Here is a 277896-nt window from a genome sequence, read left to right on the forward strand (position 1 = left end):
CATTGATGTTTCTCTCTCTCTTCCTCTCCCTGCCTCTCTGAAATCAATAAAAATATTTTTTTTAAAAAAGTGATTCTCTCTCATCATGGATGTTTCTCTCTCTCTTCCTCTCCCTGCCTCTCTGAAATCAATAAAAATATTTTTTTAAAAAAGTGATTCTCTCTCATCATGGATGTTTCTCTCTCTCTTCCTCTCCCTGCCTCTCTGAAATCAATAAAAATATTTTTTTTAAAAAGTGATTCTCTCTCATCATGGATGTTTCTCTCTCTCTTCCTCTCCCTGCCTCTCTGAAATCAATAAAAATATTTTTTTAAAAAGTGATTCTCTCTCATCATGGATGTTTCTCTCTCTCTTCCTCTCCCTGCCTCTCTGAAATCAATAAAAATATTTTTTTAAAAAGTGATTCTCTCTCATCATGGATGTTTCTCTCTCTCTTCCTCTCCCTGCCTCTCTGAAATCAATAAAAATATTTTTTTAAAAAGTGATTCTCTCTCATCATGGATGTTTCTCTCTCTCTTCCTCTCCCTGTTTCTCTGAAATCAATAAAAATATTTTTTTTAAAAAGTGATTCTCTCTCATCATTGATGTTTCTCTCTCTCTTCCTCTCCCTGCCTCTCTGAAATCAATAACAATATTTTTTTAAAAAGTGATTCTCTCTCATCATGGATGTTTCTCTCTCTCTTCCTCTCCCTGCCTCTCTGAAATCAATAACAATATTTTTTTAAAAAGTGATTCTCTCTCATCATTGATGTTTCTCTCTCTCTTCCTCTCCCTGCCTCTCTGAAATCAATAAAAATATTTTTTTAAAAAAGTGAAGGCTGTTCCATGAGACCCTACATTTCCCGCCTCCGTGGTTTTGGGGTCCTGTGGCAGGACCCACATGCACCCTCATTCGTATGTAAATTTATGCACTTGAATCTGAAAATCCGCTGTCCAGGTCCAGCTCGGTCGGCACCTTGGACGTCAGGAGGCATTAAAAAGCCCCAGGTTGAACGCCTTGCCTGGGATGGCCCTGGAGAGACCAAGACAAGCATTTCTCCTGCTTCTTTTTTTTAATGTGTTTTAACTGATGTCAGAGAGGAAGGGAGAGGGAGAGAGAGGGAAACATCCGTGATGAGAGAGAATCACGGATCGGCCGCCTCCTGCACGCCCCCCACTGGGGATGGAGCCCACAACCCGGGCCTGTGCCCTGACCGGGAATTGAACCCTGACCTCCTGGTTCACAGGTCGACGCTCAACCCCTGAGCCCCGCCGGCCGGGCCTCCTGGTTTGTGGGGGGAGTGGATGGAGTGGCCGCCACAGAGGGAGCAGGACCACCAAGAAGGGACCCCTCCTGCGGCTCCTCCCCCACCACCTGACTTAGGAACCGAAGCCGTGGGGTCTCTGAGCGCTGACTCTGCAAGGGAGACGGCAGGGCCTGATCCCACCCGCCTTGTTCCAATGCCGGTGGCTCTTCCTGTCACCGGCGGAGGGTGATGTCACCACGGCCCCCCTTCTGCATCGGTGACTCACAAAACGACCAGCGCCAGGAGCTCTGCCTCCCGGTCCCTCCCTTCCATTAGCCCCGTAGCCCGGCTCACGGCTGTGCAGACCCCGGGCCCGTCCGTCAGAAGGAAATCGTTGGCTAAGACAGATTTACGGTCCACGCTGCGCTCCCGCAGAAGCGATTACGGGAATCCCCACCTAATGGATCCATTCGCACATTTCCAGTTTCCATTCCCGTGAGGGCTCAGGGCCGCGGCTTCCAGTTCAACCCGGGGTCGGCTGCCCTCCCCGCCCCGCCAACCAGGAAGAAACGCAGAAGGGGCGACCGGCCACCTAGAGAAAGCGGGTCTGCCTCCTCCTCGCGCTCCCCAACTTTACCCACACCCCCTCGGCCTGCAGCCCGCTCTCCTCCCACCCACCCTCCCTGACTGCCCTCACCCTCCCGCCCTTTCCTCCACAGCGGGGAGCGGGGAAGCCTCTTCCGCTCCTTTCGATGGTTTTGTCTCCAAACTGGAGGGGTCTCGAGTGCCCCTAAACGACCCTCTGCCCTCTCCCCTCCCCCCAAGACCTTCACCCCAAACGGCATGGACACCATCGTGTTGTCAGGTCCACGGGCTTAAAAAACAAAGGAGCTCAGGCCTGGCCGGTTGCTCAGTGGTTAGAGCATTCGCGCCCCCCCCCCCCCCCCGAGACCAAAAGGTCGCAGGTTCGCTTCCCAGACCAGGGCACGTACCTCGGTTGCAGGTTCGATCCCCAGCCCCGGTCGGGGTGCGTGTGGGAGGCAACCAATCGATGTGTCTCTCTCACATCGATGCTTCTCTCCCCCCCGCCCTCCTGACTCCCTCCCACTCTCCCTAAAAAAAAAATATCCTGGGGTGAGGAGTACATGTTTTAAAAAATAAAGTGGCCCAAGGCGGGCGGGACAGGTGTCCTGGCTGTGTGATGGCAGAGAGATGGCTGTCCTAAGGAGACGGAACGCGTCTTCTGCCTTCGTCACTTCGGCCTGTGTGGTTCGAGCTGTCCGTGTGGTCATCGTGAACGCGGTGCTTGCGGTGAGCAAGGCCCCCTTCACGTGTGACCACGCAAAGAGCTGACGTCCCAAGGTCACGTCAGGAGACCGGCCAGCACGTGCTGAGAAGGGCCGGGGGTGGAGGGGGGCCGTGGTCGCTGTCACCTCCTTAACCTGGATTACGCCTTCCTGGCCGCTGTCCGATGGACCAGTCTGACGTTTCTCCCGAGGATGTCGCTAAGTGTACGTTTTTGCCGAGGCATCTGCCTTTTATCGACGACTCCTCGTTTGCAATGTAAAGCGATTCCTGCTTTATACAACCCGTGAACATCTCCAGTTAAAGCAGGGGTCCTCAAACCACGGCCCGCGGGCCACAGGCGGCCCGCCGAGGACATGGATCTGGCCCGCCGGGGGCCGCTGCCTGTCCTGCTTAGCAGCCGACGCGTCCCGGGCCCGCAGTGCGCATAGGAATTTGTTCATAGTGTTTTTTTTAAACTGTAGTCCGGCCCTCCCACGGTCTGAGGGACAGCGAACTGGCCCCCTGTTTAAAATGTTGGAGGACCCCTGGTTAAAGAAATCCTACGGACCCACCTTTCACCCAACATGCAGCGGGGGACCCCGCTTTTTCAACTTGCTGCCGACGATGCCTCAGCCACGCGCCATGCGCCACGCAGTCCCATGACCTGGTGGGAATGAAACATCCCGGCCCAGGTCACGGTCCGCCTCTCAGATACGCTGGGGCCTTTGGGGGGGGGGGGCAGGAATCTATAATACTCTCCACAATAAAGACATTTTTTAAAAAGGAAAGAAAATGGAAAATAAAAAAAGGGCCTGTGCTGTGGACACACCACCGGGACCCGGGGGAGCCCGTGGGGGTGAGCGCGGGCTCTGGCCTGGGGTGCGACGTGTCAGCATCTAAGGGCGAAGCAGAGACGGGAAAAGGCATGCAGAGGTCACGGCGGATGTTCAGCTCGCTCCCCCCCGACGTTGCCTGGGAAACGCAGTCTTCGGAAAGGCGATCCCGTAAGAAACCCAGTTGCTGAAACGCCCACGAGGATGCTGTCCGGGAACAGCCTGACGCTGTCATCTGCAAACGTGACCCCTCGGCAGCCTCCACGAGGCCAGAGCCCACGCCCCCCCCGCCCCGCCCCCAAGGAGCTTCCCCACGCGGCACGTGAACACGCAGGTCAGCACCCAGCACCTGCCCGTGAGGATTCAGATTCAGCCCAGCGCCTGCCGGATAATTGGACGAGCTTCCATTTTAGTGTAAAATACGCTAAAGCAATAACCGGCTCTTTTATCGGCTCGGAATCAGATGTGATAAGCATTTTTCCCCCAATAAATGGATCCAGATAATGAGACCGTTTCCATCACAACCGCACTTCATCAGGCCAGCCGCAAATCACCGGGGCTTCGTACAGTACCCCGAGTCGGCGCAGGGGTTACGTCTTCTCTCGCTGAATGCTGAAGATAAATGCGTGTTGCTCTTCCCGGAAAAGACCGCGGGTTCGTTTCAACGTTAATGAACGATCAGAGTTCTTGAAAATCGTAAAACCTTTAAAAGCTCGGGATCGTCAGTATTCTTCTTCCGTGTCTCCAACGCTTAAAGAATTACCGAGGGCCGGTCGGGCTGGAACGGTTTTTCAACGCAGTGACAACATTCCGTCTTCAGAGGTCAGGTAGACCTGACGCCCCCCATCAAAATATGTTTTTTTAAAAGTCTATGTATATAAAAGGCTAATCAAGGGCACACACCTGTACAGGTTCCCTGGCTCTGGGGGGGTGTACCAGGGTGCCAGTGGATGTGTCTGTCATATCAATGTCTCTCTCTCTCTCTCTCTCCCCCACCCCCCACCTCCACTCTCTCTGGAAATCAAGGGAAAGAACATTCTCAGGTGAGGATTTAAAAGAAGAAGAATGCCTACGGCTCCTTGTGATGTGGCCTGGGCGCGTGCTGATCGCTCAGCTGCCCTAGCACACGATCCGGAAACGTGGGCCCCAGAGCCTGAGACAGCAGCTCCTGCCTTTCCCGCCTGACGCCCTTCAGCAGGGCATCTCCTCCGAATCCGGTTAATCCCGCCCTTCCTCTTTGTAGGGACTCTTTCCCCTGGATGGCTTTGTCTGCCGAGAAGGTGCTGAAAGGTCGTGAAGAGAAAACAGGGGTTGGGCTGAGTGAGAACGGGGGTTTCCGAGAGTGCATGCGGGGGGTGGCCGCAGTGCGAATCCCTCTGTCCCCCGAGACTTAACGAAGGTGGGAATTACCCCGCAAATCCACCAGGGTTCATCTAATAGCAAGCAGTGAGCCAATCAGCACACACACAGCTGCCCAGGCCCGGGGTCGGCAAACGGCGGCGCGCGAGCCACGTGCGGCTCTTGGGCCCCTGGAGTGTGGCTCTTCCACAAAATACCACGCGTCTGTTTTGAAGAAGTGGCGTTAGAAGAAGTTTACGTTTAAAAGATGTGGCTCTCCAAAGAAATGTCCATGGTTGTCCTGTGGCTATTTGGCTCTGTGGACGAATGAGTTTGCCGACCACCGGGGTCAGGGAGTGGGACGAGATAACCCGATCTTGAAAACTGTGTGGGACCCGCAAAGCCCCCGTGGGTGCTCACAGTGGCGGGAGCCCTGGGGAGGGCAGGTGCCTGGAGCTGCATGACTCACTCGGTCGTTAGGGGACGTCATGGCTGCTCCGACTCCTCATACGGGCCTTTTTTTTTTTTTTAATATATTTTATTGATTTTTTACAGAGAGGAAGGGAGAGGGATAGAGAGTTAGAAACATCGATGAGAGAGAAACATCGATCAGCTGCCTCCTGCACACCCCCCACTGGGGATGTGCCCGCAACCAAGGTACATGCCCTTGACCGGAATCGAACCTGGGACCCTTCAGCCTGCAGGCCGACGCTCTATCCACTGAGCCAAACCGGTTAGGGCTCATACGGGTCTTTGATTCCCGGAAAAACTGAGACGGGAAAATAAACAATTAAAAGTATTTTCCACCTAGCCGGCGTGGCTCAGGGGTTGAGCGCTGACCTATGAACCAGGAGGTCCCTGGTTCGATTCCCAGTCAGGGCACAGGCCCAGGTTGTGGGCTCCCTCCCCAGTGGAAGGCGTGCAGGAGGCAACCGATCCATGATGCTCTCTCATCATGGATGTTTCTATTTCTCTCTCTCTCCCACTTCCTTCCTCTCTGACATCAATAAAAATATGTTTTTTAAAAGTCTATAGATATAAAAGGCTAATCTGCAAAATGTCCCCTCCGGAGTTCGACCAGGAGACCGGGAGTTCGATCACTCGCTATGACGGGCGCCGACCACCAGGGGGCGGCACGGAACTAAGGAAGGCCCAGCCGGCAGCCGGAAGGCAGGCCCCAATGGGCCCTGATCGCTGGCCAAGCCTAGGGACCCTACCCGTGCACGAATTTCATGCACCAGGCCTCTAGTAAATAAATAAAAATAAAAACCACAGCCCTGACCGGTTTGGCTCAGTGGATAGAACGTCGGCCTGTGAACTGAAGGGTCCCAGGTTCGATTCCGGCCAAGGGCATGTACCTTGGTTGCGGGCACATCCCCAGTGGGAGGTGTGCAAGAGGCAGCTGATGGATGTTTCTCTCTCATCGATGTTTCTAGCTCTCTATCCCACTCCCTTCCTCTCTGTAAAAAAATCAATAAAATATATATTAAAAAAATAAATAAAAATAAAAATAAAAACCACATCTATTATTTTCAGGAAATGTCACCAAAAATGGCATCCGAGCATCCCTGCCGCTGACAACAGGTTGGGGTGGCGTCACCGTGATGGTCCCCAGCGGAGCTGCTCTGCTCAGTCTCCCCAAGTCCCACGCCCTGGGCCCCCCCCCCCACCTTCTTTAAGCTCTGACCTCGGGCCCGGGGGTCAGACGGCTTTCCTGTGGGCCGGGGCCCTCGGCGGCTGCTCGAGCTCCGTGCAGAAGGACGGCGGGGGAGACGCTAAAAGGAAACTGGGCGGCAGTTCCCCCGGCGATTCGATTTTTGTTCAAACAGTTCGTGACCAAAGTCCACATCTCATACAACACGGAGCCACCCTCACCGCCGTGAGATCCGACCGGCGACAGCATCACGTCAAAGCACCAACGCGACGCGCTCGTGGTGGGTGGGAGCGACGCTCACGGAACGGGCGGTACAAATACTGCCCTTCTGGCGAGGAAACCGCTGGGACCTACCAAACCTGCTGGGTCTCCTGGTCACCGGCTCGGGCCTAACGAGAAGCACGTGTGTGGCCGTGTACACACGGCTGCAGCGGTGAGGCAAGAAGTAAGAAGAACACGTGGGTTGCCGAAGCCAGTTTGGCTCAGTGGATAGAGCATCGGCCTGCGGACTGAGGGGTCCCGGGTTCGATTCCGGTCAAGGTCATGTACCTCGGTTGCGGGCACATCTCCAGTGGGAGGTGTGCAGGAGGCAGCTGATCGATGTTTCTCTCTCATCGATGTTTCTGACTCTCTATCCCTCTCCCTTCCTCTCTGTAACAAATCAATAAAATATATTTTTAAAAAAAAGAAGAAGTAGAGTCCATAATGCAAGTGTGATCTGTAGGAAGACTCTCATGAAAAGCCTCATTGATTGAAGGAACCCTGGAGAATCCTTGCTTTTCTGATGTTGGGCAGGACATCTAAATCTTTTTAATTGATTTCGAAGAGGAAGGGAGAGGGAGCGATAGAAACATCAATGCCGAGAGAGAGGATCATGGATCGGCTGCCTCCTGCACGCCCCCCACTGGGGATCGAGCCCGCAACCCAGGCCTGTGCCTCTGACCGGAAATCAAACCCTTAGGTCCACGGCTGGTGCGCTAACCCCTGTGCACCCCCACCGGAGCTGCATTACCCAATTCTCCAGCCAGAAGCGCCGGTAAGAAACATTTCCTAGAAACGCCAGGCCTCCCACAACCGTGTCGGTGGCTTCTCAGGAGAGGTGCAGCAAGAACCTCGCCCCGTGGAGGGAACTGGCAGGATATCGACAGGTTAAGAGCCCCACGTCCCTGGGAAGTGTTTTAGCTTTTCAGACAGCACCGTCCTCATCCCGTCCGGTTTCACACGGTAATTAAGGCCCCGGGACAGGGCCCTTCGCCACCGCTCACCGCTGCCAGGGTTCACTGTCAAGGTCATGCCTTTCCTCATTGCTTCATTATGTCTGATCAATTCAGTTCTCGCTGTTTGCAAAGCGGACGTGTCTCTCACGAACCAATTCAGCACCGTCGTGAATATTGGCGTGTAAAATGAAGGGCTGGCTGGCTTCTGCTATTCTGTTAGCATCTTTTAGAACATCGGGGACACATATATTTCAGAAATGGGGGGGGGGAGCGGGTTGTAAAGAAAGCAGCAAATATTTCAAGAGATGTTTTTTAAAAGAATTAATACTGCCGAAACCGGTTTGGCTCAGTGGATAGAGCGTCGGCCTGCGGACTCAAGGGTCCCGGGTTCGATTCCGGTCAAGGGCATGTACCTTGGTTGCGGGCACATCCCCAGTGGGAGGTGTGCAGGAGGCAGCTGATCGATGTTTCTCTCTCATCGATGTTTCTAGCTCTCTATCCCTCTCCCTTCCTCTCTGTAAAATATCAATAAAATATATTTAAAAAAAAAAAAAAAAAAAAAAAAAAAAAAAGAATTAATACTCACTGATAACATATTCGTTAATAGACCCGGCCGGCGTGGACCTAGGAACCAGGAGGTCACGGTTCAATTCCCATCAGGCACGTGCTGGATTGCGGCTCCATCCCCAGTGGGGGGCGTGCAGGAGGCAGCTGATGGATGTTTCTTTTTTTTTTTTTTTTAAATATATTTTATTGATTTTTTACAGAGAGGAAGGGAGAGGGATAGAGAGTTAGAAACAGTGATGAGAGAGGAAACATCGATCAGCTGCCTCCTGCACACCTCCCGCTGGGGATGTGCCTGCCACCCAGGTACATGCCCTTGACCGGAATCGAACCTGGGACCCTTCAGTCCACAGGCTGATGCTCTATCCACTGAGCCACACCGGTCAGGGCTGATGGGTGTTTCTCTCTCTCCCCCTCTCCCTTCCTCTCGCTCTAAAAACAAAAAGTTAAAAAAATAAATTAGTTCCTAGGAGCAAATGCCACCGGATGAAAAGTCTAAAAGGAGAAAGAAAAAAAAACGGGTGGATTCTGGGGTGAGTGGAGCCGGCGGTCTGAGCAGCGGCCCTGCCCTCGCAGAACGGCGGGTGCGGAGGCCGGAGGGAGGAGAGGCGGGGGCAGCTCACCTGCCGGCCCGCGGAGGCCGCGTCCTGTGAGCGAGCACGGGGCGGCCGGGAACGAGCAGCTGCCCTCCGGGGGGGAGGCGGGACAGGGGTCCCCGTAGGGGAGCGTGGCGCCGGGCGAGCTGACTGAGGCCCAGGGTCACGTCCACGCGCTCCCAGGCGTGGCCCCGCCATGATCACTGTGGGCGCCTTTGAGAAAGTTTCGTCTCTCCGCAGCCTGTTTCCCGTTCGAACGTGGACACTTACCGTGATTCTGCTCCGTGTAGCTCCTTCACTCCGGGGCCCAGAACGTTTTCCTTCAGCTTGTGAAACCCTGGGTAAAAATGCCTTCAGCCGAAACCAGTGTGGCTCAGTGGATAGAGCGTCGGCCTGCGGACTGAAGGGTCCCGGGTCCGATTCAGGTCAAGGGCATGTACCTTGGTTGCGGGCACATCCCCAGTGGGAAGTGTGCAGGAGGCAGCTGATCGATGTTTCTCTCTCATTGATGTTTCTAGCTCTCTGTCCCTCTCCCTTCCTCTCTGTAAAAAAAATTAATAAAATATATTTTAAAAAATGCCTTCAGATATTGCTCTTTCCCCTTCTTCTCTCTGCTTTTTCTCTGGAACCGGGATTGCCCAGACATGACAACTGTTCGCCGTGTCGGAGGGCAGACGGCGCGCGGCCAATGCGTTTTATACCCACGTTTCCTTCCCCCGGGATCGCCCACCCGGATGTTCTTCCTGGCGAACTTTTATGTCCGTTCATGTTTCTTTCTTCATGCCAGCCACCCCGTGTTCGGCCCTAGACTTTCCACTGGAGTCGTGGTCACAGGTGTGACCTCCGGGTCCCTTTCCGTGGCCCCCGCTTCTCAATGCCCGCAGCGCAGGCCGAGTCCCTCTCTGAAACGCCCTCCATCTGCTTCCACGGCTTGTGGGTCCCATCGCCTGTGTCTTTGCTTTCCGGTGCTCGGCCTGGTCCGTTCGTCACCCTGTCATTCGTTTCCTGCGGCTCCGATGCTGCCTTTGCAACATTGGGGGGGCGAGGGGGGGCTCCAAATGCTGTGTTTCCTAAAGGAAACGTGTTTCTCCCCCAGGCGAGCTCGCAGGGGGCCGGCCCGTTGCACCGGCGGACGTGGCGTCTGGGGTTTCCTGTGGCCCATCCCCCGGGAATTGGGGTTCCCCGGTTCTCACGGCTCCCCGGGGCACCGGCCTGGGCCTCGCCGCGCCACATCCCTGAGCTCCAGACGCCGCTCCGGAGCACGAGGCTCCGGCACGTCTTTGTTCACCCCGTCGGTGGGTCAGACTGGGCTCCGCGTGGCAAAGCTGGCATTTTCTTCCGAGACACCCAAGGGGGAAGGCAAACGGATGGAAGCCGGTTTTTTTTCCATGAGGTGAGCACTGTTTCGAGAGCGGCACATCCCCTCGTACGGAAAAGCCGCCGCTCCAGATACTAACCGGCCACGGCGTTGAGTTGGAAACGTAGGCGAACCGCAAGCTCGTTCTGAAAGCTGATTTTTTTTTTAAATATATTTTATTGATATTTTACAGAGAGGAAGGGAGAGGGATAGAGAGTCAGAAACATCGATGAGAGAGAAACTTCGAACAGCTGCCTCCTGCACACCTCCCACTGGGGATGTGCCCGCAACCAAGGTACATGCCCTTGACCGGAATCGAACCCGGGACCCTTCAGTCCGCAGGCCGACGCTCTATCCACTGAGCCAAACCGGTTTCGGCTGAAAGCTGATTTTTTATTTTATTTTATTTTTATTTTTTTGGTGGTGGTGTTAACCCTCAGCCACGATATTTCTCCCATTGATTTTTAGAGAGACTGGAAGGGAAGGAGGTGGGGAGAGAGAGGCCGGAGTGAAATACTGATGTGAGAGAGATACGCCAGTTGGCTGCCTCCCCCAGGCACCCTCGCCGCGGGGCCTGCGATCAAACCTGCGACCCAGGTACGTGCCCTTGACCGGAATCGAACCCGTGACCCTTCAGTCCGAGGGCCAACGCTCTCACCACGGTGCTACACTGGCCGGGGCGAACGCCGGTTTTAAAATAGTGTGACATCTTTGTGTCAGCCTTCCTCCTCAGAGGAACACATCTTAAATTCCTGTGAAAGTCACCTGTGGCCTTAACAGGTCATAAATATCCAGAGAAACTGCAGGGAGTGGTTCCACACAACGGACACATCCTGTGTCATGAAAACACGTTATAAAGAAGTCCCCGCGTCTTCTCTAGGTTCGACAGAGATTAGATCCAAATAAAAAACTGGAGCCGAAACCGGTGTGGCTCAGTGGTAGAGCGTCGGCCTGCGGACTGAAAGGTCCCGGGTTCGATTCCGGTCCAGGGCATGTACCTTGGTTGCGGGCACATCCCCAGTGGGGGGTGTGCAGGAGGCAGCTGATCGATGTTTCTCTCTCATCGATGTTTCTGACTCTCTATCCCTCTCCCTTCCTCTCTGTAAAAAATCAATAAAATATATTTTAAAAAAATAATAAATAAATAAATAAAATAAAATAAAATAAAATAAAATAAAATAAAATAAAAAACTGGGGTCATGGCCAACAAGCTCCATGCTACCCCACCTGGGCATTCTATCCTTAAGTCTTCACAAGGATCACCCTGGCCGGTGTGGCTCCGTGGATAGAGCGTCGGTCTGAGGACTAAAGGGTTTCAGGTTCGATTCCGGCCAAGGGCACAGGCCCGGGTTGCGGGCTCAATCCCCCCGCCCCCCACAGTGAGGGGCGTGCAGGAGGCAGCCGATCCATGATTCTCATCATTGATGTTTCTCTCTCTCTCCCTTCCTCTCTGAAATCAATAAAATATATATATATATATATAAATCTTCATAAGGATCCCTCTACTCACTCTGAATCACAATATTTGTGTGCCCACCGCTTTCCTTACAGGTATCCAGCCAGCCCCTGCACTAGAGTGGAAGGAATTCATATTTTACTTTTTCTCTGGTTAACCTGACGACGTGGCACCATACGTTAAATTCCCCAGTTAAACGCCCCTCACTGGGGGGGAATCGAGCCCGCAACCCGGGCCTGTGCCCTTGGCCGGAATCGAACCTGAGGCCCTTTAAGTCCTCAGGCCGACGCTCTATCCACGGAGCCACACCGGCCAGGGTGATCCTTGTGGAGACTTAAGGGTAGAATGCCCAGTGGGGTAGCATGGGGCTTGATGGCCATGACCCCAGTTTTTTATTTGGATCTAATCTCTGTCGAACCTAGAGAAGACGCGGGGACTTGTTGATAACGTGTTTTCACTGGGGATTTGACGTACGGGCTCCGACATCCACGTAGAGGAACAGCGCTGCGTTTTAATTACAGAGACCGAGCCTCTAACCGGCTTGTCGTGTACGGCCTTAAAGGGGACCCGGGAACAAGGCATTAATTGCTGTTTACTTTTAAAGCAGCCGTTCATGCCTTCCCCCTCCAGACAACACCAACGCGTTCATTACCGTCTAATCGGGGACCACGGAGCATGAGGGGAAAGACGCTGCCTGAGTCACCGCAAACCGCCGCCACCCGAGGCGACATCTGCATACGTGTTCTTCCGGTTCACCGCGACCCGCACGTCTCACGCCTGCTGGGCGTGATGGTTTGCCGGCCGGCGTTTCGTCGTGGACGTAATTGTGGCCGTAACAGCTCAGGAGGTGGACGCGTTCCCCGCCGACGGACCGCTCGCTGGGGCCCGGTCTTCCTTCTTCGGGGCATTTGTCACGTTACTCGCCGCTGATCGTGAACACGCCCGCTACCCTTGTCGTCACGGAACTGCTGCCGTGGGAAGGTTTAAGTATCAAATACGCCGTTGGGGACAACGGGCAGTGACCAGGGGCCCGAGGAGGGACAGGGGCCATACTGACTGCTCGCTTTATTCCGAAACGCAGAATGACTTATTTTTGGTAAACGTCCTTCTGGAGCGGCCACATTGAAGTCAATGGGTAAAGAAGCTTTTTAAGTTTTTCAACAGCCCGGCCGGCGTGGCTCCGTGGTTGACTATCAGCCTAAGAACCTGGAGGTCAGGGTTCCGTTCCCGTCAGGGCACCTGCCCGGGTTGCAGGCTCCATCCCCAGTGGGGGGCGTGCAGGAGGCAGCCGATCGATGCTTCTCTCTCATCACGGACGTTCCTCTCTCTCACCCGTCCTCCCTTCCTCTCTCTGAAACCAATAGAACAAAGTGAAAACCTATCTGTAGAGACGCCGCCCGTGGCTGGCGCTGCGTCTAAGTCACAGAAGACACTGGGTTTGCTCCGGATCCTCGGGCGTCGAGCGTCCCCGCTCCGCAGGGCACCGCTGCGGCGTCCGACGCTTCGATTCAGCCCCGTCCCAACTGCGAAGGACGGAGAGGCCGGCGCGGACACGACAGATTCCTAAGGACATGGAACAGCCCGAAGCCGCTGCCTGGACCTAGAGGCCGGCCTCTCCGACAGCGAGTCTGGTTCTCTCATCCCAGCCTCTCCGAGAACTCGTCGGTTCCGAGACAGCCGACCCGTTACAGAACACGTCGCTCTGCCCGACGGGGCCCGCAAACAGCCCCTCCTGCCGGCCGGAGCCGCTGGGCCTCGCCTCCGCCGTTAAACCCGGCTTGTCCGGACGCGGGCCGTCACCACGGCTCGTTCATCCCGGGCGGGAATGTCGCCCGAGCGTGTCAAAACGGTAAGGACCCGGAAGGCGCAGGGGTCACCCGCGGAGAAACAGACAGCAAAACCCTGAAGGGGAGGGACGGTAGCCTCTCCCCTGGGCACACGGCCGGCCCCGCGGGCTGGCTCCGCGCCGTCTCCTCCTTCCACGCCCCGTGTCCCTGAGTTGGAGTTCCTGGGGTAGCAAAGGTACCATCCCGGAGACCACGGCCAGAGCCCCAGCCCTCCCCCACACAGACCCTGACTTCTGTACGGATCATGTCCGTAAGTTAGTAAAGGCCACAGACCCACGTGAGCTTTGGGGAGGCAGCCTCTCCTAGGTATGTCAGATTCATGTATGTTTCGATGCTAAAAAAAAACACATACATTTTTCCCGTATGTGCTGAGGCGGGTCAGGGTCCAGCGCTCCCTGGTGATTATGGAAAACGGCCAAAAGACAGGAGATTCGCACCAGGAGATTCCCTGGTTCTGCGGGTGCCGAGGTCATGGCCGTGACCTGCAGGGAGAGAGCAAGTCTCGCCAGCGGGCACGCGGGCGCCGACGCCACGTGTGGCCGCCTCACGGCTCCACGCAGCTCTCCCTCGCACGCGGGCATTCGGGTCTGCGGTCTTAAGGAGCGCCGGGTCCTTGAAGGGGGATCGTGAGCGTAGACCACAAATGCTACCGCAAGAGCGGGTTAAGCTTAAAACGGGGAAATGGTTTCCACCTCCAGACCACACGGGACATTGTCTAAGGAAGCAACTGACCCCTTCGATAAAGGATGGGAAGGAGCCGAAGCCGGATTGGCTCAGTGGATGGAGCGTCGGCCTGCGGACTGAAGGGTCCCGGGTTCGATTCCGGTCAAGGGCATGGACCTGGGTTGCAGGCACATCCCCAGTGGGGGGTGTGCAGGAGGCAGCTGATCGATGTCTCTCTCTCATCGATGTTTCTGACTCTCTCTCCCTCTCCCTTCCTCTCTGTAAAAAATCAATAAAATATATTTTAAAAAAAAAAAGAATGGGAAGGAACCCGACCCACGTGGCTCAGGGGGTGAGCGTCGACCTAGGAACCAGGAGGTCAGGGTTCGATTCCTAGTCAGGGCACGTGCCCGGGTTTTGGACTCGATCCCCCCGTGCGGGGCGTGCGGGAGGCGGCCGATCCACGATTCTCTCTCATCGTTGGCATTTCTCTCTCTCCCTTTCCCTTCCTCTTTCTGAAATCAATAAAAATATATGTTAAAAAATAAATAAATAAATACCGCTCCCTCTAAAAGTCAATGGAAAAAAGAAAATCCTTGGGTGAGGCTGAACAATATGTACAATTTATAAACTTTAATTCTGCTTCTGAAAAAGTGTCAGAAACGCTCTCCCAGTTTAACAAGATCAAGTGGTAGAATAAGACGTTTCCTACTAATTCAACCCCCGCTTCTATGTATAAACAGTTGGATTAAGACGAAAAAAATCAATAAATGGGACCTTGGACTTGAGCGAAACTTTTGGCTGAGCTGTTCATGGGAAAACCCACAGAATCCATGTGGCTGAGGCACAACTTCTTGCTCCGACTTCCGCGGTCACGGCCACATGCGTGTTACCTTCCCAGTCCCCATGTTTCCCTTCTCAGTGAGGGAGGCACTCCCAGCTCCGAATGAGGAAGAAAGGGAAATACACAAAATTAACACCGAGCATAGAGCTGTCTCCGACCGTCACCGAAACAGCGCCGCGGGGCGGGAAGGGGCGAGGAGAAGCACTGCGGACGGCGCAGAGGCGGCCGAGGGGCGGGGTCCCAGCGGGGTCCCCAGGAGTCAGTGAGATTAGACCAGCCGTGGGCAAACGACGGCCCGCGGGCCGGATCCGGCTGTTCTATCCGGTTCTCTTGCTCTCCCCTCCGCTCCTTTACTTTGAATTTATATTAGTTCACACAAACACTCCATCCATGCTTTTGTTCCGGCCCTCCGGTCCAGTTGAAGAACCCATGGTGGCCCTCGAGTCAAAAAGTTTGCCCACCCCTGGATTAGACGCTCTCCCGCTCTCCCCCTCCCATCCACTCGCTCTAAAAACCATTGGGAGAATATTCGATAAAAGATAGTGGTGTCCACGTCCATAACCATTTTTTTAAAAAAAAGAAGGACCCTAGCCGGTGTGGCTCAGTGGATAGAGCGTCGGCCTGCAGACTGAAGGGTCCCGGGTTCGATTCCGGTCAAGGGCATGTACCTTGGTGGCGGGCACATCCCCAGTGGGGGGTGTGCAGGAGGCAGCTGATGGATGTTTCTCTCTCATCGATGTTTCTGACTCTCTGTCCCTCTCCCTTCCTCTCTGTAAAAAATCAATAAAACATATTTTTAAAAAAGAAAGAAGGAAACGCACCCACCCGTTGCTCTGCGTGCTCACGGGCAACTTCGCGATGTCGACCGGCGGCCGCAGTCCGTGACCCCGGCAGGTCAGTAACCAGTGACGACAGAGGGCGGAGACGCTGACGCCCGGAGCTCAGAGCAGGGCGGTGACGTGACCCCGCGCCTGGCGCTCCCCGGCCCGGCCCCGCCGCCTCACAGTCAGGCAGGAGCCGGGTCAGGTCCACGCCAGAGTCACGTGGCTCCCGACACCCGGTGCGAATGCGTCGGCCGGGCTTTTATTTATGTTATTGACTTCAGAGAGGAAGGGAGAGGAGAGAGGAAGACATCGATGATGAGAGAGAATCAGGGATCGGCTGCCTCCTGCCCGCCCCACACTGGGGATCGAGCCTGCAACCCAGGCCTGTGCCCTGACCGGGAATCGAACCCTGACCTCCTGGTTCATGGGTCAACCCCTGAGCCCCGCCGGCCGGGACATCACTGCCCTTTCATTGCCCCTGCCGGGCTCGTCCCCGCGCTCAGCCGGCCATCTCCCCCAGGCGCACACTGGCCGGTGAGGAGCGCACCCGGCGTGGGGGTGGGCGCGTCCCCCCCCGCGGGAGCCCAGGGGCACGCTGCCTCGCTGAGGGCGGCGGGAAGAGGGGGAGCCCCATGGGAAGAAATCTCCGCCAAGCCGCCTCCCCGGAGGGCACGCGGGGAGAGAGAGCGCACCCACCCCTTCCCGCAGCTCGGGCCCGGCCTGGCCTGTGCTCCCGGTTTCCTCCGGGCGAGGGGGTGGCCTCGGGCCGGGCCCCCTCTCAGCTGACGGGGGACACTTGGGGCTTAGCCATCAGGGGTGGCCACCGGGGCTGACCCTCTCCCTGGGAAATGGGGCATCGCGCTCACGGAGACGGGAGCTTTCGATCAGGGCAGCTTCCCGGGCGCCGAGCTCCTGCGTCCGAGCACGCGGGCTGCTTGTCCCGGGACTGAGCCTGCGGCCGGCGAGAGCGCTGAGGGCAACTGGGGGGTGGGGGGTGCCCCTGACGTGCGTGGGCAAGTGCGGGAGAGCCAGCCGGGCAAATGGGGCCTCGGGCAGGGGTCACCCTGAAGGTCGGCTCCTGGATTAACGGGAAAAGGATAGAAGCTGCTCAGCGCCCGGCCCGGCCCCGCCACGCCCCACGGGGGGGTCTGGGGCCGTGAAGACCCGTGTGCAGCTCGGGCGTCCCCTGCTGGGGTCGGTCAGGAGGATGGGAGTGGCGTGTGGGGGACACGGTGCTGAAATCTGACGAACCCCAGCTCGGCCATCAGCCTTCCCGGCGGGCGCGGGGAGAGCCGGCGAGGCCACCTTTCACCGCGACACGCGCCGTGATGGACAATTCAATGCCTGATGTCACGCAGCTTTGGTGGAAAATGAGCGTTTTGCAGCGGATGGCCCGTGAGTCTGTTTGTAGGGTTGTGGGGCGGCGCCGTGAAGGGGAGGGGGCGCTAAAGAGATGAAGGCCGTTCCGGCAGCCGAGCCGGGGCGGCCCCGATGCTGAGGACCTTTCCAGAACCCACGGTGACCCCTCTACGCGCGCTGCACGAGATGTCGAGGGACGCGCAGCCCGGAGCCTGCGAGGCCCCGGGTTCTCGGAGGCGCGGCTGGTGGGGGGCACCCATCCCCCAGCCGGCGGGGCCGCGCCCGGAACGACCGGGACCTCCTCCCAGTCCTGCTTCCCTGGGAGCCGGTTACCGGGACAAGTCGACGCCCCGTCCACGCACCGCTTCCTGGAAGCGTGTCCATGGCAAGAACGTCTCCTCGGGGTGAAGGCGCCGCTCCTCCGAGGGTCCCCCACCTCGGCCTGGGGCCCGTCCATCCCCGCAGCCCGGCTCCTCCCCGAGTCACAGCCGCTCCCGGAAGAGGAAGGCCCCCGAGACCATTCATCACCCCCCCTCCCTCCCTCCCACACAGGAGGTGCTCGCCGGAGCCTGCGTTTTCCCTCACTCCTTCACTCACTCTAACCCGTGGGAAAGCGCAAAGGTTCCCGAGAAGGTCCCTTTCGGGCGGCGGTTAGAGTGGAGAGGAGCCCTGGCCGGGGCTCGTGCGGGAGGCAATCGATCGATGAGTCTCTCACTTCTCTCTCTCTCTCTCTCTCCCCCCCCCTCCAGCCCCCCACTCGCTTTAAACATTAATGGGAAAGACATCCGTGGGTGAGGGTCAACAAACGATAATAAATAACGAATGAATGAGTGAGTGGGGAGGAGAGGTCTGCGGGGACCGGCAGAGGCTCTGTCTGAGGTGAACACGTGTGCTCATAGGTGAACACGTGTGCTCATAGGTGAACACGTGTGCTCATTGTTGCCTGTGCACCCGCTGACTGACTGCTGATCAGTGGGACGGAGCCCAGTGACGAGGTGTCAGGCATGTCATGCAGCCGGAGGGAAACCATTTCTGCAGGAAGCGTCACGTTAGAGGACACGGGAATTAGAGATGAATGTGTGTTCATAGATCCCCGAAGGTGTTACTCTAACTGCACATCCATTTCTATTTTTTTTAATTTTTTTAAAATATATTTTATTGATATTTTACAGAGAGGAAGGGTGAGGGATAGAGAGTTAGAAACATGGATGAGAGAGAAACATCGATCAGCTGCCTCCTGCACACCTCCTACTGGGGATGTGCCCGCAACCAAGGTACATGCCCTTGACCGGAATCGAACCCGGGACCCTTCAGTCCGCAGGCTGACGCTATATCCACCGAGCCATACCGGTTAGGGCTGTAATGTTCTTTTTTTAAAAATATATATTTTTTACTGATTTTAGAGAGGAAGGGAGAGGGAGAGACAGAGAAACATCAAGGATGAGAGAGAATCACGGATTGGCTGCCTCCTGCACACCTCCCCCTGGGGATCGAGCCTGCAACCTGGGCCTATACCCTGACCAGGAATCGAACCCTGACCTCCTGGTTCATAGGTCAACCCCTGATCCCTGCCGACCGGGACATAATTGCCCTTTAATTGCCCCTGACCGGGAATCGGACCGTGACCTCCTGGTTCAGAGGTCGACGCTCACCCCTGAGTCCCGCCGGCCGGGCCGACCACCTTTTCGTCAGCGAATCTGCTTTAGAGCGAGCGAACGGCTCCCTGCGCTGGCGGGTCAGACGCGGTGGCCGCCCATCGCCTGCGCCTCACAGCCGACGTGGTGGCCGTCCGCGTCCGCCTCCCGCGGCCCTTCCTGGGCTGTCCCGGCCTCACCTCCTCCTGCTCCCTGGGCTGCAGGGCGGCACCTGCTCCCGGTCCGGGACCCGGAGGAAGAGGCAGCAGCAGGCGGGGGTCTGTGCCCCGACCGGGACCGAACCGTCGCCCTCGGCACCTGCGTGTCTGAACCGGCTGCCGGCGGGAGCTGCTCCCCGCGCTCTGCTCAGCGGTGTCCTCCGGCTGAGGCGAGGGAGGTGCTGTCACCAAGTCCCTGAGTCGTGGGGATGGGCTGTCCTGGATGTGGCCTCCAGGTCCCGTGGGAGTTTGTGACGAAGGACGGGACCTGGCGGCACAGCCTCCGTCGCCGGACACGCACCGTCGGTGATGCTGTCGACATGGGAGTGACCCCGGAGCCCCGGGCCCTGCCCCACAGGCGGCTCTGGACGGATTTTCAGCCCCAGGAAGCGACACCCGGATGAGGGCCAGGCACCTCCCTGCACCGGCCTGGCCCTGCCCAGGCACTGGGTGAGTTCATCCACATCTGACCACACAGAGCAGCTGGGGGCCTCGCGGATGGCTCTGTCCGGCCCCCGAATGATGGCACAGCATCCCCGTGGCCCCGGCAGGAGAAAGGCCCCCGGGTACATGTGGCGTCCTCCCCGCCACACGGAGGAGCTGGGGCCGCTGGGCTGAGAATCGAGGGGAGGGGGCCGGGCGACGGCGGGACCTGCGGAGGGGGGTGGCGGGAGAGAGTCCTAACCGCTGGCCTCCCGCCACACTCAGCCCGGCCCCCTCGGCCTCTGAGGCTGTGCTCACTCACCAAGAGCAGTGCCGACTCCGCCACGCACATGCCCTCGCTCGCGCTAACGCCGGGTGGGCGATCGGACCCTGTCCTGTCTGCTCAGCTGTCCGGAGCCTGTCCCGTGGGGTCAGGCCAGCCGTGGGCAAACTACTGCCCAGGGGCCGGATCCGGCCCGTTCGGCTGTTCTATCCGGCCCACGGAGCCGAAAGAGCGGAGGGTTCTCTTGCTCTCCCCTCCGCTCCTTTACTTTGAATTTATATTAGTTCACACAAACACTCCATCCATGCTTTTGTTCCGGCCCTCCGGTCCAGTTTAAGAACCCATGGTGGCCCTCGAGTCAAAAAGTTTGCCCACCCCTCGGTCAGGGGCACACGGGCGCGTCCCAGCCGCTGTGCGCCCCCGCCCCCCCCCACCCCCCCCCACCCCCCGTCAGCGCCTCCTCTCGGCCGAGGGACCGTGCCGTCGGCGGCAGCGGGGCGTTTTGGCTCCGGCATCGGAGATGGATTGGGCCAGTGGAGTGAGCGCCCTGACCTCGGGGCTGAGCTGCCTCTTCGACACGGCGGGCCGCCCAGTCGCCAGGCCGCCAAGGACACACAGCGACGGTTCTGGAAGAATCGAAACACGGAGAGGAGGAGGCACGTGAAGGTGCCTCCCGGCCTGGAACAGCTGACCTGCTCGGTTACAGGCGGGCCGCCGCCCCCAGGGCCGAGCTGCAGACCCGGGAAGGGGGGACGCGAGAGGGACGCGGAGTTGGGGCTGTTCTCCATCCAGAGCAACCTGTTGTTGCTGCGGGAACGGCAAGCAAGCAGAAAGGAAGTTAAAACGGGCAGCCCCCAACCCCACCTCGGGCCCCGTATGTCTCTCCGGGAACGTTAATGCTCACACGTACACGCAGCCACGGAGATGGCCTCGTTGCACACGCGATGTTCATAGCCCGTGGCGCCTGCTGTCGCTTACAGCTTTGTAGCCCTCTCTGTCAATAAACACCCGTCTGTACGATTTTAAATGGCTGGTGTATTTCCGCGGGGAGGTATTTATTTCATCAATTCCACATTGATAGGTGCACTGCTTGGAAAACCCTCATTTCAAACATTATAAACAATGTCAAGTTCAAAGATTTTTGATTTGTTTTCTTTTTAATTTTTTTTTATTGATTTCAGAGAGAGAGGGAGAGGGGAAGAGAGAGAGAGAGAGAGAGAGAGAGAGAGAGAGAGAGAAATATCAATGATGAGAGAGAATCATGGATTGCATGCCCCCTACTAGGGATGGAGCCTGCAACCCGGGCCTGTGCCCTGACCGGGAATCGAACACCTGACCTCCTGGTTCCTAGGTCGACGCTCACCCACGGAGCCCGCCGGCCGGGCCAGTTCTCCGAGCGGCACTTCCTTCTTAGATGCCCAGCCGGGGGCTCTGCAGACACATTGCTCATGGTCCGTCCTCGGGAAACTCCCACCGGCTCACACCCGTCCCCGAGCCGGAGGCCTGTGTCCCCCTCGCCCTTCCATTAGCGATAAACCTCACTGGCTGCGCCGCTGCCCTGCGCAAAGCTGGGTGCTCTTTTTTTTTTTTTTAAATATATTTTATTGATATTTTACAGAGAGGAAGGGAGTGGGATAGAGAGTCAGAAACATCGATGAGAGAGGAACATCGATCAGCTGCCTCCTTCACACCTCCCACTGGGGATGTGCCCGCAACCAAGGTACATGTCCTTGACCGGAATCGAACCCGGGACCCTTGAGTCCACAGACCGACTCTCTATCCACTGAGCCAAACCGGTCAGGGCTGGGGTGCTCTTTATGTTCATGACTGTACGTGGAGCCCGGCCGGTGTGGCCCCGTGGGCTCGGCGTGGTCCTGTGCCCCACGTGCTGCTGGTCCGATTCGGGGTGAGGGCACAGCCCCGGGAAGGGGGGCGGGAGGCGGCCCACCGCTGTTCCGCTCTCACGTCCGTGTCTCCCTCGCTCCCTTCACCTCCCGTCCTCTCTGTCTAATAATCAGTAACAAACCTTTTCCAGTGGAAATGGGACGCTAACCCGTGGCTTCGGCTCCGTGTGTGTGTGCGTGTGTGTGTGTGTGTGCGTGTGTGTGTGTGTGCGCGTGTGTGTGTGTGCGTGTGCGTGTGTGTGCGTGTGCGTGTGTGTGCGTGTGTGTGTGTGTGTGTGTGTGTGGGTGTGGAGAGGCAGAGTCGAGGCTTCTCTCTCATTCCAGGAGCTGCTGGCATTGCGTGGCCTCAGCGTTTCTCCTGAGAGCAGGTCAGCTCCACACACACCCCGCCCCCCGCCCTTCCCCGCAGCGTGGGACCCGGGGCCTCGGGCTCTTGCTTTCCCGGGGACACGGGGCTGCGGCTGGACGGAGCCCACTTGTCCCCGTGCTTCTGCGGCCTGTGGTCTTGGTGTCGTGTCCACCAAGTTCAAAAGCTTCCTCACAGCCCAGGCGAGTCAACAACGTGAAAGGCACCTGCGGGCGAGCGGACCTGCAGCTACTCCCCCGACGAGGGCTCGTCTCCCAAGGGCGCAGGGAACGGCTGCGGCTCAGCACAGACACACGGGAACCGGCCGGCCAGTGGGGCGCGGGGGCCGCGCGTCGGCCTTGAACCAGGAGGTCAGGGTTCAATTCCCGGTCGGGCTGCGGGCTCCGTCCCCAGTGTGGGGCGTGCAGGAGGCGGCCGATCCAGGATTCTCTCTCTCTCTCTCTCTCTCTCTCTCTCTCTCTCCCCCCCCACTTCCTCTCTGAAATCAGTAAAAATATTTTTTTAAAAAAATAGCTTTTTTGGGGGAATAACAATCAGCATTATTTTTTATTAGAAAAAAGAGAGTTCGCCGTCAGGGTTCAACAGAAAGGCTGGTTTGTGCCTGCACTGCCGGCCCCCTCGGTGTGACCACACCCAGGGATGCAATGGTCCCCGGTGGGCACAGCACTGGGCGGCGGCAGGTGGTGTGGGCGCAGGTCCACACGCCCTGGGTGTGGCAGGGATGGCCCGTCCACGCTGCAGCTCCAGGCATGTCCACTCGGGACCCACGAGGGGCGGAGGCGGAAGGTGGGGGATTTGGGAAACTGACAAGGATGGGGGAGGGCTGAGGAGGAGGGGGAGGGCTGACAAGGAGGGGGGAGGGCCGAGGAGGAGGGGGAGGGCTGACAAGGAGGGGGAGGGCTGACAGGAAGGGGGGAGGACTGACAAGGAGTGGGGAGGGCAGAGGAGGAGGGGGAGAGCTGAGGAGGAGGGGGAGGGCTGACGAGGAGGAGGGGCAGGGCTGAGGAGGAGGGGGAGGGCTGACAAGGAGGGGAAGGGCTGAGGAGGAGGGGGAGGGCTGACAAGGAGCAGGGAGAGCCGAGGAGGAGGGGGAGGGCTGACGAGGAGGGGGGAGGGCTGAGGAGGAGGGGGAGGGCTGATAAGGAGGGGGAGGGCTGACAGGAAGGGGGGAGGACTGACAAGGAGTGGGGAGGGCAGAGGAGGAGGGGGAGAGCTGAGGAGGAGGGGGAGGGCTGACGAGGAGGAGGGGCAGGGCTGACAAGGAGGGGGAGGGCTGACAGGAAGGGGGGAGGACTGACAAGGAGTGGGGAGAGCCGAGGAGGAGGGGGAGGGCTGACAAGGAGGGGAAGGGCTGAGGAGGAGGGGGAGGGCTGACAAGGAGGGGAAGGGCTGAGGAGGAGGGGGAGGGCTTACAGGGAGCGGGGAGGACTGACAAGGAGTGGGGAGGGCCGAGGAGGAGGGGCAGGGCTGAGGAGGAGGGGGAGGGCTGAGGAGGAGGGGGAGGGCTGACAAGGAGGGGGAGGACTGACAGGAAGGGGGGAGGGCTGAGGAGGAGGGGCAGGGCTGAGGAGGAGGGGGAGGGCTGACAAGGAGGGGGAGGGCTTACAGGGAGCGGGGAGGACTGACAAGGAGTGGGGAGGGCTGAGGAGGAGGGGGAGGGCTGACCAGGAGGGGGAGGGCCGGGGAGGAGGCCGGCGAGTTCGTTCCCGGGAGCGGCTGCTCGCCCAGGTTAGCGGCCTCCAAGGCCCGGAGGCGCCGTGGGCTCTGCGTCCCCGGGAGCCGGCCGCGTCGCTGAAGGCGGAAGTAGGTCCCCCAGGAAGTTAACCAGCCGTTTTGGTAAACCTGCAGGAGAACATGCAATTACAGTTTTTCTTTCTTTGTTTCTGGTGTGTTTTTATGAATCTCAGAGAGGAAGGGAGCGGGAGAGAGAGAGGAACATCAATGATGAGAGAGAACACGGACCGGCTGCCTCCTGCGGGCGCCCCCCTGGGGATGGAGCCACAGCCCGGGCCTGGCCCTGAGCGGGGATCCGGCCGTGACCTCCTGGTTGACGGGTCGGCGCTCACCCTGAGCCCCGCCGGCCGGACAAAATCACAGTTTTTCAGTGGCGCCTCCATCTCTGTGTCTGCCGCCAGACGCTGGAACCCCCAAAGGTAGGCGTGCCCCCCGCAAGTCAGCTGCTGTCGGCAGAACCCCGGCCCAGCGGGGGCGGGGAGCCTCCAGAGTTTTCCCCGTTAAGAGCCGTGGCTTAAAAAATAAGCCAGTGACCCAGTGGCCACATTGAAGGAGCCGCTGTCGCCAGCCCTCTGCTCCCAGGATCCAGGTCGGGAAAGTCAGCATTCCAGCGCTCTGCGAGGCACGGGGCCCGCGGGCCAGGGCGGCGGGGAGCAGTAATTACAGGGGCTCCCGTTGTCTGTCCGGGCCTCGGGGGCAGTTACCTGACGAGAGCCCAGGAATTCAGAGCCGATTAGGATCTTGACGGATGTCAGAGCAGGCAGGGCGTGACGGGCGGCAGGAAAGGAATGTCTCTGCCCCTTTAAGGGCCTGTGCACTCCCATCGCTTCTCAGGCCGTTTCCTCTTCCCTGTCTCCTTCCTCCGGGACCAGCCCCGGGACCTGTCGGAGGACCCGGGAGGGCGTTTCTGTTCATGTCGGTGACCACGCTGGAGAGGACCACCGGCTGCTTCACTTCTATATTTTCTATATGTTTTTATTGATGTCAGAGAGGAAGGGGGAGGGAGACACATCAGTGATGGAGAATCATGGGTCAGCTGCCTCCTGCACGCCCCCTCCTGGGCATCAAGCCTGCATCTCGGGCCTGCGCCCTGGACCGGGAATCGAACTGTGACCTCCCGGTTCATGGATCAATGCTCAGCCACGGAGCCACACCGGCCAGGCTATTTTTCTTTTCTTTCCGTATCTTTTCTAACCAACGAATAAGGTAAGAAACTCTGCTATGTATCAAAATCGCTAATTTAACGGCTTTCCTATACTTGAGCTGAGAAAATAAAGTGGTTAGATATGCTGGCAAAATGAGAAAGAACCCTCCCTCTCCTCTCCAAGGATCCTTTCCTTTCGCTGGTCTATGACTTAAACCCACATGAGACAGAGCAGCAAGAGGAAGTAACGGCACTGAATTACATCTGTGCCCACGGGAGCCCACATACGTGAGCGCGCTGGGGCCCCCGCGTAAGAGGTTCGGGGGCAGGACGCTCAAGTTCATGTCGGTGACCATGGTAAGAGGAGGCGATGTACACCCGGGGAAGTCTCCCTCAGCCGCGGGAAAGCGTGAACTCTCCTCATTCGCAGGCGTGGCCGGACCTGGAGGATATTGTGCTCAGATAAACAGACAGAGAAAGACAGCGTCCGCCCTCACCGGTGTGGCTCAGTGGATAGAGCGTCGGCCTGCGGACTGAAGGGTCCTGGGTTCGATTCCGGTCAAGGGCATGGACCTTGGTGGCGGGCACATCCCCAGGTGGGGAGTGTGCAGGAGGCAGCTGATGGATGTTTCTCTCTCATCGATGTTTCTAGCTCTCTATCCCTCTTCCTTCCTCTCTGTAAAATATCAATAAGATATATTTAAAAAAAAGAAAAGAAAGACAGCTTCCACGTGAAATTTAAAATAAACAATATAAATGAGCAGAAGAAACAGACATAGAAACAGCGAGAACAGACGTTCTTTGCCGGAGGAGAGGGGAGGGGAGGGGAGGGGAGGGGAGGGGAGGGAGGTAAAGGGATTCTCGACCAGCGCAATTATTTTTTATTCAGAAATTATTTTTGAAAATAATTTTTTAAATGTAGCATAGGCTACAGTAAAAAAAAAAAAAAAAAAAAAAAAAGTTATTTTTAAAAAGGAAAACCGCCCAGCTGGCGTGGCTCAGGGGTTGAGCATCGACCTAGGAACCAGGAGGTCACGGTGTGATTCCCACTCAGGGCACAGGCCCGGGTTGCAGGCTCCATCGCCACTAGGGGGCGTGCAAGAGGCAGCCGATCCGTGATTCTCATCATTGATGTTTCTCTCTCTCTCTCTCCCTCTCCCTTCCTCTCTGAAATCAATAAAAAACATTTTTTAAAAAGATTTAATCTTTAAAAAAAAAAACAAGAGTAACTACTGCTAGCAATGATGTGCGTCCTAGGTTTGATTCGTTAGAAGAAGGTATTTCCCAGACATTTCCCCCAGGAATCAAGGCAGAGCTGCCTGGGAGCGGAGCCGCACCCTGAGGGGGCTGGTGGCTGTCTTCCGAGCGTGACCCTGGATGCTCGCCGCCCTACGCCCCCTGAGCTCACGCGACCGGTGGGAAGCACGAGGAAAATGCACGTGGGGGCACCGAGGCCCCAGGTGAGGTGTCGGAGGACGCCCCGGGGTGCTGAGGACGGAACCCCCGCACGCCCCGACTCCGTGCCCAGCTCATGCCCTCTGGTTTGGCTCCTACGGCCTCTCCCAGAGCCCTGGGCGGGCACTCCCCGCAGGGGCCAGACATCCCCTCGTTTTCTCTAACCCGGGGGGCAGCCCCTCTGCGTGGGCGGGGAACACGGTGCAGGCACAGGGCTGGACGTGAATAACGGGGCCTCTTGCCAAGCACCGATCACCCCCTTCACTTTATGGGTTCCAGATGTGCGCCAGCGCAATCAGCCGCCCGGAGCAGTAATTATTTGCACGTGCAAGTGATCGGAGCCTGTGACAGAGGAGAATGGGGGGGGGGGCCTTCAGCCAGGAAACCCCGCTGGGCCCGGCTGCTGGGTTTCGTGAGCCGGCCTCCCCCTCGGGGTTGGTGACCCCTCACGTCTAGGCTCCGTGGAGTCTCTAGGACTCGGAAATAACGTGTGGAGGACGCACGCTCAGGGTCCCTGCTCCAGGGCGAAGAGACAGGAAAGAACCCGTCAGCTCCGAGACGGCCCGAAGGAGGGACGCCCCAGTGGAACGACACGGAATCCCTTTTCCCGGAGAAGCAGGTTGCTAGGAAGCTCAGGCCTGAAATCCCTGCTCGGGAGGCGGCCGGGGAGGCTTTGTCCTGACCAGGTGGAGAGAAGGGAAAAAAACAAAACAAAACAAAAAAAAACGCTGCTGCTCAGCCGGTGGAGCCATAGTGCCATCGAGTGGTCAGGTCGCCCAGTGCACCCTCTGAGTTCAACCATCGACGTAGAAAACGGAATCGCAGGCACCGTGCTGAACAGACGTTCACTGAGAAACTGGCACCTGCTCGGAGCTGTTATGCTGGACATTATAGACGTTAACCCACCAGAACCAACCTCTTGCCGAAACCGGTTTGGCTCAGTGGATAGAGCGTCGGCCTGCGGACGGAGGGGTCCCGGGTTCGATTCCGGTCAAGGGCATGGACCTTGGTGGCGGGCACATCCCCAGTGGGAGGTGTGCAGGAGGCAGCTGATCAATGTTTCTCTCTCATCGATGTTTCTAACTCTCTATTCCTCTCCCTTCCTCTCTGTAAAAAATCAATAAAATATATTAAGAAAAAAAAAAAAAAGAACCAACCTCTTAGAACAGGGACAGCCCGGCTGGCGTGCGTGGCTCAGGGGTTGAGCATCGACCTGTGAACCAGGAGGAGGTCGTGGTTGGATCCCTGGTCGGGGCACAGGCCGAGGTTTAGGGCTCCATCCCATGTGGGGTGTGCAGGAGGCAGCCGATCGATGGTTCTCTCTCATCATTGATGTTTCTCTCTCTCTCTCTCTCTCTGTCTCCCTGTCTCTCTCTCTCGCTTCCTCTCTGAAATCAATAAAAATATATATTTTTTAAAAACACAGCAGGTCCCTCCTGGAGGGCAGGCACCTCCCCCTCTACCTGCCAGTTTGGAAGTAACCAGCTGAGCCGGGGTAGCTCAGCACGCCGGGCACGCGGGCCTGTTTCCAGTGACCTCACGTGTGGGCACTGGTAGTCCAGTCTGGGCGGAGGTCAGGCCCTCGTTCATCCGCTGGGACCGTCTGGGAAGCTAGGACGGGGGGGCGAGGGGGAATGTCCTCTAGTTCACACACAGGGAATTACCGCCAAAATCCACGTGACAAATCGGGCCACAGGCAGAGTCCCCCCTGCCCCTGTGATGTGTCCCTGGCGGTCTGCGGACATTGTCGTTAAACTGCGGACGGTGTCTCAAACGTGGCCTCCACCGGCACCTTGGCAAGTAGATCGCCTGAAGACCTGCCTGCTTGCCGTGGTGTGCTTTGTGCCCCAGGCTTCAAAACGAGATAAAAACCCAAGGCTTCGCCGAAACCGGTGTGGCTCAGTGGATAGAGCGTCAGCCTGCGGACTGAGGGGTCCGGGTTCGATTCCGGTCAAGGGCATGTACCTGGGTGGCGGGCACATCCCCAGTGGGGGGTGTGCAGGAGGCAGCTGATCGATGTTTCTCTCTCATCGATGTTTCTGACTCTCTATCCCTCTCCCTTCCTCTCTGTAAGATATCAATAAAATATATTAAAAAAAAAAAAACCCAAGACTTCAAACAGGCATGGTCCCCTCACCCAAGCCCTTATGCTTCTACGCCTTCATTGTTTATATGTTTTTCCAAAACTACCAATGACTGAGACCCTTTCCTAGTAACAGCCCTCCTGCTGCGGGGCCACGACTCGTTCGGGCCCTTTAACGAAGAAATACGCACCCCCCCCTCCCCCGGGGTGTGTCTACACGGGGGCTTTGAAAGATTCATGCTCCACGCGCTTCGGACACAGTACGAGCCGCAGGCACAGCCCCGCGGGGCGTGGTGAGCGCAGCCGTTGCTCCAACACGCAGGGCGGCAGGTGTGTCGGGGAAGGAAAGGTGCCCCCGAACCTGCAGCGCTGCAGTTCACGCCCACCGAACGGGAACGGTTACCCCAGGGCTGCGTTTGCCAAGAAGGCGTTTCCCTGCATTTCTCGCCAGCCCTTCCTTTACGGCACCATTATCCTTCTTTTCAGTCGAGAAACAGAAGGCCGGAAGGCTTCCAAAACAGAACCAGTGACCCAGCATGCGGTCAGAGGGCACGGTCCGTGACTGAGCGTCGACCCGTGAACCGGGAGGTCACGGTTCAGTTCCAGCCGGGGCACCTGTGGTTTCAGGGCTCCATCCCCAGTGGGGGGCGTGCAGGAGGCAGCCGATCAGCGATTCTCTCTCATCGTGGATGTTTCTCTCTCTCTCTCTCCCTCTCCCTTCCTCTCTGATGTCAATAAAACTATCTTTAAAAACGTGGACCTAGCCGAAACCGGTGTGGCTCAGTGGATAGAGCATCGGCCTGCGGACTCAAGGGTCCCGGGTTCGATTCCGGTCAAGGGCATGTACCTTGGTTGCGGGCACATCCCCAGTGGGGGTTGTGCAGGAGGCAGCTGATCGATGTTTCTCTCTCATCGATGTTTCTAGCGCTCCATCCCTCTCCCTTCCTCTGTGTAAAAAATCAATAAAATATATTTTAAAAAAAAAAAACAAAAAAACAAAAAAAAAACGTGGACCTAGCAGAGACGGGTTTCCACGCGGAGCGAGGGGATAGCGCCGGCAGGAGCACAGAGCACCGCGTGGAAGCGGCGAGAAGAGCACGCTGGAGGGAAGACAGAGGAGATGAGACAGCTCTGCTCGCGGGGGGGGGGGGGGGGGGGGGGAGCAGCGGGTGCTTCCCCAGCCTCAGCACCTGGAGGAGCCACGTCCTCGTCCCACGGCTTAGCCTGCGGACTCGGCCCTGAGCCCCGGCGCGCCGTCTGGGTGTCATCAGTCACCGCGGCGGGCTGTGCGCACATGTGGGCCAAGCCCGGGCGCATCTGGGTACCGCTGCCCGGGTCAAGGGTCAAGGCACCCACCCTGAGTGACCTGTGAGCCTGGGCCTGACTCGCCTCCTAGATGCATGGCTGTGGGTGAGTAACGTCCATGCCCCCCCCCCCCCCGCTTCCTCTCTTCTTTCCCCTCCCCCTCCCCTCCCCTCCCCCTCCTCCCTTTCCTCCTCCTTCTCCCCCTCTTCCCCCCTCCTCAGGCCCCCCCAGTGGAGGCAGTTCCCATGGAACCTTCTGTCATCTGCCCATCACTCCGCAGAGGTTGGCTCCATGCTCCATCCACGTCGCCCGGGCATCGGCCACGGGTGTCCCCAGATGCCATGCGTACCGAATTAGCAACAGTGAAGCTTGGCATCGGATACAAAGTATCAAGGAGACCTGGCGTTCGGTTCCGTCCAGGAAACGCCTTAGTGACGGACGCCGATGGCCGTGCCGGGCTGTCCCGCCGCTGGATCCACACAGAACGGAGGGCGTGGACACGGTCAGCGTCCCGCCGCGTCACACAGGCGACGTCGTCCTTGCCGACCGGCCCATCGCGGCCCCGGCCACGCCTCCGCCCGCCCGCCCGCCCGCCCTTCCTGGCGACATCACAGACGACGGCGGTGTGTGCGTGACCACTTTATTCAACCACCGGGAACGCTACCCATCGGGGAGAGACGAATGGCCCGAAACTTCCGACGGTTCCGGTGTTGAAAACACGTCCAGAGACGGCGACTCGGTCACCGCGTGCCGCCCGCAGCCGCGTGGCTACAGGCTGGACCGGAAGCCCGCCTTCACGGAGAACCTCATCATGGGCTTGTCCCGGGGCCGCAGGAGGCAGATGGAGCTGGGGAAGCCCCTGAGCCGCAGACGGCCCACGCCCCCGTCCGGGCAGATGGTGAGCCTCGCGTGGGTCACCACGTCCTGCAGCTCCGGCGTCAGGCTGTCGAACACCTGGGCTGCGCTGGGAGAGAGCTGGGGGAGAGAGGCAGCGGCCAGCGGCCCTGAGACCCGGGGGCAGGCGGCTCAGCGCAGCCCGGCTGGGACCCCGGGGCCTCAAAACCTAAAAGGCCTCCCCTGATGGCCACGTGGCGCCCACAGAGATGTGCGGGGAGGAAGCCCCGGCGACACCCCCGTGATGCTCGGCCCCAGGACTGTGGTGCTCATGTTAACCCAGCGGCCCGGCCGGCGTGGCTCAGGGGTTGGGCCTCCACCTCTGAAGCAGGAGGTCACGGGTTCGATTCCCCATCAGGGCACAGGCCCGGGTTGCAGTCCCCAGTGTGGGGTGTGCAGGAGGCAGCTGATCAGTGACTCTCTCGCATCATGGATGTTGCCATCTCCCTCTGCCTTCCTCTCTGAAGTCCATAAAAATGTTTTTAAGTCCTAACCGGTGTGGCTCGGTGGATAGAGCGTCGGCCTGCGGACTGAAGGGTCCCGGGTTCGATCCCGGTCGGGGGCATGGACCTTGGTTGCGGGCACATCCCCGGTGGGGGGTGCGCAGGAGGCAGCTGATCGATGTTTCTCTCTCATCGATGTTTCTGACTCTCTATCCCTCTCCCTTCCTCTCTGTAAAAAAATCAATAAAATATATATTTTTAAAAAATGTTTTTAAAATATTTAGTGAAGTGGACAAACTGTTAAGGAAAACAAGTGACCGGTGGCCGGGGCTGCCCCCAAGCCTTGCCTGGAGCGGCCCTCACCCTCAGCCCTGCCCACAGGGACCCCCTCCTCCTCGGTCAAAGGAGACGTCCAGCATCTCAGGCCCAGCCCTGGGTGCACACCCCGTCCCAGCTCCGGAAGCTAGTTGCCCTCCTAAGGGTTATGTAACGAGAAACACTGCTCTGCAGGGAGGGAGGGAGGGAGGGAGGGAGGGGGAGGGAGGTTCTTTGTACACAATTTTCAACAAAACGTGATTGCTAGGTGTGCAAAGCTATGAAGAATGGCTATTCTTCCTTTGATCGTTTCAGGGAGAGTGGAAGGGAGAGGGAGAGACAGAGAAGCATCAACGCGAGAGGAACACATCGACGGGTTGCCTCCTGCACGTGCCCCGACCAGGGCCCGGGCCAGGGAGGAGCCTGCAAGTGAGGAGCGTGGCCTCGGCTGGAGTTGGACCCGGGACCCCCATCCACGGAGCCACACTGGCGTGGGCTGGCGCCCCGCTGCTTATCGCATTATTGCGCAGCTGCGGGTCGAGAGGCTCGGGCGTGTCCGGTAAGGTGGCGGGAGGCCTGGGCCGGGGGCTGGGGAACGCGGGGGGGTGGGGGGCGGCCGGGCCGGGCGGCCAGGCCCTGGGGTGCGCACCTTGGTGGCCGGGAGCAGCGCCTTCCACCGGTGGCCGGGCGGCTCCCACTGCTGCCGCGTCATGTCTTCCTCCTCCTGGGCCGTCAGGATGCAGCCGTCCAGGTGGCAGCTGGCGGGAGAGCTGCCTGTGGGCGGGAGAGAGGCGATCTCACCCGGCCGGCTCAGCCTGAACACACAGCAGCGCGGCCGCGCGGCACCAGGAGGTGGCGGTGCGATGCCCGTCTCGGGCCCGGGCTGGGGGGTGGGCCGGGTGCCCGGCGGGGGCGGGCAGGAGGCAGCTGATGGAGGTCACCTCTCATCACGGAGGTTCCTGTCTCTCTCCCTCTCCCTTCCTCTCTCCCTCAAGTCAATTTGAAAAACGTGTTTAAACACAAAACAAACAGAAACAGACTCATAGAGACAAAGACCAGAGGGATGGGACTGGAGGGAGGGGGGAGGGGGGGAGGGGGAGGGGGGAGGGGGAGGGGAACATAGCCAGCAGCATTGTGGTACGTTCACAGGAGACACGAGTGGGGCGCTCACACTGCAGCTATAAAAATGTCAGATCCGCACTGTACGCCCCGGACTCATAACCGAGAGACGATTGTACGCCGACTGCACTTAAATAAGATGCATCTTCTTAAAAAGCTTCTGTCCAGCCCTAGTCGGTTTGGCTCAGTGGATGGAGTGTCGGCCTGTAGACTCAAGGGTCCCAGGTTCGATTCCGGTCAAGGGCATGTACCTTGGTTGCGGGCACATCCCCAGTGGGGGGTGTGCAAGAGGCAGCTGATCGATGTTTCTCTCTCATCGATGTTTCTGACTCTCTATCCCTCTCCCTTCCTCTCTGTAAAATATCAATAAAATATATTTTAAAAAAAAAAAAGCTTCTGTCCAGAAGGCACCAAAGAAATCACTCCGTCTCCCGAAAAGTAGTTCCAGTCAGGCCTTCCCGAAGTGATGGGCTGGCTTCCTCCCCGCCACGGGAGGCTCAGCTCCGTCCCCTGCAAGGCCTTGACCTGCCGTTACCCCGTGGGGGGAGCCCTTTAAGAGCCAGGCATCCACGGCATGAGCGCAATCCGCCACCAGTTACACAGAGACGGCGAGACGATGGCGAGACACGGTGCTTATGGAAAGGTTCCCGGACGGCCCGGCGGGTGAGGCGCCATTGGTGGGGGCGCCATCCTGTGCACCAAAGGGTCTCGGGTTCGAGTCCCGTCAGGGCACATACCCAGCCTGTGGGCCTGATTCGCAGTCGGGGTGCATATGGGAGGCAACTGACCATGTTTCTCTCCCCCCCCCTTCCTCTCTCTCTAAAATCAATCAAAACATACCCCTGGGTGAGGATTAAAAATACATATTTACCTAACAAATAACAAAGGCTGGGTAACCTCTTTTAAACTTCCTTTTCTTAAAATATATTTTTATTGATTTCAGAGAGGAAGGGAGAGGGAGAGAGAGATAGAAACATCCATGATGAGAGAGAATCACGGATCGGCTGCCTCCTGCACGCCCCCCACTGGGGATGGAGCCAGCAACCAGGCATGTGCCCTGGCCGGAATTGAACCTGGGACCCTTCAGTCCACAGGCTGATGCTCTATCCGCTGAGCCATACCAGCTAGGGCTGAACTTTCTTAAATAATGAATATATATGTAGAACATGAGGGGTGCTTATCCAAATATTTTTTTTACTATGGAAGTGAATAAATTTTAAAATCTCTAGCTCCTTTGTCCTAGAAGTCCAGCCTTGAGAAGAAATGGTCACCCTCCCCATCCTGGCCTCCATCCTGGCCTCCATCCCAGCCTCCATCCTGAGCCTCCATCCTGGCCTCCATCCCGGGCCTCCATCCTGAGCCTTTATCCTGGGGCCTCCATCCCAGCCTCCATCCCGGGGCCTCCATCCTGACCTCCATCCCGGGCCTCCATCCCAACCTCCATCCCGACCTCATCCCGGCCTCCATCCTGGGGCCTCCATCCCGGGGCCCCCATCCTGGCCTCCATCCTGGGGCCTCCATCCCGGCCTCCATCCTGGCCTCCATCCTGGGGCCTCCATCCCGGCCTCCATCCCGGCCTCCATCCTGGGGCCTCCATCCCGGGGCCTCCATCCTGGGGCCTCCATCCCGGGGCCTCCATTCCGGCCTCCATCCTGGGGCCTCCATCCCAGGGCCTCCATCCCAGCCTCCATCCTGGGGCCTCCATCCCGGCCTCCATCCCAGGGCCTCCATCCCAGCCTCCATCCTGGGGCCTCCATCCCGGCCTCCATCCTGGCCTCCATCCTGGGGCCTCCATCCCGGGGCCTCCATCCCGGCCTCTATCCCAGCCTCCATCCTGGGGCCAAACCACGGAGCACCTCACAGGCCCTTTCCAGATGGGACTCGGGTCCACAGTAAAAAGCTCACAGCATCGAAGAGTCTCCTGTGAGTTTTGGGGTCACATCCCATTCAATTCTGAGATTTTATAAACGGAGAAACTAGAACACAAACCATTAAAGCAACTCACTCCAAGTCACACGGCGGGCGAGTGGAAGCCAGGCCCCCGGTCCTGAGCCCCCGCCCCCACCACCTGATCGCATGGCTTTTTAAAATATATATATATATAGCCCTAGCTGGTTTAGCTCAGTGGATAGAGCGTCGTCGGCCTGCGGACTGAAGGGTCCTGGGTTCGATTCCAGTCGAGAGCACATGCTCGGGTTTCGGGCTCAGTCCCCAGTGGGGGGCATGCAAGAGGCTGCCAATCAATGATTCTCTCTCATCATTGATGTTTCTATCTCTCCCTCTCCCTTCCCCTCTGAATTCAATAAAAAAATTTAAAAAAATAAAAATAAATTAAAAAAAATAAATACACACACACACACACACACACACACACACACTAGAGGCCCGATGCATGACATTTGAGGGGGGGTCCCCTCAGCCTGGCCTGCACCCTTTGGCAGTCCGGGAGCCCTCGGGGGAGGTCCGACTGACGGCTTTGGCCCGCTCCCCGCCTAAGCCGCAGTCGGACATCCTTAGTGCTGCTACGGAGCCGGTCAACTGTGCTCGCCAGCCGTGAGCCCGGCTCCTGGCTGAGCAGAGCTCCCCCTGAGCGAGTGCACTGACCACCAGGGGGCAGCTCCTGGGTTGAGTGTCTGCCCCCTGATGGTCAGTGCATGTCATAGCAACCAGTCATTCCACCATTAGGGTCAATTTGCATATTCCCCTTTTATTATAGAGGTTATTTTATTTCAGAGAGGAAGGGAGAGGCAGAGAGAAACATCCATGCTGAGAGAGAATCACTGACCGGCTGCCTCCTGCACGCCCCACACTAGGAATGGAGCCCATCAAACTCGGGACTGGACTCAAACTCGGGACCCTTCAGTCACAGGCTGACGCTCTAGCCCAGGGGTGGGCAAACTTTTTGACTCGAGGGCCACCATGGGTTCTTACACTGGACCGGAGGGCCGGAACAAAAACATGGATGGAGTGTTTGTGTGAACTAATATAAATTCAAAGTAAAGGAGCGGAGGGGAGAGCAAGAGAACCGGATAGAACAGCCGGATCCGGCCCGCGGGCCGTCGTTTGCCCACGGCTGGTCTAACCACTGAGCCGCGCTGGCGAGGGCCCTGGGTCAGGCCGATGGAAGGCGTTCCCTCGTGACTTTACCTTTAAAGTGCGTCGTGTCGATTTCCACTTGAGTCACCACGCCAGGGTGGGAGAGGCGGAAGACGGCCCACTCGCCCCCGAGGACAAGGAGGGCGCCAGTCTCGTCGCTCTGGAACGCAAGGGGACACGCGTGAGCCCGCGGGGGACACGCAGAACCCGCCCCGAAGCCAGCGGGGAACCGTGTCGGCGGGAGCCCGTGTTACTGCCTTTACTTCTCACTGTGAACAGGGGTTCTAGGCCCCGGTGTGTGAGCTGCCTCGGTGTCTGCGGCCTCCTGGCTGGGAGCCGGTAAACGTCTGTAATTCCCAGCATGCCCTTCTTCCCTTATTTTTTTTTTTTTTGGTTACTCCTCCCCTGAGGATATGTTTCCCACTGATTTTTATTTTTTTAAAATATATTTTATTGGTTTTTTACAGAGAGGAAGGAAGAGGGATAGAGAGTTAGAAACATCGATGAGAGAGAGACATCGATCAGCTGCCTCCTGCACACCTCCCACTGGGGATGTGCCCGCAACCAAGGCACATGCCCTTGACCGGAATTGAACCCGGGACCCTTCAGTCCGCAGGCTGATGCTCTACCCACTGAGCCACACCGGTTTTGGCTGTTTCCCACCGATTTTTAGAGAGAGTGTAAGGGAGCGGGGGGGGGGGGGGGAGAGAGAGAAACGTCAATGTGAGACACACATCGATGGTTTGCCTCCCGCGTGCGCCCCGACCGATGCGCCCCGACGGATGCGCCCCGACCGGAATCGCACCCGAGACCCTCGGTGTGAAATGAAGCCGCCACCTTCCCGGAGGCTGTGAGTGGCCGGGGCACCTCACCTGCAGCACGGGCGGCCTGTCGGGCCTCCGCGCCGTCACCCAGCCGTCAGCCGCCGACTTGGGGGGCCCGACGCCTGCGGGAAAGAGCGCGGCTGAGGGAGGCGCGTGACTTATCTCCACCACGAGGACGCGCTCTCGGGGGCCCCCAGGCCCGGGCGCGGCGGCTGCGCGTCACCTCCCCTCCAGCTCGTGTTCCAGCCACGTCGCCATCGGCCACGGGGCGCGAAGTTGCACGCTTCCTTCTGGACCAGCTGCTTAAGCCAGAGCGAGCGCCGCCGACCCCCCGAACTAAAGGCCCCGGGTCCCACGGACGGGCGACGAGCCTCACCCGCGTCAGGTGGCCCCTTCATACCCCACGGGGAGTCTCACGCCGGTGCCCCGGCACCCCAGATGAACGCCAGCCCCGGAGCGTCTTCTCACCGATCATTCTGTTGGGGTGCCCAAAGTGCGCGTTACTGAACCCCACACAGGCGCCCCCGCTGGCCATGGCCACCAGGTCTACCGGCTCTTTGGGGTCAGCCGACGCCCAGTCCTTGTGTCCGACGCCATACACCCTGAGGCGTGCGATCCCACCGTCTGGAAAGGAAGGGGTGCCCGTCCGTTTGTAGTTGGAAAAACGGCCGTTTGAGGCTCAGAAACCACCAAAGCGCCCCCCGCCCCCCCCCCCCCCCCCCGCTTCGCTCCTGCGCCGCCAGGCCCTTGGCCGGGGCCCCCCTGAGGTCTCCCCTGGCCTGGCCTGGCTTCAGAGAGCCCCCCTCACACCCCACACAGTTACTCCAGACCAGGGGTCCTCAAACTTTTTAAACAGGGGGCCAGTTCACTGTCCCTCAGACCGTTGGAGGGCCGGACTATAGTTTAAAAAAAAAAACTATGCCCTGGCCGGCTTGGCTCAGTGGATGGAGCGTCGGCCTGTGGACTGAAGGGCCCTGGGTTCGATTCCAGCCAAGGGCACATGCCTGGGTTGCGGGCTCCATCCCCAGTGGGGGGCGTGCAGGAGGCATCCAATCAATGATTCTCTCTCATCATTGATGTTTCTCTCTCTCTCTCCTTCTTCCTTCCTCTCTGAAATCAATAAAGAAATATATTTAAAAAAAAAAAAACAAAACAAAACAACTATGGACAAATTCCTATGCGCACTGCGGGCCCGGGACGCGTCGGCTGCTAAGCAGGATAGGCAGCGGCCCCCGGCGGGCCAGATACATGTCCTCGGCGGGCCGCATGTGGCCCGCGGGCCGTCGTTTGAGGATGCGTGCTCCAGAGCCTCATACGAAGCGTCCAGATTCGTCAAATCCCTCGAGACGGAAGGCGGGTGCTTGGTTGCTGGAGCTGGTGGCGAGGAGGTGGGGTGACGGGCGGGGTCTCTGAGATGACGGAGGTGCGCTACGCTGACTGGTGCCGGTGACACGTGCACCACACGTTCGCCCCCCACACACGACACGGCATGGCCGTCCGCATGGGGGGCGGCTGGTGTGACCGCAGTAAGGCTGTCCTGAAGCCGTTACCGGAGGCTCGTTTGCACGTCCCGCCCCAGCCGCTCACAGGCCTGTGCCATCGATCCCCGGAGTCCGGCCTCACACGGCGTGGTTCCCTCACACCCTATCCCCCCGCCCCGCCCCCCGACAGCGTCTGGTACGTCCCTGGGGACAAGGGCTAACGGGAGAATTTCCAGGGAACAAAGGGGAGACGCTGAGCCCAACGTGCCGAGATGCCGGTGACCGAGACGGGACCACGGCCCGGCCGGCGGGGCTCAGGGGCTGAGCGTCAACCTGGGAACCGGGAGGTCAGGGTTCGATTCCCGGTCAGGGCCCAGGCCCGGGGCGTGGGCTGGGTCCCCGGTGCGGGGCGTGCGGGAGGCAGCCAACCAGTGACTCTCTCTCCTCGTGGATGCTCCTCCCTCCCTCCCTCCCTCCCTCTCTCTCTCTCTCTCTCTCTCTCCCTCTCTCTCTTAAAGAAAGGTGGCTGCATTTGGTGTTTTTAAACCTGCCAACGTCGGAAGTGGAAGAAGGGCCGTGGCGACGGGCCGCCCCGTTTACCTGGGAAGAGGTTGAGTCTGACGTGTGTCCACTTCTGCTGGGAGTTGACCAGGAAGTAGTTGTGGCCGGCAGCTGTCCCGGGCCTCAGCTCTGTCCTGGGGACCAAGCAGTCCCAGTCGCTGGACTGAAGCTGCGGGTGCACATGCGGAGTCAGCCTGGCTGCGGGGAGCGAGGGTCCCTCACCCGGGGCTGGGGCGGCGGGGGGGGGGAGGGGGGGAGGGCTGGGGGTGAAGGCCCAGGCCTGAGGCCCCCGATGCCTTCCCCTCAAGGGTTCTCCGGAAGGAGACGCCGGGAGGGGGATGCGGACGTTCGAGTACAGCCCTGGGCCCTGCCCAGGCCAGCGTGGCTCAGTGGTTGAGCATCGACCTATGAACCATGAGGTCACTGGTTCGCCCTGGCTGGTGTTGCTCAGTGGATAGAGCGCCGGCCAGCAGACTGAAGGGTCCCGGGTTCGATTCCGGGTACCTCTGTTGCAGGCTCAATCCCCGGTCCTGGTCGGGGCAAGTGTGGGAGGCAACCAGTGGATGAATCTCTCTCACATCGATGTTTCTCTCTCTCTGTCTCTCCGCTCCCTTCCGTTCTCTCTGAAAATCAGTGGGAAAACATCCTCGGGTCATTCCGGTCAGGGCACACGCCCGGGTGCAGGCTCCATCCCCAGTGTGGGGCCTGCAGGAGGCAGCCGATGCGTGATTCTCTCTCCTCATGGATGTTTCTCGCTCTCTCCCTCTCCCTTCCTCTCTGAAATCAATAAAAATATATTTAAAAAACACACACACAAGAATGTACCAGAACAAAGCCCCAAACTATTTGTTTTATTAAATTGATCAGGCAGCAAGTTCCCTGTCAAATTCCTATGAAAGCATTTTTTTTTATTTTTTTTAAATATATTTTTTATTGATATTTTACAGAGAGGAAGGGAGAGGAAGAGAGAGTTAGAAACATCGATGAGAGAGAAACATTGATCAGCTGCCTCCTGCGCACCTCCCACTGGGGATGTGCCCGCAACCAAGGTCCACGCCCTTGACCGGAATCGAACCCGGGACCCTTCAGTCCGCAGGCCGACGCTCTATCCACTGAGCCAAACCGGTTTCGGCATTATTTTTTTATTTTATTATTTTTATACATATGTGCCTATGAAAGTATTTAACGCAGTCAGTTTCTGCTTTCAGCTCAGAGGGCGGCCTGGGGCAGGTGGGTGGGCCGGGGCACCTGTGATCCACGCAGGCACCGTCCGACCCGTCGGCGAGGCGGCCCCGGGCAGGTGCCTGAGCGAGGCCTGCGGCCCCTCCGTGCGGTCCTCAGCCTCTGACAAGACCCCCCGTCCGGCCACGTACCTTAGCGACAGCTTCACACTCCTCGGAGGTGGCAGCCACTCCCATCCTGGCTCCTCTCTGTGGCATCGGCGGTTCTTTATCTGCAGTCAGAGCGACCGTTAGGGTTCGGGGTTCACATTCAAAACCAAAAAGAACCTGCGCTTCCCCGGCCGGCGCGGCTCAGGGGTTGACCGTCAGCCTAGGAACCAGGAGGTCCGGGTTCAATCCCCGGTCAGGGCACAGGCCCGGGCTGCGGGCCGGATCCCCAGGGTGGGGCGTGCAGGAGGCGGCCGATCCATCCTTCTCTCCCACCATCGGTGTTCCTCTCTCCCCCCGCTTCCTCTCTGACATCCATGAAAACACAAATTTAAGCGAAGAAGCCAGCCCGCGCTCGGAGAGGGTGCGTGCAAGGCCCTTCCAGCCAGACAGGAGGCCGCGTTTCTCCGGTCAGCGCCGCCCCGGGAAGCCGCTGGCTGTGCGGGTGCTCGTCAGCACAGCGACTGTCTCCAAGTGAACCACGCTCCCGGGAACCTGGCCAGGCGAGGGCGGGGCCGGGAGCTGCCTCCGGGGCGGGGGGGGGCGGGCGGGGGGGGGGAGGTGTACCCTGTGCCCACCCCACGGGGCAAGAGAAATACCAGCAGAGGCCCATGTCGGCCCAGAGACATGGGCGTCTGTCCTTGGGTATTTCCTGCTCACAGTGACCTCTCCCATCATCACTGAACGTCCCCCCCACCCCACCCCCCCCCGCCACTGCCTTTCGGGAGCGGGGCCTCGGACGCCAGCATCTTTCAGCATCAATTCGCCAGCGGACATGACTTCTGTCCCTCCACACGTGTCTGTACACACGCATACTGGCACCTATTTCTCGAAAATTACTTCTGGGACCAACATCAGATGTTGCCGGTGAAGGGCCGAAAAGACAGGTCCACCTGAGCAGCCCTGTGCCCCGGGGCCCAGCCTTCCCCCCACCACCACCACAGGAAGGCGCCCCGAAAGCCCACAGCGGCTGCGTCACCCTGAGGGGCTGGTGGCCCGGCCCCACGGCTGGCTCACACCTGGCTCCGCCCCCCACAGGTCCCACAGACGGGCCTGCCACCCTCCCCGGCCCCCTGCCGGGCCACAGTGACACCAGGTACCGCTGGTGAGGTCTGAAGCGTGTGGGAATAAGGCCATCTAAACCGGGTCAAAGAACATTGCTAAGTTCACGACCGGAAACCACAGAGCAGGCATGGGAATCCGAGCTCGAAAGCCGCGGCCGCCGAGTGGCCTTGACCGGCTGCTGGCCCGTCTGGTTGGAAACGCGTGGTCAGGGGGACGGCTGAGCTTCCCCACCCCACAGAGCCGGCCCGGGTCAGAGGGTCCCACGGCACCTTCGTCCACGTTGGCTGCTTGAATTGAAATGCGAGGGGCATAGTCTCCCGTGAAGTAGGAAATGTCCACGTCCAGGCCCCGGATCGTGCCCTGGATCCCCAGCTTGACGATGCACCAGTCGTGACCTGCGGGACGCACAGCCCAGAGCAGCCCCGTTACGTCGAAGCCGGCAGGTGAGGAGGTGACAGAAGGAAACGAAAACGCAAGTGACTTGCCGAGAGCCGCTGTGGCTCATGGTTGAGCATCGACCTGTGAACCAGGAGGTCAGGGTTCGATTCCCGGTCAGGGCACAGGCCCAGGTTGTGGGCTCCATCCCCAGTGTGGGGCGTGCAGGAGGCAGCCGATCCGTGATTCTCTCTCATCATGGATGTTTCTCTCTCTCTCCCTCTCTCCCTTCCTCTCTGAAATCAATAAAACAACAACAGCCCTCGCTGGTTTGGCTCAGTGGATAGAGCGCTGGTTCTCTGAGGAGTCCCGGGTTCGATTCCCATCAAGGGCACGCACCTCGGTTGCAGGCTCAGTCCGGCCCTGGTCAGGGATCCTGCCGGAGGCAATCCACCCATGTGTCTCTCTCACATCGCTGTTTCTCTCTGTCTCGCCCCCTCCCTTCCACTCTCTCTCTGGAAATCAATGAAAAAGCACCCTCCGGTGAGGATTCACAAAAGCAAACACACAAAAACACACACAACAAAAACCATAACCAGTGTGTGCTCGGCTCTCCCACAGCCCTGCTTAGCCTCCTGGGTACTGGAGGAAGAGCCGCCGTCCTCTGCTCACCTGGGATCCTCTTGCGTCGGGTCTCCCATCCGTCCACCCATCTGCCAAACTCAGTGTATTTATGCTCGTCACAACGTGGGCTGTCGCTCTGAAGCGAAGAGGTCCGTCAGGAACATCGGTGCTTTGTTTTAAAGAAACATGTCCTACACCAGGGGTGGGCAAACTTTTTGACTCGAGGGCCACCATGGGTTCTTCAACGGGACCGGAGGGCCGGAACCAAAGCATGGATGGAGTGTTTGTGTGAACTAATATAAATTCAAAGTAAAGGAGCGGAGGGGAGAGCAAGAGAACCCTCCGCTCTTTCGGCTCCGCGGGGCCGGATAGAACAGCCGAACGGGCGGGATCCGGCCCGCGGGCCGTAGTTTGCCCACGGCTGTCCTACACGCTGCTTAGGAAGCAGGTAAACGTTTTCCCAAAAATGCAAGACGTGTACCACGTGGCTCCCCAACGCGATTCCAACCCCCCAAAACTCCGTGTGGCCTCCTGAGCCTGCGCTGACTCCTACACGTGTCTGCTGTCCCACGCCAGCTCCCGGGGCGGCGGGGGCGGGGGTGGGGGGGCAGCCCATGGCCCCGCCCCCGTCCGGGAGGGTGTGAGTTCTCCCGGCCCCGCAGCAGCCCATCAGCACTGCCTCTGCCTCCCCCACTTAGGGTACCTTTATCAGGTTTTCTGCAGGAGCAAAAAAGTCATCGGTTGCAAACAAAATCTAGGCAAATAAAGAAAGAAGATAAAAGCACCATAAGTTAAAGACCACTTCATTTCAGCCCCCGTGACACTTTATGTCTCTCCTCCCACCCTCTTTTCTGTATCCCCTTCGCCATCTGGACGCCCAGGCACTAACTTCCCACAAAACAGGCAGCTTGCGTGGCCGGCGTGGATCAGGGGCTGAGCATCGACCCATGACCCAGGAGGTCACTGGTTGGATTCCCGGGCAGGGCACATGCCTGGGCTGCAGGCTTGATGCCCAGTGCGAGGTGTGCAAGAGGCAGCCGGTCCATGATTCCCTCTCCTCATGGATGTTTCTCTCTCTCTCACCCTCTCCCTTCCTCTCTGAGATCAATAAAGATAAAATAAATAAAAAAAAAACCCGGCCATGTGCCCTGACCGGGAATCAAACCGTGACCTCCTGGTTCTTAGGTCGATGCTCACCCACTGAGCCAGGCTGGCCGGGCAAAGCAGGGCATTCTGAGTGGGTCGGGTGGGGGCGTGGATGCTTTCACTTACACTAAGGAAGCGCCCTGCCCGCTACTGAGATCTTAGCAAGTCCGCCCACAGCTGGGCCTTTCTGCCTTGGCCACGCGGGGACCTGGCACCCCGCAGGGCGTGGTGCCCAGGCCTCCAGGGCTCCCGCACTGCAGACCCGGCCCAGGCCGCAAGCACCGCACGGGACGGCGCGCTCTCTTCACGGTGCAAGACGGCAAGGCCGCCCTGGCGCTCTCTCGGTGGGGCCTGCGAGGGGGCTCCCCGGGAGGGGCCCTGCCGGTCCCTGCAGCTCAAACTAGTTTCTCGCAGCGAGCGGCCCCCGCGCGGCCTCCGACCGTTCCTCCCGACAGACACCCGCTCACCTTGCCTCCCACGGACTCGGACGCCAAGTCGATCAGCTGGACGAAGTCCGGAGACCGGGCCAGCTTCCCCTCCCTGGGGGAGTCCACCATGCTTCCTGGGGAGGCGGGTGGCGGGGGGAGGGGGGTCGGTCAGCCCGGCTGTGTGGGCTCCAGCCCGGGGCAGAAGGGTTCGAACAACACGCGTGCTGTCGGGTGGAGGGGCAGTGCCTCCCGCCCAGCGACCCTCCAGGTGGATTAAAAGGCGACTTCAGCCCAGAAGGCGCAGCTCGGTGGGTGAGCGTCGACCTATGAACCAGGTCGTCGCGGTTCGATTCCCGGTCAGGGCACAGGCCCGGGTTGCGGACTCCATCCCCAGTGGGGGGCGTGCGGGAGGCAGCCGATCCGAGATTCTCTCTCATCATGGATGTCTCTCTCTCTCTCTCCCTCTCCCCTCTGACACCAATAAACATATATTTAAAAATAACAATACTAAGTAAGCAAACACATAAGCCGCGCCATCCTCACCGGCGGCCGAGGGGGCCGGCGTCTAGGACTGGATTCCTTGCTCCACAGATGCCAGCCAAGGTCTCATGGCGCTCACTCGGGGGCCAGCAGGGAGCCTGGCTGTGCCGCTGATGTCACAAGGGCTTGGGGAGGGGCTGGGAGGGGCAGCCCCTCCCTGGAGAGGCCCTAAGCCCCTGCAGAAGCTCCTGGGGCAGGAGCAGCAGCTGGTCCCCCCCCCCCAGTCACAAACGCGGGAGGACCTGGGTCCGCAGGCGCCAGGCCCTGAGGGCGGCCCCTCCCCGACCTGCGCTGAGCCCCGTCCTGGGCTGTCCCTGCGAGGGAGCCTGGCATCTAGAAGGCTCACCCCCCGGCGCCCCGGCCATGGGAGACAGCGCCACGGCCAGTCCCAGCCGTCTTCGCTCACGGCGCACAGGAAGGTCTAGGATCCCGCGGCTCAACAGCAGAGATACTGTTTGCCATTCTGACCGAAAACGGCTGTAATTTCGTTTGATTTACCAAAATATATAATAATAATTACCTGCCCTCTTTGCAAAAGTGACTTTTAAAGAATCAGGTGCCTGTGCTTGGACATAAGGATTTCTGGTCCCAAGAACTAACCAATCAGATGCAACCTTGTTACGCAATGTGACCAACAAGATGCGGTTCTGTTATCGGACCCACGTATGGATGGATGGCTCCAGGCAGAGCGGTCATGTCTGACGGCTATTTTGTGTTGGCTGTTGTCATTTTTTTTTTTTTTTTAATTTCAGAGAGGAAGGGAGAGGGAGAGAGAGAAACATCCACGAGGAGAGAGAATCATGGATCAGCTGCCTCCTGCACGCCCCACACGGGGGATCAAGCACACAACCCGGGCCTGTGCCCCGAGCGGGAACTGAACCCATGACCTCCTGGTTCATAGGTCGAGGCTCACCCACTGAGCCCCGCCAGCCGGGCCCTTTCTGCTGGATTGGGGTGCTCCTGTCTGCAGCTGAGAAACGCCCCAGCCCTTGGCTCCCATCTGCTGACCTGAATTGGGTCACACCTGGTGGCCCTCACCGCCCACCCTCCCCCATCCAGGAAGTGTGGGGGGCTCACAGTCCAGGACAGTCATGGAGGGGTCACCCCAGGAGAGCCATGTCCGAGTCCGGGTGCGGCAGGCCCATCGGACCATGGGGGCGGGGCCCAGATGCTGGAGAGCCACACGGCACCCACCGGCCTTAGCCGCCGTCACCTCCCGTCACCTGCCCTCACCCCCGTCACCTGCCCTCACCCCCGTCACCTGCCCTCACCCCCGTCACCTGCCCTCTCCTCCCGTCACCTTCCCTCACCTGCTGTTACCTGCCCTCACCTCCCGTCACCTGCCCTCACCTCCCGTCACCTGTCCTCACCTCCCATCACCTGTCCTCACCACCCATCACCTTCCCTCACCCCCATCACCTGCCCTCACCCCCGTCACCTGCCCTCACCCCCGTCACCTGCCCTCACCTCCCGTCACCTTCCCTCACCTGCTGTTACCTGCCCTCACCTCCCGTCACCTGTCCTCACCTTCCGTCACCTGCCCTCACCCCCGTCACCTGCCCTCACCCCCGTCACCTGCCCTCACCCCCGTCACCTGCCCTCACCTCCCGTCACCTTCCCTCACCTGCTGTTACCTGCCCTCACCTCCCGTCACCTGCCCTCACCTCCCGTCACCTGTCCTCACCTCCCGTCACCTGTCCTCACCTCCCGTCACCTGTCCTCATCCCCCTTCACCTGCCCTCACCCCCGTCACCTTCCCTCACCTCCCGTCACCTTCCCTCACCCCGTCACCTGCCCTCACCTCCCATCACCTGTCCTCACCTCCCGTCACCTGTCCTCATCCCCCTTCACCTGCCCTCACCTCCACCGAGACAGAGCTGTGCCCAGGGCTGCAGGGCATCGGGACCCAGACGCATGACCCTGCCCTAGAGCTCATCTCCCCACAACAGTCAGGCTGCCGGTGGTCCCTTCCCTGATGTGTCCTGTGTGTCCCCTGTGGATGCTGCCCCCTGGGGACACGCGGACCGAGGCTGAGATCACAGGGACCGAGCCCAAGGATGCTCTGAAGGGGGGACCCTCCCCTGCCTGCCCTGGTTCTCCCTGCATCCCCTGCCTCTCTCTCTCTCTCTCTCTCTCTCTCTCTCTGTCTCTCTGTCTCTCTGTCTCTCTGTCTCTCTGTCTCTCTCTCTGTCTCTCTCTCTCTCTCTCTCTCTCTCACACACACACACACACACACACACACACACACACACACAGAACACGCCACCCCCACCCCCCTCATCGATGCAGCCTGATGCTTGCAGGGTTTAGTCACGGCCATGTCGCCTTCCCGCCACTGGGTGGCAGTGTGGCCACGCGGACCTGAGGTCACCAAGGCGGGGTCGGGGCGCAGGCTCACTGGAGGGGTGGCCCCGGGCCAGGGGTGAGGCGTCCATCTGTCCAACGGCCAGAGGACCTGAGTCCTGCCAGCGCCACACGAGGGCCCAGTCAGGTCCGGAACGAGGAAGGGGGACATTGATATTTTTGTCCCAAAGCCGCTAAGTCTTGGGTCATCTGTGACCCGGCCACAGCTCACAAATCCCGCCATCGGAGAAGCTCAGAACAGCCGGCCCTGGCCCGTGCCGATCAGAGCACAGGGCGTCAGCCTGCAGAGCGAAGGGCCTCGGGTTCGATTCCTGGCCAAGGACACGTACCTGGGCTGCAGGTTCCCTCCTGGCCCCGGTCCGGGCGTGTTGGGAGGCAGCCAGCAGGTGCGCCTTCTCTCATCCACGTCCCCCCTCCCTCCCTGCTGTGGGGGTAAGCCCGTCAGCTTTTCCGCCGAAGAACGGTTTAGACCAGCCGTGGGCAAACGACGGCCCGCGGGCCGGATCCGGCTGTTCTATCCGGTTCTCTTGCTCTCCCCTCCGCTCCTTTACTTTGAATTTATATTCGTTCACACAAACACTCCATCCGTGCTTTTGTTCCGGCCCTCCGGTCCAGTTTAAGAACCCATTGTGGCCCTCGAGTCAAAAAGTTTGCCCACCCCTGGTTTAGACAGTCGCCACGTTGGCCGCATAGCTTGCCGCTCCCTGGGGGCCGCCATCGTGAAACGGCAAAGGCCAACCCCTCCCTTTGAATCAGCCAATCGCGAAAGACTGTGCGCCTGAGCTCCGATCAAGAGCAAAATACAGCCCTGACCAGTGTGGCTCAGTGGGTAGGGCATCGACCTGTGGACTGAAGGGTCCCGGGTTTGATTCCGGTCAAGGGCATGTACCTTGGTTGTGGGTACATCCCCAGTGGGAGGTGTGCAGGAGGCAGCTGATGGATGTTTCTCTCTCATCGATGTTTCTAACTCTCTGTCCCTCTCCCTTCCTCTCTGTAAAAAATCAGTAAAATTAAAAAAAAAAAAAGAGCAAAGGACAGGTCACGTGCGTCAGGGGTTATAAATTCCCAGCAGCCCGTCTGCTAGGTGTGCACGCGCTTCCAGACCGTGTGTGCGCCCCTCTACGTAGAAGGAAAGATGTGTGCCTGGCTGCCTGGCCCCCGAGGGTTTTGTGTTCCACCAGGACCCCTGACGTGGGGGTGCGCCTTATTTCTAACCCTGCCCCCCTCCCCCTCCCCTCTCAAAATCACTGGGAAAACACCCTCACTCCTGCCCCCCTCCCTCTCCCCTCTCAAAACCACTGGGAAAACACCCTCACTCCTGGGGAGGGTCAGAACAACACACACTCAGCTGCTCGTGCGGAGAGTTTATTCCTCTTTCCTACCCGGGTTCGCGGCAAAGCACGGGTGCCCCTCCCTGGCTCGCGTGGCGGCAGCGTGCGCGTGTCATTTACAGAAACACGGGTCCGAGTGAAGAGGGTTTCCCCACACGGGGGAGACCCGCCACTCGGGGCTCACTGCCGTGACGTCGGACATTCCCTTTACAGTTTAGACGGAGCGAGCCATGCTGAGCAGAGTCACACGGGGACACCTGGCTACAGTGCGAGGCGTGACGCTGGGACGTGACACGGAGACACGGCTCCCCCAGCACACGGCACTGTCAGCGAAGACACCCCGCCACCCAGGGGGCCCTGCGCCCCGGCGGCCCCGCCCTGGAGACGGTCCCCCCGCCAGGGCCATCGGTGGCCCGCGGGCGCAGGGACCGGCCGCCGGCGCTCACACGTGCTCCCTGTCGAACTCGCACAGGAAGTGCATGGCCAGGTGGCAGGCCACGTCGTTCCAGCCGCCCGAGGCCTCCATCTCCACGCAGTCCTCGTCGTCGTAGGCGTTGTTGGGCTCGCCGCCGCGCCACTTGTGGAAGGTCTGCATGGGCGAGCGGTCGGCGTACACGAAGGTGCCCTCGCGGTCCAGGTCGCTGATGCCGATGAAGACGCGGGCCAGGCCGGCCTGCGCCACGTAGGCGGCCAGCAGCCCGTTGGTGGCCTCGTCCTTGGGCATGGCCAGCGCGCCCCCGCGCCCCTGGCAGGCCCGCTGGGCATCAGGGTAGGCCCGCTCCTCCCGCACCAGCAGGTACAGCTTGCCCTCCGTCTCGCGCACGCCGGCGACAGCTGTGGGGGGGGAGGGCTGGACAGTGAGCGCTCGCTTTCTGTAGCACACTCGGGGGGCACACTCGGGGGGCACACTCGGTGCAGGCACACTTGGTGGGCACACTCGGGGGGCACACTCGGGGGGAACACTCGGTGCGGGCACACTCGGCGGGCACACTCAGTGGGTACACTCGGTGTGGGCACACTCGGCGGGCACACTCAGTGGGTACACTCGGTGCGGGCACACTCGGCGGGCACACTCGGTGGGTACACTCAGTGCGGGCACACTCGGTGCGGGCACACTCGGTGCGGGCACACTCGGTGGGTACTCGGTGCGGGCACACTCGGTGCGGGCACACTCGGTGGGTACACTCGGTGCGGGCACACTCGATGCAGGCACACTCGGTGGGTACACTCAGTGCGGGCACACTCGGTGCGGGCACACTCGGGGGGCACACTCGGTGCGGGCACACTCGGTGCGGGCACACTCGGTGCGGGCACACTCGGTGGGTACACTCGGTGCGGGCACACTCGATGCAGGCACACTCGGTGGGTACACTCAGTGCGGGCACACTCGGTGCGGGCACACTCGGGGGGCACACTCGGTGCGGGCACACTCGGTGGGTACACTCGGTGCGGGCACACTCGGTGCGGGCACACTCGGGGGGCACACTCGGTGCGGGCACACTCGGTGCGGGCACACTCGGTGGGTACACTCGGTTCGGGCACACTCGGTGGGCACACTCGATGCGGGCACACTCGGTGCGGGCACACTCGGGGGGCACACTCATGCAGGCACGCGCACAGACGGTGGGCGGCTCTCACAGGCGCAGTGAGCCGTGGGTCCCGGGGGTGGGGGCCGAGGGGCCGAGGGGCAGGGGACAGCGAGGACCCGAGAAGCACCCACCGTGCTTTATGAACTTCAGCTCCGAGGTCAGCTGGGTGACCTGGTTGTCCACCTCCCCGATGGCCTTCCTCAGCTGGCTGCACTCACAGGGGACGCCTGCGGGGACCGGGCGTTGGGGGCTGAGCCAAGGGCGGGGCTCGGAAAAGAAGGAAGGCCTGGCTCAGGGAACCAGGAGGTCGGGGTTCCATTCCGGGTCGGGGCACAGGCCGGGGCTGTGGGCTCCATCCCCAGTGGGGGGTGCAGGAGGCAGCCGATCCATGATTCGCTCTCATCATTGGTGTTTCTCTCTCTCTCCCTCTCCCTTCCTCTCTGACATGAATAAAAACATGTATTTAAAAACGAAGAAAAGAAGGAAGCAGCCACTCCCCCAAATACAAATGTTCCTCCACGGACCGCAGCCCTGGAGGCCCCGGGAGAGGACTGCGGGGCCTGGCTCAGGGCAGTTACTCTGGAGGCGCCAGAGCCTCTGAGAACAATGGTGGGGGCGGAACCAGGGTGCAGGGGTGAGTACTGGGGTGAAGAGCGGGGCTGGGGGACGCCTGGCCAGGGGTAGACTCGGAACGGTCGCGAGCCGTGGCGTGAGGGAGGGGCCGCGGACGGGGGTGGGGGGTGGGGGGTGGGGGGGGGGACAAGGACATGGGAATGGAGAAAGGACCCCAAAAGTGCAGGCGAGCTTTTCTCAGAAGCTTGGTGGCTAGAGGAAGGGGGGCCCCCCGATGGGCCGTGTGGGGAGAGGACACGAGGTTCGTGGGGGGGGGGGGGTCCGTGGAGAGCAGCCCGCAGCCCCAGGAGGAGGGAGCGGGTCCGGTGAGGAGCCGGTTCCCAGCCGCCTGCAGCTCCGGGTCCAGCTACTCGGTCAGAATCGCGTTTTTATGCAAGTTTGTCACCCCGGGGCCCCGCAGTACCTGGCTCTCCACTGGGGCCCGGGGGCCCCATGTCGCCTGAATCCCCCTTTTCACCTGAAAAGGAAAAGCAAGGCAGAGGTGGGACGTGAGCCACGCGTTAACAACGTTGTGTCCTCCATGTGTGACGCGTCGCCAGAGACCGTCCTGCCACGGGGGCCCGGCCAGCAGTGACTCTGACCCCCCAGGCACACGGGGGGGGGGGAATAGAACGTGTCACATGCCCAGCGTACGGGGACACGCATGACCTCCGGGCGGCCCGGACGGTCTGCGATCGTCCTCAGAGCAGTGGGCAAGGGCGTGGGCGCGGGCCTGACGGACGTGAGGCGGACGCAGGGAGGTACCTTTAGAGCCGATGGGACCGATCTTCCCGTGGCGGCCCACACTGCCCTTCTGCCCCTTGTCACCCACGCCCCCTGCAGAAAGCAACAAGATCCCGTCTGTGATGCACAGGTGACGCAATGTCCCTCCCGTTAACATCACACTCACACACACTCACACACACACTCACAAACATTCATATACACACTCACACACACTCATACACACAAGCACACTCACACACACTCTCATGCACTCACATGCATTCACACACGCTCTCATGCACTCACACACTCACACACACTCTCATGCACTCACACACTCACATACACTCTGATGCACTCACATGCATTCACACACGCTCTCATGCACTCACACACTCACACACACTCTCATGCACTCACACACTCACACACACTCTCATGCACTCACACACATTCATACACACACACTCATGCACTCACACACACACAAGCACCCGCACACTCTCATGCACTCATACACATTCACACGCTCACACACATTCACATGCTATACATACATTCTATACACATAAATTCATGCACACGCATATACACACATGCCTACACATACACACACACATGTCTACTATACACACACACACCAATCCAAACAACATATTCAAGCACATACATTCACAAATGCACACGCACACACTGTACACACGCCCACATGCACCAGCTCTCCCCGCCGCCCTGGGCAGAGTCTGAGGGGCCGGGAAGGTACCTTTCTCTCCGGTGGGGCCCACTCTCCCAGGCCGTCCGGGAGCGCCTTTGTCGCCCTTCTCTCCAGCGTCCCCTGCAGGAGAAGCCACATGCAGTTATTGATTTATTTCTAAGTATATTGTTATTGATTTCAGAGAGGAAGGGAGAGGGAGAGAGCAGCATTGATCGGCTGCCTCCTGCACTCCCCCTACTGGGGATTGAACCCGCAACCCTGGGCATGTGCCCTTGACCGGAATCAAACCTGGGACCCTCTGGTCTGCAGGCCGACGCTCTATCCACTGAGCCACACCGGCCAGGGCTGGACGTGCTTCTTAAGAACAAAGGCTGGTGCCCAGCTCTGCTCCCGTGCTGAGCGTCAGGGTTTGAAATGTTCATCGTCTGCTTCTCTCAGGGGCAGCAGAGAGCCAGGCCCCGGGGGCGATACCCCAGGCAGCATTTCCATAAACCTCTCCGCTCAGAACTCCCATGCACTCCGCACTGCGTCCAGGAGCGGGCAGCCCTTCCGCATCCCCCCGCTGTCGGGCATCAATCGGGGCTGATTCACTGGAGTTCTCCGCGAGGAGCTGCTTCTCTGGCAGCAGAGGCGCACAGTTCAGCCACCCGGCTCGCTCCCTGCCATCATCCACAAACTGCTCTCTCCTCCCAAAGAAAGAAAGTGTCTTCGGCATTTACTAGGCGCTTGCCCCTGCAAACCCACAAACATCTCTGAGCAAAAAGCGTCCGTCTCAGCTGCCCTGGGCAGTTCTGGACCCGGCCAGCAGGCGCAGGGCACCTGTTCAAGGCAGATGGTGAGACACGTGGATACTTGGAGGGGCTGGAAGGGCCGTGGGCGTTCCCAGATCTCAGGACACCTCTTCTGCAGCGAACACAGATGTCTTCGAGCCCACGTCCCTCCAGGGAGCCCACGACGCCCCTGCGAGCCCACAGCACCCCTGCAAGCCCCTGGCACTGACAGGCTGTGAGAGTAGACCTAGTGAGACAATGTCCCCATATAGACCTAGTGAGACAATGTGGCCATATAGACCTAATGAGACAATGTCCCCATATAGACCCAATGAGACAATGTGGCCATATAGACCCAGTGAGACAATGTCCCCATATAGACCTAGTGAGACAATGTCCCCATATAGACCCAATGAGACAATGTCCCCATATAGACCCAGTGAGACAATGTCCCCATATAGACCTAATGAAACAATGTCCCCATATAGACCTAATGAGACAATGTCCCCATATAGACCCAGTGAGACAATGTGGCCATATAGACCCAATGAGACAATGTCCCCATATAGACCCAGTGAGACAATGTGGCCATATAGACCCAGTGAGACAATGTCTCCATATAGACCCAATGAGACAATGTGGCCATATAGACCTAATGAGACAATGTCACCATAGACCCAATGAGACAATGTGGCCATATAGACCCAATGAGACAATGTCCCCATATAGACCTAGTGAGACAATGTCACCATATAGACCTAATGAGACAATGTCACCATAGACCCAATGAGACAATGTGGCCATATAGACCCAATGAGACAATGTCCCCATATAGACCTAGTGAGACAATGTGGCCATATAGACCCAATGAGACAATGTCCCCATATAGACCCAATGAGACAATGTCCCCATATAGACCCAATGAGACAATGTGGCCATATAGACCCAATGAGACAATGTCCCCATATAGACCCAGTGAGACAATGTGACCATATAGACCTAGTGAGACAATGTCCCCATATAGACTTAGTGAGACAATGTCCCCATATAGACCCAATGAGACAATGTGGCCATATAGACCTAGTGAGACAATGTGGCCATATAGACCCAATGAGACAATGTGGCCATATAGACCCAGTGAGACAATGTCCCCATATAGACCTAATGAGACAATGTGGCCATATAGACCTAGTGAGACAATGTGGCCATATAGACCCAGTGAGACAATGTGACCATATAGACCTAGTGAGACAATGTGACCATATAGACCTAATGAGACAATGTGGCCATATAGACCCAGTGAGACAATGTCCCCATATAGACCTAATGAGACAATGTCCCCATATAGACCTAATGAGACAATGTCCCCATATAGACCCAGTGAGACAATGTCCCCATATAGACCTAGTGAGACAATGTCCCCATATAGACCCAATGAGACAATGTGGCCATATAGACCCAATGAGACAATGTGGCCATATAGACCCAATGAGACAATGTGGCCATATAGACCCAATGAGACAATGTCCCCATATAGACCTAGTGAGACAATGTCCCCATATAGACCTAATGAGACAATGTCCCCATATAGACCCAGTGAGACAATGTGGCCATATAGACCTAGTGAGACAATGTCCCCATATAGACCCAGTGAGACAATGTGGCCATATAGACCCAATGAGACAATGTCCCCATATAGACCCAGTGAGACAATGTGGCCATATAGACCTAGTGAGACAATGTCCCCATATAGACCCAGTGAGACAATGTGGCCATATAGACCTAGTGAGACAATGTCCCCATATAGACCCAGTGAGACAATGTGGCCATATAGACCTAGTGAGACAATGTCCCCATATAGACCTAGTGAGACAATGTGGTCATATAGACCCAGTGAGACAATGTGGCCATATAGACCTAATGAGACAATGTCCCCATATAGACCTAGTGAGACAATGTGGCCATATAGACCCAATGAGACAATGTCCCCATATAGACCTAGTGAGACAATGTGGCCATATAGACCTAATGAGACAATGTCCCCATATAGACCCAATGAGACAATGTGGCCATATAGACCCAATGAGACAATGTCCCCATATAGACCTAGTGAGACAATGTGGCCATATAGACCCAATGAGACAATGTCCCCATATAGACCCAATGAGACAATGTGGCCATATAGACCTAATGAGACAATGTCCCCATATAGACCTAGTGAGACAATGTGGCCATATAGACCCAGTGAGACAATGTCCCCATATAGACCCAGTGAGACAATGTCCCCATATAGACCCAGTGAGACAATGTGGCCATATAGACCCAATGAGACAATGTCCCCATATAGACCTAATGAGACAATGTCCCCATATAGACCCAGTGAGACAATGTCCCCATATAGACCCAGTGAGACAATGTCCCCATATAGACCCAGTGAGACAATGTGGCCATATAGACCCAATGAGACAATGTCCCCATATAGACCTAATGAGACAATGTCCCCATATAGACCCAGTGAGACAATGTCCCCATATAGACCCAGTGAGACAATGTCCCCATATAGACCCAGTGAGACAATGTGGCCATATAGACCCAATGAGACAATGTCCCCATATAGACCTAGTGAGACAATGTCCCCATATAGACCTAGTGAGACAATGTCCCCATATAGACCCAATGAGACAATGTGGCCATATAGACCCAATGAGACAATGTCCCCATATAGACCCAATGAGACAATGTGGCCATATAGACCCAATGAGACAATGTAGCCCTATAGACCCAATGAGACAATGTGGCCATATAGACCTAATGAGACAATGTCCCCATATAGACCCAGTGAGACAATGTCGCCATATAGACCTAATGAGACAATGTGGCCATATAGACCTAATGAGACAATGTCCCCATATAGACCCAGTGAGACAATGTCGCCATATAGACCCAGTGAGACAATGTGGCCATATAGACCCAATGAGACAATGTCCCCATATAGACCCAGTGAGACAATGTCGCCATATAGACCCAGTGAGACAATGTCCCCATATAGACCCAATGAGACAATGTGGCCATATAGACCCAGTGAGACAATGTGGCCATATAGACCCAATGAGACAATGTCCCCATATAGACCCAATGAGACAATGTCGCCATATAGACCCAATGAGACAATGTCGCCCTATAGACCCAATGAGACAATGTCGCCCTATAGACCCAATGAGACAATGTCACCATATAGACCCAATGAAACAATGTTGCCATATAGACCCAATGAAACAATGTCGCCATATAGACCTAATGAGACAATGTTGCCATATAGACCTAATGAGACAATGTTGCCATATAGACCTAATGAGACAATGTTGCCATATAGACCCAGTGAGACAATGTCCCCATATAGACCCAATGAAACAATGTCACCATATAGACCTAATGAGACAATGTTGCCGTGTAAACCAGTGATTGGGCGAGAGCTCCGGCTGCAGCCCTGGGGAGCAGGGCCACGTGGGACTCACTGCCGGACCCGCTGGGCCCACGTCTCCATTTTGCGCTGGGCCCTGGAATGTGGGGCCGGTCCTGCTCGGGTGACAGGTTTGTAATCGGGTGCTTTGTAGAAACGGGTGACTCTCCCCCGCTGGCGCCCACCCCGCTTGCTCTGCCAGGAAGGAGACCGCAGACAAGGCGACAGGAGCAAGAGCGTTTGGGTTTCTGAAAGAAGGAGGAAGAGCTCCCGGGAAGCGGTGAGCATTCAGGCTGCGGAGCTGTGCGACCAGCTGGGCAAACTGCTAAGGTTCTGCTCCCGAAGGTCCTCATCGGCCACGTGGACGGGGGACCTCCTTCCGGGCCACGCACAGTGAGTGCAGAGCCTGGGGCAAAGGTCAGCTGCCTTCACGTCCATGCAGACGCCCGAGCGGCACAGAAATGACCTCCCCAGTACAGAATTCCTGGCCGAACAGACAGTGGACATTGTGTATTCCAACCCTTGCTTTTTCAGGTGGGGAAACTGAGGCCCACCGAGGTCAGACCTAAGCCGGCACGGGACTTGGGACTCGGGACTGGGGGCTGTCAGCGCACAGGAGCCCCGTGGAGGGGAGCGGGGGGAGAACCCCTGGGAAGGGAGCCTTACCTTTGAGGCCAGGGACCAGGATCTGCACAGAGCAGGCGTCGTCCGCCGTCTGCTGAGCGTCAGCAGGCAGGACCAGCGACAGGAAGGCCAGGCTGACGAGGGCCAGCTCCCCCCTCATCCTGAGTGCGGGCAGGGCACCGACCCCTGGGGGAAGGCAGGGTAAACAGTGCCGGGAAGGCTGGAGCCGGGACAGCAGACAGTGTGCAGGCCACCCCGCGGGGCCTGGGCGGAGCTGCTGGGGGGCCTGCTTGCTTCCTGTCTCTCCCTCGCTTGTTACCGAGCTGGGAGGTGCTACCCCACGTTCTCTTGTAGTTCTTTTTAAAAAAAACAAAAAACAAAAAACAATATGTTTTTATTCATTGTTTTAGGGAGAGGGAGAGAGAGAGAGAAACATCAATGAGAAACGTTGCTGGGCTGCCTCCCGCACGCCCCCCACTGGGGATCGAGCCTGCCACCCGGGCCTGTGCCCTGACGGGGATTCGAACCGTGATCTCTTGGTTCACAGGATGACACTCAACCACGGAGCCACGCGGGCCAGGCTCTCTTCTAGTTCTTTACAGCGGACACGTCACACACGCAAAGGCATGTTGATAGTCCATGAAGCCTGAGGCCCACGCAGGCCTCACACGCCAGCTCTGGCCTCGGCTGCCGTCCCTGGCCCGTCCCACCGGGTCCCCTCGCCTGGGGCTCGCCTGACAGTGAGCTGGCCTGTGGGGCTCCCCTTCACGGCTACGTATGCGCACGGGAGGCTGTGTGGCTGCGCTCGGTTTGCGGTTCGTAAGCACCGTGTGGGTCCCCGGGGCTGGTCCCTCTGCCCCCCACGCCCCGGCTGCCCACCGTGTAGCTCGGGCAGCTCAAGCTCCTGACGACAGGGGAGGGACGGAGAGGGGGAAGGACGGGACACAGCTGTCCCGTGTCACTCGGGAGCGCCTGCCGACCCTCCCCACCACGTGAGACTCACAGACCCGGCTGCCACTTGTGCATCCGTGGCCACCCCAGGCCTCCCTGATCCTGGTCAGCCCCTAAGGTCCTGCTGGCAGAGATGGGGGCGCTCCTGAGACCCCCACCCGCACCCTCACCCTCCTGCCCTCTGGGAAGAGGAATTTCCTTCTATAAACGGAGAAGCCGCAGCCCCGAGGGCCCCTGTGAGAACCTCCTTATCCCCCGCCCCCCGGGCCCAGGAGGCTCGGACCCTCCGTCAGTGAAGGCGGCGGCTGTCCAGAGGGAGAGATGCCACTGGATTCTCAGTGGGATCCAGGGCAGGGGGACATCCACAGTGACAATAGGGGCTTCATGTGCCTAGCACCCAACTGTCCCACTGAGCACACCCCACACGGGCCCGCACTGCCACCTCCCCCACCGCAGAGAGCACGCCCGGGGACCAGCCGGGGAGCATAGGCCCGCCACCCCCGGACCCCGCCACCCCCGACCCCGCCACCCCGACCCCGCCACCCCTGGACCCCGCCACCCCCGACCCCGCTACCTCCCGACCCCGCCACCCCTCACCCCCCGCCACCCTACAACCCCGCCACCCCCCACCACCCCCCGACCCCGCCACCCCCCGACCCCGCCCAGGGACCTGGGCCCCCAGGGGCTGTAGCCAGGACAGGCTGTCACCCAATGGCACATTTTTTTTATCTTTTTACCAAAACCACAGGCCAAGGAGGGGCCGTTCCTGCTATTTTTTAGATATATACACTTCCTGCCTGTTGTCCTTTTAGGGACAGAAACTTTCCAAAACTGCCAGCGGATGGAACAGCTGGGAAGGCCGGGCTCTGCCCTGCCCGTGGCCCACGGACCCTCCCCACCACACGGGGAGTCGTCACGCATGTGAGGCGGCCACATCACGTGTTCATCCAGAGCCCCCGACCACCGGCACCTCGGCCAGCGCCACGGCCAGCGCCACACCAGGCATCAGGCTGGAAGGCCCCCCACTTCCGTCTCACCTTTGGGAGACCAGATGGCCCGCCCTGGGTAAGATGACCTGCTTGCCCCACATCCAGGGTCCCCGTAACTGAGCCACTGGCCACTGAGTGCAGGAGACGGGCGTCCACGGGGCCCCACCGGCAGGGGTCCAGCCGCCCTGAGCCTGTGCTGGCTGCAGGGACAAGCCTCCACGCGGTCCCCTCGCCCTGCACCCAGGCCCTGTCATGACTTTGACATGACCTGGTGAGCACCGCGGCCGGGGCCTGTCCTGTGGACTCGCCGTGCCTTTGCCTGGATCCCGGCAGAGCCGTGTCCCTCCACCAGCTCCTTCCCTGACTGTCTGGAACCCGCCTTCCTAGCGCAGCCTCTCCCCAGGGCTCACCCTCCGCCCTGCTCCCCAAGGTGGCAAGTCCTGGCCAGGGCCTCCCCTACCTGAGGCGCAGGCGAGGCGAAGGGGTGTCCTGACTGCCGGGGACCCACCAGGACACTGTGGGCGGTGCAGCCCCACAGGAGGCGAGTGGCCTGGGGCCGGCCCACCGCCCAGCAAATCAGGCAGGGCCCCCGTGTTATCTGCAAACAGCTTCCTGTTTGAAACATCCCTGACCTGCTGGGGGCGGAGCAGAGTGTGGGAACGCAGACGGGGAGTCAGGCTCCGGTGAGGCTGGCAGAGACACCCAGCATCTGCTGCTCTTCGCCTTCTTTTCTTGTTGGAAAAATAACACGAACCAGGTCAGGGCACATGCCAGGGCTGCGGGCTCGATCCCCAGTGGGGGGCATGCAGGAGGCAGCCAGTCCATGATTCCCTCATCACTGATGTCTCTCTCTCTCTCTCTATCTGAAATCAATACAAACATATCTGAAAATAACAGTAAAATAAAATGCGCATTTTGGAAATCAGGGAAGCATAGGAGGAGTGGCCACGACCACCTGGTGTCCCCTCAGATGGGAACTAACGTGGACGTTTCCTTTGTTCCACGTGGGGCTTGTCCAGACCCACCCCGAGGTGACCCCACTCACTCCACGCCTGTGCTTCCATGTAAAGGCAACACATGCCCCGGACGCGCTGTGGGGGCTGGGGGCTCCCCTTATACGGGGCGAGGCTTCTTTAAGAAAGATGCGTAGGAAACGATCACGGAAAGCTGGCTTCCGAGTTGTTGATGCGACGGAAGCCTTAACAAGTCACAGATGTGCAGTCTGACAGGTCCCACGCGCCTCACAGGACGTGGGAGAACGGGCTCTTTATCAACCCGCCGACGGCATCGGCACGCGGGACAGCTCGGAGGAAACGGAGCCACCACAGGCCCGACGTGGGAGGGGGACGTCAGTGCCCACCTCCCAGGGAACTGGATCAGGAGCTCCCGGAAGCGACAGGCAGGTGGTTTCACAGAAGCCACCAAACGCTTAAGGAAAATTAACACCAACTCTGCTTCCTCTCCCCGCACGTGGGAGAGAGCACTTCCCAATTCACCCCAGGAGGCTGGTGCTACCCGAAACGGAAGCCATGTGAAGACCGTGCAAAACCAGCTCCGGACCAATAACCCACAGGACAGACGCAAACACTTTAAGAAAGATCTTTATTGTTGAGAGTATCACATCTCCCTTTCCCCGCTGACCCCATCCAGCCCGCCCCGCCCCCACCCTCCACCACCTATTGTCTGTGTCCATGGCTGGTCACCTCCCACTGAGATTCCAGTCTACAGATGCAAGGTTCTTTTTTAAGAATGTTTTTCTTAAGCCGAAACCGGTGTGGCTCAGTGGATAGAGCGTCGGCCTGCGGACTGAAGGGTCCCGGGTTCGATTCCGGTTAAGGGCACGTACCTTGGTTGCGGGCACATCCCCAGTGGGAGGTGTGCAGGAGGCAGCTGATCGATGTTTCTCTCTCATCGATGTTTCTGACTCTCTATCCCTCTCCCTTCCTCTCTGTAAAATGTCAATAAAATATATTTAAAAAAAAAGTTTTCGTTAAAAAAAAAAAAAAAAGCCATAACCGGTTTGGCTCAGTGGATAGAGCGTCGGCCTGCAGACTGAAGGGTCCCAGGTTTGATTCCCGTCAAGGGCATGTAGCTGGGTTGGGGGCTGATCCCCCATGGGGGTGTGCAGGAAGCAGCTGATTGATGTTTCTCTCTCATTGATGTTTCTAACTCTCTATCCCTCTCCCTTCCTCTCTGTAAAAATCAATAAAATGTATTTTTAAAAATATATATTTTTCTTGGTTTCAGAGAGGAAGGGAGGGAGAGAGAAACATCAATAATGAGAGAAGAATTGATCAGCTGCCTCCTCCTGGGAATGTGCCGACTGGGAGCCGACCCATGACCACCTGGTTCTTAGGTGGATGCTTACCCCGGGCCGCCGGCAGGGCTGTTTCAAGTGGATTGAATCAGGGCGGTTTTAGCTGTGAGCGCTCACTGTGCCTCACCAACGAACAGTCAAACCGAACAGTCAAACCGTGGCGCTTCTCCTAGGCCTGTCTTCCTGTCTCTCCTCCCCTCGTGACCTCTGACCCTCCGGGGCCACTTCCAGCCGGAGAATCTGAGCCTCGCAGTCACTATTTACATTCCTCGGGGATAAGGGAGAAATGTGGACAGAGCAGGCCGGGCGCCGGGTGGAATCTTACTGGAGGTCGGGCCTGGAGCCCTACCCCTGGGACACTGCCCCTTAGGACAGTCCCCGCGGCTCCCCTCCTCCAGCTCCTGCAAGCGCAGAGCAACACGAGGCCCCCCTCCCCAGTGCGGACCAGTCCCAGCATCGGAGTACTGCTCAGCTGGTCACTCTGGACACAGGCCCCAGGTGGCCCGGGCATCATGCCAGGCATTGACGATGGCGGTGAGAGCTGACCCGAAGCCCTTACGTGCAGCCATGCTCATCCTGAGAAGCCTGGCCTCACTAGCCCTTGGCTCTCGGCTTAGAGATCCTCGAAGCCCCTTGGCAGACAGGCCCAGGCCCCTGCTTCACCTCCCACTGCCCCGAAGGCCTGGGGCACGGCAGCCGGTCAGGAAACGGAGGAACTGAGTGGCTCACTGGCCGTTTACACCTTAGATGAAAACCCAATCTCACCCTCACCCTTGACCTTCCTAAGACCACGTAGGACCTCGCGTGAAGCTCCACATGGAAACGCGTGGCTCTGGGGGAGGGGAGGGAGGGAGGGCTCAATGAGTCTGGTTCAGTTCTACGTGATAAACAGGGTGAGGGCTGGCCAGGACACCGGAATGAGTCTAATGCTGCTGAGCTGTACACGCAAAAATGCCCAAGATGGTAACGCTTGTATGTTCTAACCACAGAAGAAAACGAGCGAACTCGTTCTCATCGGACTGAGCCTGGGAAGAGCCGTCTCCGGCACGCGGCTCAGCCCGACACTGCCCGCCTCTCGGGAGCCACTCAAGCCCAGCCACCGAGTGCGTCAGCACTGCTGGGGACGCGCCCGCACCTCGGCTGTGCTCCGGCTGCACCACAGGAGGCGCTGCTCTGGGGCTACTTCCCGACGCCCAGGCACACCCCTGCATCCGCCGGCCCGAGGAAGGGCTCCACACCTCTCTGAAATTTGAGAGAGGCCTCAAAAGAATACTGAGAACATTTTATTTAGTCATCTTCTTTACAATTGGAACTCTGGGAATTCAAAATTAACATCCTTGCCTGTGAGCTTCTTATAGACACCGGAGAACGTTTCAACCTACAAGAAAAAAACAACTCGTCAAAAATAAAAAACTTTCCAACTCCCATGACCCCCATGCACACCACCTCACTGAACGTCACACCTGGAACGGTTTACTTCCGCTTTCCTAATAACCTAAAACACGCCCACTGGCACACAAAGCCGCCACGGGCAGTGCCGAGTGTCCATCCCCGTCCCGGTGCCACGGAGAGCCCCCCGCTGCCGCCCGGCCCGCCGGTGCCCGCCCCCCACCCCCAACACCCAGCAGCCACCTTGTGCTCGACGTTGTTCTGCTGCGCTTTGTCCAGATGCACCTTGATGAGCCGGCTGCCGTCCAGCTTCACGCGGATCCTCTTGCCCACGATCTCGCTCGGGAAGACCAGGTCCTCCAGGATGGCGTCGTGCACAGCGGTCAGCGTGCGGCTTAAAGGACAGGGCAGAGTGAGGACCCAGGAGGCGGCCGGCGCTCCGCTGGGGCCAAGGGCACCTCTGCAAGTCACAGCCTGAAGGGCGAGTGCCAGGTCCCCCCAAACCAAATCAGCACGTTTCCGAGCACGCCCCCTACACCGAACACAGCACCCAGGGCCGCAGCCCGACCAGGAAATCACTTGAAGGTCAGGGCGTGGATGCTCCCTGGTAAAGGAGTCACCGAGCCACGGCGAGTGCCCATCTCCAGGGAAGGGGCGAGGCCTGTACTGTACACCCACAGCAGGCTCACGTCCACTTGTACGACTCCTCGGCTATCGTGCCCGTTTGCCCACCACAGGCCCTCCAGGAGCTCCCGCGGCCTCTCACCACCCTGACCCTCCTTCACTCGAGGCAGCACCCCACCCCCAGAGGCTTCATCACCAGCTCTAGGACAGCGGCCCCTGAGGGCCCCCAACTTCCAACCCGCCACCCCCCCCCCCCCAAACTGCCATGGACCCTGCGACGTCAGCCCATGGGCTGCTGACAACAGAAGGTCAATGACTCCCACCCTTGGAGGCAGCGCGGGGGCAGGACAGCCGACACAGTTCTCCAAGCTTACAGAGCACCCTGTGCCCTGGGTTGGTCTAGGACCTGTCCCTGGTCAGCACAGTACGGTACCAACCCAGTTCCTGTCTGGAGGTCCCACTCACAGGGAAGGCTTTTCTTGTAGGTTGAAACGGCTCCCAAGGGACCGCCAGGGGCTTACTGTGACATGGCCACAGACGGCACCCCCAAGGCCTCCACCACCGTTAGAGACAGACAGGACGGTCGGCTTCACTGACCACCGCTGCCCCTCACAAGCACATTCTTCTCACAGGGCTGGGGGTGCGCTCAGACATGGAAATCCGTTCACTACCCCCTTTCAGACAAGTCAGATGGAAGCAAAGCCTGGCCGGTAGCTCCGTCGGCTGGAGCAGCGCCCCATAACCCACGGCTGCAGGGGTTCCATCAGTCAGGGCACATGCAAACCAACCGCTGAACGCACCAATACGCGAAACACATCAGTGTTTCTCTCTCTAAAAGCAACACACAAACGTCTTTCAGACGCCAACGCTGGCTGACCTCTCTCAAAGGGTGGCCACAGCAACGCAACTGTGGTGATCACCAACCAGAGCGTGAGCCGCTGCGTCAGCGGAGAAACAGTGGAGACGTGGCTGGATTAGAAGCCAAACGTGTAAACCTCGGCACTGATCTGCGAGAGAGACGACCGCTGAACGCAGAGCGCACATCGGAAGGAAGGCAGGGGGCCCGCTGGACAGCGGGGCCGCGGTGCCGGGAACTGATCTGTCAGGAGCGAGGCCGTGGGGCCGCAGGTCTGGGGAGAGGGGAGTGAAGGCGCAGGGCTGGAGCCAGGGCCTCAGCTGGGCGCAAAGCCAAGGGTCTGTTCTGTGCTCAGAGCTGAGGTTACAAACCGCTTAGGTGCCATGACTAACTAACCAAATGCTCTTGATTATGTCCTATGTTGGATCTCTTGCAAACTAGCTAGGATACAGGAAATACCCCTGAATGCTTCTATTTTTCCTCTGAGTGTGTTTCTGGAAGCTGGGCCAGTGAACTGAGGAAGGTTCAGGAGAAGCAACAGGGGGCCCAGGCTGGGCTGCTTTGGCTCAGAAAGTCAGAAAAAGGGGGCCGTGGAGACAGGCTCGGGGGGAGCCCGGGACAAGCTGCCGCTGCCCACCACGCCCCCGGTTCAAGTCCCAGGAGGACCCTTAGGAACGCACAGCTGAGAGGGAGGCTGGCAGGTTCCCAGGAGGGAGCATGCATATTCCTGAATTCTCACACTACAGCTGCCCAAGGACAAGCTCAAAGGACTGAACCCTGTAACTCAAGCCCCGGAAACCCACACCTGCCTTCCCAGCCGCACCCACCCAATGTGGGGCAGTAGGCACATCAGCACACACCCTGGAGCCCCTCTGGTCCTGCTTCAGGTACCAGGCCGGCTTCGCCACCCCAGACCCGCCCCGCACTGTCACCACCCCCAGACCCGCCCCGCACTGTAACTGGCTTCGCCACCCCAGACCCGCCCTGCACTGTAAAGGCTGGGATGGGCCAGCTCCCCAGGCGGTGCCTGTCTCCCCACTGTCACTTTTGTGTTTACTTTGTATTATTTTCCCCGCTTTTTAAACTTATTTTAACAATAAAAAACCTTTTCTCCCCATCCTGTGAGCAGGGATAGAATAACACAAACTACACACTTAGCTAAGGCCCATCTGGCAGAGCAGGACACCAGAACCTTTTTCTTAAACCCGTTGGGAGGGCAGGGGGGCTGCGGGCCACCCTCCAAGCCTGTGAAACCAGACTTCGACCCAAGCCGACGTCCTGAGGCACGCAGAGAACCCAGTCAATCAAGCTCATGAGCATCCTCACAGCGTCTACACGTGCAACAGGTGCAACCTGTGACGTCAGCAACAGAAAAGGCTGATGTGCCTTCACTCACAGCCAAGACGACACAGCCTGGCCACCGTCCGGTGCGCCCTGAACGAAGGGTCCTTCACTGCTCCCTCCTTTGCCCAAGAGCCAAGGACCCCTTCTCCATCTTGTGTGACAGCTGTGACCATGGTCCCAACCATGCCGCACCTGTCCTTCCTCCAAACCGGAAACACTTCACCTCCCGTTACCGAGGAAACCAGTCACTCAAGCACAAGCCCATGTGATCGGCTTCCCTAAACCACCACCACGTGACCTCAGAAGCCTCCTCACTCTTCCTGCAACAGCCCCGCGAGGCAGCGGTGACACGCCCGAGGCCGACACGGGACTCACCTCCTGGGCCGCTTCTGCTTATTCTTTGTTCGGCTTTTCCGGGTCGGCTTCGGCAGAATCCTCCTCTGCAAGGCAAACACGGTCATGCAGCCCCAACGAGAGGGCCTTGAGCTGTCAGAGACACTGTCAACTGCTTGAAAGACAAACACGTAACAGAACCCAAACTCTGGCCCTGACCGGGGTGGCTCAGTGGACAGAGCGTCGGCCTGTGGACTGAAGGGTCCCGGGTCCGACTCCGGTCAAGGGCATGTGCCTTGGTTGCGGGCACATCCCCACTGGGGGGTGTGCAGGAGGCAGCTGATCGATGTTTCTCTCTCATCGATGTTTCTAACTCTCTATCCCTCTACCTTTCTGTCTGTAAAAAATCATTAAAATATATATATATTTTTTAAAAAAGAACCCAAACTCTGAGGAAGCCAAACAACCCAGACCAAGCAAGTTCCTGGGAAACCCCCGACGATCTCCCTTCTCCTCCGGACGACCCTCAGCATCTCAGCATCCCTCCCTCCCTGCCTCACCTGCGCAGCAAGCTTCAGGCAAGTGATTCTCAGGCAGAAAAACCCCGGCTCAGGTGCCTTAGTTTGATCACCTCTTTAAGCAACTATGCTAACCCCATTGGCACATTAACAGCAAGTGTACTTTACCCTTTTAACCCGCCACAAGCACACCTTCCCCAGCTCTCTACCACCTAAACTCGTTTCTCTACATTCACAACAGGGTTACTTTAATCACTCCAAGTGCCCACATACGTGATCCTAACGGGAGTTCAGTAATGAAACCTTCCACGGTACACAGGTACCTGAGCGATGAAGACCACATGCTTCCCACTGAACTTTTTCTCCAGCTCGCGCACCAATCGGACCTGGATTTTCTGGAAAGACTTGAGTTGAGGAACTGGGACGAAGATGATAATAGCTTTCCGACCACCACCAACTTCAATTTCCTGAAAAAGACACATCCGGAAACAGCCTAAGTGCCCATCAGCAGATGAGTGGATTAAAAAACTGTGGCACATCTACACCACGGAATACGACGCTGCTGGGGGAAAAAAAAAAAGAACTCTTACCATCCCCAACAGCATGGATGGGCAGAGAGCATTATGCTAAGTGAAATAAGCAGTGGGAGAAAGATCAATATCACATGACCTCACTCATTCGTGGAATCTAATGAACAACATGAACAAAATAGATGGAGACTTAGAAGCATCCAACAGACCGTCCAACCTAGAGGGAAGTGTGTGTGTATGTGTGGGGGGGGTAAGAGATCAACCAAAGGGCTCGTGTATGCATATGAGCATGACCAATGGACACAGACGACGCTAGGGGGGTGAGGGCATGTGCTGGGGAGTGGGAGCGGCCGGGGAGAGGTCAATGGGGGAAAGAGGAGACTTATGTAATATTTTATTAAACAAAGAATTTAAATTTTAAAAAAAGGCAGACACTTAAAAAGAAACAAAGACAGACACTTTAGAAAAAAAGACAAATTCACAACAGTTTAAGTTGAGAGCCTCCAGGGTGTACGCTCAGGTGCAGCGTGCACACGGTCAGACCGGGGCCCTGACGCTGCAGCCCGTCCCCATGGCCACGCAGCCCTCCACTGTCACTTTCTGCCTCCCACGTGACTGGTGACGGGGCCGCCAGTCTGTGAGCGCACGCACAGGTCACAGTCCACCGCGGGCTTCTGGGTGCAAGACCCGCGTTCAGAAACCTTCCCGTCCCCCGCACGCGGAGCACGCGCGCTGACAGCACAGGGGTGAACCTGGAGTGCGGTGAAACGCCAACCCGCTCCACGTCAAGGATCAGCCAAGCCCAGGTGCCGGCCCCTGCAACCTGCCCTCGCTGCGGGGACCAGACGGGGGGAGACAGGCCGCCGGCCGCACACCGCCCCTAAGGGTGCAGCCCTCCTGGGTCCCACGGGCAGCTCGGGGCGCGCCCACCCCGGGCTCCCGCGGCGTCTACAGCGCTCAGTGCCCGAGAGCCCACCCCCGGACCGACACCGGCAAAATGTCCGCCGCGTGACTGTACCTTGGCCGCGGTGATGTTCAGCTCCCGCAGCTGGGCCTTGAGGTCGGAGTTCATCTCCAGTTCTAGCAGAGCCTAGAGAAGGGGCGGAGGCGACCTCAGCGACCCGCGAGCGGCCGCCGCCGGGGTCTCCGTCCCCACCGCCCCCGGGGACACACGCCAGGGGCCCGCGTCTGCCCGCCCCACGTCTCACCTGGGAGATGCCGGACTCGAATTCGTCTGGCTTCTCGCCATTGGGCTTCACAATTTTGGCACTAGAACTGAACATGGCTCCTCCTGGAAACAGAGAGCGCTCGAGACTGAGCGGGTCCCCGCGCCCCCGCCCACCCCGCGCGCGCCATCGGGGGGCCCACGCCGCGTTATCCGCCGTATCCCCACCCGGCGAGCAGGGCCCGCGGCTCCAGAGCTGACTCCAAAGCTTGTCGCCCTCAAAATTGACAGAAAAGTTCGCGCGGACTAGAGGCCCCACACTTACTTGGGTGAGCGCCGGCCTGAGAAGAGGCCTGAATCTCGCGAGAGCTCGTCAAATCTCGGCGGCGGAAAGGGAGAGGCGGAGCTAAAGGAGCCGGAAGAACCACTGAGACAGGGCAGGAGCCTAGAGAATCCCGGAAAAAGGCTCCGGGGGGTCCAGTGCGCCAGTAACACTTTTCCGCCCTGGCAGCCTCATTTTCGGTATGGTTCCGGAGAGTTTCTCTGCGGGATCTTGGAGGTTCGAAGCCGGGGTCTGGGCGGGAGACCTGGCCCGAGGGAAGTACCCGAAGATAGAACGTTGTTAAATTGTCCTGATAAGCCAAGGTTGAGGGTTCCATCCCCGGTCAGGGTACATACAATAATCAACCAATGAATGCATAAATAAGAGCAACAAATCGATGTTTCTTTCTCTCAAAATCAATCAATCAATAAAAAGAACCCTGAGTTGGGAATGTATAATGTCAACATCTGTGAGGCAGAAAGCCTGGGGTGCAGGGTGAGGGGGGAAAGGGGAAAGAGCCCGGATTTCAAAGTCCCAGTTCCTAATATGCATAATAAAGTGACCGGCAGAGTTAATGAGGAACCCTTGCCTGTACAATGAATTTATGGACCTGTCTGTTCAATCAGGAATTAACGGGTTGAAGGTCTCTTCTCTCCCCTCCACTTAGAGCTGTCAGGATTTTACAACCCTCATCTGCCTGCCCATGTAAGAAGCATGTGAATGAAACCAAGGTGCAAGCCTGCAATGGATGTGAAAAGCACACGCATTTCATTGGAGCACGGTCACTGGCTTCTGGAAGTTTCCAGGTCACCCTTCCTATATAATAGTCCATGATCTTGAGGCATCAGCAACCTATCAGGTGGACAGAAGGTAATCGCTCAGCTATTGACATTTAAAACGTGTGAATAGTAACACTTGATTTTTGTCATAACTGATCATTTGCTCATCTTCAATATATTTCATTAAAAGAAACAGCATTCTTCCATTAATATTCATGAAATAGGTACAGATGAAAAGGATTAGTGTGGCTGCGAGGGCACACTTGTGTATCAGACCACGTGCGAGGCACCACTCACGGTCCCTATTCTCCACCATCAGGCATAGCATCATTACCTCCGGTTTTCAAAGGAGATAAGAGACCTTGAGCAACTCACCAAATTTACACAGCTCGTAAGTTGTGGCTGGGACCTGAAGTCGGTGTATGTGGCGCTCAGGGACAGGAGGACAGGGGAAGCGTCCTCAGGCATCACACTTGTGCTAGCATTGTTCCTGTTAACAGGTCACTGTAGGTGCACCACGGCTGACCACCTGTAGGGTCATCACTTAAATCGGATAAATAGGTAACTAAAGAACACTGCCCCTGGAAGATTGCCGTGAAGATGCCCTTAGCTCAGTAATTTCCCCATGTCCCTTGAGCTACCAGGGGCATTTTCTTTTTTTAATATATTTTACAGAGAGGAAGGGAGAGGGATAGAGAGCTAGAAACATCGATGAGAGAGAAACATCGATCAGCTGCCTCCTGCACACCTCCCACTGGGGATGTGCCCACAACCAAGGTACATGCCCTTGACCGGAATCGAACCCGGGACCTTTCAGTCCACAGGCCGACGCTCTATCCACTGAGCCAAACCGGTTTCGGCAAGGGGCATTTTCTACTGCTATTCAGGCTGAGGGGCAGACTGGTCAGACCACCCGGATGACTAGCAGAAACCTGGGAGTGCATATCTAAGGATGGGGCGGGGCCCTCCAAGCGCATTTGACACCCAGAGTGGTTATTTTAACACCCTTCTCCAGCCAACGAGTTTTCTTAGCTATTACCCCTACCATGACCCATTGTAACTCATTATTTTAGAACCAATACTTAGCAGTTAAAAAGCATATGTGTCCATTTCAAAGACATTATTCAAATTTAATAAAACATGTAATGTGCAAACCAAAATCTGCACTGGAATGAACATATGTCACGGGTAGTTCTCACTGCCCTGTTCCACTGTTTTAAGTTTTATTTTTATTTATTTATTTATTTTTTGGAGTTACACAGCTTTATTATGCCAGTGGACTCAGAGGAGGTTGCCTCTCAAATTCTGAGCAAACCAATATGGTGGAAGCCCTTCTTTGATCCCCTTTTGGTGTCTTCTTCCCCCAAATATGGATTATACTTCCAGACCTTTTGCAGGCTTTTCAAAAAGCCCCAGGTGTTGGGGCCCAGCACTGATAACCCCCCTCTGGGGGAACTGTTTTAAGTTTTAAACACAAGTGGTCTCTGTGATAGAGGAGCACAGCCAGCCAATTCACTTGGAGAAGCGAATCCTAAGGAGGTCTGACCCCACGATCACGCTGGGGGGCGGGGGCAGCGGTCAGGCAGCACCTTTGCTGGGCCCCACGGGTCCCCTCTCTTCCTTTACAACCCAACCTGCTTCCCAGCCCAGGAGGGCGCCAGGCCCCGCCCACAACGTCCAGACCCCGCCCACACCCCGCGCAAACCAACCGCGCTCTTCCCTAGGCTCCGCCCTTCGCGTGGCCCCACCCACACCGCCCTGGATCCAGGCCCCGCCCCGCCCCGCCCGGGACCCGCCCCCCCCAGGCCTCCCTTTCTCACTGACATCCGGGAAGTCGACGAACCCGCGGAGCGCTCGGCTCTAGGCCCCGCCCACCGAGCCTGCCACAAGGATTGCGCGTCATCTCCCCGCGCCGCCGCGGGAGTTTGGTTCGCGCGATGGCGGCGCGGAGCCGAGGGCCAGGGTGCCGGCCCGGGCCCGGGAGTGAGCGATGACCAGGCTGCTGGGCGTGGTGCACAGAGTCGCTCTGGCCGCCGTGCGCTGCAGCAGCGGCGGGCTCGCCATGTTCTACGCCGTGAGGAGGGGCCGCAAAACCGGGGTCTTCCTGACCTGGTGAGAGCGCCCGCCCCCCGGAAGTGATTACCCGGCTCGTGTTCAGAGACCCTGGGACTGCGGTGCCTGGAGGCGGGGAAGCACGTGCGGTGAGAGGGCGGGACGTGCGGTGTCCCTGCAGACGAGGCGGGGCCCTGCCGCGGACGGCCGCCCATCCCGCACTCTGACCGCCCCGGACAGCACCACCCGAAGGGGACAGGGATGCCGGGAGCGGGGCGGGAGTGACGTTGCCTCTGTTCCAGGAACGAATGCAGAGCGCAGGTGGACCGGTTCCCTGCTGCCCGGTTCAAGAAGTTTGCCACCGAAGAGGAAGCCTGGGCCTTCGTCAGGAACTCGGGGAGCCCTGGTTCGAAAGGTAGTCACCCCGCCATCGCTGTCACCTTAACCTGTGCACAGCCTTCCCGTCCCAGGTCCCCTGTATCCTGTGCACAGCCTCCCCCCTCCCAGACGCCCTCTAACCTGTGCACAGCCTCCCCCCTCCCAGACGCCCTCTAACCTGTGCACAGCCTCTCCCCTCCCAGGCGCCCCTGTAGCCTGTGCACAGCCTTCCCCTCCCCCAGGTGCCCTGTAACCTGTGCAAGGCTCTCCCCTCCCAGGTCCCCTGTAACCTGTGCACAGCCTTCCCCTCCCCCAGGTGCCCTGTAACCTGTGCACAGCCTCCCCCCTCCCAGGTCCCCTCTAACCTGTGCACAGCCTCTCCTGCCCCAGGTGCCCTCTAACCTGTGCACAGCCTCCCCCTCCCAGGTGCCCTGTATCCTGTGCACAGTCTCTCCCATCCCAGGTGCCCTGTAACCTGTGCACAGCCTCTCCTGCCCCAGGTGCCCTGTAACCTGTGCACAGCCTCCCCCCTCCCAGGTGCCCTCTAACCTGTGCACAGCCTCTCCCCTCCCAGGCGCCCTCTAACCTGTGCACAGCCTCTCCTGTCCCAGGTGTCACACGTCTAATTCTCTCGTTTCCATATAAAATGTTGGGCTTTGTTTAACAAGCTCTTTGTGATCCCAACGGGTTCATAACCCTTTACGTCTCCGCTGACTCTGTCAAAACCAGGCTCATTTTAACAGAAGCTCCGCTCTCCTCTTCACGTGGTCCTCGTCCAGTCCAGCTTGTGGGAATTGAGGGTAATTTCACAGGACGTCAGAGTCACTTCCTCTTTACAGGGCCACGTACAGAGGGCGTTTAGGTCTGACTCAGTGTCAGTGACATCGAAGGACTCGCTGAACTTCTGGGTTCTTAATCATTGTGCGTCGGGTTCGTGGTTTCTGGCTTCTGAGCCCACTCCGTCTTTCAGGGCAGGAAGATAAGCTCGTGCACGAGTCACAAGCGAAAGCCAGCAAGCGATGCTGGGAGCCCCTGGCTGAAGGGGAGGAGAACGGGGAGCCGCGTGCAAAGCATGTGAAGCAGGACGGGGAGGCGGCCCCTCCGGTGGGCAAGGACACGTTCTCTTATATGGGTTTGTCTCTCTCTCTCTCTTTTTTTTTTTTTTTTTTGATATATTTTTATTGATTTCAGAGAAGGAGGAAGAAGGAGAGAGAGATAGAAACATCAGTGATGAGAATCATTGATCAGCTGCCTCCTGCACACCCCCCACTGGGGATCAAGCCTGCAACCTAGGCATATGCCCTTGACCGGAATCGAACCCGGGACCCTGCAGTCCGCAGGCTGACGCTCTATCCACTGAGCCAAACCGGTCAGGCAGATTTTTTCTTTTTGATATATAATGAAACTGTATGTATAGAAACTCTCCCCCGCCTTTTTAATGGGGGAAGTGGCAGCTGATGTTTAACATCCTCATTATCATCTGAAAGGGCATTTTAGGTGAAAACCTCTATCTCCTTCGTAGTAAACCTTTAGGTGAATCTCAGTTTCTCGTGAGGACGACACTCACTGAGCTTCCGTCTCGCAGGCGAATACGTCGTCGTCTACACGGACGGCTGCTGCTGCAGCAACGGGCGTCGGCGGGCGCGCGCGGGCATCGGCGTGTACTGGGGGCCCGGCCACCCTTTGTGAGTAAGCCAGGACGCGGGGCCGGGCTGCGGGCTTTCCCAGGCCGTGTTCTGAAACTTACGTGTGGTCGGCTTGATTCCTAAAGGCTGCTGTTGTGCAATGCTTTGGTCTGTCAGATCAAACGTACATTAGCTTATAATTTTATCTTCTCTGTGTTATTTTGAAACCAGAAACGTGGGCATTAGACTTCCTGGGCGACAAACCAACCAAAGAGCAGAAATTCACGTAAGTTATCAGATACGTTTCCCACTCACCACGAGAGGGCGTCGTTCTTCAGCATCGACTGTGAACATGCTAACGAACTTTGTGCTGTCTGCGTCTAAGCTACTCAGCGTCCAGAAGAAACTTAGTGTGGGTCGGTAACGGTTGTGAAGGACAGGGCTTTTCTGGAAAAATCACGAAACCTTTCAAATAGGTTTTACCCGTGAGCGGAATTGTAAGCATCACAGTCCGCGTAGGAGAGGGGGCGTGGCGCCTGAAGTCCCTGTGCGTCTGTGATGCGGGAGCTGGGCAGGCTCCGCAGTGACCACCGACCTCTCTTCAGGCAGCCTGCAAAGCCATAGCGCAAGCCAAGGCTCAGAACATCACGAAGCTGGCTCTGTACACAGACAGCATGTTCACCATCAATGGTGAGCGTTCACCTTTTCCTTCTGGGCTTTTCTAGCACATTTGCCGGGAGATGGGTACTTCCTTCACCTGTCGGGGCCACTGTATCATGGGGGGACCCTCATGTCAGTGGGGCTGCATGTGGTTTGTCAGGTATGAAGGAAAGGGTGCGGGTCTGGGACCCCAGGTCTGCTGCTCCAGGGTTTGCCACGTAGGGTTTCTTTGGGGACTAGAGCCAGGGCAGGACGTAGGTAAAGCCCTGCTCGGGGCGCCGCGCGGGTCAGCTGCTTGCGTGACCGAGGATGGCGGGCTGGTGGCTTCTTGGGGAACGTGTGTGGGAGCACGGAGCAGTGCTAAAGGTTGGGGCGCTTCCTGGAGGAGGTGACGCCCCGGGCTGAGAGCTGTAGGCCGAGTGCGGTTAGAATCAAGGGAGGAGAAGGGAGGGCTTCAGGCCGGCCAGAGGCCCGTGCGGCCGGAGGAAAGGAGGTCCAGGATGCCGTTCAGAATACAAGTGGGCGAGGAAGAGGCCGTCCGTCCGCGGCTCCTAGTGTGGAGGGCGTGTCTTCCAGGCATCACCAGCTGGGTCCAGGGCTGGAAGGAGAACGGATGGAGGACGAGCGCCGGGAAGGCGGTGACCAACAAGGAGGACTTCATGGAGCTGGACAGACTCGTCCAGGGCGTGGACGTGCAGTGGGTGAGTGTCCCCTGTCGGGGGCGTGGACGTGCAGTGGGTGAGTGTCCCCTGTCTGGGGCGTGGACGTGCAGTGGGTGAGTGTCCCCTGTCGGGGGCGTGGACGTGCAGTGGGTGAGTGTCCCCTGTCGGGGGCGTGGACGTGCAGTGAGTGAGTGTCCCCTTTCTGGGGCGTGGACGTCTAGTGGTGAGTGTCTATAAGAGACAGGTTTTGTTAAAATTACTTTTTCAAACAACTGGAGCAAGTTAGACGGCACCAGTTTCCCTGCCCTGCCCTGCCCTGCGGGCCAGCCAGGACACTGAGGGACTGGGCGCTGCGGGAAGCTCACTATAGCGCGTGAACCGTGTTCACACACGCGGGGCAGCCTTCCCACAGGTTCAGCGCATAGTGAGTGTCGGGGCACCCGCCCTGGTGCACACCCGTCCTTGTGCACACCCGTCCTTTGTGCACACACGTGCTTTGCCTGAAAGCTTACACCTGTCGTATGTGGGAAAGAGCAACACGCAGTCAGATCCAGGCCGTGGAGAGGCGGGATGGAGTGTGCCCGTGTGGCCCCGCAGGGGAGGGGCGGGCGGGGTGCCGCCTCAGCTTCCGGAGGCTGAGCTCTGCATGAGGACGCAGAAGTAAAAGGGAAAACCCTTTCCACAGATGCACGTTCCTGGTCACTCGGGATTTGCAGGCAACGAGGCGGCCGACAGGCTAGCGCGGGAAGGAGCTAAGCAGGCGGAGGGCTGAGCGGCATCCTCGGACATCTGTGACTTCCCGTGAGCAGTGACTCCGCACGAGGTGGAGGGACCCTTCCACGCCCACCCAGGAGGCAGCGGGTGTCCTGTGACTCTGTGGGAAACTGGACAGTCCTGGGTTCGAGATGTAAAGCTTACTGGAGACCCAGCGTTAAGCTCTATTGGGCGTGCTGCACTCCCACTGACTTCCTAAGGATGCGCTAGTAAACGGTGGCTGAGCAGTGCAGACGAGTCTTCTGGAAGTTTCTTGGCAGGGTGGCCTCAGCATGTCGGGTTGGCCGGGGCCTGCGTGCCGATCAGAGAACGGCAGTGAGTGTCGCACACAGGGCTGGGCTGCCTGACGTCACTCCTGAAGCCGGGGAAGGGGGGGTGGGGCTGGGAACAGACTCGCTCAGCAAGCCCGGCCCTCTCCCGCGGAGAGCCCCACCTGGTTCCGCTGTCCCAGTCACTCTGATCGGTGCCGGTTATCTGTTCACTCGGCGAGGATGGACTGGCCGCCTGCTCTGGCCCAGGCCCTGTCTAGATCCTGGGTACACGACAGTGAGCAAATGGGGGAGAAAAACCCCACCTTCAGAGCTCAAGTTCTTACGGGGAGACAGACAAAAGTCACGTGTAGGCCCCACGGAGGCAAGTGCTGGGTGGGAACATAACGGGGATAGAGAGGAATGAAAAGTGCCGGCCAAGTGTGTGTGTGTGTGTGTGTGTGTGTGTGTGTGTGAAGAAGACGGGGGTGGGGAGGGAGGGGGGAGGGAGAGGGGGAGAGGGAGCGGGCAGGGGGAGAGAGGGAGGGGGGGAGAGCTGGGAGGGGACAGGAAGCAGAGCTGCACTTGCGGGTGTGGCCGGGAAAGCTGGGTGTTAAATGCACTTGGGCTGACACGGGAGGAGGGGAGGGACCCACAGCACGCCGCCTGCAGGAAAAGCACGAAGCAGAGGGCACGGCCTGAGGCAGGGGCCTGGGCTGGGGGTGGAGTGCAGGAGCTGGGTGGGGCGGGTGGGCACTGGGAGCCACAGGCTGTGATGGGAGCTGGGCTTCTGCACCGAGAACGGCCTGCAGGGGGCAGGATGGAGGCAAGGAAACCCGCCGGAGACCCCGGCGATGTCCAGGGGACAGAGGCCGCTCCGGGCCAGGACCCAGCGTGGGCTAGTGGGAGGGGTCCGTCTGCCTGGAGGCCAAGGACACACACGTGCCATAAAAATAAGTGCAACCCCCCAGTCGGTCCCCTTCCAAGGCAGGCAGGGAGGGGGTTAATCGTTCTGGCATTGTTCCTGCCTGTCCATCCCTGGGAAACGAAACAGGCGTGGGGGGGCAACTCCTAAAAACGCTCCAGCCACCCTGGCCGGTTGCTCCGTGGTTAGAGCGTCGGCCCTCGAACGAAAGGGTTGTGGGTTCGAGCCTCTGGCCTCTGGATCTGGCTGCTTCCTGCAGAGAGCGTGAGGGCAGAGGAAAGTGCTCGGCGGCACCATGAGCGCCCAGACCGCCAGCTCTGACTGCGGGACACACTAGGACGTCGGCCCGGCTTCACCACGCGGCCCTTACGGAGAGCGGGGCGGGGGGGGGGGCCCCGTAAAGCAGACCCCGGAGAGAGACCACGTTTGGGAAAGGAAGACGAGTCAGGTGCCGCACAGACTGACGAGCAGTCATTTCCGTGGAGCCAGGGTTCGTTCGCGGGGGGGGGGGGGGGCGGGGGGGACGCCTGGGGAGCCCTCGGTGGCGGGGCGGGGGTGGGGGGGTCTGCCAAAGTTCCCGAAGTTCCGGTCCTGAGCCGGGTGAGGGTACAGGGGTATCCACCGTATGATTCAGTGAGTGAGGTGTTCGTTTTGTGTCATTTTCTGTGTTTCTATGGTAAAAGGCTAATAGAAAAGATAAAAATAAATGATGGCGTCAAACATGTTTTAAAACTCGCACAGTGGCCGAAACCGGTGTGGCTCAGTGGATAGAGCGTCGGACTGAAGGGTCCCGGGTTCGATTCCGGTCAAGGGCATGTACCTTGGTTGCGGGCACATCCCCAGTGGGAGGTGTGCAGGAGGCAGCTGATCGATGTTTCTCTTTCATCGATGTTTCTGACTCTCTATCCCTCTCCCTTCCTCTCTGTAAAATAGCAATAAAATATATTTAAAAAAAAAAAAAAAAAAAACTCGCACAGTGCTTTAGTGCTTTTACCGAGAAGTGCCGAAGACAATTTTAAAACGTGCCCGTCTTGGTCTTTAAGAGCCGTAACTGTTCCACCCTGGCCCACGTGGTGCGATGGCCGGAGCGTCGCCCACACACTGAAAGGCCGCAGGTTCAGTTCCCAGCCAGGTACACACCCCAGGGGACGGGTTCCACCCCTGGGCTGGGGGTGTGTGGGAGGCAACCAAGTGATGTTTCTCTCTCTCCCTCACCCTTCCTCTCTCTAAAATCAATACAAACACATTTAAAAAGTTTTTTTAAGTGGTAACTATTCCTGTGTAACGGTGAGTTGCCAGGGCTACCCATGTGGTCTGCCCGGTGCCCGGGTGCCCAGCCAGGTCCGACCCAGCCCCCTTGGCAGGCGCCGGCCAGGATGAAAAGGACTCGAATGGCCCTCATCTGGCCTCCCGCAGGTGCTCGGCGGGTGGGGCTGGTCATGTCGGTACAAGTTGGCTTTTCATCAGACAGATTTGCTTTCTGAAAAGCCATCTTTCTAGCTCAGGTTTCAGTGTCGCTCACACACCCCTGTGGGGTTTCATTACTAAGAAGATGGAGTTCTCACGCGTGTTTCCGTGCTGGGGTTCGTGTTCCTGCTTCCCGCCCAGCACAGGTGTTAAACGCGGAGAAGCCTGGGAACCCCTGAGCGGCCAGAACCAGTTTGGTCGCACACGGAGCTGAAGAACCTTGTTTATGGCTCTGGAAATCCTGAGCAAACTTCAGCTATTTGCAAAGATGGACATGTTCCCCCCACCCCCCAACCCCTGCCCTCAGATCTCTCTCTCCCTCTCCCTTGGCTGCGCCCACACCCTGGGCATGTGCCCTGACCCGGAGTAAACCAGGGACCTTTGGTTGCATAGGACGATGCCCCCCACGGAGCCGCCCCGGCAGGGCATTATTTCTTCATTCGAAATGCCACAGCTTTTCATAAGAATGACGACTGGGAAGAAAAACCAAGATGGCGGCATAGGTAAATACCTGAGCTGCTGCCCCGCACAACAATATCAAAACTACAACTAAAAGACAAAACGGACACCACCCAGAACCACAGGAAAAGCTGGCTGAGTGGAAATTCTACAACTAGAAGGAAAGAAAAGCACATTGAGACTCAGAGGAGCTGCAGAAGGCTGAGGTACGGAGATGCGCACGCGGAGAGGACGGGCGGCTGAGTGTGCGGCTGGCTTTCTAAAGCGGGAGGGAAAAGGAAGCTCCTGACTGCACTGAACTCCAGTCCTGGGCAAGTTTCTGGGAATCCAGACTTGTTCGGGGAGAAACTGGACTGTCTGGCAGCGGGTGAAACTCGAGGGCGGCTTTCTCTCAGAGGTGCTTGAAGTGATTACCGAGGGGCCGAGGGGCACTGAGACCCAGGGGCCTCACAGGGCAGGGCTGACGGGAAGCCAAGGCTGTCTGCTCCGCCCTGAAACTCCGCCCCATCCAAGCTGAGCACAGAGGCTTTTGCAATTTTGCAAGTCTTGTCTCATAAGGGTGTCTCCAGCACAGAAGATTTCCCACCGTAGACACAGCTGATCCTCACAGCCAACTGGCCTGGAGGTCAATTCCTCCCAGTGATACCAACAACAATCAAGACTTAACTACAACAAGGCTGAGCACACAGCCCACAAGGGGGTGCACCAAGAGTGTCCACCTCAGGTAACTGGGGAGGCTGAGCCACTGTCCCTAGAGGACACCTAGCACACAAAGCCACTCTACCAACTCAGGGAAGCAGCAAAAATGTGGAGACAAAGAAACAGGTCACAAATGAAAGAAATGGAGGAAAGCAAACAACTGGATATAGAGTTCAAAACCACGGTAATAAGGTTTTTCAAGAATTTCCTAGAAAAGGCCGATAAATTTAGTGAGACCCTTGAGGATATGAAAAAGGACCAACTAGAAATTAAACATACACTGACTGAAATAAAAAATATTATACAGAGACCTAACAGCAGACTAGAGGAACACAAGAATCAAGTCAGAGAGTTGAAATAAAAAGAAGCAAAAAACACTCAACCGGAAAAGAAAAAAAAGAATAAAAAAATATGAAGATAGTGTAAGGAGCCTCTGGGACAACCTCAAGCATTCCAACATCTGAATTATGGGGGTGCCAGAAGAAGAGAGAGAGCAAGATACTGAAAACCTATTTGAAGAAATAATGACAGAAAACTTCCCCCACCTGGTGAAAGAAATAGACTTACAAGTCCAGGAAGTGCACAGAACACCAAACAAAAGGAACCCAAAGAGGACCACACCAAGACACATCATAATTAAAATGCCAAGAGCAAAAGACAAAGAGAGAATATTAAAAGCAGCAAGAGAAAACAGTTAATTACCTACAAGGGAGCACCCATAGGACTGTCAGCTGATTTCTCAACAGAAACTATGCAGGCCAGACGGGAGTGGCAAGAAATATTCAAAGTGATGAACAGCAAGAACCTACAACCAGCCCTAACCGGTTTGGCTCAGTGGATAGAGCGTCAGCCTACGGACTGAAGGGTCCCAGGTTCGATTCCGGTCAAGGGCATGTACCTGGGTTGCAGGCACATCCCCAGTGGGAGGTGTGCAGGAGGCAGCTGATCGATGTCTCTCTCTCATCGATGTTTCTAACTTTCTATCCCTTTCTCTTCCTCTCTGTAAAAAATCAATAAAAAATATATTTAAAAAAAAAAAAAGAACCTACAACCAAGATTACCCAGCAAAGCTATCATTCAGAATTGACGGTCAGATAAAGAGCTTCACAGATAAGAAAAAGCTAAAGGAGTTCATCACCACCAAACCAGTATTGTATGAAATGCTGAAAGGTATTCTTTAAGAAGAGGAAGAAGAAGAAAAAGGTAAAGATAAAAATTAGGAACAACAAATACATGTCTATCAACAAATGAATCTAAAAATCAAGTGAATAAAAAATCTGATGAACGGAATAAACTGGTGAATATAATAGAATCAGGGGCATAGAAAGGGAGCGGACTGACAATTCTCGGGGTAAAGGGATGTGGGGGGTGCGGGAAGAGACTGGACAAAAATCGTACACCTATGGATGAGGACAGTGTGGGGGGGTAAGGGCAGAGGGTGGGGTGGGAACCGGGTGGAGGGGAGCTATGGGGGGAAAAAGAGGAACAATTGTAATAATCTGAACAATAAAGATTTATTAAATTAAAAATAAGAATGACGACTGGGATTTTTCAAACAGACACAAAAGGAGTGGTTTCAGGGACGCTCAGACATCTCTGCCCAGCGTCACCGTGCCAGTCTCCTGCTGTTTACATGCTTAGGGAGCTGGCCAGCTGTGCAGGGCGGGAGGGCCGGGACCGTGCCGGTGGTCATCCTCAGCTCTCCCTGCTAACCCTGCGTCATGACAGCCGAGCCCTGTGCTGCACAGCAAACCCTCCGGGTCAGAGCGCGTGCCCAGGTGTGGGGCTCCATCCCCAGCAGGGGCTGTGCAGGAGGCCACCAGCGATGGTTCTCTCTCTAGATGTTTCTCTCTCCCTCTCCCTGCCTCCCAGGGGACACTGCAGGGTGTGAACCCACCGGGGGACCTGTGCCACAGGCCTCGCTCAGGCGCCAGCCGCTGAACCCAAGGGGTTACAGAGCTCACCCCGCCCTCACCTTTATTATTAATCTGGCACCTCAGTGACAGGTGACAGGAATCCGAGCTGCTTAAGCAAACAAAGACCTGTTTGTTTTCTTTTAAAATGCTCCTGAGGCCCTGGCCGGGGACCTCAGTGGGTTAGTCATCCCCATATGCCAAGGTTGCGGTTTGATCTCGGTTGAGGACACACACAAAGAGAAAGCAAGGAATGCATACATAAGTGGAACCACTTCTCTCTCCCTTCCTCTCTCTAAAGTCAGCGAGGAAAAGTTCTGAAAAGCCAGCCCCACCGGAGAGGCCAGGCGGCCCAGCCAGAGCTTCCGCTGGGTCTCCCGGAGCGAGGTCCCCGGGTGGCCACTGGGGCGGCACTGAGCCTGACCCGCTGGGGGAGACGGCACAGGGCGAGGGGGACACAGCAGATGCTCCCCACGGACACACAGGGCCAGGGGTCCCTGTGCTGAGTGTTTCTAATGAAGAGAACTAAGACCCGCCCATCTGCTCTCAACTCAGTCAGCAGGTCCCCACCTCCGGCTGCACTGACCAGTCAGGGATCCCAGCACCAGGGGGGGAGCCTGGTCTAAACACGGCACTGGGCCGGCGAAAGGGAGCGGACATCTGCGATGTGAACAGCCGGGAGGGCTTCCAGAAACGCAGACAAGGTTAAGGGAGAGGGGGCATCACAGCATGGACGGCACAGTAGCTGCAAGCTACACCGAGGCGCCTGCATAAGAAGTGATGTTTCAGGCGCATTTTATTTTTAATTTTTTCCTTCAGCTCGTTTGGGTCCACGCCCAGCGCCTCTTCTGGCTCATCTCGCAGGTGACACAGTGTTGGGGTGTCCCAGGGCCCTCTCCTTGTCCTGAGCTCTGTCCACATACGCTAGGTGGCTTACAGCCCAGATAGGCTGACGGCCCCCACCTGTGCCTCCAGCGACTCCTCCCCACCTGACCTGAGCCCCCCTGGGCCCCGCTACGCGGCTGTGAAGGACCTCACACCTAGCACGTGACTCAGCAGCAGCAGCAGCAGCCGCCACAGCAGCCTCACCACCTGGTGGCCCAATGGGAGCCGGGCATCCTGTTCTCTCTCCTCCACCCTCCACCTCAGCCCACTCTCTCAGTTGGTCCTGTCTCTTTGAGCTTGAGAACGCTCATCTTTGTGTGTGTGTGTTTCGTTTTGTTCTTTTTAAAAAATATGTATTTTTATTGATTTCAGAAGGTACTGGAAAGAGAAACATCCATGATGGGCCGGCCAGTGTGGCTCAGTGGTTTAGCGTTGACCTAAGAACCAGGTCCGGGTTTGATTCCGGGTCAGGGCACAGGCGGGGGTTGTGGGCTCCATCCCCCGTGTGGGGCGTGCAGGAGGCAGCCCACGGTGATTCTCTCTCATCAGTGTCTCTCTCTCTCTCTCTCTGAAATCAATAAAAAAATATATTTAAAAAAGAAAAGAAAACATCAATGATGAGAACCATTGACCGGCTGCCTCCTGCACGCCCCGGTTATGGAACCGTGACCTCCTGGTTCCTAGGTCGCCGGCCGGGATGTTTTGTGGGGGGACACGTTTCTATTGACAACGACAGGGTCGAATGCAGCCTGTCCTAAGGCAGGAACCACTGGAACGGGTGCCCCGGCTCCTCCCCGCGGGGCGGGCTCCGGCTGAGCGGGTTTAACCAAACCACGCACTTGGCCTCGGGTCCTTGCGGCGGCTATCGCGCCTTGGATCTCGGCGTGGAGGACTCCGCAGGGCTCGGCTGCAGCCGCCCGGAGGCACGGAACCGCCCCGCCCGCCGCGGGCCTCCCGGAGCGCAGGCGCCGCCCCCGGGCTCAGGTCGCGCTCCGCTCGCAGCCGCCATGGTGCAGGCCTGGTACTTGGACGACTCCGCCGACGACCCCCGCCGGCCCCACCGCCCCGAGCCCGCCCGCCCGGTCGGCCTGGAGCAGCTGCGCCGGCTCGGGGTCCTGTACTGGAAGGTACGCGGGCGCGCGGCGGGGCGGCGGGCGGGGTGCCTCTTAGTCCCCGGACGCCGCGCACCCCGCTCCGCCGAGTTCGAGACCGCGGCCTGGACAGGACCCGGCACTGCGCACGCTCAGCCCGTGCCCGCTGGTCCGCCGCCTGCACGCTCAGTAGCGAGGCCTGGTGGTCGGCCGCCTGAGCGCGCTGCGCATGCTCCGCAGCGAGGCCGGGTGGTGGGCGGCCAGGGGTGCTGCGCACGCTCAGTAGCGAGGCCTGGTGGTCGGCCGCCTGAGCGCGCTGCGCATGCTCCGCAGTGAGGCCGGGTGGTGGGCGGCCAGGGGTGCTGCGCACGCTCAGTAGCGAGGCCTGGTGGTCGGCCGCCTGAGCGCGCTGCGCATGCTCCGCAGCTAGGCCTGGTGGTGGGTGGCCAGCGTTGCTGCGCATGCTCAGCAGCAGCAGCAAGCGGGTCCAGGGCGAGGTCCCACGCCCCTCGGTTCCTAGCTCCAGAGGGACCCCGCTGGGACGGGGCGTGCTGGCTGGGACAGGCTAGGGGTCAGCGGGGAGCGGGTGGTGGGCCCAGGCTGCCCCATTGAGGTGCGCGTTCTGGAATTCAAACTGCCTTTTGTGTGTTTGTTAATTTTTACATGTTTATCTTTCCCTGGGCTAAGATTTAACACTGCAAAGCAATGAAAGGGTTTAAAGGCTATGTTGGCAGGGAAATAAGTTTTGCTTTCTAATAAAGTTAATGCATCCACACCTAAAGCACCCCAAGGGCCGCGTGACTGCAGGCATTCACGCCTGTGCCTTGGCATTTAAGAGGAAGAATGAGATACTGTCAACCTGCAGGTGTGCTCAGGGGGTGAGATGAAGGGTCACCTAGGTGTCAAACCCTTACCTCTCCCTTCCTCCCGGATGGGACGGTGGGTCCAAAGGCCACCCGAACTCAGTGACGTTTGCTGGGTGCTCCGAGTGCCCGGTGCATTCCATGTGTTCTACCAATAGCGTTCTTGGTCAGGGGCACAGAGGGAGCATGCGTGCACGCCTGCTCGGGGTCACACAGCGGAGCATAGAGCCCTCACACGGTGTGAAGCTAGATTGTCGTCGCGTGCACATGGCCAGGCGGATCCGCTAATTTGGGGAGTCATCTTTGTAGACGTAACGTATTGACGGCTAGTGCTTTGAGATAGCTGGGAGTTTGCTGTTCAGTTCTCATGATAGCATGTGCGTTTCATTACAGTTCAAGGCCAGCATGCTGAATACACTGCCCTTGGTTTTCGTTAGTTCAGGCTAAATCCGCTGGCTCCCTAGGGGAGTGACGTTAAAATAGGACCTTAAAGAACAGAGGGTGTGGTCATGAACGGGATGAAAGCGTTCCAGGTGGGTGGAGGAAGCGGTCAGGTGCCAGGGCTGCTGGGCGAAGCATCAAGAATTGTTGAAGAGCCGAAACCGGTTTGGCTCAGTGGATAGAGCATCGGCCTGCAGACTGAAAAGGTCCCAGGTTCGATTCCGGTCACGGGCATGTACCTTGGTTGCGGGCACATCCCCAGTGGGGGGTGTGCAGGAGGCAGCTGATCGATGTTTCTCTCTCATTGATGTTTCTGGCTCTCTATCTCTCTCCCTTCCTCTCTGTAAAAAAAAAATCAATAAAATATATATATAAAAAAAAGAATTGTTGAAGAGTAGCAAATACTCCTCTTTGGTTTACAATGTAGTTTTTTTCTTTTTTAAAAATCGATTTCAGAGAGGGAGGGAGAGGGAGAGACAGACAGAAACATCAATGATGAGAATCATTGACTGGCTGCCTCCTGCACGCCCGCTCCCCCCCCAAACCCGGGCCTGTGCCGTGACCCGGAATGGACTGTGACCTCCTGGTTCATAGGTTGATGCTCAAGCACTGAGCCACTGTGACCTCCTGGTTCATAGGTTGATGCTCAAGCACTGAGCCACTGTGACCTCCTGGTTCATAGGTTGATGCTCAAGCACTGAGCCACACGGGCTGGGCTGATTTTTATTTTTTTTAATAGGGAATAGGACGAGGAGGAAAGGTGCCTGGGCTGGATGGCTGAAGGCCGGTCGGGTGCGGCAGCCTGGTGCCTGGCCTTTAGCTGTGGGCCATGGCAGCAGGCACTCTGACCCGGGGAAGCAGACTGGCCATGGGGAGCTCAGTTGGGCTTCGGAGTGGAGGCTGGCAGAGGACGCATGGGGAGGAGGGGTGTGTGGACAGACCCGAGGCCATGAGCGTTCCACCGAAGCCCCTGGCAGTGGGACCCGAGGTGTGAAGAGGAACCCCAGGAAGGACTTGGGGAGCAGGAGCTGATACAGCTGCGTTTTGTTCAGCTGTCAGGGAGAATCACTCGAGTTGGGGACGGAGCGGGAGGTTCGTTGGGGTTGACCGGCCTGATCCATCTGGAGACAAGCACGTGGGCAGCCCAGAGGTGCTGTGCCTCCTTGCATACGTGGCCTCCTTTTCGTTGTTCACCCCTTCAGCTGGATGCTGACAGACACGAGAGCGACCCTGAGTTGGAGAAGATCCGGAAGGAGAGAAACTACTCCTGGATGGACATCGTCACCCTCAGCAAGGAGAAGCTGCCCGACTACGAGGAGAAGGCAAGGAGCTCCAGGGTTCGGAGGGGTCGCAGGTTCGCTCCCGGTGCAGAGCTTTAAACATTTTTACCTTTAGTTTTTAAAATGTTCAGCCTAGACTTTTTCTTTTACTGTTTCCATTGGACTTTATATCAGAGTGATGCACATTTGAATTTTTTATTAAGATATTGGGGGAAAGAGAAAAGTAGATTTGAACAAAGAGAAATTCTTTATTAAGGTGACTACCTTTAACAGATTTTCATGTGGCTTCTGACCTTCCAGTGTGAGCATGACTGTGTGCGCCTGTAATCATGTAATTGCACATGTGATCCTGACATGTGATTAGTATGACTGCATGTGACTGTATGATCGCATGACTGCCAGGTGTGGTGGGTTATGAGCAGGAGCCAGGCTGTCTGGGAGTCTCAGCTCTGACATGCAGGCTGTGTCGTCGGGCCAGCGACCTCACCTCTGCCACATTTCGTCTGCCGATGGGGACCGCAGCGCACCCAGGCGGGTTGTACGTGGCACTGTTTAGACCTCCGCCTGGCCCGCGGCAGTGCTGTCAGCGTGAATTCTTTAAGTGCTGGCTGGTGGGGAGGACTCAAACATCCTAGCTCCCCCTTACACTCGCTATAATGCCCCAGACTTTCTGGGGGAGAATTCTGCCCTCTTCAGCTCTGTCACTGAGGTTGGTCTGCAGGCAACTCACAGTGTCCCTCGTGGCCTAGATCAAAATGTTCTACACGGAGCATCTGCACCTGGACGAGGAGATCCGCTACGTGTTGGACGGCAGCGGGTACTTCGACGTGAGGGACGCGGAGGACAGGTGGATCCGCATTGCCGTGGAGAAGGGAGACATGATCACCCTCCCTGCGGGGATCTATCACCGCTTCACGCTGGACGAGCAGGTGGGACCGTGTGGCTCTGAGGCAGGCGGGTAGGATGTGACTGACAGACTGAGACATGAGTTAAAGGCCTCGGTGGCCGGTCTAACCAGAGCTGTGTGCTCTTTCCTAGAACTATGTGAAGGCCATGCGGCTGTTCGTGGGAGAACCGGTGTGGACGGCGCACAACCGGCCAGCGGACCACTTGGAGGCTCGGGGGCGGTACATGGCGTCCCTGGCGCAGAGGGCATAGTGGTCCCCTGGGGCCCGCACACCCCTCGCCCGGGCGGTCCTGCACGTGACAGCGGCAGGAAACCTCCTGTATCCTCCTCGCTTTTCTGTCCCTCTGGGAGGTCGTCCAATCAGAGTATGTTTTAGTGGAAGGAGCCGTAAGCATGGTTTTTATGTAGAAGCCACTGTGGCCGTGCCGGCACCCGCTCGCCTCGAGCCACGTGTGTCCGTGTCCCTGCCTGGCTGCCCCGTTGGGACCTGATGCGAGACTTGATGCAGATTGCGGTCAAGGCCACGCCACCCATGTGCAGGTGTAAGCAGGTGGCAGGACTCTTCTCCCACCTCCGGTGGGGAGGGGGACAGCCCTCATGTTAGGGGGACTCGTGCCGCTTTCTTGTTTAAAATAAAGCAGGTGCCTTGCCCTGGCCAGTAGCTCCGTTAGCACATCATCCCAACACACCAGGCTGTGGGTTCGTACAGCCTCGGCCAATGAACTCATAAATAGTGGAACAAATGGAAGTCTCTCTCTCCCATCAATAAACTTAGAAATAAATACGTAGCTGTCTAATTTCATGCTTGGGCTGGAAAGAAGCCGATGAGCGAGACGATGGGTCCCTCTGGGGCTGGGAAGGAGGGGGTGTCGTCCCGTGGTGTCTTCCTCCATAGTTATAAATGCTCCGACGCCCAGACACGTGGGAACGGTTTATGTTACACCTTCCCGCTTTCCTCTGAGGACGTTCAGAACAAACCAAGCGGCCCAGCCTCCAGGAACAAGCAGCACGAGGACCCAGAGTGTCCTACAGACTCTGTCCATGCACCACCCACGGCACGTTCACCCCGAACCCACGGACGGTGCAGCGCTGGGGGTCCCACTGGCTGCAGCTGAGCGAACTGCCCAATACCTGGCCTTGGCCCCGGACCGGGGAGGCGCGCTCCGACCCCAGTCCAAGAGGGTTAGCGAGGCCCCGCCCCAGGTTGGCTCCCGGCGCAGTTTCCGGGAGCCGGAGCCGGCGGGGCTAGGCCAGCTTGAGGCACTGCGTGTTGAAGCTGTCGCCCTCGCGGCTGGCGACCGCCTCGAGCAGCGCCTGCTTCTTCTGCGGGCTGCGGGAGGACTCGAGCTCGTACATGGTGGTCAGGTTGAAGAGCACGCTCTCGTGCAGGTAGTGCCCAGGCTCCTGCTGCACCAGGGCCTCCAGCTGCCGCAGCGAGTCCTTGAGCCGGCCCAGGTACAGCAGACACACGGCCGCGTTGTTGTTGGCCTGGAGGACGGGGCATCAGGACGGCGCTGTGCCCGGGGCGTGCGGGCTGGGACCCACCCCCTCAGAGGACGGGGCGTCAGGACGGCGCTGTGCCGGGGGCGTGCGGGCTGGGACCCCCACCCCCTCAGAGGACGGGGCGTCAGGACGGCGCTGTGCCCAGGGCATGCAGGCTGGGACCCCCACCCACTCAGAGGACGGGGCATCAGGACTGGGGCTGTGCCCGGGGCGTGCGGAGGCCGGGCCCCACCCCCCATGGCCACCGCCCGGGCCAGAGGGCTGGACAGGGGCCCGCAGGTGTGAGCCCACATCTGCCGAAGCGCCTTACCACTGCATTTGTGGGGTCAATCCTTAAGATCTCTGTGAAGAACCTGTGGGCTTCTGCAAAGTTATTCTGACCGAGGTGAAGGAAAGCTCTGGAACAGAAGCAACAGGTAAAGCGTCAGCTTCCTAGGGCAGAGGCACGGGCGATGTTCGCCCTCAAGTGTGACCTTGAGCCGCCTGGGACGGTGACCTCCAGGCGGACAGTGAGTGCCGTCGGCTGGCCCATAGCTCGCATTCTGGATAGGAATTAAGGTGCTGGGAGCACCCGCCTTTCCCTCCCCTCCTCTCGGGGCGCAGTCACTACCTTCACCTTCTCCTAAGCCCCAAGGCCCCCCTTTTGCCTCTGTGACTTTCTAAATACACTTTCTCTTAAAAAAAAGAAGGCGGTCTAGCCGTTATCAATCCAGACCTGGGCACTGCACCTACACCTCCTGCTGTAAAGGGTCCTGCCTCAGCTTCTCTGCTCCCGAGGGAGCATCACCGGGCCTCGCGGTGCGATGGGTGTTTGGCCCGTAAGAGCCAGCCTGGGACACAGCGGCAGAGGAATTACAGACAGTGGGTGCTGGGAGAGTACATACAGACGCTAATTTATGTGAAAAATGGGGGCAATGTGAGTACTCTGAAAAACAAAGAAAAATTCTTAAAGTCAATTCTTGTGGCTAAAAGAATGGCTGTGATTCAAGGAAACCCGTCCGCTCCTGGGCTGTGACTCGTTCCGGTTCTGAGAGCCGGGACGGGGCTGTGCGCTGGGAGCTGCGGGACACGTTCAGTGTGAGCTCACGTACCGGTTCATTAGCACCATCATCTTCCCCTGCGGCCCGTCGAGCTTCTGCGTCACTCTCTCCACGTCCTGAAAGTACTTCTCAGCCGTCTTTATGTCTCCAATCTGCTCTGACAGAGTCACAGTCAGTTCAGGCAAAATCTGCAGCCGCGCCCAGCTCAGCCCCGGTGTCACGTCATGAAGACGTTCGTGCTGAGCAGGGGCTCTGACCGCTCGCCACGCATCACTTCCTGTTAAAACTGCCAGAGACACGTAGGATGCAGTGGGTGGACTTCACTGCGGCCGAATCGAACCCAACACGCGGGCCACGCTCAAGACCAACACGCGGGCCACGTTAGACGCGCGGTTTGCAGCCTATACTTTCAGAAAGAGACGCTGGCACAGCAGCGCAGTGTGACATGGCATGAAAAAAGAACGAAAGACTAACACATGGGCAAGTATGGCGTGGACAGTCTGGTGCAATGTGGCAGCCCCCGTCGATCCTCTGGTTGGTTGTGACCAGTGAAATGACAGACAGTCACCCCCTGTCCGCCCGGCCCAGCGAGTTCTTTGTCCCATGAGCTCACTTCTCGGTTCTACCTTAGCTGCCCAGAGTCCCCGGGGATGGTCAGTGAGCCCGGCCTTCCCCACGCGCCTTCGCGGGCAGTGCCCACCTGGAGGAAGATGCGGCCGATGCCGCTGAGCAGCTGCGGCTCCTGCTCGGGGTGGAACTGGATGACGGAGCGGTAGGCGTCCACGGCCAGCACGTAGTCCTGCGGGAGCAGCGGCTGTCAGGTGGGGACCCCGGGTGGAGGACACAGGGACACATGCGTGGCAGGGAGCAGGAGGCCCAGCAGGAACCACCCGCCTACCCAGGGCACGCCCGCCTCGCCCGCCTGCAGGCCGGAGGACACCTGCAGGCCTCTGGAACCTAAGGAGAGACAGTGACATTTACAGAGTGAGGTGAGCCCTGGCTGAAGTGCTCAGAGGTTAGAGCGTTGGCCTGAGCACAGAAGGCTCTCAGGTTAGATTCCCCGTCAGTCCGGGCATGCACCATGCACCATCCAGGTCGGAGGCAACCAATTACTGTGCCTCTCGCACACTGATGCCTGCCTGCCTGCCTGCCTCCCTCCAACTCAATGGAAAAATACCTTCAGACGAGGATTAACAAACAACAAAGTGAGAGGTGAGCCCTGGGCGGGTGGCTCAGTAGGTGGGAGTGTCACCCTGTGCACCAAAAGGCTGTGGGTCCCATCCCTGGTCAGAGCACATCCCTAGGCTGTGGGTCCCATCCCGGAGGCAACCGATCGATTTTTCTCTCCAACTGATGTTTCTCTCAATCAATAAACATATCCTCAGGGGAGGGTAAAAATGATAATAAAATAAAATAAAATAGAGAGGACTTTCCCAGCCCCGTGACACGTGGCTGTGCCGGAGTGCATTACGTAGACACCCGGGGCGGGAGCACATGAATACATCTCCCATCGTTACAAAGTTAAATTAATATTTATTCCTCTGTAACAGAAATGTTATTCAAAATAATTAAATGGCTGATTAAATAGCCCACTGTTAGCCCACACACATAATTTAATTAACGTGACACCACATAGCAAGACCACAAGGCCTGCGATGCTGGGCGCGGCCACTGGGTGGAAACAGCACGAGCTTGAGGGGCCTTAATTGCAACCATTTTCACTTTTTTTAAACTCAGAAATGAAAGGTTCATCTACAATTTCAAATTCAATACTTTCACCGTAAAAGCATTTTTGAAACAATAACATGTTCTGTGCGGACATCCTCTACATGCTACCCACATGCAGGCAGAAGACATGCTTGGTGCCTAGAGGTATGATGACAATACAACAAAGAAAAGCATGTTCATCCCATAATTTTCTGTTCGTGTCTTAAAAATGCAGAAAAGCCGCGAGTTTTGGAACAGCTGACCTCCCTCCTGAGGGGTTTAGCCACATGAGTGCAGTGTCTGCCTGTGAGTTCACGATTGTGCTGGTTTCTCTGCGCGGGGACTTCCCGTGAAGCCGACAGGGCCGCAGGGCTGGGGGACAGCGGGGTCAGAGCTGGCTGACGGGCAGTGGTGGGGAGAATGGCCTGTGTGAGGGCGGAGGGGCAGGGCTGCAGCCTCGGGGAGCAGCTGGTCACCGAGGAGGCTGCGGGCTCGGGGCACACCTCCCTCCTGCCCACCCGGGCCCCGGGGCAGGTGTGGCTGAGGTGCGAGGGGACAGGGACAGGACGAGGACATGTGAGCCTAAAGGGAAAACGCTGTGAGCAATAGCGCTCCTCACCCGCACCGTCCTCACCACCGTGCTGGGGCTGGGGGACACAGAGCTGGAGGCTCCCCGGGATGTGAAGGGCACTCTGCACCCCAGTGGCATACACTAAGGGGCACAGAAGGTGGGGCGCCGGCACGGGGACCCCTGTGCTGGCTCGTCCAGCGGGTCCTGGCCACACCTCTGTGACGGGCGGATGAGCTGCTGTGGCTCTAAACTTACCCCTGCTCCCAGCCCTCCCCACGCTCACACGGAGGGTCCATGGCTCCATCACACAGCAGCCCGCAAGCATGGAGCACCACGGTCACGCTCCTCCACTCCGTAAACTGCCTGCCTGCCCACACTGCAGCTCGGGATGACCTTGGGGGCCATGGGGGAGCCCCCACCTCTCATCGGGGCCCAGGTGTGGACAGCGAGGCTGCTGCCTTGTGGCTGCCTGGTTCCTGCAGCAGCTTCCTCAGCCGGCAGCGTCCAGAGCAGGTCACCCTGGGGCAGGGGTGAGCCGGGCGGGGGCCTGCAGGTCCTCACAGGGAGAGGCCCCAGGACAGGCTGTGTGAGCTGCAGGGCTGCCCGAGGAGGAGGGGGAAGAGGAGGGGAGGGGGGACTGGAGGAGACAAAGGCCTCCACATTCTCCCCGACTCGCCCCCCCCCGCCCCGCCCCGTGCAGCCTTGCCGTGGCCCTGTGGCTGGTAGGCTGCCCCCTGGGCCGGGACTCGGTGTCCTGTCCTGGGGAGCAGGGCTGCGGGGAGCCTGGCTCCAGATGCCTTGAGCACCCCGCCCATCACCCCCAGACGAGGAGAAGGCCTGCTACCACAGGGAGCACAGAGCCACCTCCGGGCGGAGCGCAGGGCAACACGGGGACCGAGGGGGGCACGAGTGTGAGCGACGGTTTGAATGGAACCACCAGCCCCACGTTTAACTACACGGGACAGGAAGACTCCGTCCTGTGGAATTCGCACCCAAGTCACAGCCCGTGGCCTGTGTGTTCCTGCCATGTCCACCTCCGCGTGCGCCCCAGCCCCACGCACCTTCATCAGGAGCAGGCAGTTGGCCATGGAGCAGGTCACCCGGCCCAGGCGGGACCGCCACAGCTGCACGGAGGCTGCAAGAGAGGGCGCTGAGCGAAGGCGGGGGCCGGGGTGGAGCCCGCACACCCGAGGCCGGCGCTCTGGGCTCCAGGCTCTGGGAGGAGGCCAGCCATGAAGGGACACAGCAGCAACAGAGGGCAGGGCTCCGCCTCGGGAGACAGACCCAGGGCCAGGGCCAGCGTCAGCACCCCGAGAACTCCTCACCGTGAAGGCGGTGGGGGGGGGGGGAGAAAAGGGAGGGGGAGGCCTGCTGCCCACGGCCTGTGCAAGGTGCCCCATGGGGTCAGCCTTCCCCAGGTCCCAGGCCTGTTCCCTAACCTTCAGAGGGAGCCAGGACACCCCTCCTCCCGCTCCACAGAGGGGGCTTTGTCACCTCCCCCGGCAGACACAGAGGTGCTGCTGGAAGGTCACACGCCCCAAGATGAGGCCACCTGAAGCCGACTCCCCACAGGGCGTCTGCACAGCTGGCAGGCCGCCCCCCAGGGCATCTTCAAACCTCCCCAGCCCCCCTCCCCCCACCCTGCTTTCCCCCTTCCACCGCCCCCCCCGCCTCCAGCCCGCCTCGGGTCCAGACCGGCGTGGGCCTGCCCTTCCTCCCATCTCTTCACCCAGTCCCAGGCCGGAGTCCCAGACCGAAGGGCCCCAGGAGCTGCCCTGGGATGAGGGGAGGGCCGATCAGGGACAAGGAAAGGGGACGAGACCACAGGCCCAGCGGGCTGCGCAGGAGGGAAGCCGCACGGACCTTGCCGGTTCTCAGGCGAGATGCTGCTCGTGCTGCCGTCCTCGGCCAGGCCTTGCTCCAGGTGGGCCAGGATCTGCAGACCCAAAGGAGAGCTAAGCACTGCAGGGGGCCTGGGCCCGGGCGCCTCACACCCACCCGGGAGCGCGTTCTCCGAGAGCCAGGCCTCAGGACCCTTCCCACAGCCCGTCCCGCTCGCTGCCCAGCACCCGGGTGGCGGCACCTGAGGCTCGGAAAGCAAAAGGACGAAATGACCTGGAACCGCCCCCCACGCCACCACATGGTGGGTGTCTGCTTCCGTGGGCCTGCCCGCCTGTGCCGAGACCGTCCTGGGATTGGGCTGCTGCTGGCCCCGGAAGTTAGGGTTACATCATCCATGTCCCCCACCTGTGGCTGTGGGGCTGCGCCCTCCAGAACCCCATACAAGCTCCCCCCGAGCAGCCGGGACCCAGAAGGCACCTCATTTCTCTAACAACCGGAAGCTGCGCTCCTGCCTGCATGCTATTCTAGTCTTAGAGCAGCTCCGCACACGAGCTCCGCCCCAAGTGCGTGTACTGCTCCCCCAACCACACCCCTGCGAGGACTCTGAGGACCAGGGCCGGGAGGCAGGCCGCCTGGGAGCGGAGCACTGTCCCCCAGGTCTGCCTAACGTCACCAATGGAATGATCTCATCACCACACAACTGTTCTTCCCAACCGGGCGATGCGGGGGGCGATGCGGGGGCACTCCGGCCCGGCTGTCCTGAGTCGGGGGCGGGTGGCAGGGTCAGGGCGCTGTGCGTGGGCTCCGGGACCTGTAGACCACTGTCCGGAATGCTGCCCAGGGCCTGCTTGGCAGCAGCAGGTGCTCAGGGCGCTGCAGGAGCCGAGGGCCTGGCACGCGTCCGGCTTCCCCGTGCCTGCGCACCACTCACAGGTGACTTCTACGAGAGCTCGCCTGCTTCACCAGCAATGCCACGGAAGAGCAAGGACCTCAGGACTCTGCTCCCCAGGTCTGCCCCGCCCGCCATGATGTCAGTGAGAAGACAGCACAGGGTCCGTCCCCGCAGGCCGGGCCTGCCTTCCCGAGGCGGCAGGGGCGACAGCGGGCACTGGGGAGGACCGGGAGGACCGGGAGGACGGGGAGCCTACCTGGCTGCAGACAGCCTTCACCCGGTGCAGCCGGTCCAGCGACTCCTGCGGGTTCCCCAGGTACTGCTGCAGCTCCGCGTGCAGGATGCGCATGGAGAAGGGGACCATGGAGCCTGCGACCGAGGCCAGAGCGTCAGCCGGTGCCGTGAAGAGCACGCCCCGCCCCGCACAGGCATGCGAGCGGGGACCACAGGACCGCCTGACACCGTCAAGCTCTCCGTGGTGCCCGCTGCGGAGTGCATGTGGGTGAAGCCCGTGTAAGCATGTCCTAGTGTGTAAGCATGTTCTAGCATGTAAGCATGCTCCAGCCATCAAAGGGTCAGGGGGGTGTCTCCTGCAGCACTGTAGACTGTCACACTGATGAGACAGCTGGGCCCTCCTCCAACACAAGACAACACAGAACGCTGTGGGCCCAGCACCTTCCGCTGGCAAGCTCGCCCAGAAGGTGCTCAGCGTGGTTCCCGGGACGTGCACGGAGGATCTGCCAGCAGGTGAGGGTGTGGGGGACAGAGTCAGGACAGGGGCTGAGCCAGCGTGCGTCAGGCCCAGGTCCTGAGGATGCGGCTTCAGCCAGAGTCTATGGTATGTGTGCATATGTGCACATGCATGTGCCTTTGGAGCCAAAGTTGTGCCTCAGGGCTGTCCCAGCAGGAGGCACGGCAGCATCAGGGCCGCCCAGACACAGGGACCCCGGCACCCTGGCTCCATCCGTCAGTGCTGAGGGAAACTGAGCGCCACTGCTGTTCAGGAGGAAAACAATTGACACCTTTCTTTCTTGGACGTGGGGGACACGGCGGATAGTCATAAAGCCGATATTAATGTAGCCAAATTCTTTCAGAATTCAACTTCAACAGGTGTTTTTTGAAAGAAGAAAATGTGAACGTGCCCCTCCCCCCAGGAACAGTTAGTTAAAAGCAACAGCGGAGGAGCTGCTGGTCCCGGACGCTCGCCTTCTTGGGGTGAACATGCTGAGCGGGTACAACGGCGCCCAGCGTCTAATAACAGGCACTGAGGCTTTTTCACACGCATCATGTGTCTGCGCCGTGACAGCCCGTGAGCTCATGTACTGCAGCTAAATGAAATGCATCAGAATTGCTCATTTATGCTGGTCACACCACAGAGCGAGAAGAAAGATTAGTCCATATCCCAGACGCCGCCGTGGCCGAATGTCGCACGCTCAGGAGGGCCTAGGGTCCCTCGTGGTTTACATTAACCGCCTGATGACGCGTGGCCACCGTCTGCTCTTCATCCGAGTTCTGAGGCAGTTTAATTTCCGCGGCTTCAGCAGCGCGCTTCCTGGTCTGCTCGTCCTCAGGGGAGGGAGGAGGCAGCGCACCCTGAACCCGACTTTACTCAGGAAGCTGCAGGATTCCCGGGGTCTCCAGCACACCGTCCTTGCCGAGGGCAGCGCCGAGCGTGGCCTACTCCCCAGCAGGACGGCAGACAGGACCAGCGGGCAGACAGGACCAGCGGGCGTCAGCGCCAGGGCAGAGGGCAGAACAACGAGGCGGTCCCTGCCTCTTAACCCGCGGGTGTGTGACTTGCTGTTCTGAGTGCCCGGCTCATGGACTCAACAGGACAGGAGACAGACACGGGCGGTTCAGTGAGCTGGCCCTGCAGACCGTGAAGGTCTGGACAGCCTCTCGCTCGACAAAACACCTCCCAACGCCCCCGCCCGCCCTAGTCCTCACTTCCTGCCGCTCTGCCTCACGCTGTCGCCCACATTTTTCAACAAATTAACGACAGCAGAGGTGAAGAGAAGGCACAGAAGGAGCAGGGCGCACGGATGCGTGTGCGTCCCCTCTCTGAGCGCGCCTGTACCTGGTCACAGTGCAAATCACTTTTCACTCTGGAGCAAGACCAGGACGCCCGGGAGCCCCCAGCGTCCTTCCGTGGGCTCTCACCGGAGCTGCCTGGGGACAGGGTGCACCCGCGGCCGCCCCATGAGCGCGTCCCGGTGGGCGTGTCACAAACAGGTGAGGCTCTCAGGCCACCGCCAGGGGCTTGGTCTCCCAGAACCGGGAAAAGAAGGAAGCCGAGGGACCAGCCGTGTGCCAAGCAGAGCCAACGAAAGGCAGGCGCAGTGCGAGCCCTTACCCCTGCGCCCCGGGTACACGTGCGGGTAGTACTCGTAGTAGAGGTCGGGCTGGTCCAGGCTCCCGAAGGGCTCGAACTCCAGCTCCGCGTTCTGGAACAGGCCCAGCTTCACCAGCAGCGCCAGCCGCACGAACCACAGCTGCACACGGTGGGGGCACAGGTCACCCGCAGGTGGACCTTGGGGGCGGGCCTGCCTGACCCCCCTCCCCCAGGCATCCCCTTAAGTGCTCCAGGTGACCTGTGCCCACACGGAAAGCTCCAGGAGGCAGGAACCGTCAAGTCCGGGTTCAGGGTCCGCTGCCTCCTCCGCCCCCTCGATGCGGAGGACCTTCTCCTCCCCCACCCCCTGCTCCCCCAGACGGCTCGTCCTGTTCACACTAGCTCCGCATCCTCATCCCAGAAGAGCTGCTGTTACCGGGAGAGCAGCCCTGAGGAGGCCGTCCCGCCCTGTGGGCCACATCCCAGACCCGCCCCAGCCGCTCCCCCAGCAGCCCTGCACGGACACTGGCTGCTGAGCCTCCAGGCTCCTGGTCTCGGGACAGAGACAAGTCCAGGTCACAACTGTGTTGTCACAAAGGGGGGACCAGAGCATGCTCACCCTGGGCCTGAATTTGGGGTCCGGAACCTGCTTTTCATTCCCACTGCTCTTATTGGAATGAAAGGTCCCGGCCCCTCCCCCCACCTCCTCCCAATACACAGAGCCGCCCGCTCCCTCCCCCCCTCCCCCCCAATACACAGAGCCGCCCGCCCGCTGTACCTGCAGCGAGTCTGCCGTGTGGCTGGTGGGCAGCCCGCTCTTGCCGTAGCCTTGGCCGTGGGCCGTGAGGAGGCGCCCGCACAGGTCCACCGCCGCCCTCCAGTGCCTGCTGCTCTGAAAGGCACAGGCAGGGCGGGCCCTTGAGCCCCGGGCCGCGTGCTGGATGCACGCACGGCATCGCCAGGCAGCCCGCCCAGCCGAGGTCCTTGCCACGTGCCCATCGGGGGGAAGGGGCCAAGCGGGAGACACGGCTCGGGAGAAAGCACGGGACGCCAGCACGGAGCTGCCGACGGACCCGGGGGAGAACCTGTGGAAAGCTGGCCACAGCCCCCCCCCCCCCCCCGCCCTCCTCCCTCCCACGACAACCATCTGTGTGCGCTTTCTGCTTGACCTTCCAGCTTGAAATCAGCACTCCAGTGGGAGCTGTGTTGGCTGCGTGTGCGTGTATCTGTGAGGTCTGCATGTGGCTGTGAGTTCTGTGTGTTTACCATGCTTCTGTTATTAACATGAAAGACTCGACGAACTACACTGCTGCCGCACGTCAGGCCAGTCTATCAACACAATGCACTTCCCTGCTCTTCCCGCTGAGACCTGAACCCGGGACACCCGAGCAAGAACAAGCCTTCCGTGCTAAGTGGAGGAGACAGGACCCTTAAAAAATAACACGAAGTGCTTTCTCTCTAGACGTTACATGTGACGAAGCTTATTTAATCCAAGTATACTCTGCTTCAAGTAATCTGATCGTTTAAAGTAATGGCTTTTAGGCTAATTGGACTGAAAACTGAAAGCACGTTGACGGATGCTTTCTGCTACACAGGACTGGTATCTATTCTAACAAAATTCTACTTACGTGCAAGGGCTCTGGATAACACATGCAGGTAATTAACCGCACGGAAAATATTACGAAGGAAAACACACAACACGGAACACCACACACACTGCTCCTTACAATGAGCTGCTTCAAGCCGACGAAAGACTGCTCCACCGAGCTGGCGTCCGCGCCCTGCCTCCGCGCCGCCGCCTTCTCCCCCAGGAAGCGCAGCAGCAGGTCCTTGACGGCATCTCCCTGGGAAGGATGTGCGAGCAGTCAGGTCAGGTCAGGACAGTGCAGCAGCAGCAGCGTTCACTAGCTCAGCCAGCCAGACCATCACCCCGAAACGCCTCTCTCCATCGGTGCGTGGCGGTTAGGATTCATAAAGCTTCCACTGACCCTGACCTCGCCTGGTCTGGTTAAACCGCACAGGACATCAGCACTTTCTCAACGCGAGCGCCGAGTGTGTACTGCGCGATGCCAAGGCCGCGGCAGGGGAGTGAGCTGCTGGGTCCCCTCCCGAACGTCACGTGCTGGCCCCGGTCCTTTCGGCACACTTCCAAACGCACCCGAGGACCCGCGGTCCAGCACCCGCAGAGAGCCACCAGGTTAAGGGTTAAGTCACTTGCATGGCAACCTTCCGTTTCCCCAGAATCACGGGGGGAAGCGGGGAGAACTGCATACAGCGGAGAGCTGGAAGGCAGGTGCTGGAGGCCAGACCACTGACGTGCAGGGACGCCCCCAGAGGACCCACCGACGAGCAGGGACACCCCAGGAGGACCCACTGACGAGCAGGGACGCCCCCGGAGCTCGGGAGGGAAGAGGCAGGCGCAGGTCCCGGGCCACCTCGGGGCAGGGTGGAGAGACGCTCACTGCGGGCTCTCTCATACCCGGTTTCCCATCTACCAAGGACACACGGAGCTCAGCAAACATCTGCTGTGCTATCACTTGTATGCGACACCCCCAGCGGAGGGGGGAGTCCGTGCTCTCCAGCTGCCCCCTGATGGTTGTTCGGTTCTCTGCAACGAGAAACCTCACCTGTGGACACCCCAACGCTGGGCATCTGCACACTAGCGAGACCCCCTCCTTCTTCTTTAAGAAAACTGGTTAGAGAGAGAACACTGATGGGCCAGCGGTACGATGGCGGCCTCCCGCACGCGCCCTGACCGGGCTCGGACCTGCAGCCTCGCAGGGCACGGGACGGCGCTCCATCTGAGCACGCGGCCAGGGTGGGGCTTCGTCCTGATGACAGGTCCCCAAGAGGGGGTTCAGGTCAGTTTTTAAAACAACCATGGTCCCCCAGGGCTGCCGGACAGCTGTTCCCACGCCCTGAGAGCACCGCACAGGGCGCGGGAAAAGGGATCAGGAGCGCTTCTATCCTCAGGGAGGCCGAGCGGACACTGCTACTCGCTACACGTGACGTTTCTGCTTCTCTGGTTTGCTACGGGGCCTGCCAGCTTCCTCGGTGAGTCTGTGAGAGCTCTGTCCGCGTCACGCACAGCGCACGCAACGCAAGCACCCGGCCGTCTCGTAAAGGCCCAGTCTCTGAGCAGAGGACCCAGGCGCCAGCTGTGGCCCGCACCACGGCCTTCCAGAAAAATCAAGGGAATGAAGCCTGTTTAAACACCAAAGGGGGTGGCAGACTACGTGTGCTGGAGCCCCGATGTCACCAGGAAGCCCATCGCACCAAGCCTGGAGCCACTTCCGGGAACCGCGAGGTAACCCGCTCCCTCGCTGGAGTCACCCCTGAGACAGGACTACTTCCTTACACTGTATCAGGGACATCAACAGGGCGCGAAATCACCAGGGACAGAACACGGACCCGCACAATCAGAATCTTAGGGACGCCTACAAATAGGACTTTCCAGTGCTTGAAAGGTATTCGCTTATATATGGTATATGTATGTAAAAGGTATTCTACTTGCATATAGCATCTATGTACATAGAAGGTATTATGCACACATACATAATACATGTATGTAAAAGGCATTCTACTTGCATATAGCATATATGTACATAGAAGGTATTATGCACACATACATACGAAATGTATGTAAAAGGTATTCTACTTGCATATAGCATCTATGTACATAGAAGGTATTATGCACACATACATAATACATGCATGTAAAAGGTATTCTACTTGCATATAGCATCTATGTACATAGAAGGTATTATGCACACATACATAATACATGCATGTAAAAGGTATTCTACTTGCATATAGCATCTATGTACATAGAAGGTATTATGCACACATACATAGTACATGTATGTAAAAGGTATACGTGTATATAAGCAACAGAAGCAGCTGGGGACTGAGATGTGCACAGAGTGACCTGCTTCATGGAGGAGGATCACCCATGAGCGTTTCCTTCTGCTTGGAGAGGCCTGGACTCACCTGGATGTTGTCGAACTTGAGGCCCGGCATGGTGAGGTTCTCCTTGTCGACGAACACGGTGCTGTGCTGCTGTGTGGCCACGGAAACCAGGACGTCCCTGGTCGCCTCCCCGGGCAGCCAGGCGTCGCTCCTGCGGTCCATCTCGCTCATGCTCAGGGCGGTGGCGAAGGGGTCCTCGCTCCCGGCGAACACGGCCTGGATCTGGGAGAAGGGCTTTGGGGACTGAGGGATTTCCAGCGAAGCCGTGGGAACAGCTGGCTCTGAGCTCGCTGTCCCCGGGGAGGCAGCTCCTGGCGGAGAGGCGAGTGGAGACAGCTGCCCGGGAACCCCGGTGCCTGCGTTGGGGTTACTGACGGAGATGAACGTGGAGGTGGTGAAGGAATCAAAGAAGTCCGAGGCCAGGGAGTTGGTGTTGGCTGTTTCCCCAAAGAACGTGCTCAGGCTGGGGCTGGGCTGGACCGCCGGCGGAGGCGTCCTGGAGGCCGGCTGGCTGGGGCCGCTGAAGCTTGGCGACTTCACCATCTGGGACTCGAAGCCGTCCTGCAGGAAGGGGCTGGGCTGGGCGGCCAAGGCCGGGGCCTGGCTGAAGATGGTGCACACGGGCACGGGCTCGTCCTTGGGAGGGGGCGAGCCTTGGGGCCTGGGGCCCGGCTCCCCTGCATCTGCATGCTCACAGGCGGGCAAGCCTTTCGCTTCTGGCTCCGGGTCTCCCTGTAAGGTCGCCCTGGGGCCAGGAGTCACCCCCGAGACGTCCTGAGGTGCTCTGTCTCCATCACTCTCACTGTCGGGACTGGGAGTGTCCACGGCGTCTTTGCCTGGGACACTGTCCGGGCTGAGATCAGCGCTGCCTCCTGCAGGCTCCCGGACATCCTGCGCCCCACCAAGGTCACCGCCGAGGTCACCTGTGTCGTCTTCGCTGTTGTTCGGAGAGTCCGAAATGAGGACGCTCTCCATCATGTGCTCACTGAGCTTGTCCACGAAGTTATTGGAATCATCCGAGACCGTCTCATTCTCCTCTGACCCAAACTCGTCGCCCCCGAGATCAATGGTTTCCTCCTGGTAGAGCAGCCCGGGTTCTTGCTGGGGTGCCTCCGGGGCGATGCTTTCTGCCCCTCCTTCGGCCAGCTGGGGCTCCGCCATCAGGCTCTGCTCAGCGCCCGGAGCGTCCTCCATGGTCCCTGAAACATAGGCAAATACACCAACCTCATCAGCTTTTCCTCCAGTTACTGTTCCGCTCATTTTATCCTATTTTTTTCTTTTTAAATATATTTTTATTGATGTCAGAGAGGAGGGGAGAGGAAGAGAGACAGAAACATCAACCGTGAGAGAGAATCATCGACTGCTCCGACACGCCCTACACTAGGGATCAAGCCCACCACCCGGGCATGTGCCCTGACCGGGAATCGAACCCTGACCTCCTGGGTCATAGGTCGATGCTCAGCCACTGAGCCACGCTGGCCAGGCTACTTTATAAAAACGGTAAACACGTGCCATCGTACAATCGTCTGGCCCACGGAAAGCACAACAGCCAGAGCAACCCCTACTGTCCGCCTGTGGGCCTGGGGTGATAATGACTTGATCTCAGGCTGCACCCTGTGCCGTCCGTCCGTCCGTCCGTCCATCCGGTGGGGATGTTGATCACGGGGAGGCAGCAAAACACGTGCGCCTCTGCACCTGCTGCTCAGTTTTGCAGTGAACCTAGAACTGCACTGAAACATGTCTGTCAGTTTTATATTCACGTCGGTATTCAAAAGCCTCCATCTCTCCAGCCACGTAGGTATTGTTGTGGTAAGAGACGGGCAACGTAAAACTCACCACCTCGGTCACTTCTAAGTGTACAGTTCAATGTATTAAGCACATTCATGTTGTGCAACCATCACCACCATCCATGCCTAGAACTCCTCTCATGTTGTAAAACCAACTCTGTGCTCCTTAGACTAACTCCTCGCCCAGCCCGGCACCCACCTCCCTCCTTCCTACGACCCTGACGCTGTGGGGACCTCAGAAACGGAACCAGCAGTGCTTGCCTTCCTGTGCCTGCCTTACTTCACGTAGCACCATGTCCTCAAGGCTTATAGGACTATGTTTAGCATAGATCAGACCTTGCTTACGTTTTTTTTTGAGTCCCCACCTGAAGATCTTTTTCCCATTGCTTTTTAGAGACGGGAGGGAGAGAGACATAGATGTGAGGGAGACACGCTGATTGGTTGTCTCCGCACGGGCCCCACTGGGGGTGGGGAGTGGGCCCGCATCCCAGGTGTGTGCCCTTGAACGGGAATCGAATCAGAAACCCTTCGGTCCATGGGCTGATCCTCTAACACAGGGGTGGGCAAACGTTTTGACTTGAGGGCCACAATGCGTTCTTAAACTGGACCGGAGGGCCGGAACAAAAGCATGGATGGAGTGTTTGTGTGAACTAATATAAATTCAAAGTAAAGGAGCGGAGGGGAGAGCAAGAGAACCGGATAGAACAGCCGGATCCGGCCCGCGGGCCGTCGTTTGCCCACGGCTGCGAGTCTAACCACTCAGCACACAGGCCAGGGCTGCCTAGGATTTTTTAAAAGAAATCATCGGAAAATTACAAAGCGAGGCAAAAAGCAACCATCTTTCAAGTCACAGCTTAAGTTTGTAACGATGTTTAGATTCTCCTCGGAAACCTGGTTTCTAATCCAGTCCAATGGAGGAAGCACCTTCTCCGTTTCTGGGGACAGTACTCACACAGAGGGTGCCCAGTCCAGCGGGAAATCAGATCCTTAACCTTGAACTCTCAATACAAACCACTGCCAAAGGACTGGACCATTAACCCTGAGTGCTACGGTGTCTCAGCGCCGGCCATGCACCGTGGCCTGCTCTCGGAGCCCGAGGTAGCCTGGGTGCAGGCAGGGGGATCCGGGCGCAGGCAGGGGAGGCCGGGGAGCAGGCAGGGGGATCCGGGCACAGGCGAGTGACGGGAGCGGGTGGGGGGGCTGGCCTGGGAAAGCCTTAGAAGGTCCTTGCTATCCTTCCCCTTCTCTTCTAAAGGTACGTTTTCTGGGAATAATGTCTATTAAATAGTGATTGGATGCAAAACAGGATTTATATCTGTGGCTAAGACAACATACCCTTCGACCTTCAAAGGTAATGTTCTGACACTTGTCACACCTGCTTTTCCTTCATCTTCCACATGCTCCTCTCCCCAAACAACCCGTTGCCCAGCCTTCTCCGTTCCTCGCTGTTGGCCCTGTGAGAGGCGCGAGGCTGCACCTCATCCGTCTCCGCTGGGGACGACGCTCTGCTCCGTGAGGCACCCCACGTACCCCCTATCCACTCAAGAGGGTACTTGAGGGGCCTGTGATACTACAAACAGTTCAGTTACGCACGTTCTTGTACACGTCTCCTGGTGTACATGCGCAAATTTCCTCATGGTGTTCAAAGTGTGGACCTGGCCGGTCCGGCTCCGCGGAAAGAGCGTGGGCCCTCGGACGGAAGGGTCTCGGATCCCATCCTGGTCCAGGGCACGTACCTCAGCTGCAGGCTCGATTCCCTGGTCGGGGCGTGAGCAGGAGGCAACCCATCGATGTGTCTCTCTCACATCGATGTGTCTCTCGTTCTTTCCCCCTCCCTTCCACTCTCTGTAAAAAAATAAAAATGGAAGTGTGTGTGTGTTGGGCCACAGACAATGGACTTCCTCACCTTCACTAGGTAGTGTCCAATGGCTTTCCTGAGTGGTTGTACCAATTCGCACACGTAATAGCAGAGTATAGGTGTTCCTGTTCAACCCACTCACCTCCCCTCGGTATCCTCAGACTCCTGACTTAGTTTAACACCCTGGTGTCGGTAAAAGCACACCCTTTCACCCTCCAGGGTCCCAGCTGAGAGACGATACCGTCCCCAAAAGAAGCAGGAGTGAAATATTGGAACCCGAAAGACAGGGTGTCCGCTAGTGGCCGTGAAAAGGCGGAACCTGTGGTCCAGGGACATGAGACAGGCTGATGTGTGTCAGCGCTCACGGCGCCTGACGGTCTTTTCAAACATGTTTCCAGTCTGGACCACGCATGTGCGCGGTGGAGACCTCGGCCCAGGACGCTGCCGTGATCCCTGATGTTACCGGGGACCTGAAAGCTCTCCCACAAGCATCCCTTCACCTCCTGGCGCTGGGCCGGGCGGGCAGGTCTCCGCCAGCGTCTGTGCTCAAGCGGCAAAGGGGGAGCAAGACAGGTTACGGGGCCTGGGAGGCCGGAGCCAGACCTGCGCCCCGGCTCCCCCTGCCTGCGCCCGGATCCCCCTGCCAGCGCCCAGGCCTCCCCTGCCTGCGCCCGGATCCCCCTGCCTGCGCCCGGCTCCCCCCTGCCTGCGCCCCGGCTCCCCCCTGCCTGCTCCCAGGCCTCCCCTGCCTGCGCCCGGATCCCCCTGCCTGCGCCCCGGCTCCCCCCTGCCTGCTCCCCGGCCTCCCCTGCCTGCGCCCCGGCCTCCCCTGCCTGCGCCCGGCTCCCCCTGACTGCGTCCCGACCCCTCGTCTGTGCCGCCGACGCCTCCCGCCACGACGCGCCAAAGTCCCCGAGGCAGACCCGGCGGGCGGAGCCCGCGGAGAGAGCTTGGGACCGCTCGACCCGTCCCTGCAGCCCGGCGGTCCTCACCTGCCGCCCACGGGGTCGGAGAAGGGTCCCCAGGGCCTCGGCCGGGTTGGTGAGAAAGTGGAGGAAGCAGGAAGGGGGCGTGAACACTGCGCCTCCTGCGGCGTCTGCGGCGCCTGCGCGCGCCTCCCCTGCGCGCATGCCCAGTGCAACCTCCTCCCCGCCCTCCCAATGGTCGCGGCCTCGAAAGCGCATTGCGTTTCCGGTTCATGCAGCAGGGGGCGGGGCCCGGAGGTGTGAATGCAAGAGGGGGGAGTGGGCGGGGCCTGGGCCCGGAGGTGTGAATAAGGCGGGGCAATGGGGCGGGGCCTGAGCCCGGAGGCGTGAATAAGGCGGGGCAATGGGGCGGGGCCTGGGCCTGGGTGCGTGAACGCGGGCGGGAGTGGGCGGGGATTGGGCCCGGATTTGTGAACGGGGGTGGGGGGGGAGTGGGCGGGGCGAGCTGCCCGGAGTTTCGGACTAGAGCGGTTCTTCTAAACCTGGAAGGGCGGGCTGGAAGGTACAGTCAGGCTTTTCTCATTGGCGTCAAAGCACCCTAGAAACTATTTCCAGGGATTTGCCTTTGTGCCTTCCTGTATCTCTACTTCTCCTGCTGCACATTGGCACTATTTGCATAATAGCATTAATGATAAAAAGGGTAGTGTTGTAGGCCATGGGACCCGCACCAGGTGTCTCACTGGTGGGGTCAAACCTGGGTTCAGCAACCTCCTACTTGGGTTCTGGATAAGAAAAGAATTCAGAGCCAAGACCCAAACTCGCTGGAGAAGGTTTATTTGAGCCAGCGAAGAGAAAGGACACTTGACGAGAAATCTCCAACGGGCTGCTCAAAGAGCTGCCCTGGGGAATGAATGGCTAGGACTCCTTTTACACCCTCGGAGGGGAACTCACTGCTTTCCTCTTCAGGCTGACCTATCGGGGCGGGCCTGTCGCCTGTCCTTGCGTGGAAGTTACAGGGGGCTTTCCTCCAGACCCTCTCCCTTGTTCTCATCTATGGGTGGGGGTCTACCATCTGACTAACCACATGCAAGGGGACGAAAGGTCAGGGGAATCCCGCCTGCATGACCCGAGGCACTCTAGGGTGGAGAGAGGGCCTCGGGCAATGCCTGCCATTGTGGGGTGCAGAGCAGTCCTAGGGGCATGGTCTTGAATTGATTATCTCCAATATCTGCTCCACCAGTTCTTTCTCATCCCTAGGTGTTGGGGGTTCCGCTCTGGTGACCTGCACCTGGCCCATCGTCCTTGCTCTGCTCCCATCTACCTACCTACAACATCCTATCCCAGTGGTCGGCAAACTGCGGCTCACGAGCCACATGCGGCTCTTTGGCCCCTTGAGCGTGGCTCTTCCACAAAATACCACGTGCGGGCGGGCACGTACAGTGCGATTGAAACTTCGTGGCCCAGGCGCAGACGTCGGTTTTCGGCTCTCAAAAGAAATTTCAATCGTTGTCCTGTTGATATTTGGCTCTGTGGACTAGGGAGTTTGCCGACCACTGTCCTATCCTATCCTCCTATAAAATAAAACCGTAACATGTGAAGTATGGTAGCAACCATACTTGGGTAAAAACTGCTGTTTGAATGTTAACCCTGCTATTCTGGCTTCTGCACACACTTACTTGCTTAAACAATAGGGTAGTTACCTCAGCATATAAATCCATCCCACATCACAGAGGTTATTCTCCTGGGCCTGTGGACCAGAACCACAGGAGATGGATTCCCACGTACTCAGTAGCTCCAGGAGTTGAAACGGCAGACAACTTTTAGAGATTATTAACTTTGCTCAGTTCTGCTTCTGTACAATCTGCTTTCGCAAGATAGGTCCACATTCCAATCTCATGTCCAGCAGGATGTGGCTTGGGGCTCGTTTAGAACAAAGGAGTATTTCTGTGGTTTAGACCTTTAAAAGGACTGCCTACACCTGAAATGGCGCGGTCGTGAGGGTGGACTCCACCTGCGTGTGGTGCCCTCGCGGCCGTCCTGGCCAGCTCAATAAATCCTTGCCTGCTTTTTTTTTTTTAATCAATCAGCAGCCTCCGGTGGTCTTATTCTGACTCCAGGGTTCGACCCCACAACAACATGCAAATCGACAGAATGGTCGCTATGATTCACACTGACAACCAGCGGGCAGACGCTCAATGCAGGAGCTGCCCCCTGGTGGTCAGTGTGCTCCCCCTGTGGGAGCACAGCTCAGCCAGAAGCCGGCTCACCTGGCTAGTGCAGCGGCAGTGGCGGGAGCCACTCCTGCCTCCGCTGCAGGTGGGTGGTAAGGAGCAGGGGTCCTGGATAGAGAGAGGACGCAGGTCAGACTGAGGGGACCCCCCCCCCAGTGCATGAATTTCGTGCACCGAGCCTCTAGTCCATATTAATAATACCAGTAGTACCCAGATCCCCTCATTCACCCAGCAAATAGCCATCTAGCCTTAACTTCACCGGGCACGTCATTTGTTAGATGCTGGGATACAGCTGAGCCAAACACCAAACCAGACCCCGCCATCTCTTTCTCCTTTTTCTTCCTTTAGCTGCTCCACCCATCTTAGTTGCCTGGCACATCCTAGCTGCCCCAGGATGGAATCCTAGCTCCCCGCGCAGCCGCAGCTCATCGGTAAATGGAAGTATGAAGGGAAGTATGATTCTTTAGTGTTAAGGTTGGAGCCAAGAAGTTCATGGCAGTGGATGGGAAGCATTTGTCCTGGCGCTGGGGAAAGTACTAATGATAACAAAGGACAGTGCCACTGCCACTGGTGCTGGATTCTGGGATGATGGAGCGTGGGGACTCTCTGGCGGCCCCTAATGGCGAGGTGGGGGTAGCACCGTCCAGGCGAGGCCCCGCCCCCAGCTGACGCCCCTCCCACAAACCCGGCCTCGCGGGGCCAGCTGAGAGGGGAGCCCGGATGCGTTCCTGTGCGCATGCGCACCAGCCGGGGACTGCCGCCATTGGCCGCCGGCGAGGAGCGAAGCGTTGACGCGACAGAAAAACACAGGAAGTGAGCTCTACGGAGACCGCGGCGGGTCAGAAAGTGTCCGGTTTCGGCGCGGGCTGTGCGGCAGGGAACCTATTCGCGCAGCGCAGGGGGCGCGCCGGCTCTCGGGACCCGCCTGAGGCGTGGGGCGGCGGCAGCATGGAGGACGACGCGCCGGTGATCTACGGGCTGGAGTTCCAGGTGGGTCCCCGAGGCCCGCGGCGTCCGGGTCTGCGGAGCGAGGCCGGCGCGGTCCCCGCCTCCCTGTCAGCCCAGGGTCCGGAGGCTGCGGGGCCGAAGGAGCTGGCCGGCCGCGGACCGGCGTTGGCGCGGCTCATTCTCCCCCGCGACCCCGCGCACTCGCCGGTACCCGTGCCTGCGGCACCCGGGCTCCTGGAGCGGGAGCTCTGGCTTCTCCCGCCGTTCAGTCTGACAGCTGCGCCTCCTGAGTCCGAAAGACGGACGCAGAGTTCTCGCGGACCGCGCACCAGCTCCCGAGTGTGGACTGACATCCTGCGCGACCGGCGCCCGGATGAGCGTGGGGACGGCCCGGGACCCGAAGCACGGCTGCTCGGAGGTCGCCTGCTCTCCCACTGACGCCGTTTCTTTTTGTCCTGTGTTCCCCCAAAGGGCTCGCATCGTCCTGTGTTTACCCCAAAGGGCTCCCATCGTCCTGTGTTTACCCCAAAGGGCTCCCATCGTCCTGTGACCCCCCCCAAAGGGCTCCCATCGTCCTGTGTCCCCCCCAAAGGGCTCCCATCGTCCTGTGACCCCCCCAAAGGGCTCCCATCGCCCTGTGTCCCCCCAAAGGGTTCCCATCGTCCTGTGACCCCCAAAGGGCTCCCATTGTCCTGTGTCCCCCCCAAAGGATTCCCATCGTCCTGTGTCCCCCCAAAGGGTTCCCATCGTCCTGTGACTCCCAAAGGGCTCCCATTGTCCTGTGTTCCCCCCGAAGGGCTCCCATCGTCCTGTGTCCCGACCCCCAAAGGGCTCCCATTGTCCTGTGTCCCCCCCAAAGGATTCCCATCGTCCTGTGTCCCCCCCAAAGGGCTCCCATCGTCCTGTGTCCCCCCCATAGGGTTTCCATCGTCCTGTGTCCCCCCCAAAGGGCTCCCATCGTCCTGTGTCCCCCCAAAGGGTTCCCATCGTCCTGTGTCCCCCCAAAGGGTTCCCATCGTCCTGTGTCCCCCCCATAGGGTTCCCATCGTCCTGTGTCCCCCCAAAGGGCTCCCATCGTCCTGTGTCCCCCCCCATAGGGTTCCCATCGTCCTGTGTCCCCCCAAAGGGTTTCCATCGTCCTGTGTCCCCCCCAAAGGGCTCCCATCGTCCTGTGTCCCCCCCAAAGGGCTCCCATCGTCCTGTGTCCCCCCCATAGGGTTCCCATCGTCCTGTGTCCCCCCCAAAGGGTTTCCATCGTCCTGTGTCCCCCCCAAAGGGCTCCCATCGTCCTGTGTCCCCCCAAAGGGTTCCCATCGTCCTGTGTCCCCCCAAAGGGCTCCCATCGTCCTGTGTCCCCCCATAGGGTTCCCATCGTCCTGTGTCCCCCCCAAAGGGTTCCCATCGTCCTGTGTCCCCCCCCAAAGGGCTCCCATCGTCCTGTGTCCCCCCATAGGGTTTCCATCGTCCTGTGTCCCCCCCATAGGGTTTCCATCGTCCTGTGACCCCCCCATAGGGTTTCCATCGTCCTGTGTCCCCCCCATAGGGTTTCCATCGTCCTGTGTCCCCCCCATAGGGTTTCCATCGTCCTGTGTCCCCCCAAAGGGTTTCCATCGTCCTGTGTCCCCCCAAAGGGTTTCCATCGTCCTGTGACCCCCCCATAGGGTTTCCATCGTCCTGTGTCCCCCCCATAGGGTTTCCATCGTCCTGTGTCCCCCCCATAGGGTTTCCATCGTCCTGTGTCCCCCCAAAGGGTTTCCATCGTCCTGTGTCCCCCCAAAGGGTTTCCATCGTCCTGTGTCCCCCCCATAGGGTTTCCATCGTCCTGTGTCCCCCCCATAGGGTTTCCATCGTCCTGTGTTTCCCCCAAAGGTTTGCCATCATCCTGTGTTCCCTCCCATAGGGTTCCCATCCTGTGTTCCCCCCCAAAGGGCTCCCATCGTCCTGTGTCTCCCCAAAGGGTTCCCATCGTCCTGTGTCCCCCCCATAGGGTTCCCATCGTCCTGTGTCCCCCCCAAAAGGGTTCCCATCGTCCTGTGTTTGTCTGATCCATGGTAGACACTTTACCACTGAGCCACACCAGCTGGGCTGTATGTATTTGTTAATCCTCACCCAAGGATGTTTTGTCCATTAATTTTTAGGGAGCGTGGAAGGGAGGAAGGGATGGGGGTAGAGAGAGAGAAACATCGTAGTGAGGGAGTTCTTTGTACTCAGTTCAGACTCAGGGTCCGGTTTGGTGCCTCCTGCGACTGAGAAGACCTGGTCGGCACATTTCCCTGCTTCCCCCCTGCTGCGCTCCTGACTCAGCCTCTCCATCGCCTCTTTCTGGTTTGGTTCACTGAGTGTTGATGGCAGGCGAGAAGACAGCTCTGTGATGAAGAGGCCATGGCTTTCCTTTGGAAAACTGGGCAAGACAGAGCCTATACAATAAAAGCCTGATATGCTAAGTGTCCGCTCGTCCGGTCAGCCGTTCAACCAATCAAAGCGTAATATGCTAGTGATGTACTAAGGCTGCTCATGACGTGCACTGACCACCAGGGGGCAGACAGTGGACCGGTCGACCAGTCCCTATGATGTGCACTGACCACCAGGGGCAGATGCTCTGACCGGTAGGTTAGCTTGCTGCTGGGGTCCAGCAGATTGGGATTGAGCGACACTGGCCGGACACTCCCTGGAGCCCTCCTGCAGTTCCTCCCCAGCTGGCCAACCTCCCACGTCCCTCCCCAGCCCCGATCGTGCACCGGTGGGGTCCCTCAGCTGGCCTGTGCCCTCTCCCAATCTGGGACACCTCGGGGGATGTTGGAGAGCCGGTTTCGGCCTGATAGCAGAAGGACGGGTCACTATGACATGCACTGACCACCAGGGGGCAGATGCTCAATGCCGGAGCTGCCCCCTGGTGGTCAGTGCGCTGCCACAGGGCAAGTGCCGCTTGGCCAGAAGCGGGGCTCATGGCTGGCGAGCGTAGCAGCGGCGGTGGTGGAGCCTCTGCGCCTCTGTGGCAGCGCTAAGGATGTCCGACTGCCCGCTTAGGCCTGCTCCTCGTGAGCCATCAGTCTACATCCCCCGAGGGCTCCCCCACTGCGAGAGGGTGCAGGCCAGGCTGAGGGACCACCCCCGAGTGTACGAATTTCGTGCACCGGACCTCTAGTAGAATTATAATAAAGTGACCTGTGTTCTAACATAACCAAATAGACAAATTTCTTACTGTGCTACCAGCCCCCTGCTTACTGTAATATAAAGAGAACGGGCCTTAGGCTGGGAGTCTGGGTGGTTCTTGTCTCTAAGCTGTGTGACTGTGGCTAAGTCAGTTACCCTCTCTGGTCCTCAGTGTCGTTATCTCCTGGGTGGGAGTAATAGCCATCCTGTCTTCCTATCTGCTTCATTGAGTTATGATGACGAGCCAAGATAAAGTACGTGGGCATTTTTGGTGACCTATCTATACTAATAAAAGAGAAACATGCAAATTACCGTCATTCCCCCCCAACAGCCAATCAGAGTGAGTATGCAAATTGACCTGAAAAGATGGCGGCAGCCCCGCCTCCCAGCCACTCCAGGCCTGTGGGAGTCGGAGAAGTCCGGCCCCAGTGCCTGAGGCTGGCTGCAGCCCGGGAGACGAAGAAGCCGCCTGCCCCGTGATCCCAGGCCTCAGCCAGCAGCAGAAGCCTCATGTCTGCCTGCCCCACGTCCTGGGGAAGATGGAGAAACCGGGCCCCAGCGCCTGAGGCTGGCTACAGCCTGGGAGACGGAGAAGCCGCCCACCCCGCGGTCCCGGGCGCCAGCACTTGCGGCTGCAGCCCAAGCGAAGCCACCTGCCCACCATCCCCTGTGGCTGCAGCTGGCCTGGGCACCTATGGCTGACCAGAGGGAGGGAAGCCTGGATCCCGGGTGCCTGTGGTCGGCTGGAGGAGGGAATCCTGGGTCCCAGATGCGGGGCCAAGGCAGAGGTGGTTAGGGGCAATCAAGCCAGCAGGGGAGCAGTTAGGGACAATCAGGCTGGCAGGCAGAAGAAGTTAGGGGCAATCAGGCAGGCAGGCGAGCGGTTAGGAGCCAGCAGTTCTGGATTGTGAGAGGGATGTCTGACTGCCGGTTATCCCCGAGGGGTCCCAGATTGGAGAGGGTGCAGGCTGGGCTGAGGGACACCCTCTCCCCCCACCCCCCGCCCCCGCAGGAATTTTGTGCACCAGGCCACTAGTTATACTATAGAATTTCAACCTTGTTATATCAGGGTCATTGGAACACCTCAAAACCATCATTATGGCCACACTTAGAAAGGTCATTTGTTTTTCATTTAAAGAAGCAGAATTACAGACACGACGGATATCACTCTGTCACCAAAATGGCCAGAGTGTAGTTACTTTTGTAATTTTACCCATTAATGTACTAGGAAGGTCTTAAATTACGCTTTTATGAGATTTCACTATATTTTTGAAGATGCAGTTTAGGTTTTTTATAAGAGCGATTTTCCTCTTCTATTAAGAAGGTGTCTCCCGTGAGAAGGACAAGGCCGCTGAGGTTTGAGGTGTATTCTGGACGTGGCAGCTTCCCCGGGAACACCCGGTCTGTTCAGACCTTGGTTTGTGTGCTTAGGCTGCTGTTCCTCGGTGGGTGCTCGGCCCTGTCCGCTGCTGAGGAGGAAACGGTGCTGGCTCCTCATCGCCCACGCGCGGGTCCTGCGTCCCGGACTGCCCCTCGGCGGCCGCCACGACCACAGCGTGCGGCTTCGTGGTCGTCCCCTCCTCCACGGGGCGTGTAGCCTGCTTCTGCCTCTGGTGGAGCTGTGGGTTGTCTGTCGGGAGGGGCCTGCGCCCTTCCTCCCGAGCCATATTCTGGGCCAGGCTTGTTTCGTCGGAGAGGGTCAGCGAGTGAATTTGCTGATGTACACGACACTCTGTGTATGTGTGTGCACATTTTTGGCAGAAGGTCTATAGATTCATAGAGAACTCATCAGCTTTGCAAAGAAGTCTAAGACTCCAAAAAGTGTCCAGCCACGTCCGCTGAGGCGGGCGGGCACCCGGCAGGGGAGCCTACCGCCTTTCAGTCGTCGAGGGGGAAAGGGGGCTTGCTCTCCGACGTCTGGCACGTGGTGCTGCCGCAGACGTGTGCGCCTGGTGGCACCGAGGCCTCGGTCGTCGATGTTTTTGCTCCACTGATGCTTCGGAGGAAGGTGGGAACACGGATCCGCCGTGCCTCCTGCTGTCTCCACACCTTTTCCGGGAGAGGCCGGTGGCTTGTCCCAGCCTCAGCGGTCAGGACAGCTGTTTACCTCTCTCATGACGGTTTTGAAGAGGATGGATCAGGCCCTGAGGCCTGTAGGACTCCGTGTGCTGGAGGAGGTGGGGTCAGGCCTGTTTCCAGCTGTGGTGGAGCAGGGCGTGGATAGGGCTCACTCGTGAACAGTGCTCGTTTCCCGCTGTGGGACAGTCCGCTCCCACGCCGAGGCTCGCTGCAGCACCGTGCTGTCCTCGGCTCTGGGCTCTGTTGCCGTTCTGCCGGCCGCCTCTGCAGAAGCCTTGGTTCACCACGCCTGCTCTGCCGTGCTGGAGCCACTGTCTGCTGTTCCGTTGAAGAAAAACGAGTTCAACCCATCTATCACTGTGGCCAATTACGGCTTCAGTGAAACACACTTACACCTTCATTGCTTAACAGTTGCAGGCGTCCTCAAACTACGGCCCGCAGGCCACATGTGGCCCGCCGAGGACATTGATCCGGCCCGCTGGGTGCCGCTGCCTGTCCTGCTTAGCAGCCGACGCGTCCCGGGCCCGCAGTGCGCATAGGAATTTGTTCATAGTTTTTTTTTTAAACTATAGTCCGGCCCTCCCACGGTCTGAGGGACAGGGAACTGGCCCCCTGTTTAAAAAGTTTGAGGACCCCTGGTTAACGTTTGTGCCCACTTACAGTCATTCCCATGTACACGTTCGGAGTGGGAGGCGGTGGCTGTGTGTTTGTTACCGGCTGGAGTCCAGGGTGGTAAAGGTGTGCACTTCCTTCCTCCCGCAGGCACGTGCGCTGACTCCGCAGACGGCAGAGACAGATGCCATCCGGTTTCTGGTTGGGACGCAGTCTCTGAAGTACGACAATCAGGTAACTGTTTCTGACAGGTGCCTCCACTGTCATGACTAAACCTGGTCTTACTTTGCGACCATTTTGCTCTTGATTTTTCAAGCAGCGTTTGAGGAAATGAATGCCACACGAACAGAACCCTCATTGGGATTTCACCATCCAGCTGTAGGCACTGGTTGAGTTCGGTAACTTAAACGTATCCGTGGGCACTGCGGGGTCCTTCTTGTGGTTGCGTGGGACTTATGTGTAGGTGACTGGGAAGCAGCGGGCGTCTGTGGTCAGCATCGGCCATCAGCCCTTCTCCTGGCCAGTGACGCCGTCTCGTTGCTCACAGCACGCTCTGCACTGTGCCCGGAGGAGGCCACGGGCCAGCTGGCCCCAGGGGCATGCAGGAGGGCCCGCTTGCTGCACGGCCACTTTAGAAGGAAGCATGCTGGATACTCACAAGGTCAGGGTTCAGTTCCCGGCTTGGCACTGACTGTGACCTTGAACAACGGACTAACCTTGCTGGACTTCATTTCCTCACGGCAAATAGGGGTGAGGCTGTGGGTGGTTGGCACCTCGCGGGCGCCGTGACGTGAGGATGAGTGCTGTCCTTGACGGGGAAATGCCACGCATGTGGGCCGTGTCTGACGTGCAGGGCCTCGGCCCAGCTGTGGTCACACGGGAAACGGCGCTCGGTGTCTGAGAGTCTGGTTCAGCCTTGCTTTAGGGCAGATGTACGTAACCGTTTGGAACCTCTCCCGTGCCCTCCAGCAGGCGGTGCTGCTGCTTGGCCTGCAGGGCCACGGCTCCCGTCTCGGTCCCTCCGGTGTCCTCACTGAGCCGCTAGCAGTGGCTCCGGCTCCAGGTCTGTGGCTCTGGGTCTGTGGCTCCAGGTCCGGGTCTGTGGCTCTGGCTCCGGCTTCAGCCAGGGTGGCGTGAAGGACGGTCTCACGACTCCCGTCCCACCTGCCACGTACAGGTGTTTGCACACAGGCTCCAAGGATAGGTCTCGAGTGTCAGGCCTGCGGTGTGCCCGTGCTGCTCTGGGAGGGTGCTTGGCGCTGCGGGACAGGCACTCACCGGTTCGCTCAGCAAGCGCTTACTAGGGCGCTAACAGGCTCCTGGTTCCGCTCGCTGTGGGCGTGCCGGGCCCACACAACATGAGCAGACGCGTCTGTGCTCTCAGTGCGATGGTGAGAGGGTGTGCGGATGCTTCGTGGCCATGGTGACAGGCATGTGCAAGGTGGTGTGGGACCCAGGAGCAGCGCCCTCGCTTCGGTCCGTTGGCGTTGGAGCCAGCACCACGGGGAAGGTGGCGCTTTCGCCGCGTTCTCGGGCGGGATGGGATGTGCTCACTTGCCGTGGCCCTGTTTCCTCAGTGCTGGGTGGGCCTGTTCCCGGGGCGGAGCCTGGCCAGGGGCGGCGGGGGGGGGGCCACACGCCTGCTCTGCTCCCCTGCGCTGCTGGAAACAGCCCTCACGCCTCACACAGCATGGGCATCCCTCTCAAGGAGACATGCATGTTTCCCCATGTGACACATGGGTTCCTACCACATGCGACTCAACACATAACTCATCCAGTGCACACACAACACACGTGCTTCTTCCCACATGTGACTCATGTTTCCTCCCACAAGCAGCATGCATGTTTCTCTTGTGGATGGCCTGTGTTGTTCTCATATGTGATTCTTCCTCTCACACGTGACGTGTGTTTTCTGCCCACATGAGATGTGTGTTTGCAGGGGCTCCCGCAGGCGCCGGCTGTGGCCTGTGCTGGCGGTAACGGCCCTGTAGCTAGGAGAGGAGACGTGGGTGACACAGCCCTCGCAGCCCTGCTTCTCTCTGCAGAGGGGCCGTGCGTGTTTGTAGTTCCCGTGCTTCCCATGTCATATGTGATTGTCAAGTGCGTGATGACGGAGAGACTGTCACCAGGCCTGTCTCCTGCACCCTCCCCTGGGCTGTGTCCTCCTGTGAGGGGCCTGGAGCTGCACTGCTCCTGCGGTGGGCACCGGAGCCTCTCTGTGTCGTCCTCCAGCAGCTGGTGTTGAGGATGCGCTGGGGAGCGTGCACAGCCAGGTGCTGGTTGAGGGGGCACAGCCAGGTGCTGGGGGGGAAGGCATAGCCGGGTGCTGGTGGGGGGAACAGCCAGGTGCTGGGGGGGGCACAGCCAGGTGCTGGGGGGGCACGGCTGGGTGCTGGGGGGGGGGGCACGGCCGGGTGCTGGGGGGTGGGCACAGCTGGGTGCTGGTGATGGGGGACATGGCCGGGTTCTGGCCCGGGGGCCCTATTGACTGAGGCCAGAAGGTAAACACAGGCTTCCAGGACACAGGTGAGAGCTGAAAGTAGCTGCAGGAGCCTCTGACCCTGGGGTCAAGGTCAAGGTTGGGGCCAGTTCAGGCCATTCCCACACCTGCTACCTCAGTGGACAGAACGGGTGGCGTTGACCCCATTTCTGATCAGATGAGGAAGTTGGCCCTGGGCAGTCACATGGTTTTCCAAGGTGACCCGGCTCGGATGTGGCAGGCCTGTGGCTGAGACACCCCCCCCCCCCCCAGCTTGCACTCATGAAGCACGTGCCCCGAGAGTGTGTGTCCTGGACACTTGCTGTGCTGTCTGCGCAGCCCACGCAGACAGGGAGGTGCGGGAGCTCCGTCCAAGGTCAGACAGCTGGCCCAGGCCCAGGCTCGGCCCCGCCAGGTGGTGACAGCTCAGGTCCGGCTGTGCTGCGGGAGCTGTGACAGTGGATCTCAGCTCCAGCTCCTCTGCTTGCTCTGATGCCCGCCCCCCCCCCCCCCCCCCCCCCCCCCCCCCCGCTTTCCCGCTCTCCCGGCTTTCCGGGAGGGGTGGCTGCGCTGGCGCTGAAGCCCCCGGCTTTGCCTCAGGCCTCAGCCTCTCCGGCAGCCATCAGGCCCCTAGAAAGTGCTGCTGCTGTGCTCAGCGGCCGGTTCTGAAGATGGAGGAGCTGTCACAGCGGCTGGCCCTCCTGTCGCAGGAAGCGCTTTGTTTCTGTGCCCTTGGTTTGCACAGGGCTCCCCGATGGCAGGGCGAGCCCTTCCGAGTCAGCCTCTGGGTTCTCCTTCGTGAGGAGGGGGTGCACGTTGGTCGTGGGGGCGGCTTGGCAGAGGCTAGGAACCAGGGGTTTCCGCTTGGAGGGGTTGGCCTCTGCACTGTGCTTCTCCACGGGTCTCACTGCGTATTGCAAACCCCGTTTCCCGTGCGGGTGGGGGACGAGTGCCAGGCTGGCCACGAGGAGGCTGTGACATGCCCTCTCCACACAGCCCTGACCATGAGCCCCCGGGCTGTGGAGAGGCAGACGGCCCTCCAGGGATGACAGCACAGCTGGCTCCCTCCTAGCTCTCTCCTTGTAATTTTTTTCTCTTTAATTTGTGAGCTCCAGTGTCCTGTGTTTGCATTTTGATTAAGGACAGCTTTGTCACACGGTGCCCCTCTGCCGGCAGGTTCTGTCCTTGGCCACCCTTGTTGGGAATCAGATTCCGGGGCCCAGGCCAGGCTAACTGACCCTCCATTTCTCCCCTCCTCCCCTGGCCCCCCCGCCCCCCCGCCATTCCCTTAACGAGACGAATGTATCGCCCTGTGTCTTGGAAGCATCTCCAGGAGGCTGTTTGGGGCGAGGCTGGACCCAGGGCTCAGCAGTGCAGCTGAGATGCCATCGCACTCATGCCTGTATTTTTCTGGATGGCCTGCTGAATTTAGGGGCTCTAACATTTCTCTCCGTCCCTCAAGCTCAGTGGCCAAGACGCACTGCCCGAGACATCTTGGGTTGGCCCGGATGGACTGCACCACTTCTGTTCCGAGGACCACCCTTGCTGGGCGCTGTGAGGTTGGAATGGGGGTCTTTCCTGCCTGCTGAGCACATCCTGGATCATGGGCGGGATGTGAGCGTGTGGGCCTCATTTGCTCAAGCAGAGTATGGTCCGGACGGGTGGATGGTAGCCATACGGTGGCATGACGAGGGGTTCGATCCTATGTAACTGTCATCATTAAAGGCTCAGCTGAAGGACCGTTACGTGTCACAGGGATCTTAGAACTCAGTTCCCCACATTTACAAATGCTGCAGCAAGAGCCCAGATTGTGAGTGGCTCGCCCAGCGTCACTCAGCCAGGAAGTGGCGGAATCAGAGCGGGACCCAGCCTCCTGATCCCCGATGGCCTGCGGCGCTGAGGCAGACCGCCTGCAGTGGGATGGGAGTGAAGAGGGCTGGTGCTGGCGACTTGCCGTCTGCACTGTTATGTCTTCTTCTTAAGGAAAGGCCCGGCCAGCAGGGAGGTGTTTTTCTTTTTCTTTTTCTTTTTTTAAATATATATTTTATTGATATTTTACAGAGAGGAAGGGAGAGGGACAGAGAGCTAGAAACATCGATGAGAGAGAAACATCGATCAGCTGCCTCCTGCACACCTCCTACTGGGGATGTGTCCGCAACCAAGGTACATGCCCTTGACCGGAACCGAACCTGGGACCCTTCAGTCCGCAGGCCGACGCTCTATCCACTGAGCCAAACCGGTTTCGGCAGGGAGGTGTTTTTTGTTATGAATGACAAGGCAGGGGTGCATTAATGGTGAGGCCAAGGCTGGGGTAGGGGGTGGGGGAGGTAAGGGGGTACCTGTTGTGGGGGGGTGAGCCCAGCCTTCTAGCCAGGGCAGTTCCGCTGACCCCTGGGGAGGGCTGTGCTCAGTGGCAGGAAGCATCTTGCCCAGAGGTGATCCTTACCTTTCCCTAAGAGGGAAGCTTTTGCTTTCTCATATTCAATTTTACGCACTTAAACGTTTCTTTTCAAGGTTTTGTTTACCTTTGTTCCATAAGAGAGGAAGCAGGAAGACTGGCGGGACTCCGTGTCCAGGCGTGGTCTGGCCCTGCTTCCTAAAGAATCGTAGAGCTCTTACTCCTAAACGTCCATCGCCCTGCCCTGGCAAACCCGCCTTTAACCACCCTACAATGGTGACTCAAAGCCTGTGAGTCTGGTCTTCATTGTAAGCTGTTATTGAAGAACTCAGACATGACTCAAGCACTGCCCAGCCGGCCACAGGTGTTCCCTGCCCTCTGAGCCAGTATTAACGGGTCTTTCCTTTGCGCCCCTAATCTTCCCACTCACCTTATTCCGGTGCTTCTCCACCGCATTACTTGTTTCTCTGACTGCATATCCTTTTCACAGGACAGTTCTCTGTGGTTCTGGTGCGGGCTGGGGGCCCTGGGGAGCAGACAGCTCGTCTTCAGGGTGCACCCGGGGAAGCTGAGCTTCAGGGTCACACGGGCGATAAGTGGCAGTGGGGAGTTTGAATTCTGCTCTGACTGAGTCCAGAGCCACCCCTTAGGGGCCTGGGGGTGACTATCCCATGCATACCCTGTAGGGGAAGTGTCGGGGTAGCACGGGGCCCCGTAGCAGGCATGGAGTGCAGAGGCTTCCGAGGTCAAAGGCACATTGCTTAAAATAGCATTTAATGCGTGTTCTGACGGCAAAGCAATGTATGTTAATCTATGCGTGTTAATGCATGTGTGTGTTGAACTAAATGTTAACAACACAAACAAACCACAAAGAAGGAAAGAGTAAGTCTGTACCCTCGCCATCAGGGGAGAACCAGTCACTTCCAGGTCCTGTGTCACGGGACATGCCTGCTGTCCACAGAACATGCAGGCAGCTCACCTAGTCTTCCTCCATGCCCTCAGTGTGACAATGGCCCGTCCCGCACCGCAGTCTCTCACCACACAGAGTGGTGCATGTGTTACGTCCAGTCGAGTCTGCAGCTTAGCCGAGCCCCCCTATCCCGGACATGGAGGGGGCTTCTGAGTTTTCGTTACCATAATCAACGCCGCAGCGAACATTCTCTGATAGAAATCTTTGTGCAGGCCCACTATTATTTTCTTGGTATAAATTTAGTTTTGAAGTTATGTTTTATCTTTCTCATTGGCTTGGGGTATTTATAAGAGAGTGAAAGTGGAAATCATTTTAATTCCTCAAAAATTTATCCAGAAAAGCATGGAGACAGCATGTTTAACTTTGCATTTAGTGGCTAAAATGCAGCATCTATACTAGTATATATAAAAGCCTAAGCGACTGGCAGCTAGGACGCTCACTGACCACCAGGGGGCAGATGCTCAACACACAGGCAGAGAAACATGGAACAGACTGATGAATCTCAGAGGGAAGGGTGGGGGGAGGGTGGGAAGAGATTAACCAAAGATCTTATATGCATACTGGAGGCCTGGTGCCATGCACCAGTGGGGTCCCTCAGCCTGGCCTGTGGGGATCAGGCTGAAACCAGCCCAGTGCACGGATTTGTGCACCGGTGGGGTCCCTTGGCCTGGCCTGCACCCTCTCACAATTTGGGACCCCTCAGGGGATGTCGGACTGCTAGGTTTCTGCCTGATCTCCACAGGCCAGGCCGAGGGACTGCACTGGTGCACAAATCCGTGCACTGGGCCTCTAGTCATTATTATAATTAACTAGGGACCCAGTGCACAGATTTGTGCACATTGAAAGGAAATTAATTAGAAAGTGTCCAGCGGGGGGGACTAGGCGAGACAGGCCAGACACGCCCTGGAGCCAACCTCCTGCAGTCCCTCCCCAGCACCTCCCTTCCGGCAGGTGGGGTCTCTCGGCCTGGCCTGCGGGGATCGGCCGAAATTGGCTCTCCGACATCCCCTGAGGGGTCCTGGAGTGCGAGAAGGCACTCTGCAAAGTTGTGTCGTACAGGGTGTGGAACGCAAACGCACGTGTGCAGTAACCAGATTCAGGGCTAACAGTGCCCCAGGAACAACATGACCCACGGCCGAAGGTGGCATCACACGGCCCCGCGAGGAAGTGGGCTCCCTCCTCTCTGGTTTCGGGGTGCGTCACCTGAGAACCACTGCAGCTCGGCAGCTCCTGCGTTGAGTGTCTGCCCCCTGGTGGTCAGTGCATGTCATCGTGACTGGTCGGATGGTCAGACACTTAACACATTAGCCTTTTATATATGTAGATGTTATAGGACCTGAGAGTTGACAGCGGTTGGACTCGTTTTTAAAAAGAAGTTTAAGGTATGCTGGTATACAGTCCCATCCCAGGCCTTCCCTCCTCGCCCGTGGAGGGGGCAGCGCCGATGTGCCACGCCCACCGAGGAGTGGGCAGAGCTGGTCACTCCCAGGCCCGCCCCTCCCCTCCCCACAGCCGTCCAGCAGGTCCCAGAGGCTCTGGGCCGATTTGCGCTACCCTGGATGACTGCCCCTGGCATGAGCTGTGGCCTAAGTGAGCCCCTTGGCACAGAGCTTGGGTGGGTGTCTCGTTTCTTTAGGACCAGGTATGATGGGCCGTTGCCACCTTAACAACATGGGGACGTCACGCCTGTCTCTGAGAGGGGCGTTGTAAGCTGGCCGTGCAGACGGTGCACTGTTAGCGTGGCAGGAGTACCGCTGAAGACGTCCAGGTGGCCTCACCTCGGTGTCACTGCTCTGCCACGGGAGGTCCTGACCTGCTTGCTCTGTTTGTGTCTGTAGATCCACATCATAGATTTTGACGACGAAAACAACATCATAAACAAGAATGTCCTCCTCCACCAAGTGGGTGAAATCTGGCACATTAGCGCCAGCCCCGCAGACAAAGGCGTGCTGGCCACCTGCTACAGTAAGAGTGAGTACCCAGCCTTCCGTCCACGCGCCGAGGGCGCCCTCGGGGGGTGCTGTGGTGTCGCTTGTGGATTGGTGTGTGATTCATAGGGTCTGCGGTCAGTGAAGCGCTGTGTTCACAGAGAGGTTGTGCTCCTGTGGGCCGATGGTGCAGGGGGGATGGAGTCCCAGGTCCAAGACTCGGGCCTGGAGCCTCGCTGTTCCTGGATCTGATCCCTCAGGGCGGGGCGGGGGGAGGGCCGGAGGTCCTGGGATACGGGACGGCAATGAGCTGCACGCCCCGGAAGGCGCAGGGCGGTGGCGTCCCTGCTGCCTGTGTGAGTGATAGCAGCCGGGACATGCCTGTCAGGACCCCGCTAACCTCTCCTCGCACACACGCTGGGGGTTCCTGTCCGGGGACCTTCACTGGGTGCCCGCCCAGGCGTCTGTGACACGCCTTCTTGATCCTCCTTTCTCGGTCATCGCCAATGGCTGGTGCTCAGGTTCTGTTCAGGGAAGTCGCCCGCTTCTCCTTCCCTGTGACGTGGGTTTGAGAGAAGTTCCTAACATGCTTTCTTCACTTGTCCAGTGAGCCAGGACACGTGTTGGCATTCCGTAACCCTGAGACATCGTCACGCTCTGCCTCACCTTTCCGTGAGCTTCGGAATATGACTGTGGAGGTGTCTCCCCTGTGTGTGTGGCTCCAGGGTGCCTCTTCTAGAACCCACGGGCCGCCCTTCTGCCTTCATAGAGTCCTGCGTGCGCTGCCTCTATTATCCCCACGCCCTTGTGAGAATGAGTTTCTGAACAGTCTTTCTGCCCCGATTCTCTGTCTCTTTTCTTAGCTTTTATTTTATTTTATTTTTTAAAATATATATATTTTATTAACTTTTTACAGAGAGGAAGGGAGAGGGATAGAAAGTTAGAAACATCGATGAGAGAGAAACATCGATCAGCTGCCTCCTGCACACCCCCCACTGGGGATGTGCCCGCAACCAAGGTACATGCCCTTGACTGGAATCGAACCCGGGACCCTTCAGTCCTCAGGCCGACGCTCTATCCACTGAGCCACACCGGTCAGGGCTCTTTTCTTAGCTTTTAACTGCGTCATTGGTTGATTGGGCGCAGCGTCCCAGGACCCACGCTAAGGCCCGTTCTTCCTCCGTCATCCGAGTCAGGAGCTTCTCCAGGGAGGCCCTTCCTTCCTCCTTTGTTCCTTTGAGGAAGGTCACTTCCTGTGCTGTGGTCTGTGACGGCCTGGGGCGCCACCTCACCCTTCCCACGGCGTATTTGGGATGGAAACCTGCTTCTGTGCTTGTGCATAAGCAGCTGTTGTGTTAAGCAACGGAGACTAAGCTTGAACTAGTTTGTCACGTCAGTGCCCTCCCCGCTCGGTGTGGATGGTGTGCGGGTCTGTGGCCTGACAGCCATGCACTCCTGCTTCCGGGGGACCTTCAGCACCCACCTCCCTCCAGCCCTCCCCTCCTCCGGTCCCGGTGGGAGGGAGGTGGACAGAGGCAGCAGTCGGTCGCCCTGCACGGCCCTACGCCCCTCCCACTGCCTGGGAACGGCAGCGCCTTGAGGGGGTGAGTGACCTCGACCTCCCCCCCGTCGGCCCGGCCACACCACGGGTAGCCTCGCTTACCGCTGTCCCGGCTTACGGATAGGGCTGTCCCTGCTGTTGTTGAGCTTAGCCATCGCTCTGACGAGTGTGAAAAACCAGGTCTCAGCGTCAGGGTGGAGGTGGGCTTTGTACGTTCAGTACATTCTTTCGGAACTTCTACATGGATGAAGGTTTTTTAAAAACCTCTAGTCTTTCTTCCTGAAAACTTTACGAGAAGAATGCCTCAGGGTGGAAGCAAGAGGAGGGCAGGAGGGAGGGCGAGGCTGACACCATGGTCGCCTGCAGCCGGGAGTCTGCACAGGGCGGCGACAGGGAGCGGCCCCTGGAGACGGGCCACACACCCTGCAGACAGAGGCACACCCTCATGGGCCGCGTGCACGCTGCAGACAGAGGCACACCCTCATGGGCTGCGTGCACCCTGCAGACAGAGGCACACCCTCATCGTTGCCGATGTCCCCCGGGGGCCGGGGGGCAGGCCTCTGAGCCCGGGAACATGCTGTCACTCGGGGAAGTCACACTGTGGATACTGACATCTGCCTCCCCCCATGTCCACTTCAGATCTGTTAGGTCTGCATGACACTCTGACTCACACATGCAGGTCCTTCTCCCAGGTCTCGGGTGGCGCCTTGGGAAAAAAGCATCCTATGTAATAAAGAGCTGACATGCTAATCAGACCCAACAGCACAACAACCGTCAGATTTCGTGCACCGGGTCTCTGGTGTTTCAGATCATCTCTAACGGGCTACGTTTAAAAACTATGGCTTTACTACCTTCATTCCTTTTTTTCTTTCTGATTTTGTATGATCATTTCAGTGACCCTTTGACATAGGAATCAGACTGTCCAGTTTACAGATGAGGTAGCGGAGGCTCAGAGAGGCTAAGCTACTTGCCTGGGGCCACACAGCTTCTAAGTGGCAAAGCGGAGATACGTATCTGTGCCCGAAACTTACTGCCTTCCTGGCCAGGGAACCTTGAGCAGACCACCTCGAGTTTTGGTGTCACATTAGCATTTCCTTTTTCTGAATTAGAAATGGTTCACACCATTGCTTTTGTCTGTTACGTGTGAGCATCTGTTGTATTTGCTTGTCACACGGGTTGTGTGTGTGTCATGTGTATCTGTTGCATGTGTTTTGTGTGCGCCTGTCTTATACATTTATGTGTCGCACGTGTCTGTCATATGTATGCTGTTTGCATACCTGTCTGCGGTGTGTGTCGTGTGTCTACCATGTGTGTCTGTCACGTGTGTTGCGTGTGTCGTGTGTCTGTGTGTTGTGTCTTTGGTGTGTGTGGTGTCTGTGTGTGGTGTGGGTGCACCTGTGGTGGCTGGCTGTACCCATGGCGCCTCTTGGGCAGCAGGGGGCGCCAGCGTCCTCTCTGTGCCTCGCTCTGGTCCTTGCCACCGCCCTCCCTCCGCCCGCTGGCTGTGCCCTTGGCTGATCCGTTTGCCAAGCTCCTTCTCTTCCCAGGCATTTCTCTAAGTACTGTCACGGACTCGAAGACCTTGCTGGAAAGCACGTGGCAGAATGAGGCTCACTGCTGGCCTCTCACTGACCTACACGGCATGGGCGTGCCTACCTCATGGTGTGGGTGCCCGTTCCCTAACCCCACACCCAGGCCCCGGGACCTGCTCAGCCCCCAGCCCCCAGCCCCCATGTGGCGGCAGCACGCTGGACCCCCGGGCGGTGGGTGAGCTGCAGCTGCCTGGCGATCCGCCTCCACTCCCTGGGGTTCGGGTCGGTGGCTGGCTGTTGTGAGTACCTGCTGATGAGGAGCCAGTGCCCTCGGGCCTGTGTGAGGACAGCGAGGCCGGCCCACGGAGGGTGAGTGCGGGCCTTCACCAAGACCTCCGCCCTGAGCGGTGAAGGGGGGAGCATGGCCGCTGGGCCTTCACCAAGACCTCCGCCCTGAGCGGTGAAGGGGGGAGCATGGCCGCTGGGCCTTCACCAAGACCTCCGCCCTGAGCGGTGAAGGGGAGAGCATGGCCACTGCCGTCACCAGGAAGCTGTTGGGGATGCTCTGAGCCCACTAGCTCAGCTGCCTCCTTCAGGCTCTCAGATTGCAGGTCACCTGGGGGGAGGGTCTGACCCATGGTTCCTGAGACGCCCCAGAGCGCCCAAAGCAGGGATCAGTAGTTCTCTTATAGGGCCTCTCCGACGCCAAGAGAGATACTGGGAGATAAAAGGATTGAGATTCCTTTGGCGAACGGAGGCGTGAGCGGCAGGGAGAGAGCTGGAATCCATGGAGACTGCCCCGGTGTGCGGATGACCGAAGGGAGCCCCGGTGCACGCACAGCCCCTGTCTGAGGCACGCTGCGTCTGGGTGAACCCCCTCCGTGTGCTCTGCGATGCGGAGGGTGGGCAGGTGCTCAGCTAGGGGAGAGGTGGGTTTCCTTACAGCCGGGTGCCAGGAAGTGCACCTCGAAAGGGAGAAGTTGGGAAATGACGGCACGAGAGCCTCCAGGGGCTCGGGAGGCGGCATGCCCGTGCCCCTCAGCCAGCCGTGCCGACCCTCGCCTGCCTTCCTCGCCCTCCCACACCAAGTAGATAGGTGTTGAAATAAAAATGTTTTTATTCCATCTTAGCACTTAAATATCCGTGAGCTCTCGTTTTTCTGTGACTCACAAACGAGGGTTGACGGACTCTTCACTGGAATAGCTGCGCTAAGCAGGGGGCGGCTGAGGATGGTTTCCCTGGAGATGGGAGCCCAGAGGGACTGCGCGGAGGGCGTGTGCTGTGCGTGCTGTGCGTGTGGAGTGTGTGTGCTGTGGGTGTGGCGGGTGTGTGCTGTGTGTGCTGTGCGTGTGGCGGGTGTGTGCTGTGTGTGCTGTGGGTGTGGCGGGTGTGTGCTGTGTGTGCTGTGCGTGTGGAGGGCGTGTGCTGTGTGTGCTGTGCGTGTGGCGGGTGTGTGCTCTGTGTGCTGTGCGTGTGGAGTGTGTGTGCTGTGTGTGTGGCGGGTGTGTGCTGTGTGTGCTGTGCGTGTGGCGGGTGTGTGCTGTGTGTGCTGTGCGTGTGGAGGGCATGTGGAGGGCGTGTGCTGTGCGTGTGGAGGGCGCGTGCTGTGTGTGCTGTGCGTGTAGAGTGTGTGTGCTGTGTGTGCTGTGTGTGCTGTGCATGTGGCGGGTGTGTGCTGTGTGTGCTGTGCATGTGGAGGGCGTGTGCTGTGTGTGTGCTGTGTGTGTGGCGGCTGTGTGCTGTGTGTGCTGTGTGTGTGCTGTGTGTGTGGCGGGTGTGTGCTGTGTGTGTGCTGTGCGTGTGGTGGGTGTGTGCTGTGTGTGCTGTGCGTGTGGAGGGTGTGCTGTGTGTGTGAAGGGTGTGTGCTGTGTGTGCTGTGCATGTGGAGTGTGTGTGCTGTGTGTGCTGTGCGTGTGGAGGGTGTGTGCTGTGTGTGCTGTGTGTGTGAAGGGTGTGTGCTGTGTGTGCTGTGCGTGTGGAGTGTGTGTGCTGTGCGTGTGGAGTGTGTGTGCGCTGTGTGTGTGGAGGGTGTGTGCTGTGCGTGTGGAGGGTGTGTGCTGTGCGTGTGGAGGGTGTGTACTGTGTGTGCTATGCGTGTGGAGGGTGTGTGCTGTGTGTGCTGTGTGTGGAGGGTGTGTGCTGTGCGTGTGGAGTGTGTGCTGTGCGTGTGGCGGGTGTGTGCTGTGTGTGCTGTGCGTGTGGCGGATGTGTGCTGTGCGTGCTGTGCGTGTGGCGGGTGTTTGCTGTGTGTGTGGAGGGTATGTGCTGTGTGTGTGGAGGGTGTGTGCTGTGCGTGTGGAGTGTGTGTGCTGTGTGTGCTGTGTGTGTGGAGGGTGAGTGCTGTGTGTGTGGAGGGTGTGTGCTGTGCGTGTGGAGTGTGTGTGCTGTGCGTGTGGCAGGTGTGTGCTGTGTGTGCTGTGCGTGTGGCGGGTGTGTGCTGTGTGTGCTATGTGTGTGGAGGGTGCATGCTGTGTGTGTGGCGGGTGTGTGCTGTGTGAGTGGATTGTGTGTGCTGTGCGTGTGGCAGGTGGGTGCTGTGCGTGTGGAGGGTGTGTACTGTGTGTGCTGTGCGTGTGGAGGGTGTGTGTTGTGTGTGCTGTGCGTGTGGAGGGTGTGTGCTGTGTGTGTGTGCTGTGCGTGTGGAGTGTGTGTGCTGTGCGTGTGGCGGGTGTGTGCTGTGTGTGCTATGTGTGTGGAGGGTGCATGCTGTGTGTGTGGCGGGTGTGTGCTGTGTGTGTGGATTGTGTGTGCTGTGCGTGTGGCAGGTGTGTGCTGTGCGTGTGGAGTGTGTGTGCTGTGCGTGTGGCAGGTGTGTGCTGTGTGTGCTGTGCGTGTGGCGGGTGTGTGCTGTGTGTGCTATGTGTGTGGAGGGTGCATGCTGTGTGTGTGGCAGGTGTGTGCTGTGTGTGTGGATTGTGTGTGCTGTGCGTGTGGCAGGTGGGTGCTGTGCGTGTGGAGGGTGTGTACTGTGTGTGCTGTGCGTGTGGAGGGTGTGTGTTGTGTGTGCTGTGCGTGTGGAGGGTGTGTGCTGTGTGTGTGTGCTGTGCGTGTGGAGTGTGTGTGCTGTGCGTGTGGCGGGTGTGTGCTGTGTGTGCTGTGCATGTGGCGGGTGTGTGCTGTGTGTGCTATGTGTGTGGAGGGTGCATGCTGTGTGTGTGGCGGGTGTGTGCTGTGTGTGTGGAGGGTGCATGCTGTGTGTTTTTTATATCCATTCATCCATCGATGGACACCTAGGATGTGTCTCGTCTGTTGTAAACAATGCTGCAGTGAGCGTGGGCATGCAGCAGAGTATCTAGGATCTTTAGACCCAGATATTCCGTTGCTCGGTGCGTCCGAGTGCTGGCCTCATGCCTCTGGGCACAGAGTCCCAGGACTGTCTCTGTGAACATACTGCGCCAGGACTTGCTGAGTTCCAAGCGGGGTGCATGGGCTGCAGAGGCACTCAGACGTGTGTATCTGCACAGGCCCCTCCGGAGTGTGGATTCCTAGCAGGGGCCCAGGGGCCCGTGTTGCCAGGTCTGTGTGGCTTTGGGTTTTGAATAGCGGAAAGAGAATTCTGATGGCCAGGGGTCTGCCTGAGCACTGCTGAATCCGCCCGTCCTGATTTGGGAGACAAGGGCTTGCCCGTGAGAGCTGAGACAATAAGAGACACCTGCATTGTTCTTCCAGTCGTTGGGTAGAGCAGTGGTCAGCAAACTCATTAGTCAACAGAGCCAAATAGCAACAGGACAACGACTGAAATTTCTTTTGAGAGCCAAATTTTTTAAACTTAAACTTCTTCTAACGCCACTTCTTCAAAATAGACTCGCCCAGGCCGTGGTATTTTGTGGAAGAGCAACATTCAAGGGGCCAAAGAGCCGCATGTGGCTCGCGAGCCATGGTTTGCTGACCACTGGGGTAGAGAGTAGACGGGGTTCCAGAGTAAAGGGAAGTTCTTAATTAGCTTTTTTTTTTTTTTTTTTTTGATACTCTCCTAACTGACTTCTTTGGATCCCATCTGCGCCATTTCTCTGTCCTCATTGACTTTCTGTGGCACCTCCAAATTTAGTGTCATCTGGAAATTTAATTAATGTGCTGTTTACTGCTCCTTCCAGATCACTAATGAAGATGTTAAATAAGACCTGGTCCCCAGGGCACCCCCTGGATACCTCCTCACAGCGTACCATACTGTCATTTATCTGTGCCCTGGGTTATGTCCTTCCTCCAGGTTTCCAGCCACGAGGGGGTGCTTAGACAAGGCCCAATCTGAGTTAATTTCTCCGGGAGGACTAGAAAGCACGGTGCCGCGTTCTTCCCGCGCCCCCGGATGTGTTACTGGCTGTGCGCTCCCACGCCCAGGGCTTTGCTCCCGCCCTGGCCGTTGCTCTCGCCCCAGGCCCCGGAGTTCTGTTTTGCGGAGGCAGAGAGGGAGCACGTAGCTCCGCTCCGTGAGGCCAGGACCAGCCTCGCGGAGCTTCCTGCCTGCGGCGCTGTGCACCGGGCACAGAGGTGCCTCGCCTCTGTCTTCGTCGGCTCCAGTCGCATGAAAAATGCCACAGGCTGTAGTGATGCAGAAATGGGTTTTCTCGCAGTCCCGGAGCCGGACGTCGGAGATGGGGGGTCGGCAGCCCTGGTATCTCTGCGCCCCTCTCCTTGGCGTGTAGACAGCCGTCTTCTCCCCGTGTCCTCACGGGTCTTCGCTCTGTGTGTCCTGATCTCTCCTTACGAGGACACAGAACCTCTCCCTCGTGACCCCGTTTTAGCTTAATCGCCTCTTTAAAGGGCTCATCCCCAAACGCAGTCCAGCCTGAGGTGCTGGGGTTAGGACTTCCACCGTGGATTGGGGGACTCCACATTTGGGGATGCTTTGACTCATGCCCGCGGTTTGGGGAGGGGTCCATCTGAATTAGGTTCCCAGACCAAACCGGCCATCACAGTGTGCTCTCCCGGGCTCTACGCCCTGGCCCACGGCTGGCACACGCTTTGCTTCTGCGTTTTCACTCCAGGTGAGACCTTGCCCGCCTGCCATCTGCTTGCGGAGGCCTGAGGTTCTTGCCTTCGAGACTGTGGAGTGTAGCCGGGGAGGCATGGCCGCAGGGCGTGGCCAGGGGACCCTCCCTGATTGGGAGATGGACTGGGTGTGACGGGCGTGGCCTGGAGGGCGTGGCCGAAGCCTGTGCCCAGAAGACCAGCCTCTCTGACCTGTGCCTGCTCTTCCCAGTGACTGACAGGGGGGCGTGCTGGGGCTCCAGGATGAAAACACACCATGCGGGGCGGGGTTGTGGGGGTGCCCAGGGCCAGGAGCCAGCGCAGCACAGGGGCAGGCGCCTGCGAGCAGTGGCTGAGCAGCGCCGTGGCCGAGCAGTGTAGTGGCCGAGCAGTGCTGTGGCCGAGCAGTGCTGTGGCTGAGCGGCACCGTGGCTGAGCAGCGCGGCCGTGACCACGCTGGGCCCTGGGTCCTCCCAACGCGCAGGACTTGGCAGGCGGAGGGCATGTCCCTGTCCCTTAGGGCTGAGCGGGCGGGTCGGAGTGATGCATCCAAGCCCCGGAGCAGGGGAATTTCGGCATCAGACCTGTATTCTCAGAAGATCACGAGGGACCGGGAGGAGATGGAGGAGAGGTGGCAGGCGCGCCCAGCACGGGACACGGAGGGCACGGGAGGCCTGCTCACCTGCTGCCTGTCGTGTCCCTCGCCCACGAGCCCTGAGACTGTGAGACCTGTCTTTAAAAGGCGCTCTGGAAATGAGAGAAACCTCCCCACATGCTGGGAAACACAACCTCAGCGCGGCAAAGGGGGCCTTTAAAAATAAAAAAAAGCAAAGGCAAAGGCAAATGGAGAACAGAGGTAAAATATGTGGCAAAATGGTTTCGCAATTAAGAATTCTAGAAGTCTTCCACAGAATTGGCGCTGGCTTAACTCATCTTGTGACCCTGTGGAAGGGAGGCTGAGTGGCAGCTGGTATTACCGGCAGCCGGAATCAATCTCGTGCCCCGCGTTCGGCGGGAGCTTCCCACACTCGGCCTGGGATGAATTTTTCAGCAGAGGAAGGTGAAATGTCAGGAAGGCTGTAGATCATGCCAGCGCAGGGTCCTTGGGAAATGAGAACAATGAGGGGCTGACGGAGCCGCGGGCCTGTGAAATACGGCTGGCGCGTCCCCCGGCTGGCAGGCAGCCCGGCCCGCTCTGCTCCCGGGGACAGAGCAGAGGACAGATTGGTCATTGACCCAGGCCCGCAGTGTGGGGACAGCCTGTGCTGTTGCTGTGGCTACTGGGGGCGGACATGGGAGGGCTGATTAAGACCCCAGAGTGAGGTTGGGGGTCAGGCTCGCCCCCGCTCCCCACGCCCACAGGGAGCCCACTTCCCCTTTCTTTTCTGCCACGCTCCTGCCTGGGCCTGCATTTCTCACCTCAACGATTAGATTTGACTCCTACAACTAATTTTCTTCTTTTTTTAAAAAAAATATATCTTTATTGATTTCGGAGAGGAAGGGAGAGGGAAAGAGAGATAGAAACATCAATGATGAGAGAAAATCACTGATTGGCTGCCTCCGGCACGTCCTCCACTGGGGATCAAGCCCACAACCCAGGTATGTGCCCCGACCATCGAACCCGGGACCCTTCAGTCTGCAGGCTGACACTCTGTCCACTGAGCCAAACCAGCTAGGGTTACAACTAATTTTCTTAAAGCGTAGATCCAGGCTCTCCACTCCGCGTCTAGGAAGCCGGCACTGCTCCCCGTGGCTGCGTGGCGAAGCCCGGAGCAATGGGATCTTGTCCTGGCCCTGACGTTCATCGTCTCTGAGGCTTTGAGTAATTCCCGACCCTCCGTGAGCCTCGGTTGTGTCTGCGAACCTGGGAGGATCATGAGATGAGGTGACGTTAGATGCTCTAACGTGTGCATGCTGGCCCTGCGTCCCTCACCCTCACCTCCTGCCTGCCCCGCCATCCTGGGCCCCATTACACCCCACACTCTGCTGGGATTCCGCTGCCCTCCTGGCTGACCTCTGCCTTAGCCATGCTTCCTCCAGATCTCTGCCTGTCACAGGCTCTCGCTCCCTCCGGGGGTCAGTCTATCACCCCCCTCGTCATCACCGTCATCGATCAGTCTATCACCCCCCTCGTCATCACCATCATCGCTAACCCTCTTTTCCCCCCTCCAGCATGTATGAGACTCGGGGTGTGTGTGTGTGTGTGTGTGTGTGTGTGTGTGTGTGTGTGTGTGTGTGTGTGTGTGTGTGTATGGGGGAAGGGCTACTGTTCTCTGTAATTACAGGCTGGTCACTCAGCCTCACTGGGTCGCTGGGTCCCCAACTGGGTGGATAGGTAATATATTCATTGCCTTTCTTACCAATTCGTGGCAAAGCTGAGATGGGCGTGTGCATCAGAAGGGTTGCCCTAGAAAACACGGGCTACTCCAGTGAACTTAAAATCGGATACACAAGGAGTAGCTTTCAGCGTAAGTAGGTACTGTGCAAAATATTTTTGTTTTCCAGCCCTAGCCGGCTTGGCTCAGTGGATAGAGCGTCAGTCTGCGGACCGAAGGGTCCCAGGTTCGATTCCGGCCAAGGGCACATGCCTGGGTTTCGGGCTCGATCCCCAGTGGGGGGCGTGCAGGAGGCAGCCAATCAATGATTCTCTTTCATCATTGATGTTTCTATCTCTCTCTCCTTCTCCCTTCTTCTCCCTTCCTCTCTGAAATCAATAAATATATATTAAAAAAAAAAAACAAAACAAAACAAAAAAATATTTTTGTTTTCCAACCTGGCAACCCTGGTCAGAGGGCACGCCCAGTATACGGCTTAGATGCCGCCCACTGTAGAGTGAGCTGGTCTGCGTGGCCCATTCCTGCCGACTGGCCGAGGCAGGGACAGCAGCTGTCACCGTGAGGGACTTTCTTCGCCTGGGCACCGGGACGGAGCTGAATAACCAGGGACGTTCTTCCCGCACGCCCGTATTCCCAGCGCCCACGGCGGCCCTGTCCCCTCCCGCTCAGCCAGGTGCCACCTCCCCTGGGAAGCGTCTCTCATCTGCACGCCTTTTACCGCCTGTCACTCGGACTTGGACTTGGCGGTCACCTTGCCTGTTGGTCCTCTCCCAGGAGGGCCTGATGGTGCATCACAGCTCAGTGCTGTGTCTCCAATGACAGACAGTGGGGACCGGGTGGGTGGTCCTTAGGAGCATGGCCTGATTGGGGTTTTCTTCTCCAGCAAAATCGATTCCACGCCGCAGCCACCGGATCAGTGTGCAGACTGCCCCCTTGTTCAGTGGCTGCTGGGAGGTGGGTGAAAGTTCATGGCCACTGGTCAGCGCACCTGAGACCTTGCCCTCCACAGCGCAGGGCAGACGAGAGGGGACGAGTGGCCTCAGTTCCTGTTATGGAGGGTGATGGCCGAGCTGGGAGGCCGCCCGGAGAGAGCTTGGGAGGTCAGAAGACTGTCTTCAGAGTCCTGGCTGCCTGTCAGCCCAGAGGGGACGGCCACCCTGAGGAAGCCGGCTCTCAGTCCCTTGCTAGAGGGGACCCACAGACACTGGTGACCCTCTCACCTGGCGCTGCTGGGGCCTCCGTGTCTGTCGGTGACCGTGCAGCCCTGGTTTCTGCAGACCCCTGCGGTGCCTGCTCTTCGATGTTATAGATGGCGACAGGGAAACGCAAGCGGAGGACCCCATCTGGCTGTCCTGCCCTCGGTCCTGCTGGACGCAGTGAATAGAAGGAAGAGAGCGGCCTGGGACCAAATCCAGGTCCTCGACCTCATGGGCTGTGTGTGTAGTTCACCCCCAAACCCCCATGGTTTATTCTTAGTTTCTGAAAACCCTTTTTAAAATGGGAAAACAAATCGTTTCCAGACCCCAAACTGCTGCAAGGGTGTTGAGGGGGCCATTCAGTGCCTCCTGCCTCTGGCTGCTGACTGCCTCAGGGTCGCCACGTTGCTTCCAGGTGGCATTGCTGACACTGAAGAATTTAGGAACTGGGGTCTCTGCACGAATTCTCCATTTGATGTGGAAAGAAGAATCAATAAAGAGTCTTGCTTTCCCATCTCAGTTATAACGGACACCTGACTGTGGACAGGGCCTGATCGTTGATGGACTGGCACCGTGACAAGCTTTACATAGATCCCCCAAACTGTGTAAGTCACTGCTAGAATCCCATAGAAACCGCAGGCCCAGATCCTTCATCCAAAGACTGTCAGCTGTGTGTGGGGAGGAGTTACTAAAGGATATGGAATCAGTCATCTGCACACACCCTCCCCTTGGGTCTTAATCAGCCCTTCCCCCTGCCTCCCACCCCGCCCCCAGAGTCACAGCGACAGCACATTAGTGTGGTTTGGGAAATTCTCTATTGTTTTTGAAAGTCAGGTTAACTGGAGAGTGAATACATAACACGAGGCCGAGGAGGACAGAGTCCTGGGTCCTTCCTGGCCTCAGACAGGAGCGTGTGGAAGGTGGGAGAGGCCCTCGGACCCGCACAGACGGGCCGGAAGGCGCTGACGCGTGCTTGGCAGTGTTGGGCTGCCGGCCAGCCGTCCGCTGGTGTGTGCGGCCGTCCTCTGAGTGCGGGCGTCTTCCACGCCTGCTTTACGGATAAGGACGCGCAGGTTCAGAGAGGGCAGGTGCTCAGGGGCCCGCGTGATGTGCCAGAATCAAGTTTCCAAAAACAAATCTGCTTTTCTCCTCTAGCGATGTCCCCTAATGTATGGAAAACTAGGCTGATGTGTTTACTTGAAAAAAATCAGATGCTTTGGGGGGAAAGAATCATAAAAATTTAATACTGTACCAAAACTTAATAGATATAAACAACTTTAGGCATTGTGTGCCCACGAGAGATGTCAGATCCAAACACGAGTGTGCCCTGTGGATTCTTTATGTTGTGTGTGATATAGCGCAAGCCTGCTCTAAGTTCAGGTTAACTTATTATTTATAAATTACCCGCATGTAAAGCCTTTGAGGAGGCACCGGTGTTTCTGCTCTTCCAGACAAAGGAGGAAGGGAAGGTTTCCATGCTCTCCTAGGTGCCCCCTGGCTGCGGCCCACCCCGGTGACCTGCAGTGCTGCTTCTGCCCTCAGCTCTGGCTGAGAGCGCTCCCCGCATCCCGCAGCGCCTCGTCCGCTCTCCCAGAGCAGTGGTCTCTTCCTGACACCCACCTCAGTGGGCCCCCGGCTCGGCTCGCAGAGGGCGCCTGCAGGTCCCCTGTCCCCGGGAAGCGGTGCTGAGGACAGCATGTGCCAGTGGGAAGGATCCCCGGAGCTGCCCCACGGCTGGTGCTGCAGCCACAGCCCAGGTCCGGGAGCAGGCTGCCCGGGACGTGCACTGAGCTCCCCCCGCCTCCCGTCCGCTCCTTGCTTCCACTTCTGCCTCCAGACTCACCTCCTGGTAAAGGTTCTAGAAGAGAAGGGAGGGGTGAGCCATGCCTTTAACCTTCACCCCAGTGGGCTGCCCTGGGGGCCCGTCTCTGCCGCTTGGCCGATGTCCTTCCTGTGCACTCGGGGACGGGACAGGGCACTGGTCAGGGGCAGAGCTGCACGGTGGGAAGCATGCAGGTCACCAAGCCTTCGTTCTAAGCCGTGAAGCCCTTTCTGCAGATCCGTTTTGAATGATGGGGTTTAGGGTACTTAACCTCCATTATTCAATCCAGCGTGATTTCTGAGGTTGCATAGAACCCTGCATGTTGAGAGCAAGCAGGAGCCCTGGGTGCCAGTCCTGCCCGTTACTGATGGAGCTGTGCCTCTGCCCTGCCTGTCAGACTCTGAGACAGACTCGGAGCGCCCGCTGGGTCACGTGACGGAAGGACTAGCCAGCAGAGGGCGCAGCTTCTCCGGGTTGTCTCACGTGTGCTCAGGGCCTGAGGGGACACTTGGAAGTCAAGTCACGGGCATCCTCTGTGATGTTTGGGGGTGCTCATCACCTTTTGAGTAGCCTTCCTGTTTTTGGGAGACAGTCCTGGCCTTAGTCCCATTTTCCATGAGGGAAATAAGAAATCAAGTCTCCCGTTTCCTAGGGACCCAGCAGGTGACCGAGGCTCTGCGGGTCAGAGGTGGCCCTGTGAGAGGGCGGGGGCTCCCACTGTTGGCCGTGTGGGCGCCTTGCCGCCCTCAGCATTGGGGTGGGGAGGGTCGTGGGGGCAGTGTGGGTCACCTCCCGTGGGGGTGAGTTCCTGGCCCCTAGAGGCCCACCTGATCCCCCCGAACTCACCTGTGGTGGGAAGACCGACACGCACCTGCTGTCCCCGGGATGACTGCGTGGCAGGTGGTCTGAGGAAGCGGGCCAGTCCAGCACTGAGCTCCCCTGGCAGCCGCCTCCTGGACAAGGCACAGCCCTCAGCCCTCCGCAGCCCTCCGTGGCTGTCCCGGCTCTGTCACTGAGCACTGGCCACGGCACGGGCCTCCCGAGGACCAGCGTCCTCACCCAGGCAGCGCAAGAGGAGAGCCACAGGAAGCCCGAGAGCAAGGAAGGGAACGCTAAGGCCGGGGAGGGACGCGGGGCCGACAGGCCCAGGCCTCATCAGAGGGGCGGCCTTCCATCCTGGAGACGGACCAGCTCAGCATGGACAGCACGGGCTCAGACCTATTTCCATGGCGAGCGCCGTGCAGGGAGACCCGTGTGGACACCCACGGAGGAGTTCCCATGGGTTGGCTGGTTTGTGCCGATCTCTAAGCAGCGCTCTGTCTGACTCAGGAGGGCGCCCGGTGCTTCTCCCAGCCCCAGCGTCAGGCCAGGGGCCCTGGAGATGCAGCCGCTGAGTCATGAGCCAGCTTTGCTGTGGGCCAGGGGTGTTCAGTGGCGGTAGGGGACCCCTCCCTCGCTGGGGGGTCTCCTTCACAGGGTTTTCTCGTTCCTCCCACCTGGAGACTCACAGCTGCGGTGCAGACGCGGGAGCCCTGTTAGAAAGTCCTCGTGGGTCTGAGGTCACCGCTGGCGGGCCCTCCCCCAAGCTCGGTGGTCCCGGGAGGTCCCCTTGGCGGGCGCTCAGCTCCTGCCTCTCCACCTGCATTTCAGAGTGAGAGGCTCCGACACGGGCCCCTAAATTGGTGTTTATTCCCTCGTGTTCCTGGTGGTACACCTGCTCCATTCCTGGCCCTTGTAACCTTAGCTTATCCCACCGCCTCCGTCATCACTCTGAGCGTACGTTGGATCACCTTTTCATGGGAAGAAGGGGCTTTGAATGCTCAAAGCCAGAAACACCTGTTTTGTTTCCAAGCCAACCCAGTTCAGGTGTGTCCCCGCGTGCGCGCTGGCCGTGGGGAGTCTGGGGTAGGTAGGAGTCACTAGGTGAGCAGCCGGCCCTGCTGGCGGGGAAGCGCGCTCTCAGATGGCGGCGGGCCGGAGGGTCCCGCTCCCAGTGCCATCCTGGCCACGCCTGCTGAGCCCTGGGGGACACCAGCGTGCCTTCGGAAGCAGTGTCTTCAGGTTACCTTCACCTCCCGCCAGCGCACAGCCGTGGGCCTGACGGACGGAGCCGGGGAAGCCAGTGAAACCTGACGTTGGCCAGACTGAATTCTGTCCCGCGCACCCAGCCACCCATAGAACGGCAATATCTGGTCCAGACCCAAGATTTTCTAACCTTTCTTTTTTAAAGGCACAGACCCATTTTCCCATGTTCAAGGAGTGGCTGAGACCATGGGCTGCCGATCTGGCCGAGAGGGGGCTGCGTGCAGTCTCACCAGCGGCCCTCTGCCCACAGCGTGTGAAGGGAGGGTGGACGGTTGCTGGGATGCTGTCTGGGATCACTGCCCGCTGTGAAGGGCCTGGCCCGTCGGGGGCTGAACACAGTGCTGCAGGGAGTGCTCGAGCCCGTGAGGGCTGGCCTGGGGCTGCTTGGCAACGAAGCCACACCCCCTTCTCAGGGCCTAGGCCAGGGGTGGGCAAACTTTTTGACTCGAGGGCCACAATGGGTTCTTAAACTGGACCGGAGGGCCGGAACAAAAGCATGGATGGAGTGTTTGTGTGAACTAATATAAATTCAAAGTAAAGGAGCGGAGGGGAGAGCAAGAGAACCGGATAGAACAGCCGGATCCAGCCCGCGGGCCGTAGTTTGCCCATGGCTGGCCTAGGGGCAAGTGCAAACCACAGCCAGCCAGCTGAAGCTGCCCGCCCCGTTGGTCAATAAAATTTTATTGGCACACAGCCACACTCCTTTATGGAGCATCATGGCTGCTTTCAGGCTCAAGGAGAGTTGAGTAGTTGCGACAGGGACCGGATGGCCAGCAAAGTCAAAAACATTGACCGTGTGGCCCTTCGGTAAGGTCGGCCGTCCTGGCCAGAAAGCAGGAGTCTGGTGGCCCCGAGCGCGGCTGGGCTGGAGGTCGGTTCCAGTGACTCAGCCCACCACAGCCCGCTGAGGGCGTCAGGGACAGAAGGGCCGCCAGAAGCAGGGAGTCTGCACCCTTCTTTTGTGGGGGGGACACGGCTGCTGACTGAGCACGCTTGCCCGGTGGGTCACAGTGTGTGCGCAGTGGGTGTGAGGGCCCCGCCTGTGGGGAGGACAGGGAGGTGAGGTGCTCGCAGCGCTCCAGGGCTGTGGTCCAGGGCCTGCGTCCTGGCGCATCTGCCTCAAGCCCATGGCTCTCCTGCGGCCCCACTCTCTGCCTGCCTGCCACCCACCCCTTTATCCCGTCACCAAGTTCACAGGGCGTTCTCCCTGTCCTGTCACCAGCACATGCTGAGCTCCTGGCGTGGCCACCCTGACCCGATGCTGGGCCACAGGGACGAGGGAGGCCCACTGGTCCCCGCTGCCCAGGGTCACGGGCAGAGAGGCGACTGCACTGCACGGTGACTGCCCATCTGCACCCAGAGGTGCTGGGAGAAGACAGAGCTGCGCCACACAGCAAGCCCCAGGGTGGAAGTCAGAGACGGGCCTGGGCCCAGAGGGAGGGCTGGTGAGGGCACCTGCAGAGGGAGAGGGCACAGGTCAAGTCAAGGTCTCTCCAAACCCAGGCCCTCAGGCCCGCTGAGCCGGTTGAAGGCAGTCACGTGGTTATGTGATGCCTCTTGTAGTTGGCACTGTACAGGGAAACCACCACTATTGTACAGTGAAATTCATTTTTACTTATGCCTCAAAAATAGTTGTTGAATGTTTATTATATGTAATGATTGTTCACTGATTTTTTAAAAGTGGAAGAGTGAAAACATCATTTGCACATTGGATATCATCAAAGAATCACGAAGGTTAATATTTGTTCAGAGTCTGCGATGTTCAGCCTGGCCTCGTGGCTCAGGGGTTGAGCGTCGACCTATGAACCAGGAAGTCACTGGTTCGATTCCTGGTCAGGGCACCTGCCCAGGTTGTGGGCTTGATCCCCAGTGTGGGGTGTGTAGGAGGCAGCTGATCCATGATTCTCTCTCCTCATTGATGTTTCTCTCTCTCTCCCTCTCCCTTTCTCTCTGAAGTCAATAAAAATATTAAAAGACATCTGCCTCTCACACCTGTGAGGACTGTCACTCACCTGTAAGGCCAGGAGGACGTCATAGTGCATCTGGGGGTGAGATGGCCCGAGAGGAGGTGATAGAGGGGAGGTGACGTGGTGAGATGGCCCGAGAGGAGGTGACGGAAGGAGGTGACATGGTGAGATGGCCCGAGAGGAGGTGACAGAGGGAGGTGATGTGGTGAGATGGCCCGAGAGGAGGTGACAGAGGGAGGTGACGTGGTAGCTGTCCCATAGTTGCCAATGGACCAGGCTTCGTCGCAGGGTTTCTGCCTGCTCTTCTCAGAGCCCTCGTGGGTCTCCCAATGTCAGGACCCATGGAGGCAGCTGGCCCCCTTGAGCGTGCAGCCTTGTCATGAGACAGAGAGCCAGGCCGACCTTTCTAACCAGCCAGGCCCCTTCACCTCACCGGACCCAGCCCAGGCAGCAGGACCATCGCCTGCCACCGCCGGGCACCTCTGACCGCCGTCCAAGGCCTCGCTGTGGGGGCCCCCTCACCAGGTCTCCACTGCCTTCCCGGGTGCCCGCCAAGCCAGCCTGGATTCCCGTGAAGTGGGCAAATGGAGGCTCGCGCGTGCTAGAAGGTTCTGAGCTAGAGTCCTCGGCACACCGTCTGCTGGGGTCATCAGTCTGTCCATCTGCGATGCATGGCCTCTCGGCTGTTTCTGCGATGGGGGAGAGGAAGCTCACGCAGCGTTGAGAGGCGAGGCGGGGCCGGGACACACAGCTGCGGGGGCCTGTGTCCGCGCGGAAAGGCTTTATGCTGCAGGCCTAGCCCGGCTTACCTTGTGTCATGTGCAAAGGAGACTCCCGTTGTTGTTGTTGTTGGGTTTAATGGCATTTTTGTTTCTAGATCTAACCACTAAGTTCATCTTTAATCCTAGTTTTTTTGGCAAAACATTTCCCCTCTGCCTCGCGCTTTGTTTTTGGTGTCAGATGCGTGTCTTACTCGCTTTGGGCTGCAGTAACAGCACACCACAGGCAGGCCGCTCGTAAAGCACAGACGTCGATCTCTCACGTCCCGGAGGCTGGGGGTCCAAATTGAGGCCCCTCCTCCAGGCTCACAGATGACCGTCCCTCACCGTCCGCACGGGTGGAGGGAAGGAGCACGTGGGCCCCGTTACCAGGTGCTGATCCACCAGACAGACCCACCTTCCTGCAGGCCCACCTCCCAACACCAGCCGGTGGAGGCAGGATTTCAACCTGGGGGCTTGGAAGGGGGGCCACACATTCAGTCGTGAGATCTGTCACAGAGAAAGAGGCATTATTTTAATCTTTCACCCACAGTTGTCATCACCTGGGGAGAGCTGCCACGATGCAGCTGAGGGCTGTGGGGGGCTTGTCTGTTCTCCAAGGAGGTGGGTGGGTCCCAGGAGGCACCGACAGAACCAGACGCACCTGGGCGTGGATGCCAGCTCCGGCGAGGCTGCCTAGGCTAGGCTCTGAGCTCAGGGATAACAGCACCTACTTGGAGAGGTGGTCATGGGGACTGAGCCTCGTCAGGTTCCCGTAGCAGGCCAGCTGTGGACCGTCATCCCCCCCAACCCGGTAACACGTGGCCTTCCCTGGATGCGTAACGGATGGCGAATGCTTGGGCATGGCACACCCTTCACGTGAAACAAACGACAGCTCTCAACCGGGTGGCACGGGAGCCAGAGGTCCCGTCCCTGGGCCTCCCCTTGAAGCAGAACATTTGCACAGGGCCTTGGCGTTAGGCGTTTTCAGCCGTCCCCGAGTGGGCGGAGCAGGTTGCCAGGATTGAACGTAAGACCTTTGTCCGTTAGCGGTGCCCGGGATGGTGCCCTGGGGTGGCCGCAGTACCAGGGTGCGGGACAGGCTCAGGAGCCGGGCTGAGAGCCGCATTCTGACTGGGTCACCCACCAATTGCGATGCTGGCTGTGGGCCTGTGGCCGCGTCAGCCACCCTGTGACCCTGTGTAACATCCAATCGCGTAACATCCGATCCCACGCTCGCTCCCCAAGAGAGTCTGGAGCTGCAGGGTGGTTAGTATTTAAGAACTTTGGTTTTGCTGTTTACGAAGGATGTAAACGGTGCCGTGATGTAAAAGGATGTGAAAAGATGGGAGGAGAGGGTGCGAGGAGGTACCAGGTGCAGCGCCTCCCCCCTCCCCTCCGGGGTCACCCCACACGTAAATGCCACCTGCCTAACAGCCTGCAAGCTGGTCACTCTGAAAGCGATCGTCTTAGCGGGTGCGTTAGATGAAAGGGCTTTTAAAAGTATGACGTATCTTGTTTCCTGTCCTGTAACTTTGACCTGCAGCGTAACGCATTAGCAGTAGCCCTGTCTGCTAGCTCCTTGGGGAAGTGGGTGGGTTATAAATTATAAACGCTCTGGGCCTAGCAGAATCTGACACGGAGAAGGCACTCGGGTGTGTAATGAACTGTGTACTATTCGTGTAAGACGGCGCCCCATTTTGCATCGGTGTGAATCCTAATTACAAATAAATTGAATTCTTGACCTCCAAATATCTGTGTGGCGACGCAGGGTGTGACTGTCATTCCGCTCTGAGCTGCACCCCCCCTGCTCCGCCCTCCCCGCCCCCGCCCCGGGCGCTGGCGCTCAGACCTGGTGGAAGAGGAGCTCCTTACTGGGGACCAGACACAGCGGAGGCCGCAGGAACTCGGGCTGCTCTGCCTCCTGAGCGGAGCCTGAGGTGGCTCCCAGGTGGAGAGGGGCTGGCCCGAGCTCACCCGCTGGCCCCGCCGGAGCGGGAGGAGGTAGGGCGGTGCCCTGTGTCCTCGGGCTCAGAGCGGAGCGAGCCCGCCTGTGCTTGCCACACCTGCAGCCTGGATGGCAGTGAGCCTGGTTGGTGGAGAGGACCCAGTGACCCACGGTTACCCGGCCTGTCGCTGTCCCTCTGAGGGGACGTCTGCTCTGAGCCAAGCACGCCTGCCCTGCGTTTGGAGGACATTTGTCTCCTTCCCTGTCCATCTTCCCTCTGCCCCGTTTTGCCCCGTCCCCTGTGCTTCCTCCTGGGGAGCCGGGGCACTGGGCACTCAGTGCAGAGGCCCAGGCGGTAGGCCCTGTGAAGACGGGGCTGGAGCACATGGCCTTCAGGAGCAGTTCCTAGAGCAGCGTGGGCCGTGGCTGATCGCTGCGGCCGTGTCTTGGGGAAAGGGTTTCCTCTTGACTGTGGCTTCGGTTCCTGGGGACACGACCCTACAGATGACACCCCCTCCGCCCACCCCCACGTTGGTGGGAAGAAGTTTCCTAAGGGTCATTTAAAAAGGCCTTTTGGGCCTGGCCGTTTTGGCTCAGAAGGTAGAGTGTTGGCCTGTGGACCAAAGGGTCCCAGGTTCAGTTCTGGTCAAGGGCACCTACCGTGGTTGTAGGCTCCTCGCTGGCCCAGGCCCCTGGTGGGGGTGTGCAGGAGGCAACCCATCTCCCATCGATGCTTCTCTCTGTCTTTTCCTCTCTCTTCCACTCTCCCTAAAAATCAACGGGGAAAACCCTCAGGTGAGGATTAACAACAGGAAAACCAGTGGTTTTGCATCTCACCCTTCGGTGAGGTGTGCTGAGGGAGGGGAGGGCTTCTGGTCCCTCGACCCCCTCTCTGGCGTCTGGGGCACATCAACCCCGCCACCTCTGTCTGCACAAACAGAAAGGACATTCGGGGCTGAGGTCTTTGTTTCCAGGTGGAGTTCAGGCGACAGCGTGGCTGGGGAAGAACGTGGCGGGGCTGACTGAGAGGAGGGAGGCCCTGCGGTGGCCAGGGGCCTGCCGGTGAGCACGGCGATGGAGTCCCGTCCCCTCGCTGGGACCAGTGGAGACATGAGCAGGCAGCACGGGTGCCTGGGCAGGAAGCGTAGTGGGCAGGTAAACCCCAGAGGGCGGCGTGGTGCCCGGGCATGCTGGCTCCGAAAGGCTGCCTTCCCGTCGAAGGGATAATGGAAGTGGGGGCACTGGGACCGGCGCTGGTGCCCTGGCCGGACATGTGAACGGCACACGGCTCGGCGGGGTGCTCAGGCAGGGGTTGGGGCTCAGTTGAGGGGGGGCTGCTGTGGACACCCCATCTGGCAATAGTGACGGCAGAGTGGAATCTCGTTTTCAGGCCCCCCTCCCCCGCCGGGATCTCCAGAAGCTCACGTCCCTGCCCGCGTGCTTTGAACAGGACCCGTCTGTCTCGGAGGCGAGAGTCGTGTCGGGGAGTGTGTGCCTCTCGGAGCCGCAGGCCTGGCCAGGTTTGGGGGCAGACGCCTTTCCGAGGCATGAAGGGTCGGTCTTGTCCCCGGGGATCTGCACGCTGGACTCCGGTCCAGTGGCTGCCGCCCCACCCTGGCTGACCGGTCCACCAACGGCACCTGCAGGAGGGACCCGGGGAGCGGGGAGGGCGGCTGCCCTGTTGCTAAGCAACCAGTTGCAGTCTGCATCCATTCTTCCAAGCCCTCAGGATGGCCCGGCTTCTGTGTGTTATGATGTGTTCCTCCGTCTCTAAGGCCGGTTACTGACCGGATCCTGCCGGAGAGCAGGAGGGCTTCCAGCACCTGCAGGCCAGGGCCGAGGGCACCCCCAGCCGGGACCCTGGCGACCCACAGCCGGCGGTCTGCCCCGGGCTAACTTTCAAAGGGCCTGGATAATTTCACTTATTTATTTACTTTTAAATATATTTTTATTGATTTCGGAGAGGAAGGGAGAGAGAGATGGAAACATCAGTGATGAGAGAGAATCATGGATTGGCTGTCTCCTGCACGCCCCCTATGGGGATGGAACCCATAACCCAGGCATGGGCCCTGACCTAAATAGAACCCTGAACCCTTCAGTCCGCAGGCCAACGCTCTATCCACTGAGCCAAACTGGCTGGGGCCGGACTTAGATAATTTTAATCAAAATTTCTGAAACTGGTCAATGGCTCCCAAATGCCTGTCCGATTCAGAGCTTGCATGTGCTTGCCTGGCGCTGAGGTGGGGTCTGTGCGGGAGGGACCAGCAGCCGGTTAGAAGGGAGCAGGGGAAACAGCACCTCGTGCTCCAGAGGGACCTGGAGGACAGAGAGGAAGCAGTGCCTCAGGGTCACGGCCGCCTCCCCTGCCTGCCTTGCCGCCCCCCCCCCCCCCCCCCGGTTCTCTCATCCCGTCAAACCTGAGACAGGCTGGGGAGGCATCAAATGGGCAGGAGGGTGGCAGGGGGACCACTTCGGTTCCCCCGCTGTCCATAACCACGCAGACGCCCGTCTAGGGCGGCCACAGTGTGATTCCTGGAGGGAAGGAAGGGGAGGCGAGGCGAGGCGAGGCCGTGACGGCGCAGAGGTGCCAGAGCCTGGGGAAGGGCACGGGTGAGCAGAGTCCCGAGGAGAGGCCGCCGCCCCTCCCCGCGCTCCAGGCTTAGGAAAGGAGAGTCTGGCTGATGGCAGGCCCAGAGCATGCGTCCCGTGTCCCTCCACTGCTGGCAGTTTCCACAGGGCACAAGCCACATGCCTGGTGGTCTGGAGGCTGGAGCCCAGGACTGAGCGAGACCCCTGCCTGCAGGGAGCCTAGTTCAGTGGGAGCAGCTCAAGGTTTCTTCCCTCAGCAGCTCCCCCCATCCCCCTGCACTGCAGCACCCAGCGAGGAGGCCCGTCCCCAACTTGGTGAGGAGCCCGGTCTGGCTCCGTCCGCCCTCGCTGCTGTGCATCCTTCTTCTCTGTCAGCATTGGGTTCCCTGTCTGCACGTGAGGTGGGTAACCAGGCACCCAGCTCACCGAGACCGGGCTCAGTCCCAGAGGCTGCCTGTTGATTCACCCGAGGCTTGACTCAGGCAGAGGCCCGGGCTGCTTGCCACTTCCGGCCACCGGGTGGAGTGCACGCGCTCTACCGCCCACCGCGCTCTACCGCCCACCACGCTGTACCGCCCACCGCGCTCTACCGCCCACCGCGCTGTACCGCCCACCACGCTCTACCGCCCACCACGCTGTACCGCCCACCACGCTGTACCACACTCTACCGCCCACCACGCTGTACCGCCCACCACGCTGTACCGCCCACCGCGCTCTACCGCCCACCACTCTGTACCGCCCACCACGCTCTACCACCCACCGCACTGTACCACCCACCGCGCTCTACCGCCCACCACGCTGTACCGCCCACCACGCTGTACCGCCCACCGCGCTCTACCGCCCACCACTCTGTACCGCCCACCACGCTCTACCACCCACCGCACTGTACCACCCACCGCGCTCTACCGCCCACCACGCTGTCCCACGCTCTACCACGCTGTCCCACGCTCTACCTCCCACCACGCTCTACCTCCCACCGCGCTCTACCGCCCACCACGCTGTCCCACGCTCCACCACGCTGTCCCACGCTCTACCTCCACCACGCTGTACTGCCCACCACGCTGTACCACGCTCTACCTCCACCACGCTGTACCACGCTCTACCTCCACCACGCTGTACTGCCCACCACGCTGTACCACGCTCTACCTCCACCACGCTGTCCCACGCTCTACCTCCACCACGCTGTACTGCCCACCACGCTGTACCACGCTCTACCTCCACCACGCTGTACCACGCTCTACCTCCACCACGCTGTACCACGCTCTACCTCCACCACGCTGTACCGCCCACCGCGCTCTACCGCCCACCACGCTGTACCACGCTCTACCTCCACCACGCTGTACCACGCTCTACCTCCACCACGCTGTACCACGCTCTACCGCCCACCACGCTGTACCACCCACCGCGCTCTACCGCCCACCACGCTGTACCACGCTCTACCTCCACCACGCTGTACCACGCTCTACCTCCACCACGCTGTACCACGCTCTACCGCCCACCACGCTCTACCACGCTGTACCTCCACCACGCTGTACCACGCTCTACCGCCCACCACGCTCTACCACGCTCTACCTCCACCACGCTGTACCACCCACCACGCTCTACCGCCCACCACGCTGTACCACCCACCACGCTCTACCTCCACCACGCTGTACCACCCACCACGCTCTACCTCCACCACGCTGTACCACCCACCACGCTCTACCTCCACCACGCTCTACCACCCACCACGCTGTACCACGCTCTACCACCCACCACGCTCTACCGCCCACCACGCTGTATCACGCTCTACCGCCCACCACGCTCTACCACCCACCACGCTCTACCGCCCACCACGCTGTACCACGCTCTACCTCCACCACGCTCTACCACGCTCTACCGCCCACCACGCTCTACCACACTCTACCGCCCACCACGCTCTACCACCCACCACGCTCTACCGCCCACCACGCTCTACCACACTCTACCTCCACCACGCTCCACCACGCTCTACCCCACCACGCTCTACCACGCTCTACCTCCACCACGCTCTTCCACCCACCACGCTCTACCACCCACCACGCTCTACCGCCCACCACATTCTACCAGGCTCTACCACCCACCACACTCTACCATGCTCTATCGCCCACCACGCTGTACCGCCCACCACATTCTACCAGGCTCTACCACCCACCACACTCTACCATGCTCTATCGCCCACCACGCTGTACCGCCCACCACATTCTACCATGCTCTACCACCCACCACACTCTACCATGCTCTATCGCCCACCACGCTCTACCACCCACCACACTCTACCATGCTCTATCGCCCACCACGCTCTACCACCCACCACACTCTACCATGCTCTATCGCCCACCACGCTCTACCGCCCACCACATTCTACCAGGCTCTACCACCCACCACACTCTACCATGCTCTATCGCCCACCACGCTGTACCGCCCACCACGCTCCACCACGCTCTACCGCCCAGCACGCTCTAACGCCCACCTCAGCTGCTGTCTTTTGTTGGGGCTTTGACCCGCCCTTGGCCCTGTGTGCCCTTGACCCCAGAGTGTGACGAGAGCCCCCCCGCTGCCCCCTCTCTGGGTGGGGTCTCGGGCCCTCCCGGGGAGGACGTGAAGTGGGAGGTGTGGGGGCTGTGACTCCGGCCCGGGAGGACCGCCAGCTGGTGGAGCTGACGGGCAGTCGAGGTCCCTGCTTTTAAAGGTCAGTTTAGTGCCGGCTTGACGTTCCCCCGCGTCCCTTCAGTGGACGTTTGGTGCCAGTCTTTCGCTCTAGAAACAAAGCTGTGTTGGAGTCTGTCCGTGCACATGTTCTGGTCGGAGCCTTCCTTTCAGGAGAACCTCGGGGAGGGCTCGGGGTCTCTGGGTGTTCCGTGGGCCTGGCGGTCTGGCCTCCCAGTGGCAGACTGCGGGGTCTCACGCCCTCCAGCGCTGCGTCACCGCCTTCCCGCCCTCAGCCCCCTGGCCGTTCCCTCACTCCCGCCACCTCTGCTCCTACGTCCAGCTGCCCAGGCCCAGGGGAGCCACCGGGGTGTCGCCTGCACCGTGGGGTCAGAGCTCCTGCCCGGAGGGACACGTCACCCTTCCCTCACGCTGGCTAACGAGTTCTGAGGCTCCCCCGGCCCCACAGGCGCCGAGAGGAAGGAGACCCGATTCCTGTGAGCCGTGCTCGTGGGAGAACATGACCCTGACCCCCCCCGCCCCCGCACAGGGGTGTAGAGGGCGCAGGCGGAGGCATGCGGATGGGTGGCAGACCCCGCAGACAGCATGAGGAAGGGGTCTCGGAGGGAGGTGGCCCAGGCTGTTGCGGCTCATCCAGCCCCACCGGGGACAGCGGCGCCGCGGGAAGGAGCCTGGGCCCCTCATTCCCGTGCCTGGTCACACCTCCTGTCCCAGCCCACGTAGCGTCACTCCCCTTCTGTTGATGAGAAAGCACCCCCGGGTCCCAGAGCGACTGCGTGGAGCTGGGACGCCCACTCAGGTCTGCCCAGCTCCGGAGGCTGTTTCCCGTTTCAGCCCCACACGCCAGGCTGCTCACATGCCTGCTTGTTGGCTGGGGTCAGTGCAGCGGGAGGAGTGGCTGTGGGGCCTGTGCACCTCAGAGGGAGCTCCCCACCACGTCCCCCTCCGCCCCCAGCATCAGCAGGCCGTCCAGGGAGAAGTGCACAGCATGACCCCGCCCCTCAGCCACCGTCGCTGAGGCTGAGCGCCGGAGCGCCAGGTGAAAGGGCTATAAGTAGGTAAGGTATGTACACATATAATACCTTAATAAAAATATTTAAAAAAGGGCTGTAAATACGTAAAATGTTAGGGAGCCCCCAGCTCACTTTCTCGCTTTGCCTTTGTGTCGTGGGGGGCCAGAGTTTCACACTAGTTGCCCCTGCATTTATAAAGGGTTGATGAGCCGGCCGCGTGGCTCAGTGGTTGGGCCTCGACCTCTGAACCAGGAGGTCACGGTTTGGTTCCTGGTCGGGGCACAGGCCCAGGTTGCGGGCTCCATCCCCAGAGGGGGGTGTGCTGAAGGCAGCTGATCAATGATTCTATCTCATCAATGTTTCTCTCTCTCTCTCCCTTTCCCTTCCTCTCCGAAATCAACAAAAACATATTAAAAACGATAAAAAGATAATAAAAAGCGTTGATGAGCAAATAGGTGTATTTACGATGAGTCTTTTCCTTTTGCTTATTCAGAATCCACCTTGACCCTTACTCCACTTCCCGCATTTGAGCCATTGGAAGAGAAATAAGGAGAGGGCAGAGAAGAGTCACAGGAAGTGAAAGGGATTATTCACAGGCCCGGCTGCCGCACGCACTCACACCGCCGCCGGCACTGCTTAATAAGCGCGCATCCTTGAGATGCCTCTCGGCAGGGCTGGTTCTGTTTGGGTGGGTGAGGGATGCTGAGCTCATTAGGGAGGCGACGGGACGAGCCTGTCTGTCAGTGGGAAGAGGGAGGCCCCTGGAAGTGGCTCCTTGTCCCCCCACACCGAGAGCATTAATGGGCACCAGCTGGGCTTCCCTGCGCACTCCGTGGCCTGGCGGGCGGCAGAGTGCCTCGTGTGGGCTCCAGCACACACTTCAGTGCCCGTTCCCTAGGCAACGGCGCCACGCAGCCAGCTGGCTCTGCCCCCGGCCCATCAAGGCGCACACCCGCCAGGCGCCGGTGCTGCGCCCTCGGCCCACGGCCGTCTGTAGCTCTGCTGTGGGAGCACCGGCAGCCGGGTTTCAAGGTGAAACACGAGGGAATGAGCGAGACAATGAGCCAGACAACCGATAGACAGGGACCGCAATCTGGGGTACGTGTAGCCACGGGCAAGGTGCAGGCAGCGAAGAAGTGCGTAGGCAGTGGGAGCCGGTGGGGTTTGGTGTTGGCTCCAGACAAAAGGTAGACCTGACGGACCCCTGCGTCCAGAGCAGCCCTTAGCAGGTCCAGCGCTGCGAGCAGCAGGGCAGCGCGCCCGGCCACCCACCACCCACCAGGGCCGTGGGGGAGGCGGGTGAGTGGGGGCGGGGTCAGTGGGCCAAGCAGTGCCTATGCATGCCAGTCCCGCACGGAGCCCAGGACCACAGTGTTGGGGGGCTGCCCTGCAGTTCTGGGAACTGAGTTGATTTGGCCAGGGTTCCCCCCTTCACAGGCCGCTGCACTGACTGGTGTGTGCTGGTTACTTATTTATTTATTTATTTTGCCATGTTGATATAAAATTTGAATTTTCAAGCAGTTCATCTTTGAAAGCATTCTGGTATTTGAACTCGGACTTCCCATCAGACACTAACTCCACTTAATCCCTGGCACAGGCCCAGCGCTCTGCTTCCCGTGGGCCTGCCACGCTCGGCCTGGACTGGGGGCGGCTTCTGAGCTGATTCTGCCTGTCTTCCCGCTGAGCTTGCAGCAGACTCAGACTGCGGAGGTCTCTAAAAATAGCCTCAGATCCTGGATCTAGCCGCCCTGCCTCAGGCCTGCAGCCGCCCCGCCCCCTGCCTAACCTGCCTCATCCCTGCCCCTGCCCCTGCCCTGCCCCTGCCCCTGCCCCTGCCCTGCCCCTGTCCTGCCCCTGCCCCTGCCCCTGCCCCTGTCCTGCCCCTGCCCCTGTCGGCACTGCTAACCCTTTGGCTGGGATTGGAGTGCTGTGCAGGCTCACCGAGGCGCTAATCCCCTTTGCAGGCCTGTAAACCTCGCGGGGTAATCCCCACTGCGCGCCTCAGCCCCGAGGCCTCCGCCCTGCGCCCCTTATCTCCTGGTCTCACGAAGTGCCCGTAGCTCACGTGCTGTGTGAGAATAGACAGTGGCTTCCAGTCGGCCGTAAAGGCTCACGGCGGAGTCGGCGCCTCTCTCTGTAAGCCGAGGCTGTTCTGTAGGCAGGAGAGTTCATTTCCTCCGACCCCGTGCGAGCCAGCCCTGCCACTGGGCCTCAGTGGCCTCGGGGGTGGCGTGAGGGGTGACGTTGTGGTTCAGCTGGGGCTGGGGCGCAGGGAGCAGGGCCTGCCCTCTGGCTCCGGTCATTTCAGCGGGAATTGGGGACCCGGCCCCAGAGAGCTTTGAAGGAGACATGGAAGGAGAAGCCCCTCTGGTTATTCAGCGGGTTTGTTAAAGAGAACCTTTTCCTCCTTGAGAGCACCCTCGTCCCTTTGATTGCTGTGGGTGTGGGGAGGCTCCGCTGAGACCGTGGACACGGGATCCGGGGACTGGAGCCCGATTTGCATGTCTGGGTGGGTGTGCGTGCAGCCTGCTGATCCAGCACTGCCCCCCTCAGCCTCCTGTGCTCTGAGGTTTGGAGCCGTGGCAGCGCCTGCCGTATTCCCTGGACCTGCCGCGCCCTTGTCCTTCAGCCGCTCTGCAGCTCGCACATGGGGGGGCAGAGCCCCTGTCACTGTCCTCCTCGGGGCGCCTGCTCCTCGTGGGGCTCCCTGGAAGGGACTGGACTCACCTTCTGCCACCAAGGTTCAGGTTCGGTTCTGGGAAGGAAATGCTGACACCTTTTAGAAAATCCAGTTCAACTTCCCTACGCTAGACATTTCCTTGAACTTTCTCCTTTCATTTCCAATTTTTAGAAAAAATGTTTTGGTTTGCCCGGCCAGTGTGGCTCAGGGGTCGAGCGTCGACTTATGAACCAGGAGGTTGTGGTTCGATTCCCAGTCAGGGCACATGCCCGGGTTGCGGGCTGGATCCCCAGTAGGGCGCATGCGGGAGGCAGCCGATCAGTGATTCTCTCTCATCATGGATGTTTCTCTCTCTCTTCTCCTCCCCCTTCCTCCCCGAAGTCAATAAAAATACATACTTAAAAAACTGGTTCGGTTCACCACATTTTGCAAAAGAATCTAGTGTGGTTTTCCTTGTGGGATGCGAGCTCACCTCTTGCTAACAGCCCATGTTCCGTTGCTGTGCGGTCCCGATCCCCCCTGCTCATGGGAATCCTGTGGCCCCTCGTCCTGGTGCAGTCCTGTCGGGCCCGGGAGCTCCTTACGTGCTGGCCCCGGGCGTCGTCACTCACTGTCCTGCAGGTCCCCTGGGCGGCCCTGCACCCACAGCGTCCACGCGTCTTTTTCCCCGCTGATGGCCCTGCCGAGCAAGCAGGGGACGGGACATGTCCCAGGGACCACACAGCAGGTGCGTGCATTGGGCTCTGGAATGAGGAACGAGGCGTCTGCTCAGGTCTGCCGTGTGGTTCCCGGGCACTGCCATTTCTGTCCTGTGCTCAGCGCGCTCTGACGATAAATGTCGTGTGGCCCTGACGCGTCCCTGCTGTAGCCTCTTGCCCGACGCAGCCACTTGACGTGTGATGCCAGGTCGTCCGTTGTAAAGCCCAGCGCCTGCCCTTCGTCATCTCTTCCTGTGTTGATTGGATTCTGATTCTCTGCGGGCACTGTGTCCTCCTTCGAAATGGCCAGTCTCCACGCCGTATGCAGAGCAGACCTCCACCTGCATCGAGTCTCAAGACCCTGCCTGGCCTGGTCCTTGGAGGCCTCATACCTCCGTTCTTAGGGCTCCAATGGCCGTTGTCGCACCCCAAATTGAACCACTGGCCACTCTCTCCTCCTGCTCAGGGCCCTGGCCCGGCCTCTGGGAGGCCTTGGGTCGTGCGTGGCCCGATCTTCTTGTTAGAAACGCTCCTCAGCGGTGTCGCGGGAATGAGACAAACCCTGGAAAATGGTCGGCAAGGCAGGTCTACGTCTGCGCAGGAGGGTGCGATGCCCAGCAGCGTGGCGGGAAGCGCACACAGTGAGGGTCCCGCTCTCCTTTCACCTGTTCCCGGACAGTCCTGCCCCACCGATGGGCTGAGGGGCGTGGCTTCACAGTCGGGCGCAAATGTCTCATCCGAGAAAAGCGTGCGATGAGGACGGAGACTGGCTGTCTGTCAGGGAGTGGGACTGGCTACCTCTTCCTCGGGAATGTTGGCAGTCCTGGTTTCCTATTGCTGTTCAGACCCCTTAACTCTGACGTTCCCGACCCGTCCCCTCCTGTCTGTCCTGGGGAAGCCGCTCTCCCGTGGTGCCCTGGGGGCCCTGAGGCATCTGCCCCTCTCGGCCTTGTGCTGTGTAACCACGTGGGTATGGTTTACAGCCTTGTGGGGAGTGGCTGACTCATCCGTGTGCTGTCATAACCACATGGAGGCTAGCCCCCGCGTGTGATTACAGTTAGTGACTACATGATGGTAGCACCCATGTGTGGTTATAGGTAGTGACTACATGATGGTAGCACCCATGTGTGGTTATAGGTAGTGACTACATGATGGTAGCACACACGTGTGATTACAGTTAGTGACTACATGATGGTAGCACACACGTGTGATTACAGTTAGTGACTACATGATGGTAGCACACGTGTGTGGTTATAGGTAGTGACTACATGATGGTAGCACCCATGTGTGATTACAGTTAGTGACTACATGATGGTAGCACCCATGTGTGATTACAGTTAGTGACTGCATGATGGTAGCACACATGTGTGGTTACAGTTAGTGACTACATGATGGTAGCACACACGTGTGATTACAGTTAGTGACTACATGATGGTAGCACACACGTGTGGTTACAGTTAGTGACTACATGATGGTAGCACCCACGTGTGGTTACAGTTAGTGACTACATGATGGTAGCACCCACGTGTGGTTACAGTTAGTGACTACATGATGGTAGCACCCATGTGTGGTTACAGTTAGTGACTGCATGATGGTAGCACACACGTGTGGTTACAGTTAGTGACTACATGATGGTAGCACACACGTGTGGTTACAGTTAGTGACTGCATGATGGTAGCACCCATGTGTGGTTACAGGTAGTGACTGCATGATGATAGCACACACGTTTGATTATAGGTAGTAACTACATGATAGCACACACGTGTGATTACAGTTAGTGACTACATGATGGTAGCACACACATCTGATTACAGTTCGTGACTACATGACAGTAGCACACATGTGTGATTGTAGGTAATGACTATACGATAGTAGCACACGTGGTTATAGGTAGTGGCTACATGACAGCACACTCACGTGATTATACGTAGTGACTCATGATAGTGGCACACGCAAGACTTTAGTTAGTGGCCACATGATAGTTAGTAGCACACACGTATGGCTTTAGTTAGTGGCCACATGGTAGTTAGTAGCACACACGTATGACTTTAGTCAGTGGCCACATGGTAGTTAGTAGCACACACGTATGGCTTTAGTTAGTGGCCACATGGTAGTTAGTAGCACACACGTATGGCTTTAGTCAGTGGCCACATGGTAGTTAGTAGCACACACGTATGGCTTTAGTCAGTGGCCACATGGTAGTTAGTAGCACACACGTATGGCTTTAGTTAGTGGCCACATGGTAGTTAGTAGCACACACGTATGACTTTAGTTAGTGGCCACATGGTAGTTAGTAGCACACACGTATGACTTTAGTCAGTGGCCACATGGTAGTTAGTAGCACACACGTATGGCTTTAGTCAGTGGCCACATGGTAGTTAGTAGCACACACGTATGACCTTAGTTAGTGTCCACATGACGCTCTAAGTCAGCGTACCGCTCCTAACTAACACCACAGAGCTCGGAGCTCATAGCATGTCTCTTCGGTCCTCGCTGTCTCCTGCTGGCTGGGGATTGGCTGGTCGGCGGTGGGCGTGTCTGGCTCAGTTCCAGTCGCCAGCTGGGTCCATCCTCCCAGGAACCGTGGCTCTCCATCCCTGCTCCCATGGCAACGGCACAAGTCTACTCGCTGGGCAAGGGCGATTCAAGCCTCTGCCTGTTCCACAGCTGCTACCACCCCGCTGGCAAAGCAGTACCACGGCCCAAGGCAGAGCCAAGAGCAGGAGCAAGGTGTCCGCCTCCGGTGGGACGGGCCGTGGCCGCCGTCAAGGGCACAGCCAGGCAGGCGGAGCAGTGGACATGAGTGCGGCTCTCCAAGTGCCCTGGTTTCTAAGTTTTGAGACTGAGGTGATTTGTTGAAAGTAAAAGAGATTTTGGGGTGGAGGGGGAATGTAAATAAAACGTGAGGGCCAGGAACAGAGTAGGTGCACACTTGCCAGGTGAGCCTTCCCCGGCGGCTCCTCACACCCTCTGGGAGCCGTGCTGAGCCAGGGGTGCGGCCGGCTTGCTGGCGGGTGGGGCCTGTAATGGGCGGAAGGATGGAGGCGGGGCAGGGAGAGTCTCCGACCCCAGTGCAGCAGGACCAAGCCTCGGCCGCCCGCGCAGGGCCTCCTAGCCGGGCCGTGTCTGCCGTGCCGCCACTGGCTGGCTTCGACAGGAAGCACCCACCTCCAAGGGTGGCTTCCCTCAGCCTCCTGCTCCCTCCTCTGGTTTCCCTTGGCGTTGGTCTGTGTCACGCATGTTAGGCAGTAGCGCTCCGTGCGGGGCCCTCTGCCTGCACCCGGGGTCCTGGCTCCACAGCCTTCGGCCAGTTGGCCTCCCTGGCTGGCACCTGGCTGGTTGGTCACTCTGACCACTGCCACCCCTGACTCTGGCGGCTGCTTACCATCACCAGGCCACTCCTGCTCGGGGCTTCGTGCAGCCTCTCCTGAGAGCCAGGGGCGTCTGGTCAGTGGGTGCCCGGCTGCCCGAGTGTGTGCCGCTGCGCCTGTGCGGGGTACTCTCACCCGGAGCCACGAGGGCCGCTGCTCTGGGTTGCTCCAGAACTCGGCGTTGTTGGTCTTTTTCAAGGAAACCCAGCCCCCAGCAGGGGAGTGTGGCTCGTTGTGTTACTTCGCGTTTCTCCAGTCACTGTGGCTGTTGAGCGTCTTTTCCGCGCGTTGGCCATCCCTGTGTTTTCCTTTGTGGAGGGTCAGATTCAGCCTCCTGCCCATTAGAATCCAGTTACTGACTTCAGAGAGGAAGGGAGAGGGAGAGAGAGAAACAATGATGAGAGAGCATCATGGATCGGCTGCCTCCTGCACGCCCCCTACTGGGGATGGAGCCCACAACCCAGGCCTGTGTCCTGACCGGGAATCCAACCGTGACCTCCTGGTTCCTAGGTCGATGCTCAACCCCTGAGCCCCGACGGCTGGGCAGTCTTCCGCCCATTTTTAAAAACTGGGTCATTCGTCTTAAATTGTAAGAGGTTTTAAAAATACGTATGCTCTGGATGCGAGCCCCTTGTCAGGCATAAGTATCATGCACACGTTCTCCCAGTTTTGCTTCATTTTTTAACACTGTTTCCGAGAGAAGCAGATTGTAGTTCGATGAGGGCCAGTGTCCTGGTGAATCGAAGTGCTGCATTTAACGTGACCCACGTGGCCAGTCTCCGCGGTGATTGGTGCTTTCCTTCCTATCGGAGACGTCTGTGCTGATCCCAAGGCTGGGGGACCTTCCGCCATGTGTTCTAGAAAAGCCTTGTCTGCTTTACTTCCTGTCCTGGTCTCTCAGTCTGGAGGCAGCCTGGGCGTATGCTGCGAGGCAGGGAGCAAGCTCGTCTCGTGGACGTGCGGTCCTCCGGCATCGCCCGCTCCGGCAGCGGCACCGTGGAGAGCCCGTGACCGCCTCCCTGAGGCCTGCGCCCTCGTCCCCTCCTGTGTCAACACAGACAGGCCGGCGGTCACGTCCTCCGGAAATGGAAGAATTTCGGAAGCAGGTCGCTGGATTGACTCTACAGAAGAGGCTGGGGCTCGAGGGCGGCTGGCGGATGCTGCCGAGGAGCGCAGCTTCCGGTGAGCGTGTCCGCCCTCCTCTGCAGGTCGCTTTCTCCCGGCATCTTCACCGGCCACGCGCGGGCCTCACACCTCTGGCTTCAGATATTACTGGATATTTGATTTTTAATGTGATTGTTAGTATTTATTCAAATTTTGTGTTCTAAATTTTTTGCTAATCTGTAGATGGCCAATTAATTTTTACATAGCACCATTGTGTTCAGCAATTTTGCTGAAGTTTCCATTTGATATCTAGTGGTATAGTGTAGACTGTCTCTAATTTTCTACAAATATCATCCTGCCGTATTGAAGTAGTCAGGACCTCTGGTACAGTGCTAACTGGGAGTGGTAAATGCAGCTCTAGGGTAGAGCTAACTGGGCGTGTTTATAGGGTAGGGCTAACTGGGCGTGTCATATGCAGCTCTAGACCAGTGGTCAGCAAACTCATTAGTCAACAGAGCCAAATATCAACAGTACAACGATTGAAATTTCTTTTGAGAGCCAAATTTTTTAAACTTAAAGTTCTTCTAACGCCACTTCTTCAAAATAGACTCACCCAGGCCGTGGTATTTTGTGGAAGAGCCACACTCAAGGGGCCAAAGAGCTGCATGTGGCTCACGAGCCGCAGTTTGCCGACCACGGCTCTAGGGTAATGCTCACTGGGCATGGGACTATGCAGCGTTACTTCCCGAGGGGAAGGTGTTTAATATCTCACCCCCAACTGTTACATTTGCCTGGTGAACAGGAGGTAGAGGAAGGGAGCGGTTTCCTGGCACCGGAGCCGAATGCTCCCAGGAAGGGATCTGCGATGGGGACCCTGCGCGCGGCCCTCCGTCCCAGTGAGAGCTGTGTGTGCTGCCCGCACCTTCTGCCGTTCCGCGCACTTCATTCCTTGTGTGCGGCGCCGCGATTCAGTCCTCACGTTGTTAGTCCCCGCACTTCCGGGTCAGACATTTCTTTCTCGGTGCCGAGGAAGATTAACACAGCCCGGGCTCTGTCGGTGAACGTTCCAGGCATTCAGTTCTTCTTTCCAGCTCGCGGTTGCCAGCTCTCTTCGTTTATTCTCATACGTGCGGGAGCGCCATTGCCAATCTCACAGGCTCTATAAAAAGACTGTGTAATTGAAAGTTTCAGCAACAATTAATTTCTTCTGTAGACAGAAGCCATTGTGCCTTTCCGTAGTTGAGATGGAAGTGTTAGCGTTAGGCGCACATGTGACACTTCGGATTCTTTCTCTCTCGGCCTCGGTTCCAGCGTGTTCAGCCCCAGCGAGGTCTGTGGGATGAGCGCTGAGATTGGGATCAGGAGGCCCTGGTTGGCATCGGGTGCTCCTCCTGGCTGACGGATGACGGTGAACGTGGCGGTGCTGGCAATTCCTGGAAGGCAGGCAGTGCTCGCGTGTTCGCTGCCCTGTGTCTTGGCTGATTAGGTGGCATGTGGGTCGAAGGGCCATGGTGGCCGGTGGGAAGCGGGCGTTTCGAAGGCAATGCCAGCCCCTCTGTTTCTTTCGTATTTCTGCACAGGAAGTACACTGGGGAGCGCCCTTCCTCGCCCCACAGCTCTCTCTTCTTCACTTGATGTCAGGCGCTGCTTTAATGCCTGTGGTGCTTTTATCAGCACGCATTCAGGCCTTCTCTGAAGGGGAGGTGTTAGCGTGTGAGGCAGAGCTAAATGGAAAGCAGAGTGAAAGAACTTACATTTAGGAATCTGTGACTGCGCTTTTATCACATAACATAAGCCTCATGTCTTCTGTCTGACGTTGCCTAGCGGGGCCGAGACCTGGAGCCTGCACATCCGCGGAAACCAAGGGGGCCCGTCTTCCTTACCCACGTCTAGTCTCTTACCCAGAGCGGCCTCCCGGGTGCTCGGACCCTGCGCAGGTTCCCGGAGCATCTTCAGGATCAGGAGCCGCGGGACCCAGTGCGGGTGGTTCCCAGCAGTTAGCCCAGGAGCCTGGGCCCACGGGCTGGTGGTGCAGTGCGCGGCGTGGCCTCCAGGGCGCAGCAGAGCGCGCCACGTGGGCCTCCCTGTGCAAGGCTGGTCCCAGGCTCACCCAGTGGGTCTGAGGTGCCCAAGGCGCTGTTTGCACACGGAGCTGTCCAGGGTCCTCATGCACCGAGAGCAAAGCCCATCGGTGCCGCCTTGGACCCGCGCGGCCGTGGGGCGGTTACCTGCCCGCTCCCCGGCCCTGTTGGCTCTATTTTTTGGAGAACTGTTGAGGAAGAACGGGAGAAAATCAATTCTGAGGAAATTAAATTTGTTCTGAAACGGAACGTGCTTTTCAAGCCAGGAAGAGGCGGTTAAGCGGGAGCAGGGCCTTCTGCCTGCTGCTCGGCCCTTGCCGCCTGCCCTGCGGGCGATGGGCACCTGGGGGCCGGCGGATGGGCCGCGCACGCCCTCTGACACCCGCTCTGTCCCCAGTCACAGACAGCAGAGTGCTGACGTGCGCTGCGGTGTGGAGGATGCCGGAGGAGTCGGAGCCGGGCAGCCACGATTCCCCCGACGAGGCGTCGAGCACGGCGCACGCCCTGGAGCTGCTGTGTGACCTGGACGGCGTGGCGGCGCACGGCAGCGTGGCCTGGTAGGTTCCGGTCCCACCCCGCGCAGCCGGGGGTTAGCCCGCGGGGCGGGCAGGCTCCTCCCCGAGCTGCGGGCACCCCAGCCTCTCCTTCCTCTGAAGCCAGGCTGCGCGTTGCTCGCTTTCTTTTTACTTTAGTGCCAGGTCCCCAGGTTGGACACATTTACGGAACCCTGCCGCCCACAGGGACGGGCTGCGTCCGGGGGATTCCATGAGTCCCGGGGCCTGCCGGGGTGACCGCCGGGCTCTGCGCGGCCCTGGGCGAAGGCTCCGTGGCCCACACGCGCACTCCGACCGGCCGCCTTCCTGGAGTGGCTGTCGCTTCAGGGGGAAGGCCTGTAACTGGGGACTGGACCCGGGTGCACGGCGTGTCGTCGGAGCCCTGCGCCCTCCCGTGGGCCGCCTCCTGTGTCCCTCGTGTCACCTGCAGCACCAGGGGCCGGTCCTTGGGCTCCCTGTCCTCGGGCCCCGCGTGGTCTCGGGCTCCTCAGAAGCAGCTCATGAAGCCGGGGCAGGTTCAAGGAGCTGGGCGTTCTAGAAGGGACTGTGGGCGCACGGGGTCATGGGCGTCCACCATTACAACAGCAATTGTTGTCTTAATATAGCACTACTCCCGAGTGTGCGTGTGCGTGCATGTGCGCACGTGTGTGTGTGTGTGCGTGTGTGTGCCTGTGAGAGAGAGAGAGCGCGCCGCCTCCTCCGTGCACCAGTTCTGCCTTAGCCAGCGCTGCCACTAGATAAGCTCACTCCAGCAGACGCCCGTGAAGCACCTGCTGTGTGTCTGCCAGCTCTGGAGGCCAAGGTGGTGACGGGTCAGGGGACCAGGCCTCAAGGAGTCACGACCCCCCTGGGGGACTGTGCTGTGAACATGTAACTGGGACGCAGGCCGGCTGTGGCCTCTGCTGAGGTCACTAGGGCCTGTGGCTGTGGGCCCCGGGAGGAGTGGGAGGGCCTGCATGCCGTGGGAAGGAGTGGGAGGGCCTGCGTGCCGTGGGAAGGAGTGGGAGGGCCTGCGGCCGTGGGAAGGAGTGGGAGGGCCTGTGGCCGTGGACCCCGGGAGGAGTGGGAGGGCCTGCGGCCATGGGAAGGAGTGGGAGGGCCTGTGTGCGGTGGGAAGGAGTGGGAGGGCCTGTGTGCCGTGGGAAGGAGTGGGAGGGCCTGCGGCCGTGGGAAGGAGTGGGAGGGCCTGCGTGCCGTGGGAAGGAGTGGGAGGGCCTGCGTGCCGTGGGAAGGAGTGGGAGGGCCTGCGTGCCGTGGGAAGGAGTGGGAGGGCCTGTGGCCGTGGGAAGGAGTGGGAGGGCCTGTGTGCCGAGGGCCCCAGGAGGATGGGGTTGCAGCGGGAGTGCTGAGGAGGGGACACTTGGAGCTGGACCCTATCGGTTCGGCCAGTGGCGGGTCTTGAAGCTGGGAAGGGAGCAGAGTGGCAGGTCCGTGTGGTTCTAGCAGGTGCACCTGAGCACGGTCCTTACTGAGTGCAGAGCGAGGGGACGCAGTGGGGGAGGGGGGAAGGCCCAGGAGGAATCGCCTGGATGGTCGAGGGCAGAGCGCATCTGTGTGAATGACAGGCTGTTAGGAGTTCACATTTCAAACAGCACCTTGTTCCCTGCAGGCCTTTGTGCCAGTATGTGAGTGCCTCTCTGCGTGTGTGTGTGTGTGTGTGTGTGTGTGTGTGTGTGTGTGTGTGCGTGTGCGTGTTCCAGGAGGTACTGGCACTGGGGGGCAGGGCGGTGAGACACGGTGCAGGCCACAGCCACTTGGGGAGGGTGCTGTGTGCAGAGGGGGTGGCTCAGGGGAGGGAGCTTGCGGGGGCACCAGGAGCTAAGGGGCCGGGGACCAGCTCCCCCCGCCCTCCCACAGGCCCAGCTACAGCAGCAGAGGTGCCGTCGGGAAGCCTGGAGGTGTGCTGGCTCTGGGTGTGAGGGTTTTAAACTCTGCTTGGTGTTCCTCCTCCTGTTTAACGCGGGGTGGGGAGGGGGGAGAGGAGGAAAGGCGAGGAGAAGCTGGCAGCATTCAGACCGAGAGTCTGCTTCGACACGTGGTTTCGGCTGACTTGGGACTTGCAGGGGCTCCAGGGAGGGGTTGGGCTTGCTGCTCGAGCTGCCCTAGCCCTGTAGGTGCCGCATTCCTGGCATCGCTCGCTCAGCTGTGTCCCCCACGCCCAGTAGGGACCTGGTGAGGCCCGGTGCACGAAATTCGTGCACAGGGGTGGAGGGGAGCGTCCTTCAGCCCGGCCTGCACCATCTCCAATCTGGGACCCCTCAGGGTATGTCCGACTGCCTCTCGCAATCCGGGACCGCTGGCTCCTAACTGCTCGCCGGTCTGCCTGCCTGATTGCCCCTGACCCCTCTGCCTGATCGCCCCTAACTGCTCCCCTGCCGGCCTGATCACCCCTAACCCCTCTGCCTGCCTGCCTGATCGCCCCTAACTGCTCCCCTGCTGGCCTGATCGCTCCTAACTGCCTCCGCCTCACCCCACACCTGGGACCCCTGCCCTTCCTCTGGCTGGCCACAGGTACCCAGGACCTGGGCTGGCTTTGCCTGGGCTGATGGCAGCTGCAGGCGCCCAGGACCATGGGGTGGGCGGCTTGTCCCTCTCCCGGGCTGCAGCCTGGCTGGTCCCCATTCCTCTCTCCCCAGTGTTAAGTGTCTGAGCCCTTACGGTGTGACAACCATTTGCATATTAGCTCCTTATTATTTGCTTGTTTCCTCTGATAGTATTGCCGAGAAACATAAGCTTCTCTTAGAGAAGTCTCTCCCCTGGCCCCACAGAGGCAGGGGGAAGAGCTTGAATGAGGAGAAAGCGAGAGGAACAGTGAGCAGTTTCCTGAAGCAAACCCGCCTCCCCCCGCCCCCGCCCCCACCCCACGCTCCCCTTCCACTCCTGGCTGGAGCGCCGGGAGAAGGTGTGCTTGCCGGTGTCTGAGGAAGACTGTTCTGGGAGGCTCGCTGCTTCCGCGAAGCATCCCGCAGCTGCTGGATTTGGGGTCCGGAGGCGCACGGGGCTCGGTTTGGGTTCTCTACCACCCTGGAGTCCGTACTTATGCAAATGTGCATGTCGGCCTCTTCCCAGGCACACAGAAACGAGGGGACTGGGAAACGTGTTGTCATGGGCACCTGGCCTGGCCTGCAGCTCCCCAGGCCAGCCTCAGAGGTCCTGGAGCGGGTGGGGCCCGTGTGTGTGAGTGCACCTGGCTCTAGGTGACCCGGAACAGACGGGCCAGCGTGTGCTCCTGGCGCCCTCGAGGGTCGGGGCGGACATAACTGCCGTCACCAGGGGTGGAGGGGTGTCTCGCCTCTCTCTGCCGGGCCTGCTCTCCTGGGCGGGGCCTGTGAGGGCTGGGTGGCAGGCTGCGTATGGGGTGCTGGCGTCTGTCGGAGGATCTGCCGTGGTGGGGTGGGGCCAGGACTGTCTGCTCGGGGTCAGTCCTTACTCGGACACCCATCCCATCAAGGGCCCCACCTCCCCTCACCTAACCCCCCAGAGCCCTGCGTCCTTACAGCAGGTGGATGGGGAGGACACACGTCCGCCCCCAGCGCAGAGATCCGGGGCGCCCGCCCTGAGCCGCTCCTGTTCCCGATCCGCCCGCCCGCAGGGGCCAGGACGTGGCCTGTCTGTGGTGCAGGCGGGAGGCTGGGCTGCGGTCCTGTGTCCTCTGTGTTAACATGTGCTCCTCCCCCTCAGCGTCGTGTGGGAGCCCACGGGCGACGGGAAGCGCGTCGTCTCCCTGGCGGACAACCACCTGCTGCTGTGGGACCTGCAGGAGAGCTCCAGCCGGGCCCTGGTAGGTAACAAACGCGTTTCCCGCTTCCAGTTGTTCAATGCGACTCTTTACAGTGTGTTGGCTTTTAGAGAGAGCTCTGACTGGACTGGATGCGCTTCTCGACTCTGTCTTTAGGGTTGTGATGTTAACGATGAAATGGTTAGTGAACGGATTGGATTACCGACCAGAGAACTGAGCGATCGCCTCTGTCAGGTGAAAGCAGCTCAGGGCTGGGCCTCAGGCCGAGCACAGATGGACATGGAACCCGAGAACTGACCAACTGCCCCCTTCTGTGCGCGCGAGGCCGGGAGATGCCACCGTGCGTGTCTCCTCTGTGTCAGTGGCCTGTCCCTCAGGGTGGGTTAGGTCACCTCTCAGGTGTGACGTCATGGTGCAGACAGCCCTCCCAACTCCCTGAGTGTGGAAATGACGCTGGGCGAGGCCCAGACCCTTCAGCTCACCACCTCTTGCTCAGTCATGCACAGAGCTCGGGGCCGGGTCATCAGACACATGGGCTGTTCCCATGCACGTGGTTGTGGGACCCCCAGGCCTGGCCGTGTCTCAGGAGGTATCCTGGGACCCACAGACTGGGAGACAGGAGGTCCAGGGCCCGCAGGCTGGGAGACGGGTGGGGAGGGTCTCCTGGTGGAAGGTGTGGGGTGGTGGGTGCCGAGCTCACTGCTGGTCTGGAAGGTGTGGGTGCAGCCCCTGAGAGGAGCCCCCCGGCAGGAGGAGCCCCAGAGGCCAGTGACAGTCTCACGCTTTAGGGCTCAGGCCCCCAGCCCTGCGCGGCCTGTGGCCACACGGCACACACCTCCAGGCCCCATCCCCGCAGAGCGCTCTGCGGTGGGTGATTGATCTGTAACTTCTTCTCTTCAGAGACCAATTTAGTTCTCTCGGCCCCTCTCCTGTCCGCGTCAGCACTCTGTCAGGATCACTTTGTGACCCTGGGCCGTGGCATTTAATACTGAGACCCTGGATCGATCCGCGTCTCCACACCCAGCTCCTCCATTTTTTTTTTTATTGTTTGAGGATATTGCCCTGCGTGGTGAGTCTAATCGCAGGCTGGCTGCATCATTACCCTTTGCAATTAGACTGGAGGTTCCCTGCCATTTATAATCATTAGCGGGAGGCCCGAGGGTGGGTCCGTGGGGTCCCAGCCCCGGTGAAGGCAGAGGGGGTGCCCTCCCCCATTTTGGTCTGTGCTCATTCATCTCTGTGCTCCAGCAGCCTTCACTGGCTGTGGAAATAAATAGCTCCTTTCCGGGTGCAGCGAGCAGCAGAGCCGAAGGAAGCAGGTGCCGCGAGCCTCGGTGCCCTCCTCGCGGCCACGTCCGCCTGGAGCTCCCGCAGAGGAACCCAGCGGGCAGCCTGCTCGGTGCGAAGACCTGAGGCAGGAGCACCTTTTAAAAAAATATTTTCATTGATTTCAGAGAGGAAAGGACGGAGAGAGAGAGAAACATCGATGATGAGAGAGAATCATGGATCGGCTGCCTCCTGCACGCCCCACCCTGGGCACGTGCCCTGACCGGGAATCGAACGGTGACCTCCTGGTTCATAGGTCAAAGCTGACTACTGAGCCACACTACCTGCAGGAGCGCCTCTTTGAGGGAGGAGAGTGGGCGCCAAGGGCTCCTAGTGCTGTTAGACATTTCCCAGTTCCCAGTTGAAACTGTACCACGTGGGGGAGGGGGCGGGGGGTTGGGGGGACAGGAGCCGTCACCTGCAGCTGACGCCGGCCGTGCCTGGCCAGGAGCTGTGCTGGTCGTGTGGCCGGAAGCCCAGCCGCCCTCAGCAGGAGCCCCGAGTCTGCCTGGGGTGCTGAGTCTGAGCGGGGAGGGGAGCTTGGCCAGGCTCTCCTGGGCTGGCAGTGGGTCCGGACGGTGGCTCCCACCGTGGTCACAGAGTGAAGGAGTCGTCCTAATGTCCTGTCCGAATGTGTCGCCATTGCCCTAGAGAGGAGAGGGGTCTCCCCGTTTCTAGTCCAGTCCCCTGCACTGCCCCTCGCTCCTTGGGGCGTCGCAGGCCTGTCTCCCATCTGAACGTTTGCCCTGCACCGAGCTATGAGCCCCCGATGACCACTAGGGAGGAGCTGGGACCCGGAGTCACAGGACGCACACGACCCCGATGACCATCGAGGAGGGGCTGGGACCCGGAGTCACAGGACACACACAGCCCGGTGACAGCGCCAGCCTCCCTGGCCTCTGTCTGGACTGCGGCCTGCCCTGGTCCCCTTTCGGCGTGCTCCCGTGCGAGGCCGGTGTGCAAGTGATGGAGTGACAGGGCTGTGTGCGGGGGGTGGGGGGGGCAGGTGGCAGAGACGCTGGCCATGCGCTCTCCCCGCCTTCAGCAGTCACTGCATGGACAGGCACTCAACCCCGATGAAAAGCGTGATGTGGCCAGTGTGATGGGTTTGGGCATCAAATCCCAGGCGGGCGGAAGTGAGATGAGGAGGGAACCCCGCCCCAGGCCACCTCCTGCCCCACCCCCCACTTTTGGGAGGTCGGTGTCTGGGACGAGGTCATTTCCTGCTGAGGTGTATTCGCCTCCGTGTGACAGATTTGGGATTGGGGGTGGGGGCACTCAGACACGCCTGCCTTTGGGGGCAGCCAGATGTCTCTCACCTCCTGTTGCTCCTTCCCGTTGAGCCGATGAGCTCTGATCACACCCCGCAGCCCGCTCCGCGGCGGGTCGTGAAATACGCTTCTGTCTTTGCTGCGCTTGGTTTTACCGTTTTCCTCAGATGAGGCCACACGTTCCTTCGGGAGGAACCGAGCCCGCCCTCCCCCCCATTGTCTCGGTGATGGCCCCGCTCGGTGCTGTGGGTGCACTTCCTTCTCTCCTTCCCTCGGCAGCTGGCCAGCTCAGCGTCGCTGGAAGGCAAGGGGCAGCTGAGGTTCACCTCGGGACGCTGGAGCCCGCATCACAACTGCACCCAGGTGGCCACCGCCAACGACACGGCCGTCCGAGGCTGGGACACGCGGAGCATGAGGTCAGTGACACGCCCGGTGCCTCGACCGCGCCGCCCCTTCACCCAGAGGCCGACGGAGCAGAGGGGCGGGGGCACGTGCTTGTCTGTCTGCGTCGTGTTTGTCTCCTCCCCCCGTGAGCTGGTGTGTCGTGGCCGTGGCTGTTCAGGGCTGCGCGTGGGCCCCTCGGCGCTGGCTGTTTATGAGATGAAGGTGGGTTCCTGGGACACTGCCTGCTCCTGTCCCCAGGGGCGGGGACCGCGAGGGGCAGGCGTGGCCCCTGGAGGCAGGTTAGTTGCCACCATTTCTGTGCTGTCGGGTGACAGATTGCCGTTTCCCTCATGAGGGCAGCAGCCTGCAGTGCTGGGGGGACAGGTAGGAGCCGTTTCCGTTCCAGGTGGGGACCGATAGGCCGGCAAGTGATGGAGCCTCGTCTGTTGCCATGGCAACAGAGCCCTGCTAGCCTCTGAGAGCAGCCCGTCCCCTCAGCACACGGCGTTTATCGCTGAGCTGAGACGGCGCTGTCACCCAGTGCCGGGGCTTGCCTTCCGGGTGGGCGGCTTCCAGTGGGGTCCCGAGGCCCCTGCGCACCCGTGCCCTCTGACCCCGCCCCCAGGCCCCGCGCTGCCTCCTCCTCGGGTCGCCGTTCTGCAGAGGGGTGCAGAGCTGCAGTGTCTGGAGGCAGGAGGCTCGCAGAGCAACGGGCAGACCCCACGCAGGTCGGCTCCTCGGGACCCTGAGGGCTGAGGGTCCTCCCGTGTCGCTCTCTGCGATGCTCCAGTTTCTGTCGCCCGGGGCTTTCGGCGCTTGCTGTCCACGGCGCTGGGCTTTGTCCTGAAGCTGGTGCCCCCAGCGCGCGGGAAGCCAGGATGTGCCCGCGCTCGCGCGACGGCCCCCCAGTCCCAGTTCCTAATTTCGTACGCCCCCTCTCTCCATGGAAGAGCCTCAGGCACAGGACATCCTGTTTTAGGAGAACATGGGCGCCCTGGGAAGGTGCAGGATTTAAAAGTGGTTTAGGGCCGCGGGATCCACCCGGAGGACGAGGTGACGGGGCCCGAGGGCTGCCCTGGAGCACAGACACGTGGTGCCCTGATGCTCGGCAGCAGCTGCGTGGTGTTCGCCGTCCCCCCCCCGGAGGCCAGGGGTGACAGGCCTGATGGTGGGACGGGGTTACAGCTGCGGCCGAGAGTGGAGCGGGCAGTGTGGGCAGGAAGGACGCACAGGGCAGGGCTGGATGGAACAGTCGCATTTCAGACCCTGTGAAGAGCAGGCTAGAGCGGCGCCAGGTGTGTGCATGCCGTGTGCCGTGGCACTATGAGTGTGCCGCGTACTATGTGTGTCCCGTGTACTGTGTGTGTCCCGCGCACTATGTGTGTCCCGCGCACTATGCGTGTCACACGTACCATGCGTGTGTCGCGTACCATGTGTGTCGCATACTGTGCGTGTGCCGCGTAGTATGTGTGCAGCGTACTGTGCGTGTGCCGCGTACTATGTGTGCCGCGTACTGTGCGTGTGCCGCGTACTGTGCCTGTCCCGCGTACTATGTGTGTGCCGCGTACTGTGCCTGTCCCGCGTACTGTGTGTGTGCAGAGTACTGTGCGTGTGCCGTGTACTGTGCGTGTGCCGCGTACTGTGCCTGTCCCGTGTACTGTGTGTGTGCAGCGTACTGTGTGTGTGCCGCGTACTATGTGTGCCGCGTACTGTGCGTGTGCCGCATACTGTGCCTGTCCCGCGTACTATGTGTGTACCGCGTACTGTGCCTGTCCCGCGTACTATGTGTGTACCGCATACTGTGCCTGTCCCGCGTACTATGTGTGTGCCGTGTACTGTGCGTGTGCCGCGTACTGTGCCTGTCCCGCGTACTGTGTGTGTGCAGCGTACTGTGTGTGTGCCGCGTACTATGTGTGCCGTGTACTGTGCCTGTCCCGTGTACTATGTGTGTGCTGCGTACTGTGCCTGTCCCACGTACTGTGCCTGTCCCACGTACTGTGTGTGTGCCGCGTACTATGTGTGCTGCGTACTATGTGTGCAGCGTACTGTGCGTGTGCCGCGTACTGTGCGTGTGCCGCGTACTGTGTGTGTGCCGCGTACTGTGCGTGTGCCGCGTACTGTGCGTGTGCCGCGTACTGTGTGTGTCCCGCGTACTGTGCGTGTGCCGCGTACTGTGCGTGTCCCGCGTACTGTGCGTGTCCCGCGTACTGTGTGTGTCCCGCGTACTGTGCGTGTGCCGCGTACTGTGCGTGTCCCGCGTACTGTGCGTGTGCCGCGTACTATGCATGTGCACATTAGCTCCTCTCCGCCCTTGGCTCCGGGCGCAGAGCGGGTGGGCGGCAGGGACCCGGCGCAGGTGCCTGCGGTGTCGGCCCCAGGTGGTGTGTGGGGACAGCATCCCGGCCACAACCAGCGCCGCCTCCTGTCGGTGGCAGCTCTCCGTCTCGCTCCCCCTCCCCGACTCGCCCGGGACCAGCCGTGCTCTGCGTCCCCCGTCCTGTCCTTGTGTCCTCACCTCATGCTTCCCAGACACGTGTCCGTGTTTGGCCCAACCCTGTCTCTGCTCCTCCGTGGCGGACGCGGCCCTCTGCCCCCTCGTTCCCGAGGGACCTGTCACATCTGACAGCCGACCAGCGCCCCTCCCCCGGTGCTGCTGGGGAGGCCGCAGCCGCGTCACCGCGGTGGGGGCGCCGAGGCGGGCGCAGGCTCCCTGCCTCCTGGAGCGGAGCCCCGCTGGGTGCCCGGGGCCTGCGCGCTGGGTGCTGCGGGTCTGGCGCCAGGCCGCCGCGCCTCACGCTCGAGCGTCTCCCCCTCAGCCAGATCTACTGCATGGAGAACGCCCACGGGCAGCTGGTGCGGGACCTGGACTTCAACCCCAACAAGCAGTACTACCTGGCGACCTGCGGGGACGACTGCAAGGTCAAGTTCTGGGACACGCGCAACGTCACGCAGCCCGTGAGGACCCTGGAGGAGCACTCGCACTGGTAGTGGCTCCGCGGGCGGGGTGGGGGTGGGGGTGGGGGTGGGGGTGGGGTGGGGGTGGGGGTGGGGTGGGGGTGGGGGTGGGCAGGGCGTGGGGTGGGGGTGGGGGTGGGCGGGGTAGGGGGTGGGGGTGGGGGTGGGGGTGGGGGTGGGGGTGGGCGGGGTGGGGGTGGGGGTGGGCGGGGTGGGGGTGGGGGTGGGCGGGGTGGGGGTGGGGGTGGGGGTGCGGGCGGGGTAGGGGGGTGGGGGTGGGCGGGGTAGGGGGGTGGGGGTGGGCGGGATGGGGGTGGGGGTGGGGGTGGGCGGGATAGGGGGGTGGGGGTGGGCGGGATGGGGGTGGGGGTGGGGGTGGGGAGGGCGTGGGGTGGGGTGGGGTAGTGTGTTGTGCTGATGGCCTCGCCACTCGGAGAGGCACACAGCTTAGCGTGTGCTGCTGTGAGTCAGCCGGTCAGGCCGGCTTATTTTTCCTAAAGAAACACTAATTCCGGTTGGAGGGCTGTGAGTGGGACACGGGGAAGGAAGGAGGCGCTGGCTCAGACGTCAGAGAGGAATGTGCTCCGATGCGCCCAGTGCCCCTGGGACGGAGGGCATAGCTGTGGGCACCACATGTCGTGCCCCGGCGTCCTGCCTCGCCAACGCGGTGGGAATGTGGGCCGCGGATGCTTCGGCCGAGGAGGTGAAATCAGCGTGTAGCACAGTGCACAGGAGGAGCGGTTTTTATTAAAGTGTGTGTGCATGTGTTGCACGTGTACATGCTTGTGCATGTGTGTACATGTGTGCACATGTGTGCACAGTGGGAGTGTGTGGAACAGTGAGAGCCCAGTGCTGTTGGCGCCTTCACCCAGGCTGGCCCGTGTCGCCAAGAAGGGACTCGCTGTGGTCTCCCCGAGTCCTTACGAGCAGCTCTTGTCCTGCGACCAGAAAGTGAAAAGGCCAGGCGCCCTGCACACGTTAACCGATTCAGTAATGACCGCTGTGCGGCAGAAGCGCCGGCCCTGGGCGGGCTGTGGCGGGCCCGCTCACCCACCTGGGCCGGCAGCCACCTGGCCGCTCCCTGGGCGTGAGCCCCGGGCCCAGCGCTCGCCCTCCAGGCTGCTGCTCGTGGGGCGTGGGGCGTGGCTTCTGTCTGCAGCACCCGGCAGCCAGCCTCCCCCGCGGACGCTCGTGTCACTGCTGCCCCGTCTGCTGCTGGGAGTCGAGACGAGGCGGTTTTAGAGAAACACGCTAAGCCGCCCCCGGGGGGCACTGCCCAGCGTCAGCCCGGGAAGCTCGGGGTGGGTGCCAGGCGGCCCCTGCTCCCTGTCCAGCACCGTCTCCCTGCCTCAGGGTGTGGAACGTCCGCTATAACCACTCGCACGACCAGCTGGTCCTCACGGGCAGCAGCGACAGCAGGGTCATCCTCTCCAACATGGTGTCCATCTCCTCCGAGCCCTTTGGCCACCTGGTGGACGACGACGACCTGAGTGACCAGGAGGAGCGCCGCCCGGAGGACAGGTAGGAACCCCCCTTCCGCTCGGGCACCGCTGGGCCGGCCAGGCTGCGGCCCCCGGCACGTGGCGGGGAGCCCTGCTGCGGCCGGGGGTCGTTGGCACCCGGGACGGGGTGCTCACACTCACACTCACACGTGGGCGCCCTGTGCCATCCGGGCAGCTTCCCGAGAAAGAGAGCTTAGAGGGAGGTACCCTGAACGGGCACCGCCCCGCCCGGCCAGGACCGCCCGGGGGGGCCAGGACTGCGCTGCACTGGCCCGGCCCCAGGTCCCTCAGCTCAGCGTCACAGGCAGGGTCTCCTCCTCACTTTGACGGCGTCGTTTCCATCCCCCGGGGACGTTCCCTGTCACCCACCCCGAACCAGGGGCCCCTCGTTGATCACGCTAGTGCCTGCCATCCAGGCCACAGGGACAAGGCGCTGTCGGGCTAACGTGGGCTCCACGCGCTCCTGTGGTCCCCGCACACCTCCCTCCCGTCGTGCAGAGGAGCAGCTGGGCCTTGCCTCGCTCACACGTGTCTCTGGTCTCCCCAGGAGTCAGGAGCCCCCGCAAGACGGCGTCATCGCCACGTACGAGGAGCACGAGGACAGCGTGTACGCCGTGGACTGGTCCTCGGCCGACCCCTGGCTCTTTGCGTCTCTGAGTTACGACGGGCGGCTTGTGATCAACAGGGTCCCCCGGGCGCTAAAGTACCACATTCTGCTCTGACGTCCGGGTCAGGCCGCAGAGCCCGCCCTGGGGACGACGCAGCATTTATAAACAGCGAGGGCGCCGCGCCACAGCCCACCCGGCACCAGGCCCCTCGCTGAGCGGAGACCTCGGCCTCCAGACCCCGGCCCGCCTGCCGCCCCGTCTCTGCCCCTTCTCTCTCCTTCAGAGACAGTGGGCTTGTTTCACTTCAAAAGAAAACCTTCATTTCCGTGATGTTAACTCGTCTTTCTCCCGAGATCAAAAATGAAATAAACGGGCGAGGTCGTCACACGGGCGGGCTCCTGGCTGGTTCTCTCAGTCGCTGCCCGCGGGTCTGTCGCCTGGTGCCCGCTGCCTCCGTGTGTGCAGGCTGTGCTGTGGGGGCGCCTAAGCCCCCTGCGGACCTGGCCCCGGTGTCCACGGGCTCCGTTCACAGCCGTGACCCAGCGCCTGGCTGACACTCAGAGGCCTGAGACCAGACGGGGGTGGCAGGGAGGCCAGTGAGGGCGCCGTGAACGGGGAGGCGGCACAGCGAGGGGTGTCGAGCGGGCGGGTGAGCTGCAAGCTGGGGTGTATCCTGACCCCCAGGGAGGCCCAGGGGTCTGCGCGCCAAGCTCAGGAGCACAGGTAAGAGGGACAATAGGACCCGTCCAGGATGTCGGGAGAAACGGGACAGCCCGCGGCTCTGCGCTCCTCCCGGGCGGGGGCCAGGCTGTGTGGATTCTGCAGGATTTCAGGAAATCAGAGAGGAGGGGGGGGGAGATGGAGAGGGACATCAGAGACGACACCCAGCTAAGCAACCCAGGACGACACTCCCCGCTCCTGTGGGAGTAACGGCACCAGAATCCAGTCCTCCTGTTGGCATTCCACCCTGACTGCTCACACCTTCCCAGCACGGAGACTCGAGAATCGACGTTTGTGATTATGGCCGAGGCTCAGAAAAAGCAGACACGTTAGGTTCAGTGAAACGCAGTTTTACGTACGTCCATCTACTTCCTGGTTCCCTGAAATCGGGACCTGCAGGACGGCCGGTGAGCGCCCTGGGCTTCCGTCAGCCAAGCACGCGCCCATCACCATCCCCGCGGCCTCGGCCTCCTAACTCCCTTTAAAATTACAACCTCGAACCCAGCACCGCGCGTCCCGTGTCATCCTCCTCCATAGTCACCTCCCCGTCCTCCCTGCTACAAGGAAGACAGAATTCTAATTTTCCTCCTTTCATCTGCGAATAAATGAGCTTTTTTCTTGTTATAAGAGAGAACTCTACTTTGCTGCCCTGGAAGCAGCCACATTGACCTGAATCCGCAGAGCAGAGATGACGGAGTGAGGTCCGCTGACCTCATGCCACAGTGTACGCTGCAGTCCCTTAGCCTGCCAGCGACGGTCACTTACGGTCAGTTAGGCGCGTGTAAAGCACACTGGGCTGGCCGTGGGCAGGCAAGGCCTGCTAATGTGGAGCCCTCGTCCCCGCCTCCCCACCCCCCGCTGTCCGAGCGAGGCTGCCTCTGCCTGTCCCCATGTCCATCCGGTCCCCGCGCCCACCCCAGGACCACCCGAGAGGTGCCCGAGGTGGGGACCGCATTTCCTGCTCCTTTACAGCGGCAGGTGAGGGCGATGGCGGAGGCACTGCCGTTGGGAAGTGGCGTTACAATGTTCTCGTGAGACCCGGGTGTGGTCAGGGGGGCTGACCCAGGACCCGCCTGTGAGGTGGAGATGATCTCCTTCGAATTCGGGGTCACTCTGTCTGGCACGCCCCATCCCCGTGGGCCAGTGACCCAGTGTGCAGAGTAGGGGGCCCGGGGCGGGGAGAGGAGGGCAAACCTCAGAGGCGGGTCGGAGCCCTGGTCCCGTCGCCGCGTAGAGAGCAGCGCGGTGGCCGCCTGGCACGTCAGGGACGGAGCAGGTGCCTCACGGGGGCTCTGGGGGGTCCGTGTGCCAGCGGGACCTTGTGCCGGATGGACACAGCCTTGAGGGGCAGGAGGAGGCTCTTGCGTGGCCTCTGGTGCCATCGGACGTCCAGTGAGCAGGTCTGGAGGTGGAGAGGTGGCTAGGGGTCCTTCCTCCTTCCCCGCCCCTCCTCCATCCTTGCTCTCCCTCCCTGTCTCTCCCTGTCTCTCCCGCCCTCTGTATCTCTCTCTCACTGTCTAATCAGCCCTCTGCACCATTTCATATGTTAAGCATGTGCGTTTCTTACTTTCATTAAAATTGAAAGTATTAAAAGGTTTGTAAAGTAAGCCGACACGAGGAATTAGGCTCCTGAGGGGCACGGGAGGGGCTCCGAGTCAGTCCCTGGGCGCCGTGCACCCGTCCTTACCTGTGAGTTAGAGCAGGGCTCCCCCCGCCCCGCCCCGTCCTGGCCTCGGGTCGTCCTTCCTGGTCGTCGTTGGGGGTCCCTGTCGGACCTTGAAATGCGGCCATCGCAGTCCTCTGAGAAGAGCCCGACGTCGAGGAAATGGAACGATGTGCATGCGCTTTCCTCTCCTTAAACCCCCTGCCACCCATCTGTCCGCCCGTCTGTCCGTCTGCGTGTCCGTCCACTCACCAGTAGCCAGGGATGGAGGGGCCAGGTCCGCAGCAGCTCCCGGGTCTGCGAGGGGGAGATGGAGGAGAGGCCTTCATCCGGCGCCGGGTGGGAGCCGTGTGTGAGTCCGGGACAGGGCGGCCCGGGGCCAGGGGTTGGACACCCGAGAGGACGTTTAACCCTCAGTCTCCGCATCTGCCCGTGGGCTGGTGAGAGCCGCACGACAGCCTGTTGGAGGGTCAAATGACGTCAGGTCGATTCAGGGGAGCCGGAACTGTCCCGTCTTCCTTGTCCCGTCCCGTTGACGCTGCACGTGGGTGCGTGTGTGGGACACGGGGTCCTACGTCCGGGTCTCACAGCCCCGACCTGTCCCAGGAGACGCTGTGAAAGCAGATGGGCAGGGTCTGCAGGGGCGGCCTCGACCCGCCCAGCACGTCCCCAGGAGGGAGCCGTCCCAGCCTTCCCCTCCCGCACCCGGGTGGGCGTGGGCTCTAGCCGTTGTCTCTTCTCATAGAAGGGGTTTTCCGCGGCAGCAGGAGCGGGAAGGAGGAGACCCCTCCGTGAGGAGGACAGGTTGGGGCTGCAGAGCTCCCATTCTCTGTGGAGCCTGGTGGTCCTAGGACAGGTGGGTTCCCTGACCAGCTGTCGGGCCTTTCTCTTTCCTTCTTTCTTTTTAGGGGGGGCTGTCACCTGACAGTGCGGCCTGACAGCGGGGGGCGGCCACAGGTGTGCTGGCGGCAGCTGGCGGCCCCGGGAGGGAGTGTGAGGAAACCAGGGAACTGCTGATGGGAGACCCTGACATTGGCCCAGGTCTGAGGTGTGAGCAGGAGGAGCGGCCGGGACCAAGCCAGGTGCAGGCAGCCAGGGGCAGCGGTGATGGGTGCCCACCCAGCCCCTCACAGCAGGGGTGTGTGTGTGTGTGAGTGTGAGACTGTGTATGATTATGTGTGTGTGTGACTGTGTGTGTGTGTGTGTGTGTGTGTGTGTGTGTGTGTGTGAATGCATGTGACTGTGGGAATGGGTGAATGTGTGGCTGAACGTGTGAATGTGTGTGTGTGGCTGTGTATGATGTGTGTGTGTGACTGTGTGTGTGTGTGTGTGTGTGTGTGAATGCATGTGACTGTGGGAATGGGTGAATGTGTGGCTGAATGTGTGAATGTGTGTGTGTGAGCGTGTGTGGTGTGTGCATGTGTGAATGTGAGTGTCAATGTGTATGAATGACTGTGAGTGGGTGTCTATGAGAGAGTGTGTGCGCGCATGTGCGAGCCCTGGGAAGGGAGTTCTTTTTTAAATATATTTTATTGATTTTTTACAGAGAGGATGGATGGGAGAGGGATAGAGAGTCAGAAACATCGATGGGAGAGAAACATCGATCAGCTGCCTCCTGCACACCCCCTACTAGGGATGTGCCCGCAACCCAGGTACATGCCCTTGACCGGAATCGAACCTGGGACCCTTCAGTCCGCAGGCCGACGCTCTACCCACTGAGCCACACCGGTTAGGGCGGGAGTTCTTTCATTGTAACCCCAAGGCCTTAAGTTAGACCTTTGGTCTCCTCTTCAGATGAAGTTAAAGTCCCAGCGAGACACGGACAGCCTCGAACACGCTGCCCCCCTCTTCTGACCCGTGTCCCGTAGTGGACACGTCGCCCCGAGGTCAGCACTTGAGAAAGTAAATTCTGCAGTGTTCGGTGACAGCACCTGATCACATGGAATGAGTTACTCGGCGTGAAGACGTGTGTTGATGTAAACACGGAGGCTAGGCCCCCGTTCTAAGCCCTTGTGCTTCTCAGCTGCCTCCTTCGCGGGGCTGCGTGCGCTGGGGGTGGGGGTGCCGTGCGGGGTCCATCCTCAGCTGCAGGGGCTGGGCACCCGGCGGGGCGGCCCCGTGTGCCCTCCGGCACCTGCACCCACAGTGCGACCCCCACACACGGCGGCCTGTGCTTCTCCCAAGAGGCCAGTCAGGTAGACGGGACGGACCGAGGCTTGTCCAGGGCCGCCCCGTGGGCCGCCGCGGGGTTCTGACCCGCAGCACCCGCTCGCCCTCCGTCGGGTGGGCCTCTCGTCGGGTGAGGTCACTGCACAGCGGCGATAGGAAACCATGCGTTCCCGGCGCACGCGGGCTCCTCACCTGAGTCTGTTGGCTCCGTGGCTCTGAGCGTCTCCTGAAGTGCGTGTGGTTCTCTTCACCTGCCTGTCTCCCAGCCCCCAGCTCCTCAAAGGTGACCTTGAAGGCCCCGCCCGGGGACCCAGGTCCAGGGAGCCACCGAGGAGCGACGGCTCGTGTGCAGTGAGTTCCGGAGCGGAGGGCTCTTTTCCGATTTCGTAAAATTTTATTTAGTAACAAACCTGCTTCATTAACATGCACATGCATATGATTTACTAGACCTCCCGAGGACATCCCAAATAGAGTCACGAATGAAAAAATATATTTTTTTGGTCAAAATCTGTGTCTCATTTTTGGTTCAGAAACGCAGTGGCCGCTGTGGGGGCTGCCTCGGGGCGGAGGGTCCCGGCTGCAGACCAGGTCCAGCTGGGGTTGTGTCCGGCTCCCCGCACACGGCCCTCAGTGCCCCTGACACCTCATTTCGTGTCCACCCGCCTGGTGTTCCTTCCGGGGGGACCGGGGGACCCCCATCCCGGGGCTGTGAGGGCCGGGCTGCCACGCGGGGTCACCTGGCTTGTTTCTTTGCATCGCTCACCCCTCCTCCGGGTGCAGGCGTTTGCCCGATGACATCATCATTCTGCTTCCCCGGTGGCACACACGATCGGATCCCAGCTGACCTGGGCCCTCGCACCTTCCTCTGCAAAGGTCAGAGGTGAGTCAGTCTGTGGCTCATTCGAGCCGACCTGCTTCTCGGGCTCTTGATGGATAAGGTGACCGTACCGCTCCAGGTCACTCCGACCGAGCCTGGCCCGCTGAGCGCACTCGGCCCCTCCACGCGCACTTGGCGCTGACCTCGGTCTCAGCCGAAGGGAGGTTAGGAAGAAAGCCGCTTCGTTGGAGTAGCTTTGTGACAATAGCATAAAACGCAGAATAATGAACTGTAAATGTGCCTAATTACATAAATAATGCATTTGTGTAATTGTCAAGTAAGGGGTGTGCTAATGAATCAATTATTTTTAATTGTCGGATGCTTGATTGTTTCAGAAATATAATTGATTGTAATCAAGGATCAATTGGATGTTGATAGTAATTATGTTTATCAGGCTTAAATACATGACATCCGTGCACCGTGGCTGCTTCAGGAAGGAACAAGGAGGTCACGGACCGGAAGGGACTTGCTCACGTTCATGCCGTAGCGGCTGCCGCGGACCTTCCTTCTCACGAGTACCGGGGCGAACATCCTGAGTGCGGGCGGGGGCCAGCCCTGGCCGTCTGGACCAGAGGGCACGCGAGTATGTTTATTTTGTGACAAAAGTAAATGATGCTCAACATTAGAAAGGTCGAGCTGACCTTCAGGAGTAAAGTACCCCGCCTCTCCCCCAGGAAGTCACCTTTCCTGTTCTCTTCCCACACTTACCCGTGATTTCCTCAGAACGTGGCATGTGCTTCACACCTTGTACTTGATAAACCACCCGCGGTCGGTGAGATAAGCAGATTCCATGGACGTGAAGGAAATGAGCAAGGAGGACGTGCGGGAGAAATGTCCTCCCGAATCCGGGCCCCGCGGCCAAGTCCGGGGAATCTGGCCAAGTGGAGCGTCGTTGGTGCGAAGGCGTGAGGTGACCGCGTGTCATTCCCCCTGAGGCCAGGGTTCCGCATGCGTGGAAGTAACCAAGTACATGCTAGTCACCGCCCTAAACTCTCCCCAGAAACCAGCAGCGGAAGGCTGTCAGCACGTGAGGCTCTTTTGCGTGTGGCCTGTTTGCCGAGCGAGGAGCCAGCCCGTTAGGTGTTCACGGAGAGCGACGCGTGCAGTGCTCACCGCCGTCCTGTTCCTGATCGCGGGAATACGCTTCTTCTTTCCATCTCATCCTTTGAGTCGTGTATGACCACCACTGACGAACCCACTGGGTTCGGAGTCGGAGCGCCCGGCATTCCGTGTTCTGCCGGCCGCGTCTCCACGCTGGGGTTGCGGGGAGCTCCTCCCTCCGCTGAGGGAGCGTATCGACTTCCGGTGTCTCCTTCATCGATGAGAGGGGCACCGTGAGCCACTGCTCATTCGCTGGTGGCATTCCACTCGGTTTAAAAAGAAGGTGTACGTGTCCATTCCTGTTTAGGAAACTCATGCTGCCATGATGAGAACTGGAGTTAGAATGAGAACAGTGAGCACGAGGTACGGGAGTTGGGGTGGGAAAATCACAGGCTGTCACCATTGTTGTCATTGTCACCACCATCATCACCATCACCACCACCATCACCACCTCCATCACCATCACTGCCACCACCATCATCACCATCACCAACACCATCACCACCTCCATCACCATCATCACCACCACCACCACCACCACCATCACCACCACCATCACCACCACCATTACCATCATCACCTCCATCACCATCATCATCATCACCACCAACACCACCATCACCACCACCATCACTACCATCACCATCACCATCACCTCCATCACCACCATCACCAACATCACCACCATCACCATCACCACCATTACCACCACCACCACCACCACCATCACCACCACCACCACCAGCATCACCACCATCATCATCACCACCGCCGCCACCACCACCACCACCATCACCATCATCACCTCCATCACCATCACCATCACCATCACCACCATCACCACCACCATCACTACCATCACCATCACCTCCATCACCACCACCATCACCACCACCACCATCATCACCACCACCACCATCACCACCACCACCATCACCACTACCATCACCACCAGCATCACCACCACCATCACCACCATCATCATCACCACCACCACCACCACCATCATCACCACCACCGCCACCACCATCACCATCACCACCATCACCATCACCACCATCACTATCATCACCATCACCACCATCATCACCACCACCACCACCACCATCACCATCATTACCTCCATCACCACTATCACCACCACCATCAACATCACCACCATCACCACCACCATCACTACCATCACCACCACCACCACCATCACCACCACCACCATCACCACCATCACCATTACCATCATCACCTCCATCACCATCATCATCACCACCATCATCACCATTATCACCACCATCATCACCACCACCATCATCATCACCACCACCATCACCACCACCACCATCACTACCATCACCATTACCATCATCACCTCCATCACCATCATCACCACCATCATCATCATCACCACCACCATCATCACCACCACCACCATCATCACCACCACCATCACCACCATCACCACCACCACCATCACCACCACCACCATCACCATCACCACCATCACCATCACCACCACCACCATCACCACCACCACCACCATCACCACCACCACCATCACCACCATCACCATCACCACCATCATCATCACCACCATTACCATCACCATCACCACCACCACCATCACCACCATTACCACCACCACCATCACCACCACCACCATCCTCACCATCACCAGCACCATCATCACCATCACCACCATTCACCACCACCATCACCATTGCCATCATCATTATCACCAGGTACATGCTGAGGGCTGCGATGTGGATGAGAGCTGAGCTCTCCCAGCTGGGCCGTTCAAGATGTGCCAGGCCCAGGTGGGGATCCCCGGAGCACAGGCAAGTCCAGCTGAGATCGGCAGTCTGTGCGCAGATGCATGTGCTGTGGGCGGTATCAGTGATGTGTGAGACCGAGAGTTTGGGGGGTTGGTCAGGCGGGGCTGTCGTGGCATGGCTAACTGCCACACGTCACTGCAACGGAAGCCTTACCACACAGGAAGGGAGCTAGCTGCCTGTGAGACCAAAGGGCTGTGACGGGTTCTGGAGGGACTGGGGGTGTCCTTCCTGCCCGGGGAGGTCTTCCTCTCCCTCCATCCTGCCGTCTCTTCCTCCCGCCGCCCTCCTTGCATTTTCTGTCCGGACGATCATTAGATGTTCACTGAGGACGCGGGCCCCGGCACAGAGAGGCTGTGCCCACAGGTGGTGGGTGAGAGAAGGGACCCCGCGAGGGGACGGCCCGTCTCCACCGCCGTGCATGGGTGGACGCTGGCTGTCCCAGGACACGGCGGCCGTCCCTGAGCAGAGGGTTCCTCAGCAGGAGTGACACCGCCGATCCCCCTCCACGCGGGGTGCAGAGGGGTGCACCTGGGGGTAGGTGTCAGTGAGCCCCGGAGGCTGGACCAGGGACCACACAGGCTGGCCTCCGTGTCACTGCCCCTCCCCGCCTGTCCCCGGTGCCTTTTCTTCACAGCGCTGGCCGCGGTCCGGGAGGTGGTGCCCACACCCTGCTGACGCTCGGCCTCCAACAGTGGCATCTGCTTCTGGACCACGGAGACGTGGAGGGTGTGCCACCTGCCACCCCGGCCAGGCCGTGCCCACGGGACTGTGGGCGAGCAGAGCAGAGGCCCTAGCCGCCAGGCCTGTGCTAACAGTCGAGGTTGGGTTCTGATTCTGGAAGATTTCGATGGCAGGACTCCCTCTTCCCCGGTGCTGGGTCATCCGGCCACCATCGTGCCTGTGCCCTGGGCCACCCCGTGACCCCGAGGAGGATCGGCACCCGGTCCCTGCCCTTCCCGCTTGAGACGTCTTTCGTTGTGATGACTGCTGCTCCTCCGCACCGGGGTATTTTTCCTGTGGCTTTCAGAGAGACTGGAGGGGAGGGGAGAAGCAGAAACATCCACGTGAGAGAGACGCATCGGTTGGTTGCCTCCTGAACGCGCCCCGACCAGGGCCAGGGGTGGAGCCTGCCACCGAGGTACGTGCCCGCGACCGGAGTCGAACCCGGGACCCTTCGTCCACAAGCCGACGCTCTAGCCATCGGGCACACTGGCCAGGGCTCGGTGGTGACTGAGCGTCTCCCTATGCCTCCCCAGGTCCTCCTTCACCAGACGTTTCGGGCTGACCCGGAGCCTGAGACCTGCGGGGCTGGCCGGGGCCTCGGCTCGGGGCCGGTGGCTGGGGGTGGGGGGTGGGGGTGAGTGCCAGTCGCCAGGGTGGCGTGGTGGGCGCCTTTGGGAACCGCTGCGTCTGGCCTGGTTACTGGGTTTGTTATGGGAGCGTGGGAATCGGAGGCTGCACTTGCCGAGGGGTGCGGTGCGCCAGGCGTTTGTTTCCGAGCCGCGTGGGGAGTGGCTCCCGGCTCTGACGTTCAGGCCCCGCCCGGGCCGGCGCCACGTGCCACGCGGTCTCTGTCGGTGAGCTCCAGCCACAGAGCTGGCCTGGGCCCCTGGAGAAGGCAGCCCAGCCTCCTGCCGTTTATTCCCCACCTGCCAACCCTGACATCGCTACGGCAACCCGGGGAAGGGACCCAGGTCACAGGCGAGGCGTCCCAGGCACAGCCAGCAGGGCGAGGGCCTCTCCTCCTCTTCTCCCAGGGAGCACCTGGTTTACGGGTCGCCGCCACCCTTTCTGCCCCTTAGCATGTGATGGCTGGCCGTGGGGGTGATCCCAGGAGCGGGGGTGACGAGGACAGCCGGGCGGCCCGGAAGCTGCAGGCCCTGCTCGCCGGCGGCTCTGGGCACGGCCAGCTCTGCCCACCTCTGTGGGCTGGTGCTGCCTCGGGTGGCCCCTCCCAGGTCCCCACATCCTGCACCCGAGCCCCTCCAGGAAGGGCGGCCTCTCTCTCTCTCTCTCTCTCTCTCTCTCTCTCTATCTCTATCTCTATCTCTATCTCTATTTCTATCTCTCTCCCGCCCCTCCCCTCCCTCCCTCATGGCCCCCAGCTCCGTGTCTGTCCACCCCTCCTCTGGGCGGGCCTGGCCGCACTTGGTCTCCTGCTGCCCTGAGGCCTTGTGGGGGACGCCGTCTCACTCCTTCCCAGTCCCCAGAGCCCAGGGCGGGCCGGCAGCCGCGGCCTCAGTGAGGGTTGGGGAAGGTGGGGCTGAGGAGGCTGGTGGTGCTTCAGAGTCTGTCTGGTCCCGAGCTGAGAGCCCCAGGCAGTGCCGTGAGGGGTCCCAGGGAGGCTGGGGGGGGGGGGCGCGGGGGGGCAGGGAGGCATGTTCCCAGAAGCACCAGCAGAATCGCTCCTTCCTTCCGGGGCCCCTTCCTGCCGTCCAGACGGAGAACCAGGACCCGCAGCTCCTGCCCCCGCTCTGCGCGCGCAAGTCTGAGGCACAAGGGCATTTTCTTTCCTTTTAAAACGTATTTACTGATCTCAGAGGAAGGGAGAGGGCGGGAGAGAAGCATCCATGATGAGAGAGAACCATGGATCGGCTGCCTCCTACAAGCCCCCCACTGGGGATCGAGCCCCCAACCCAGGCCTGTGCCCTGACTGGGAATCGAACCGTGACCTCCTGGTTCATAGGTCGACGCTCAACCATTGAGCCACACCAGCCGGGTTCAGCGCGCCTTTGATTTCACGCCCCCCCCTCCCGTTCAGGGCCCGGTGTCTGAGCTCTCCCCTGATCCGAAGGCGCCCAGATGCACCCAGGGCCGCAGAGACTGAGCAGCGTGGGGCAGCGCTGAGGGAGCCGGCGTGTTTATGTACGTTGTGTTTTAGTCTTTGCAAGGGCTGCCTTGGGCTTCCGCTCTCCCGAGCGCAGGAGAGAAGAGCCTGCTGCGAGGTGGAGGCGTCTGGGAAGCAAACATCACCGTGATGAGCCAGCCCTTCCCGGGGCCTCCCTTTCCCGACGGGGCGCGTCCGCCACTCACCGTGAGCCACGGTTCCGTTTCCTCTGTAATCCCACAGCTCTGTTAGCTTGGAGAGTTCTGGGGAAATGCATGGCGCTAGTCCAGCGCTTCCTTCCTTCGTCAGTGATCTGAGCCAGGCGCAGCCGAGAGAAAAACACCAACTGCGTGTGCGTGCGTGGGGTGGCCGTGGTGTTCTGCTCCCCCTGACCCCTTGCATCCTCCCCACAGCTCCAGGGCACCGACCCGCCTGCTCGCTGTCCCCAGACTCGCCCTGGGTCCCTGTCCTGGCCCTGCCGTCCCAGTCCCGGCCCCACTGTCCCCGTGCCGGCCCCTCTGTCCCAGTCCTGGCCCCTCCGGCCCCGTCCCGGCCCCTCCCGCCCCGTCCCGGCCCCTCCGGCCCCGTCCCGGCCCCTCAGTCCCCGTCTCGGCCCCGCTGTCCCCGTCCCAGCCCCTCCGTCCCCGTCCCGGCCCCTCCGTCCCCGTCCCGGCCCCGCCCTCCCCGTCCCGGCCCCTCGGTCCCCGTCCCGGCCCCTCCGTCCCCCTCCCGGCCCCTCCGTCCCCGTCCCGGCCCCTCCGTCCCCGTCCCGGCCCCTCGGTCCCCGTCCCGGCCCCTCTGTCCCCCTCCCGGCCCCTCTGTCCCCGTCCCGGCCCCTCTGTCCCCGTCCCGGCCCTGCTGTCCCCGTCCCGGCCCCTCCATCCCAGTCCCGGCCCCTCCATCCCCGTCCCGGCCCCTCTGTCCCCCTCCCGGCCCCTCTGTCCCCGTCCCGGCCCCTCCGTCCCCGTCCCGGCCCCTCCGTCCCCGTCCCGGCCCCGCTCTCCCCGTCCCGGCCCCTCGGTCCCCGTCCCGGCCCCTCTGTCCCCCTCCCGGCCCCTCGGTCCCAGTCCCGGCCCCTCTGTCCCCGTCCCGGCCCTGCTGTCCCCGTCCCGGCCCCTCCGTCCCAGTCCCGGCCCCTCCATCCCCGTCCCGGCCCCTCCGTCCCCGTCCCGGCCCCTCCGTCCCCGTCCCAGCCCCTCGGTCCCTGTCCCGGCCCCTCTGTCCCCGTCCCGGCCCCGCTGTCCTCTGCTGCCCTTGGTCTGCCCCCGGCTCTCCCTGCTGTTGCAGGAGCTGGGTTCTCCTTGTCTTGGAGATGCAGACTGAACGCCTGCTCCCTGACGAGTCCCGCCCCCGCCCGGGGTAGACGCTTCCTCCCCGGCTTCCTCGCGCGGCCGCCCCGAATTCCCCGTGAGAGCCGCAGCGGTGGGCTCTGGACGCTGGGCTGAGTGCCCTCACATCCCGTAAGCTCCGCCAGCACCCACGCGGCGGCTGCGGGTCGCAGGTGCACACGCTGTGTGTCCAGCTGGGTGAGCCGCTCCTTCTCCTCCGCTGCCAGGGAACGGGCTCCGTGCCGGGGTGACAGGCGAGCGGGGAGCTGCCCGCCCTCACCCCGAGGCTGAAGCGCAGCCTTCATCACCCGTCTTCCTGTTCCCACTAATCGGGGGCTCCGGTCCTGCCTCCACTGTGGTCGCTCTGACTTCTGTGCCTGCCACACCCCCCCACCCCGTGGCCTGGCTCTGTGGCCCGTGTTCTGGAGGCTGTGGGCTTTATGCGCGTCCCAGATCCAGGCGGGAGGTGACGTAGCGGCATTCTCAGTCCGTCACACCTTCCGGAGAGGTCGCTGGGCCTGAGAAGTGACTCCTAAGCCGGCCGTGCCTGGAAGGGGCCCGGGGGCTGGGGAAGTTTGCAAAACTAAGGTAACGGCAATGCGTTCTGATCACGGGCACATTAGTGCCACGGCACGTGGAGTCTGCCGTGTCCGCATGCGTGGAGTCTGCGTGGTCTCTGCGTGCGTGGAGTCTGCTGTGGTGTCTGCGTGCGTGGAATCTGCCATGGTCTCTGTGTGCGTGGAGTCTGCGTGGTCTCTGTGTGTGTGGAGTCTGTGTGGTGTCTGTGTGCGTGGAGTCTGCCGTGGTGTCTGCGTGCGTGGAGTCTGCCGTGGTGTCTGTGTGCATGGAGTCTGCCGTGGTCTCTGTGTGCGTGGAGTCTGCCGTGGTCTCTGCGTGCGTGGAGTCTGCCGTGGTGTCTGCGTGCGTGGAATCTGCGTGGTCTCTGCGTGTGTGGAGTCTGTCGTGGTGTTTGCGTGCGTGGAGTCTGCGTGGTCTCTGCGTGCGTGGAGTCTGCAGTGGTGTCTGCGTGCGTGGAGTCTGCGTGGAGTCTGCGTGGTCTCTGTGTGTGTGGAGTCTGTGTGGTGTCTGTGTGTGTGGAGTCTGTGTGGTGTCTGCGTGCGTGGAGTCTGCGGTGGTGTCTGTGTGCGTGGAGTCTGCGTGGTCTCTGCGTGTGTGGAGTCTGCCGTGGTGTCTGCGTGCGTGGAGTCTGCGTGGTCTCTGCGTGTGTGGAGTCTGCCGTGGTGTCTGCGTGCGTGGAGTCTGCGTGGTCTCCGCGTGTGTGGAGTCTGCCGTGGTGTCTGCCGTGGTGTCTGTGTGCGTGGAGTCTGCGTGGTCTCTGTGTGTGTGGAGTCTGCTGTGGTGTCTGCGTGCGTGGAGTCTGTGTGGTGTCTGCGTGCGTGGAGTCTGTGGTGGTGTCTGTGTGCGTGGAGTCTGTCTTGGTGTCTGCGTGCGTGGAGTCTGCCGTGGTGTCTGCATGCGTGGAGTCTGCGTGGTCTCTGCATGTGTGGAGTCTGCTGTGGTGTCTGCGTGCGTGGAGTCTGCGTGGTCTCTGCATGCGTGGAGTCTGTTGTGGTGTCTGCGTGCATGGAGTCTGCGTGGTCTCTGCATGCATGGAGTCTGCTGTGGTGTCTGCGTGCGTGGAGTCTGCGTGGTCTCTGCATGCGTGGAGTCTGTCTTGGTGTCTGCGTGCGTGGAGTCTGCGTGGTCTCTGCATGCGTGGAGTCTGACGTGGTGTCTGTGTGCGTGGAGTCTGCGTGGTCTCTGCGTGCGTGGAGTCTGTCGTGGTGTCTGTGTGTGTGGAGTCTGCGTGGTGTCTGTGTGCGTGGAGTCTGCGTGGTCTCTGCGTGCGTGGAGTCTGCGTGGTCTCTGTGTGTGTGGAGTCTGTGTGGTGTCTGCGTGCGTGGAGTCTGTCTTGGTGTCTGTGTGCGTGGAGTCTGCGGTGGTGTCTGTGTGCGTGGAGTCTGTCTTGGTGTCTGTGTGCGTGGAGTCTGCGGTGGTGTCTGCGTGCGTGGAGTCTGACGTGGTCTCTGCGTGCGTGGAGTCTGCTGTGGTGTCTGCGTGCGTGGAGTCTGCCGTGGTCTCTGCGTGCGTGGAGTCTGCGTGGTCTCTGTGTGTGTGGAGTCTGTGTGGTGTCTGCGTGCGTGGAATCTGCGGTGGTGTCTGCGTGCGTGGAGTCTGCGTGGTCTCTGCGTGCGTGGAGTCTGCTGTGGTGTCTGCGTGCGTGGAGTCTGCGTGGTCTCTGCGTGTGTGGAGTCTGCTGTGGTGTCTGCGTGCGTGGAGTCTGCCGTGGTGTCTGCGTGCGTGGAGTCTGCGTGGTCTCTGCATGTGTGGAGTCTGCTGTGGTGTCTGCGTGTGTGGAGTCTGCCGTGGTGTCTGCGTGCGTGGAGTCTGTCGTGGTGTCTGTGTGCGTGGAGTCTGTCGTGGTATCTGCGTGCGTGGAGTCTGCCGTGGTCTCTGCATGCATGGAGTCTGCTGTGGTGTCTGCATGCGTGGAGTCTGCGGTGGTGTCTACGTGCGTGGAGTCTGCCGTGGTCTCTGCGTGCGTGGAGTCTGCCGTGGTCTCTGCGTGCGTGGAGTCTGTCGTGGTGTCTGCGTGCGTGGAGTCTGCCGTGGTGTCTGCGTGCGTGGAGTCTGCCGTGGTCTCTGCGTGAACACTCGTGTCAGGGCTCCAGGAGGAGGGGGCAGAGCGGGTGTTAGTCTCTGACGAAGAAGCAACCTTCCCAGAGGGTCCAGCCCAGGCTCTCGGAGTCCAGCGGCCTGTGTTCTGGGGAAGTGCGGCCAGGTCAGAAGCCTCGCAGTTGGTGGACACCTGCCATACACCTGTTGCACACCTGTCACTCACCTGTCACCTGCTGTACACCTGCCACTCACCTGCCACTCACTCACCTGTCACCTGTCCCTCACCTGTCACTCACCTGTCACCTGCTGTATACCTGCCACTCACCTGTCACTCACCTGCCACTCACCCACCTGTCCCTCACCTGTCACTCACCTGTCACCTGCTGTATACCTGCCACTCACCTGTCACTCACCTGCCACTCACCCACCTGTCACCTGTCCCTCACCTGTCACTCACCTGTCACCTGCCACACCCTCTGGAGCTCTAGTCTCAGCTGTCAGGACGGTCACTCTGAAACTCGGTTCAGGTTTGAGGTGACGGTGACGGTGGTTAGCACGTGTCCACGCATGTAGCAGCTGTGGGAGGCAAGGTGTCCAGAAGCAGCGATGTGTGGACAGTGCACAACGCTGGACACGCCTGCTCATTCCTCCTCGGCGGAGCCTCCCTTCCCTTCCGCCCCACTGCCCGCTGCGCGCCCGCTGCGCAGAGCCTGCCTGAGGGCCACACTCCTGCTGGCTGCGCGTGTCCTGCAAGGTCAGGGCCAGGAGCAGGTGACTGCGTCCGCTTCACCTGCTGTGGCCGCGCGGGAGCCAGGTTCCGGCCCGGGATGCCGTCCGCTGGGGAGTCACGCGCCCAGGTGGCGGCTCCCTTAGGGTCCTGGGTGGGGCGGCCGGGGGCTCACAGGGAATGGGAGCTGGCCTCTCCCCCCAGGGTCTCGCCAGAGGAGCGGGAGAAAGGACACACGTTTTGTTAAACAGGGAGGTTCAAGTGGACGCTCGTGGCGGGAAGCTAAGTATTGGAATTCCGGTCGCCATGCCGAATGAAAGAAATAAAAGTAAAAAGCATAAATTGCAAAAAAGCCTGGCCGGCGTGGCTCCGTGGTTGAGCGTCGACCTGTGACCCAGGAGGTCACGGTTGGATTCGCGGTCAGGGCACAGGCCCGGCTTGCGGGCTCCATCCCCAGCGTGGGGCGTGCAGGAGGCAGCTGACCGATGCTTCTCTCTCATCTTTGATGTCTCTCTCTCCCTCTCCCTCTCCCTCTCCCTCTCCCTTCCTCTCTGAAATGAATAGAAATCTATTTTTTAAAAATTGTGAAAAAAAGGTCACTGGCAGCACGCATCCCTCTCACTGCACATTTGAAAATGGCCCAGGAGCACAGCCGAGCCTCACTCCTTAGTTCTCCAAGGGCCCGCCCCGCCCTGCAGTCACCCAAGGAATGAAGCTGACTCCAGAAAATATCGGGGACCCCCCCCCCCCGCTTTGGAGGAAGCGCGCTGTGGGGTGCGTAGGCTGTGTGTCCCGCAGACCCAGGCGAACACTAGACCCGGGAGGACCCCGGGGCGGTGGTGGACAAAGCTCCGTGTCCGCTCACATCCTGAACCCTCGGCTGGAGGAGCGGCGGGGCACCCAGGAGCACGGGGAGGGTCTGGGGGCAAAGAGAACGCTAAGACCCGGGGGCGGGGCGGGGAGAGCTACGGAGGAATGACCATAAAACCCAGAGCTGTTCCCTCAGCATCCTCAACCGACGGGGGCAGGCAATGTGACCACGCCTCAGGGGGCGAGGCCGGTAGCAGTTCACCTAGCACGCCGCACCGCAGACGCGCATTCGCAGTGAGGGCAGCGGGAGGCCTCCCCACGGCACGGCCCCACGGCTCGGCCCCGCGAGGTGGGGAGAGCGGCCGGGAAGCAGCGGGAGGGGGGAGGAGCCGGTGCTGGCGTGGACATGTAGGTGCTTTTCCGAATCCTAAGGCGGGGTGTGTGGCAAGTGCTCGCCGCGATAACACGGCATGTGGGCGAGGGCGCGCCCAGGGAAATACTGGGTCATCGTGTTTTTTATTTTTTTTTAATATATTTTATTGATTTTTTACAGGGAGGAAGGGAGAGGGACAGAGAGTCAGAAACATCGATGAGAGAGAGACATCGATCAGCTGCCTCCTGCACGCCTCCCACTGGGGATGTGCCCGCAACCAAGGTACATGCCCTTGACCGGAATCGAACCTGGGACCCTTCAGTCTGCAGGCCGACGCTCTATCCACTGAGCCACACCGGTTTCGGCTTTTAAATACACATTTTTATTGGTTTCAGAGAGAAGACGAGACGGGGAGAGAGGGGAACCTCCATGGTGAGAGAGAACCATGGGTCGGCTGCCTCCTGCACGCCCCGCACTGGGGATGGAGCCCGCACTCCGGCCTTTGCCCCGTGAGAAAGATCTACAGCTATGCAGGTCAGGAATATAAAGGTCAGCAGCGGACACTCCACACACAGGCTGGAGGTTGAGGGGAGAGAGGACACAGCCACCCCCCCCACACACGTGTTCCGCACGTGAGGATTTCAGTTTTGCGGGTCAGTTAAACAGCACGGTGCCCACAGGCACAGAGAAGGCGTGTTGACCTCAGCAGAACGTGGCCACGGGACTCATTTGCCCCCTCGCCGAGGCCCCGCCTCTGACCCCTATTTGGGCTCCTTGGCACCCCCTGTGACCTGAGGAGCGGTGGGTGGAGCTGTGACAGCCACTGTCTGGGAAAACGGCTGATGCCATGACGCTAGTTACCTGCTTAGCTCTGAATACTCGATCAGAGCACAGCCCAGGACGGGCCCTCGGTCTCTTTCTTCATCACCCTATTTGTGATCCTATTTGTAATCGAACCCCTTGCGACGCCCCAGCCTCCGGCCTGGCCCTTGTCTTCCCAGCGGGAATTAGTGAGCACGGCCAACGCGGGGGACCCCGGGAAGCGAGAGGGAGAGGAAAACACAGGCAGGAGCAGCACACCTTCAGACGCCCTGGCAGGCAGTCCAGTCCGTCTCCCCGCGCCTCCCGGGGATCCGAGCACATGAATATTTCAAGGGCTTCGGGCTGCTATCGATTTTTGCCTCAGGATCCAACCGGTGAATTTATTATTTATTTATTTATTTATTTTGGATGGAAAGTTGATTTATTTGGTGGGTGTAAGGTGGGGGCAGCACCGAGACTCTCACGGGTGCAGGGCTCACCACCTGTCCAGGGGACCACGATTAGGGATGTATTTGACCCCACAGCCATCTGGGACGAGGTGCTTCTCGGCCACCCTGTCTTCAAACTCATCCGCATTAAATGTAGTAAAACCCCACTTCTTGGAGATGTGGATCTTCTGGCGGCCAAGGAACTTGAACTTGGCTCTGCGTAGGGCCTCAGTCACATGCTCCCTGTTCTGCAGCTTGGTGCAGATGGACATGATGACGTGGCCAATGTGGACTCTGGCCACTGTGCCCTGGGGCTCTCCAAAGGCACCCTGCATACCCGTTTGGAGCCTGTCAGCCCCAGCCCAGGACAACATTTTTTTAAAAAAATATATTTTATTGATATTTTACAGAGAGGAAGGGAGAGGGATAGAGAGCTAGAAACATCGATGAGAGAGAAACATCGATCAGCTGCCTCCTGCACACCTCCCACTGGGGATGTGCCCGCAACCACGGTACATGCCCTTGACCGGAATCGAACCCGGGACCCTTCAGTCCGCAGGCCGACGCTCTATCCACTGAGCCACACCGGTTTCGGCCAGGACAACATCTTGTTGATGCGGATGACGTGGGAGGAGTGGAGCCGCACTCGGAGGTGAAAGCCACCTTTGCCACAGCTTTTCACCATGCACTTGTCGGCACAAATACGGGCAGCCTCCCGGGCTCCCGAGGGGAGCTGCTCATATTCGTCCGACACCACGTGGCCACAGTGGGAACTCACCCACTTTCACCTTCTTCCGCCCCAGGTCAAAGATTCGGATCTTAGCATCACCGGGCGGGGCGGCGACCCGTGGCGACACCAGGATCTTCCGTGGCATGCCGAAGGGAAAGAGACCCACCCGGTTAATTCAATGTGATGCAAAAACGTAAGGGATCTGGGCAAAGCCTGCGTCTCCACGCAGGGAGGAGGGGACCGTGTCCGAGATGTGAGGGAAACACAGCCCGTCCCGTCTTAGTTCTGTGGCGGGGCGGGAGCGGCGGGGGGGGGGGGGGGGGGACACCTTCACTTGTAAGGTGTTAATGCCAGAAGCATTCAAACCCGAAAAGAATTTTTGTGCGTTCATTTGAGCCAAACTGTTGACAATCGCCGGGAAGCGGGATCGCAATGGACTGGGATGATGCTCCGGAGAACGGCGGCTTTTCACCTATTTTTATAAATTACAATCACAGGAGGAGCCGTAGGGGGGTTCTATGAAATCCATGGCTGACCGAGTAGGGAGGCGGGAGAAAGCAAAGGGGTGGGGGGACCTCTGGGATTGGATAAAAAGTGAAATGAGAGGCACTTGCTTCTTTTACTCAGGCGGGTGCAGGAGAGCCCACAGTCAGCAGTGAACACGACGGTAACAACAGTGAGGAATTGTGGTCTCTGTCCTGGCACCCAGGGCAGGTGGCTGTGCCCCGCGGGTCCAGAAGGAGGGACGTTATGTCACCCTGACCTCATCGGAGATGCGAAAAGACTACAGGCTCAGTCACGGTGAAGACCGACCTTGTCAGGGAGATGCCGGCCTGGGAGGGGACTGCCCGCCGTAAACTGATTTTGGTTCAAGGTTCATCTCAGACCACCCTTCGCGGTCACCTACGGTCTGAGGTTGCAGGGCCCCCACGCAGGCCTCCCTGAGCGGCCAGGTGAGCGTGTGGCCCCTTTCGTCCACACGGGTGCTGAGAGAGGGAAACCATGCTCATCGGCCACAACGAGGGAAGGAGTTAGCCACACAGAAAACCTGAAGTACAGAAAGGGCTGACCGTACTCAGCCAAATGGCAGTGACCGGTTCTGAGTAGCTTGTTTTCCCAGCATGTGAATAGCTCTTTAAAAACGTGGGCTTTCATCAAAGTGCGCCCCCCCCCCCACCGCCCCCAGCTGTGCCCGTGCCGAGGGTGAACGCCAGAGGAAGTGGATGAGCCATCAGCAGGCAGGCGAGGCGAGGCCACGGTGTCCGTGATTCCTCTTTGAAACGCGCTATTCATTCTTTCAGTTGCTTTCAGGTTATTTTTTTAAGTTGGAAACCATCAACAGGGACAGAAATCCTAGTTGACTCCCAGTTGCCCCCATGCCCAGACATCCACCCTGCCCGCCTCTCTCAAACGAGGGGGGCTTGGATGGCCTCGGTCCCCAGGCGGAGTTCCGGCGAAGACCCTACGTGGCGGTGAAGGGCAGAACGGTCTCCTGACGAAAACGCTATCCACTCCCCGTAGAGAGATGAAAACAGGTTGGCGCGGCTGTGACCGTTCTGTGCAGACAGAGGCACTGCTCACGCGTGGAGCAGCTCGGTCCTCCAGGCGGCGATGGAGAGGTGACAGGTGCATACGAGCGTGTTTCCGACAGAGTGGGCGTCGTCGGGGTCCGGGGAAGTGAGCCACCCGCTAGGACGACGTCTTCCAAGGCAGAACAATGAGTATCTCGGGCGGACAGGGGTCCAGGGTCCCCGCCCGGTGCACCTGCCTGCTGAGACCCTGCCTGTCCGTGGGGCACGTGGGGACGGCGGGACAGGCACTTCCTGGTTGGTGACAGCACCGGGGGGTGACGGATGCCTTACGTTGTGTGGGGCTCTGTCTTCAAGGGGATTCTCCCTGAAGAACCATCCGTGTGAGCTGCCTATGTGGGGGCCGGACCTGGGGCACCCCTAGGAGCTGACAGCGGCCCCTGCTCACAGCCCTGGGACCGGGACCTCATCATGCAGCCTCGAGGACATGACTTCTTTAAAAAAAAAAAAAATATATATATATATATATATATTATATTTTATTGATATTTTACAGAGAGGAAGGGAGAGTGATAGAGAGCTAGAAACATCGATGAGAGAGAAACATCGATCAGCTGCCTCCTGCACACCTCCCACTGGGGATGTGCCCGCAACCAAGGTACATGCCCCCGACCGGAATCGAACCCGGGACCCTTCAGTCCGCAGGCCGACGCTCTATCCACTGAGCCAAACCGGTTTCGGCAAAAAATATATATATTTTTATTGATGTCAGAGAGGAGGGGAGAGGGGGAGAGAGAGACATCAGCGATGAGAGAGAATCACTGCACGCCCCCCCACGGGATCGAGCCTGCCCCCCGGCATGTGCCCTGATCAGGAGTCAAACCCTGACCTCCTGGTTCCTAGGTCGACGCTCAACCACCGAGCCACCCGGCCAGGCCAGGAAATGATTTCTGTTGAACCAGAGGGGGCTTGGAAGTGGGGCTTCCCCTGGCCGAGCCTTCCGACGAGGACACGGCCAGCGGACGTCGCCACCTCAGCCTCAGACCTGAGCAGGGCCCCGAGGAGGCGGCCCGTGCCGTGGGGGGAGGGGGGGCAGCCTGAAGTGCCTGCGGGACCCGGGGGCGCCCGGGAGAAGTGGGCTGTGGGGCTGGGCTGGCTGCTGAGAGGACCCCGGCCCGCCTCTCCTTTCCCGGGGGCGGGTGGGGGGGCGGGTGGGGGGTGTCTCCGAGGCTGGCGCCCGGTGCACGGTGTGGCTGGGTCCCTGAGACCTAGCGCGTTGGCTGCCAAAGAACATAGAAAACCACGTTCCCCCGCGGTTTCTTTCTCGTGGGCTCCGGGGCTCCCACCTTTCGGGGGTTCTGACGAGCGGGTGACTGGGGTTGGCGTGAGTTGGTGGGACTAGAAACCACCGCCAAAGGCCAAACTCGAGCGCCGCCCATGTGCCTGCGTGTGCTGGTTGCTCGCCGCCGCCCCTCCAGGAAGAGCCGCCCTTTCCCCGGAGGGGTTTGCGCCCGCCGGGAGCGGGCACGGAGCCCTCAGGCAGGAGCGACCCAGCCCACCTGCCCCCGCCGGCAGCACGCACCCCGCTGCTGGCCTCGCCAGTGGCTGTCCTCCAGGTTTCCCTTGGTCTGGCGTAGAGTTGGGTGCCTGGTGCGCAGGTGCGGGGAGGGGAGCGGGCGCCTGGATCCTTGTCAGCCGCAGGGCCCCTGTGGGCAGCTCCTGCTCAGCCAGGGGCCACCCCATCACCCTTTTATTTAAATCCTCCCCCGAGGATGTTTTCCATTGATTTTCAGGGAGAGTGGAAGAGAGGGAGAGACAGAGAGAAACATCGATGTGAGGGAAACCCACCGATTGGCTGCCTCCTGCACGCGCCTGACCAGGGAAGAGCCTGCACCCGAGGCCCATGCCCTTGGCCGGAATCGAACCGGGACCCTTTGGTCTGCAGGCGGACGCTCTGTCCCCTGGGCCACACCGGCCAGGGCCCACCAGGTTTCTACAGTTACAACCTGTTGGAGAAGAAATCGCGTGGCTGATGCACGAGGCCCACCTGTGGGGCTCTCCCGCCCCATTTCGGAAGGGTCGGGCAGATGGCGGAGGAGGCGGGAGGGTTGTGGCCTCCCCGCGGCCACAGGGATGAGGCGTGACCTGCGGCGCCCCCGGCACTGAAGACGGCGTGACCGGGGTGCACGAAGGAGCATGGGGATGGGTAGGGACTGCAGACACGCGTGGGGGGGGTGCTGGGGGCTGAGGATCCGGGGGGCTGTGTGGGTGGGGAGGGCCCCCACCCTGACCCTTCCCTTCCCTGGCTGGAAGCCCGCTGGGCCGGTTCCTCCTGCGCCCATTGTCGTGAAGGGGGTGCGCGGGTGATCCGCCCTCGGCACACGGAGGCGGGGGTGACACGTGGTGGGCGAGTCCCGGGCTCTGTGTGGTAGCGGCTGGAGGAGGAGTGGGCGGCTCGGGGTCGGGATTTGAGCTCTAACCCGGCCCTTCCTAACGCCCTGTGGTCAGGAGCGGCCACACCCCTCTGCGTCTCTGTCTCTGAAGTGGGGCGACAGCAGGAGGCGCGGGGCGGGGGGGGAGGTGCGGGGGGGATGGCCGTGACTATTACACCCGACAGCGGGGGCGCATCCCTCTCTGGTCCTGCGTGGGAAACTGTCCGTCTGGCGGACAGACGTGGGCCCCGCAGGAAAACCATGACCAAGTGGAAATGCGTCCTCCTCGGCCAGTTCGGGCCCCTTGGAGCGAGGACGGAGACCGGCGCCGCCCGCCTGGCACCGGGCCGGGTCGCTGTGTGACGGAACCAAAGTGAACACCGTGCGGACCCCCTCTATTTCCTCGGCGAACGCGTGGGGTCAGACAGGGCGGAGGACAGCGTAGTGACCGGTTGGCGTGGTCGTGTTCTTAGTAGAAACACCGCCGCTCCTTTGTGGAGCAGCATAACCAGCGAGCGCTTCACTGGGTTTCCGGGGAGACGGACGTGTGGGACCTTTAGAGTCACGGAGACACGCGTGGGCCTTTAGAGTCGCGGGGACACGCGTGGGCCTTTAGAGTCATGGGGACACGCGTGGGCCTTTAGTGCCATGGAGACACACGTGGGACCTTTAGAGTCACGGGGACACGCGTGGGCCTTTAGAGCCACGGAGACATGCGTGGGCCTTTAGAGCCATGGAGACACGCGTGGGCCTTTAGAGCCATGGAGACACGCGTGGGCCTTTAGAGTCACGGGGACACGCGTGGGCCTTTAGAGCCATGGAGACACGCGTAGGCCTTTAGAGTCACGGGGACACGCGTGGGCCTTTAGATTCACAGGGACACACATGGGCCTTTAGAGCCACGGAGACAAGCGTGGGCCTTTAGATTCACGGGGACACGCGTGGGCCTTTAGAGTGACGGAGACACGCGCGGGCCTTTAGAGCCATGGAGACACGCGCGGGCCTTTAGAGTCATGGAGACACGCGTGGGCCTTCGGGAGTCACGGAGACACGCATGGGCCTTTAGAGTCACAGAGACACACGTGAGCCTTTAGAGTCACAGAGACACGCGTGGGCCTTTAGACTCACGGAGACACACATGGGCCTTTAGAGTCACAGAGACACGCGTGGGCCTTTAGAGTCATGGGGACACGCGTGGGCCTTCGGGAGCCATGGAGATGAAGGAAGCACCAGTGCCCGAGGCGTGAGGCATCCGTGGTGAGGGGAGCTTGGCGGGGGAGACGGTAGGAGCCTCTGTGCTTGTTGAGATTCAGGGACTCAGGCCGTTCGAGGTGTAAGAGGTGAAACTTCCTGGGTGTGGAGAGCAGCTACAGCGTGTGGACAGGTCCAGCCTCGGACTGATGAGAGGGCACAGTCCTCTCCTGGCAAAGCCACGGGCAGGTCCCAGCGTGGAGGGCAGAGCCTCCCAGCACCATGACAGCCAACAGCTGGAGCTGTCAGCTTGACCCTGTGGTCCGAACACGTGGCCCCACGTGCCTGAGTGACGTGGGCTTGATAGCGTTCAGGTGCACGTAGTTGAGTAGGATCGAAACCCACGAGAACGTTGTAAACCTCCTGACCACGCCCTTCCTTTGCCTCGTGGCATCTGCTGTAAAATGAAGACACGGCGTGTAGTCCGTGACGCTGTCGCTGTCTCTCCATCAGAGAGGAGAACGTCTCACCCAGACCCAGCTTCATTCTCTGTCTTTTCTCAATCCTTCACCGCCCCCTCTCAGGCTCACCGAACCTGGCTAAGCTGGCACGGCACATAAGGCACCCCGGGCTGAGTATGCCATGGCTGTGCCGGCTCGCCACACCCAGGGCCCTGGTGTCACTGGCACCCGTGTTGGCGGCTCCGTCCTAACCCCAGGAGCCCCATCAGACAGGCCCTCCACGGGAGCCAGCCTCACGAGGCTCCGTGAGTGGCTATTTCACGCCTGCCCTTGGAATCCAAAGTGAGTTTGCGAGGCTTAGGAATCCAATTTTGCTGGATTATGTCCCTGCTTTGCTTCAGGATGGAGCGCTGTCTGGGCCGGAGAAATGGAGGGTGACGGAGACGCAGGCCCAGATTTCACGCCTCTTTTCCCCAACGCACCTGCCGTGCGTGTCCCAAATGCGCCCGAGCGCCTGGCGGCAGCTGCTCAGCACAGACGACCCCGCTGCCCGGGGCTGCCAGGCATCCGCTGGGGGGTTACAGACCCGGGCTGAGGTGGGCTGTTTCCGGGGTGAGGGTGGGGGGCGAGCACGGATTGAGAACCTGGTGTCCCAACTGCGGCTTCTCCCTCACCTGGTGCTGCCTTGTGTCCGAATAAGACGTTCTCGTTCCAGGTTTCTCCCTGCTCAGCTCAGCTCCGCCCTTGCATGCGTCTCGCAGGGGTCTTCAAACTACGGCCCGCAGGCCACATGCGGCCCGCCGAGGACATTGATCCGGCCCGCCGGGTGCCGCTGCCTGTCCTGCTTAGCAGCCGACGCGTCCCGGGCCCACAGTGCGCATAGGAATTTGTTCATAGTTTTTTTTTTAAACTATAGTCCGGCCCTCCCACGGTCTGAGGGACAGTGAGCTGGCCCCCTGTTTAAAAAGTTTGAGGATCCCTGGTCTAGAGTGTGTGTGGCTTTTTTGGTTAATCCTTCCCCAGGATATTTTCCCATTGATTTTAGAGAGAGTGGAAGAGAGATGGAAACACGGAGAGAAACATGGATGGGAGAGAAACACATCCATCGGTTGCCTCCTGCGTGAGCCTGACCAGGCCTGGGCCGGGGAGGAGCCTGCATCCGAGGTACGTGCCCTTGACCGGAACCGAACCCGGGACCCTTCGGCCCATAAGCCGACGCTCTGTCCACTGGGCCAAACTGGCCAGGGCTCCTTGTGGGTTTTGATCAGTTACACAGTCCTCGCTTCAAAGTGCAATGCGAACGCCACACGGGCCCGAGTGTCCACTTACATTCCCCACACACGGTTCATGTGTAGCTCGGGGGCCGGGTTGTCGGCGGCTCCTGAGACTAGGGCTGCCCGGAGGGAGGAGGAGAAGCTGCGTGGAGGACGGAGTCCGCAGGGAATTGCTCGGCCGTGTCCGCCTGGGGATGATAAATGGAAGTGCGTTCCCCTGATTTCAAGAGACACGGACTGAGGCTCAGAGAGAACAGTTGGCGACCGAGTTTCTCACACACACAGCGAGGTCTTCCGAGCAGAAGGCTTTGCCTCCCACAGTCCATGGTTGATAACTGGATCATTTTCCCCCGTTACCTGTTGGATTCGTCAACTTTCTGCACGGCCACAGCCACCATCCCAGTCTGGGGCCACCACCGTCTCCCGGTTGGACTCAGGTAAAGCTGTTTGCAGACTAGATGTCTCCTGAGAAATTGTGGCCCGGCCCGGCCAGCGTGCCTCAGTGCTGAGCATCGACCTGTGAACCAAGAGGTCCCCAGTTCGATTCCCGGTCAGGGCACGTGCCCGGGTTGTGGGCTCCACCCCCAGGAGGGGGCGTGCAGGAGGCAGCCGATCCATGATGTTTCTGTCTCTCATCAGCGTTTCTCTCCCTCCCTCTTCCTTCCTCTCTGAAATCAATAAAATACGCCTGTAACTTCCATGGCGCTACGGGTGGGAGGGGCGCTCTACCTCGCTCTCCTCCGCTGAAGGGCGGCTGCAGGCCGGTGCCCGCCTGTCATGGCCCGTGAGGCCCCTGCGTCTGCTCTCGAGTGTCTCCTCGCACCTGCCCCTGCAACGTGGAGGCGGTTCCCTTGTCTCTCTGGGCCTGAAGCAGGGGCCCTCGTTAGCAGCATCTCGGCACTCGCTATTCCTTACTGTCCGCTCGCGATGAGACGGACAGGCCGCCGGGCGGCTCTGCGGGTGTGGGCGGGGCTGGCCAAGCAGGCCTCCCGCAGGCGGAGGGGGCGGGCGTCGGGAGGGCTGCACCCAGCTCCGGTGTCCTGGAGTCGTCCCTGCCCCTCGGGTCCTGCCTCGCAGGTGAATGAGGCCGCCTGGCCCTGCACGAGAACATGGGGTGGGGGCCCCTCTGGGTCATATTTAAATGATAAGGGGATTTAAGAAGGTCTTTCTAGAATATTCTTTCTCATGTTTTCTTTTTTTTTACTCTTATCCCAACGCTGGGAGGTTGGTACTTATTTAAAATGCCCAGGTAGCCCTGGCTGGTGTCTCTCAGTGGGTTGAGCATCCTCCCGTGCACCAGAAGGTTGCCAGTTCAGTTCCTGGTCAGGGTTCAGGCCCGGGGTGCAGGCTCGATCCCCAGTGGGGGGCGTGCGGGGGCAGCCGGTCCGTGATTCTCTCTCATCACTGATGTCTCTCTCCCTCTCTGAAATTAAGGAAAAAAGTGACAAGGAGGCCAGCAGCCGCAGCCCTGGTCCCCTGCGTGGGGCGCGGGCCGGCTCCTGGCTGTGCCGCCTGGCCGTGCCCCACCCCCCCCAGCAGGTCTGTCTCCTGTGCAGGCGGGGCTGCCGCTCAGAGGGGCACAGGCACAGGTCTGTACCCACAACAAGTGGCAGCAAATGGTCGACGGGACGGGCACCCGTGTGTGTGGGAGCCGCCCGCCCCGCTTCCCGAGTTGATCTGAGCTGCACCTCCCTCTCCCCCACGGCTGGGGCCTCAGACCAGGACGGGGAGCTAGCGGGATGGGGCTGGCAGGGCCTCCCGCTGCTCTCAGCGCCAGGTCGAGGGGCGGGCGGTCAGGGGATGGCGGTCAGGGCCTAGTGGTCAGGGGCGGGCGGTCAGGGGATGGCGGTCAGGGGCGGGCGGGCGGTCAGGGGCGGGCGGTCAGGGGATGGCGGTCAGGGGATGGCGGTCAGGGGCGGGCTGTCAGGGGCGGGCGGGCGGTCAGGGGCGGGTGGCACCTGCATTCAGCTCGGGGCGGGCGGCGGCGGTTTTCAACGATTCACTTCGGTGCTCTTCTTGGTCTGCCCAGGTGTCTCTCCGTTGCCTTCGCCGTCACCTTCGCCGTCCCAGACACCCGTGTGCTCTCCTCTTCTCCCCCCTCCTCACCGGCTCTCCTCCCCTCTCGTCCAGCCCTCAGACCAGAGCTGCAGGCCCAGGGGGCAGAGGCGGGGGGGGGGGGGCGAGGACCGAGGGGGGGCAGAGGCCCAGGGGGGCGGAAGTGGGGGGAGGGCAGGGAGGAGCAGAGGCGGGGGGGCAGAGACGGAGGGGGGGACAGCGGCAGCGGGAACGCAGTGACCTTCAATACCGTGTCCATTCCCTAATAAAAATGATAGCGCTGATGTTAGAAGAGGAGTTTCGACACCACGGGAGACGTCGCGCTGTCTGCCAATAGGATTGACAGCATCTTTGCCAAGCAACGTTCCCCACGTTTAAAATAGCAGCGGTTGGCGAGTGGGAGCGGGCGCCATCTGGATCCTTACCAGCCGGAGTCACTTCCTCCCTCCCTGACCCAGAAACCTCCCCGAGTGGGAGCAGAGACTGCCCGGTCGCCTCTGGGTCCCGGGGCCGGGTCAGGCTGGAGGCAGCGCGCTCCTGCCCACCGGGGTCGTCACAGGAACTGTCCTTGGCTGCAGCCCAACGTGAGCCAAACCCACTCCTCGCCGGGCTGGGGTGCCGCACCGTGTGGGAAGCGGGCATTGGGAGCCAGGCGTCCGACACTTCGGTCCGCTCGTGGCTGCTCAGCGGCCGTGGACAAGCCTTCGCCCTCAGTCCCGGTGTCGGAGCGCCTGCAGGGTGTGGGGGTCCTGGCTGCCGGCGGGAGGCTCCGCTGACGGAACACACAGGACTTGCTTCCCCAGGGACACGGGGGTAGATCTTAGTAGACGACTGGAGGCCGGTGCACGAGATTCCTGCACGGGTGGGGTTCCTGGGCCTGGCCGGTGATCAGGGCCCGCTCGCACCCACCTTGGCCTGGCGCCGCCCGCTCACCTGCTCCACCATCCCGCCGTGTCCCGCTCTCGTTGGGGCTCGTCGGGGCGGCAGCGCCTCCCTGCCACCCACTACCAGCGTCACGTGGCCGACGCCCGCCATGCTCCGTGCCGCCCCCTGGTGGTCAGAGCGCATCTAACTCCCTGTCTGTGGAACTCCCACCTATGGGGACAATTTGCATAGTAGCCTCTTATTATATAGGGTGATTTGTTTATTGTTTTTTAAAAAAGTATGTTTTTATTGATTTCAGAGAGGCAGGGAGAGGGAGAGAGATGGAAACATCAAGGATGAGAGAGAGCCGAAACCGGTTTGGCTCATTGGATAGAGCGTCGGCCTGCGGACTGAAGGGTCCCGGGTTCGATTCCGGTCAAGGGCATGTACCTGGGTTGCGGGCACATCCCCAGTGGGAGGTGTGCAGGAGGCAGCTGATCGATGTTTCTCTCTCATCGATGTTTCTAGCTCTCTATCCCTCTCCCTTCCTCTCTGTAAAATATTAATAAAATATATTAAAAAAAAAAAAAAGGATGAGAGAGAATCATGGATCGGCTGCCTCCCGCACGCTCCACACTGGGGATCGAGCCCACAATCTGGGCATGTATGTGCTCTGACCGGGAATCAAACCATGACCTCCTGGTTCATAGGTCATCGCTCAACCACTGAGCCCCGCCCGCTGGGCCTAGAGATGCATCTGACAGCTTCCAGGGACGGTCACAGTCACAGAAGATGCTCCCGGCCTCCCTCCCGTCTCCTTCCCTCCTGGCTCACCCGACGAGCCCCCGCTTCCCCAGGGGGCCCTGCCCGTGCCTGCAGGGTGACCTCACGCCGGTGCACGCTCGCTCAAGTCCATCAGAAGGACTAATGGATGATGACCTTTCATTGAAACGCCCCATTTCTCGATCCTCACGTGCACATTTTTCACCTGCAAGTGTTTCTGGATTCCACCCGCAGCTTGTAATTGATGGTTGCTTTTAACAGCCCTTGTTCTCCTTCCCCTGAAAAGCTGTTCATAAGGAGACGGTGCATCGATAATTGATGGCCTCCCGGGGCCCGGGAAGACGCTCTAATCCTCTCTCGCGGGCTCTGGGCGGGGTGGCTTCCATCCCGTCCGCGTAATGAATTCCGTCGCCCGAGGGCTTGTCTAAGGGGGTCACGAGGGACCTTGCCGCAGCTCCGGCAGCTCCTGCGTGCAGCCTCCGCGCGTTAGCTTTTCGTCGGCTGATTGGTTGCTTCCCGGTTCTGTTAGAAGGTGGTTGATGCTCCCTGCTCAGTGACAGAGCCACAGGGCCCTGCACGCCTCACGCTCTGCTCCTGCCGAGAGCGGGCGGGTGGGGGGTGGGGGGGGGGGCGGCTCCAGCCTCGTGCAGTCTCTGTGAGCCCCTGGCGCCTCGCGGGTGGGCCCGGGGCAGGGTGAGGGCCTGCCTCGCTTCGTGGGGCAAATGAGGGCTCCTGACGTGTCATGAGAAGAGCCCTGTGCAGCATTGAGCACTCCTCAGCGGCGGGGGGAGGAGGAGGCAGCGGCGGCAGCAGCTTCTCCCAATGTGTCCCTGTCACTCGTGAGCTGGGGGCGGAGGGGCTGTAATTAAAATGAAATCAAAGGAGCCTTTGGCCCAAAGCTCCTCTGGGAGGAGGAGGGGTTAACCCTTTCCCAGCCGTCAGCTGGCGGCCCCTGCCCCGGGCTGCTGTGAGCAAAGGGGGCGTCACTGGGCGCTCGGGCGCCTCCCGTGTGCAGGGCCCTCCCTACCACCTCCCGGGGGAGGGGCGGCTGGGGAGCGGGTGGAGGTCGGAGGAGGACAGCGTGTCCCCCGCAGGACCCCACTGCTGGCCTGAGTCCAGCGCCCTCAGATCGGAGGGAGGGGTCACGCCAGGACCAGGCCTGCTCATGGTGACTCAGGCTGGGGGGGAGGAAAGGAGTGAAAAATATCTATAAAAAGAGAGAAACACGCTGGACCAGGTGCCCAACGGGGAGAGGAAGGCCAGTGGGGTGGCCTCGGGGGTCTCTGGCCGCTGAAGGGGGCACGGAAGGGCACGGGAGGCTGGACTCCTCCGTCCGCCTTCTCCCCTTCGCCCCGCCAGGCCTCAGGGACCCCTGCCCCTGCGCTCGTGGGGGGGCTCCCCGCCACACACCTCCAAACCTGCCACCGTGACGGAGAGGAGAGAAAGGGGGGCCCCGGAGGAGGGGGCGCCAAGGTCACATTTAGCGAAGGCAGCCTGGGTTGTAGGGGACACGGCCTGCTCCCGCCACTGCCACCGCCACCACGGGAGGGGGCTGCCTCCGGCCTGAGGGCTGCGTGGCACCTGCAGGCTGAGTGGCAGCTGCGGGGACGTTGGTTTTGGTTAAACAGGAGCCAGCCCGTCTCTCAGGGGCTCTGACGGTGCCCGAGGGTCCAGCGGGGAGGCCGGGGTTCGGCCCAGGGACCCTAAACGGAGGGGCGTCCGCAGCAGCGCTCACTGTGATGGTAACCGGACAACCAAGGGGTCGGGCCGCTGTCACTCTGAGCCCGTTCAGCGGAGACGGGCCGGAATCCTATGAGCGTTTACTCCGATCCCGCCGCCGGCAGCAGGGAGAGCAGCAGGTCCGCCCCCGCCATCGGCCGGCTGCCTGCATTGGGTAGAAGGACAGAGACTCCATGGGGAGGTAGGCAAAGGGCACGCCAAATGGCAGTTCCCAGGTCTGGAGATTTGCAAAGGCTGGGGGTCCTCACAGGGCTGGCGGCTCTGGTTTCTGCACCAAGCGGTTCATCTTTCCACGGTGACAGGCAGCTCCCGATGGGGAGGACGGGCCGCACCTCCCGGTGAGCTCCCAGGCCCCACGTGCTACTCCCAGCAGGTGAGCACGTGCCTTCTCGCATCGGAACACGCAATCACGGCGAACAGAGCGGGATTCGTGTTGCTTCCAGTCATAGCTGGTCCCCACACCCTGTCCTGATCTGCCAGAGGGAGGCACCCAGGGCTCTCCCCGTGGGGCGTCAGCGAGGAGGGGCCGCAGCCTGGCAGTGCTTGATTACCTTGGAAGGTTCCGGAAAGTCATGCTGCGTGTTCCTTGGCTCTCTGCCCGGAAGCTCCCAAGGCGCTGGGCCTGCGGAGCGGGCCTCTGAGTCACGTGAGTCCGAGTTTTGGTTTTGAACGACGTGATGTTGTGACGAACACCAGGAACTGAAAGATGACGTTCTGCACGTGACTTCACCTCGAGCAGACCCGCATCCCACAGACCGAGACTCCCTTCAGGGACAGCGAGCGCTCGCCTCGGGGAGCGCACTGCGGGGAGATCACTTCTAACGGGCTCAGAGGGGGGCGGGAGGCAGTGGCGAGGAAGGCCAGGGCTGCCTGTGGGGGGCGGTAGCATTTTCATGGATGACGGGATGGGCGGGTGGGCAGATGGGCGTGGGGACCAGCTATGACTGGAAGCAACACGAATCCCGCTCTGTGTGTTCTAGAAAAGGGGGTGGAAGGCGCAGTGGCAAGGGGAGCCCCTCCCCTGGGGGACCCCAGCAGCACCGATGTGTCACAGGCTGCCCCCTGGAGAGTGAATGTGGGGGTCACATCCAATGCATCCAACCAGTTTCCTGGAACAAATCTGTGGTCAGAGCAGACTCAGCTGTGCATCCCTCCCTCAGAGGAGGCTCACCCTGGTCAGGGTGCCCCGCCCCATGGGTGGCACGTGACCTGTAATTTCAGGTGACATCGCAGTCTTGCACCAAGTGAGACACGAAAACCAGCTCTAAGAAACTCGAGGAAATCCACGGGCTGAAAACCTAAAATTGGAACCTGCCTACTTATTAACACCCTGTGTGTCATCAGAGAAGACGTCACTGGGCACTTTGGGAAATGCCTTAATTCAGGCGTCGGAGTGAGTTGCGTTCGCTTTACTAAGCATGGACGTGGGTCCAGCAGCCCTGCTGGGGCTTCGTCTCTTTGTAAGGATCTTTTGACAGCGGGAGAGCTCATTCCCGTTTGCTTTGTAGACGAGAAACCCCGGCTCCCGGAGGTTGAATTATTTGCCCGGGAAGTAAGAGGTGGAGCCAGGGTTCGCATCCCAGGTCTTTCTGGCTCCAAACCTGCTCTTCTTCCCACTGTGACTCAGTCATTCGGGTCCACACCACCGGGACCAGTTGTCCCTCCTTCCCCAGCGGCTTGGCCCTCACTGTTCTTTAGAAACTGGCCAACTCGCATTTTTAAAAACATCCTTCAAGACACATCTCAGACTCAGGCCTGTTGAGGTCTCCCCCCGGGGAGACCCTCTGAGGCAGGGATGGATAGATGGATGGATGGATGGATGGATGGATGGATAGATGGATGGATGGATGGATGGAAGGATGGATGGATGGATGGAAGGATGGATGGATGGATGGATGGATGGATGGATGGATGGAAGGATGGATGGATGGATGGATGGATGGATGGATGGATGGAAGGATGGATGGATGGAAGGATAGATGGATGGATGGATAGATGGATGGAAGGATAGATAATGGATAGATGGATGGAAGGATAGATGGATGGATGGATGGATGGAGGGAAGGATAGATGGATGGATGGATGGATAGATGGCTGGCTGGCTGGATGGATGGATGATGGATGATGGATGATGGATGATGGTTCCGAGGGTGTTGCATCCTAGGCTGGTTTCTTCTCACCTGTCCACCCCCAGTGAGCGGTGGGTATGAGAGCGGGTGCCTCGAGCTTTGCATCGCATGGCTGTGGCAGCAGGTTCCTGACAAACAGCAGGCACTCGGTATGCATCTGGAGAATAAAGGAAGTGACTTCTTTGTGATTTTAGCTAAGAAAGAGCTTTAGTGGAAAAGATGCACTAATTGTAAAAGTCGTTATTGCCGGTATACACGGATTTCCAGAAAACATTCAGTGAACACATTTTACGTGTTTATCACAAAGCAGAGAGGGCACTGAGCAGGATCTGCTTTATGTAAAATCTCATTGGGAAGGGATGTTTTGCAGGGTTTTGAGAACTACCATGTCTGCAGTTACTAGAACAGTGCATGGCCAACACCTGGTAAACATGTGCTGCATGGATGGATGGATGATGGATGGATGATGGATGATGGATGATGGATGATGGATGGATGGGTGGATGATGGATGATGGATGATGGATGGATGGATGATGGATGATGGATGGATGGGTGGATGGATGATGGATGGATGATGGATGGATGGGTGGATGATGGATGGATGGATGATGGATGGATGGGTGGATGATGGATGATGGATGGATGGGTGGATGATGGATGATGGATGATGGATGGATGGATGATGGATGATGGATGGATGGATGATGGATGATGAATGGATAGATGATGGATGGATGGGTGGATGGATGATGGATGGATGGATGATGGATGGATGGGTGGATGATGGATGATGGATGGATGGGTGGATGATGGATGATGGATGGATGGATGATGGATGATGGATGGATGGATGATGGATGGATGGGTGGATGGATGATAGATGGATGGATGATGGATGGATGGGTGGATGATGGATGATGGATGGATGGGTGGATGATGGATGATGGATGGATGGATGATGGATGATGGATGGATGGATGATGGATGATGGATGGATGGATGATGGATGGATGGGTGGATGGATGATGGATGGATGGATGATGGATGATGGATAGTGGATGGATGGATGATGGATAATGGATGGATGGATGATGGATGGATGGGTGGATGGATGGTGATGGATGATGGATGGATGGATGGATGGATAGATGGATGATGGATGGATGGATGAATGAATGGATGGATGATGGATGGATGGATGGATGAATGGGTGGGTGGATGGGTGGGTGGATGGATGGTGAATGGATGATGGATGGATGGGTGGATGGATGATGGATGGATGGATGATGGATGGATAGGTGGATGAATGGATGATGGATGGTTGGATGAATGGATGAATGGATAGATGGATGATGAATGGATGGGTGTATGGATGATGGATGAATGGGTGGATGGATGGTGGGTGGATGGATGGGTGGGTGGGTGTATGGATGGTGAATGGATGGATGATGGATGGATGGATGAATGGGTGGGTGGATGGATGGGGAATGGATGGATGATGGATGGATGGTGAATGGATGGATGATGAATGGATGGGTGGATGATGGATGATGGATGGATGGATGAATGGATGAATGGATAGATGGATGATGAATGGATGGGTGTATGGATGATGGATGAATGGGTGGATGGATGGTGGGTGGATGGATGGGTGGGTGGGTGTATGGATGGTGAATGGATGGATGATGGATGAATGGATGAATGAGTGGGTGGATGGATGGGGAATGGATGGATGATGGATGGATGGTGAATGGATGGATGATGAATGGATGGGTGGATGATGGATGATGGATGGATGGATGGATGATGGATGATGGATGGATGGATGATGGATGGATGGGTGGATGGATGATGGATGGATGGATGATGGATGATGGATGGATGATGGATAATGGATGGATAATGGATGGATGGATGATGGATGGATGGGTGGATGGATGGTGATGGATGATGGATGGATGGATGGATGATGGATGGATGGATGAATGAATGGATGGATGATGGATGGATGGATGATGGATGATGGATGGATGATGGATAATGGATGGATAATGGATGGATGGATGATGGATGGATGGGTGGATGGATGGTGATGGATGATGGATGGATGGATGGATGATGGATGGATGGATGAATGAATGGATGGATGATGGATGGATGGATGGATGAATGGGTGGGTGGATGGGTGGGTGGATGGATGGTGAATGGATGATGGATGGATGGGTGGATGGATGTTGGTTGGATGGATGATGGGTGGATGGATGATGGATGGATGGATGTTGGATGGATAGGTGGATGAATGGATGATGGATGGTTGGATGAATGGATGAATGGATAGATGGATGATGAATGGATGGGTGTATGGATGATGGATGGATGGATGTTGGATGGATAGGTGGATGAATGGATGATGGATGGTTGGATGAATGGATGAATGGATAGATGGATGATGAATGGATGGGTGTATGGATGATGGATGAATGGGTGGATGGATGGTGGGTGGATGGATGGGTGGGTGGGTGGATGGATGGGGAATGGATGGATGATGGATGGATGGTGAATGGATGGATGATGGATGGATGGGTGTATGGATGATGAATGGGTGGGTGGATGGATGGGGAATGGATGGACGATGGACGGATCGATGAATGGGTGGATGGATGGATGGGTGTATGGATGATGAATGGGTGGGTGGATGGATGGGGAATGGATGGATGGGTGAATAAAGTGCTCTGGACTTTTCACCCAAGTGGTCTTGCATTAACAGTCACACAAAACTCCAAAGAAACGGGCAGTGGAAATTGTCCCACTTTCAGATGAAAACCATACATGGAAGCTGAGCGAGGCCAGGTTGCCAGCCGGCACCGGGAGCACAGGACTGGCCGTGGCTGAGCTGGACCGGGGCTCGGGCTCCCGGTTCATTCTGGCTGCCAGCCGGGAGTCTGTGAGCTCACGCAGACCACCCATCACTCGCCCACAGCGTCTGGAGCGCCCACAGTGAGCACGTGCTGACCTCGGCTGGTGGCTGAGAAGTGGTGAGGCGGTGGGAGGCCGGCCCCGGGGGTCTGTCTGCATTAGGTGGGTATCGGCGTGCTGGGGCGCAGAGGAGCCAGCGGTGGTGAGCGTGGGGCCGGGCTCCGTGGGGGCTGCAGGGAGGGCTGTGGGCCCGGGTTATGGGGCACCGACTGCATACAAGCCCTGCGTGCGTTTCTGGGACCGAGAGGGGCAGCCGGGTGCCTGCCTCAGGGTCCCCCCGGGGAGACGGGCCCCCAGGCAGAGGCACTGCAGGTCCTGCTGGTCATGGACACACACGTCCAACCACAGGGAGGGGTGGTGGGCGCGACCGATTCGGAGGAGAGGGTGGTGCCCCTGGATCCGAAGGGGCCAGGAGCAGGAGGAATGGGAGTCGTAGGTGCGGCACGGGGAGCAGCATGTTCAAAGCAAAATGTTTTTTTTAAAATATATATTTTTATTTCAGAGAGGAAGGGAGAGAAACATCAGTGACGGGAGAGAATCATGGATCAGCTGCCTCCTGCACACCCCACACTGGGGATGGAGCCCGCAACCTGGGCATGTGCCCTGATTGGGGATCGAACCCTGACCTCCTGGTTCCTAGGTCGACACTCAACCGCTGAGCCCCGCCAGCCGGGCAAAAGCGAAGTGTTTGGGGTGCTGCTAACAAGTGGGGATGAGAACGCAGGAGGCACGGGGGGCGAGGAGACAGGCAGGTAGGGAGTGCCCGGCCGCTCTGCGGGGGACAGGGCCGCTGAGCGCGGGGTGAACCCCGGCAGCTCCCTGCAGACCCAGCTCCTCTGCCCGTGGCCTGGGACAGGGGCACCTGTCTCCTCCCTCCGCCCCCTCCGGCGTCTCTGCCGCCCGTCACCTGGGCAGGTCTGCCTTCCCCGGGGAGGAGGGAGCTGACGCCCGCGGACTTGGCGCCTCTGGTCCTGGGCCAGGCGGTGCTGGTGGGCCCTCCCACTGGCGAGAGGACCTGCCCGTCCCTCCAGGTGCCCCTGGCCTGCCACGCGGGGTCTGGAGCCGGGTGCTTGTTGAGTCAATACCGATGCGCGGCCGCCAGTGACCTGCCCTCCCTGGGAGCGCCTGGCGAGAGCTCTGAGCTGACTTTGTGGGAGCCGCGAGGCCCCCCCCCCCCCCCCAAGGCCAGGCCCGCCCTTCCTCACGGAGGACACGGGTCCTGTGAGCCGAGTGCGGTCTCCGCTGCGAGGCCGGCGACCTGGGCCGTGGCTCCGGGGGCGTGAGGACAGCCCACGCGGGTTCCTGCTGCCCTCGTTCTTCACATGCGTCCCAGGCGGCCCGTGTCTCCCCCATAACACGTGCGAGAGCCGGCCTGGCGCTCAGCCGCTGACCTTGGTCGCCATGGAGACGCACACGGGCCGCTCGCACGGTGGAGGGAGCTTCCCCCGTCAAGGCCCAGCTTTCCACAAGGACTTTCAGACGCAGGGCGAGGGGGTGGGGGTGGCACGCAGCAAGCAGAGGGCGCAGAGCCTGCAGCCGGAGGGAAATGCCGAGGCTGCTCGACAGGGGGCGTCACCTCTCCCGCCCGAGGCTGCACCTGCCTCCCCCCAGCTGGCCTCAGGGGCGGACCTGCCTGGCCGGGTGGCTCCGTGGATGGCGCGCCGGCCTGTGCGCCGCAGGGTCCCGGGTTCAATGCGCGTCAAGGGCACCACTTCCGTTGAGCCGGGGCTGGAACCGCCTGGCCTGGCTGACAGCACCGGTGGGGACGTTTTGGCAAAGGAAGTGCTCTCGGCTGGGTGCTGGGAACCTGCGGGGGGAGGGGGTGGTGAACCCAGAGCGAGGACCCTAGACACCTGCACCGAGGGCCCTGCTGCTGGGCACCGGAATCCAGCGGGTCCCTCCGCGCTGGGTCCCCCTGTGAACCCTGCTGGGCTGAGCGGGGCGGGAGAGGGCAGCCTGGGATGCCAGCCGGGGGCTGGGAGGCGGTCCGGATGGCACAGGTGCTGCCCCAGGTAGAGCCCGGCCCCGTGATGGCGGTAGAAAGGCACCGACGTCTGGGCTGGGCGACCCACGGGGCAGCCGGTGGTCACCCAGGGGCCCGAGACCCATCCTAGCTCGGGGTGGACACAGGGCTCCATGCTCCCGTCTCCATTCTGGGGCCGTGGGGGTGGGGCAGGGGCAGGGCCTCCAGGACCCAGTGGTCTGAGGGGTGTTGCTCTCGGGGTCTCCAGGGTCCTGCTCCCAGGGGGACTTCTCCCCAGGCAATGGCCCGAACCCGCAGCCACAGGGCCTGCTTAGGACCCGCTGCCCTGGACAAGGGCTTCCGGCCCAGGGGCCGCTCCCTGAGCACGTGGGGCCGGGGTGGGGGTGAGGGTGGGGCAGGGGGGTTCCTCGAGGGTGGGCTTGGGGCTGGATCGGGCGTCTGGGGCTCAGGGCAGAGCCGGCAGCCACATCTGCGTGGGCCGGTCCTCTGCGAATTGACCGTTTCCATGAAGAACAAACGAGAAACGTGTGGGCCACGCGCTCGCTCTGTAACACACAAGACGGAGGCGGGGTCTGCACTGGCGACCTCGAGGAGCGTCAGCCCCGAGTCACCCGGGAGAGCTGGGCCGGCTCACGCCGTCTAACCTTCCTGCAGCGCCCAGCGCCCTCCAGGCTGGCCGCTGGGGGGCCGGCATTCTCAGGAGGTGAGCACACCCCTCCCTGGGGGCCTTCTTTTATTTATTATTATTACTATAAATATATTTTTATTGATTTCAGAGAGGAAGAGAGGGGGGAGAGAGAAGCATCCATGATGAGAGAGAATCATGGATCGGCTGCCTCCTGCACATCCCCTACTGGGGATGGAGCCTGCAATCCGGGCATGCGCCCTGACCGGGAATCGAACCCAGGACCCTTCAGTCCGCAGGCTGGCGCTCTATCCACTGAGCCACACTGGCCAGGGCAGGCGACCTTCTTCTATATCAGGATCCCAAGTGCTTGGGGGCTGGCGCCACATCTGCTTGTTTTAACTTTCTTGCCCCTCATGTCTCTCCAAAGGCAGGGACTCGCTGTCCACGCTGAAGGCTAGAAAATGCACGTGTGTGCCCTGGGGCGTGGGCCCAAGGCTCGGCGTTGCCCTGGGACGCCGCGGCCCCTGACCCCGGAGACCTCAGGGGGACTGCCGGCAGGTACCCACTCCCCGGAGGCAGCCCGGTTGTCCCATTCATTCTGGAAACGCGGGCAAGGGCTGTGGGCAGATGCATTCAGACCACCATTCACAGGATTGACCCCGGCAAGGATCCGCCTCCTGTACAGCGCGATCTCATTAGGTTGCAGTGTTAACGAGGAGTGTACACAGATGCATCGCTTATGCAAATGTATGCAAATGGCGTGCCTGAGCGGAAGGGCCCGGGATGCAATTCCGTGGAGATCCCCTGACCTCCTCGCTGCGCATGGCCGCTGTGTTATCCCAGAGGAGCACACAGCAGGACAGATCCTGTTAAAGGCAGGAGGCAGGCGAGAGCTCTCTGAGTGGGGGCGTGAGCAGGCCTCCATGGCCCCGAGCTGCTGGCAGGGCCTGGTGCCTGGAATGCTGATCAGCTCTCCACGTCTGAACGCCTCTTGGTAGAAAAAATAACAGGGAGAAGCCAGTTCCATACCCAGCGAGGCTTTCTGGGGAGGGAGGAGGGGCAGCAGGGATGATGGGGGCGGCCAGGCGGGGCCACGTTGCCCGAGTGCCTGGGGGACTTGCCCCCACCCATGGCCGTGGCTCCTGCGTGTCCCCTCTGCGGAGAGCCACACGTTTTTATTTGATTGCTTCAGGCCTTTAGTAACCACCGAGCGAAGGGCTCAGCGTGTTTATTCAGAATTTGCATTTGGGGGCGCCCTCTTGCAGGGCAGGGGGACCCTTGCTGCTCCTGCACCTCCCCCACAGCCAGGTGGGGGACAGGAAGGCTGGGGTGTGAGGCTGGGGTGCCCAGTGCCCTGAGCCCCGTGTCTGCTCCTCTGAGCAGAGCAAGGGGGACACACCACGTCCGGACGCCCAGCCTGGGCCCAGGACCAAAGTGCTGGACCTCTGCCTGGTGTGACCTCTGCCTGGGGTCGAGACCTCTGCCTGGGGTCATGACCTCTGCCTGGGGTCGTGACCTCTGCCTGGTGTGACCTCTGTCTGGGGTTGTGACCTCTGCCTGGGGTCATGACCTCTGCCTGGTTGTGACCTCTGCCTGGTGTGTCCTCTGCCTGGTGTGACCTCTGCCTGGTGTGACCTCTGCCTGGTTGTGACCTCTGCCTGGGGTCTTGACCTCTGCCTGGCTGTGACCTCTGCCTGGTGTGACCTCTGCCTGGCTGTGACCTCTGCCTGGGGTCTTGACCTCTGCCTGGCTGTGACCTCTGCCTGGTGTGACCTCTGCCTGGCTGTGACCTCTGCCTGGGGTCTTGACCTCTGCCTGGCTGTGACCTCTGCCTGGCTGTGACCTCTGCCTGGCTGTGACCTTTGCTCACTCCTCGGGGACTTGCCTGTCAGCCCCCGGGACTGAGAGTCGTTGCCAGTCGCAGGCACGTCCTGCCCCGCCCAGCGCCCGGGCACCCGCCCTCCTGCCTTAGCTCATGCGGGTCCTGCTGCTGCGACCACTCACCCCTCCTCAGCGGCCACCGGCTCAGCTGCCTTGGACGGTTCACCAGCCTTGACCACACGCTCTGCCCGCCCCCATCCGCAAAGGCGGGCCCTGCTCGCAGGCGAGGAAGCGGAGCCGGAGAGTTTCAGGTCAGAGGTCAGGCAGCCAGGAAACACCACGGCAGGGCCGCCTGGTCCTCTGCCCCGTCCTGCCCTCCGTCCCACGTGTGGTTTGCACGGGGCCGGGTGTGGTGCCCCTCCCGGAAGCTCTGCACCATCACGTCACACAACTGCCCGGCTGGGGTGGCTGAGCATCGTCCTGTGAACCAGGAGGTCAGGGCACAGGCCCGGGTTGCGGGCTCCATCCCCAGTGTGGGGTGTGCAGGAGGCAGCTGGTCCGATTCTCTCTCATTGATGTTTTTATCCCTCTCTCCCTCTCCCTTCCTCTCTAAAAATCAATAAAAACGTATTAAAAAATCCAAACAAAAAATCCACCAAAATAGTAACAGTAAGATGGGAATTGCCCCCACGTATTGAAGGTCAAGGCATTGGGCCTTTATTGATGTCCCTGGGGTGGAGATAGGTGCCGACAGGCAGTTAGAGCAATATCAGCATAGCGTGAAGTGCAAAAAAATCACTGGAAATCGGCTTTTTCGTGTGCAAGTGGCAGCACTGAGAATTGTCCTGGCCGTCTGCATGCGAGAGAGGCATGTGGGTTCCTCCGTCTCGTGGTCTGCGTGGCCATGGCCACGGCTGTGGCTGTGGCCGTGGCTGTGGCTGTGGCCCAGAAACCACAGATGGACGTCAGGCGGAGCCTCCCCAGGGGCCGAGGGGCCACGTCCATGCCCGCGGCCTCCTGTCGCCGTCTGACATGGCAGGTGCCACTGGTTGAAGTTCTTACCCATGTCCTTGGAATAAAATAATATCACGTCTGCCCGGGGCAGGGGGTTGGGTGGAGACAGAAAAGTATGCATTTCAAAGAGCGACCCTGGTGGTGTAGGGGGGGGGTGAGGGGAGGGGGGCGGCGGGAGGTGAGACTTCCTCTGCTGAGGAGAGGAATGACTGGCTCTGAAGTGTCCTCAGGTGAGATGCGGGCACTTCCGTCCCGCGGTGCAGGCCCCGTGGTCTGGGGTCGGGACAGGCCCCGAGGTCTGGGATGGGTGCAGGCCCCGTGGTCTGGGGTGGGTCAGTCCCCGTGGTCTGGGGTTGGGACAGGCCCCGTGGTCTGGGGTTGGGACAGGCCCCGTGGTCTTGGGTGGGTCAGTCCCCGTGGTCTGGGGTTGGGACAGGCCCCGTGGTCTGGGGTTGGGACAGGCCCCGTGGTCTGGGGTGGGTGCAGGCCCCGTGGTCTGGGGTTGGGACAGGCCCCGTGGTCTGGGGTGGGTGCAGGCCCCGTGGTCTGGGGTTGGGACAGGCCCCGTGGTCTGGGGTCGGGACAGGCCCCGAGGTCTGGGGGGGTCAGGCCCCGAGGTCTGGGGTGGGTCAGTCCCCGTGGTCTGGGGTCGGGACAGGCCCCGTGGTCTGGGGTCGGGACAGGCCCCGAGGTCTGGGGGGGTCAGGCCCCGTGGTCTGGGGTCGGGACAGGCCCCGTGGTCTGGGGTCGGGACAGGCCCCGAGGTCTGGGGGGGTCAGGCCCCGTGGTCTGGGGGGGTCAGGCCCCATGGTCTGGGGGGGTCAGGCCCCGAGGTCTGGGGGTGGGTCAGTCCCCGTGGTCTGGGGTGGGTCAGGCCCCGTGGTCTGGGGTGGGTCAGTCCCCGTGGTCTGGGGTCGGGACAGGCCCCGTGGTCTGGGGTCGGGACAGGCCCCGAGGTCTGGGGTGGGTGCAGGCCCCGTGGTCTGGGGTTGGGACAGGCCCCGTGGTCTGGGGTGGGTCAGTCCCTGTGGTCTGGGGTGGGTCAGGCCCCGTGGTCTGGGGTTGGGACAGGCCCCGTGGTCTGGGGTGGGTGCAGGCCCCGTGGTCTGGGGTTGGGACAGGCCCCGTGGTCTGGGGTGGGTCAGTCCCCGTGGTCTGGGGTTGGGACAGGCCCCGTGGTCTGGGGTCGGGACAGGCCCCGTGGTCTGGGGTCGGGACAGGCCCCGAGGTCTGGGGTGGGTGCAGGCCCCGTGGTCTGGGGTTGGGACAGGCCCCGTGGTCTGGGGTGGGTCAGTCCCCGTGGTCTGGGGTGGGTCAGTCCCCGTGGTCTGGGGTTGGGACAGGCCCCGTGGTCTGGGGTGGGTGCAGGCCCCGTGGTCTGGGGTTGGGACAGGCCCCGTGGTCTGGGGTTGGGACAGGCCCCGTGGTCTGGGGTTGGGACAGGCCCCGTGGTCTGGGGTCGGGACAGGCCCCGAGGTCTGGGGTGGGTGCAGGCCCCGTGGTCTGGGGTTGGGACAGGCCCCGTGGTCTGGGGTGGGTCAGGCCCCGTGGTCTGGGGTTGGGACAGGCCCCGTGGTCTGGGGTGGGTCAGGCCCCGTGGTCTGGGGTGGGTGCAGGCCCTGTGGTCTGGGGTGGGTGCAGGCCCCGTGGTCTGGGGGTGGGTCAGGCCCCGTGGTCTGGGGTTGGGACAGGCCCCGTGGTCTGGGGGGGGTCAGGCCCCGTGGTCTGGGGTTGGGACAGGCCCCGTGGTCTGGGTGGGTCAGGCCCCGTGGTCTGGGGGGGTCAGTCCCCGAGGTCTGGGGGGGTCAGGCCCCGTGGTCTGGGGTGAGAAGCCCTCACTGACCGCACCCACTGAGGATGGCAGGCCTGTGTAGTGTCCGTTTAGGTTTAAAGTGGAAAAAGGCTTCACAATGGGTTCCCATCCCTCCCGGTGGAACAATGGCCTGGAAGAGGGGTGACTGTAGGGAAGCTGGCCCTTTAAAACCTCCCTTCCCTGAGCTCCCTACGAGGGCAGTCTGCCCTCACAGACATAAAGGCCTGGCTCTTTAAAATGCAGGTCCCCCCGGGCATCAGCATGGCTGTTAGAGTCATTTAGGCTGGAGTGACAGGCGGCCTGGGGGCGCGAGGGCGGGGGGGGGGGGGGGGGGGTAGGGCCAGGTCCCAGCATCCACACCCACCTGCCTCCAGACCCCCCAGACCACAGCGACACCTGGCTGCATGCAGAGGCTGAGCTGAGGGGTGCAGGGGGGCGGGGGACGGGCACAGGAAGGCCAGGCGCCAGCCCCCACTCTGAGGGTGAGGCAGCCTGTGCTCAGCGGTGAGGGGTGAACAGAATGCTGGGAAGGGCTGGGCCCTGGGCATCGGGAAATCTCCAGGGTGCTTTCCCGAGGCAGGAGCACAGCCGTGGAGGGAAAGGGTTAGTACCCACCGCCCAGGGGTGCTCCTGCCCTAAGCTGTACCCAGGGGACCCCTCCTGGCTCCCCTCCCCCTCCCAGCAGCCCTCTTATCCCCCCCCCCACTGCTGGTTCCTCCTCCCAGCTCTCCGCCCCTCCTCCCTCTCCCCACTCCCTCTCCCTCCCCCCTCCTCTTCCCGCTCATCTCCTCCTCCCCCCCTCCCCCGCCCCCTCCCCCAGGCCCTGGCTGAGTCCCAGCTCCGTGGCAGCACCTGGTGATGTCTCCACATGTGACCAGCCCTGTCGCAGCGAGCTGAGCCTTTTATCTGTCCTCCTCCTGCTGTCCCTGCCGCCCTGGCTGCCGGCCAGCTCCCAGCGATGGCAGGAGGGGGAGGAGATGAAAGGCAGCTGCTGTGGGGGGAGGGAGGGGAGAGGTGGGGGGGGACACACGAGGACGAGGGCGGGAGGCTGGGATGCTTCAGACAGAAACGAGAGCACCGCTCTGCCTCCTCTGAGCGAAGGGCCTGTGATGGGGAGTGAGGGCGCACTTGTATGTGTTCACTTGCACGCACACATGTATGTTTGTGTGTACATGTGTGCTTGTGTCCATGCGTGTGCACATATGTACATGTGTGCATCTGTTAGGTGCCCGCCTCGTGCAGGGAGCCACGAGTCCACCCTGCACACTTCTGAGAGCCGTGTGTGCATGTGTGTGTGCGTGCATGAGAGTGTGTGTGTCTGTGCGTGTGCACGCTCGCTGTGTCGGGACCAGTCACGGTGCTGAGTAACTTTCCTATGGCTCACGGGGACAGAAGTCAGACCTGCCATCTGCTCCCTGGAGACCTCACACAGCACATACCACACAGCACATACCACACAGCACGTACCACACACCACATAGCACATACCACACAGCACACAGCACATGGCACATACCACATACCACACACCACACAGCACACACCACACACCACACGCCACACAGCACACATCACATACCACACAGCACACAGCACATACCACACAGCACACAGGACACAGGACACAGCACACAGCACACAGCACACAGCAGCACCACCGGCTGTGGGCACCGCCTGGCCGGGCCCTGCAGGCCCCGCTCTGCCGTCTGTGACTCACCCCCGTCCGGGCCCTCCCGCCTGCCGCCGGTCCTCAGTGAGCCACGGGACGCCGAGTCAGGCCAGCGGGCGGAGCCCTCGTGTTCCTGGCCCGTCGCCGTCTCCGCAGGAGCCCCGGTGCTTCCCGGTCGTGGGTCCCCGTGGGAACACACGAGCCCCTCTGCTTAGCCTGGGCTCATGGGGCGGGTGTGGGCCACGGCCCCGTCCCAGCCGCTCCGTGGGCAGCCGCCAACCTGGACGGCTTCCCGCGTGGCCGGGCGTCCCTTTGAGAGGCCGCACAGGCAGGGGCCCTGGGGGCGGGACTCAGGGGACAGACGCCCAGGAGCCCTCTGGCCGGACCTCGGAAGCAGGCTGTGGGTCCCAGGGCCTGGGCCAGCCCCAGCCCCAGCCCCAGCCCCAGGGAGGAGCGGTCACTGAGCGGGGGGCCTGGCTATTCACTCGCGCCCGGAGTCTCCCCACATCAGGTGTCAGGACGCGCGGCCCCTGCCAGGCTCCCGGGAGCCGTTGGGACTGAGAGAAGCTGCCGCGGACTCACAGGGGTGACTGAGCTCCCCCGGGGACCGCGGGCGGTTGCCCAGCCCCTGAGAGTGTGCGGTGCCCCCGACCTCTGTCCGTCCCGGGACAGGAGGGCCCAGGCGGCCCCGAGCGGCCCTGGCAGAAACGAGAGCTGTGAGCCGTTCTCTGTGTCGTCCACGCGCCTTCTCTGTGTCACACGTGGCCTCGCTGGTACCAGCCACTCGTCCATCAAGGGTGGAGGTCAGGGACCCGCTGGGCCTGTGCGAGCACCCGGTTGGGGACCATCCTCCCTGAGGCAGTGAGAGGACGAGGGTCAGTGCTGCTTGGCCGGGATCCAACTCTGGCTCCCAAGGAACCGGAATGTTCCGGAATGTTCCGGAATGTGCCGCAATGTGCCGGAATGCACCGGAATGTGCCAGAATGTGCTGGAATGCGCTGGAATGCACTGCTCCCAGGTGGGCAGACCTGTTCCCCAGGGGGCCGCTCCATCCAGCCCGAGGGCCCCTGCCACACCATCTGCCCTCTCCCTGCGGGCGCCTGTCAGCCCGTGCGGTCGCAGCTGTGGACCCGCGAGCTGGCGCTGGCTGCGCGGGACGGGAGTGGGAAGCCTTCCCTCGGCGCCCCCTCAGGACCAGTTTATCTGCCAGTCCAGCCTCCAAGTGGAGTCCAGGCCAAGTTGGCGCCCTGCCCACGCCTGTCAGCTCTTTGACTGGATAAGGGGAGAGCAGTGTGAGCCGGGGAAGGCTGCCCTCCGTCCCTGCTGCGAGGCCGTCCACCGGGAGCCGTGCCGAGGGCGGGCGGCCAGGGGGACTCCCAGGCTGCTGGGCGGCTGGGGCAGGGGTGTCCCTGTCCTCGGGGAGCCATAACGTCGTTAGCCTATGCGAGCGGAGTCTCCCCGCAGAGGTCCCAGGGGTGCTGCCTGCGGGCGGGAGGGGTACCCAGAGCCTGTCCAGACAGCCAACCTGCCGTGACCCTCGGGGGCCTTGCGCCCACTTCCGGGCAGTGTCACTGCTGAGCAGCCCCCCCTCTACAGCCAAGCACACGTCTCCTCTGCTCCGTCAGGCAGAGCGACCGGCCTCGCTCCAACCCACCTGACGCCTGCGAGGTGCCGGCCCCTGTGCTCCCGGGGCACCCGCTAGGCAGAGAGGAGTCCCTCATAGACCGTGCTGGGTGCTGAGTGCTGGGTGCTGGGTGCTGGGTGCTGAGTGCCTGGGTGCTGGGTGCTGGGTGCCTGGGTGCTGGGTGCTGGGTGCGAGGTGCTTGGTACCTGGTGCCTGGGTGCCTGGGTGCTGGGTGCTGGGTGCCGGGTGCCTGGGTGCTGGGTGCCTGGGTGCTGGGTGCTGGGTGCGAGGTGCTTGGTACCTGGTGCCTGGGTGCCTGGGTGCTGGGTGCTGGGTGCCTGGGTGCTGGGTGCGGGGTGCCTGGGTGCTGGGTGCTGGGTGCCGGGTGTGGGGTGCCTGGTGCCTGGTGCCTGGGTGCCTGGGTGCCTGGGTGCTGGGTGCCGGGTGCCTGGGTGCTGGGTGCCTGGGTGCTGGGTGCTGGTGCTGGGTGCGAGGTGCTTGGTACCTGGTGCCTGGGTGCCTGGGTGCTGGGTGCTGGGTGCGGGGTGCCTGGGTGCTGGGTGCTGGGTGCGGGGTGCGGGGTGCCTGGATGCTGGGTGCCTGGATGCTGGGTGTCGGAGAAGTTAGGGGCTCATGAGAACTGTGTTAAAATTCAGCAGCTGTGGATGAAAAAAAAGGCCACATGCTGACCTGACAGCTCAGGGAGGCCTGCATGGCGGTCTTGCGAACTCGGAGACCTAAAGTCAGCACAAAGGACGGCCTGAAGTTAAACTTGAACTGAAAGCCGTGAGGGGGGCAGTCCCCTCCCAGGCCGGCATCTCCCTGACAAGGTCAGCCTTCACCTTGACTGAGCCTGTGGTCTTTTTGCAACTCAGATGACCTGTGGTCGACAATCCTGTGTGCTTGCTGAACGAATGAACGAACGAACGAATGAATGAATGAATGAATGAATGAATGAATGAATGCTAGAAGAATGTCAGGCAGAGCTGGGGTTCAAAGCCAGTCCTGTGACCCCAAATGTGTTCCCTTTTCTCTGCCCACGCATCTCGGTTCTGCCGTAGACTCTCCAATCGGCTCCTCCCTCCGAGCTAGCAGATCTCAGAGAGGAAGGGAGAGAGAGAGAGAGAAGCATCCATGATGAGAGAGAATCACGGATCGGCTGCCTCCCACTGGGGATCGAGCCCACAACCCGGGCCTGTGCCCTGACCGGGAACCGAACCAGGACCTCCTGGGTCCTAGGTCCACGCTCATCCGCTGAACCACACCGGCCGGGCGAGCTTGCGGGGTTCTTAGCGGCCGGTGGCGGGTCCGGGCTAGGGAGCCGGTTGGCTATTGGCCCGGCGTGTCCTCTGCCCGGAAAGAGCGGACCACGCAGAACAGTGTCCGCGAGAAGTCGCTGGCCGTGGGCGAGTCCACGATGCATCCATCCGGGAGCCCAGTCTCAGCGTCTCCGGCCGGGACTCCTGCGAGCGACTCAGGCGCCTCATGCACTCACTCCGGGCACCGCGTTACGGCCAGCGCGTGACTGGCGCCGGTTCCGGCTCTGGAGGCCGCCTGAGCATGCATTAGGTTCTCCTCTGCATCGTGACGTCCCCCGTCCCCCGTCCCCCGTCCCCCGTCCCCCGTCCCCCGTCCCCCCAGCGATCGGATGAAAGGAAGACCATCCCCCATTTGGCTGAGCAACCCCGGCCGAGGTTTCTGGCTGTTCACCAAGACTCAGGCCCTGGCCCAACCCGTGACCTTTCCCAGCCTCCCTTGCGGTGAGGCGTGGCAATGCAACCTAATGCTTTTTTGTTTTCGTTACTCCTCACTCAAGGACATTTTTTTCTATTGATTGTTAGAGAGAGCGGAGGGGAAGGAGGAGGCGAGAGAGACATCGATGTGAGAGACACGTGGATCGGCTGCCTCCTGCACGTGCCCCAACCGGGGCCGGGGATCGAACCTGCAACCGAGGTGGGCTCTCGACCAGGAATGGAACCCGAGACCCTTCGGTCCTCGGGCCAACACTCTAACCACTGAGCCAAACTGGCCAGGTGTAATGTTAATTCTGGAAGGTGAGCCTGGCCCAGGGGGAGCTCCACACACATCCCCTACCCTGTCCTCCCCTGGACACAGAGCCGCCGGCTCCCTGGGGGCCCCTGTCGGAGACGGCAGAGTTGCCTCGGCCTGAGACCTGCATGGGGGCCCGCCTGTCCGCCCTCCCAGTTCTCCTCCCCGTGAGCGCTGGGGGCCTCAGCGTCCAGGGAGGTCCCTAACTTCACACGGACAGGCGGTCGCTGACGGAGACCCAGTGAGACCGCGATCTTGGGGTTTCTGTTGAAGGGCAAGGGTCTCAAACGGTGCCCAGAGGCTGTGAATGAACCAAATCCGGAAGTCCGTGACCGCCGGGCCTTGGAGATGCCCACTAGGGGCAGGTGACACCACGCATGAGGTCTACGCGTGAGCTCGGACCACACAGAGCTCATTGGCAGAGTAAACACAAAACCTGCCAGCACCCCCACTTCCAGGTGAGGCATCTGAGGAGGCCCCATTATCAAACCGCCCGGAACCTCAAAAACTAGCACCTTTGCCCTGACCGGTGTGGCTCAGTGGATAGAGCGTCGGCCTGCGGACTGAAGGGTCCTGGGTTCGATTCCGGTCAAGGGCATGTACCTTGGTTGCGGGCACATCCCCAGTGGGGGGTGTGCAGGAGGCAGCTGATGGATGTTTCTCTCACATCGATGTTTCTAACTCTCTATCCCTCTCCCTTCCTCTCTGTAAAAAATCAATAAAATATATTAAAAAAACACACAAAAAACTAGCACCTTCCTCTTTGAAGGGGCGCGGCATTTCCTAACACAGTTAATTGGAACAACAGCAGAAAAGATGATAAAAACGAGCCTCTTATTATGAAAAGTGGTGTTGACGTGATAATTAAACTAAGGAAGAATGCCGAAGGCCTCCAATTTTAAGTTCTCGTCCCAAAGATGGAAAGAGAAGGCGGGGGGCTCTGAGGGTCCCGATGCCCGTGGGACCGAGGTCACGTGGGGGCTCAGCCCTCGGCCGCTGTGCCTGGGGACACCCCGTCTCGCCCCGTCCTCTGCGATGATGGCGTTGGCCGCGCCTCCTGTGTCCTCAGCCGCCCTCGGCCGGGATGGCCTGGAGGAGACGCGAGGCCTGGGTGACGGACGCCCTCCGGGCTGAGCCAGGCCTCCTGAGCGCGCTGTGAACGGAAATGGAAGGTGCGGTGAACAACAGCTTCTCCAGAGAGACAGAACCATCTGGAGACGGAAGGAATCGGCGCCACGTCTATGGAGGCCGGAGCCCGCGCTGCGGGTGGGCCTGAGGGCTGAAGGCCGGAGCCCATGTGGCCAAAGGGTCCAAAAGCACCTGCCGGGAGGTTCTCTCTTCCTGGGAGGGGGGCAGTGGGAGGGGGGCAGTGGGAGGGCCAGGGGGGGCGGGGGCGTCCGTTCTGTTCTGGTCAGGCCTTCGCCGGTTAGGGGAGGCCCACCCCATTCGGAGGGCAATCTGCTTCCCTCAGTCTCTCGGTTTAAACGTTCATCTCGTCCAGAAACACTCTGGTGGAAGCACACATGACAAAGCGTGACCAGATACGTGGGCACCATGGCCCAGCCACGTCGACACATACAATGAACCGTCCCAGAGTCCCTAGCTTTCTCGTAAAGCAGCTGAGTGGCGACGAGGGTGAGTCCCAGATCGGGGGGGTGGGGGGGAGCGGGGGGCTTGTTGGTACGGAGCCGTGGGTAGCGAGGGCGACGCGTGCCCGGGTGTGCGCCTGGATCCGCCTGACCCGGTGGAGACGGGGTGCCTGTGGGGTGAGGATGGAGGCCGCAGAGCTGGGGCGCGGCTGGTTGGCCTGCGGGTGTGGCCGTGTCTGTGCAGGCCCTGGGAGTCCCCAGAGTGTGGGTGCGAGCGGTGACCAGCTGTGTGTGTGAGACGTGTGGCCGTCACACAGAATGGGTTACCCGGGGGCCGGGGGGACCTGCAGAGGCTGCTCAGGACCTGAGCCAGAGAAGGTATCGTCCCCCCGTCACCTGAGAGGAGAGACATGGAGGGGTGCCGGGCAGAGAGCGCCAGGCGTGGGCAGGGGTAGGGATGGAGGGGGTGAGGGTGAAGGGGGCTGGGAGATGGGGTGGAGGGGGCCAGCGTCCGTGTCCCTCCCGGCTCAGGGTCTGGAACCTCCAGGCCCCATTCCTTGGGGTCCGCCTTCCCCGTGCCTCCTCTTACACCTGGGGCCACAGCTGTGCTCCCCTCCTCCCACACACTTCTCTGGGGGACCCCTCAGCTCCCACCCCCTCCAGCGTGACCACAGACCCCCCTCAGCTGTGCACACGGCAGGGCAGGGAGGGCCCCCAGACAATCCCCTCCACCTGTGGCTCCTGCATTTAATAAGGGGCCTTCTCTGCACCAGGAGATGAGGGGGAGCTTCCTGGGGGGGGGGGGGCAGGCGGGCAGCGGGCGGGCAGCGGTGGGCGAGGTGAGGGTCCTTCTGAGGCTCAGAGCGGGGAGCTGGGCCAGACTTCCTGGCGACTGCGCCCGGCCCTTTGTTCACCTCTGAGCTTGGAGTCGCATCTCAGGATGAATTACAACCCACCCCGACGATGATCGGCCTCATTCGCCCTGTGATGGGCGCGAGAGCGTGCCGTCCGGCGTCCCATCCGTCACTGTCAGGGCCCAGGAGACACCCCCGCCTCCCGCCCGCGCGGGCTCCGTGGAGGCTGCGGGCTCCTTAAGATTCGGGGCCGCGGAGCCGCCGAGCATGCGCTGTGAGTGGTGAATTGCCCGTGACTAATGACCATCAGCTCGTCCTTCCCCACACGCTCCATCCAACTATTTAGAGGGAATTCTGATCCGATGCCCGCTGTCCACACGGATAGCATTTCACCCAAAAATACAAGCGTGTTCTCATCCAAAATCAGCGCTTGTTTGGAGTCTGATCAGCATAGAATGCGGGATGCCGGGTGACCTGCCTGGTCAGCTGTGAAGGGCGGGGCGCAGGCTGGAGCCCACACTGAGCTGGGCGGGGCGGGGGCGGGGGGGGGCTTATCGGAGCCCAGAGCCACCTCCCTGGGTGCCCCACCCTCTCACCTCCTCCAACGGCGCCAGCAGCCCTGGGCTGTGGGCCTGGGGCCACCCCTTCCCCGCGTGCTCGCCACGCAGAGAGGGGGGCTGAGGACCCCACGTGTGCCCCCGGCACGGCGGGAGAGGAGCGGAGGAGACGTGGGCACTCAGCCCCCCGAGCCTGGACGCCTCGGTCGGGGACAAGGGGACCATGTGACCCAGCCGGCCTGGCTCAGCGGTTGAGCGTCGACCTAGGAACCAGGAGGTCAGGGTTCGATTCCCGGTCAGGGCACAGGCCCGGGTTGCAGGCTTGATGATCCCCAGGGTGGGGCGTGCAGGAGGCAGCCGGTCCGTGATTCCCTCTCATCATGGATGTTTCTCTCTCTCTCCCTCCCCCTTCCTCTCCGAGATCAATAATAAAAAGGAACACTGGACTTGTCCTGGGTGTGAGGGGGCGTTGAGAAAAGAATGGGTGGTTTCCAGGTAACCAGCACCCAGACCCCTTGCACTCCCGGTGGCTCACGTCCTCAGAGTCCCTCGGAGTTTATTTACTGTCTTAGGCGGCGGCTCACCACGGGCCGTGTGCCCGCTCCTGCCTGTCCATGTGCCCAGGACCTGCGCCACCTGGTCCTGCCAGTCGGGCTACCCGTCGGCTTTTTCCTTGTCAACCCGCTCACTGGTGGGCGGGGCCCGGCTCTCCTCTGCGTCTGCTGGGCACCCAGGCTGTGTGGGCCACGCCCCACACTGGGGATCGAGCCTGCAACCCGGGCGTGTGCCCTGACCGGGAATCGAACCCTGACCTCCTGGTTCACAGGTCAACGCTCAACCGCTGAGCCAGGCCGGCTGGGTCACATGGTCTCCTTGTCCCCGACCGAGGCGTCCAGGCTCGGGGGGCTGAGTGCCCACCGCTCCCACAAAGATCTGCCATCTCCCGCGTTGCCATTTACCGCGGGGAGAGCTGGTCGCGGTGTGGCTGACAGGAAGCGCGGTACCTGCCGGGTTCAGAGGGGCCGCCGCAGCTGCCGGCGCCTTCTAGGCTGTCGCCTGAGTAAGGCCGCCCCGTGGGACAGACGGTACCGCGGTGGGGGCGCGGGCGGAGTTGGGCAGACGGGGGGGGGGGGGCGATGGGTGGGGGCGGGGGCGGAACAGAAACGCTCACAGCCAGTCACTGCTGGGGGTGCGGGAGGCACCAGGGCGGCCCCTCCAGGGCACTTGAACCTGGTCCAAGGTCGGCCCCGCCCACGGGCAGCTGCGATGCTGGTCTCAGAGCCCCCCTCACCGTGGGCACAGGGGTGGAGGGAGTGGAGAGGGGGAAGACGGGGGCGGGGGAGGGGGAGGGGTTTCCTCTCTCCTTGGCCTTGGGGGCAGGAAGGCAGTTGCCCGCCCACCTGCCCACAGCTCCACCGGCACCGGGACGGCCCTGGTCCTTTAGCCCCGACAGCCAGGCGGTAAGAAGCTCCCATGAGCCAGGCTGTCGTGGCTCAGGGGCTGAGCGTCGACCTGTGAACCAGGAGGTCAGGGTTCGATTCCCTTCGGGGCACATGCCCGGGTTGTGGGCTCGGTCCGCAGTGGGGGGGAGGGGGGCGTGCAGGAGGCAGCCGATCCATGCTTCTCTCTCATCCCTGATGTTTCTGTCTCTCTCCCTCTCCCTTCCTCTGAAATCAATACAAATACCCCGAAAACATTATTTTTTTGAAAAGCTCCCCTGGGTCAGAGCCCTCGCCTCCCCGCCCCCCGGGGGGGCTCTGGACCCCTTCATTTCCAAGTGCGTCTTTGGGGAAGCGCCCTCGGGGCGGGGGCGGACGTGGGGGCTCTCCTGTGGGGAGCAGGAGGCTGTGTCCCTGAAAACCAGACACCGCCGTGGGATGGCAGCGTCCCGCAGGCTCCTGAGAAACGCTGGCGAGGTGGGATGTGTTCGTCCGGCTTCCCAGTCACGGGCCCCAAACCAGTTAGGGAATCTGGTCCTGAGACCACGCACGACCTTCAGAAATGCTGTCGGTGGCTCGGCCCCGCGGCCCCCGGGTCTCCATCGTTTCGCTGGCACTGACGTCTGCTCCTCGGACTCTGGGGTCGCCGGCCCGGGAGAAAGCACCTCCTCAGACGCGCGCACTACGGAAACCTCCATCCACCCCCCAAGACTCGGCTGCGGCCAGGCCGTGGGCCAGGAGGTCGGATGGTCCCACAGACAAGGCGAGTCAACTGTCCGCTGGAAACACGGCGGGCGCAGGAGGGCCAGGGTGCATTGCCCACGCGGCTGAATCTTCATGTGCGTCTTTTCAATGGGTTTCTATTGTGTTTTTGGGTTTTTTTTTAGAGAGAGGAAGGGAGAGGGAGAGAGAGAGAGAGAGAAATATCCATGATGAGAGACAATCACTGATCGGCCGCCTCCTGCACGCCCCACACCGGGGATGGAGCCCGCATCCCGGGCCTGTGCCCTGAGCGGGAATCGAACCGTGACCTCCTGGTTCCTAGGTCGACGCTCACCCCCTGACCCCCACGGGCTGGGCCGCACACTGAGGTGTTAAACCCAGGCCCCCATCTCACCCATTAGGATGGACTCTCACCACTTCCCTCGGACAGCGCTCACCGCCAGGGCCCCCCGTGAGCCCCCAAAGCTCGTTGGCAGGCAGGAGGTCGGTGGAGGCCGCAGCCCAGGGTGGCATGGGGGACCCTCCTGAGTGCCCCCCCACCCCACCCCGGGGCCACTGCAGGGACGCTCGGCGCCGTCTCCGGAGGGAACGCCATTCTTAGCAAGAGAGTTATGACAAATCTATTTCCGTGAAGCAAGTGAACTGTGTAATTGTTACAGATTATAATTTCTCTCAACAAGACGGGGCGTAGCTGGAAATTAAGCAGATGCCGCCAACAAGCGAGCCTAATGAATCCTGCAGAGGCCGAGCTGGAGCGGCCCGTGTCCGCCCGCCGGGTTAGGGCGCCGGGGCCCGCGGTGCCGAGAGTGGCCAGGCCTCCGTGGCTACACGCCGTCACGGGGAGGCCGGTGCGGGGCCCCCGCCGGCCGTGGCAGAGGCGGTGGGTGCAGCCTGGGGGTCAGTGTCCTGCTGATGGACAAGGCCGGCTCCTTGTCCGGCCACCGGGAGGGCCGACCCTCCCTCTTGTCTCCATGGGGACGCAGAGAGGAAGGGCGCCGCCGCCGTGCACCTGACCCGGCACCCCCTGACCCGGCAGATGTGCTGTGCTGGGCTGTGCTGGGCGCCGGCCACGCTCTGGCAGGTGCCACGGGGACAGGCAGTTCCCCTGAGGCTCGCCCCGCCCCGCCCTCAGGGATGGTGCGGCCTCGCACACCCGCCTGGGGCCGCCCCCTGCTGGCGGGAGAAAGACATCCGGGAGCAGGGACTCGGGGAGATCCAATCAATTCAGCCCAACCACAGCCTCTGGGGCGGGTCCCCTCTCCACCTCCTCCGTCCTCCGTGGTGTGGGAGCAGCGGACTCAGAAAGGGCCCGACCCCCGAGGGGACGCGCTGTGGAGAGAGGGGCAGCCCCCCCCCTGCCCCTGCTTAGAGCTCGCTGTCCGGAGGGACGGGTGTGAGAGCCCACGCAGGTCTGTTCCTGCGGGGCCGTGGCTCCTGGAAGGTGACCCCGGCCCACAGCGGGGGATGGTCCACAGCCCGTCCTCGAGGTAACGCAGTGCTGCTGACGCGGCCAGGACACAGCGCTCCCCCAGACACAGCGCCCCCCAGACACAGCGCTCCCCCCCCAGACACAGCGCCCCCCCAGACACAGCGCTCCCCCCCCAGACACAGCGCTCCCCCAGACACAGCGCTCCCCCCCCAGACACAGCGCTCCCCCAGACACAGCGCTCCCCCAGACACAGCGCTCCCCCAGACACAGCGCTCCCCAGACACAGCGCTCCCCCAGACACAGCGCTCCCCAGACACAGCGCTCCCCCAGACACAGCGCCCCCCCCAGACACAGCGCCCCCCCCCAGACACAGCGCTCCCCCCCCAGACACAGCGCTCCCCCAGACACAGCGCCCCCCCCCAGACACAGCGCTCCCCAGACACAGCGCTCCCCCCAGACACAGCGCTCCCCCAGACACAGCGCTCCCCCAGACACAGCGCTCCCCCCAGACACAGCGCTCCCCCAGACACAGCGCCCCCCCAGACACAGCGCTCCCCCCAGACACAGCGCTCCCCCAGACACAGCGCTCCCCCAGACACAGCGCCCCCCCAGACACAGCGCTCCCCCCAGACACAGCGCTCCCCCCAGACACAGCGCCCCCCCCCAGACACAGCGCTCCCCAGACACAGCGCTCCCCCAGACACAGCGCTCCCCCAGACACAGCGCTCCCCCAGACACAGCGCTCCCCAGACACAGCGCTCCCCCAGACACAGCGCTCCCCCCCCAGACACAGCGCTCCCCCAGACACAGCGCCCCCCCAGACACAGCGCTCCCCAGACACAGCGCTCCCCCAGACACAGCGCTCCCCCAGACACAGCGCTCCCCAGACACAGCGCTCCCCCAGACACAGCGCTCCCCAGACACAGCGCTCCCCCCAGACACAGCGCTCCCCCCCCAGACACAGCGCTCCCCCCAGACACAGCGCTCCCCCCCCAGACACAGCGCTCCCCCAGACACAGCGCTCCCCAGACACAGCGCCCCCCCAGACACAGCGCTCCCCAGACACAGCGCTCCCCCAGACACAGTGCTCCCCCCCCAGACACAGCGCTCCCTCAGACACAGCGCTCCCCAGACACAGCGCTCCCTCAGACACAGCGCTCCCCAGACACAGCGCTCCCCCCCCAGACACAGCGCTCCCCCCAGACACAGTGCCCCCCCAGACACAGCGCTCCCCAGACACAGCGCCCCCCCCAGACACAGCGCTCCCCCCCCAGACACAGCGCTCCCCCCAGACACAGCGCTCCCCCCCCAGACACAGCGCTCCCCCGACACAGCGCTCCCCAGACACAGCGCTCCCCCCCCAGACACAGTACCCCCCAGACACAGCGCTCCCCAGACACAGCGCCCCCCCAGACACAGCGCCCCCCCAGACACAGCGCCCCCCAGACACAGCGCCCCCCAGACACAGCGCCCCCCCAGACACAGCGCTCCCCCAGACGTGGGAGGAAGGGCTGGGTGACGGGGGTGGGGGGGACCCCGGCAGAACCTGGGGAGGCACCTGGGGCCAGTGCTGGGGGGTGGGGGGCACCGGGCGTTTTGCTGTTAGATGAGGAGGCAGGAGGGTCAGCGCAGGCCCAGGGCGCAGGCACTTGTGTGTGTGTGTGCACGTGTGTCCATGTGTCCACATGCACGTGTGTGTATGTCAATGTATTCGTGTGTGTACGTATTCGTGTGTGTACTTATATGTGTCTGTGTCTCTGTGTGTCTGTGTATGTTTGTGTGTGTATGTGTGTGTGTGTTTGGAGGGGAAGGGCCTCCCGGAACTCAGACGGGAGCGGACACCCTTCCGGTGCCTCGGGGCCCAGCTGCGCGTGGCTGTGGGCGCCGCCTCGGAGGGCTCAGAGCCCGAGGGTCGAGGGTCGGCTGCTCCTCCTGAGTCAGAGCCCGAGGGTCGGCCGCTCCTCCTGAGTCAGTGCTCAGAGCCCGAGGGTCGGCCGCTCCTCCTGACTCAGTGCGGCCACGCTCAGCAGGGACGCGGCTGTCCGGAGAGGACCCTGGGCAGACGGCAGTCCCGGCGTCCACGGACCTGCCCCAGGCTCGGCGTGTGCTGGGCTCACACGCACATGCACACTGGGCCCTGGAGGACCCGTCGGAGGGGCCGGGAGAGTGGGTCACCTCCGTGTCGGTGGTGCAGACAGCATAGTGTCGGATGGGACAGCGAGGCCGGGGATCCTGTGGGGTGGTCGCCGGCGGAGGGGGGTGTGCGTGGCCCCAGGACAGGCACGTGGTGGGTGCGTGCTGGCGGCTGGATGCTGAGATTCTGGGGAGGAGAGTGGACCATCCGAAGCCTCAGTTTCCTCATCTGTAAAGTGGGGAGGTTCAAACAAACACCGCTTTGGGGTCATGTGAGGCTTGAGTGAGAGGGGCTGACCTGGGCACTCGGTGCTGCCCGTGGCCGGGCCAGCGACCCCGAGGAGGTCCGTGACCTGGTCTGGGTAGATGCTCCCAGCAGCTCTGGAACCTTCTCTGGGACCCGATCGGCCGCGGGAGGCGCTTTCAGGTCACCCGCCTGCCTGCTGGGGGCTGGAGGGCGGGAGGGACCCACAGGGAGCCAGTGGCCTGTGAGGACTGGTGTCCCCCCCGCTCCCGTCACCGTCCACCTCAGGGCAGAGGGCCGGGCCCGGAGCCTCGGCCAGGCGGGTCCCGGCACCGGGGGCCCCAAGGACAGGGTGTCGCAAGGCCCCCCAGATTACGTGCCGGGGGGTGCCCTCGTCCGGCCGCCGCCCACTCGCCCCCTCTGGGCTGTCGCCTCCCCGACCACCGTCTCGGGCACCGTGGGTGGAAGGCGGGCACCCCCTGACCGCGACTGGATTTCCCAGACGACGGCTCCGACTCCAGGGAAGGTGTGGTGGTGGCGGGGGGCGGGGGGGGTGCGCTGACGGAACCTCCCGGGACAGCCTCCTGTCGCCCTCAATGCGGTTTACATAAAACACGAAATCCCCCCTCCCCCCCGGGGTCTGTCTCAAGAGAGGGAAACGCAGGGGGCCCTTTTCCAAAATTACAGAATCCCGGGAGGCACGGGCTCACAGCCTGTGGGGCCCACTCCCCCTCATAAGCCACGGCCTGAGGCTCAGAGGGATGACGGGGCTGGTCCTGTGCGGAGCGGCGGCCCTGGCGGCCGGAGAGTGGGTCTGATAAATGACCGGCGCCTCGGCCAGAAATAGGTTAATGCATCATCTCGCCGGCTATTGGCACTCCCATGGCGGAGGGGAAGGCGGAGGGGAAGGCGGAGGGGAAGGCGGAGGAAGTGTCTCCCAGAGGCCTCTGGCTTCGATCCTCAGAGGAGCCCCATGTCCTGTCGGGGGGCCGCCCCCCTTTCCTGCCAGGCCCTGGCCACCATGGGCCGTGAGGGTGGGGGACTCTGTGTGGGCGACTCCCCGGAGGTGTCAGGCCGGGCCTCTGGGAGGCCCACGGGCCCAGGGGTGGGCCAGGCGGTCTCGGTGACCCCCAGGGGTGGACCCACGTGGTGGGGGGAGGGGGGCACGCGGAGGCCCTGAGCGCCCGTGCAGGCACCTGCTGGGTTTCAGGAGGGTCACGCCACCTCCGTTTCCCTCTCTTCTACATCAAACTCCTGCCTTCTGTGCATGGTGATATCTGAGCCCGTGGACACGTTACAAACACGATGGTGAGCCCCGTATCGAAACCAGCCCGGCGGAGAGGACTCAGCGTGAGCCACGTGTCTCAGCGTGGAGAGGACTCAGCGTGAGCCACGTGTCTCAGCGTGGAGAGGACTCAGCGTGAGCCACACGTGTCTCAGCGTGGAGAGGACTCAGCGTGAGCCACGTGTGTCTCAGCGTGGAGAGAACTCAGCGTGAGCCATGCGTGTCTCAGCGTGGAGAGGACTCAGCGTGAGCCATGCGTGTCTCAGTGTGGAGAGGACTCAGCGTGAGCCACGCGTGTCTCAGCGTGGAGAGAACTCAGCGTGAGCCACGTGTCTCAGCGTGGAGAGAACTCAGCGTGAGCCACGTGTCTCAGCGTGGAGAGGACTCAGCGTGAGCCACACGTGTCTCAGCGTGGAGAGGACTCAGCGTGAGCCACGTGTGTCTCAGCGTGGAGAGGACACAGCGTGAGCCACGTGTGTCTCAGTGTGATCAGGTCGTAGCTCAGGCCCACAGCGGGGGGCAGCCTCCCCGGCCGGCTGGGCGTTCCCCGTGGCTGTGGGCAGGGATGTCCATGGACGCTGTCGGCGAGGACGTGGCGGCCACGCGGCCGGTCTGCTCTGTCCATTTCGGGATCTCAGGGGACGGGTCTCCGCGCCCCTCTTGTCCAGTGATTCGGGAAATTGCGCGGTGAATGTGCAGCTTTCTCCGACGTCAGCGATGTCAGCGTTCGCTGCTGGTTCTAGGACGTCACTGAAAAGGTCGTGCGCAGCCCGGCCGGCCTGGCTCAGGGGTGAGCGTGGACCTGGGGACCAGGAGGTCGCAGTTCGACCCCCACTGGGGGGCGTGCGGGAGGAAACCGACCGATGATTCTCTCGCGTCAGGGATGTTTCTCTCCCTCCCTCTCCCGCCCTCTCTGAAATCAATGAATGAAAATGTTCTGCTCAGACACCCCGGATGCCAGTGTCCACGCCCTGCCCGAGGGGCCCTCCTGTGTGTGGACGCTGTGCCCGGGTGCCCTGCGGCAGGGCCTGGCCCTCTGGGACAGACGGAGACACCGCCCTCGGCCTCAGACGCTGCCGGCCCGCGGCCCCTTCGCCTGCGACCTGGCCTCCCGCTGTCCTGTGGCGCTCACTCCTGTCCCCGCGTGGGTGACGGGTGTGGCCCGCTGTGGGGTTTCCCAAGCAGGTCCTTTAGCAACAGACTGGCCACAGACGCATGTTTCCTGCGCATCTGCCCATTGCAGCGCGTCTGCTCGGTGACGGGGCGCTGGGGGGACGCGTGGCCGATCGAGCACGTCTGCTCGGTGACGGGGCGCTGGGGGGACGCGTGGCCGATCGCAGCACAGGTGACGGGGCGCTGGGGGGACGCGTGGCCGATCGCAGCACAGGTGACGGGGCGCTGGGGGGACGCGTGGCCGATCGCAGCACAGGTGACGGGGCGCTGGGGGGACGCGTGGCCGATCGCAGCACAGGTGACGGGGCGCTGGGGGGACGCGTGGCCGATCGCAGCACAGGTGACGGGGCGCTGGGGGGACGCGTGGCCGATCGCAGCACAGGTGACGGGGCGCTGGGGGGACGCGTGGCCGATCGCAGCACAGGTGACGGGGTGCTGGGGGGACGCGTGACCGATCGAGCACGTCTGCTCGGTGACGGGGCGCTGGGGGACGCTTGGCCGATCACAGCACATCTACTCGGTGACGGGGCGCTGGGGGACGCTTGGCCGATCACAGCACATCTACTCGGTGACGGGGCGCTGGGGGACGCTTGGCCGATCACAGCACATCTACTCGGTGACGGGGCGCTGGGGGACGCTTGGCCGATCGCAGCGCGTCTGCTCGGTGACGGGGCGCTGGGGGACGGGTGGCCGATCGAGCACGTCTGCTCGGTGACGGGGCGCTGGGGGGACGCGTGGCCGATCGCAGCGCGTCTGCTCGGTGACGGGGCGCTGGGGGGACGCGTGGCCGATCGCAGCGCGTCTGCTCGGTGACGGGGCGCTGGGGGGACGCGTGGCCGATCGCAGCGCGTCTGCTCGGTGACGGGGCGCTGGGGGGACGCGTGGCCGATCGCAGCGCGTCTGCTCGGTGACGGGGCGCTGGGGGGACGCGTGGCCGATCGCAGCGCGTCTGCTCGGTGACGGGGCGCTGGGGGGACGCGTGGCCGATCACAGCGCGTCTACTGGGTGACGGGGCGCTGGGGGGACGCGTGGCCTGACGGGGCTGATGAGACGACACCTGTGTGTTGTGAACGGGACCAGCAGGGAAAAGGTTTCCCACGAGGCCAGCGGTGCCGGCGGGGAGCTGTCTGAGATGACCGGGGCGAGGGGAGAGGCAGCGGGAGCCCAGGCCCCGGCGATGCTGCTGGAGGTCACGGCACGCGGCCCTCCCAGCGGCCACCCCGGCTCATGCATCCCCCATCTGGCTCTTAACTCCTCCACGAGGCACGTCTCAGTCCCCCCTTCTTCTTCTTCTTAAAAAAAATTCTTTTGTTTTAATATACTTTTATTGATGTCAGAGAGGAAGGGAGAGGGAGAGAGAGAGACCTCCATGATGAGAGAGAACCATGGACCGGCTGCCTCCTGCACGCCCCACCCTGGGGATGGAGCCTGCAACCCGGGCCTGTGTCCTGACCGGGAATCAACCCTGACCTCCTGGTTCCCAGGTGGACGCTCAGCCCTGAGCCACGCCGGCCGGGCGCTCTCCCCTTCCTGGTCCTCGGCCGGCCCGGCTGTTTCATCCGTCGTCGGGTGCAGAGGTGCCGTGCGGCGTCTCTGAGGCTAGATCACCAGTAACTCAGAGCTCCCGCCTCGTTGCCTCTGGCTGCCCCGACCCTCCTACCCGCTGGGGCCGCCGAGGGAGGGGGTGGGGGCCAGGGACCGGCTTTAGCCCAGTGCCCAGCATGGCACTGGCCCGTGGGTGAGCATCCCGGCCCCTCTGGACGGCCGGCCGGATGCCCGTGGACCAGAGTGCCCGCCCGGGCCTGCCCACCTTCTTCTGGGCTACAGACCTCGAGCTGCCACGAAACCAGGTGCCTGGGTCACGGAGTTAGGGCGGTTGGTACACAGCCATGGGCAGCGGAGCCACCACAGCCGGGCGAGCACCTCCCTGCGGCTGGCGGTGGGCCGCTCCCCCGGCAGGAGCTGCCCGTCGGGGAGGGGCCTTGGCAGGCGGAGCGGTGCCGGCTGCGGGAGCTGGGGGCCCCGTCTCCTCCAGCCTCTGTCACCTGCCGCCTGCCGTCCTGCGTGTCTGCCAAGGCCGCCGCCGCTGCTGGGACCGGCGGAGTCTCATTCGTCTCTGTCACTCTCGGCACCTGGCCTGGCGCTTCTCCCGCCGCAGGGACAGGACTGTGGCCAGGACGGGCCGGCTGGTCTGGAAGGAGCGGCTCTCCCGCGTGTGGGGGAGGGGGGGTGGGGGCAGGGGGGAGGTCAGCCAGGAGCCCTGCCCGGAGCCCGGTGCTGGGGCCACCGCAGGCTGAGAACAGGGTGGAGACCATTGCAGAGATCCAGGAGGCCTGGACGGTGAAAATAGCGGGGTGCAGGGAGAACAGGGTCCCTGGGCGCTCCTGGCCGGCGGCCTGAGGGCGCGCGTCCGCAGGGGCAGCCACGGGCTCTGAGCTGGGGAAACCGGGTGAAGTCTCGCCTTTGCTCTCTGCTCTGAACCCACTCGTCCACGTGAGAACAGAGGAAGCTCACAAAGACTGCCCGGCACGCGGGGCACACGTGGGGCATACGCGGGGCACACGCAGGGCACACGTGGGGCATACGCGGGGCACACGCAGGGCACACGCTGGGCACACGCGGGGCACACGCGGGACACACGCAGAGCACACACGGGGCACATGCGAGGCACACGCTGGGCACACGCGGGGCACATGCGGGGCACACGCTGGGCACACGCGGGGCACATGCGGGGCACACGCGGGGCACATGTGGGGCACACGCGGGGCACACGCTGGGCACACGCGGGGCACACGCGGGGCACACGTGGGGCACACGCAGCATTGCTCCCTGGCCGAGGGGCGCCTTTCCAGGGTCAGGCGCTGGGGCCGTCACGGGGACGGAGGCTTTCACATCATCAGCCGAGTTAAATTCTGCATTTTTAATCGATAGACTTTGTTTTTGGGTCGGGCTTACGTTTACAGAGGAACCGAGTCCCAACTACAGAGAATGGCCCCCCTTCCCTCCCCCGCCCCCCACCGACTCCTGCGGGGCCTGGCGGGTGCGGGGATGAGCCCACGCTGACAGTCCTTAGTGACCAAGCCCAGGAACACGTTGGCTCACTCTGGGTCAGACCGTGGGTTTGGGCAAATGCGTGATGGCGCGCCCACTGCCCTCCGCGCCCCTGTTCGCCCACCACCCCCAGCGACCCCGATCCTGCCCCGTCTTCCCGCGGCGTCTCCTCCGGGCCGTCAGGGCTGGAGCCTGCAGACCCGGCTGCCTCCGACGGGCCCCTTGCGCTTGGTAGCACCCATTAGGTTCCTCCGCGTCCCTCCTCGCCCCGCGGCGTCCCCCCTCGCTCCTGTGATTGCATCAGCACCTCACCGGGTCCTGTTCCCCGAGGCCAGCAGCCCTGCACCAGCCACTCCACGGGGAACAGCAGGAGAGAGGTCCGCTGGTCCCTCCCCTCCCGTCCCCCGTCTCCCACACAGACAGCCGCCTGCCGGCCGCACCCTCCTCGCAGCCCCGGCCTCGTGACCTCAGGGGCTCCTGAGGGGACGCAGTTCTGCGCAGTGCATGTTAGAAAAATCCAGCCTATTTCCTGTTTCCATGGTAACGTGGTCCAGGGGAGCAGGAGGGATCAATGATGCTTTTCTCAGATAATCTCGCTGCCTCTGCCACCTCCGGCTCCCCCTCTCCCGTCTCACGCTCACACCGGCTGTCCCTGGCTGTGTCCCCGAATTAATCCGTGGCCTCGGAGACCTGCGCCCAGGATGCCTCCCAGGCAGGCATGCAGGGCCCTGCCGGGCTGGGAGTTTGCATCTCAGAGCCGTTTCCTTGTCTGGAATATTAAACGGGCGACACGGTCCCTGTCGTTCCGGTTCCCACGATGTTTACGAGACGTGTCTGAAAGAGTTCGGCATGGACGCAGACACCCTGGCCCCCTTCTCTCTCCGCTGCCTGAGGGAGGTCAGCTGAACCAGCTGAGTGTCCACGTTCAGTTTGGGCCACTCAGGTAGGCTGCGGAACATGTGGCTAAGTGTTCCATGTCCACCTGGACACTCCACCACGCGCACACACACACACACACACTACAAACACACAAAAATACCACGTGCACATCACAAACGCAAAAATACACCAACACACAAAAACACACATGCACACACCACAAGCACGTCACAAACACCACATACACATCACAAACTCAACAAATACACACCACACACACATGCACACACACCACAAACACACAAAAACACACATGCACATGCCAAAACCACCACATACACATCACAACTTAACAAATACACACCACACACACATGCACACACACCACAAACACACAAAAACACACATGCACACACCACAAGCACATCACAAACACCACATACACATCACAAACTTAACAAATACACACCACACACACATGCACACACACCACAAACACACATGCACACACACCACAAACACACATGCACACACCACAAGCACATCACAAACACCACATACACATCACAAACTCAACAAATACACACCACACACACATGCACACACACTACAAACACACAAAAACACACATGCACATGCCAAAACCACCACATACACATCACAGCTTAACAAATACACACCACACACACATGCACACACACCACAAACACACAAAAACACCACATACACATCACAAACACAACAAATACACACAACACACACATGCACATACACACAGGCACACACAGGACACATACATATACATATACAGAAACACAGAGAACACACACTCATGCAAACATGCAAACGAATACCCATACACACAACATGTGCACCCACATGCCACACACATACGTAACACACACAGCACACATACAAACATACGAAGACACACAGATACGTGCAGGGGGCGGGTTACTGTGAGGACACTGCTGCCCTGAGGGACGCGTGGGGAGAGGCCTGCAGGTGGCCCTGCCTGGGGCGAGGTGGACCTGGCGTTCGCTGCAGCTGATCGGGTGCCTCCTCACCCAGAGATTCTCACTGAAATGGCTGCACTGTCACCGAGCGGGCACAGGTAGGACGGCTGCTGAGCCGGGTAAAGTGAGGAGCTGGAGTCAGGTGTCCCGGTGAGCGCAGCGCCATGAGGAACCGCTGCCGCCAACCCTCAGACGTGGCCACATCTATCCCCTCGGAGGGGAAGCGGGTCCAGGAGATCAGCCCCCACACTGTTCACGGGGTTGGCGATTGGTCCAACCTGCGTGCAGCCCAGGGGGCGGGTGCCAGTGCCCGGCCCGTCACCCTCAGCTGGCCACATCTGTGGTCGCAGTGTCGTGGCCACACCGGGTTACGCACCAGCTAACATAGTCCATCTGTGTAAAACCCTGAAAAGGAGATGGTGCTGGTGTCTCACTTTCTCCAACGAGGACTGAGTTGGGAGAGAGAAGATGGAAGCAGTGGGTAAGCTGCCGACTAGAGTAAGAACATCTTTATTAATACATGCAGTTGTAGTGAGAACGTTTACTGAGACAGACAGGGACACACACCTCACATGGACCGGAAGGGACCTGGGCAAGGTCTAGAGAGGAAGTGCCTGGGGCTCACCCAGGTGCAGGGCAGCCACGGCCCTTCCCGGAGGGGGACAGCCCTTCGATGGTCTATGACCCCAGGGGAAGGGATGCGGGTTCTGCTGGGTGTGGGAAGGAAGTCTCACAGGCACCCACAGCAAGGAGGTGTGAAGGGGAGGGAGAAAGAAAGTGGGGGGTGACCATGAGGTGGGGCGGGTGCCTGGAGAGGATGCTGTGCTAGGCTGGTGGCAGACAAGTCCCAAGTCTCCACCCCTCCTGTGTCCTCAGCCTTCTCATGTTGACTTTGCAGCTATCCTTCTAGAGCAGCCGTGGGCAAACTACGGCCCACAGGCCAGATCCGGCCCGTTCGGCTGTTCTATCCGGCCCGTGGAGCCGAAAGAGCGGAGGGTTCTCTTGCTCTCCCCTCCACTCCTTTACTTTGAATTTATATCAGTTCACACAAACACTCCATCCATGCTTTTGTTCCGGCCCTCCGGTCCAGTTTAAGAACCCATTGTGGCCCTCGAGTCAAAAAGTTTGCCCATCCCTGTATCTAGAGTAAGGCCCATGCCCCTCGACCCCCACATCCACCCTTGAATCTGGACTGACCTTGCTTGACCTTAGAATGTGGTGCAGGTGACAACAAACTGTCTGAACCTGCACCCCCAGAGGCCTGCCCCGTCCATCCATCCACCCATCCATCTATCCACTCATCAATTCATCCACTCATCCATCTATCCATCTATTCAACCAGCCATCCAGCCATCCTCCCACTCGTCCATCCATCCACCCATCCATCCATCAACTCATTCATCCATCCATCCATCCATCCATCCACTCATCCACTCATCCATCCATCCACTCATCCATCTATCCATCTAGTCAACCAGCCATCCAGCCATCCACCCACCCACCCATCCATCCACTCATCCATCCATCCACCCACCCACCCACCCATTCATCCACCCATCCATCCATCCACTCATCCATCCACTCATCCATCTATCCATCTAGTCAACCAGCCATCCAGCCAACCACCCACTCATCCATCCATCCACCCATCCATCTGTCCATCCACCCACCCACCCACTTGTCCGTCCATCCATCCATCCATCCATCCATCCATCCATCCATCCATCCACTCATGCATCTGTCCGCCTGTCCATCCATCCACCCATCCACCCACTCATCCATCCATCCATCCATCCATCCATCCATCCATCCATCCATCCACCCATCCATCCATCTATCCATCCATCCACCCAGCCAGCCAGCCATCCAACCATCCATCCAGCCAGCCAGCCAGCCGGCCATCCAACCATCCATCCATCCATCCATCCATCCACCCACCCACTTATGCATCCATCTGTCCATCCATCCATCCATCCATCCATCCATCCATCCATCCATCCATCCACCCATCCATCCATCTGTCCATCCATCCACCCATCCAGCCAGCCAGCCAGCCATCCAACCATCCATCCATCCATCCATCCATCCATCCATCCATCCATCCACCCACCCACCCACTTATGCATCCGTCTGTCTGTCCATCCATCCACCCATCCATCCAACCATCCATCCATCCATCCATCCATCCATCCATCCATCCATCCACTCATGCATTTGTCCGCCTGCCCATCCATCCACCCATCCATCCATCCATCCATCCACCCACCCACTTATGCATCCATCTGTCTGTCCATCCATCCACCCATCCACCCAACCATCCATCCATCCATCTATCCATCCATTCACCCACTTGTCCGTCCATCCATCCATCCATCCATCCATCCATCCATCCATCCATCCACTCATGCATTTGTCCGCCTGCCCATCCATCCACCCATCCACCCACCCGTCCGTCCATCCATCCATCCATCCATCCATCCATCCATCCATCCATCTATCCATCCATCCACCCACCCACTTATGCATCCGTCCATCTGTCCATCCATCCACCCATCCAGCCAGCCAGCCATTCATCCAACCATCCATCCATCCATCCATCCATCCACCCACCCACCCACCCATCCACCCACCCATCTGTCCATCCACCCATCCGTCTGTCCATCTATTCACTCATCCAAACAGTGTTTCTTCCTTGACTGACCATGACCTTTCTGTGTCTGGCTAAGTGCAATCCCTCCACTGTTCTTTGGACCTCACATCCCTCACCTCCTCAGAGACACTGTTTTCTAGACTCTCCACGCCGACTCCTGCATCGTCAGTCTCCTCTCGCTGTTGTTGTGTCTCCCTTAGAAGAGAAACAAGAGTTACTTCTCTCTCCGTTGAAGAACCTTCCTCGTTAACTTGTGTTTATCCTGCAGCGAACACCTGCTTTATCCAGTTCCCTCGAAAGAGCCGTGTACGTTCATTACCTCCCGCTCTCCCACCCCACACATAATGAGGAAACGGGTTTTGGTTTGTGTTGAATCCTAGATCAGTAATTACATATGATAACTGCTCATTCATTGAGGGAATAAGTTAGCGAATGGGAACATTTCATTTGCTGAGCACCTGCCGTGGGACCAATCAAACCTGCAGTCCTCCTGGCCCGAGAACACCTCCCACGCCGGCGGAGGGCGCGGTCCCCAGGCGCGTGATGAGAACCCGGACACCTTGATGCTGCAGAGGAAGGCCTGGCATTGCTGCAGGAGGCGACCAGTCTCGCCCAGCCGCCCCCTCGTCTGCAGGGGGTTCCGAGGTCTCGGAGGGGTGAGCTCATGTCCACGTGGCACCCACTTCGTTCCAGGGACGATGTGGCCTTGGGGCTGGTTGTCAGTCATGTGGCCACGGCTGCTGATTAGGGCAGGGGTCCTGGCTCCCCCGGCCTCAGATCCCGCACTCGCAGGCGGAGGGCTCAGGGCGGACTCCGGCCGTGCTAATCCTTCTTGGGGGCCCCGCTGGCCTCTCGGCTCCCTGCTCCTTATCAAGGCGCCCTGCTCCTTAGCCCCTCCTCTTGCCCTGTCAGCCTCCAGGCAGATCAGCCTTAAATGCAAGTTGTCGGGAGCTCCTACGCCCCAGATGCCCCAGATCCGGGCCAGAGGGAGAGCCACGCCGGATAATTAATTGCCGCTCTGGCGGCTCCTGCTGAGCCCTGGCCGGGCCAAGGTCAGTCCCGAGGCCGCCGCGTTCTTTAATAACCGCTGCCCTCACAGTCCTCTCCAGGTTCAAGAGGGAGCTCAATTTCGTCCCATTAATATTAATTCGTTTGCTGTGGGGGCCTGTTCTAATGACATATTTTCTTGTTAAATATTCATGCCCGAGTGAGTGTGTGCTGCAGACTCACTGTTACTGGGGAAATTGGAGCGAGTCGCCATTAGCTGTGCTGACAATTGTCCCCGATTCGCCCCCTGCCCTATGAGAGACCCTCTCGGCCCGAGCACGTCTGTCCTGGTCCCCTCACTGTCCTTCCCTCCTCCCCCCCCCCACAGATGTGCCAAAGGCCCCAGGAGCTGGCACTGCTCTGGATGGCATGCAGGCTGCATAGATGCCCGTGATGGAGGCTTCCCCACACCTGCGGCCCACATCTTTCTGCTGGCTTTGCAAATAGGGGCTGTCCAGGGGGAAGGGTGTCACGGACCAAACCTTCGCTCTAAAGAAAAGAAATTGAGCCCTGGCTGGTGGCTCAGTGGTTAGAGCGTCCGCCCTTGGACTGAGGGTCACAGTTTCGATTCCGGTCAAGGGCACATAGCTCGGTTGCAGGCTCCATCCCCAGCCCCGGTCAGGGTGCACGAGGAAGGCGACCAATCGATGTGTCTCTCTCTCACATCAACGTTTCTCTCTCTCTCTCTGTCTCCCTCCCTCCCTTCCACGCTCTCTCAAACTCAATGGAAAAAAATATATCCTCCAATGAGGATTAACAAGAAAACAAAAAAGAAAAAAAATCAAGAAAGAAAAGAAATGGAGGCGGAGAGATGTGGAGAGAGTTGATCAAGTTACCCATTTCCTGGCGCGGGGCTGGGAGGAACATCCACGAGGCAGTAGACCAGGGGTCCTCAAACCACGGCCTGCGGGCCACGTGCGGCCCGCCGAGGACATGGATCCGGCCCGCCGGGGGCCGCTGCCTGTCCTGCTTAGCAGCCGACGCGTCCCGGGCCCGCAGTGCGCATAGAAATTTGTTCATAGTTGTTTTTTTTTAAAACTATAGTCCGGCCCTCCCACGGTCTGAGGGACAGTGACCTGGCCCCCTGTTTAAAAAGTGTGAGGACCCCTGCTGAGTAGACGATTCATGGAGCCGAGACCGGTGTTCCGTATTGTGTACTGTTCTGCTGTGTACGGGTACATCCCACAGGGACCTGGGACGTCAACCTGCTCCCCCGCTCCTTTCAAACAGCAGTCAATCGACGGGACTGAGCCGACCGCCACTGGATGCTGCGCCCCGTTGCAGGCACGCGGACGGGGGACCCGCTGCTGGCATCTTACATCACCCAGACCCAGTGCCAGCACAGTGCTGCAGGGAGGTGTCTGCAGGCTGGTGGCGGTGCCCATGTTCTTCCCAGCAATTCCGGTTTGCTTAAACTGGACGGAGCCAGACGCCATTGCCCGCCTCCCGGGACGCATCTAACACCGGGTCAGGGGCTTTGTTTGTCTTGGGGGCGGGGCGCGCAGACTGCTTGTGAGTAATGGCACTGCTGTGTGTATTTAAAGGCACCGAAGGGCGACCTGCAGACATCGCCACGCCCTGGCCTCTGCACCCAGTGACACCAGCGCTCTCGGGGCCGGGAGGAGGGACGAGGGAGTGTCGCCGGGTGCTGTAACGGCTGAGGCCCTGCCCCGGGACCAGGTGTCCTGGGCTCACGTGGACCGGAGTCGTTCCGGGGGGGCGGGGAGTGGCCTCTCTGGGTTTCACATCACAGAGCGGGGCCGCACCTGCGGGCGCACCTGGGCGAGGGCGACCTGCAGGCACACAGCTCCCTCCTCTGAGGGCGGGCGGGGGAGTGGCCCAGGCGTGAACCTCAGGCCTCTGTCAGAAACGGGATCTGTGGGGGAGACGCAGCTCCCGGCTCACTCTGCTTTGCGTATGTTTTTAAACATGTTTTTATTGATTTCAGAGAGGAAGGGAGAGGGAGAGAGAGACGGAAACGTCCATGGTGAGAGAGGATCCTCCATCAGCTGCCTCCTGCACGCCCCCCACTGGTCCAGCCGACAACACATGTCCGGTTATGGAGCCACGACCTCCTGGTTCCTAGGCTGATGCTCACTCAACCCCTGAGCCACGCCCGCCGGGTCCCCAGATTCCCTTAGAAAAGGCCTTGCGCTGGGTCCCCAGGTCCCTGCTCCGGCTCTGACATCGCCTCGTTGCTGCAGCCTTGGGCGCACGACTCCGTTCGAGCGAGCCCGTTCCCACACGTGGCGGCGGCGAGACAGCGTGCACCCCAAGGTTTCTCACGGGTAACACGAGCGTGTGAGCCGCCCTGAGCACAGGGCCCGGCACATACGTGTGCAAGCCTCTGAGCCAGCCTCCCCCGAGTCTCCACAGCCCCTGGGTCGCAGCGGCGCCACGTGGAACCCTGGGCCCAGGGTGGCCGGGAGGACTCCGCCTACTTTCCCACGTGGTTTTATTCCACAGAAATCGATCCGCCAAACTCTCGGAAAGGAAAGAACTCAGCGGCGTTTGCAGAGAGCTTCCTGGGGTCGCTCCGATGAAGGAATCGGGACGTTGTCTTCCTGCCCTCGCGGTGACGTTTCCCTGTTCACCGCACCGGAGGCGCTCGGGGAGCCGTGCGTAGTGACACAGCTAACTGCCCCCCCCCCCGCCCCCCGCGGGACCTCAGATCAGCAGAGCCTCGCGGTGCGTCCTGACAGTGCCCCCCCGGGTTTCACGGAGGGGACGGCGGCTGAAATCCCGGGCACGCGTGTCCTGGGTTGTGGCACGGGGTGTGAGCGGGTGGGCAGGCGCGGGGGGAGCCGTGGAGTCGGCTGGTCCCCACCGCCCGGCACTCGGGGTCCCCCACGTTCACCTGCTGGGTGCGGTGGGTGCGTTTATTTGCAGCAGGATAAGAACCCCGTGCCTTCGAGAGTGGCTGTGCCACCCAGGGCATATTCGCGGGCGCATGGCACCCGGCTCGCCACGAAACGAGGGATGAGCAAGGGGACCCCCTGCATTTCGTTACAAACGCGGAAACGGGGGCCCAGGCGGCACGGTCTGGCCCACAGTCACCAAGTTACCGTGGGGCCGAGCCAGGACTCACACCCAGGCCCTCGGGTCCAAGGGGAGGTCTCGGGGCCCCTCCCGGGAGGGAGTTCCTTTGGCCGCTGCGCCTCAATCCGGCGTCTGGGTCCCCGGGAGTCCCGCAGGCAGCGTGCGTTCCTCTCTGTCCTTACTTCATAGCGACTTCCCTCCACACACGGGGGCCCCGAGGACTCAGGGGCCACGTGTGAGAGGGACTGGAATGGCCGCACGGGAACGACGCTCAGCACGTCTCCGCGCTCCCCGATCCCACTTCAACGCCTCGAGCGCGACTCCGGGGGACGCACCGCCGCCCCAGCCGAGAGGCAACCCGCAGCAAACCGTGCTTTTCCGCACCGCGTGTCCGGTTCGAAACGCTGCACCCTTCCCAAGGGCCCCTGTGGCGGTGCGGGTGCCGGGGCGTCCCCGACGCGTGCAGGGGCCGAGCCTCGCTCCGTCACCATCCAGCTCACACTGCGGGGAGCAGGTGGGAATGGGGTACCTCCTGGGGGGCCTGTCTGGCCTGAGCATGCCCCTGGCCTGGGACGAACAGGACAGGTGGACGGAGACGGGGTGCCTCTGAGGGGGAGGCTGAGCGGAGACGGCAGGTGCTCACTGAGTGTGTGGGGGTCCCCTGGTGTCGAGTCGCTTCTCCTCTGACCTCCAGGCACCCCGTCATTGCCCTCCCGGTGACCTTTGCCCCTGGAATTTCCCCTGGGAGTCATCTTCTATGAGACTCCTGGCCGGATTCTCTACCGGGTGCTTTCAATCATTTTCATTTGAACAACAAACGATGAAGACATGTTAGTGTTAGGTGATCTAACGCAGTGCCCAAGGGGGGTCCCGGGGGGACTCCTGAGACGTGGCCCCGCTCCGGCTCCGCCTGGGGCGGTGGGCAGGGAGGAGGTGGCTTGGCTGAGCGGGTGAAGATGCTGAGGCTCAGAAAGGCCACCTCGCACGTTGACAGCGGACTCAACCCTTGATCTGATTCCAAACACCATACATGTGTCATGCATGTTTTTGCATGTGCTCCATGCACAGAGAGCCCGCAGGCATGCGCCTGTGTCCTCAGTCTCCCCATAGGAAGGGCGACCCCCGGCAGGCGGCAGGCCTTGCTCACCTGTCTCCAACACCAAGGCGCACAGTAGGCGCTGCGCCCCGTGTTGGCTGGCTCAGAACCTAGCCCAGCGCCCCCTGCGGGGCGACGAGGGGCTGCCCTCCCTGGCGGGAGACGCAGAGACCACAGTGCCTTCCCCTCTCTCCGTGCGGGTGTTTTCTGCCGTGAGTGCAAGCAGGGGCTGAATTAGCATCTGGAAATATGCAGCCTGGGACCGTCTCAGCCGCTCCCCTGACCCACTCTCTTCCCGGGTTCTTTACGGAGGTGCCCGCAGTCTCCCCTTCCCCCGCCCCCCGCCCCCCACCGCCCAGGGCTGGCAGGCCCTCCCATGGCCCAGCAGCGAGCCGGCCCACGTCTCCCGGAGGAGCCCGAGCCTGGAGCCTGGAGCCGGGGCACCAGGTCTGCTCCACCCAGCAGGCCGCGCTGGAGGCTGTCAGCGGCCGTGAGCGGGGCGAGGAGCCGTGTCAGGAAGGACACGCCGACCCCTGCGGGCTCGCAGCCGGTGTCTGCAGGGATGTGGCTGCGCTGACAGCCGGGGCGGAGCGCGGCTTCCCTGCCGATTGAAACGCATCCAGCTCCCCGTTCACAGCGACGACTTCCAGGCTCACTGCGCGCCGGGCATGAAATGTATGCGGGCGCGGCGAGGGCCCTCTGGAGCTGTTTGAAGGACCTGCTACGGGAACATCTGTGCCATTCGCTGCTGCGCGTTTCCGTTCCCTCGGCTTCAATTATGCAGTCAGAGCCTGGGAGGGGGAGAGAGAGGGAGGGAGGGGGAGAGAGAGAGAGAGGGAGGGTGGGGAAGAAACAGAGAGGGAGGGAGGGGGAGAGAGAGAGAGGAAGGGAGGGGGAGAAACAGAGAGAGAGGGGGAGAGAGAGGGAGGGAGGGGTAGAGAGAGAGAAAGGGAGGGAGGGGGAGAAACAGAGAGGGAGGGAGGGGGAGAGAGAGAGGGATGGAGGGGGAGAAACAGAGAGGGAGGGAGGGGCAGAGAAAGGGAGGAAGGGGGGAGAGAAAGGGAGGGAGGGGGAGAGAAAGGGAGGGAGGGAGGGAGAAAGAGGGGGGAGGGAGAAGGAGAAGGAGGAGGGAGAGAGAGAGAGAAAGGGATGAAGATGGAGGGAGAGGGAGGGAGAAAGGGATGGAGATGGAGGGAGAGGGAGGGAGGGAGAAAGAGGAGGAGGAGGGAGAGGGAGAAAGGGATGGAGATGGAGGGAGAGGGAAGGAGGGAGAAAGAGGAGGAGGAGGGGGAGGGCGAGAAGGGAAGGAGATGGAGGGAGAGGGAGGGAGGGAGAAAGAGGAGGAGGGGGGAGGGAGAAAGGGATGGAGATGGAGGGAGAGGGAGGGAGGGAGAAAGGGATGGAGATGGAGGGAGAGGGAGGGAGGGAGGGAGAAAGAGGAGGAGGAGGGAGGGAGAAAGGGATGGAGATGGAGGGAGAGGGAGGGAGGGAGAAAGGGATGGAGATGGAGGGAGAGGGAGGGAGGGAGGGAGAAAGAGGAGGAGGAGGGGGAGGGGGAGAAGGGAAGGAGGATTTGCTGACGCCATGGTTTCCCGTTTTGGTGAGAGGGGGTGTCTGGTCGGAAGCCTGGGGGCAGGAGGAGCGGCCTGCCGGCTGCTCTGCGGTGACCCGGCACCTGCTCTGCTCGTGCACAGGGGCCTGGTTAAAGCGTCTCCCGCCGACCTGCCAGGCCGCCTGGGGTCACAGCCCGTGTCCCCGCACGACAAAGGGGGCGAGTGGAGCTCCCATCTGGGAGCCTAAGCTGTGGGTAGGGGGAGCCGCCGCCGCAGAGGGGCTGGCAGGTGGAGACACGCCGTCGGGGTGTGCGAGGCGTGGGCACGGGCACGTGTCTGTGCGCGCCTGTGCATGTGTCTGTGCGTGTGCACGGCCTGAGCGCGTGTGACTGCCTGTGTGGTCCTCACCTGCCTTCCTGGCTCCACCGAGGGCCTCTGCTCCCTGGGCGGCGGGGGGCGGGCGGGCGGCGGGCGGCACTGAGAGTCCAGGAGGCGCCCCCGCAGGCAGAGGAGCCTGGGAGCGGGTCACCGTGGCTGGGAAGAGCCTTGTCCCTCCTGCCCTCCATGGGCTGCTCCGGGGCTGGTGTAACACCTCCCGGTGCCAGGCGGCTGAGGCCCTGTCCCCGCTCCCCGTCCGTGCCTGGGGGTGCAGACTGTGCGGTTGTCTTTGCCGCCTGCGGACGGGCCGGACGCGCCTCCGCCCGCCCTGGGCCCTCAGATCGGACAGCTAAAGGCTTTGCGAGGAGCCGCCATCGATTCCCGACAGCGTGGACGCCGGCTGTTGTGGGAAGAGCGGAAGGCCTGTTCCCTGTCCCCAGGAGAGGGCAGCCGGCGGGACAGAGGCCTGTGCATCCCTGCACGCCCCGAGGGGAGGGCACCACCCCACTCCCCAGGGGCACACGGCCGCCCACACCCCACTCCCCGGGGGCATACGGCTGCCCACACCCCACTCCCCGGGGGCATACGGCTGCCCACACCCCACTCCCCCGGGGCATACGGCTGCCCACACCCCACTCCCCCGGGGCACACGGCCGCCCCACCCCACTCCCCAGGGGCACACGGCCGCCCACACCCCACTCCCCCGGGGCACACGGCCGCCCCACCCCACTCCCCAGGGGCACACGGCCGCCCACACCCCACTCCCCAGGGGCACACGGCCGCCCCCACCCCACTCCCCAGGGGCACACGGCCGCCCACACCCCACTCCCCAGAGGCACACGGCCGCCCACACCCCACTCCCCCGGGGCACACGGCCGCCCCCACCCCACTCCCCAGGGGCACACGGCCGCCCCCACCCCACTCCCCAGGGGCACACGGCCGCCCACACCCCACTCCCCCGGGGCATACGGCTGCCCCCATCCCACTCCCCAGGGGCACACGGCCGCCCCACCCCACTCTCCTGGGGCACACGGCCGCCCCACCCCACTCCCCGGGGGCACACAGCCGCCCACACCCCACTCCCCCGGGGCACATGGCCGCCCACACCCCACTCCCCCGGGGCATACGGCTGCCCCCATCCCACTCCCCAGGGGCACACGGCCGCCCCACCCCACTCCCCCGGGGCATACGGCTGCCCCCACCCCACTCCCCAGGGGCACACGGCCGCCCACACCCCACTCCCCCGGGGCATACGGCTGCCCCCATCCCACTCCCCAGGGGCACACGGCCGCCCCACCCCACTCTCCTGGGGCACACGGCCGCCCCACCCCACTCCCCAGGGGCACACGGCCGCCCACACCCCACTCCCCCAGGGCACATGGCTGCCCCCATCCCACTCCCCGGGGGCACACGGCCGCCCCCATCCCACTCCCCCGGGGCACACGGCCGCCCCCACCCCACTCCCCCGGGGCATACGGCTTCCCCCATCCCACTCCCCAGGGGCACACGGCCGCCCCACCCCACTCCCCGGGGGCACACGGCCGCCCCACCCCACTCCCCGGGGGCACACGGCCTCCCACACCCCACTCCCCCGGGGCACACGGCCGCCCACACCCCACTCCCCCGGGGCACACGGCCTCCCGCTGCCGAGTGAGGAGGCTCAGTGCTTTATCCCCACCTGCGGTCTCTGGGCCAGACTCAGACTCCAGAGTGACCCCCCCCCACCACCACCACCAGGTGCATCCTCCTCTCTGTGCTGCTGGCCACCTGCCCAGCCCCGCCCTCTCCCAGGACCGCCCTCCTCTGTGCCTGAGTCCCTGCCCTCCTTGCCTCCGGCTCAGAGCCGTCCGCCCTGGGCGGCCCAGGAGGGGTTGCATCCGGGGTCAGGGCTGGTGTCTGCCCCTCCCTGCAGGTTTCCACCCTCAGACCCTGGCCTTCCCCTCAGCGGGGTTTCCTGTCACAGGGCACCTGCTATGCCCTCATCACAGGCTCCGCCACGCCCTGGAGCCTCGGTCCTGGCCGCTGGGGCCTCCGCAGCCGCTCTGCCCGTCCCGCCGGCTCCTCTCCGCAGACGGAAGCAAAACCCAGCTGCCAGCTTCTCCTGGGAAACACACTGCTCAGAGAGAGACATCGTTTTATCTCTTTAAATACATTTTTATTGATGTCAGAGGGGGCGGGGGAGGGAGAGGGAGAGAGAAACATCAAGGGTGAGAGAGAATCATGGATCGGCTGCCTCCTGCACGCCCCCCACTGGGGATCGGGCCCGCAACCCGGGCCTGTGCCCCGACTGGGACTCGAACCCTGACCTCCTGGTTCCTAGGTCGGCGCTCAGCCCCTGAGCCGCGCCGGCCGGGCTAAATGTGCATTATTTTAGGTCACCGGGACCTCCGTTCCTGTCTGTTCTTTGGCCAGGATCATAGCGAGGGCCGGGCAGGGCCAGCCGCCGAGTCTGCGTGCCCGCGTTCTCCCATCAAATGCAGCCCCAGGCGGGAGGGGAAGGAAGGGCCCGGGGCTCCTGGCTAACTCTGTGAGCTCAGCTGCTGTTTCCTCCCGGCTCGGGGGACGGGGGGGGGGGGGGGGGGGGGCAGGGGGGGGAGGACCTTTGTCCTGCGAGGGCCACTGGGGTGCTGTGCCATCCTTCTGGGCCGCACAGAACTATCTGCGGAACAGTCAGCCTGCTCTGTGTGGTCCAGCCTGAATGACCTCACCCCAGGGCCTGGGCAGGGCCTCATCTGGCCGGCCGCCGCCCCCCGCCCCCCGGCTCTCAGCAGGTGGCGCCCGCGAATGTGCCGCCCTTCCCGCCTGTCCTTCTCTGGGGAGGCCCATGAACTGCCGGCTGGCAGAGTGCTTTCGGGGTGAAACAGTGCCCTTTAGGCAAACTCGGCTGTGCCTCGAGTTAGTCGGTAAATGGGGGACACTGATACTCTGCGTGCTGTGTGTCCCCCGAGGTGTGGCTGTGGCCTCCAGAGGTGTGAGGACCTTGGGGGTTGTCACCCCTCCCAGCTCGCTTTGTGGGGGTGGGCCCAGGCCCCACAGATGGCCAAGGCTCAGGGAGGCCACCGGGTCCCTGGGCTGTGCCCTGGTGTGGCAGTTCTGGGTGTCTCCGGGGCGTGCACTGTCGGGGCGGGGGAAGGCCTGGCTCTGGGGGTGCACTGTGGGGGGGCAGGCCTGGCTGGGGGGGTGCGTTGTGGGGGGCAGGCCTGGCTGTGGGGTGCACTGAGGGGGGCAGGCCTGGCTGTGGGGGTGCACTGTTGGGGGCAGGCCTGGCTGTGGGGGTGCACTGTGGGGGCAGGCCTGGCTGTGGGGGTGCACTGTGGGGGGCAGACCTGGCTGTGGGGGTGCACTGTGGGGGGCAGGCCTGGCTGTGGGGGTGCACTGTGGGGGGCAGGCCTGGCTGTGGGGGTGCACTGTGGGGGGCAGGCCTGGCTGTGGGGGTGCACTGTGGGGGGCAGGCCTGGCTGTGGAGGTGCACTGTGGGGGGCAGGCCTGGCTGTGGAGGTGCACTGTGGGGGGCAGGCCTGGCTGTGGGGGTGCACTGTGGGGGGCAGGCCTGGCTGTGGGGGTGCACTGTGCCAGGGGCAGGCCTGGCTGTGGGGGTGCACTGTGGGGGACAGGCCTGGCTGTGGGGGTGCACTGTGGGGGGGGAGGCCTGGCTGTGGGGGGTGTACTGTGGGAGGGCAGGCCTGGCTGTGGGGGTGCATTATGGGGGGCAGGCCTGGCTGTGGGGGTATGCTGTGGGGTGGGTCAGGCCTGGCTGTAGGGGGTGCATTCTGGGGGGGCAGACCCTGCTGTGGGGGTGCACTGTGGGGGACAGGCCTGGCTGTGGGGGGTGCACTGTGGGGGACAGGCCTGGCTGTGGGGGGCAGGCCTGGCTGTGGGGGCAGGCCTGGCTGTGGGGGTGCACTGTGGGGGGCAGGCCTGGCTGTGGGGGTGCACTGTGGGGGGCAGGCCTGGCTGTGGGGGTGCACTGTGGGGGGCAGGCCTGGCTGTGGGGGTGCACTGTGCCAGGGGCAGGCCTGGCTGTGGGGGTGCACTGTGGGGGGCAGGCCTGGCTGTGGGGGTGCACTGTGGGGGGGGAGGCCTGGCTGTGGGGGTGCACTGTGGGGGGGGAGGCCTGGCTGTGGGGGGTGTACTGTGGGAGGGCAGGCCTGGCTGTGGGGGTGCATTATGGGGGGCAGGCCTGGCTGTGGGGGTATGCTGTGGGGTGGGTCAGGCCTGGCTGTAGGGGGTGCATTCTGGGGGGGCAGACCCTGCTGTGGGGGTGCACTGTGGGGGGCAGGCCTGGCTGTGGGGGTGCACTGTGGGGGGCAGGCCTGGCTGTGGGGGTGCACTGTGGGGGGCAGGCCTGGCTGTGGAGGTGCACTGTGGGGGGCAGGCCTGGCTGTGGAGGTGCACTGTGGGGGGCAGGCCTGGCTGTGGGGGTGCACTGTGGGGGGCAGGCCTGGCTGTGGGGGTGCACTGTGCCAGGGGCAGGCCTGGCTGTGGGGGTGCACTGTGGGGGACAGGCCTGGCTGTGGGGGTGCACTGTGGGGGGGGAGGCCTGGCTGTGGGGGGTGTACTGTGGGAGGGCAGGCCTGGCTGTGGGGGTGCATTATGGGGGGCAGGCCTGGCTGTGGGGGTATGCTGTGGGGTGGGTCAGGCCTGGCTGTAGGGGGTGCATTCTGGGGGGGCAGACCCTGCTGTGGGGGTGCACTGTGGGGGACAGGCCTGGCTGTGGGGGGTGCACTGTGGGGGACAGGCCTGGCTGTGGGGGGCAGGCCTGGCTGTGGGGGCAGGCCTGGCTGTGGGGGTGCACTGTGGGGGGCAGGCCTGGCTGTGGGGGTGCACTGTGGGGGGCAGGCCTGGCTGTGGGGGTGCACTGTGGGGGGCAGGCCTGGCTGTGGGGGTGCACTGTGCCAGGGGCAGGCCTGGCTGTGGGGGTGCACTGTGGGGGGCAGGCCTGGCTGTGGGGGTGCACTGTGGGGGGGGAGGCCTGGCTGTGGGGGTGCACTGTGGGGGGGGAGGCCTGGCTGTGGGGGGTGTACTGTGGGAGGGCAGGCCTGGCTGTGGGGGTGCATTATGGGGGGCAGGCCTGGCTGTGGGGGTATGCTGTGGGGTGGGTCAGGCCTGGCTGTAGGGGGTGCATTCTGGGGGGGCAGACCCTGCTGTGGGGGTGCACTGTGGGGGACAGGCCTGGCTGTGGGGGGTGCACTGTGGGGGACAGGCCTGGCTGTGGGGGGCAGGCCTGGCTGTGGGGGTGCACTGTGGGGGGCAGGCCTGGCTCTGGGGGTGCACTGTGGGGGGCAGGCCTGGCTCTGGGAGTGCACTGTGGGGGCAGGCCTGGCTGTGGGGGTGCACTGTGGGGGGCAGGCCTGGCTGTGGGGGTGCACTCTGGTCCCCGTGCTTCCCGGGAAGAGAGATCAGATGCCGAAGGCCCGTGCAGCCGTGGCTGTCAGCCCCCTGGCGGCTCTGCCCGCTTGGGCGGTTAATCGTGCGGACGCCTCGCCTATTAATTATTAATTATTCATCCCTCTCTGCACTTCTGAGGGCAGCTGGAGAGGCCCCAGGCAGCGGAAGCGCAGGGGCCGGAGAGGGAGCCACAGGGGAGCCGCCCTCCGCTCCTCCCGCTCCTCCTCCTCCTCTGCTCTGTCTTGGGGGCAGACTCCTACCCTGTGAACAACGGGGGGCTGCTCTGCCTGGAGGGCAGGTGCTCAGGGTTCTGGACAGCCCCCCCCTTGTGTCTGAGGCCCCCCCCCAGCGGCTCCCTGGGAGAAGGTGGGTCCAGACCAGCCGTGCTCCTGCCGCGTGGGGCTGCCCTCCCGCTCACGCGTGTGCCCGCGGGTGTGCATGCCCACGCTCTCCGAGGGCGCTCTCCTGCAGGCGTTTCCTGGGCAGGGGTGCCAGGCCCCCACCGCCTGAGCGCCTCACAGAGGGATGTGCAGCGCCCGATGGCGATGCGGGAGGCCTTCCTCTGGCGCAGTCACCCCGCGGTCCGTTTCCCTCTGAGGGGCCCTGGCCTTGGGGGGGACGGACCGGAGGGAAGGAAAAGGAGAGCGAAGGGTTCTGCTTCCGCTGCACAAGCATCTGTCCTCTCCGACGGGCCTGGGCGCCCCCAGTCCTGGGGTTTCTCTGCAGTTCTGGGGGTGCCCCGCAGTCCTGGGGTTTCTCCGCAGTCCTGGGGTTTCTCTGCAGTTCTGGGGTTTCTCTGCAGTCCTGGGGTTTCTCTGCAGTTCTGGGGTTTCTCTGCAGTCCTGGGGTTTCTCTGCAGTTCTGGGGGTGCCCCGCAGTCCTGGGGTTTCTCTGCAGTTCTGGGGGTGCCCCGCAGTCCTGGGGTTTCTCTGCAGTTCTGGGGGTGCCCCGCAGTCCTGGGGTTTCTCTGCAGTTCTGGGGTTTCTCTGCAGTCCTGGGGTTTCTCTGCAGTTCTGGGGTTTCTCTGCAGTCCTGGGGGTGCTCCGCAGTCCTGGGGTTTCTCCGCAGTCCTGGGGTTTCTCTGCAGTTCTGGGGTTTCTCTGCAGTTCTGGGGGTGCCCCGCAGTCCTGGGGTTTCTCCGCAGTCCTGGGGTTTCTCTGCAGTTCTGGGGTTTCTCTGCAGTCCTGGGGTTTCTCTGCAGTTCTGGGGTTTCTCTGCAGTCCTGGGGTTTCTCTGCAGTTCTGGGGTTTCTCTGCAGTCCTGGGGTTTCTCTGCAGTTCTGGGGGTGCCCCGCAGTCCTGGGGTTTCTCTGCAGTTCTGGGGGTGCCCCGCAGTCCTGGGGTTTCTCTGCAGTTCTGGGGTTTCTCTGCAGTCCTGGGGTTTCTCTGCAGTTCTGGGGTTTCTCTGCAGTCCTGGGGTTTCTCTGCAGTTCTGGGGGTGCCCCGCAGTCCTGGGGTTTCTCTGCAGTTCTGGGGGTGCCCCGCAGTCCTGGGGTTTCTCTGCAGTTCTGGGGGTGCCCCGCAGTCCTGGGGTTTCTCTGCAGTTCTGGGGGTGCTCCGCAGTTCTGGGGGTGCTCCGCAGTCCTGGGGTTTCTCTGCAGTTCTGGGGGTGCCCCGCAGTCCTGGGGGTGCTCCGCAGTTCTGGGGGTGCCCCGCAGTCCTGGGGGTGCTCCGCAGTTCTGGGGGTGCTCCGCAGTCCTGGGGTTTCTCTGCAGTCCTGGGGTTTCTCTGCAGTTCTGGGGGTGCCCCGCAGTCCTGGGGGTGCTCCGCAGTTCTGGGGGTGCTCCGCAGTTCTGGGGGTGCCCCGCAGTCCTGGGGGTGCTCCGCAGTCCTGGGGTTTCTCTGCAGTCCTGGGGTTTCTCTGCAGTCCTGGGGTTTCTCTGCAGTCCTGGGGTTTCTCTGCAGTTCTGGGGGTGCCCCGCAGTCCTGGGGGTGCTCCGCAGTCCTGGGGTTTCTCTGCAGTCCTGGGGTTTCTCTGCAGTCCTGGGGTTTCTCTGCAGTCCTGGGGTTTCTCTGCAGTTCTGGGGGTGCCCCGCAGTCCTGGGGGTGCTCCGCAGTTCTGGGGGTGCCCCGCAGTCCTGGGGGTGCTCCGCAGTCCTGGGGTTTCTCTGCAGTCCTGGGGTTTCTCTGCAGTCCTGGGGGTGCTCCGCAGTTCTGGGGGTGCTCCGCAGTCCTGGGGTTTCTCTGCAGTCCTGGGGTTTCTCTGCAGTCCTGGGGTTTCTCTGCAGTTCTGGGGGTGCCCCGCAGTCCTGGGGTTTCTCTGCAGTTCTGGGGGTGCCCCGCAGTCCTGGGGTTTCTCTGCAGTTCTGGGGGTGCCCCGCAGTCCTGGGGTTTCTCTGCAGTTCTGGGGGTGCTCCGCAGTTCTGGGGGTGCTCCGCAGTCCTGGGGTTTCTCTGCAGTTCTGGGGGTGCCCCGCAGTCCTGGGGGTGCTCCGCAGTTCTGGGGGTGCCCCGCAGTCCTGGGGGTGCTCCGCAGTTCTGGGGGTGCTCCGCAGTCCTGGGGTTTCTCTGCAGTCCTGGGGTTTCTCTGCAGTTCTGGGGGTGCCCCGCAGTCCTGGGGGTGCTCCGCAGTTCTGGGGGTGCTCCGCAGTTCTGGGGGTGCCCCGCAGTCCTGGGGGTGCTCCGCAGTCCTGGGGTTTCTCTGCAGTCCTGGGGTTTCTCTGCAGTCCTGGGGTTTCTCTGCAGTTCTGGGGGTGCCCCGCAGTCCTGGGGGTGCTCCGCAGTTCTGGGGGTGCCCCGCAGTCCTGGGGGTGCTCCGCAGTCCTGGGGTTTCTCTGCAGTCCTGGGGTTTCTCTGCAGTCCTGGGGGTGCTCCGCAGTCCTGGGGTTTCTCTGCAGTCCTGGGGTTTCTCTGCAGTCCTGGGGGTGCTCCGCAGTTCTGGGGGTGCTCCGCAGTCCTGGGGTTTCTCTGCAGTCCTGGGGGTGCTCCGCAGTTCTGGGGTTTCTCTGCCGTTCTGGGGTTTCTCTGCAGTCCTGGGGTTTCTCTGCAGTCCTGGGGTTTCTCTTCAGTTCTGGGGTTTCTCTGCCGTTCTGGGGGTGCTCCGCAGTCCTGGGGTTTCTCTGCAGTCCTGGGGTTTCTCTGCCGTTCTGGGGTTTCTCTGCAGTTCTGGGGTTTCTCTGCAGTTCTGGGGTGCCACCGCAGTTCTGGGGTTTCTCTGCAGTTCTGGGGTGCCACCGCAGTTCTGGGGTTTCTCTGCAGTTCTGGGGTGCTGCCACAGTTCTGGGGTTTCTCTGTAGTTTTGGGGTGCTGCCACAGTTCTGGGGTTTCTCTGCAGTTTTGGGGTGCCACCACAGTTCTGGGGTTTCTCTGCAGTTCTGGGGTGCCACCACAGTTCTGGGGTTTCTCTGCAGTTCTGGGGTGCCACCGCAGTTCTGGGGTTTCTCTGCAGTTCTGGGGTGCCACCGCAGTTCTGGGGTTTCTCTGCAGTTCTGGGGTGCCACCGCAGTTCTGGGGTTTCTCTGCAGTTCTGGGGTGCCACCGCAGTTCTGGGGTTTCTCTGTAGTTTTGGGGTGCTGCCACAGTTCTGGGGTTTCTCTGCAGTTTTGGGGTGCCGCCACAGTTCTGGGGTGCCGCCACAGTTCTGGGGTGCCGCCACAGTTCTGGGGGTGTCTCTGCAGTTCCGACGTGTGCTACTGCAGGTCTGGGGTGCTGCTATTCTTGTTAGTCTTCTCTGGGAAGAAGGGGGGTGCCCAGCCATGTATGGGGCGTGCTCCCCAGTCTCCCCCACCTGCGTGAGCTCCCGGCCCGGCTGCAGGCAGCCCAGCCGTCCCCGAGGAGAGAGATGCCCCGTCCCCTGAGACTCGGTGGGTCCCCACGTCAGAGCCCCCTCCCCCGCCACACCGTCCCTGGGCCCCGGGGCCAATTCCCACCTCGCGTGGCCTCCATCCCCTGCCCTCCCTCTGACCTCTTGGCCCCCCCGGCTGCCCGGTGGCCACACCCCTGTCCCCCAGCCTGAGGGTCTTGGGAGACTCCTCCCCCGGGGCCACGCTCCGCCCTCGGACCCACGTCTCCTCCTCCCGCTCTCCCTCCACCTGCTCCTCTCGTCTCCTCTCTGCCCTGGGTCCTGCCGGCACCCCTGTGCCCGTCACGTCCCCTCCACGGCCGACCCGTGTCCTGGGAAGCGGGCTTGGTCCCTTCCCGCTGGGGGAGCGGACACAGGGGTGGGATCGCTCCCAGAAAGAGACGGTGGCACCGGGTTGAAGTGGGGACGCCTCCCCCCCCCCCCCCCCCCCCCCCCCGCTCTGACAAGGGCGTAAAAATGGAAAGACACGGTCAGCGCCGCCCCTCCGCGCAGGTCCCAGCAACGAACGTGACCCTCGCCCTCCCACGGGATGTATGAGCGCCTGTCCGGCAGGTCACTTACGCCCCAGATTCCCAGTCCCGGCTAAGCCCCGCCCACGGCGCCATGGCCTGCAGACAACCTGCCGGACGCCCGTCCTTTCTGACCTGCACGCTCACTGAGGGTCCGCCCGGCTCGTGGAGGAGGGTCTCAGCCGCCGCGCACACACTGTTCAGAAGAGGATCGCGGGGCCTTGGCCCGTGTTTCTCAGTGGGTAGAGCGTCAGCATGTGGACTGAAGGGTCCCGGGTTCGACTCTGGTCAGGCCCGTGCCTGGGGTGCAGGCTCCATCCCCTGTAGGGGGCGTGCAGGAGGCAGCCGATCCATGATTCTCTGTCATCACTGATGCGTCTCTCTCTCCCTCTCCCTTCCTCTCTGACATCAGTAACGGGGTGGGGTGGGGGTGGCTGCTGTAGGTTTAGGATGGGAAGCGGGGCGGCCCTGCTGAGGAGGCAGAGGGAGGAGGACGGCCGTGCATGGAGGAATCTTTGCCTCTCCCCACATCCCAGGGAGGGGTTCCCGGTACATCCCTCGAGGCCGCTGAGCAGCAGGCAGGTGTTGGGTCCCCTGTGGCAGAGAAGGAAACAGCGAGGGGTGATGGAGAGGCCCCAAGTCTTGGGCGAAAGAAGTGCGTGGAGTGTGAAGTGGCCCCAGTCCCTCCGGGAGCCCAGCTCTGCCAGCAGCTGCACCGAGGGCTGGGCGGGGGGCCGTCAGGAATCACGAAGGCCGCTCGGCCTGCGCACCTGCCCTCTTAACATTTATCGTCACCCTAATCCTGACGTCCGGCCTCTGCTGGCCCTCCCGGGAGTAAGCCCGGGCCGAGTTAATCTTGTGCTGCATTTGCACTGTCTCCTCGTTTACACATCACTCCGCCTGCAGCCGCCACTGCCCAGGCCCGCAGCGCCGCCGCAGCGCCCTCTCTCCTCCCCTCCGCCAGGCGTGCCTCACGGTCCTTGCTAACCCCTCTGCTGACAGCACCGCAAACTAATGGGTTTCCGGAAAATCAGAGCCATTTTTATTTTTTAAAGTACGTTTTTGTTGATGTCAGAGAGGAAGGGAGAGGGGGAGAGAGAGAAACATCGATGCTGAGAGAGAATCCTGGACCGGCTGCCTCCTGCACGCCCCCCGCTGGGGATGGAGCCCGCACCCCGGGGGATGGGAGCCGGCATCCGGTGGCCGGTGGCCCTTGGGGTCCGGGAGACGCAGGCCTGTGCTCCTCGTTTGTGCCAGAGGACGACTGACCCCAGCACAGCGGGAGAGGAGACGTGCCGGGGACGACCAGGCGGTTGCTCCCCGCGTTTCCGCGCCGGCAGAGGGTCGCGTTTCCTGCGTCGTTCAGCCTCCCGCGTGGGCGTGAGTTCCAGGTGCAGCGTCTGCTGGTTGATCACAGGGACGCTGGCTGGCGAGGCCCTCGCTGCCCAACACCAGGGACACGTGTCGGACGGCCCTGGGCACGGGGCAGGTGGCGTGTGAAGTCATTGGGGGACAGTTTAAAGGGAGCCCGGGAGGCCTGGCCGGCGTGGCTCCGTGGTTGAGGTCAGGGTTCGATTCCCGGTCGGGGCACAGGCCTGGGGTGCAGGCTTGATCCCCAGTGGGGGCCGTGCAGGAGGCAGCCGGTCCAGGATTCTCTCTCCTCACGGATGCGTCTCTCTCTCCCTCTCCCTTCCTCTCCGGAATCGATACAAAAATACACAGAGAGAGCGGGGGGCTTGCAGGGGAAGCTTCGGGTCAGGGGGTGGAGACCAGCAGGGAACGGGGGGGGGGGGTGGTGGCGGCAGGTCACTCCGTGGCCTGAGCAGCTGGGGAGGGCAGCGAGGCGGGCGGCCTCCTCCGAGGCTCACCCACGTGGCGGTTTATTGAATAAAGGAAACTGACAGGAGGCCGCTGTCCCCCGGAGCCCAGTGCCATGGGCTCAGCGGCTCTGAGCGCCTTTGTGACGCTGCCCCGTGTGCGACGTGTGTGACGTGTGTGACGCTGCCCCGTGTGCGACGTGTGTGACGTGTGTGATGCTGCCCCGTGTGCGACGTGTGTGATGTGTGTGACATGTGTGACGCTGCCCCGTGTGCGACGTGTGTGACGTGTGTGACGTGTGTGACATGTGTGACGCTGCCCTGTGTGTGACGTGTGTGACGCTGCCCCATGTGCGACGCTGCCCCGTGTGCGACATGTGTGACATGTGTGACGCTGCCCCGTGTGCGACGTGTGCGACGCTGCCCCGTGTGCGAAGTGTGTGACGCTGCCCCGTGTGTGACGTGTGCGAAGTGTGTGATGCTGCCCCGTGTGCGACGTGTGTGACGTGTGTGATGCTGCCCCGTGTGTGACGTGTATGACATGTGTGACGCTGCCCCGTGTGTGACGTGTGTGACGTGTGTGATGTGTGTGATGCTGCCCCGTGTGTGACGTGTGTGACGCTGCCCCGTGTGTGACATGACCTGAGCGGCTCCCACCCCAACGCCCTGCCCTCCGGCTCTGTTGTTGGCTCCGTAATCTTCACAGTCTCGGGTTCATTGTTTGTGAAAACATTCGATTTCTTGTGTTAGTCAGCGTGGGTGGCTGCTCTCACAAGCCCCCCCGGTTCAGGGCTGAGCACCCACACATTTACTCCCAGGGCCTCCTGGAGCAGGCAGGCGGGGGGCTGGCTGCCCTGTGGTACCGCATCCCTGAGGCCGCCCGCCGTGTGTGCGTCCCGGGCCCTCCCTTCCCACAGCCGGACGCTCCTCACGCCACAGGGCATGTGCATTCCGAGGCAGCGTCTGTGCTGTGTCCCTCAGGCCCAGGGCCCTTCCGTGTTGTGGCTCCTCCCTCCCGTGGGCCCGCGGAGTGCGGGGCAGCCACCAGCATGCGGGGGAGAGAGGGATGGCACGCGGGAGCCGCTCACGGTGTCTGTCGGAGGGGGAACGTGGCCTCGGCTCCAAGCTCAGTGACCAGGTCTCTGAGGGGCAGACGCTGGCGCTGTCCTTGCGGGGACAGCGGACGGAGGGGCACCTGTGGGCAGGCAGTGGCCGACCTGGGCTGTGGAGGCGGTGGACACGGGGGGACAGGAGCGAGGCCTGAGCCGCCCTCCACACGGCCGCTCCGACAACCTTCCCCGGCCCCCGGGGTGGCCGCGTGCCTCCGCGCTGCCTCAGGGCGGCTGTCCGTCTGCGGGTGCTGTGGCCGCGGGCACCTGCGAGGCGGGCTGGGCCCAGGCCGAGAGAGTGGGGGCCACTCGGCCCGACAGGAGTGAGGGCATGCACTCAGGAGGGCGACGTCACTTCTGTGTCACGGCTGTTCTGGAAAGGTGCGTTCTGTCTGTACGTTTGACCGATTGGGGCGGAAGAAAAGTTATTGCCGAGACCCCTTGTTCCCCAGGCGCGTCCGAAACGGCCTGCACCTGAGGGTGTCTCATGAGGTGACCTTCCCCCAGTCGTCATCCCTGGCGAGACTGAGGTCACTTGTAGATTAAATTGCTGAGACGTGGTAAACACGCCGGGACCGGCAGGAAGTATTTTAACCTGGAATGTTCCTCAGCTGGACTTGCTTTTAAGGCTTTGCATCGGAAATGAATTCACGGAGTTTCTCCTCTCCCCCCCCACCCCGCTCCCTCTCTCATTGTCCAGGGGTCCTCAAACTTTTTTTTTAAAATATATTTTATTGATATTTCACAGAGAGGAAGGGAGAGGGATAGAGAGTTAGAAACATCGATGAGAGAGAAACATCGATCAGCTGCCTCCTGCACACCTCCCACTGGGGATGTGCCCGCAACCAAGGTACATGCCCTTGACCGGAATCGAACCCGGGACCCTTCAGTCCACAGGCCGACGCTCTATCCACTGAGCCAAACCGGTTTTGGCAGTCCTCAAACTTTTTAAACAGGGGGCCAGTTCACTGTCCCTCAGACCGTGGGAGGGCCGGACTATAGTTTAAAAAAAAAACTATGAACAAATTCCTATGCGCACTGCGGGCCCGGGACGCGTCGGCTGCTGAGCAGGACAGGCAGCGGCACCCGGCGGGCCAGATCCATGTCCTGGGCGGGCCGCAGGTGGCCCGCGGGCCGTAGTGTGAGGACCCCTGCGTTTCCAACCAGCCAGGCTTTCTGGGCGTGTCTGTCTGGGCCCGCGCCCGCTCTTTGGATTCGGTGAGTTAACGCCCGCACCCGCCCGCTCGCTTGCTGTTCCAGTTCCGGCTCCAGCTGATTGTGAGAGCTGCTGGCATCGTGTCCGCGACCACACAGCGCGTCTCGGGCACATCAGGGACGTGCTCATGGTCCGAGCCTCACCGGAGGCGGGAGGCGCAGGGAGTCCCAGTGCCCTGGCGGCGGGCGGCGGGCGGCAGGAAGGCCGGCACCGTGCGGGCTCTCCCCTCCCTTCCCTGCAGCGATTCGTGCTCACAGGCCAACACGGGCTCCGCCACCTGAACGGTGGGCTTCTGTCCCCTGCAAAGCAGACGGGCCACGGTGGGACCGGAGGGTTAAAGGAACTCGGCCTCTCGGCCAGTCCTGGGGGGCCGGGCCGGTGAGGAGCAGGGTTTTGGTGGGCCACCCCCCCCCCAAAGCTCTGCTTCCGGCTCCAGCAACTGTGACCTTGGCAGCGGTGACCTCGCAGGCGCCCTGGAGCGCGCCCCGAGGAGTGCAGGCTCTGCACCTGCGGATCTGTTCTTCCCGCCGAGGGCTCAGAGCCGGTGATTTAGGCCCCGAGAGCTGCTCCGGAGGCAGCAGCCATAAAGCACGGCCGTCTCCCGGGAAATGATCTTCCGGCTGGAGTGGAGGTCGAGGGCGGGAGGATGCTGGCGGGCGGAGCCGGCCCAGGGGGGGGGAGGCGGGGCTGGGACCAAGGGGCGCCCCCCCCCCCGGAGCCCCTGGCTCAGGCCCCTCCCGGTGACCCTCGGAGCTCCAGGCACAGTCAGGGGCCAGCGCCCTGCAGTTCAGCCCCTGCCCCTGCAGGGCCCACGCGAGCCTGGATTTACAACTGTCTTTCATGCCTCAGGCCTGAGCCAAGAACACATTGACACGTGTATTTCCATCCGCCTGCCCCCCCCTCCCCCCCTCCCCTCCGGTTCTAAACCGGCAGAGCTTCTGCAGAGAAGATAACAAACACAGACTTGTCCAGACCACACAGCCCGGGCGGCCGCTGAGGGCGGAGGCAGAGACTGAGACAAAGAAAGGGAGTGAATGCTGAAGGGTATTACTGAGGAAGAAGAGGAGGACGAAGAAGAAACAATAAAATGACAACCAATACATACCTATCAACCATCAAATCTGAAAAGCGAAATAAATGAACAAGAAATCTAACGAACACGATAAACTGGGGCATCAAACAGAACCAGCGGCCTGGGAGCCTGGGACAGAGTGAGGGACGTCCGAGGGCAGGGGGCGGGGCGGGAAGAGATCCCCCAAAGGTCCAACCTGTGGCGCAGGCAGTGGGGTGAGGCCGGGGCGGGGGGACCGGTGAGGGCCCATGGGCGGGGGGAGGGGGCACCTGGGTAATACTCTCAACAATATTTTAAAATTTAAAAAAAAAGAAAGGAAAAGGGTCGGATCCACTGGGGACGCTGGGAAGAGGCACAGGGACGCGGAGGTGGGCCGTGCTGGGAGGGCGGGGGGGGGGGGGGGGGGAGCCTCATCTCCGTCCTCCACACGGCCCTGCCCGCTCAGGGGTGCCCTTCCCAGCCTCAGTTTACCCGGCGTGCCCGCCAGCAGGAGAAGGCCACCCAGGCTCCCACGGGGTGCGGGGTGCGGCCGAGAGAGGAGAGAGCGGGCGCCCTGCCCTCCGTGGGGACCCGGCGGAGGCCGAGGTGGTGCGGGCGGGCTGAGGCGTACCGCGCGCCTTCTGAAGCGAGCTTCTGCTTTTGTTACGTTCACGGTCGCTGTCCCAGCGCTCGCCCACCACCTCCGGGATTTCGCGGCTGAACACGGTTAACAGACCAGCATCCGCGTTTCTCAGTCTCACCTTTGAAAACCGGCCAAAGGCCACACACCCAGGCCCACTCACCTGAGACCAGGATCTGACACGCTCTTCGAGGGTTCTGAATTTTAATTTTTATTGCAAAATAAATGTAACACCCCTTAGCGAGTCCTAGTTTTTACGTTTTCTTAGAATAGTAAAGGCTTCTCTAAAAGCAAACATTGGGGGCTTTCCGGTGAGTAGATAAAAAACACACCAACCAACACCACTTCTTTTATTTATTTTTTTTAATTTTTATTTTTTTAAATATATTTTATTGATTTTTTTACAGAGAGGAAGGGAGAGGGATAGAGAGTTAGAAACAACGATGAGAGAGAAACATCGATCAGCTGCCTCCTGCACACCTCCTACTGGGGATGTGCCCGCAACCAAGGTACATGCCCTTGACCGGAATCGAACCCGGGACCCTTCAGTCCGCAGGCCAACGCTCTATCCACTGAGCCAAACCGGTTAGGGCAACACCACTTCTTTTAGAAAACCAGGATGGACCTGGGCGGGGGGCACCGGACGTCCCCTGAGGACCCCCTGAGCTGACCCCCCCGACCCCCTGGGCTCCAGAAGCCTGGCTGCGGGCGGCTCCGAGATCACACATCCTGTCGTCTCACCGAGAGGCGGGGCAGCGGGCCCTCCAGAGGCTGGGAAGCAAGTCCGTGGTCACGTGAGGACGTGCCGATGAGTGAAGGTCGACATGACCCTGACGGTCACCTTCCCCGAAGCCACCTTCCCCAGCCTCCTGCGCCCGCACGCGCCCATGGCCCTGAGGACAGTGAGGTCAGCTCCTTTTGGGACGAGATAGATAATCCCAAATTCCCGGCCAGGTTTCTCTCTCTTCATTTCTTCGCTGCTCGGAGCGTCTCCCACAATGTTAAGCTCCACCTCCTTTGTTGTTGTTTTTTTAAAATATATTTTTATTGACTTCAGAGAGGAAGGGAGAGGGGGAGAGAGATAGGAACATCCACGATGAGAGAGAATCATGGATTGGCTGCCTCCTGCCCGCCCTACCCCGGGGATCAAGCCCGCATCCTGGGCATGTGCCCTGACCGGGAATCGAACCCTGACCTCCTGGTTCATAGGTCGACGCTCAACCACGAGGGTCGGCTCACCTGCAGGGGGCACGCCCTCGCGTGCCTTTGTTCGTCAGCCGGCTTCTCAGGGACCATCAGCACGTGTGAGTTCCCTCCCGGTGTTTATCACAGGATCAGGACAGGGGCTGTTTGCATGCTGAGATGGAGAAGCAGCACGCGTGTGCGGGAGGTTGGGCTGTGTGAGCCCGTGCACGCCCGCTGGGAGGAAACGAAACGGGTGATGGTAAGGACCGGCACCGGCATCTCCGAGGGCATCGCCGAGGGGCCCGGCGCCGGGAACAATCTGTCATCACGCCAGACGCTCAGGTCGCGCCATCGGAGCCGCGGACGCTCTCTGCCGGCCCAGCCGCTGGAACTGCCCCTCTGAGGCCCAGCATCCCGCCAGCCCCCCTTCGTCGGCCAAGTGGGACGCCGCGTCAGAACACTTCGCTGAGAGCTGGCTGCGTTTCCTCCCGGTGGCGCTTGGAGACAGAATCAGGTACATTGTCCTCTCCTTCCACGCGTGCGCACGCCGCCGCTTCCCAAATCCTTGCCGTCTTCCCGACCCCCTTCCCGGGCACGTGTGTTATCTGTCTCACTGCTGGGGGCTGGGGAGGAGGCCGAGTTCAGCCGGAGACCCCGATTTCAGAAAATGGTATTGAACTCGGGGCGACGGCCGAGCCCCCTTTTGGCTGAAATCGGCAGGTGTTTGACCAAAACGAGGAGGGGTGACCTCCGTGCCACCCCCACGGGGTGAGGTAGGTATGCGGGTCCGTGTCCCGGGAAGACTTAGGGCTGTGTGTTCCGAAAAGTCCCGAAGCCGTTGCGGAGCGACGGTCCGACGGGAGCGCGGCCCCGAACGGGCGAGGGCGGCCGGCTGAGACGGGCCAGCTGGCCTCCCTCCTCGTGGGACGTGGCTGATCTTCAAACCGGAAACACGCCGTCAGCGCAGAACGGACAGAACTGCGCGATGTTTACGTGACGGGGGCCACAGCGCGATGGGTGACACGGACGATCGCTCCGTGCACGAGCCTCCGCGAATGGCACGGACACGTGTGTGAGAGGAAGTGGCCATGACCGGCGAGAGCTGACGGTGGGCGGATCCACGTTTCTACCTCTCCTCCCTCTCCCTTCTTTTCTCTCTAAAAATCGGCAAAGGGAGAAAACGTGTGAAAAGAACCCCAACTTGGCGTGTGGGTTTGCGTCCCATGGAGGCTTCTGGGTGACGCTGGTTTTCTGGGTCTTGAACCGGGTGGCGGGGCGGGCCGTCGTTCAGTAAGAACGCAGCCAGCCGCGGATTTACAATCTGCGCGCTCTCGCCTCATCGTCCCTCAGTGACAATCGTGAGGAGCAAGGTGGGCCTCGGGCCCCCGGGCCGCTCGGGGGGCCTGACCCCTGCTCGGTTCCCCGTGAACACCCAGCTTCCAGGAGGATGTATGTAACCCTCATGGGACTGCATGTAACCCTCACGCCTGGGGGATGTTTCTGGTGGATATTTACTTCGGTTTTCAATTCTCAAGAGAGATCGCTGAATACCGACCTTCAGATTCATCGTGGCTCTCGAGTCTGAGGCCCACGGATCCACCACAGCTCAAGCCCACACACATCCCGACCGGAAGAACCCGCTCACACGCCTTGGTGGCTGAGCGTCGACCCAGGAACCGAGAGGCCTCCGGTTCAATTCCCGGTGGGGGCGCATGCCCTGGTTGCGGGCTCGATCCCCGCTACGGGGTGGGCAGAAGGCAGCGATCGGTGGTGTTTCTCTCTCATCGATGTTTCTATCTCTCTCTCACCTTTTCCCTTCTTTTCTCTGTAAAAATCGGTAAAGGAAAAAAACATTAAAGAAGAACCCCAACCTCAGTGGGACCCCGAGTTCCCCCCGTGCAGACTGTCTTCCACGTGGCTCTCTGTTGGGCGATGGGGTCCAGAGTGCTCGCTCTTCAATGAGGACTCGCTCCCGGCTCACCGAGACAGAATCCCCGCCCTGTCCCTGAGCCATCACGGCCAACGCTGGGCGCTGACACGCAGCGAGGCTGATCAGTGTCACCACAGGCGCCGCGGGGCGGGCAGAGCTGTGCCATCCGTCCCGACTCCCGGGGGCCGAGGACGGGCCGGCCTCCCGGAGGGCAAAGGGTGTGGGGGGCTGGGGGGACAGCACTCAGGCAGGAGAAACTCCGGGGCTCAGGCGTGGCTGGCATGAGGCAGACGGTGGGGACCTGGGCCCCCCCCTGCCCCGCCGCCAAGGACCAGGCCAGCAAAGTGGGGCTCCCGGGAGGGTTTGCAGCTTCCCCACGGCTCCGTGAGGGTTCCCTGGGATCCGGGACCGCCCCGTGGGCTGCCAGGACCGACGACCTGGTCCCCAGTGGGTCCCACTGACCAGCCGGCCGTCACGGTGATGGCCACGGCGACGGGCAGTGACTGTGTAAGGCCCGCTCTCCACAAAAACGCGGGGTGGGTGCGCACACACAGATGATGAAAACGGGGGGCGGGCAGGACAACAGGTAACGTGCCCTGGTTAACGACATGTCGCTCAGAACACACTGAGCCCAGACGTCAGCAGGGACCCCCAGACGGAGGGCAACGGAGCAGGCTGCACTGAGAAATACAGAATCCCAGGCAGACCGCATCTGCCCAACAGGAAGCGCCGCCCCGCTTCCGGCAGCTGAAGTTGAACATGGTTCGATCATACCCGTGGCCCCCGGCGCCCCTGGGGGTCGTGGGTGTGCCCCCTGCAGACAGGGGGTACCGTGTGTCTTTGGAGAAGGGTCTGTCGGGGCCCTCTGCCTGTTCTCTAGCGGGTGGTTGCCGAGTCCCAGTTCCACGCGTTCTCGATATGAACCCCGAGTCGGTGTGTGAGCTGCTGACACTTCCTCCTGTTCCGCGAGCTGTGTGGACGCTCGCTCGATAGTGTCTTTGGACGCACGGCGGTTACTTTTACGGCTTATGTTCCTCCCTCATGACGTTCACGGTTTCATTCGAATCCTGAGCATGTTTGTAAGTTTACTAGTAGCCCTGCGCACGAATCCGTGTGCCAGTAGCTCGCCAGTAGCTCGCCGCCACCCTCCAGTAGCTCCTCCCGCCCCCCCTCTTAGCTTGCTGCCCTGCCCCCTCCTGTAGCTCTCTGCCCCCCGCTTGTAGCTCGCTGCCCCACCCACCTGCTGATCCGTGATCTGGTCGTTATGCGGTGGGTCATTACGCTTCACGGCGTAACGACCATTTGCATATTACATCTTTATTATATAGGCCAGTGGTCGGCAAACTCCTTCGTCAACAGAGCCAAATATCAACAGGACAACGACTGAAATGTCTTTGGAGAGCCAAGTTTTTTCAACTTAAACTTCTTCTAATGCCACTTCTTCAAAACAGACTCGCCCAGGCCGTGGTATTTTGTGGAAGAGCCACACTCCAGGGGCCAAAGAGCCGCATGTGGCTCGCCAGCCGCAGTTTGCCGACCACGGATATAGGATAAGAGCTGGTTTCGTGTCTCTGTCCGCGAGTGTCATTGGATCTGTTCGTTCGTGGTCTGTGTTTATTGACTTGTTCCCTCCTGGATCCGCGGAACGACGGGCACCGGCTCTCGCCAGGCACCGGAGCGGCACCTTGTTGGGTGTGGCTCGGTCCCTCCCTTAAAGACACGGCGGTCTGGCCGAGGTTCCCGTGGGTCAGGCTTGTCCTCCCTCGGCCTGTTTGGAGGTTTGATGACGGTGACCGTCACGTTGTCTCTCCTCCAGGTCTAACGTCACCGACCTGGAGGAAGATTTGGTGTTTCTGGTGTTTGCCGTGGTCTGAATGTTTGTGCCGCCCGAATTTATACGTTAACCTGCTAGTCGTCCAATGTGATGGTCCTGTTAGCGGTGAAACGGCACCAGAATGTTACAGGCGATTGGGCCTGGATTCAGCAACCCCGGTACTTGAGTTCTGGCTAAGAAAGAATTTGGAGCCAAGACTCAAATACAAGCAAAAGTTTTTTAGAAAAGTCACAGAGGCCGAAACTGGTTTGGCTCAGTGGATAGAGCGTCGGCCTGCGGACTGAAGGGTCCCGGGTTCGATTCCGGTCAAGGGCATGTACCTTGGTTGCGGGCACATCCCCAGTGGGAGGTGTGCAGGAGGCAGCTGATAGATGTTTCTCTCTCATCGATGTTTCTAGCTCTCTATCCCTCTCCCTTCCTCTCTGTAAAATATCAATAAAATATATTTAAAAAAAGAAAAGAAAAAAAAGAAAAGTCACAGAGGTGCAAGGCATGGGCCATGGAAGAAGTGAGCCAGCTGGGCTGGGTGGGCTCAGGAAACAAGTTACAGAGGCAAAAAAAAAAAACCAAAAAAAAGGGGGTGGGGTGGGATGGGGCCTTGGAGCTTAGGAGAGAGAGCATGGGTTCAGGGGAGGGTCACCATAGAATGTTCACCGACTTTCCAGATATGTCCTTTCAGGGTTGTGGCCTCCCTTGATTGGTTGATGCCAGGGTAGGAGGTCATAGGTCAATGCAGGTGGTCCAGATCTCAGTGGGTCCAGGTGGCATCGCCCACCCGCTTGGCCTTGCTGCTTTGCGGGGCCGGGAGCTGAAACACACCTGAGGCCTAGGTGTTACCTCTGGGGCCGCTGCTTAGGGTCAGGCAAGGCCTTGTATGGGAGTCTGTGAGGCTTGTCTCCGGCCCCTGGTTCCTCCTCTGAGGGTGTCGGCCACATGACTAGTGACGTGCCAGGGGAGAAGGTCAGGGGAGGGTCCAGCTGCAGGAACAGCTGTCTGACAGGAGAGGAAAGGTCACCTGAGGGTGAGGTCCAACCCCACAGCTGCTAGGACCCTGGGTGACCTTCCGTACCTGGCCGATGCCCCTGGCCCTGCTCATGCCTAACTGCCTGCCACAGGACCAGGAGGCGTGGCCGTGGGGAGGTGACTAGGTCCTGAGAATGGAACCCTCTTGGCTGGGTGTATGCGCTGACAGAAGCTCCCTCCCCTCAGCCCTGCAAGGACACGGCCGGAGGGCATGCCCGACACCAGGAAGGGCGTGCCAGGCTGGCACCGTGATCTCAGATCCAGCCTCCAGAACGGTGAGCAGATAAATGTCTGCTCTTTACGTCGCCCGGTTCTGGCCTCTGGCTGTCAGGAGATGCCCCCCGAGCCCTGAGTGCAGGCCCCGCTGCCCACTCCCGCCCGCCGGCAGCTGACGGGCTGTCAGGTCTCTCCCAGCGCACCCGAGGCCCGAGCCGACAGGAGAGACCGAGGCTCACGAAGCAAGTGTCGCGCAGGCCTGTGACATCATGTGGGGAGACAGTGAAAGGGAAAAGTGGGCGCTGGCTGGAAGCTCACTGGGTTAGAGTGCCGTCCTGATACGCCGGGGTTGCGGGTTGGATCCGGGTCCGAACACATACAAGGATCAACCAATGAACGCATCGGAAAGCGGAACAACAAACAAATCTCTCGCTCTCTCTCTACAGGAAAGTCAAGAAAGAAAAGCATGGCCCCCATTCAAAGCTTATTAGCTATTTCAGGACAGCGAGAACCGAGCGTAAGGACAAGCAGGCAGCTCTCCCAAGGCGAGGGGGTGGGGCGGTGACTGCCAGGCCGCACGACGGGCCACGCGCCTCCGTTCTGACCACGTGGGCCAGGACCCCCGTTAGGGAGGCGAGTTTTGATTGTCTGCTCTGCCTCTCCACATCATGAGAGAGTTCATGCAACACCTTTCCTTTCAGTTCTTCTGTTCTCTGTCTCCTGTCCTTGCACAGAGTCAAGGACAAGGACGGCCCCCACCCTGCCCCCACCTCCCAGCGCCCACAGGAACCCAGCTTAGCAGGCTCAGCACGTGCTGCTGGGGCCGGAGCCGGGGCCGGGGCAGGCCGACCTTGAGCTGGGAAGAGGCACTAGCAGGTCGACCCTGGGGCTGTCCGGTGGCCTGTGGTGCCCAGAGCCTCGGGGTGACGCCCACAGCAGGTCCCTGACTAGGACAGGCTCCTGTGCCCGTGGCCTTGGGGGCCTTGTTTGCGCTGGGAGAGGCCTGACAGCCGGCAGCTGCCGGCGGGCGGGAGTGGGCTGCAGGGCCTGCGCTCAGGGCTCAGGGGCCATCTCCTGACGGGGTGGGGAGGCGGGGAGCGGGAGGGGAGACGCAGTCCCAGCCTCTGCAGGCGGAGCTCCGGGACATCCTCTGCGGGGGAGGGTGGGTGGGGGGGGGGGAGGCACGGAGCCCGCTCTGCACTCTCGCATTTGATGCACAGATTCAGAGTCAGGAGCCCATGTCCCGCGCGGAGGGCACCCGCTGGCCGTGCTGCCTAGCTGGCTGTCCCTGAGGCAAAGTGAACACGAGGACGATGGCCATGACACGGCCGCATTGCTCGGGAGCTCCCGCTTGCTGGGGGTGGGTGGAGCCATCTCTTAAAACGCGTGCTTTGCTCTTTAAAATGCTCAGAGGCCCTGGCTTCCCGCAGCCCCGCCTTCTTCCAGCTCCAGAACGGAAGCCGGGATCTGCGGGGGGAGCAGGAGGTGTCTGGGCGGCAGCCCCCACCCCAGGGCCCCCCTGCACCATCCAGGCCCTCTGTCTGCACAGAGCACATCCGGGAAACACAGGCCTGGCCTGCAGGTGGCCCGCTGCATCCTGGGAAGTGTAGTTCTGGGCCGCTAGTGAGGGCGTGGCCATGGAGCAGTGCATTCTGGGGACTGTAGTTTCCACGGGCACCAGTGGGCTGGGGAGCCTGCAGAAGGGGCCTGTCCTCTGTGGCTGTAATCGTCGTCCCTGTCAGCGTCCGTCTGTCCCGCGCAGTCGGCCCTGATCCCAGCTTCCCTTCCTGTCTCTGATTCCGTTAGATGCCCTTGGGTCGTAGAAATTCCCAGGCCGGTGAAGCTGAGACCAGGAGCGTGGGGTGCAGCTGAGTGCGGGGCGGGGTGGGGTCTGGGAAGGCTTCCCGGTGGGGGCGGCTGTTCACAGATCTCAGAAGGATTCCAGGTTCTGCGAAGGATGCACAGGACACACCAGGTCCCTGACCTCCGGGTGGCCACGCAGGGTGTGTGCAGGCGCAGGGGTCCAGGGGCCCACCCAGAGGTCACTCAGCGCTCCCCTGGACCCCGGTCTGAGGAGCCGACCTGCCCCAACTCCAGAGACCCACCCGCTGATTCTCCACGCGGGACCGCCTCCCACAGGAACGTGGGCTGGCGTTGGGACTGGACGGGTCTGTGATTGAATTCTGGGTCTGCCGCTCACTGGCAGGTCCAGGTAAGCACTGGGTGGTGTCTCTAGACCAGCGGGCGCCAACCTCTCGGACCTGGAGGACCACCAGCGAGAGCCTAGCCAGCCGTGGGCAAACTACGGCCCACGGGCCGGATCCGGCTGTTCTATCCGGTTCTCTTGCTCTCCCCTCCGCTCCTTTACTTTGAATTTATATTAGTTCACACAAACACTCCATCCATGCTTTTGTTCCAGCCCTCCGGTCCAGTTTAAGAACCCATTGTGGCCCTCGAGTCAAAAAGTTTGCCCACCCCTGGCCTTGACCTTTTTGCTCACGCACCGAGGGAGCTAATATTTGTGTCTGCCTGTGGGGTTACGCCGATCGATCGTTCCCACAATGCGTGCGAAGGCCCCGAGGGTGTCTGCTACCAGGAGGGCCTGGGTGGCTGTCTTGGAGCAGGGTTACAGGATGGATACAGTAACAGAACAGAAACGTGACACACACTGAATGCAACACACTCACTTCTTTTTTTAAAATTTATTAATTTTTTATTTTTTAAATATTTTTTATTGTTTAAAGTATTTCATATAGTAGTACATATATCTCCTTTTCTTCCCCCACTGACCTTCCCCCAGCCTCCCCTACCCCCGTCACATGCCCTCATCCCACCCCCCCAGTGTCTTGTGTCCATTGGTGTGCTTACAGGCATGCATACAAGTCCTTTGGTTGATCTCTTTCCCCCTCCCCAACACTCCCCGGCCTTCCCGCTGTAATTTGACGGTCTGTTCGGTGCTTCACTGCCTCTGTATCTATCTTTTTGTTCATCAGGTTATAATGTTCTTTATTTTCCATAAATGAGTGAGGTCATGTGGTATTTTTCCTTCATTGCCTGGCCCAACACACTGTCTCCTAAGTGAGAGCAGCTGGCTGGATGTGACAGGACCAGACTCCGTCCGAGCCACTGCGTGGAGGGAACCTGACCTTCCGTGGGTCTGGGCGTCCGATCTGACCGCCATCATCGGGCTCCCCTGTGCCGCACGGACCGCGCCTGCGGCTGGGTGACGATGTGTGCAAACGTGGGGGCATTCTCAGGGTGGAGATCGCGGCGCTGGGCGGTTTCAGAAGCAGCCGGCGCTCCCCGTCCTTCGTGGGGGTCCAGGTGTGTCTGCACCAGGAGCTCCCCTGTGAGCAGACGGCAGGCTCCACACCAAAATCTCCTCGCACAGAAAACCAGGAAATACGACAGAAGCCAAGGTGGGTGAGCTGTCAATCAGATGAGACCTGGGTTTTGGGAAGAATTTATGGCCTTTACAAGGGAGTAAGCATGATCCGAATGGTTTGAGTGTAACTGGCTGGTGAGGGGGCAGAAAAACAGTATTAAAAGGAAGTGCATTTAATTTCATCTTGTGCCCTGGCCGGTGTGGCTCAGTGGGTGGAGCGTCGGCCTGCGGACTGAAGGGTCCCAGGTTCGATTCCGGCCAAGGGCACAAGCCCGGTAGGGTGTGTGCAGGAGGCAGCCAATCAGGAGTTCTCACCATGGATGTTTCTCTCTCTCCCTCTCCCTTCCTCTCTGAAATCAATCTATATATATAAAAGCCTATGCGACCGTTACGACCGGTTGACCGAACGACCAGTCGACTGGTCACTGTGATGTGCACTGACCACCAGGGGGCAGTTGCTCAACACAGGAGCTGCCCCCTGGTGGTCAGTGCACTCCCACAGCCAACCTCCCACGGTCCTTCCCCCCCCACTGGCCAACCTCCCGTGGTCCCTCCCCCTGGACTGGGCGAGATGGGCCCCATTGGCCCCGATCGCTGGCCAGGCCAAGGGACCCCACATGTGCACGAATTCGTGCACCGGGCCTCTAGTCTATATTATAAAAACCCAGTGGCCCTAACGCCATCACGACCAAAGACCGGTCACCAGGAGGCTGCGTGCACCATGAGGCACGTGCGGGTGGGCGGGGACTGGGTCTGGGGTCCCGGGTCTCACGCGATTTCACGCGCTGCGTCACTAGTAAAAATATAATTTCATCTTGTCACGTCCAGCCTTACAAACCCGTTTATTCCAAACGAACGCTCACAGTTCTTAATGTCAAGTTACCTTGTCTTTTCATTAATTTTTTCCTTCTCCCGCCTATTTCTGGGCCCTTAAACATACCAGGCGTCGGGGAAACGCAGAAAACGGGCGTTTCCGGAGGGAGGCCGGTTAAGAGGGAACGTGGCAGCTGGTGAGCTCCTGTGCCTTTGACACACCTGGGAACCCTGGCCCTGGGCGTGTCCTCCGGGGTCAACACTCGTTCGCACGAGCAGGTGTCCTCTTTCCACCGCGACCTCGTAAACCGCAGGTCGCAGCTCCGCGCCCCCCTGAGAAAACCTTAACGAGGTGCGCGTCAGCACCGAGAGCAATTAGCCGCCTGCAGTCAGCTGAGCCGGCGGTGGCACCCGGGACCCCCAGCGGCCTCGGCCAGGCCTCAGGGAGGGCTGGCCCCGGTGACATCGAGATGGGCGCGTCCCCGGTGAGCAGGTGAGAGCAGGTGGGTGAGGGCTCCTGAGGGAGGGCTCCTGGGGGAGGGTCCTTGGGGAGGGCAGGCAGCAGCTCCCACAGCACCCCCTGCAAACCTGTTAGATGTGCAGGTTCCCGGTCCCCCCTCGCTGCTGCTGACTCGCTGGCCCAGCCCACGCCCGCTTCCCTGAGCTCGGCAGCTGACGCCGCGGGGCACCCATCGGGGCACCCACCACCACAGGTGCTGTTTGCCCAGCAGCTTTCTCGGCAGCCACAGGCTTTTGGGGCCTCCCTCCCCCATTGCGCCTCCACTCCGCACCTTCACCTCTGGGCCTGCCGCGGCCGCCTGGCCCTCACATCCATCGTAGACTTTGTGCGACTCCCTCCGCGCATCGGCCTCCTGGTGGGGGGCTTGTCCTGTTCGCACCGACCCGTACGGATGGCCGCCTTCCAGTCGGCGCTTTGGAACGGACCCAGAGAGAGCGAGGGAGTCAGGGCCTCGGGCCCGCGGAGAGGTCGCCCGCCTTCCAGACAGGTTCCCTGGACGCAGATGGAGGTGACTAGAGCGATGGGATACATCACGGGGGGAGGGGGAGGGAGGTGCACCTCGAGGGGGCCACGCCTGGGTGTGAAGTCCGGGTCCATATGGCCTGGGCCAGGGCGGCGGGGACCACCCAGACAAGCCCTCCCCACGCGCTTCCTCTGACCCTGCTCTGCCGCTGGAGGAGGCCCAGGTGGGAGGGAGGAGGGTTGTGGTGGGAGGGGTTTGGGGGAGCAGCTGAGCCCTGCATGAGGAGGGGCCCCAGCAGTCTTGGCAGCTGTGCTGAGATGGGCCACACCCCGAGAGCTCATCATCAGGACTCATGTGTGTTTTCTAAACAGTGACTTTTATTCTTTGTTGTGGTTTTTTATTTTTTACTTTTTTTTAATTGATCTCAGAGAAGAAGGGAGAGGGAGAGAGAAACATCCATGATGAGAGAGAATCATGGATCAGCGGCCTCCTGCATGCCCCCTACTGGGGACCGAGCCTGCAACCGGGCATGTGCCCTGCCCGGGAGTCGAACCTGGGACCCGAACCTGGGACCCTTGCATCCACAGGCTCAGGGGTACGAGCTTGGGTTCACCTCGTGTTTCCTGCATGAGCCGACGAGAAAACCATGGAATGCGCCAGCTGCTCGCCAGTTTACCGGCTTGTTCACAAAGCTGCAGGCGTTCTGCTGTTGTTTTTAAAAAAGATGTTTTTATTGACGTCAGAGAGGAAGGGAGAGGGAGAGAGAAACACCAGTGATGAGAGAGAAACACGGATCCGCGGCCTCCTGCACGCCCCAAGCTGGGGATCGAGCCTGCAACCCGGGCCTGTGCCCTGACCGGGAATCGAACTGTGACCTCCTGGTTCCTAGGTCGACGCTCCACCCCTGAGCCGTGCCGGCCAGGCCACCTCAGGAGGACTTAAGAAGGCGTCGGGAGTGATTGTCCACAAAGCAGGCGTCCGGCCCCAGGGACGGAGGGAGATGGGGGGTCTCGGCGTCTGCAGCTGACATGGGCGCACGTCTGAGCGAGGGTCTCTGTTCCATCGACGCTGCTGATGTAAACACGCTGTCACACCAAACAGGTCTGCCCAGCAGCGGATCTGATGAGGACAAACACGATCTGGGTCATTTGTGTTCACACATATAAGTAATTGGCTCATGGAAGATCGCCTTCATACATAAGCCGTGTTTTCTAATGTGTGGAGATCACCCTCTCCCGCCCTCCACTGCGCACCCACCGTCTGTCCTGCCCAGGGTCTGAGTCCAGCCTCACGGGGTCCCAGGGGTGGGCTTCCGGGCCAGGACGTCCCGAACCAGCGGACCTGGTCCCCGGCCGGCCGCGCAGCCCGGGCCTCGGAGCGCACACCGAGTGGCGGCACCTTTGGAGACGAGACCCACCCTTGCCCCCCCCACGGCCTCTGTCAGCTCCCGCCCCTCCTCAGCTGAGGACGCATGCGCGCGTGTGCCTGCATGTTTGTGTGCACACACGTGTGTCTGTGTGTGGGCATTCGCACGTGTCTAGTAACAGGTGTAGCAGGAAGCATCTCGGTTTCCGCGACCTACAATGTGGGCATCCCTGCAGACGCACCTGCCCCGTGCGCACCCGCGGCCAGGAGGGCGATGTCGCCCCACCGTCCACGCACAGCGCCTTCGGCTTCGATGCAGTTTAAGCACCGAGTTTCCTCGTGTTAATAAAGGTGAAATACAAATGTTGCAGTGTTCTAGTTCTATCGATTTTATCGAACAGCATTCCGCCCCCGCGACCTGGGAGACAGCAGTACCCGCAGCGCCGTGGGGGAGGCCCAGAGACTAGCGCATTCCGACGGGGTCCCCGCTTTCCCAGACGAGGGAGCGTGGGGGGCGTGATGCCTCCCGAGCCCGTGTGCCTGCACTTCCAGAGGATCCCATGCACAGCTTCCCGTGACACGGACCACGACGAGACACCGCTGTGTGCTCACGAGGAGGGGGACGTGCAGAGCGCTGGCCGCAGTGGGTGTGCAGGGCGGGGGGCCTGGGGCTGGCAGGCGCGGCTGGTGGGGGGTGGGGAGGTGCGCACTCCCTTGGGGAACAGTGTGTCCATCCCTCAGAGCGCCAGGCTCACACCGTGACACCCGGGACGCTGTGCTCCTGGATTTCCCCAGGAGACACACACACACACACACACACACACACACACACACACACACACCTGGAACAGCCCAAACCTGGGCCCGTCCCGACAGCCACCAGCCACCGAGCTGCGGTTTGTCCTCGGGTCCGAGGGCTCCGCGAGGAAAGGACCGAGCTGACCGAGCTGTCGATCTGACGAGGGGACGTCCACAGCCGCTGTGCGGAGTGGAGGCCATGCACGTGCACCTGAGTGACTAGAAGACGGGAGGGAGGGGGGCGTTAAGGGGACAGAAGGAGGAACCAGGAGCGAGAGGCGACGGGAGGCGAACATGCTCACTGTCCACTGTGGTAGCGGCGGCGAGAGCACACGCACATGTAAAAAGGGTCTAATGGCGCCCTGTACAGGGTGGCCCGTTCCACCGCAGTTACCCGCCGTAACGCGCATGTCGAACTGAGCGAGGGAGGGACCGTGGCACATCCACCAGCGGGTGGTTCCTGCGATTGAGGCTGCTGCTTCCTGGGTGTAACAGGTTAGGGTTAGGGTTACGGTTAGGGTCGGGTCTAGGGTTAAGGTTAGGGTTAGGTTTATAGGTAAGGGTTAGGGTTACAGGTTAGGGTTAGGGTTAGGACTAGGGCTAGAGTTAGGGTTTTAGGGTTAGAGGTTAGGGTAAGGGTTAGGGTTAGGGTTACAGGTTAAGTCAGGGTTAGGATTAGGGTTAGGGTTAGGGTGAGGGTTAGGGTTAATGTTAGGGCTAGGGTTAGGGATAAGGTTAGGGTTAGGGATAGAGGATAGGTTTAGCATTAGAGACTAGGGTTAGGTTTTAGGGTTACTATTAGTATTAGTGTACGGTTAGGTTCTGGACTAGGGTTAGAAATATTAGTTAGGGTTAGGCTTAACACTGTAAGCTTAACTTTAACCTGAAACTAGCGCTAGTCTTAACCATAAACTGTAACTGTAACCCTAACCGTAAACCTAACCCTAACCCTAACCCTAACCCTAACCCTAACCCTAACCCTAACCTGACAATCTAACCCTAATCCTAACCTGAACCTAACTCCAATCCTAACACTAACCCGAACACAAACCCTGCTCCTAACTGAAACCCTAAACCTAAACCACCCCCTAACCCTAACCGTAACAAAACCCTAACCCTCACTAACCCTAACCTTACCCCTAAACTAACTCCAACCCTAAAACTAAACCTAGCCCTAAACCTACACCCTAGCCCTAACCCTAACCCTAACCCTAACCCTAACCCTAACCCTAGCCCTAGCCCTAATCCTAACCCTAACCCTAGCCCAAACCCTAACCCTAACCTTAAGCCTAACCCTACCATAACACAAACAATAACTAAAACCCTAACCCTAGACCTATCCCTAAAAATAACCCTAACCCTAAACCTAACCCTAGCCCTAGCCCTAGCCCTAACCCTAAACCTAACCCTAACCCTAACCCGAGCCATAACCCTAAACCTAACCCTAGCCCTAGCCCTAACCCTAACCCTAACCCTAACGCTATCTCTAACCCTATCCCTCATCCTTACCCTAACCCTAAACCTAGCCCGAACCATAGCCCTAACCCTAACCCTAACCCTAACCTAGCACTATCCCTATCCCTATCCCTAGCCCTAACCCTAACCCTAACCCTAACCCTATCCCTAACCTTAACCCTAACCCTAACCCTAACCCTAACCCTATCCCTAACCCTAACCCTAAACCAAACCCTAACCCTATCCTTAACCCTAGCCCTCGCCCTTAACCTAACCCTAACCCTAGCCCTAACCCTAGCCCTAACCCTAACCCTAACCTAGAACTAGCCCTATCCCAATCCCTAGGCAAAACCCTAACCCTATCCCTAACCATAACCCTAGCCCTAGCCTTAACCCTATCCCTATCCCTAACCCTAACCCTACCCCTAGGCCTAACCCTAACCCTATCCCTAACCCTAACCCTAAGCCTAACCCTAACCCTTACAATATCCTTAACCCTAGCCCTCGCCCTTACCCTAACCCTAACCCTAGCACTAACCCTAGCCCTAACCCTAACCCTAACCTAGCACTATCCCTATCCCTATGCCTAGCCCTAACCCTAACCCTAACCCTAACCCTAGGCCTAATCCTAAACTTAACCCTAACCCTAGCCCTAGTCCTAACCCTAAACCTAGCCCTAGCCCTAACCCTATCCCTAACCCAAACCCTAACCCTAGCCCTAGTCCTAACACTATCCCTAACCCTATCCCTAACCCTAACCCTAGCCCTAGCAATAACCCTAACCCTAACCCTAAGCCTAACCCTAACCCTAACCCTAACCCTAAACCTAACCCAAACCCTAACCCTAGCTGTAGCCCTAACACTATCCCTAACCCTAACCCTAACCCTATCCCTATCCCTAGCCCTAACCCTAACCCAAACCCTAGCCCTAGCCCTATCCCTAAAAATAACCCTAACCCTAAAACTAACCCTAGCCCTAGCCCTAGCCCTAACCCTAAACCTAACCCTAACCCTAACCATAACCCGAGCTATAACCCTAACCCTAACCCTAGCCCTAGCCCTAACCCTAACCCTAATCCTAATGCTATCCCTAACCCTAGCCCTCACCCTTACCCTAACCCTAAACCTAGCCCGAACCCTAGCCCTAACCCTAACCCTAAACTAGCACTATCCCTATCCCTATCCCTAGCCCTAACCCTAGCCCTAACCCTAACCCTAAACCTAACCCTAGCCCTAGACCTAACCCTAACCATAACACTAAGCCTAACCCTACCATAACCCAAACCCTAACTCTAACCCTAACCTTAACCCTAACCCTAACCCTAACCCTAGCCATAACCCTAACCCTAACCCTAGACCTAGCCATAACCCTATCCCTAACCCTAACCCTAACCCTAACCCTAAACCTAACCCTATCACTAACCCTAACCCTAGTTCCAACCCTATCCCTAACCCTAACCCTAACCCTAAACCAAACCCTAACCCTATCCTTAACCCTAGCCCTCGCCCTTACCCTAACCCTAACCCTAGCCCTAACCCTAGCCGTAGCCCTAACCCTAAACCTAGCACTAGCCCTATCCCTATCCCTAGGCAAAACCCTAACCCTACCCTATCCCTAACCATAACCCTAGCCCTAGCCTTAACCCTATCCCTATCCCTAACCCTAACCCTAGCCCTAGGCCTAACCCTAACCCTAAACCTTTCCCTAACCCTAACCTTACTTCTAACCCTATCCCTAACTCTAACCCTAAGCCTAACCCTAACAATATCCTTAACCCTAGCCCTCGCCCTTACCCTAACCCTAACGCTAGCACTAACCCTAGCCCTAACCCTAACCCTAACTTAGCACTATCCCTATCCCTATGCCTAGCCCTAACCCTAACCCTAACCCTATCCCTAAACCTAACCCTAGCCCTAGCCTTAACCCTATCCCTAACCCTAACCCTAACCCTAGCCCTAGGCCTAATCCTAACCTTAACCCTAACCCTAGCCCTAGTCCTAACCCTAAACCTAACCCTTACCCTAACCCTATCCCTAACCCTAACCCTAACCCTAGCCCTAGTCCTATCACTATCCCTAACCCTATCCCTAACCCTAACCCTAACCCTAACCCTAAGCCTAACCCTAACCCTAACCCTAACCCTAACCCTAACCCAAACCCTAACCCTAGCGGTAGCCCTAACCCTATCTTTAACCCTAACCCTAGCCGTAGCCCTAACCCTAACCCTAACCCTAACCCTAACCCTAACCCAGCCCTAGCCCTAACCCTATCCCTAACCCTAACCCTAACCCTAGCCCTAGTCCTATCCCTATCCCTAGCCCTAACCCTAACCCTAACCCTAACCCTAACCCTAACCCTAACCCAGCCCTAGCCCTAGCCCTACCTCTTACCCTAACCCTAACCCTAACCCTCACCCTAACCCTAGCCCTAACCCTAACCCTAACCCTAACCCTAGCCCTAGCCCTAACCCTATCCCTAACCCTAACCCTAACCCTAGCCCTAGTCCTATCCCTATCCCTAGCCCTAACCCTAACCCTAACCCTACCCCTAACCCTAACCCAGACCTAGCCCTAGCCCTAGCTCTTACCCTAACCCTAACCCTAACCCTCACCCTAAACCTAGCCCTAACCCTAACCAAAACCCTAACCCTAAGCCTAACCCTAACCCTAA

The 277896-nt window shown here is 60.5% G+C and overlaps 7 protein-coding genes and 1 pseudogene across 14 annotated transcripts; 3 read left to right on the forward strand and 5 right to left on the reverse strand.

Annotated features, from left to right (window-relative positions):
• Nucleotides 1-30238: 30238 nt before the first annotated feature.
• Nucleotides 30239-43503, reverse strand: ALLC (allantoicase; the record flags this gene model as incomplete). Its single annotated transcript, XM_080684700.1, has 11 exons — nt 30239-30590; nt 31917-32041; nt 35534-35642; nt 36355-36428; nt 36775-36930; nt 38388-38517; nt 39722-39801; nt 41071-41196; nt 41849-41936; nt 42504-42554; nt 43414-43503. 11 exons carry the CDS (start codon nt 43501-43503, stop codon nt 30384-30386), a joined length of 1236 nt encoding a protein of 411 aa, XP_080540826.1. The 3' UTR covers nt 30239-30383.
• Nucleotides 43504-47628: 4125 nt separating this feature from the next.
• On the reverse strand, nt 47629-58619 carry COLEC11 (collectin subfamily member 11). 2 transcript variants are annotated; one of them, XM_080684706.1, is made up of 7 exons: nt 58506-58619; nt 56148-56291; nt 51300-51371; nt 50576-50647; nt 50235-50288; nt 49330-49425; nt 47629-48443 (listed from the first exon to the last, which is right to left on the reverse strand). In XM_080684706.1, the coding sequence occupies exons 2-7, from the start codon at nt 56263-56265 to the stop codon at nt 48052-48054; spliced, it is 804 nt and encodes a 267-aa protein (XP_080540832.1). In that variant the 5' UTR covers nt 56266-56291; nt 58506-58619; the 3' UTR covers nt 47629-48051. The 2 variants fall into 2 exon arrangements, with proteins under 2 accessions (XP_080540832.1, XP_080540833.1); XM_080684707.1 differs by having other exon boundaries at nt 56148-56461; nt 58506-58556.
• A 3013-nt stretch (nt 58620-61632) lies between these two features.
• Nucleotides 61633-70100, reverse strand: RPS7 (ribosomal protein S7). Of its 2 annotated transcripts, XM_080683388.1 has the most exons (8): nt 70047-70100; nt 67447-67708; nt 67165-67247; nt 66975-67046; nt 65750-65893; nt 64951-65015; nt 61995-62145; nt 61633-61740 (listed from the first exon to the last, which is right to left on the reverse strand). In XM_080683388.1, the coding sequence occupies exons 3-8, from the start codon at nt 67237-67239 to the stop codon at nt 61663-61665; spliced, it is 585 nt and encodes a 194-aa protein (XP_080539514.1). In that variant the 5' UTR covers nt 67240-67247; nt 67447-67708; nt 70047-70100; the 3' UTR covers nt 61633-61662. The 2 variants fall into 2 exon arrangements, with proteins under 2 accessions (XP_080539514.1, XP_080539515.1); XM_080683389.1 differs by lacking the exons at nt 67447-67708; nt 70047-70100 and adding an exon at nt 67350-67446.
• Nucleotides 70092-74604, forward strand: RNASEH1 (ribonuclease H1). Its single transcript, XM_080683387.1, has 8 exons — nt 70092-70334; nt 70577-70689; nt 71623-71784; nt 72238-72337; nt 72509-72563; nt 72883-72967; nt 73514-73638; nt 74285-74604. The coding sequence occupies exons 1-8, from the start codon at nt 70213-70215 to the stop codon at nt 74369-74371; spliced, it is 849 nt and encodes a 282-aa protein (XP_080539513.1). The 5' UTR covers nt 70092-70212; the 3' UTR covers nt 74372-74604.
• A 6640-nt stretch (nt 74605-81244) lies between these two features.
• ADI1 (acireductone dioxygenase 1) lies at nt 81245-86326 on the forward strand. Its single transcript, XM_080684030.1, has 4 exons — nt 81245-82096; nt 84567-84686; nt 85394-85573; nt 85683-86326. Exons 1-4 carry the CDS (start codon nt 81977-81979, stop codon nt 85800-85802), a joined length of 540 nt encoding a protein of 179 aa, XP_080540156.1. The 5' UTR covers nt 81245-81976; the 3' UTR covers nt 85803-86326.
• A 14-nt stretch (nt 86327-86340) lies between these two features.
• Nucleotides 86341-104175, reverse strand: TRAPPC12 (trafficking protein particle complex subunit 12). 3 transcript variants are annotated; one of them, XM_080684027.1, is made up of 12 exons: nt 104045-104175; nt 99429-100606; nt 97166-97282; nt 96217-96330; nt 95460-95598; nt 93363-93475; nt 92236-92308; nt 91434-91507; nt 88795-88893; nt 88146-88246; nt 87365-87452; nt 86341-87039 (listed from the first exon to the last, which is right to left on the reverse strand). In XM_080684027.1, the coding sequence occupies exons 2-12, from the start codon at nt 100599-100601 to the stop codon at nt 86797-86799; spliced, it is 2334 nt and encodes a 777-aa protein (XP_080540153.1). In that variant the 5' UTR covers nt 100602-100606; nt 104045-104175; the 3' UTR covers nt 86341-86796. The 3 variants fall into 3 exon arrangements, with proteins under 3 accessions (XP_080540153.1, XP_080540155.1, XP_080540154.1); XM_080684029.1 differs by lacking the exon at nt 104045-104175 and adding an exon at nt 102931-102991; XM_080684028.1 differs by lacking the exon at nt 104045-104175 and adding an exon at nt 102530-102664.
• Nucleotides 104176-106978: 2803 nt separating this feature from the next.
• Nucleotides 106979-170855, forward strand: EIPR1 (EARP complex and GARP complex interacting protein 1). 3 transcript variants are annotated; one of them, XM_080685124.1, is made up of 9 exons: nt 106979-107199; nt 113152-113235; nt 120687-120819; nt 157571-157730; nt 161409-161508; nt 164343-164479; nt 167264-167431; nt 168756-168923; nt 169452-170855. In XM_080685124.1, exons 1-9 carry the CDS (start codon nt 107158-107160, stop codon nt 169624-169626), a joined length of 1167 nt encoding a protein of 388 aa, XP_080541250.1. In that variant the 5' UTR covers nt 106979-107157; the 3' UTR covers nt 169627-170855. The 3 variants fall into 3 exon arrangements, with proteins under 3 accessions (XP_080541250.1, XP_080541251.1, XP_080541252.1); XM_080685125.1 differs by having other exon boundaries at nt 107006-107199; nt 167264-167425; XM_080685126.1 differs by lacking the exon at nt 120687-120819 and having other exon boundaries at nt 107037-107199.
• Nucleotides 170856-187852: 16997 nt separating this feature from the next.
• Nucleotides 187853-188680, reverse strand: LOC308256729 (large ribosomal subunit protein uL16-like; annotated as a pseudogene). The gene is made up of 2 exons: nt 188411-188680; nt 187853-188177 (listed from the first exon to the last, which is right to left on the reverse strand). The product of its transcript is annotated as a large ribosomal subunit protein uL16-like (transcript).
• Nucleotides 188681-277896: the final 89216 nt, after the last annotated feature.

Source organism: Plecotus auritus (assembly GCF_963455305.1).
Source record: "Plecotus auritus genome assembly, chromosome: 8".
NCBI classification, from domain to species: Eukaryota; Metazoa; Chordata; class Mammalia; order Chiroptera; family Vespertilionidae; genus Plecotus; species Plecotus auritus.

What these genes read in the sequence shown, in the direction of transcription:
- RPS7 (XM_080683388.1), bottom strand. Translation starts at nt 67,239, where the DNA reads ATGTTCAGTTCTAGTGCCAAAATTGTGAAGCCCAATGGCGAGAAGCCA. An exon ending in TCGAGTCCGGCATCTCCCAG is followed by an intron (nt 67,047 to 67,164) that starts GTGAGACGTGGG and finishes CCCCTTCTCTAG; the next exon opens with GCTCTGCTAGAACTGGAGAT. An exon ending in ATGTGGTCTTCATCGCTCAG is followed by an intron (nt 65,016 to 65,749) that starts GTACCTGTGTAC and finishes TTTGCCTTGCAG; the next exon opens with AGGAGGATTCTGCCGAAGCC.
- EIPR1 (XM_080685124.1), top strand. Translation starts at nt 107,158, where the DNA reads ATGGAGGACGACGCGCCGGTGATCTACGGGCTGGAGTTCCAG. An exon ending in TCTACGGGCTGGAGTTCCAG is followed by an intron (nt 107,200 to 113,151) that starts GTGGGTCCCCGA and finishes TTCCTCCCGCAG; the next exon opens with GCACGTGCGCTGACTCCGCA. An exon ending in GCGCACGGCAGCGTGGCCTG is followed by an intron (nt 157,731 to 161,408) that starts GTAGGTTCCGGT and finishes CCTCCCCCTCAG; the next exon opens with CGTCGTGTGGGAGCCCACGG.
- RNASEH1 (XM_080683387.1), top strand. Translation starts at nt 70,213, where the DNA reads ATGACCAGGCTGCTGGGCGTGGTGCACAGAGTCGCTCTGGCCGCCGTG. An exon ending in ACCAAAGAGCAGAAATTCAC is followed by an intron (nt 72,564 to 72,882) that starts GTAAGTTATCAG and finishes ACCTCTCTTCAG; the next exon opens with GCAGCCTGCAAAGCCATAGC. An exon ending in CAGCATGTTCACCATCAATG is followed by an intron (nt 72,968 to 73,513) that starts GTGAGCGTTCAC and finishes CGTGTCTTCCAG; the next exon opens with GCATCACCAGCTGGGTCCAG.
- ADI1 (XM_080684030.1), top strand. Translation starts at nt 81,977, where the DNA reads ATGGTGCAGGCCTGGTACTTGGACGACTCCGCCGACGACCCCCGCCGG. An exon ending in TCGGGGTCCTGTACTGGAAG is followed by an intron (nt 82,097 to 84,566) that starts GTACGCGGGCGC and finishes TCACCCCTTCAG; the next exon opens with CTGGATGCTGACAGACACGA. An exon ending in TGCCCGACTACGAGGAGAAG is followed by an intron (nt 84,687 to 85,393) that starts GCAAGGAGCTCC and finishes CTCGTGGCCTAG; the next exon opens with ATCAAAATGTTCTACACGGA.
- TRAPPC12 (XM_080684027.1), bottom strand. Translation starts at nt 100,601, where the DNA reads ATGGAGGACGCTCCGGGCGCTGAGCAGAGCCTGATGGCGGAGCCCCAG. An exon ending in CGTGTACCCGGGGCGCAGGG is followed by an intron (nt 93,476 to 95,459) that starts GTAAGGGCTCGC and finishes CCTCGGTCGCAG; the next exon opens with GCTCCATGGTCCCCTTCTCC. An exon ending in TTGACCCCACAAATGCAGTG is followed by an intron (nt 87,040 to 87,364) that starts GTAAGGCGCTTC and finishes CCCGTCCTCCAG; the next exon opens with GCCAACAACAACGCGGCCGT.
- COLEC11 (XM_080684706.1), bottom strand. Translation starts at nt 56,265, where the DNA reads ATGAGGGGGGAGCTGGCCCTCGTCAGCCTGGCCTTCCTGTCGCTGGTC. An exon ending in GGGCCCCACCGGAGAGAAAG is followed by an intron (nt 50,648 to 51,299) that starts GTACCTTCCCGG and finishes TGCTTTCTGCAG; the next exon opens with GGGGCGTGGGTGACAAGGGG. An exon ending in GCTGAAGTTCATAAAGCACG is followed by an intron (nt 48,444 to 49,329) that starts GTGGGTGCTTCT and finishes CCCCCCCCACAG; the next exon opens with CTGTCGCCGGCGTGCGCGAG.